Source organism: Callospermophilus lateralis, chromosome 4 (assembly GCF_048772815.1).
Source record: "Callospermophilus lateralis isolate mCalLat2 chromosome 4, mCalLat2.hap1, whole genome shotgun sequence".
Lineage (NCBI taxonomy): Eukaryota > Metazoa > Chordata > Mammalia > Rodentia > Sciuridae > Callospermophilus > Callospermophilus lateralis.
The window spans coordinates 160,003,374-160,219,382 of record NC_135308.1 but is presented as its reverse complement, the minus strand read 5'-3'; the positions used below and the strand labels follow the sequence as shown (position 1 = coordinate 160,219,382).

General features: G+C 47.6%; 5 protein-coding genes, 1 non-coding gene and 1 pseudogene across 11 annotated transcripts; 3 read left to right on the top strand and 4 right to left on the bottom strand.

Annotated features, from left to right (window-relative positions):
* Positions 1–13,231: 13,231 nt before the first annotated feature.
* Tef (TEF transcription factor, PAR bZIP family member) lies at positions 13,232–35,170 on the bottom strand. 2 transcript variants are annotated; one of them, XM_076855226.2, is made up of 4 exons: positions 35,003–35,170; positions 23,133–23,450; positions 18,123–18,343; positions 13,232–16,866 (listed from the first exon to the last, which is right to left on the bottom strand). In XM_076855226.2, the coding sequence occupies exons 1-4, from the start codon at positions 35,103–35,105 to the stop codon at positions 16,651–16,653; spliced, it is 858 nt and encodes a 285-aa protein (XP_076711341.1). In that variant the 5' UTR covers positions 35,106–35,170; the 3' UTR covers positions 13,232–16,650. The 2 variants fall into 2 exon arrangements, with proteins under 2 accessions (XP_076711341.1, XP_076711340.1); XM_076855225.2 differs by lacking the exon at positions 35,003–35,170 and adding an exon at positions 26,645–26,852.
* Positions 35,171–41,146: 5,976 nt separating this feature from the next.
* On the bottom strand, positions 41,147–101,928 carry Zc3h7b (zinc finger CCCH-type containing 7B). 2 transcript variants are annotated; one of them, XM_076855222.2, is made up of 23 exons: positions 101,653–101,928; positions 72,163–72,221; positions 69,752–69,785; positions 69,428–69,625; positions 68,239–68,397; positions 63,982–64,062; positions 62,904–62,960; positions 60,269–60,311; positions 59,503–59,696; positions 58,876–59,197; positions 57,868–57,926; positions 57,022–57,181; positions 56,411–56,572; positions 54,378–54,583; positions 52,914–53,014; positions 50,986–51,167; positions 48,206–48,291; positions 44,724–44,857; positions 44,461–44,566; positions 44,251–44,359; positions 43,847–43,980; positions 43,581–43,744; positions 41,147–43,209 (listed from the first exon to the last, which is right to left on the bottom strand). In XM_076855222.2, exons 2-23 carry the CDS (start codon positions 72,213–72,215, stop codon positions 42,954–42,956), a joined length of 3,000 nt encoding a protein of 999 aa, XP_076711337.1. In that variant the 5' UTR covers positions 72,216–72,221; positions 101,653–101,928; the 3' UTR covers positions 41,147–42,953. The 2 variants fall into 2 exon arrangements, with proteins under 2 accessions (XP_076711337.1, XP_076711339.1); XM_076855224.2 differs by having other exon boundaries at positions 57,022–57,121.
* Positions 101,929–117,162: 15,234 nt separating this feature from the next.
* Positions 117,163–117,679, bottom strand: LOC143397260 (large ribosomal subunit protein eL21 pseudogene; annotated as a pseudogene).
* Positions 117,680–119,256: 1,577 nt separating this feature from the next.
* Positions 119,257–148,823, top strand: Rangap1 (Ran GTPase activating protein 1). 3 transcript variants are annotated; one of them, XM_076855220.2, is made up of 17 exons: positions 119,998–120,073; positions 120,525–120,625; positions 124,591–124,740; positions 129,320–129,447; positions 132,293–132,352; positions 134,530–134,709; positions 139,234–139,368; positions 140,351–140,509; positions 141,570–141,683; positions 142,076–142,175; positions 142,258–142,342; positions 143,316–143,499; positions 144,131–144,250; positions 145,566–145,668; positions 147,205–147,293; positions 147,522–147,643; positions 147,871–148,823. In XM_076855220.2, exons 3-17 carry the CDS (start codon positions 124,629–124,631, stop codon positions 147,938–147,940), a joined length of 1,761 nt encoding a protein of 586 aa, XP_076711335.1. In that variant the 5' UTR covers positions 119,998–120,073; positions 120,525–120,625; positions 124,591–124,628; the 3' UTR covers positions 147,941–148,823. The 3 variants fall into 3 exon arrangements, with proteins under 3 accessions (XP_076711334.1, XP_076711335.1, XP_076711336.1); XM_076855219.2 differs by lacking the exons at positions 119,998–120,073; positions 120,525–120,625 and adding an exon at positions 119,257–119,572; XM_076855221.2 differs by lacking the exon at positions 119,998–120,073 and having other exon boundaries at positions 120,499–120,625.
* Positions 148,824–152,388: 3,565 nt separating this feature from the next.
* Positions 152,389–152,516, top strand: LOC143398745 (small nucleolar RNA SNORA11). The gene has a single exon (XR_013091340.1). It is a non-coding gene; the product is annotated as a small nucleolar RNA SNORA11 (small nucleolar RNA).
* Positions 152,517–156,186: 3,670 nt separating this feature from the next.
* On the top strand, positions 156,187–165,979 carry Chadl (chondroadherin like). The gene is made up of 6 exons (XM_076853335.2): positions 156,187–156,233; positions 157,649–157,826; positions 158,281–159,975; positions 160,449–160,615; positions 161,295–161,493; positions 165,807–165,979. Exons 1-6 carry the CDS (start codon positions 156,226–156,228, stop codon positions 165,831–165,833), a joined length of 2,274 nt encoding a protein of 757 aa, XP_076709450.2. The 5' UTR covers positions 156,187–156,225; the 3' UTR covers positions 165,834–165,979.
* L3mbtl2 (L3MBTL histone methyl-lysine binding protein 2) lies at positions 164,890–188,610 on the bottom strand. Of its 2 annotated transcripts, none has more exons than XM_076853333.2 (17): positions 188,520–188,610; positions 183,137–183,377; positions 180,677–180,810; positions 177,544–177,667; positions 176,644–176,723; positions 174,671–174,788; positions 174,122–174,256; positions 173,760–173,848; positions 170,208–170,439; positions 169,746–169,822; positions 169,477–169,581; positions 168,720–168,867; positions 168,255–168,337; positions 167,679–167,913; positions 167,153–167,218; positions 165,881–165,997; positions 164,890–165,401 (listed from the first exon to the last, which is right to left on the bottom strand). In XM_076853333.2, exons 1-17 carry the CDS (start codon positions 188,541–188,543, stop codon positions 165,289–165,291), a joined length of 2,121 nt encoding a protein of 706 aa, XP_076709448.1. In that variant the 5' UTR covers positions 188,544–188,610; the 3' UTR covers positions 164,890–165,288. The 2 variants fall into 2 exon arrangements, with proteins under 2 accessions (XP_076709448.1, XP_076709449.1); XM_076853334.1 differs by lacking the exon at positions 164,890–165,401 and adding an exon at positions 167,427–167,482 and having other exon boundaries at positions 165,910–165,997.
* Between the last annotated feature and the right edge of the window lie 27,399 nt (positions 188,611–216,009).

Sequence of the window (216,009 nt, the reverse complement as noted above, 5' to 3'; positions counted from 1 at the left end):
AGCTTATTTGTCCTGAAAAGCTCCTCAAGCCCAGGGCTAGGCATTTGCTCACTTGGTTCCTTTCCTGACCCATTCTGGGACTGCCACATCTCTCAAAGTGGGGCATCAGGCATGTCATGACCTTCCTGGGCCTCAGTTTCTCATATACAGAATGAAATGCCCACCAAGTATCAAGGGAAGGTAGCTGGCAGCCCCTCTGCCCAAGAACAACCCAGGCAGGCTTTCTCCAAACACAACTTCTACAGAAAGAGCAGATAAGAACCCCCTTGGCCCTCTCTTAGGTCTTGTCTCCTCTGCCACTCCAGCCCCTGCCAGGGACATCCTGTGCCCTGGTGATGTCACCAGGCCCTGAGAGCTGAGGCTGTAGCTAACAGGATTTATTTTTAAACACTCAGGCTTTGGCCAGCTCCCTACCTCCACCTATCCTACCCTAACTCACCCTGCCTCCTAGTTTCCCATGTTTGCATCTGAACCTCCAGGCTAATGCTAAAAGCCTGTCCCCACAACACCATTGCCTGACAAGCACAACCAGGAGGAAGCCAGGCCTGACTAAATGTGTCTAGTCACTGAATCCAGAACCCTGGAGGGGGAGCCCAGCCTTTTTGTACTTGCGGGGAGACCCTGAGGAGCTCAGAGAATGCAAAGGCCTTGCCCAGAGTCCCGCAGCTAGGTTTAGGGGTCATCTAATAGCTCTATAGATGCTTGGAATCTGTGGCTGGGCCTTAGAACAGTCCCCAGAACTTGATTTGAATATTTCATTTCTAAAACCAGCATTTGCCAGGAATGGTAGCCCATGCCTGTAATCCCAGCAGCTTGGGAGGCTGAGGCAGGAGGATGGCAAGTTCAAAGCCAGCCTCAGCGGCTTAGTAAAATCCTACGCAACTTAGTGAGACTCTGTCTCAAGATAAAAAAAGGGCTGAGGATGTGGCTCAGTGGCTAAGCACCTGTGGGTTCAATCCCCAGGACTGCCCCCACCTCCAAAAAAGGGCAGTATTTGGTCTACAGGCTTTTTAAGTTTTTCTGGATACTGTATAGCTCAGACAAGCAGCAGAAATAGGCTGGGTGCTGGATAGCTCCAAGTAGCGCCAGGATTCTAACCAACATCTTGGGAAGGATGTGTGTCCATCATAAATGTCACACACTTGGGCTGGAGTTATAGCTCAGAGGTAGAGCACTTGCCTAGCATGTGTGAAGCACTGGGTTCAATTCTCAGCACCACATATAAATAAATAAAAATAAAGATCTATCAAAACTAAAAACAACAAAAGTGTCACACACTCACCCTTTCCAGTGGTGACTGGATCTATCAGCACCTTGAGCTTAGAGATTTATGTTGATGAAGCACAGCTTTTATCTCTTTTATGTGTTAGCCTTGTGGATAAGATTGTGACTGAAAACAAGGGTCTGTGAGTGTGTGTGTGTGTGTGTGTGTGTGTGAGTGTGTGTGAGTGTGAGAAAATGATAGGCTTGACTCCTCTTTCCTTATAACTACTCTGAGAAGCTGGACAAAGGGCCAAAATCTTTTAGCAAATTGAGAAACTAAGGCTTAAAGGGGAGAAGTGACTTGGCTGTGGCTGGAATTGTCTGACCTCCAGCCCCCTGAGCAGCAAGCTTGACCTACCTTACCCAGCCCAGCCCAGAGTTGGTGAGGTTTGGGGCACCTCAGGGGCACTTAGGATTGGCCTAGGCACCCCTGAAGCCTGAAGCACCCAGGGAGGACAAGCCCTTAGATTTTTCCATTTCTTCACAGTTCATTGTAGCATGAAGAATAAGAGCACAGACTCTGAACCCAGACAGATCTCAGTTTGAATTCTGCCTGAGGCATTTCCTAGCCATTTGACCTTGGGCAAGTCTCTTAACCTCACTGTGTTTTCTCATTTATAAAAATGGGGTCAGTAATGGGAGGTAACTCACCAGCAAGGTTCTGGGAAAGACTTCCCCAGAACAGACCAGAAAAGCACTGAGCATCAGCTTGACACCTAGTGAGTGCTCAACCAATTGCTGATTTTATCATTGTCCTTAACCTCACCACAGGAGCATTCAATTTGTGCCCTGGTTGGGGAGGGGGGGAGATAAGGGAAGGGCTATCTCTGGTAGTGTCTGGGAGGGCTGCGGGAAAGTGGCCTTGACACTGGGCCTGCAAGGATGACTCCTCAGTCTGAAACTGCAGACAAAACCCCTGTGTGGACTCAGGGCTATGAAGAAGAGCCCCCAAACCTCAGCAGCCCTTTCCTCTTCTGAGCTACCACCTCCACCTCATCTTCCCAGGGGACACTGTGACCCTTGAGCCCCCAAAGCAGGAACCAGGCAGGCAGGCAAATGAGGAGGAGGGCAGGAGCTAAGGAAGAAGGAGACGAGGCCCACTGCCTATCCACCCCAGTTTTGTCAGCAGAAAATCCACCAGAGCGGGCCTGAAATCTCATTTACTGTGTGATCTTAGCCAAGTCACTTAATCTCTTGGAACTTCAACTTTCTTCTCTGTAAATGGGTGTAAAGATACCTTAAAGTAGGCTCAGTACTCAGTAGTGTGTGCATAGCATGCATGAGGCCCTGGGTTCCATCCTTAGCAACACAAAAACAATAACAACCACCACAAATGAATAATCAAAAAAGCCCCAAAACCTTAAAGGGCTTTTGTGAGGATGAAATGAACAGGTATAAATGTGTCACCTGGCACATAAGCACTTGACAATTCAATCTGTGGAGAAGGGATAAGGAATCTTTGCATGGGGAAGCTTAATCCCTAGTTCTGCTCACCCTAAGGATGTCCACAGCCTCATTGACCAGGCTGCAGGAGTGAGACTCATGGAGCCCCATCCCTTAGGACAAAGACTCTAATATGTGTATGGGGTTTAAATGGAGAGAGAGAGAGGGGGAGGGTGGGGGAAGAAGGGAGGGAAGATTCAGTTAGCAAGGACTGGGAATGGTGGGCTAGAACAGTGGCCTGATGCCCCCGCAGGGCACTGACTCTTCTACTGATGGAGCAGGTACTCTGATCATGCTCCTGGCATGGAACAAAGCCTCAGGGCAGGGGAGGCCCCAGGGTCCCCTGGTTTCCTGTCCACCTGCTTCTTCCCCAAACCAGGGCACTGCTCATCTGCACATATACCCCACCCCTCCCCACACCATGAAGCTCCTCAACCTGATACAGCAAGGACCCTCATCATGATACAGCAAGCCGCCCTTCCCCCATATTTTAACTTACTCTCATTTATTATCCCCTTTGACAGATGAGGAAACAGGCCCAGGGTAGGTATGCCTAAGGCATTCAGAGCCCTGGGGAAGAGTAGATACAAATCCAGGAAAAGAAGACTCCAAGTGCAAGACCTCATATCCCTGCTCTGACTGAGCTGCATTTCCCCATCCCCTCTCTGGTGCCTGAACTTTCTGGTGCCTGCCCAGAAAGAGCTTAGTTAAGGCCATGGGAGGCAACTAGCTCTCCCTTCCTTCCAGGTTTTGTGTGTACTCCAAGAGCATCTACCAGGAGCCATTGGAGGGCTGATGGGGCAGAGACTGATCAGCTGGTGCCTCACAGTACCACCTGGCATTAAAGGCCCCAGCCGGCTTTGCTGAGAAGTCAAATCAGCCTAAACACGAGGTCACTGTCCAGGATGTGTCTGCAGCGCCACCTGGTGGTGACACAACACTCATGCCACAGCTGGGCTGGAGGCCCAACATTCCCAGGGAGGGGTTCAGCAGACACTGAGTGAGCAGCTACTATGTGCCAGGCACAGGCAGACCAGGCACTGAGAGGGGAAGGAGGCTGAAGAGATCTTGGGAGGGCACTTGACAGATGGAACAGCAAGTGTGAAGGCTCTGAGATGTGAGGGTGGTGGGGTGACCCAGGAGATGCAAACTGGTCAGAGCTGAACCCTCAGTGCCCAGGTGGAGAAGGAGGGGATTGGGGGGCAGAGAGGTTGGCAGATCTGGCAAGGCTTCTGAGGTGAGACATTTAAATTTGTTTCAGAATGTGATGGGAGCCATGGATATGCTGGCTGTTGTGAAGACAGACTTCAGGATGGACAGGGAAAACACGAGGTTGCTGTATGGACCTCTGGCAGAAGCTGATGGCAGCTTAGATACCAGGGGGCAGTGGTGTGATGCTAGGAAGTATGAGGTGGGCCTGCCCTATTAGAACGGGCCCGAGGAGCTTTGTCAGTGGTAGGTGGTGTGTGAAGGTGAGTCCTGTGTGAGTTTGAGGAAAGGGCAGGTGGACAGGAAACTAGCAGCCCCTGGGGCCCCAGTGACTTACTTTGTCAAGTGTCTGGGGCTTCCCCTTCCCTGAGACCTGTGACCTGAAGTGCCCATGTGTCTGTATTTGAAAGAGAGAGAGAGAGTGTGTCTGAGCACCCCTGGGTATATATGATTCTAAAACTGAGAGGCTTGCAGACAGATGGGAGGGGGCTATGATATAAAGCAGGGTATCAAGAATAGCAAGGTGAAGCTTGGCACAATGATGTCCACTTGTGTCTCAGCCAGCTACTGGGGAGGCTAAGGCAGGAGGATGGCTTGACCCCAGGAGTTCAGGACCAGCATGGGTAACATAAGAAGATACTCTCAAAAAAATAACATAAGAAAGAATGAACTCATGGCATTGAGGTGAGTATCTAATGTGTGAATGGTGAGCCCTTTACTCAGTTGTGTGTGTGTATGTGCGCGCACAGGGGATAGAATCCAGGGGTACACTACCATCTCTATATTTATTTATTTATGTTAACAACTGAGGTGCTTAACCACTGAGCCACATCCCCAGCCCTTTTTATTTTTATTTTTTTATTTTGAGACAGGGCCTCATTAAGTTGCTTAGGGCCTTGCTAAGTTGCTGAGGTTGGCTTCAAATTAATGATCCTCGTGCCTCAGCCCCTGAGGTTGCCAGGATTACAGGCATGTGCCATTGCACCAAGCTTTTCTTTCTTTCTTTTTTTTTTCTATTTATTTTTTAGTTGTAATTGGGCACAATGCCTTTATTTTATTTTTTATTTATTTATTTTTTTTAAAGACTAGAGCAAGCCTGCAGAGGACAAACCAAACAAAACCCTCTTTTTTTTTTTAAAGGGAGAGTGAGAGAGAGAGAGAATTTTTTTAGTATTTATTCTTTAGATTTTGGCGGACACAACATCTTTGTATGTGGTGCTGAGGATCGAACCCGGGCCGCACACATGCCAGGCGAGCGCGCTACCGCTTGAGCCACATCCCCAGCCCACCTTTATTTTATTTATTTATTTTTATGTGGTGCTGAAGATCGAACCCAGGGTCTCGCATGTGCTAGGCGAGTGCTCTACCACTGAGCCACAACCCCAGTCCTTATTTTTTCTTTTGAGACAGGGTCTCACTGAGTTGGTGAGGTTGCCCTCAAATTTTCGATCCTCTGTCCTTAGCTTTCTGACTAGCTGGAATTACAGGTGTGTGCTGCCATACCTGGCTCACAGGACTCTCTATTTTGAAGGGAAAATGTGGGAGGAGCAGGCTTGGGGGAGACAAGGAACTGCCTTTGACAGGTTAAGATCAAGGTGCCTGTGGTCATCCAGGTGGAGGTGCTGAGCAGGTAGGTGGCTGGCTATATGCACAGGGCTCAGGGCCCAGGTGTTGGCTAGGGAGACAAGTTTAGATGTGGTTGAGGTGTGAACACTGCAGGTTCTGAGGCAAATTACCCAGGAAGTGAATGTGGGTAAAGCAGAGCACTCGGGAGGATCTGTGGGGAGATGAGGAGAACTAGCAAAGGAAGATGAGCAGGAGCATCCAGGAGGGAGGAGGATCTGGGGTCCAGTGTGAAAAGAACACAGAAGGAGGGAATGAGTGACTGGGTCAAACACAGTTTTATTTTATTTTATTTTTGGTGCTGGGAATTGAACCCAGGTGCTGGGAGCCATCAGCCAAGTAGGTATGACAAATTCCTTGCCAGCTTACTCCCATGCTGTCTAGTGGAAGGACTTCTGAAAGGTGACCTTGCTCAAGGACCAGGGCAGGATCCGTGTTTAGGGTGTTCCCCCTTTAGAATAGGGCGGTTTAGCATAATAGGAGATTAGGGTGTTCCCCCTTTAGAATAGGGCAGTTTAGCATAATAGGAGATTAGGGTGTTCCCCCTTTAGAATAGGGCGTATCCTGCTGCTGAGTTCCTCTTGAGTGCTTAGGGTCAGACAGTATATTTTGGGAGACAGAAGCCCATGCGGAGAGGATTTGGGAGAAGTGGATTTGGGCAGAGTAGTGGATTTGGGAGAAGTGGATTTGGGCAGAGAACGTGGATTCCCCCAGAGCGTGTTTGTAGACGGCCGGTGTGAGATCGGGAATAAAGAATTGCTGTTTGAATCTACAAGCTGTGTGGAGACTCGTGATTTGTGCCCAGCCAGAGACTGCGGCACCCAGGGGTGCTTAGCCACTGAGCCACATCCCCACCCCTCTCTTTCTTCCTTCCTTCCTTCCTTCCTTTAATTATTTTTGTTGTTGTTGTAAATATAAAGAATAATTTTATTTATATTTATATGGTGCTGAGAATGGAACCCAGTGCTTCTCACGTGCTAGGCAAGCGATCTGCGACTGAGCTACAGCCGTAGCTCCTCCAGTCCTTTTTCATATTTTATTTAGAGACAGGGTCTCACTGAGTTGCTTAGGGCCTTGCTAAGTCACCTCAGCAACTGGCTTTGAACTCATGATCCTCCTGCATCAGCCTCCAGAGCCTTTGGGATTACAGGCGTGTGCCATCACACCTGGCTCAAGCACAGTTTAGAAGAGGAAAAAAATGAGCTTGAGCATCAAGTCAAGCTGATCTGGCAACATAAGGTTACCTGGGACCTTGAGAAAAATGGTTTCTGCTCAAGGTTTTCAGTGGAAGGTCAAAGTTTGATTAGAGGAGGCTGGAGAGACCTGGAGAAGACTGAGTAGAGGCTGTGAGTGTAAGCACTTCCAAGAGCTCCTACAAAGGGGACAGGTGCATGATAGCAGCTGGAGGGCAATAGGTGATTTTGTAGGATTGGAGATTTTATAGCCTGTACACGGGATGATGCAAAGATACTGGAGCAGAAGGAGTGATGTGATGACAGGAAGGAAGAATCATAGGAGCAGGTGGGTAATGGCATGGGGGCTTGACTTTAGTGGGGACAGGAAGGTGGGGACAAATAGGAAGGCTGGGAGGGAAGACCCTGGAGTCGGGGTACTGAGGTCCAAATCCTGCCTCCACCACTGATGTGCTGTGGGATCAGGACAAGTTATTGCTGCCTTGAGCTCCGTTTCCTCCTCTGCAGAGCAGGGGTGGTGATGAGAATACCTGCTGACATCTATGGCCACTTGTTCAGTGCTTGACCACTACTCCACGTGTTTCAACTCAATGAATCTGCCACCGAGGTGTGGGGGAGGGGATAAGCCTAGCTCCACAAGTCCCCAAGAGCATTGGAGAAGACTTTCTGGTGGAAGTGACAACAAACTGGGACCTGAAGGGATGAGTAGGAGTGAGACAGAGAGGAAGTGAAAGGGAACACCGGGCTTGCTCCAGCACAGGCAAGGACCTGGTAGATTACAGTCAGAACACTTCCAGTGCTCTGGCCCCGACAGGGAAAGGCCCGGAGCAGGGAGGAAGCTGGTGAGTCAGGGTGGGCTGAGGGCTGGAAACTGCCAGCTCAGGACTCCAGGCCCAGCTCTGGGTGCCTTCATGCACTCTGGTCACACCCCCGGGGCTAACACGTGGGGCTTCTCTGAGACTTTAGGGCAGGATTTTAGGACAGTTTGGGCTCAGGTAGCAAGTTCTCAGATACACAGTCCCGGGGCCATGTTCTTCAGCCTGGAGTGGCCTTGTCCTACCGCTTTCCAGTCTCATCTCCTGCCTCTTCCAACCCCCTCTTTACCCTTCAGTCAGCGTTTTCTAACAGAATTGCAGGCATAGGTGAGTCTGTGTGTGTGGTGGGGGGAAGGGTGGTACATCATATTGTGGGTTCTAGATAAGATGAATTGGGACAGTGTCCCATGACCCATCCCATGCATTCCATAGGGGGCTTCTAGTCATTCTCTCCTGTGACCCCTGCAATGACCCTGACAAGTGGGCAGGTGTGGAGTCCTGATCTTCATAGTATTTATAAGAAAGAGGGGACTCAGAGAGCCATAGATTTCTGTGAGGTTACACAGCAAGGTGGAGCTGGGGCTGATTTTTATTTTTTATTTTTTTTGGGGGGGATACCAGGGATTAAATTCAGGGGCACTCAACCACTGAGCCACATCCTAGCCCTATTTTGTATTATATTTAGAGACAGGGTATCACTGAGTTACTTAGCATCTCACTATTGCTGAGGCTGGCTTTGAACTCATGATCCTCTTGCCTCAGCCTCCTGAGCCACTGGGATTACTGGTGTGTGCCACCATGCCTGGCCTGATATTTTTTCCTCTCCCTTTTTTTTTGTACCAAGGATTGAACCCAGGCACTTAACCAATTGTGCGCCTCAGATCCCTGGCTAGGGCTGATTTCTAGTTGTGTATGAGCTCAGGTTTGACAACCAATGCTCTACCCAAGGGAAAGGCCCCCAGCTTGGGCCTGAGTTCAGGAGAGCAGAGGGTGTGGCAATGCAGGGCCTCCCAACCCAAGCCCCATTTTGCTTGCGCCCACAGGTAGCTCATTTCCCTCTCTAGGTCTCAGACCTTCCCATCCAGGCAGGGAGGTCCAGATGTGATGACTTCCAAGGCCTTTGTTATCTAAGGCATCTAACCCTGGCACCCAAACATGCCATGAGGGAGGGAGGAAAAGAGAGAGATGGACCTAGAGGAGGGTAGATCACAGGACCTGAGGTTATAGGGTCCAGCTGGATGGGCAGGATCGAGGAGGAGTTTTATGGTGGAAAAGCAGTGTGGCTTCAGGAAAATTACTTTCCCTCTCTGAACCTGGTCAAGTAGTTCAAATGTGGTCACCACAAAGATCTTGGCTCACTACAAAGGACAAACATCAGGCTTTTTCTCCCCTCCTTGCTGCTGGCCAGGGTGGCTCAGGCAGCCCATGGGGAGATGTCAGATCAGAACTTGGTCTGGCTGCTTTGGTCGACTTGACCTCCACTGACCCAAGGGAGTTGGAGGGAGGGGGTGTCTAGCACAGACAGGCACAGGAGAGCCAGCTTCAGCCAGATAAGGTGACAAAAAGAGCCAGGGTGTAGGAGTCACTAGGTCTGAGTTTGAATCTCAGCTCTGATATTTAGTAGATCTTGGGCAAGTTGCCTAAGACCTCCCTGAACCTTGATGTCTTCCTCTGTAAAACGAGGATGTCCACTAGGGTGCCTGAGGCTGGGACATGAGGCTATCAAGGAATGGTGTACAACCTTTGTGCTCTGAGAGGCAGTGCCAGCTGTAGGCAGCAGACCAAGGACCATCGACCCTTCCCCACCAGCCAGCACCCTTGATGTCAGCCTGGAATCCCAGCTGGAGTGGATGCCCCGACCCGGTTGGGAGGAACCTGAAACAAGGCTAAGCAGTGGCTCACTGGTCTGTCCCCGGTGCTGCTCTGCCCTTAGTCCTAAGGAGCCCGGCTGTCAGCCAGAATGGCTGGGGGGATTTGCTGCAGTGAGAAGCTGTTGAGAACTCAAGGCTAGGGCCCCCAACTTGAAAGCCTGCTTCTGATGTCCTCTGCTGCTCACTCTCTGGCTGGCAGTTCTCCCAGATTAACTGCTGACATCAGGACCTGCCAGCTGGGGCAAACTGGCATAGACAAGGCAGTATAGGAGGGGCTGTCTGCTAGTGAGGTACAGTCAAGGGAGGGGACATATATCCAGTTTTGGAAAATTGTCCTCCCAGGAGCTGGAGTGGAAGAGGACAGGAGTTAATGATCTGCATTGTGTCAGGCACTGCACATGTTGTCTGCATAGCAAATCCTCTTCGCACAGAGTGAAGTTGCTCAGGGGAATGGAGTTTCTTGCCCAAGGCCACATGCTGCCCAGCAGATACCCTTCTCTGATGGCAACAGCTGCTAGGACTGGGGGCGACCTCAATCAGTGTAGGTCAGAACATTCTACACCATCATCATGACAGCAGCTGCATGCCCAAGTGATGTGCCCAAGATCATACCTGAAATTGGTGATGGAGGCAGCATTTGAACTCGGGTTGTCCAAAACCAGTGTTTGGACACATTTCAGGTCTATGGCCCTTACATTTCTCCAGGTTGCACAAATATCTGCTTGGAGTGGGAGCATTTGTATGCAGCATTGAAAACACAGTGGGTTACAACAGGTCATTGCTGGGTATATAGAGACCTCAGGTTGACAAATCTCAGGGAAGGACTTCCTAGCCCTTTGGGTCACATACTCCTTGACTAAATGTGTCTCGGGCTAGGGTCAGAAAGATTACAAGAATGGGCTTGGGGGGTGTGCAAGGCTTTCAGCCAGACCTTTCCCTTAGTATATGATGCTTGGGCCCAAAGGTTTTACTCTGCTTAACCTAACTTCTTGGGATCCTGTTCCAATCCTCAGGGACAAGAGACCGGGGGTATCAGGTTCCACTCATCCTGGATCCCTTCGTAACTCCTCTCCTTGTGCCTCATTGTTTGGTGTGTTGGGTGGACACTGGATGTATGGATCCAGGTCAGAAGCTGCCTGCAGGTCTCATGGCTGTACACCTAACATGAAACTTGGGGACAAGTCACATCCATTTGCCTTCCTAGTTTCATTTTCAATGCTATCCACAGAGGGGTCTTCCAGAACCCTCCCAGTTCCCCAGTCTTTTCCATCATGTCATTTACCACGATCCGCCACTCTCTAGTACTCACTCAGTGTCAGTGGACACTGAGAGGCAGGTGGCAGGACTGACACGTGACATTTAGTAAATATTCACTGCATAAAACTTTGATTTCTCATGCATATAATGGGATGACAATGTTCCCCATTAAATTTAAAAACCAAAACAGTGCCCTCAAGTATCCAGTTCGGGACTGGAAAGTAGTAAGTGCTAAGAGTGCTGGGAGCTGGACTGGGGTGAGGACAATCCCAGCTAGGAGAAAGGATTTTGTCAGGAGGAGATGGGCAGCTGGTCAACAAGTGTGTGACAATGCTGTGATCCCAGGGCAGAGATGCTGTTCTGGAGATTTGTCACCCCATCCCCACTCTGGGTATGAATTTTTATTTTATTTTATTTTTTTAGAAAATACTTCTTTTTTAAAAATTTTTAATATTTATTTTTTTTTTAGTTATCGGCGGACACAACATCTTTGTTGGTATGTGGTGCTGAGGATCGAACCCGGGCCGCGCTACTGCTTGAGCCACATCTTCAGCCCTTTAATTTGTAATATGGGGGGCTGGGAATGTGGCTCAAGCGGTAGTGCGCTCGCCTGGCATGCGTGCGGCCTGGGTTCGATCCTCAGCACCACATACAAAACAAAGATGTTGTGTCCGCCGATGACTGGAAAATAAGTATTGGGATTCTCTCTCTCTCTCTCTCTCTCTCTCTCTCTCTCTCTAAAAAAAAAAAAAAAAATTTGTAATATGGCCATTTAAAAAAGTCTGCCTTGCGGGCTGGGGCTGTAGCTCAGGGGTAGAGTGTTTGCTTAACATGTGTGAAGCACTGGGTTCAGTCCTCAGCATCACATACAAATAAATAAATTAAATAAAGTAAAAAAAAAAATAGTCTACCTTGCCATTCAAATACATTTTTTTCCCCTCTTCCAAACTTATAAATGCTTCCTGGTCCCTCAACTTACAGGGATCAAACTCTAACAATACGCAGGGTGGGAAGGCCAGGCAGGATTAGCCTTGGTTGTAGGAGGGCAGCTCCAGGTCTAGCTAGGAAGTAGTCACTGCTCCACACACAGGGAGTGGAGGGAAAAGGGATGCAGAGGAGGATGGGACGGGAGAGAGGAGGAACTACCAAGGGTGATGCAGCCCAATTCACTCCCATACTCCGGATGGAAGCAGCTGGAGAGTTCAGGACAGCCTGAGCAGGGGACTCAAGGACCCCAATGCTGAGTCAATTGGCAATGACAACACTGGTGCCCTGCAAGTGGCTGTACCCTCTCTGTGTAATGGTATGTGTAAATCAGTCTAAGTTGCCAAGGCTAGCCCTGAATTTGGGACCTTCTTGCTTCAGCTTCTTGAGTAGCTGGGATTATAGAAGTGTGCCACTGGGCCTAGCTAAACTTGTCTTTTAGTTGTGAAAGTGTCGTGACCAGAGACAGAAAACTTGCCCAAAGGAGAAAAGGAAAAGTCCCAGACTCTCATCACCAGGACCCAACAATTCCAGGGTTTTATTTTTTCCCAGGGTTTTTATTTATTATTATTTTTTAATTTAAATTTTATTTTTCTGAGTCAGGCTTGATGGCACACGCCTATAATCCCAGAGGCTCAGGAGGCTGAGGCAGAACTGTGAGTTCAAAGTTAGCCTCAGCAATGGCGAGGCGCTTAGCAACTCATTGAGACCCTGTCTCTAAATAAAATACAAAAAGGGGCTGGGAATTTATGGCTCAGTGGTTGAGTGCCTTCGAGTTCAATCCCTGGTACCAAAAAAATAAATAAATAAATTTTATTTTTCTGGTACCAGGGATGGAACTCAGAGGCACTTAACCACTGAGTTACACCCCCCAGCCCTTCTTATTTTTTTATTTTGAGACTAGGTCTGGCTAAGTTGCTCAGGGCCTTGCTAAATTGCTGAGGCTGGCTTTTAACTTGTGATCTTCCACCTTAGGAAACTGAGGTGCTAGGATTATAGTGGGGTACACCACTGTGCCTGGCCCCAGTCTTTTTTTTTTTTTTTTTTTTGGTTAAACATAGTTGCCATCAAGTATTTGGGAACACTTTTCATAAGCAGTCCTATCTTTCTATCAGTTGTATAGATTTTGTTTTGTTTGTTTGTTTTGGGTACCAGGGATTGAACCATGGGTGCTTAACCACTGAGCCACATCCCCAGGTCTTTTTTGTATCTTATTTAGAGACAGGGTCTCACTGAGTTGCTAAGTGCCTTGCTTTTGCTGCGATTGGCTTAGAACTGGTGATCCTCCTGCCTCAGCCTCCTATTTCACTGGAGTTGTACAGTTTTATCTGTTCAAATTGCTTTTGGTCTGTGTCCTTCCTCAATGTAAACAGGGCAGGAGGATCATTTGACATTTGAGGAAACTTAGAAACACAGGGATTAGGTGTCCTAGATAAGGGCATCTGGTTGGTGACAAGTTATGCCAGGAATGGGATTCTAATAAAAATTAGGAACTCTGGCCTGAGTCTCAGTCTCCAGGCCCACACACAGAGGAAACAAGGAAAGAATGGGAACGACAAAGGCAATGGCAAAATTCTCATCTCAAAATATTTAATTTTGTTTTGAAAAGGATACATTCCCGGCTTCCCTCCCTACCACATCACTCCGGCCCACCAACAGTGACACACTCACACGCACACACGCACATAAGGCCAATGGGCTGCTCTCTGTTCTGCCCTCTCCATTTGGGAAGAAGAGATCTTCTCCTTGCCTCCTTCCCCCAACAAAGGTAAAGGAGAAAGGGGGCCCGCTGGAATGCCAGCTCCCAGGGGAGGATGCAGAGCCCCACACACTCTATCATATCACATGCACTTAGAAAAATAAGACCAAGTGGTGTTCTGGCATCCCCAGCACCACAAGATAGCAATCTCCACCTGGAAGTCATCTATGCCATTTTCTAGAAAAATTTATTGCACTTAATTAACAGGTGTTAAAGGAGCTGGGATGGAGCTTTGCCATGAAAATTAGGAGCTCCTCGGCCCTTTGTGTCATAGGGAGTGAAACTCCAGGGCCATGTGGAGAGCTGCCCAGCACAAAGAGGCCTTTCCCACAGGCTCCCACACTGGCCATCTGGCCTCAAGCTGGAGGACTACACAAGTTGCCTGTTTGGGGGTGGGGGGAGGCATCTGCAGCAAAGTATGCAGACCTCACAGCAAGGTGTGCAGACCCAAAGTTAAAGTTCACTACTAAATGCCTTCCCCAACTGGCAGGAGCCAGACAGGCAAAGCTCTTCCTTTGATAGAGGACAGGATTACCCAGGTCCTTCACAAGGCTGCCGGCTCTCTAAACTTGTTTTTTATATCTAGATTTACATTTATTTTATGTACATTCTTGCAATATTCTAGTTCATTCATGATTTGTCTGTTCTGAGGTTGCAACGGGGTGGCCAGGAAGTTGAAGACAAGACGCTCAAGAAGTTAACAACACTTCCTGGCCCAAGGTGAACCCATGGAAAGACAAGTTTAAGTCAGCTTCTCTAGCCCCCGTGCTAATTTTTTAAAAAATCCTCCCCCAGGTGTTCTCCAGAATATGTCAAAGATCTGAGCACAGGAGCCAAAATCTTCAGCCACTGACCCTAGAGGAAGAGGGCCCAGGAGGGAGTCAGAGAGACTCCCATCTCCAAGAGCAACTAGGCAGGCACTAACCCTCTTTCTGTAGGGTCTTTGTTCCTAGGCCAGGGGAGGAAACAAGCTTACCTAAATACTTCTTTCCCCAAAATGTCAACCTCTGGACATGCTCCTTCCTGTTCCTGCCAGGCTCCTAACTTTTAAGGGGCTCTTCTCAAAGTCCAATGACCAAATTCCTTCTAAGGAAGGAACTAGTCATCCTCTGCCACAAAGGAAGAAGAGGAGCGCACTTCACAGATAGCAGGTGGGATGGAGAAGAGACATCAAGCCTCCATCCCACCCCCTGGGGTCCAAACATAGATACAATCCAGAGATAAAGTGTCCATCCTTAAAAAAAAAAAAAACAAAAAACTGAAAAAACACAAACCTTATATTTTTCTAGCCAAAGAAAATGAAGAGCTTTTCAGCTCAAGGCTCATCCACCAATAACAAAATGAAGAACTGCCCTCTGGGTGAGCAGCCAGCCCAGAGGGAGAGCGCTGGGCGGGCAGGTGAGCTGCCCGGGCAGGACACGGACATGCTGGATGCAACTGCCCTGTGTGGTCACAAGAGAGTGAAAAGTGTGCACATGGTTTTTATAGAACCACAAAGTGAAAGTCAGGGGCCCAGTGGGGGAGGGAGACCTCCCTTGGCCTCAGGGACCTTTGTCAAGTCCCCCGAAGAGGAAGAGGTGGGTGTGCAGATCCCTGGAGGGTCCCCTGGGTGCAGTCCACAGCCAGACAGCTTCCCCGGTTTTAACATCTGTTACAAAAAGTCTTTAGAGGTCAGGTCCAGGATGCCACCATTGTAAATAAAGCCAGTGTTAAGTATGACAAAGTGCACCTGTCACCTGTCTCCTCTTCACACAGATTGCCCGCCCTGAGCAAACAAACAGCCATCTTGAGGGTTCCCAAACTGGCCCAAATGAGCAGAGGGTTCCACAAGTTTCCTCAGTTCATCTTCTGGGCAAAAGGATAAATCCAGGCGGACAGAAGAGAAAGGAGCAGCTGTGAGGCAGAGGAGGCCATAGCTTTAAGAATGGCTCCACACTATGGCCAGGCGGTGTAGGTGGCCTGACTTCTGGGACCAAGACTGTGGGGACCAAGGTCCATGTAAATGTCCCAAGAACCTGCTATCCCACGGGAGCTGCATTGTGACCTTGATGACTCCTGGCTAGGTGCTCTGCCCTGCTAACACCTGATAGCTTGCACAGGAGGAATCCTGATACAAGAAGTGAGAGGATCTCTTCTGCCTCAGGGAGAGTGGAATCTGGTCTGGGCCACACTGGTGAGCAGAGCAAGAAAAAAATGGAGCTTCTCAAGAAACAGGCCCCAGCTCTCACGCTCACAGTGTAAGGTGATATAGAGACCAGTTTTCTAAACACCATGCGGAAACTACACCTTGAGTCCAGGAAGGTAAAGCTTCCCAGGTGAGGGGGGTGATTCTTTTAAATCCAAGACAATGGTTACCAAATGGAAAGAAACAACAGGCCCAGGGGCCAGACTGGTGGGACAAATTAGAGAGTCAGGTGGCCTCCAGGACTGGCCTGGAGGAGGAGATAAAAAGGTCTCCCCTGCACTGGCAAAGAAGGCCCAAAGACCAGTCTCCAGGAAGCTGCTCCACAGCAAGTAGACGAAGCCAGTCCCCAGGGCCTCCTCCCTGGCATCCAGAACTCAGGCCTTAAAGCCCCAAGAGAAAAGGGGTGTGAGGGTTAAGAATGGCTGAGTGCACTTCTGCTGAAGGCCCCAGACCCCAACCCCATCCCAGACTGTGGAGACCCATTCCTGTGGCCTGGCACCCTGTGTATGCTAACAGAGGAGCAAGTGTGCCCTTCTACCTCCAAGGGAGATGGGGATGGCCTGTTTCACAGACTTTCTGGGGAGGGTGAGGTGCATGACACACACACACCAAGTGGAAATCCACAGGCTACCTGAGAAGACATAATGGTAACAATGATCATGACTCATTCTGCAGAGGCAGCCCTCGGCAGCCCAGGCTGGAGACCGAGGGAGAGTCGAAGGAAGCCTGAGTGCCCTGTGAAAGGAGATGTGTACTCCAGAGGTCCCCTTCCAATTCAGCCAGGACATCCAAGAATAGAAACTTAGGCCGATTCACCCATCTTCATAGATTCTCTCGTGCTCCCTGTCAGTGAGGAGGCTGACCCCCCTGGGAAGTTGCCACGTGCGCTGGCCGTGTTATAATGAAGCTGAGACGTGAACGCTCCTGGAGCAGGTGCTCCACTATGCGCCCAGGACGAGTCCTAAGTCTCCACGCATGTGTGGGGTTCACGGCGCCCCCAGGCAGAGGTCTAAGGGGCAGGCAGTGCCCAGCCTGGGCGGGGCACGGGTTACAAGGGCCCATACTTGGTCTCATACTTGGACACGATGGTCTTGCACTTGCCCACCTCCTTGCGTAGCTCTGCTACTTCCGTCCGGAGGGCTGTGTTCTCCTTCTCCAGGAAGGCTGCACGAATGGTGATCTGGTTTTCCTTCAGGCGTCTGGCATCCCGTGACCTTTTAGCTGCCACATTGTTCTTCTTGCGTCTCGTCCAGTATTTTTCATCCTGTGGGAGAGTAGCCTCTGTGGGTTTCATCTTCCCTGTTAGGGAATCCAATCTTTCCCTCCTGCCACCCAGATTCCCCTTAATATTCAGTGATGTAGCCAGAACTAAAGCTGGGATCCTGGGAAAGGAGCTACATGTGCCAAGAAACATTGAGGGGCACTGCCCTGTCCTCAGAGGGGCAGAATGAGAAACAAAGTCCTCAGGCAGTTGCATCATGGAGGGAAGGAGTCTCTATTTACCAGTCATTTTGGAGTGCTACTTTAGCATCAAGCACGTTTAGGCACATCATTTAGTGTTTTACAGTAGTTAAAGGACGGTAACCTGGGTCCAGTCCCCTAAATTCAAATCTTGGCTCTGCAATTTTATTAGCAGTAAAATCATGCAAATGCTCTAACTTCTCAGTGTCTCAGCTCTACAATGGGAATAACAATAGTAACTACCTCATAGAGTTAGGTTTGAGGATTAAATGAGTTAGTATGTACACAGTGCTTATAACAATGCCTGGCCTAAAAGTGACATTTTAACCAGTATTGTCACCATTATTATTAGTCTTAGAAACCTCTTCAAGAGGTAAGTACAGTTGTTTCCATTTTACAGATGAGGAACTTGAAGCACCCTGGGTACTAGGTAGTAAAGTGGGGCCTATGCCCAGGTCTGCCTGACTCCAAGCTCAGATGAAAAGTCCTTTCTCTCAGTTTTTCAGAGGAGAGGATGGAAAAACTGCGAAGTTCCCTCTTCCCATCAGTTCCTATGGAACCATCAGCTTGAGAGCTGCCTGGAAACACCAACATATAAGCTGTCTTCTGTCCTTCAAATGGAGACTCCTTCAACTCCAGTTCCAGTGGAGTGAGCTTTTGCCCAATGGATGGGCTAAATCCAGAGAGGCAGGACACTGACACACCCAGAGGCAACAGAAATGAGAGAGAACTACAGGGAGTCACTGGAGCAAACACCACCTGACTACATTTCCTTCTACCAAATTGCTGCATGATGTGGTTCTATACATTGAACTCATGTGTCCCCAAGGAGGAAATGTTCTCCAGGTAAAATTTTATATGAGGAAACACAATTCCCAGTCCTGTCCCCCATCCCAGTCCCCCCCTCCGACATTCTTTATTTTTTTGTGTGGTGCTGATGATGGAATCCAGGGCCTGATACATGATAGGCAAGCACTCTACCACTGAGCTACACCCTCATCCCACCCCCAATTCCTGAACAACTGTTACACCTATACTTATAAAAGGACACCAGGTTACCTTCTGCTCATCAGGGACAAACACCTTCTTGGCCTTTTTGATCATGGGCTGGGGTTTCAGGTCTTCCTCAGCAAACTTATGCTTCCGAGGGTTGAAGAGCTCCCCACCTGGCACACTGGAGAGGACCAGGTCAGCAGGATCAGGGTTGAAGTTCACATCTACCTCCACACAGTTGGGGTCGATGGGACTGGGAGTCTCCCTCTCTTTTTCTAGGGAAGATTCTGAAAGACACAGAGGCAGGTGGTCTGGAAGTAGCTCACTAGACAAGAGAGAGTAGTCTCTGTGTCACCCACCCAGACATCTGCTGGAATCTCAAGGCTGCACAAACTACTGTTACTTAGCAGGAAGAAGACCATGAAAGCACCAGCTCTTAAGTTAGGTGGGAGATGGGTGCATGTAGTACAATTCAAAAACAAACAAGTTTTTTTTTTTTTTTTGCTGTGCTGGGGATTAAACCAGAGTCTTGTTCATGCTAACTACACACTCTACCACTGAGCTATATCACAGTCCAAGAATTCTTCCCTTTAGAAACCGAATGCTCTAAAGGAAACAGAGGCTCTCAAAATACACAGGATTTTTCAATTGTTTTTCCCTCTCAAGATATGTTAAGCAAAACATTAAATCATTATACCCATTTCCTGTGTCTCAAGTAATGAGAAACAGCTGAATTTCTCTGTGAATTACAATGGGGCAAGGACATGGACATGGGTTCCACTTTTGAGTCCCTGAGACACATTTGTCACTATGCTCGTCATACAACTCTGAAAGAAAAATGACTGTTAACTTGATAGATGAGGATACTAAGGCTTGGGAAATTCAAAGATTTCTCTGGGATCACACAAATTAATGACTGAACTAAAATCTGAATCTTGGCCTGGAAGACTCTGATTGCTTGTTCTTCCCTGCACCATCTGGCTGCCACTTTATAGTGAACATTGGATTAGAGTCAATTTTGGAGTTCAAAGGTTGTGTATTACTAGAGATAAGTGTTATATTTTTAAAAACAAACTAAACCTTTGGCCTATTTGTTCAATGCTACTGATAGGAGTGCACAATATATTCAGTCAACAGATATTTAATGAATACCAATTATATGCCAGGTACTGTCAGGTATTGTCTTTTTTTTGGTACTGAGAATTGAACCCAGGGTGCTTAACCACTGAGCCACATCAAGCCCTGCTTTAAAACAAAACAAAACCCCCCAAAAACAAAAAACAAACAAACAAACAAAAAAAACAAAAACAACTTGTCAATGGATATTTATTTATTTATTTGCAATGCTGAGGATCAAACCCAGAGCCTCACATGTGCCAGGCAAGTGCTCTACCACTGAGCCACAATTCCAGCCCTTTTTTATATTTTATTTAGAGACAGGGTCTTGCTAAGTTGCTTACTGCCTCACTAAGTTGCTGAGGCTGGCTTTGAACCCATCATCCTGCCTCAGCCTCCCATGCTGCTGGGATTACAGGCATGCACCACTGTGCGTGGTTCAGGTACTGTCTTACAATGACAAAACAGTACAACTGGTAAAAAAAAAAACCTCTGTTTCATGGAATATTATTCTAGTGGGAATGACTGACATTATACAATTTATTTTTTTAAGTACTGAGGATCAAACTCAGTGCCTCACACATGCTAGGCAAAAGATATACCACTGAACTACATTCCCTTTCCTTTTTAAAAAAAAAATTTATGTTGAGATAGTGTCTTATTAAGTTGTCTAGGCTGGCCTCAAACTGGAGATCCTCCTACCTCAGCCTTCCAGGTAACTGGGATTCCTGGCATACACTACCATGCCTGGCTACACAAGATGACATTTTAAAACATGTATAAAAATGTGAGAATAATGTAGACATTTGGGAGAATATTTCAGAAAGAATGAATATCAAATGCAAAGACCCTGAGGTAGGTAGGTGCTGGGTGGTATGTTCAAAAAATGAATGGCAGGGATGATGATATAGCTAGAGAGAATAAAGGAGTAATAAGATGGATATGAAACATGGATATGATTAAAGGTAAACATATGTTTAATTCCAATAAAATCAGAGTTTTCAAGAGGGGGTGGGTTTGCCCTACAAGGGACATGTGGCCATGTCATGACTGGAAGGGTGCTACTGGCATCTAGTGAGCAGAAGCCAGGGAGGTTGCTACATGTCCAACAGTGCAAAGGATATAAAAATTAAAATCTAAGTTCCCGCTCCAATCCCAACAACAACAAAACATTTTGTGGTCTAAGTGTCAATGGTGCTGATTTTGACTTTTCTCTTGAGATGGGAAGCCACTAGAGAGTTTGGAACAAAGAGAGGCATGACATGATTACACACATCAACTCACTGTATCCTGCTAGAGTAGGTGAAATACCAAGAGGTCGGAGCAACAGAGGAGTGAATAAGCAGGGACCTCTTACTAACTTGGGAATACAGGGGCATGCCAAACTCCATACTTGCAAGACAGTCAAGGTATCCACTAAATGAAATTGCTATTCAAAGTGACACCATGTGTGCATGCCTTTCAGCAGCAAGCAAATGCTGAGGTGTGTTTAAGTCTCAAGGACAAGACAGGAGAGAGTTTCAGTAAACAAAAGAGGACACTTTCCAAAAAGTGCATAAAAATAAGGCTTGGGGGCAAGAATTTTGAGGAATTCCTTTTTCCCTGTGGATAGCTCTATTGACCAAATTCTACCAAGTTATTTAACATTACTTCCATAGCAGGAACTTAGGAAGAGAGAAAGATAACAGTTCTGTTGTTAATTTGACTGAAACAGTATTTTTGGAGATCTGTCAATATAAGGTTTTCAAAATTAAAATCAGGTCTGGGTGTTGTAGTTCAGTGGTAGAGCACTTGCCTCGCACACGTGAGGCATGACATGATTACACACATCACGTGTGCGAGGCACTGGGTTCGATCCTCAGCACCACATAAAAAACAAATAAAATAAAGTTATTAAAAAAAGGTACTATGTTACAGTTAATTTTTTTTTTTCTAAATTAAAAGCAAAGACTGATAACTAGAACTTCCATATACTAATGGATACAACCACTGTGTACACTTTAACAGTGTCTGCTTTTGTGTATGGCATTTTTCACTCAACTTTGTGAAGATCATTCATCACGTTGCTCATGACAATCATTTAATTTTCAATGCTGAGGAATACTCTATTAAGTGAACACACCAGTTTATCCATTCTACAGCTGAAGAGCATCTACAGAGTTTCCTAGTTTGGAAAATCTGAACACAATGGATTTATTGTCAATTTCAGCTATAAAACTGGTATTTTAAGCCAGGTACAATGGTGCATGCCTGTAATCTCAGCAACTTAGGAGGCTGAAGCAGGAGGATTGCAAGTTCAAAGCCAGCCTCAGCAACTTAGTGAGACTCTGTCTCAAAACACAAACATTAACAAATAAAAACACCTGTTATTTAAAAAAAAAAGTTTTTAAAAAGAACTCTTACCTTTACAGCGGGGGGGGGGGGGGGGGGGGCAGTGGCACACTCCTGTAAACCCAGCCCCTCTAAAGGCTGAGGCAGGAGGATTTCAAGTTCAAAGCCAGCCTCAACAACTGAGTGAAACTCTGTCTCTAAAGAAACCATAAAAAAGGGCTGGGGATGTGGCTCAGTGGTTATGCACACCAGGGCTCAATCCCCAGTACCAAAACAAAAAACAAAAAACCCACAAAAAATAAAAAAAACCCTCATACTTTAAATACACATCAAAATATTTATAGATGAGATGATAAAATAGCTAGGATTTGATTGGAAACACCTGGTTATTAATTAACAACTGAAGTTGGGAGTTGGCTATATAATAACAATATTATTATTGTTATTATTGTTTAGTTGTAGTTGAACACAATAAAGGTATTGTCATTTATTTATTTTTATGTGGTGCTGAGGATCAACTCAGGGTCTCACATGCAAGGCGATCACTCTACTGCTGAGCCACAACCCCAGACTGGAAGGTCATTAATTATAGTCTCTTGCTATTTTGTTTTTTGGTGTTAGGGATTAATCCAGGGCTTTGCATGTGCTAAGCACATGCTCTAACACTGAGCCACAACCCCAGCCCCTTATGTTTGTTAATTTATTTGAAAAATTTTCTATACTAAACATAAATTTAAAAAAATAAGAGCATGAGAATTTCCTGGGTGTAGGTTCCCTGGGTGACAAATCAGGACATATCAGCTTGTATAACCTCTAATTGAGCCTGTAGAAAGCTCTGCAGAGCCCACTGAGAAGGAGTTTGTCTCCCCTGGTAGGTTAATGTCCAAGGGTCATAAAAACAAACCCCTACAGGCAAAACAGAACAACAAGAGGATGAAGGGCATATTCTGAAGATGTTTTACAGGTGGTAGGAATGCCTTCTTTAGACCAGTGCCACCTAAGCAGTACTTGCCTATAGAGACATATATCCTACGCTCAAGTGCTGCCTCCACTACCTACCAAGTGTGTGACCTGGGAAAGGCTCTGTGTATCAAGGGGCTTCACAGGTTAGTTTCCTCACCTGCAGAACAGGGATAATAGTACTAAAATATGGTTCTTTTGATGATTTTTGATGCATTACTGTCTGACACAGAATAAAGCAAAATAAATGCTAGCACTTACAATGATAATTATGATGACAACAATGGCATTAATGATACTGCCTAAATGTTCTTATTATTTGTTGCAAAATGCAGGTAATTGGGATAAAACAGCAGCATCAAGGATACACAGAACAGAATTTTCCTCCTGCAAAGCTTCACACCTGAAAGGCTGACTTCACTGTCCTCATCATTTGCAGCACATCAACCAATAGAAGACCTCTGACTGCTGCTGGTGTGACTACTATTTTATCTCCAGCCTCGGGGAACACAGCTGGAAGGTGGGGATCAGAGGGTTCCTCCACACTGTAGCCTACCAGGATCTCCTTTAAGAGGAGCGGCTCACTGGGTGCGTGGATATAGTCGTCCTAAGTGGGAAGTGGACTCCTTAGATGGGACAGGTGGCCCTGCCCAAAGGCCTGTCACCAACCTGTGCTGGATACGGTTTCAGAGGGTTGAAAGATGGCAGTGGAGGAGGACGGCGGGGATGCTGTGGAAGAGCTGGCGGACTCTTTTCCTTCTAGCTCGGCCACAGGAAGCAACAGGTTCTGGGCCAGTTGAGTAGGGCTGGCAGGGATGCCATTCTCCAGCAGGAACTCATCCAGGTCCATGTACTCCAGGTGGAAAGACTCGCCGTCGTAGGGGATGGTCTTGTCCCAGATAGGTGGCATGAGGGAGGCTGAGACAGCCATGGTACTGGCTGCTGCCGCCTCGTCCTCCTCCAGCTTTTCCTTCCCCTTTTCCTTATCTGCAAACAAAATTTGTGATGAGACACCACACAAGAGGGAAACTCGGTCCCAGTAGGTGGGCTGTGAGCCTCAGGACAGATCCATCTTTCTCCAGTCTGATTCCATCCCATGCATTTCAAGGGCCCAACCTGCGTTCCAGCTACAACCTGGTGCTTCAATCAGTGGCTAATCTCCTTTAGAGATGGCATCACACCTCCTTCTGTGCCTGACCTTTCTGGAATGCTAGCCACATGCTCTGAGGCCTGATGTGAACCAAGGGTTAAGGCAGAATAGGCTGTGGGAACGGCACCTGCTGGAGAGAGACTTTAAGGGTATAGAATTTTTTGCCTTTTTCTGATTTTTTTTTTTTTTTTTTTTAGCGTGGAAAAGGCTGAGGTCCTCAGGCCAAGAACTTTTGTGTTCTATTGCCCTGCCTCCTTCAGTCTGCTTCTCCTTAGCAACTCAGGGCTGCCTCTCATTAGCTATGGGATATATGACCTTGGCCATGTTACTCAGTATCTTCCACTGTAAATAAGGATAAAGCAGCCTCTTTGGTGAAGATTAAACATTTGAAAATATCGGTATAAAGTCCAGGCAAACAGCAGGTGCTCACTACTACTGTGAACTCACTGAAAGCAGGGGTTATGTCTGGTTCAGTTCTGGATGACAGGGTCCAACAAAGAGGTAGACAGACAGTGGCTGTCTACCCCACAGACAGGGGAAATCAAATATCAAAGGAAGATGTGTATACTGAATTAAAAAAACTGAATTTACAAACAGAATTCACTTTAGGTTTACTGAATTGAGAGAATCTGGAGCTGTCTTTTCAGGACCTTTTTCAGAGCAACCATTTCAAGAGACCTTTATTCCTGAATAAACAGAAAAGACTAAGGGCAGGTTTTCTGGGAGAAAGGAGAAGCATGGAGCTGAAGATGATACTGCTCCTATGAAAAACAAAACTAATCAGTTAGTAAGGACCAGATTCCACCTAATTATCTTAGTAAAAAAGTTATAAATGTGGATATCCAAAAGAGAGCAATTAAGAAAAAAAAGATAAGAGAAAAATGTGACAAGACTGAAAGGAAATCAAAGTGACAGAGAGGCTAATCAGTGAAGTGGGAGAAAAAATCATGACAAGTTCATAATGGGTTTTCAAAATTGAGAGAGACAACTTTGAACTCTGGATTTAGAAGTGAAAAGGAGAAATCAAATACCATTATGTTGGAAATGTAAACCAGTCATGCATGGACTCCTAGACCACAATCAGCCAAAAAGCAGCCTGCTGGTCCAATAAAAATGGACACACCTGGTGAGTTAAGAAGATGGAGTTTTTCGCAAACAAAATTTGGTTATGGCTTCTAATCTGACTTAGTCTGAATTCCTGAAACTGTATTCTATACCAGGACTTGCTTTACAACTAACTGGGAAGTAAAAAGCCCATGGCTTCTGGGTTGGGTGGGCCAGATGACCTTTTTGCTCTTCTCCCTTGAGATCCTGACACCATATTCTACACAGAAATGACTTCTGTTGGGTGGGGGCACTTGGGATCAATGGAAGCGGGAGAAGGGAGAAGATTAAAAAAAAGAAAAAAAAAAAGCAGCTGTACTGAAGGACAAGCAACAGTAGGCTCCAGGTTTTTACCTAGTCTAAATATTCGAGAGTATTTTAAATCAATACTTTTTAAAAATTGGTTTTAATTTTAAGAGGATTTGTTCATCACTCAAATAGGTGACAGTATTGACACCAGTGATTGTGTTCATTATAGTAGAAAGAACAAACTGAGAGCCATAAAGCCTTGAGAAAGCATCCCTACCTTTCTGTACCTCAACTTTCCTCAACTGCAAAGTGAGGGTAATACCCTACAGGGCTGTGATGGAAGTCTACATGAAGTAAGATCATGTCAAACTGATCTGTGAACACTCTGAATAACTGTTATGGATGGTCATTATCTGGTAATCTTAAACAAGAACCTGCCAGATGTGAACACCTGTCCTTGAAGTTTGTCTCAGTCCCAAGATTTGGAACAAAGCATCATCTTGAAAACAAACAGAAAGGTCTGTGCACAGGAGGTCCTGAAGCAGGAGAAAGCCTGGCTTCACCTGATGTGCTAAAGCTATTTATAACCCAACAGTGACAGCCATAGGAATGGGAGCCTCAGAACTCATCCAGGAAACGAAGAGAAATGGCATTTTTAAAAAGAAAATTAATTACTCAGGTCTGACAATTTTCAAAAGGCCCATCCCTTCCCAAATCCCTGAATTACACTGATGGGTCAAATGTAACAATCTAAAGGTCTCAGAATGAAAGTAGACCTTAAAGCATCTAAACCCCACTATAAGTAGCACTCCTGCTGTTGCCTGAAACTCATCTCCCAGGCCAAAATCCAGGGCCAAACCTGCTTTCCACAAAGGCCCCTGGGACCTGGGCAATAAGATGAAACTCAGTCCTGCTATTTGTGGTTCCAAAGCCTATTGTCGCCCAAACCAAGCAGGTGAAGGATCTCACTAGCCTCATTTTGACTATCATTCCACCCCTGCCTCACCCAAACCTGCCCCGCTAGAAGGTGCCCTATGGCTGGCCCCACACAACTCCCCTACCTGCACCTCAGCAGCAGCCCATAGATACCTATTAGAGGATTTAATAGCTGGAATACTCACCCCCTGGAAGGAAGACTCCTTCTCCCCCAGAAAGGGACAAGGCCATATGCACAGACAATCTGCTTAGCAGATCAATGCTCTTCAAACTTTGGTGGACTATGAAACCACAGAGGTTTGGAGGGGTGCTCCCTAAAATGCAGAGTCCTATCCAGGATCCGCAAACTGGGTGGGGCCCAGGAACCGGCATTTTAGGCCAGCGTTCCGAGTATTCTGATGCAGGCGGCCCCAGGGGAGGCGCCCTGGAGCGCCATGTAAGTGGCTGCTCCGGTCCCCCTCAGTCCCCTCTGTAACCCCTACACAAACTCCACTTCACGCCCCCATCCCCTCTCTTCAGACCCTTCTCCGCTAAGCCCCACCCGTCCCAGCCTCTCCGGTTAGCCCTCTGTCTTCCTATCCCAATCTCCGGCCTCGTCTTGCAGGCCCCTCGTCATCCCGGGGCCCCATCCCCCTCCGCTGGACCACTTCACCCCGACCTCCGATTTCTCCAGCCCCGCCCTCACAAGGCCCCGCCCCTGCAGGAACCCCGCCCCCAGGCAGGCGCGGATGCCCCCCCTCACCGAGGCGCGCCTCGCGCGGGGGGTTCTCCATCAGCTTCTTCAGGACCAGAGGGAAAGAGCCCGGCAGGCCCCGTTCCCCAGCTGCGCGCCCCGGGCCCGGTCCCGCCTGCGGCTCCACAGGCGGCTTCTTCCCGCCGCCCGTGTCGGACATCGTGCCCTCCGCCCTGCTCGCGCGCCTCACCTCCCCCGTCCGCCCGCCCCCCGAGATGGGCCGGAGCCGCGCGACCCGCCGCAGCTGCCGACACGGGCGGCTCCTGCGCAGGCGCGCCGCCGCACCCCCGCCTCCCTCATCCGCGCCCCGCCCGCGGACAGGCCCGGGCTGCATTTATTATTCATGAGTCCAGGCCAGCGGTCCCGGTCGGCAGCTTTGGATTGGTGCGTTCCGCGGGGGGGTGGGCGCGGCCTCGCGGGCCGGGATTGGCCGGGAGGCTAGGGCTAGCGAGACACGTGCGGGGCCAGGTGAGGTGCGCCAGCCTGCTCGGGGTCCCTGGCTGGGCCCTGCTGGAGTCTGTTTTGTAGGCCTTCCACGGCGGCCGCCCGTTCCCCAATGCGTTCTTCGCTCCCAGTCTTCGTAACCTTCGCCCTTCTCCCAAGCCACCGCATCGTCTTTTCCCTCTCATCCCACTTTCGCAACCTCCCGGACGCACCACAGGAGGCAGGCGGGGATGGAAGCGCAAGGCAGGCCTGTGGGTCACGTGGAGCCGCAGCCGAGCCAGGCCGCGTGGGGGAAGGCACAGAACAGCCAATGGGGGGTGGAGGGCGGGGCCGGTGTTGGTGCACGAGGCGCCGCACGTGCGGGCTGCGGCGGGGAGGGGCGGAGGCGCTGGGCGGGCCTTAATGTTCCGGGGACTCTGCCCTGGGTCGTGGGACAGGGACGCAAAGCCCGGCCAGCACTCCTCCTCCCACGCGACCCAGAGGTTGGTTGAGGGCAGGCAGCCTGCGGGTCCCGGGTCCCGGCGGTAAGGTCGGCCGGAGCAGGCTTGGCAGCCGCTGAAACTGGTATCGGATTGCCCACTGATCCTGGCTTCTGGAGCGGGCGTGGCTGCCAGATAAACACTAGCGTGGAGGGAGCGTTCGTGAGGCCCAGTCCAGAGCCAGGGCTCGGGTCACGCTTCCATCCTCCCCCCACTAGCTTGTGACCTTGGGAAAGTCCAGTGTCTCCACTTGAGCCTGTTTCCTCAACCATGAAATTAGGAGGTTGGGCTAGAGTATCCACAGACCCAAACAGCTCTGAATTCTCTTCTTTCCAAGATTGCCCCTACCTTTTTCGTAAATTTAAAAAAAAAAAAATCTTTACACAGGTATTGATCCCATCCCACATTTTGTGGCAGAACCACCCCGTCTTGAAATATAAACACTCCCTGGGATTTCCTCAGGAACCGTGTGAAAGGAAGGGAAGCTGCTCCTAGGGAGCCCTCAGAACTTTGTATCTCCATAGTACAAATCATACTCTGCTTCAAACCCAAACAATAGACTTTCCCAGTTTAAACACCCAGAGGGGTCAGGGACTTTGACTTGTTGTCTTGTGTCCCTTCAAGGGATCCAGGCTTCCCGTGGGAGGGGCTGGGGAACAGCAGAAAGGTAATTCTTGGTTCTTGGGGTAGACGCAAGAATGCAGCACAGCTGGCTGAAAGTTGATGGAATCAGAATTTCCCTGGGAGTTGAGGGGAAAAAAAGTTGAGTAGCTGAGCAGGCCTAGAAAGAAAGCAAGAAATTTGGAGGACTTGGTAGTGGTAGGGACAGGATGACTGGAGTTCGACTCCAAAACTCAGGTTCTTACAGTAATACTAATTAGACTTAGATCACTTTCTGAATATGATGCCTCCAGTTGATTGTGTCACCTTTCTGGACTCCTGTATAAGGAATAAAAACCTAAATGGAGTAAGGATAGGATCTACATTAGAGTGTTTCCATGGGCCAATATGTAATTGTACAGTTGCAAGCTTGCAACAAATGATAGTTAAAATTTTGCTAAAACTGATGGGTATAGATCCACTGTGGAAATAGTATTGTGTTTAGAAAAACCTGTGTGTTGTAAAATTGTTGTTAGCAGGAATTCTCAATGTGGCTAAACTCTTTAGGAGAAACTAACCTAGAGCTCTTTGGAAACAAACTTCAAAGGGCCAAGTGCTCCTGAATTCAATCCCCAGTACCCCCAAACAAAACAAGAATCCACTGCTTGTCTTTTCATTTGTCAGTAGTGTGGGAATAACTCTATGGTCTTGCGCCTTCTATTAGTGGAAAAATGAAGCCAATTTCTATAGTGTTTGTGAGCCCTATGAAGAAAAGAAACTCCATAAAAAGAACATCATTACCTACTTAGGACTTTCAAGGAATGAAGTGGTACCTTCTGTAGCAATAGGTTTTCAGGAAGTACAGGTCCTGGGGTAATGGTGATACTGGTGATTTGGGAGGCAGGCCTGGGGAATGACTCCCCTCACCCACTGAGTAGCCATGTGGCCTTGGGCAGATGATTTCAATGTCTCAGTTATTTTCCTCTTGGAAACAGATGGAAATGCTCCCTCATAAGGCGGCTATGAGGATTATCTGTGATAGACAATGTCAAATGCCCAACTAGAACAGTAATAAATAGGGATGGAGTGTGTGGGCACCCACTCTTGCCTTCAGGTTGTGTTGGGTTATGATTTTGGGTGTGACAGCCAAAGGTTTGATTATAGAATCTAAGTTAGAGCCAAACAGGATGAGAAAATGTCTTGCTTTCCAGATTTGAACTGGATTTGAATTCTGTTTCTCATTGTGCAGAAACCTGCTAACCAACCCAACCTGAGCTCTAACAAAGCCCAGCCATCTGTGGTCCTTGCTAGTACCAAAAGCAGGCAAGCACAGTATTGTTCAGGATAGTAACAGTAAATATTTCTTGGCTTGCTTGCTGTGGTTGGTACTGGTAGGAGGGTTAACAAAACCTTTCAGAGCCAAGTTCCATACATTTGGAGCGTTATTAATGTTAAATAACAGTCACTGTGATTCACAGTGGAACCTGGAATAACAAATGTGAGCCATCTTTCCGTAAGTCCTCCAGCACCATCCTCACCAGCAGCTCTTTCTGGCCTGCATACCTATGGCTGCGTAACTCTGGGCTCTAAGGTGCGTATGCCTTAGGTCTCACTGTGTTCTAGGGGAGAAGTGGTGGGTGGAGGCTCTTTTAAAATTCTTGCCCATCTCTTCCAGACACTCAAGAGGACTTGTTTCCTGTTTGGCTTGAATTTTGTGCACTCCCAGGGTTCAGATTACACATGGAATTGCCGTAAGAGTGCTCGTTCCAGAGAGAAGCCCTTACCTCAAGCCTCTGCTACCTCTCAACAGCCACCACCTGACAGCCCTGGTTTCTCCAGCCAAAACTGTTGGGTATAGTGGTAGGGTGCAGGCTTCAGAGCCTGACCACCTGGTCTGATTCCTACTTCAGTTATTTCCTGTGTGATCTTGGGCATCATACTTGTCCTTTCTGTGCCTAAGAGTAAGAAATAAAATAATCAGTAGGCACAATGCTGAGGTCATTCTTTCAGCAACCTAGCATTGGGTTCGATCCAATGCAAAGTCACCTGAAAGAGGGCAGTGATTGACACTGCCATCAGTGCATGGTGCATAAGCAAGTGGTCAGTTAAAGTTAACTTGTACCATCATAATTCCATCTTGGGTTGTTCTGGGGATACTGCATGCCTCCCACCAGCCACTTCTCCAGGAATAAGTGAGGGTGAGTGGGCTCTTAGACACAGGGACTTATCAGTCTCACTTTAGGACCTTAAAGGCTTTGTAGGCTCTCACCTTCTGGGTCTCTCCAACCCCATCTCATCTTCTCTCCCTCTTGCTCTTCTTCCCCTTTTATTCCTTAGTCAATTTAGTCTTTCTTGACCCAGGAAAGAACCTTTGCAGATGATGTTCCTCCAGACTGAAAGTTCCTTATGTAGCAGGCTCTTTCTTCCCCTCCAGGCCTTAACCTAAATGTCCCTCCTCACAGAGCCTCCCCCGTCCCCCGCACACTGCACCCCAGTTGCTATCTCTTGACTGTCTCTCCCCAATAGATTGCAAACACCATTGAGCCAGTACAGTGTTCATCTCATTCACACCTGAGCCACAAGTGAAGCAAATGCTCAAAAAGCAAATGATGAATGATTGAATGACCAAGAAGTTCCACCCAGAGTCATGGTTTTAGAGACCAGGGAGTCCTATAGGTAGACGTAAACCTGGAAGGGGGAGTAACTGGACTTGACCCCTTTGACAACTGTGTGACCTTCCCATCTCCAAACATCCATCTCTTCATCCATAGAATGAAGAATCAAACACACTCTTGCACAGAGAGTGACAGAAGTGTGTAGCACAATTCCTGGCACATGACTGACAGGTCATTCTTTCAGCAACCTAGCACTGGGTCCGTCCAATGCAAAGTCACCTGGAAGCGGCAGTGATTGACACTGCCATCAGTGTCTGGAGCTTGGTGAAAAGTAGTTTCTCACATTTTTGATTGGTGAGGGGGAATAGGCAGAAGAAAGGGTTTAAGGTAAGAGAGAAGAAAAGAGGCGGGCCCCCTGGGCTAGGAGTGAAGCTTAGTGGTGGTAGAAAGCTTGCTTAGCATGCATGAGGCCCAGCTGGGTTCCATCCCTAGCACTGAAAGAGGAAAAAAAAAAAAAAAAGGCTAGTCTACTTACTGGCCTAACGGTGGCCAATCTCTCTCAGTTAATTTTCAGAATAGGAAAATACACTTTTTAGAAGGTTGAAGTGAGTATTAAATGAGTCAACACATCTAGCACACAGAAGATCCCATCCCATTTCCTTCTCCCTGGAAGCAAACTCCACACATTTTCAGTTTTGCCCTGGTTCCCCCAGGCTGTAAGGGTTCCCAGATGGACTGCTACTAAGGCCAAGCTCAGGGCCGCCTGGGCCATACTGAGTCCACCCTTAATCCATTTACTTCATTCGCCCAGAGGACCATTCCACAGTCCCCTCCCTTGCACTCTGCCTCTGTCCCAGCAAGTCTCCTTGTTACTCTGTCTGTTATCCACATCTGGGCTGTCCCATTTGGTGCAGGGCCAATGGCATCATGTCCTGGGAGCCTCAGCATGCATTTCCAAGGAGACAGCCCTGTGTATGTGCACAAACTTGTAATATTCACCTCTTCAAAGGAAGGTGGAAGAAGGGAGGGAGGGTAAGATTGCAAATGTGATGCAGGTGGAAGGAACGTGCCAGGCCAAGCTGCTGTTTGCCTTTCAGAGAAAACAGCGTGGCACTTCACAATTTATACCACTTTCATGTGGGACAACTCATTTAGTCATGGCAGCAAGACTGTGACACAGGTATCCTTTTCCTCACTTTAAAGAAAGGAGATGGAGAGTGGGAGGCAAGTCCACCCAACCAGTGGGTAGCAGTCCTGTCTCTGGAAGCAATCTGCTGTCTTTCTAGGATCTTTTTGCTTTGCCCAGATGTGGTCATGGTTTAAACGTGCCCTGGGGTGGGGACCTTGCCTGCCCAGCTCAAGTTCTTGTTTAAAGTTTGCATTCATGATTCACAGCTCTCTAAAATGGAGGCCTGAATAAGTGGAAAAGGCAAGAAGATGGGCAGGGGTGCCTCTGAGCACAGCCAAGGCTCCAGGGCTTGAGAGAAGGTGGGGTACAAGGAGCTAAGGGTATGTATAGAGTCTTGGGTCTCAGTGTCTTTCCAGAAGCTGAAGAAGAAAGGAACAAATGATGGAGTAAGCATCTGAGACTGAATAACTCTCAGAAGAAGACTCTCCAGAGAAAGAGGGAGCAGAGGAAAGAAAAGTATGATTAGGGCTCAGGATCCAGAAACCAGGAAAGGGAAACTGAGTCAGGGTATGGATCCACCCTTTTGCTAGGCATGTGATTTTCTGCCTGAAGGGAAATTATTTGAACTGGTGGCCCATAGGAAGGTCCTCTAAGAAACCAAGGGAATCCCAGGTTTGGTCAGGCTGCCAATGCAGGATGAGAGAGAGGCAGAGGTCTGTACAGACTGCACTAGGAGGCCCAGGAGCAGCAAGGGGGAGAGCGGCCCCACGTGAGTGTCAGGGGTTCTCTTGAACTAGAAAACCACCATGAGGCTGCAGGAGAGCAGTTCTGCAAAGGCACACCTAGAATTTCTCACACCGTGTGGCTCTCCTCTGAAACCTGTCCCACTGAAGATATACTCTGCCCATGATGTAACTGGGCTGCAGTCACTAGGTGGGAAAAGGAAGAGAAGAGGGGGATTTTGTAAATAGTCTCCCAGGAGAAACCATCCCCTTTCACATAGAAGCAGCTGTGATTTCCAATTGAGGTCAAAGCCAGAGTGGTGGGAAATGGGCAAGGAAGATGCTTTGACCTCAGCCTTTCAAGTACCCATGCAACTACTTAGAATCAAGTTCACTTTGATGGGTGTGTTCTCATCTACTCTTTCAGATAAACCATTTTTATTTTTAGAAATGGTTTGGAGAGTCTGAGAGCTTTGGAAAGTGGTGATTTTAGGGTGGGGGCAGTAATGTGGATGGGGCTTTGTGACACCTTTGGCTCTTCTGCCTGCTTCCCCTCATTTTGTCTCCCTAGTTGGCTATAGGCAATTGTCCTGTGGGACATTGTGCTCTTTCATTGAGGTATCACAGGAGGTGACCTGAGACTCTGGCCTACAACCATCAGACCTATCTGACCACACCTGACTATTTCTTAGCCAGAACTTGTTAGCTCTTGGCAAAGTTCTGCCTGAAATCTTGGATAAGTTCCCTAAATGCTGGGACTGACTGCCTTCCACAGTGATGGTAGAGACTCTTCAGCTGTTGCAGGGCTCTGCAGACCGACCGGCTCAGAGCCAGCAGTCGGCAGCTGCTGCCACACTTCAAAGGCCTTCTATCCTCATCTGAGGAGCAGCACCCTGAGTCACCTCCGAGAACCCTTCTTTGCCTAGCTAGGAGCTGTCCTGTGCAGTGTAGCAAGGCATTCTGGGACACATAAATAGGGCCAGGGGGGAACTATGCTACCTTCCCTCTGCTTGGACCAAAAAGGATACAGTTTGCCTTAACTTTTGGAAAGCTTTCCTGCTGGCCCTCCCCAGAGATGGCAAAAAGTCAGCTGTGGCCTGTTTGTAGGTGTGGACTCCAGCTGGGGTTTGTTCATTGGACTGGGTTGCAGGGGCCTTCCCTGAGGAGTTGGGCTCCTGGTGAGCAGCTGAAACTCCTTTTGTAATGCCCACCTTTTGAATCCAACATTGGCCACAGGCTGTGGTCTAAGAGGCCTGGGCTCAACTATCCATGAGAGTGCCCTCTCTCAGATAGTGTCTCCCCAGGAACAGAGCCTGTTGTCCCTCCTTAACTAAAGCCCACACCTGACCCTAGAGCAGAAGAGGAGACCAGAGGCTGTCCTCTGGCTCCAAAGTTTAGGAGTGGCTAAGAGAGTCCTGTAGAAAGACATCTTATGGGGACAACCAGGGTGGTGAGAGAGAACAGGTGGAAGAGGCCTGAGAAAATTCTCCTGAGGGAACATCCTGGGATCCTAAATCAGCTGGGTTCCTTTAAAGGCAATGAGGAGGGTCTGGGAGTGTAGCTCAGTGGTAGAGACTGTGTTTAGCATCTGTGAGGCCCTGGGTTCTGTTACTAGCACTGAAAAAAAAAAAAAAAAAAAAAAAAACAAACAAACAGATTAAGGTAATGAGAGAATCTCATCAGCAATGAGCCTCTGATGTTTGGAACAGAAGAGATTTGGAGAAACAGGTTGTCCCCAATTCTCCCCAAATCTAAGCACTCTGGCCTCTTGGGTTTCCCAAGTAGGACTTGCAAGACACCTGGTGCTGGCTGCCAGAGCTGCCCCAGTTCCACACCCTCCTCTGTTCGCCCCATGTTTGCCTGTGGTATCCTAGGAACGCGGGGCTAGGAGCCTTGTGGTCCTGTTATATAACAGCTTCCATCCCATCCTTGAGTTCAGCTCTCCAGCGAGTGGAGCTTCTTCTCCACACACAGGCTCTTGCTGCCCAAATCAACCATCTCTGCCACTCCTCTGCCTGTCCCCAATGTGCAGAGGGAGGGAGCTTAAGAAGCAATTAACATCAGCTGGGTTCTTTCAACAGGGCACTCTCAGTTCTATCCTTGTCCCGTATGAGCACAGCACCTGTCAGTGGCTGCATGCTGGCCACGGCAGCTCCCCAAAGCTATCATGCCTAATGGGTAGCCCCAGAGTTGGTGTGGCACCCATACACCTCCCCAGAGTCTTTTCTGCACCACAGCCCATCTTCTGTCCAGAACAGGTCCAAGGGCAGACCCCTGCTGGGGGGCCCTCCCTAGTCTGTCCTGCCACTATTCCTGTGCCTGAACCCATCCCTTTGGTACCTAGGCAGCCTGCCAATGCAGACCTCCTGTTCTCCTACCTGTCCTCTTCTCTGGCCAAGGCAGAGAATGCTCCAGCAGGGACTTGAGGACCTCAGGCATGTCCATGGCAGGGGCCACTCCGATCCGGTCACAGCTAGACATGGCCCAGCAGGAGGTGCTTGCTCCGGGAGTTTAGAAGCAGCTGGAGAGGCAGGGGCTGGCCAGGGGGAGCTGCAGACTAGGGAGGCAGGCGGGGTGGGAGCCTGAGGCAGCCAATGGGCAGCACTAGCCCTGGCCCGCCCGTCCACCCCCAGCTCGGCCACCTGCCAGCTCCTGCTGCAGCCAGGCCTTCCCTTCCCGCTGCTTGGCAGGGTGGACCTGGCTCTCTGCCAGCTGTAGCACGTGGAGCCACAGCGCCAATCCTCTGACAGAGAACCCGGCCTGTTATCTAACTTTGCAAAGGGAAGTTCTCCCCCAGGCTGGGAGCCATAACCAGGGCTGCCAGATGAGAACGGTGAGCAGAGCTCCACGCCCACATGGAGCATGCCCACATCAAACCTGCATGACACTGGGGTGGGGCAGAGGAGTTCTGGAGCCCCAGGCGCAAGGGAGAGAAGGGCACACCCTGGGAACCATCCCAGGCTGGGACCAGAGGCCCCAGGAAGAAAGGATGGTAGACAAGACCAGCACTCCAGGCAGCTCAGCACAAAAGATAGCATGTGTGGCAGGTTCCAGGACATAAATGGTGTTGTGCATTCATGTGTGAGCTTGTGTGCCTCAAGGGATTGTGGCATGTTGGGACAGTATGTATGTGCTATCCACACGTGCCTTCAAAGCACAGAGTGTACATGTGGCATGCATAATTGGAGCTTTATACCATCTGCAGAGCTTGAAGCCTGTTCTCCAATTGGAAATGACAAAACCTGCAGCCTGAAATTCTCTTGTCTTCCAAGGAGGGGCAGGGGAGAGGCAGGACCCTAGAAGATGAGTTCAGAGATGGCAGGTAGGGTGGGCACTGAAAGGAGGGCAACCCTGCAGACTTGGGTCAGGCTTCCAGTCTGCCATGAGGACCTTGTTGGCAATTGGTTGTTTTCCCTTCCCTATCCTCTCACTAGGATGCTGTCTGACTTCTGTGGTCCCCAGCACTTGAATGTGTGGGTGAAGCCAAGGATCTGTATGTTGCCATCCTTCTGACCAGCATCACAGTGAAGCCAGACTTGGCCAGGGATTCTTGAGTCTGCCATGGTGTGGAATCTTGGACAAGCCAGACAACAATTCTGGGTCTCGATTCCAAAACTACTGACTGCATTCTCTGATTTTAGTTCCATGGCTGTGGGTTGGATGCAGTAAGTATCTGTTTTTCTGCTCTGTGGCTGATCACTACCACATCCTTCACTACTCTCCAATATTGCATTTTAAACAGAATCAAAAATACTCCAGGAGGGGCTTATGGCTTCTTCCCTCCCAAGCGTCCTCAACTTCTATTTGCCTTCCTTTCCTCCATAATAATCCTCCCCAAATTTTGTTGTTTTCCCCAATTAACTAAAAATTAATTTTGAATTAAAAAACCCCAGTGCATGGCTTAAAGCTCAAACCCTTTGATAAAGTATACTTTAGAAACATCATTTTTGGGGCTGAAGATGTGGCTCAAGTGGTAGCACGCTCATCTGGCATGCGCAGGGCACTGGGTTCGATCCTCAGCACCACATAAAAATGAAATAAAGATGTTATGTCCACCAAAAACTAAAAAATAAATATAAAATAGAAACATCATTTCTATCCCTGCCCCTTCTCCTCTTAAAATTTTAAATTATTTCTCTCTCCACTGTTTATTTTTGCAACAGAAAATTTTGCAATGTAAAATTTTTAATTACATATTTTGAAGAGTCATATGTTTTGATCAGTGGAAGGTACCACAAAGGGAAGTTCCCCTTCCTGCTCTATTCCCAGCCAGAACCTGGTGGCTATGCACACTGTGGGTAAGGGTAAGGACAGGCCTGGTGTGCAGGCTGCCTTGAGTGGGCCTGTGATTTGCAGGTGGGGCTGACTTAAGCTGGGCTGGGTGTGATATCAGTACTTGGCCCAAGAACTTTCTTTACCATAAAACTAGCTTTAGTACAAAGGTGGAGTGGGCAGACACCCACAGAGCATTATTTCAGTGACCCACATATCTCAAAAACACCCACCTGCTGCATGGCATTTCCTTCTTGGAGATTCACTCCTGTGAATTTCCTACAGACTCACAAATGTCCTAAGCCTCACAGACCATGCATGCATGCTCACCACATACTATGGCTTCCATGTGTCCCCCAAAAGTTCATGTAGCTTTATAAGAAGAGAACTAGCACATTTGTTCTGTTTCACATGATATTCTCCACCTTGTTATGCAGCAAGAAGGCCCTAACTTGATGCTGAGCCCATATGGTACCATGCTCTTGGACTTCCAGCCTTCAGAACCATGAGCCAAGCAAACTTCTTTTTCTTTTTTCTTTCTTTCATTCTTTTTTTTTTTTTTTTTTTGGTACAGGGGCATTTCACCACTGAGCCCTTTCTATTTTGAGACAGGGTCTCGCCAAGTTGCTTAGGTCCTCATGAGACTGACTTGGAACTTGTGTCCTCCTGCCTCAGCCTCCTGAGTTGCTGGGATTTTTTTGTTTTGTTTTTCCCTCTTTTGCAGTATTGGGGATGGAACTCAGGGCCTGGCACATGCCAGGAGAGTACTCTAGAAGTGAGATACGTCCTCAGCACTTTTTATTTTCTTTTGAGACAGAGTCTTGCTAAGTTGTGAGGCTGGCCTTAAACTTGCAATCCTTTGGCTCTTCCTGAGAGTTGGTAAGCTTCTGTTCTTTATAAATTACCTTGTCTCAGGTATTTTGTTATATAACAACATATGGATTAATACATCATAAGTGTAGCACCTGACTAGATCTGGTGAGTGTTCAAGGCTAAGTAACACACTCAGCCATTAACTCCCCAGCCCTAGAGTATTTCCATGACACTTATAATCCACATTGGTATCTCCTACTCTGTGCTCAAGCAGAGGTCCAGCAGTCAGCAGGGACCACATCAGGAGAATGTGGGGCCAGGGAAGGTTGCATACATACCTGGAGACATCTGGAGAGTCACTGGGAACAAGGTGTCCTTTATGTGCTGACAGGTATGTCTCCACAGGGAAGCTGTACCCCAGGCAGGCGACCCTATGATTATTGAGCAGGAAGGTCCAGCCAATGGAGGACTGAGTCAAGAACTTTTCACTGTGCCTTGTCCTCTCCTTGGCCAGTAGGGCATATTGGACTTCTAGATCCAAATGAACATGCCAGAAGAGGTTGACATAAACTTACTGATCACCAATCAGATAGGTTGGATGACTCAGATAACCTTTTCCCGAACAGCCTGGGTATATTTTCCAGGAGGTTACACAGACTCTGGAGGTGAGGAATTACGTAGATGTGGTTTGGACAGAACCCTCAAAAGCCTTCTCTGGAGACAAACAGAGCTGCCTGCAGGTCCCTGCCAGGCCCTGCACCTGTCCCAGGCTTCTCCATGGAAGCAGCGTTCCCAGAGTGGAGGAGCTGATGCCCTGTGTTGGGGATACTCACTGCAGCCTCTACTTACAGGGCTGAAGACCAAGAAACAGACCTGTGTCCAACCACTGGGATCCAATCAGTGGCACAAATATCAGCCACTGACTGTAAATATCCAGGTTACATAGATACGTGGAACCACATATGTGAAATAAAAGAAAAAGAAAAATGCAGAATAGTAAGTGCACATTGACTGTAATGATGCAAAAATCTTCCATTTAGGATGGTCTCCCCTGCAGATGGCAGATTCCAGGGGAGTTAATTTCTTAAGTAGTCTTGCATTCTCAGGGTGTGGGATAGGGTGGGCGTTAGGTAAGGTTTACCACCTGAGCCTAACAAAGGCCCTAAGAGAATTAAAGGAAATTTACAAGAATTGAAGAATCTAGTCCACAGGGTTCACTGAAGTCCTGCTCCTCTTACTCTTTCGTTTTCTGAGTTCAAGGAAGGTCCTGATGCAAGATCACATTCCCTCTAGCCTGAGGGCAGGTCTGTTTCTCTTTTGGGAACTGTACCTGGCACACCACTTGGCTTTTTCACCATGGGGCTAGTGCCGCCTAGAATGCCTGAACGTCAGTGCCAAAGGAACCTTTGCCGATTTCCAGTTCCCAGGATTTCTTGATCTTTTTTCTGCCTCTGTACCTGAGGGCTCTTGGAACCTTCTCTGAACCTCTCTGGGCTGCAAGTGTGGTCAGACTTTCAGTTGCACTGAGAACAGACGTACTTTCTTCACAGTGCCTGGCACTAACGAGGTGCCTAATAAAGATGGCTGCTTCAGTTCCTCATTCCACCATTCATGAAGCCTCTGATGTCTGCTGCATACCTAGCCCAAACAATTCCCTGTCTTTGGGCAATTCACAGGCCCTGGGCCTCTTTCCTGGGGCCACTGCAGTTTAAGGCTATCTGGGGAGCACCCACTCTGGAACATGTGTAAACCCTCCTCTCAAGAACCCCTTCACGGGGCTGGGGATGTGGCTCAAGCGGTAGCGGGCTCGCCTGGCATGCGTGCGGCCCGGGTTCGATCCTCAGCACCACATACAAACAAAGATGTTGTGTCCGCCGAAAACTGAAAAATAAATATTAAAATTCTCTCTCTCTCTCACTCTCTTTAAAAAAAAAAAAAAAGAACCCCTTCACTACCTGTACCGTACACACACTCACACACACACACAAATATCTCTCATGCAGCAGATACAGAACTCCTGATCTAATATACCTGCTCCTTTTTTTTTTTTTTTTAGTTGTTGATGCACCTTTATTATTTATTTATTTATAGGTGGTGCGGAGGATCAAACCCAGTGCTTCACATATGCTAGGCAAGTGCTCTGCTATTGAGCCACGACCCCAGCCCATACCTGCTCCTTTTAAAGAGGCAGGAACTGGGCCCACATGACCTTAGTCGTCTTTAGGCCCAGAGGAGTGGGGGTTGCAGTTGGGATCAAATTTCAAAACACAGTATGATCCCTCACCCTCCTGGAGGGGCCAAATCCAGAAAACACATAGAACCAACCATAGCATGTGATGGTAAAAGCAGGGAGGTGTGGGTGTCTGTGGGCAGCCTCTAGGAGAGATGCAAGCAGGCTGCAGAAGAACTGGCAAAGGGCAGCTCCTTCCTGGGGCCATATGTCTGGAGCCACCAAGGGGCTTTGGGAGCCCAGACTGGTGAGCCTCTTTGCATACAGGGCCACACGCTTGCCCCTCACCACTGGAAATGTCTGTCTGAGCCATAGCCAGCAGCAGCCAGCACTACTCCATGAGCACAGTGTAGTCCTGGGCCAGGCAGGGAGGAACAGGAGTGCAATACCTCAAGGACAGGGGTCAAAGAGCACACATTTATTTTCTAGAACAAAGGCCAAAGTAAGCAAGTTTCTTTCATTTTATTTTAAGAAGGACAAAAATTTGTTATTAAAACATCTACATTATTATCAAGATACTAGACCTTATGATATTTAATATTAAAGTGTGGTATTCTTAAAATTTTAATACACAGACATTTTAAAAGGACCATTAAATTGATTACTGCCTAGCTGAGAAATGCAGCATCCCTCCTCCTCCCACCCCGGCCCCATGTCCACCATGCCATCTTATCCCTGCCTGTTGTGGTGGGCATGAGTGCACGTTGAACTCTGGTCTCCCAGCCAGGGGCCCTGGAGGAGTCACATTTGAAATAGTTACCCTCATCATTAAAAGCATTTTCTGCACTGTCACCCCCTGCCCTGCCTCACACTCTCTTCCCTACCCTGTGGGGGATCCAGCTCTGACCAGGTCAGGCCCTTAGATAGACAACAGGCTAAAGATAACATTTCTGAACTCCAATCCCATTTCTTGGGCTTTGGGGGAGACAAATATAAATCATTTTATTTCCCTGAGCACTCAGGCTCTCTTGCCATTAGACAGGGGTGGTCTGGGAAACTATCAGATGAACAGGGTGCAGGTGGTGGCCACAGCTACCCCTACTGCCCACACCACCTCAGAACCATGGCTCCAGTTCCTGTCTCCTTGCAAACAGTCCAGTGATCCTGAAACACCCTCCTAATCACGCAAGGATGGCTGCATTTTCTGGCCAAATTCTTTATCTTTAGCCCTCATTAGAAGTGATTCCTTGGATACCACACACATATATAATATTATATAGAGCGATATATTTAATACCTGTGTATATATGCATCACAGGGGCGACATATATACACACTAAGAACAAGGCTGGTGACAACAGACTGCAACACCACAGATCAGGAGAACAAGTATCATTGACATTCACAGCCACCACCCCACCTTGGGTATGGTCTCTCCTCCCCTCCAGCCACGCCACCAGCACCCAAATTGCAGTGCTGGCTTGCTGGGGGCAGGGGACAGGGGGCAGGAAATAGGAAAGGGTGCATGCCATGATTATTGGGAGAAGGTTGGGCAGCGGTGGCATGAAGAACAGGGTCCTTTGTGGCCTCCAGTGCCCGACATTGTATCATCACACATTATCAATCCTCGCTAGTGGAGAAATATGGGGTATTCCATTCTTTCCATCTCACTTCCCATAGCCTTAGCCCCTGGTTCCTTCTGGGGGTACCCCACTCCTTGTGCCAATGGTGTGGGGGATTCTGGAATGTCTGGGGAGCCAGGGGAGGCTGGGTTTGCCCATGGGGGTGGGATGGAGGTGGGGTACACACAGATATCTCAGAGGATGGGAGAGGCCTTGGTGGGTGGGGGCAGGGGCTGGAGATCAGCTGGGGTCCCAGGCAGCCAGCAGGGTAGGGGATCAGGGAGGGGCAGGGGTAGATGGGCATATTGGTAAGTCTTGGGGAGAGGAGGTGGTAAGTCCAGGAAGGAGGGGTCATGTTTTATCCTGGAGTGGCCAGCCCATGGAGCCCAGGGTCAAGTCTCCCTTTTCTCTACATCCCCTCATTCGATTCCCCTCCCCATGCCCTGTGCCTTATATAGAACTTGCCCTTTGCCACTTTTCCCTGAGTGGGTATGGGGATGTAACCTCTGCTGCTCACTGCAATGACCATCCTCAGGACAGCCTGTCCCTCTGTGGGGTGCTGACATGACCAGCCCTTCTCTGAGCAACATTTCCTTAGCCCTAAAGGGTACTGCATGGGGCCCTAGCCACACACTGATTCAGAGACGGTCCCAGCTCCACTGAGGAGCACAGAGGCTCTAAGTGAACAGTGCTTTCATCCATCTCTGCCTTGTGCTAAGGGATGGAGACCCTGGACAGATCACTCCTCCTGCTAGGACTCTTCCTTTTCTGAAAAATGGGGTTTGGGCTAGATCAGTTCTGAAGGCTGAGGATGTATAATCTATGCTGATGGCCTGGGAGGGAAAGAGGCTGGGATGACAGTTCAGAATCCTTAGGCTCCAGAGATCATCTACCCAACTCCTCCCACCTTTCCAACCAGAGGGGAAACTGAGTCCCTGGTGGTGAGTGACCATTATAGTGTTCCCAGGTCCATCCTGGATCTGCATTTTAAAGCTAATTGGGGCCTCTTGCCTTTGTCCTGATCTGCCCCCAGGAAGTGGGGGGGGGGAGAGGGAGAAGGACCCTCCTGCTGAAGATTCAAGTGGGGACCCCAGGCTCCCCAGCCCTGAGCAGCCCCCTTTAGGAGCAGACACAAGTTAAAGCTGTAGGTTGAAACTGGAGGGGTCAGTCAGGCCCCTCCCTCTCCAACCAGGAGAGTTGTGGGGGTGGGGGAGGGTCTGCCCAGGTTTCAGCAGGATGAGGACCTTCGGACCCTTGAGGCTGCAGCTCGTGCACCTGGATATGCACACCTGGGGCGGTGGGGGTGGGGGAAGGATGGCACCCCAGGGGGCCAGGGGCTGCCTGATGAGGGTGGCCCCCCACCCCAGCTGGCCTGCCCTGACCCTTTCATCCGGCCCTCCTTCCCCATCCCCAACCCTACCCCAGGATTTTGCCCATGGCCAAGACCTGACCCTACTCTCCGATGGTGGTGGCAGCAGCAGCACCAGCAGGGGCTTCTGGGGTGGCACCAGCAGTGTCCCCGTCCTCTTGCAGCAGGAAGTTGTATTTGCCGAAGTCGTCATCCCGTGGGCACAGAAGCATATCCTTGCGGGCCTTGGCCAACTTCTGCTTCAGAACCTCACGCCGGTCTAGCCACTCATTGAGCTCTTCCTGTCCATGGGCGCAGCGGCACTTGTCCCCATCTGGGCAGGTCTTGCCCTTCTGGAGCCTGTGGGCATCAGGAGGTTCAATGCCCAAGCTGCTCCAAGCTGTGGGACCTGGGATCAGCCATTTGACCTCCCCCGAAACAAGCCCTTCCCTGGGTAGCTTTAGCCCCAGCTCAGTAGCACCTAGATGACTGGCCCCTTGGCGATCTGAGCCAGGGCCACAGAAAAGGGGACTAGGCAGATCTGAGCCCATCCCCCAATCCTGCCCCACCCCCACCACTCAGGGCTGTACTCAAACCCAAGACATACCAGGCCCTAGAGGCCATTTCTAGGCCAAGAGGAGCCAGAACTGGCCAGTGTATCCATGTCCTCAGGCCCACCTGCATCCCACCAGGCCCTGCTGCGCTGCCCCGCCCTGCCCTTCTTGGAGCACCTGTCGCAAAGCCGGAACTCGCCCATGGGGAAGCGGTAGGCCCAGCCGCTGGCATCACTGTCCGATGTGAAGACCTTTTCCTTGTGCTTCTCGGACTGTATGTGCTGCTGCCACTGCTTCTTGCTGTTGCTGTTCTTGCCACAGAGCCAGCAGTGGTAGCCCATCTGGGGGCACAGTCGCTGTGGGTGCCAGCTCCCCACCTGCCCGCCAGTCAGCCCTTCCAGGTTGCCCTCCTGGGTCAGGTGTAGGCCATGGCCCAGGCTTACCATGATGTCGGCGTAGTCTGTGGGCATCTGGATCTGCTTCTCTCCTTCCCGAGAGCTGATTGGGGTCCCTTCCCCAGGCTTTCCTGGGTTGTGTTTTTTCAGCCACATGTCATAGGTCTGCTGCATGTCCAGGACTGACCAGGGGACAGAGTACCTAGTGAGGGGGCTTCCCTATCATCCAATGGGCAAAATGGATCTATTGGGCAGAATGGATCCGTGATCCCCATTGGACTTGGGAGCCATGGGATTCCAGGCTCTGTTGCTAAGCTACCCACCTCTTGGAGCCTGGTCAACTGGAGGCATGGCCTGCTGAGGCTGGAGAAGCCCCTGGGAGGCAGAGGGAAGCCCAGCAAGCCCGGAGGGGTGTCTAGCAGAGAGGAGCGGGGAGCAAGTCTGCCACTCACTCTTATTTTCCTTCATGAATGTCCACATGTCCCTCTCCTCAGGACTGTGTGCGAAGGAGCAGTTGCCCACATATTGGCACTTGCGGCCATTCTGCGCGTGGATGCAGAGCTGGGGGAAGGGGGCAGGAGAACCCGTTGAGTCCCACCTACGGCAGGAAACACTTCAGGGCCCACAATCCCTGCCAAACCTGTACTTGCCCCCAAGCTCACATCATATTGCTGTGGGAAGTTGCGAATGGATGGCAGTGGCCTCACTGACACCCATTTCCTCTTGGCCTTGGACATCACCAGAAGGACACGCCGTTCCTTGGTCCAGCTATAGGACAGAGAAGGAAGCCAGTGTAGAGAGCTTGGAGTGAAGCCTCAGAGCTGTGTGACCTCCTCAGAGAGCCCTGGCCTGACTCTTTGTATCTTCACCCATGGTGCATGCGTGGGCCCCATCCTGCCCAAGCCCCTGGCTGGTACCCGCTCACCAGTGACGGGCTTTGGCGCTGCAGTACTTGAGTTCCTTGTCAGGTTCCACCACCTGCCCGTTCCTCCAGCATTGGCCACACACAAACTTCATCTGTAGGTCAAAGGTGCTGGGCCCATGTGTCCTTGGGGCACCCTGTATGAGGATGTGGGAGGGATTGGTGACACCGCAGGTACCATGCTTAAGGTCCTGGGGTCTGTCACATGGGCAGCCTCTGGGAGTGCTAGGGCCACCCAAGTCTTAGAATGGGCTAGTCTACTCCTTGGGTCTACTGACAGCAGTGATTTCCCAACTGTAGGTCCATTGGCTTCTTGGTGTTGGAGCCAGGCCAAGAATGGGGCTCCTGTTTCCTGACCAGGGGATCTTTCTGCCTTCCCTGGCTGGCTCCCACCTTTCCTCACTCCCTGAGCAGCCTGCTCTGTGAAGCTCCTGCATTTCCTGGGGCTCCTCCTGCCTTTGCACACACTGTTCTCTGTGTTGGGAATGCCCAGCCTCCATGTTTCATCCAATTTGCTTTAGAAACTATCCTTCAAAATTCAGTTCAAGCTCCACTTCCTGTAGGAAGTCCTCCCTGGAGCCCTCCTGGCAAAGGTGTCCCTTTTGTGAGCTCCCACAGTTGCTGAACCACTGCACACTGACCAAATGATTTGGTCAGGAGTGCTGAGCCTGTAGAAAGCAGGAGTCCCAAAGGTGGGGTGGGCAGAGTGGATTCTACCTTGGGCAGCCCTGGACTCTGGCCCCTCCCCCATACTTCTTCCCCATCCTCCGTCTTGCACCCCTGGAACAGGGCAAAGGGTCAAGAAGTGGGAAAAGTGCCCACCCCATGACCATGGCCAACCTGATGCTCTGTGAACCCTCCAGCCATCCCCCTTCCCTCCTGTTAGTTAAAGCCTGCCCATTCTCCTGGGATCCTTGGGTGTGGAGTTACCCCTTTGGACATCCCATGTTCCTCCAGACTGGCAAGTACATGTATCCTGCTATGGCAATCACCCCAGGACAGGAGCTATGGCCCACACCCCTGTGACCCAGCAAGCCCAGACCAGGGCCTGCCCTGGAACAGGGAAGAGCTCTGTCCTCAATACTGACTGACCCCTGGTCTGGCACTGAGCAAGCTGCAGCCTGGCTCAGCCCCAGGATAATGCACATTAATCCCAGGAGCGAGGGACTGGGATGAATAACTAGGATGTAGGGAGCAGGCAGATTACCCACACGCTCATGATTTCTGGATGTTCCTCTTGATTGTTACGAGAAGCACTAAGAGGAAGGTACTATTCCCATTTCACAGCTGAGGTAGTGGGGTGCCCAGGGGTGTGGTGGCTCAGACCTTGCTCCAAAGAACAGCCACACTGGTTCTGAGCTCCTAATAGGCTCAGGCACGGTGCCCACACTTCATAACCACGTGGTCTCACCAGCTTCCTGATAACTCTCAGAGTGGATGGGATCCTTCCTGATCCCATTTGATTAAGCAGAGGCAGGCTCAGAATGGTTACCAAACTCCCTCAGGTAAGTGGCCTGAGGACAGGGGTTGGGTCTGAGGTGGGCATTTGTGCTTCTTTCTCTGAGATGGCACTGATAAGCTGCAGGCACTGGGCCCAAGCTGCTTCTGCCTGATATCTACCTGTCCTTGGCCTCACAGAGCCACTGACCTCATCCTTCAGATAATAAGCAAGGAAAAGCCTCCTGCCTGGGCCACAGTTGGCCTGGCATAGATTTCCTGTTCCTGAGCCAGGCCCCAGCATGGTAACTTGGGTGAGTAGGGTGGGACTTTTGGCAGCAAGAAGGGGATAAAGCCCTTCATGGTACCTGTGGCCAGCTATGTTTACTGATTGTCCTGGGTATCCCTGGAAGCACCACTGGTCAGGAAGGAGGGATGTGGGGTCAGAGGGAAAGAGAGTTTGGGATTTGGTGCTCTCTCTTTAGAAGGCTAGGTGGCTGGTTCTGCCTAAGCCCTCGCTGATTTCCTGTTGGGCTCCTGGCCAGGAGCAAAGAGACCAGGTGAAGCAGGGGTTGGCCAGGAAGTGGAGAAAGAGAAAAGGACCAGGAACAAGGAGGCTAGAAAAGGAAGGCCCAAGGGGACAGGCAGCCGTACTGGCAAGCCTGGCCTGCTCCTCATTCAGGCAGGCCTCATAAGGAGTTAGGGGACCCAACTCTCCCTGTTTGGTTAGTGGATAGGTCTGGCATGAATGAAAGTATCATCCTCAGGTGTGGACAGAACAGAGGGCTCACCTTACACACACTGTCTCCTAGTCCCTGAGACCACCCTTCTAAGACTGGTGTCCACAATGCCATCTACAATTACAGTGATCGCACAGCCTAAGGAGGCATAAGCACAAGGGCAGGGCAAGGCCTAGCATGTAACAGGGGGTTGATATGCTGCAGCTTGGATCCGCTCTGCAAGCCTCACCCCCACCGTAATGCTGGGCAAGGCAAGGTTTGATGATGAGGAACCCGATGGTGATGGGGTGAAAGGAATGGTGCAGGGCAAGCTCTAGGCAAAATGTCAGTGAACCTGGACCTGCCCCCTGGCAAGTCTCTAACATGCTGCAAGCCTCAGTTTCCCCATCTGCAAATTGAGAACTTTAATCAAAGTTAAATCAGGTTATCAATGTTTAACCAAATTATCACCACTAATAGGACAAACAGAGATAATATTCTCTGAGAACATGTCCCTGTCCCTGTGACATGAGGAAGCAGCACATGATCCCACAGGGAAAGACCTTTTACAAAACCACTGGCTCTTCAAAAACATCTGTGTCACAGAAGACAAATTGAGGAACTTTTTTAGTTTAAGGGGACTAAAGAGACAACAACAACCACACACAGTGCATTAGCCAGAATTTTAGGAATAATTTATAAAATCTGAATAATACTTTTGTATCAATGTCAATTTTTTCCTATAAGAAAGGGTCCTTTTTTGGTACTGATGATTGAACCTGGGATGCTTTACCACTGAACTACACCCACAGCTCTTTTTTTTTTTTTTTTTTTTAATTTTTGAGACAGGGTCTCACTAAACTGCTGAGGCTGACCTGGATCTTGTGTTCCTCCTGCCTCAGTTCCCCCAGTCACTGGGATTAAAGGTGTGTACCACTGCACCTAACTAGTGTCCTTATTTTTAAGACATATGCATGGAAGCGTTTCGGGTAAGAGGACATCATATCTGCAACCTACTCTCCAATGAGTAAAGTGAAAAGGTGTGCACATTTATGTATATAACTAGATATGGGTATATGTATACATACACATTCAGAACAAAGCACAGACACACACAGAGATGACAAAGACAGACACACAGACTACAAAGCAAGTGTGGGACATGGAAAAATGTTAGCTTCTGGGGAATTCAGAAAGGGTGTACGTGGATTCTTCATACTGAGTCTTACAACTTTCCAGTACATATGAAATGAAATTACATCAGAGTAAAGGAATAGGCTAGACCTTGTGGGGCCTGATCCCACCCTCAGTGCCAATCCTGGGCCTTACCAAGCTGCTGCTGGCCTTTCCTGCATGGGCTTCCATCTGCTGCCAGTATTTCTTGGATTCCTGAACAATGTCTTCATGGGTCATGCCTGGGGAGGGTGGGGGCAGACACAGGTGTCCCTGAAAGGACTTGGCAAGGAGAGGTAAGGCATCTGCGGGGTACCTGTGCCATCTGAGGCTCAAATGAAGGAGCCTTACCCGAGTCAGTCCAGGCCACGGTAAGACTCAGGATGCAAGGAATCCATTCATCCTCCCTAGTCAGTTTGCTCATCTGCAACATGGGAACAAAGGCCACCCCCTCCATTCCCCTGTGGGTATCGACCTCTCCTGGGCCTGCTGCTCAGCACCCTTTCCTGACCCCACCTCCTCCCTCAGTGGGGGTTCCGGCCTGACCCTGCTTAAAGCCCCTAGCCCACCTAGCTCACCAGCTCATGAAGTTGTCATGGTTCTTCACTGCCAGTCTCCAAAGGGCAATTGCTGCAGATTGGTGGCCTGGACCCTCCCTGGATTTCCATCAGCTTCAGACCTTGGAGCCTCAACTCTACCCTGCCCCATTCACTGCCATAGTCCCCACAGATAGTCTTCCTCCTTCCTTGGGGGCCTTCTTCCTTGCTGTTCCTTCTGCCTGGACAGCTCTCTGCCCTTCTCTCAAAGAACTATTCTCCCCCATCTGATCTAAAATGCTCCCCTCTGTGGCTCTGTCCTCTTGCTCTTCTTTACTTTCCTCAAGGAACCTACACTGAGAGGTCTAGCTCAGCACCTCTTCCTAACTCCTCCACTCTTTCTAGTGCCTTCCCACAATTTGTTTTCCACATCTGGGCCACGCAATGCACTTTATACCCAGATTCTTGCTGATGATCTACAATTGTGTATCTATAGCCTAGACCTCTCCTGTGAACTTCCAACCTCCCACATCTAGCTGCCTGCTCAACATCTCCACTTGAAGTCCCACAGGCAGCCCAGACTCCCTGTCCCATGATGAGCCTTGAGGTCAGCCCCAAAACTTCGTTCTCCTATAGCCTCCCCTTTCTCAGAACATGGAACCCCATTCTTCCACATACTCTGACCTTGGAATTGACCTTGATACCATCCTTTGTTTCATACTTCACATCTGGTCCATCAACAAATTATATAGGTTCTACTATCAAAATATACCTGGAATATGACTACTTCTGTCACTTCCACTGCCACCATTTGGCCTGAGCCACACCCTCACTCATGTCTCTGCTTCTGCTCTTACTCCTCTTTTCTTCACCCAGCAGCTAAAGCATTGTGAAAACAACACTGCACATCACATTTAAAACAGTCCCTGAGCTTCACACTTAGGACAAGGCTAACTGCAGACACACGCTGCTTAATGATGCTGCAGCCTGAGAAATGTGCTGTTGGGGGATTGCCTCTTCTTCTGAATATTGCAGAGTGTATTTACACAGACCTACAGAGTGGAGGTAAGTGCTCCACCGGGCCTCTTGATGTAATCAAGAGATGTGTAAACAAGATGTATGATGCTCCTGCCAGTGTCACTGCTTTACAGCAAACTTTGATAAAAAAAATAAAATAAAATGGGGTACATTCTAAAATTCCAGTAAAAAGTATAATCTAGGAAATACATAAACCAGTGACATGGTCATTTTGTTTATTATCAAGTTCTACGTACACAACTCTGCGTTGTTTTTAAATGACTGACAGTGCAGTAGGTCTGTTTACACTAGGCACCACCACAAACAACTAAGAAACTTGTTGCACTGTGCTGTCATGACTGGGAGACAGGATGCTTTCAGCTTCATAATAATCTTACGGGACCACTGTTATATATAGTCCATCACTGATTAGAATATCGCTTTTTTCTTTTCTTTTTTTCCCTCCACCTGTGTTCCCCTATATTTCTATTTAAGACCAAGATACTCTTACACACTTGGGTCCCTGCAGACCCTGGAGCCTCAACTCTACCCTGCCCCATTCACTGCCATAGTCCCCACGGATAGTCTTCCTCCTTCCTTGGAGGCTTTCTGTCTTGCTGTTCCTTTTGCCCTTCTCTCAAAGAACCATTCTCCCCCATCTGATCTAAAATGCTCCCCCTGTGGCCCTGTCCTCTTGCTCTTCTTTACCTTCCTCATAGCACCGATGCATATCTGAAATGATACCACTATGGATTCTCAACGACACTGATTTCCTACACACACAAAATGCTGCTAACTAAATCAGGGGAGAGGTGCACGTCATAGGTCAGATGGAACACAGGATGCGCTTCCCAAATTGGATATTGTGTCCTGCCCCCTTGTAAGTAAGTCCTCTGGAGCAAGGGCCTTGACCAGTTCATGGCTGAATCCTCTGACACAGAGAAACTACTCAATAAATCTCTCTTAGGTGAGCAAGTGGGTGAACATCTGGTAATCTGTGATGTAGAGATTAGGCTGCCACTTGCCAGGTGAGCAGATGGAGGCTAAGGGAGAGCCCCTTCACCTGACAGAGCCCCTTCATTCCCATGCAGCAAGTGGAGAACTGGAGCAGGGGCTGGGTCTACCCAGCTCTGCAGCCTGGCTTGTACTCCCTCTCCACCTGTGTTCCCCTGACAGTGCCCAGGTGGGGAGAAGCCTAGGATCCTCCAGGCCTAGAGGCTTCCCAACAGCAGGTCTTTGTTTCCTCTGTGACATTCAGGATGCACCAGCTCCTCCAAAGAGCTTGCCCAGTATCCACTAACATCGCTTCCATTGGCCATCATGCCCTGGGGCTTCCACCCAGCCAGGTCCCACATCCCTTCACCTGTCCTGCCTGCCCCTTACCTGAGTACTGCTGCAGCAGCCAGACCTTGAGCTCAATGAAGCTGTGGGCAAAGTGGCAGCTGTCCTCACGCAGGCAACCGTAGCGCACCTCATGGCGGCACACGTCGAACTGGAAGTGCTCCTGGAACTGGCGGATCTTGGAGTACTTGAGGGAGGTGGAGCGGACGATGTGCACCAGACACCTGGTGGGCAGATGGCGAGGACACAATGCTGACTGCAGCCCTCCCAAACCCTCCACCTTCCTGGGCTGTTGCCCTTCCCAATGCCAGGCAATCCTGAGGGGAGAGACTTGCCGGTGGGTATTGTTGCCCCATTCTCTGATCCCAGAACATGGTGGAATAGCAGATTAGGGGTTGGGGTCCTGCACCTGGGCAGACTTAGGCCTGAAAGTCCCAGGTCTGCTTTACTAGTGCCGGCCTAGTAAAGCTTCAATTGAGCAGGCTGCAATCCAGGGCCTGCTCCATCTGGAGCTGCCCAAAAGCAGAGGGCACCAGACCCCACCTGTCATGAGACTAGGAGAAGGAGTGCCTCTGGATGGGAGAGGGAACTTTTCCCTTAGGTTTTGGACTGGATGCCCTTCCTTTGGGCCCCAAAACTTTTCTTTCTTTTCTCTTTTAATTAACTTTTAAATTGGTGCATTATAATTATACATCTAGTGGGGTACACTGTGACATATTTGTATATGCACATAACATAATTTGGTCAAATTCATTCTCTAGTACTCCCTTTCCTTCCCCTGGCCCTCTTTCTCTATAGCTGTCCCTTCTATTTTCATGAGATTCCCCCCACCTTTTTTTTTCCTTCTCTTTTTTCTCTACAGCTTCTATAAGTGAGAGAGAACAGGATCCTTGACTTTCTGAGTCTGGCTAATTTCACTTAATGCTTAAGTTCTGCGAATTTTCTGTGAATTACATAATTCATTTTTTATGGCTGAGTAAAACTCCATTGTGTATATATACCACATTTTCTTTATCCATTCATTTGCTGATAGACACCTAGGCTGGTTCCATAAATGGGCTATTGCGAATCGCACTGCTATAAACATGCATACACAGCTATAAACATGCATACACAGCTATAGTACACTGATTTTAATTCCTTGGTGTAATTGGGTCATCTACTGGTTCCAGTCTTTGTCTTCTGAGGAACCTCCATATTGATTTCCACTGTGGTTGTTACAGTTTATCTTACCAACAGTGTATAGTATTTCTTTCCCCCACAATCTTGTGGGCCAGGAATCTTTTTTTTCTTTCTTTTAAATTTTTATTTATTTTTATGTGGTAGTGAGTATTGAACCCAGTGCCTCATGTGTGCCAGGTACGAACTTTACCACTGAGCTACAGCCCCAGCCCTGGGCCAGGAATCTTAATGACCCTCACTGAAATCTAGGAATAGGATTGCCATTGATCTATCAGATGAGGAAACCCAGGGCTGCGCTGGCTAGTGCTTCAACATAAAACCAGCCATTGGCCAGGTTGGGATTCAGACTCAGATGTGTCTGACTGCAGGGTCTGGGCTGCATACTGGGGCAGGGCCACAGCAAGCAAGAAGAGCAAAGGCAGCAATGCCAGATCCAACCCCATGCCTCCCATTCCCTGTCTGATGCTGACATCATAACAATGATGGATACCAGACAAAGAGTCAAGGTGGTGCCCCGACTTGCCTGCCACTAAAGCTGCCCCCAAGCTCAGCTTTCCTTTCTGTACAAGAGGGACAGTAACTCCTTCTCCAGAGGGCTGTTGAGATAATCAAATACCTAAGACAATGGCTGGAATGAGTAGCTGCTCAATACACATGTTCCTGTCCTTCCAGGTGGAGACTATCCTTTGTTTTGACACCCAAGTCTACTCTTAGTCCTCAGCGTTTCCCTAGCCATCAGAGCTGCCCCAGGGGGACTTTATCTACGCCCAGCCCCAGGACCTACTCACTTGTTATTGTAGAAGCTGTGCTTGGCAGCTAGGTTGGAGCAGACAGATGGAGAATCCTTGGTGCCTTTGCTGATGATCCGGGGCTTGCTGTCAAAGCAGATCTGCCCAGGGAGGGGATGGGCTGGAACCCTGCGAGGCCACCTGGGGAAGGGGTAGGCTGGGACCCCACATGGGCACTTAGGGAAGGTCAGCTGGTCCCTGAATACCCTGCCCTAGGTCAGAGTGAGGAAGGAAATCCCAGGGTTGGTGGCACCCATGTCTCTGGCTCTAGTTCACAGAAAACCTGGGCCCTGGCTCTCTCCCTCTCTCTCCCTCTGATCCTACCACTCCAAATGCCTGGAGCATGGGGTTATTCAATATCTCTGTGCCTCATTTTCCTCAACTGTAAACTGGGAATAACCATACCTGCTTTGTTCCACAGATTCACTATAAAAGTTGAAAAAAGATAAGAAGAAACTATAGGTGCTCTATAAACTGCATTCTGCCACCTGGCTGTGAGCCATGATTCTGCTCTCCGAGGGGAGCCGGCCCAAGTACACCTGCTCTGAGGGTCAGGGAAGGGGCTGGCTGTGCAATGGATGAGCCACACCAAACCCTGCCAGCAATCCAGACCCCGAGCCCTTGCTCCACAAAGATGGACATGACAATGTCCCTTGACCTCAACATATAAGATGAGCCAATTTCTCTCCCAAGGCCAAGCATGGTCTTCTGTGACCACTCTGGAGAGGGACTTTATGACAGCTCAGTAGAACTGCTGAGATCAGAGCTGAGCCCAGGGGGTCTGAGATGCAGAGACACGGGACAGCTCTCCAGGGTGGTCAGCTAGGGCACAGGCAGGAAATGCACCAGGCGTCAATGCTGGCACAGCTGGACTGGAAAGCATGTCGAGGGAGGCATGAGGCGCAAGGTCATGAACTCCTTACTGAGTAGGATTAATCACACCAGGCCCACACAGACATCCAGGGACAACCTGGATGAGCATCCCATCTGCCTGGTCCCAGCGGGGCTGGCCACGAGGACCAGCAGGGGCAGCTGACATTGAGAGGTGGGACTCACTCCAGGTCTAAAGCTCAACTCTGCTCTGGACTAGCCATGTGGCCTTCAGGCAGCTCCGTGCTTCCTCAAACCCCAGCATCACCATGCTTAATCAGGGACAGCCTGCCAGCATGGCCGGCAAGGTGGAAATGAGGATCTAAAGCCTGACAGGTGACTGTCAGGGAAGACGAGGTGGGAGAGTTACTATTTCTTTCTGGCCTTGGTTTCCACATTTTTAAAATGAAGGACTGGATAGGGTCCGGTCTCTAGTGAGAACAGTCCAGGGATCTACTGATTCTGCAGTCAGGCCTCCCATAGCCACAGGTTCCAGGACTGACCCCCATAATGGCCGGTGACCAGGAGCAACCCCAGCCCTGCGCAGGCCTTAGACTGTGGGGGAGGTAGTGGTGTAGGCAGGTGGGCAGGTACCTCACAGAGGAAGGTGAAGATGCCCTGGTGCTCCTTGAGGAGCTTAGCGATGGTGAGGCTGCCACGCTTGACACCCCCCAGCGGGTCGAAGAGCAGGTCACGGTTGAGGGTGCCCTTCCGCTCCTCGGTCCACACGTCGATCTCCTCCTGATGGTAGGCGAAGGTGCAGTTATCCCCGTACTTACAGTCCTGCTTGTTAATCATGTCTGCAAAGAGGCAACAGGACACACACGTTCTGCCAGGCAGGGACGGCAGCCTGCAACGCCCCCAGGATCCTGCTGTGGGCAGCAGGGCTCAGCTTTGCTAGGCTTGGTGTCCTCCTTATGAAGATACCTTCCAAAATGCCAACCAGGCCCCTCTGTGCTGGACACCTGCAGAGCTTGGCCAACACTCCTGCCCACCTGCCCCCAGAGCATCTTCTTCTGTAGGACAAAAAGCATTCAAAAGGCTTATGGAAGTATGCAAGCCTCTATGTAAATGGAAAGGATTTATTTTTTAATTATTATTCACCAGGAAACTAACACTTCATGGTTCAGAGCATGGACTTCCAAGTCAGAGAAACTTGTGCTGGGACTCCTTGACACTCACTCCCTGCATTTTGGCTGTTTTCCCATGAGCAGAGGACACTGAGTTGTGGGGACTGAGGCAAAGGAAGTTGGAAAGAGAAGTAGGCTCAGACCTGGGAAAACTGCCTTCCTGGGGTGGATCTGATGTTTTCTTTCCTTCTCCTCTTTCTAAGTTGGCCTTGACCCAAATTCCACTGGACCATACCACAAGGCAACATGGGACATAGACACAGAGAAATGGGTCACATCCCCAGGTACAGGTGAGACAGGTGCAGGGAGAAGCATTGTGGGAAGGGGTTTCCCATACAGGATGTGCCACAGAGTCGACAGGAGGGTCAGTCTGTTTGGGGAGAGGTCAGGACAGAGGTAGGAGGAAGCAGGCATGGGTACCCGTAGGCCTGTTCAGTTTGGACTCAATCTAACTGACCATAGCAGGGCTTCAGGAAGGTTGGGGAACTGGTCCCAAAAGCCCGGGTAGGTGACTTCCGCAGGCTGGGTCAGGAGACAAAGGCACTGCCTGGCAGACTCTCAAAGCCTCGGTCGCCTCATCCAGAACTGTGAGGACACAGGTTGGTAAGTGCAGAAGAAGCACTGTGCTCTAAAGCACTTAATGATGTCACAACTTCACATACTGCCATGTGGACTGGACCAAATTGCTTGGTTGGGGAATAGAAGAAAGCAAATCAGGTACATGACAATGTCCATCCAATACTGACTAGACTTCCATGAGACGGAAATGAGAATAGTGACAATAATGTAATCAATCAAAAGGACTTTTTTTATACTGGGGATTAAGCCCAGGGGTACTTTACCACTGAACCACTTCCCCAGCCCTTTTTATTTTTTATTTTGAGACAGAGTCTGTCCAAGTTGCTTAGGACCTTGTTAAGTTGCTGAGGTTGGCCTTCAACTTGTGATCCTTCTGCCTCAATCTCCTGAGTTTCTGGGATTACAGGTGTGCACCACCATGCTGGCTAAGAAGTGATATATGTCAAGACCTAAAGCTTTCTGTGCATTCTCTCCACATCCCCTTAGTAGCCCTTTGGGTCCTTACAGTGGTAAGAAATCAGTTCTCCTTGAACTGTAGGACCCTCGCACTTGAGAGCACAGGCCATCAGAGGGCTCCAGATCCATGCAATGTCCTGAATGTTTCCCATGGGTCTCTGGAGCCAGTCAGAACAGGGGATGCTCATTCTGACACGGAACTTGGGCCTCAGAGCTCAGCTTCCTCACCTCTCTTATGTTGTATTTTTTTATACTTTTATTTTATTTATTTATGTGGTGCTAAGGATTGAACCCAGTGCCTCACATGTGCCAGGCAAGTGCTCTCCCACTGAGTGACAGCCCCAGCCACCTCACCTCTCCTACAAATGTGATGAACATACCTGTTCCACTGCCTGCCACACAACAGTGTTGGGTGAGAGGAGCCAGGCTCTGGCTGTTCACTGGTCCTGTTTCGAATCTCACCTTTGCACAAGTAGTAGGAGCCCACGAAGCTGGTCTTGGTGGGCCGAGGTCGGATCCGCTTCCAGCTCTGGTCCTCGGAGCTCCGGAGCCGACCAAGTAAGATGTCCCGCTTACACTTATGCTCAAGGCCCTCACGATAGGTGTAGTCGCCCGCCCTGGGGCCTGTGAGCAGGATGGACAGCCACAATGATTCCAGGTAGAACTGAAGGGTGACCACTGGGTCCAGGAAGGGGGTGGGAACTGGAAAAGCTGCCCTCATCTGGGCCTCCCCAGCTCCTGCCATACCCCTCTTTGCTATGTGCTGCCTAAAGATGGGGTTAGTGGGGGGGGGCCCAAGGAGTCCATTCTCCCCGCTTCCTTTCTACCACCACCATGACCTGTGGTGAGCCTGCCCATCTCAGAGTCTCTCCAGAGTGAGTTATGAAAACAGTGCTCAGCAGAGGACAGGCCTCAACCAGCACCCACACCTTCCCTTCCCGCCTTGGAGGGACTTCGTTTTCTGGCTCCTGTCTCCCACTGACACACGAAGGTCCTTCTGTTCTGGACCTCCAAGTCCTGAGATTCCTGGCATGTCTGGGGACAGAGGGGTATGGCCTCAGATGTGACATTACCTGTCTTGGGGTAGCACAGCTGGCAGGCCTGCTTGAATTCATGGGTGGCAGCCAAGGGGTTCTTGATGAGCAAGGCAGTGTTGGGCATGGAGGGCTCTGGCTGTAACAGGAGGAGGTCGGCCATCTTGGGCTGAGTGACAGCTGGACCACCACGGCCAGCCTAGGCACCGAAGGTAGAGGGTGCTCTATGATGCCACCATCCCACCCAAGAGCAGAATTGTAGCCGAGGGCCTTCCCTCTTCCTCAACCCTCCCTGCCCTTCTATTGTGGTCCAAGAGCCCAAACACCAGAACCAACCCTCAGAAGTCCTCAAGCTAGGCAGGTGCAGAGGTGACAGTTATCCTGGCTTACAACTTTCCTTGAATCAAAGGTCAATGTGAACACAGAGAAGGAGCAGTGGCCCTAATGGAGGCCTCTGCATATGCCCTCCCAAGTCCTCAGCCATTAGCACGACGGAAGACAAAACTCAGAGACTGGGTGACTTCCCCAGGCTCACATGACCATTATCCAGGCTAAGGTCAGCGTATAGGCCTCCTCCTGGTCACACGCTCTTTGAAACTCAGAACAGGCTGAGTCTGGAGATCAGGGCTGTGAATAATGCTCGGGAAATCACTTGAGGCCTCCAAGCAGGCAGGACAGGGAGTGTTCTGGGTACCCCCAGCACATGGCTAGTAAGGAAGGGCTAGGGGACCACCTTGGGTTCCTCCACTTTGAGGTGCCTCTTCTTAGGGGCTGCAGCAACTCACCTCATACAGAGAACACAACTCTAGAGCCCACACCACTCCCTCCCCCGGCCCCCAGGAGGAATGAAAGGCCTGGTAGTGGAGTCCCATTCATGTTACTCACCGAGGGGGCTGGTTTCTGAGTACTGCTTGGGGGACGGTGGTCCTGTGAATTGTTCTCCTCTGGACAGGGAGAAGACACAGGGGTCACTTGCCCTGGCACTAAGGCCATGAGGGGCCATCCCAGGACTTCCCCTTGTGTCCATGGGGAAGTCCCCCAGGCCACACATCCTCTTCTAATCTTGCTGATCCCTGGACTCTGCCCTCTTCTCTATTCTCATGGCGTAGCCCTGGGGCAAAGAGGCTGCAGCCTCCTCATACCCCCCAGTCCATTGCTTAAGCCTTCTGGGTCTCCCCACTGCCCCCGGAGAAAGCCTGAGCTCTCAGCTTGGCCCATAGTTCCCCTGAGACCCTGTTCTACTCATGCTTCCCTTAGGCCCCTGTTCTGATCATTGACCAGCCCCTGACCCCTCCACCTCGCAGGACATACCCCTGCACTCTCTGCCCAGCTGATGACCTTCTGCAAGACCTGGCCCCGCCATCACTCCCCCCTCAGCCTCTCTATTGTTCTCCCTCAGCCTCTCTATGTTCCTTCCACCCCTTATGTCTCAGTTGTAAGTGTCCCAGACTATGACCTCTGAAAGCCAGTCCTACCAGGGCCCAGATGGGTCAGTTTCCTCTGACACCCAATCTAGTGGTGCTGAAGGAGCCTGTGGTCTTGCACCCTGCTCCCAGAATCATTGTGGTGGGACCCCCTGGCCTGAGGCCCAGGGCCCTGGGAAGCTGGGCACAGAGACCAGACTAGGGTGAGGGAGTCCTGAACTATCAGAGCTCTACTGATGAGTCTTAAACAGGACACCAGCCTGAGGCTCAGATCCACACAGTACTGAGCACCACAGAGACACAGCAGCACACACAAGTGGCCCTGGACTGGGAGAGGTGAGAGAGCCTGGATTGGGCAGTTTAGAGTCACAATCCCCATCTTCTCTCCAGAAACCAGAGACATGACAGCACTTTGCAAATGTGGTGCAGGGGTGGGGTGTGTGGGAGAACATGCCCACCCGGGCCTCACCCATGAAGGAGTCAGGCTTGTCCAGGGAGCCACGGGCTGACCCGAAGCTGTCGAGAGCGTCCAGCCGGGTCTCCGAGTATGGCAGAAGGTCCAGGGGGTCCAGTGTGGGGCCTGGGGGGTCGAGGGCATCCAGCACAGAGGCAGCCAGCTTCTTGGAGGGGTCCATGACGAGGCCAAAGGAGGCAGGGGGCAGTGGGCTGGAGACAGGGATGGAGCCACCCACCACGGGTGGCAGCAGTGGGGTCCCACCAGGAAACACAGGTATCAGCTGGGGCAACTCACTAGGCACACCAGTGCCGGGCAGGCCACCCTGGACCAGAGACTGCGAGATAGGGACAGAGGCAGGGGTCAGCGGGGAATGTGACTGCATAGCCCTAGACAGAACTGTGCACTCCAGGAAGCGGTCAGCCGCACCCATCTGCAGCCTGCTCAACCTGCGTATGAGGTGGAGCCCATGCCTTCTGGGAGACGTTCTGGAGCCTTGTGTCTGTTCTGCCAAGTTCCTCATGAGGCGTCTGTTTCCCCAAATGTGACATGGATGGGAATCTTCCCTCTACCCCTCATGGGACAATGAGGACCCAAGTAGAATATGGACTCCAGGAGCAGGAGGGTGGCAGTATGACTCACCAGTGAGTCCAGAAGGGTGTCCAGCTCTGGACCAAAGACATCACCATCCGAGAAGTCATCCAGGCTCTCAGTGCTGGGGAGGGTCCTGCTGCTGCTGTCCAGGGGGGCCAGCAGGTCCAGAACGTGAGGGAACAGGGGCATCGTGGGAGTGGAGGGGAGCAGGGCTGGGGAGCCACGCAGGTCCACATAGCAGTCTGTGGAGAGGGCCAACTCAGTAGCCGCAGGGGCGCAGCTTGATGAGAGTGGAGGAGGGGTCCCAGGGCCTAGGGTGATCATCTAACACTTATCCTGCCCTCCTCCCAGTGACCCTGTCTCCCTGTTGGCTGGCCCCAGGGCAGAGGCCTGTGATGGCCAAGGAAGGAAACCTGGGGTGGGGGTTCAGTCCTAGGGCATCTCCCGATGGCTTTGGTTCCACCTGAGTATCTCTCATCCTCACCTTCTCTAGGGTCAGCAGTGCCCACTCTCTAAGGGACACTGACAAGGTGGAACCCTTCCTGGAAGCCAATGAGGAGAAGAGGGGCCAGGAGGACAGTGGAAGCAGTGGGTGTCTGTTGGGGCAGGCCTAGAGCGAGGGCAGAGGACAGCTAGAGAGGAGCTCTTCTGCCCACAGTGGGACCGACCTTCAACCCTCTACTTCTCTCCTCAGGAGCCCCTCAGGAGCCCTGTCTACAGGATGGGAAGGGGACTGACTTCTGACTCCCCGGGGACCTTGGGGACAGGAGCTAAGCTCCTTTGCCACCCTGTCCTGTTGATCAGGGATTACTACCTGTTTCAATGTCATCTATGGAGCCCAATCCATTGGAAGTTCCCTGTGGAGAAGTACATCAGTCAGGCAGGGGACACAGGCTTGGAAGGCATAGCCTGGCACTCCAACGTGGCTATGCTGATGGCCAGTCATGGAGGGCCTAGGGTGGGTGTCAAACACCAAACACCTGTCACATGCTGGACTTTGGGGTCTAGCCAGGGGTCAGACAGACTCTGGCTAGGAGGGGTGGGGTGGGGGTCAGAAAAGTCTCCCAGGTGCACCTCATGGCAGCAGTGACCCTGGGGATAGGATAGGACCTCTGAGCCTCCGTTTCCCCACCTGTCAAAGGTTGGATCCACACCCTGGGGAGGGCACTGAGGATTTTACTAAGCCCTCCACATCTCACAGCTCAAAGACAAAAATGTCGACTCCCCTAGGGGCAGCCCTAACCTCCTAGTAAGCAGAAAGGGGCAATCACCAGAAGTGGGATCTCACTGCCACTATGGCCTTTCTGTTGGATGGAAAGTTGGGCCCAAGTCTACTCTCTGGCTCGGTCAAGTTCCTTACTCTCTCTGGGCCTATTTTCTTATTTATAAAATGAGAATATATAGCCACTAGCCTCCTGGGATTGACATTTATAAGAGCTCAGAACAGTGCCTAGCACACAGGAAGGGCTTTTTCAGTGTTTATAGATCCTAACACACATTTTTAGGATGCGCCATCAGGAGGTTGGCTTGGGTGTTTCGTTCACCAGCCTCCATACTTCATCTCTGATGGCCTCCCTCTGCTAGGCCACAGGTGGCACAAGTCATTCCTCTAATCCGATATTCTCCTCTTTTTCTTTGGGCCCTTCATAGTTCTGCTAAGTCTTGCTACCTGGTAAGGCCCTGGGTGGCTCCTGAGTCCTACATGTTCCTGGGGAGGACAGAGGAAGACCCAGACCCTCACCACTAGCCAGCCCTCCCAGGGTCAGTAGTAGCAATAATAAGATTATCCAGCACCCTGCCTCACCTCATGCAGGTCCCGGGCAGCACCCCTCCTCACTGTCATTCAGCATTTGGCCCAGGTACTCTGCAAGCTGTTGTCCCACAGCACAGAGGAGAGGTTGGCCAAGCCTGCTGTTCTCAGATCAGAGGGGGCTGTTTGACTAGGGCCTGCCCTAGGCCTGTGCTGTCTCCCAGCACCACCCCCAACCACCCTGTCCACAGAGCACAGAGGAAAATGTGCACTTGGGTCCCCCAGGGTGTGTTTGCTCACCACAGATAAGCTGCATAAACCAAGGCCGTCACACTGGATCAGAAAGCTACTGTTCACATGATAAGTATATAAAATACTCAAGGGGGGGGAGCAAAACCAGATGATCACCTTTATTGCAGCTATGATTCTCTCTGTTTGGCACTATATGTGGCTCCCTAGGCTCCAAAGGGCAAAGCTGCCCCCCAGCCCTCCCACCCACGATCTCACCCTGGCCTGGTTCTCTGGGCTCCTATTCCTGCCCCTTTGCATGTAATCCCTACTAGTAATGTTCCCTTAGCAGCAAAGATTTATGGAGTCCATCTTTCCAGGAGGCACAGGGTTGGGAGCTTTCAGATATGACTCACTGTAATCCTACCACTGGCAGGTGAAGATAAGGAGCCAAGGCCCTGAGATGTGGAGCGACCACCTCAAATAAGAGGAGCACTCAGGTTCTAATCCCACTGCATCCAGCTGCAGATGCCAGGTTCTTCTGAACTCCCTGGGAAGGAACTGGACTCGGGGTCTGGGACACATCCCCCTCTCTTCTAATCCCAGGCTGTTCCCCTGGGTGTGAGTGCTGTTCCCTCTTCTCCACCTGTCTGAAACCTGCTCCCCTGGCTCTAGGGATGAACTAGCTTGATACATACAAGAGCTCAGACGGTGACTGACACACAGGAAATGCTTTCTCAGTGTTTATCAGATTGTAACACACGCCTCCTCAACAAGGCTGCCTTGTTCCTCTGTTCCTAGAACTCATGTCATCCTTGCCCCTTGTTCCCCACACTCTAAGGGGCAGCTCTAGCAAAGAGCTGGGCCTTTGCTTATCTCCTTCATCCCAATAATTGCCTGTGGGCACAGCCCAGCTACCCCACTTCTAGGTGCTGTTGGAATGACAAATTTGGAATGAATGCTACTCCCATGTTAGAGAAGCCAGCAGGGATCTTAGCAGACCACACTCACATGGGTCTATACAACCTACAGGGCACCAAGATCTTTGCAGGGACTCTACCTAACCTCGTGTGTTCTCAGATCACTCTGTATGTGTGCGTGTTTGTGTGTGTGTGTGTGAGTATGCGTGTTTGTGTGTGTGTGAGACATGGAGGCACAGCTAACCTGGTCCTCTCTGTGGTGCAGTCCACTCTGCTTGGGCATATCATGGACCTCATAATAATATGACCAGCCCCGATCCCTGTGAATGTGGGAGGGGTCTCAGGAATGGATGAGACCATTTACAGGGGCTAAAGGGTCTACCATCAGGCATGGTGCCATTTGTGGTCCAGTGGCTGCAGACCAACAGGGCATCACACTGCCTGAAGCCATCTATACCCCAGAGAGGGAATCCAAAGCTCTCACAAAGAATGAACCAAGACAGTTTGGTACAGGGGTGGGGAAGAGACTTGGCGTCCTGGCCCCATCCTACCTGATCTGCCACACCAGCTGCAGTGCCATTACTGAGCAGAGAAAAGGTTTCCAATTCCTGTTAGGGATTGGAGAGAGGTGAGAAGAGATCAAGATTCTGGAAAGAGCCAGGCGTGGTGGCACATGCCTGTAATCCTAGCGGCTTGGGAGGCTGAGGCAGGAGGATTGTGGGTTCAAGGTCAGCCTCAGCAATGGTGAGGCACTAAGCAACTCAGTGAGACCCTATCTCTAAATAAAATACAAAATAGGGTTGCGGATGTGATTCAGTGTGCAAGTGCCCAAGTTCAATCCCTGGTGCCCCCCCCCCAAAAAAAAAAGAAAAAAGAAAGAAAAAATTCTGGAAAGATGCTCAGTATCCTGCCAGCCGGGGCAACAGAGAAGCCCTGACACAGGCTGCTGGGTCTGCAGTGCTATCTGAGGTTCCCTGTCCCCAGGCCTGCCCTGTCTACCTGGGTTTTGGCGTTTTCTTCTTCCAACTTCAACCTGGGCAAAGACCCCCCCCAACACACAGGCAAGCTCCTGCTGTGTTTCAGGCCCTGAACTAGGGGCCATCTCAAACATTCCCCCTGAGGTGGGCACAATTACCCCCATCTTCCAGATGTGGAAATAAGGTGGAGAAAGATGAACTGACTTGCTCAAGGTCAGAGACTATAAAGCCATCTGCTCTCCTGTGTGCAGCAGTACCCTGGCACACGCTGATGCCAAATGAATCAATGTGGATATGAAGAAGCCAAACAGGTCCTGGAACCTCAGATAGGCACCACACGGGGTTATTTGAGAAAACAGGCAGAAGGACACTGGTGTCAACTGAGGCCATCTCCAGGGTGGCTGAAGTCAGCCAGGGCAGGCAGGGAGCACATTTTAACAGCTGGTGTCTAAGGTGAGCTAGGGGCCGTGGCTGTTCTTCCCTCTTCCGCAAGGTCCTGGTACTCATCCCAGCCAACAGGAAGAAAGATCACCTGCTGTCACTTGCTCTGTCCTCACCCAGCCCTGGCCACTTCACCCACCTTTCCAGTGGTAGCTGATCCTTCCTGTATCCCTCTCCCTACCTCCTGCCCCAGGGTCCAGAGCCCACCTACCTGGGGCCTCTTATACGCCTTCCGTACTCGCAGCCCAAGTTTCTGAGCCAGCTCCTGACCCAGCTGAGTGACACTTTCATCCTGGAGGAGACAAGACACGGGACACCCAGTGAGTCAGGCTGCCTGGGCCCACAGAGCTGTGCTGCTGGACATTTCGTGGAGCCCTGAAAGGGTGATCCTGGCTAGTGCATGTCTCAGGCAAGAAAGTGAGGCCCTGGGAGGTGGTGTTGGCTTTCTAAGCCACCTTGAAAACAGGTTTTTATTTCTATATTCTCTTTTATTTGGGGGAGAGCAAAGGAGTAATTAGGCTTTTATTTTATCATATTCTATTTTAATTATCCCTCTATCTTTGAGACAGGGTCTGGCTGTGTTGCCTGGCTGGTCTCCAACTCCTGGGTTCCCATGATCATCCTGCCTCAGCCTCCTGAGTAGGCTGTACCACCACACCTGACTGTTGGGTCTTTTTTTCTTCTTTTTCTTTCTGCACTGAGGACTTAACCTAGGGGCACTTTACCACGAAGCTGTATCTGCAGTCCTTTTTATTTTGAGACATGATCTTGGACTGGGGATGTGGATCAGTGGTAGAGCACCATCCCCAGCACTACAGAAAAAAAAAAAAAAAAGAGAGAGAGAGAGAGACAAGATCTTGCTAAGTTGCTGAGCCCAGCCTGGAATGTGTGGTTCTCCTGCCTCGGCCTCCTGAGTTGCTAGGATTGCAGGTGTGAACCACTGTGCTTCACTCAAACCATTTTTATTTATTTATTTATTTATTCTGGGGGGAAGGGTGAATACTAGAGATTAAAACCAGGGGTGATTTACCACTGACCCTCATCCCCACTCCTTTTTATTTTTTATTTTGAGACAGGATCTTGTTAAGTTGTTTAGGCCTTGCTAAGTTGCTGAGGCTGGCCTTGAATTTGTGATCCTCCTACCTCAGCCTCCTGAGTCACTGGGATTACAGGCATGTGCCACCATGCCTAGCTCAAACCATGCTATTTGAATTTAATTTTAATATTATCTTTGTCCTCTCCTTTTTCTTCTTCTTCTTCTTCTTCTTTTTTTTTTTTTTTGGCGGGGGGGGGGGATGCTGAGAATGGAACCAAGGGTCTCATACATGATGCTAGGCAAGTGCCACTGAGTTTTGTGTCTTTCTTCTTCTTCTTCTTTTTTGGTGATATTGGAGGTTGAGCCCAGGAAACCTTTGCCACTAAACTGCATCCCCAGTCTTTTTACTTTGAGACAGAGTTTTGCCGAGTTGTTCAGGCTGGCCTCAAACATGCAATCCTCCTGCATTAGCCTCCCAAGTAGCTGAGATTACAGGTATACACCACCACGCCTGGTCCCAGTCCTTACCTTTTTATTTCTAAAATTCAGCAAGTAAGAGCGAACTGCAGAAGGTAGACCGTTAGAGTGAGTGCAGTGCAAGTATTCTTGCTCACCCAGCCTCACTGTGGTTCCTCCCCAGAAGGAACTGTGTTGTGGGTCTGTTGCATTTCCCTGCAGATCTTTCCTAGGAGTGCATGCATCCAGACCTATGAAGAATGCTTAGTTTTCTTTTCTGGGGCTTTTCTCTTCCTTTTCTTCCTTCCTTCCTTCCTTCCTTTCTTTTCTTTTCTTTTTTTTTTTTAATGTAAATGGAATCATAAACCAATTATTCTACAACTTGCTCTGTCCTACACAGGTTCTTAACCCTTGCTAAACGACATGTGTTTCACACATAGGGTTCCTGTGAGGCCCCAAGGAGCAAGGGAATGTGAAGATCTGAACAGCACCTGGTCACGGTGAGTGATGGACAAACATACCTGCTCCTCCCTCCCCTGCAGGCTGTATCACCAAATGTGTACTGTGTGCCAGCCATAAGCAGCACCACAGTACACAGGGCAGACAGGCCTCAAGGAGTATCCAGAACAATAGTGGAGATCAATCAGTCAATAAAGAAATGGGTTACTATGCACTGTGCTCTAGGCCACAGCAGGACCAGGGATGCTGTGTCACTGTGTGTGCTTCCCCCTTTCCTTGTCTTGCTGACAAGCTCCTGGTGGTCAAGTCCTGGATCTGAGCCACCTCTAGTCCCAATGCCCATCATGATACAAGGGCTCAGTATTTGCCCAGTAAATACCATAAAAGGGGGGAATTCCCTAATGCAAAATAAAGAATCCCAGGTTGGGGTACTTCTGTAGGCAATCTCCTAACCCTCACTGGGGCTTCTTTATCTGTAGGTTGGACCTGCCCTGCCCCTGTCAGAAGTGAGCTCCCCACAAGACCTAGCTGTGGGTCTGCTATAGACACTACAAAATGCTATGGGTGGGGGGGTGCTGGGGATGTGGTTCAAGTGGTAGCACGCTCGCCTGGCATGCATCTGGCCCGGGTTCGATCCTCAGCACCACATACAAAAACAAAGATGTTGTGTTCACCAAGAACTAAAAAATAAATATTAAAATTCTCTCTCTTTCTCTCTCTCTCTAAATAAAATAAAATAAAATAAAAATTAAAAAAAATGCTATGGGGATCAGGGGATTATTGTCACAAAGAAACATTCTTTTTTTCTTTTGCAGTACTGGGATTGAGACCAGGGCCTGACACAAACTAGGCAAACACTCTTCCACTGAGCTACATCCCCAGCCTAAGAAACATTCTTAATAGTGAACTAAGCAGAATCAGGGAAGCATTATGTATAATAACATCTCCTGGTCTACAACAGTAGATGTCCTGGTGTATGATCTGCTAATTCTAGCCTCAGCACATCCCTATGATGCATTATATGTTCCTAGTCCCATTTTACAGGGGTGTAAAACCGAGGCTTCTGGAGGCTAAGTCATGGCCAAGAAGACACAGCTAAGAGTGGAAGACCCAAGAATAAACCCAACCCCAGCCACCCATCCAGCACTGTCATCCTCTCCCACCATGTACACTGCCTGCCTTCTTCAGGCCCTGCTCACACCCCACCTCTTTCAGGGAGCTTTCCTGCTCTTTCCCCCTTCCTGGGCAGCATCTTCCATTTTCTAAGCTTTTCAACAGTCACTATGTCAGGGATAAAGTACGAAAGGCATTATATTGATACAGAGGTGTGGCAAGCAATGTCCAGCTGGGCGTGATGGTGCCCATCTGTAGTCCCAGCAGCTCGGAAAGCTGAGACAGGAGGATCATGAGTTCAAAGCCAGCCTCAGCAACTTAATGAGGTCCTAAGTAATTTAGTGAGACCTGACTCTAAATAAAACACAAAAATGGGCTGGGATTGTAGTTCAGTTGTTAAGTGCCCCTGGGTTCAATCCCTAGTACCAAAAAACAAGAAAAAAAAAAAATGCTCTGTCCAAGGGCACCCTGGGAGACAAGGCAGAACCCGGCCTAGACCCCAGTGCTATTTTAATTTGTCACCAGTGGACTGTGAGTCCTTGAAGCACATAGATCTATGCCTGTATACTGTTAATGGATGAGTGGGGAGGGGACATGTGTCCAGCTGGCTGTGGGTGAGGCCATCTCACAGGCTTGTTACTGGCCATTTCCCATTGCTGCTTTCCTGGGTGCTGACAACCAGGACCCAGCACAAAAGGCACCCCTCTAGTCATCACAGCCCTCTACACAGTAGAGGTCAAAAGCACAAACTCAAAAACCAGACTGCTGGGGCTGGGGTTGTGGCTCAGCAACAGAGCGCTTGCCTCGCACATGTGAGGCACGGGGTCTGAACCTCAGCACCACATAAAAATAAACAAACAAAATAAAGATATTGTGTCCCTCTATAACAAAAAAATTTTTAAATTAAAAAAAAAACAAAAACAAACAAACAGAAAAAAAAAACACAACCCACAGACTTCTAGGGTCCAAATCTCAGCTCAGCCCCCCATTGGTTGTTGTGAATTCAGGAATGATCCTTTCTTTCTGTGTCTCTCTCTGTCCCTTCACCTTTAAAACAGGTATAATAAGCTACTTAGCAAAACCCTGTCTCAAACAGTAAAAAGGACTGGGAATGTAGTTCAGTGCTAAAGTGCCTTCAGTTCAATTCCCAGTAAAAAAAAAAATAATAATAAGTGGGAGGACCATAAGAGCATCTTCTTCACAGGGTTGTTGCGTGGATTTGGTGAGTTAATACCCACAATGCAGTTTTCGTAGTGCCTGGCACGTAATCAGAGCTCAGAGATGATGGCCAGCATTCCTATCAGTGTCTGCAACTCCATGTCACAGAGGAAACCGAGGCTCAGTAAGATGTGGAAGCTTGGCCTACCTGAGGGCCAGAGCAGAGGCTTTGGAGTCGGGACTCACGTGTGGCAGGGCCAGGGAGCACCGGCTGCTGCACTCGTAGGCCTCCTTGTGGCGTCCTAGCTCATTGAGGGCGCGCGCCTTGCGGAACAGCGCCCGGATGCTCTCGCTATCCAGGAGCAGCGCCTTCTCGCTGTCCTCCAGTGCTTTCTCATACAGGCCCTGTGGGAGAGGAGTGGGGGGCCCACTAGTCAGCACCTGCGCACTCTGTCCCAGGCTCCTAACCCCATCTAGGGCTGAACAACAGCGTCCCTTCCCTGCAGAGCAGGAGCAGGGGCAGGGCTGGGCTCAGGAGCAGGGCTTGAGAGGTCCCAGGGAAAAGGCCACATTCAGACAATGAGTAGGGACATTTGTGTGTGCAGCTGGCAGGCTGCAGTGGGCACTGGCAGGACACTGCAGGGACGGCTGCAGGTTGTACAGTGCTGAGCCTGGTCCTCCCCCACATATTTGCACATCTGTCTTCAGTTTAAATCATCAAGTGCAGAAGAGTGGCCCCTCTGAGAAGTGAAATTCTAGGGCAGCTCTGCGCAAAGAAGCGTGCGGAGGGCCAAATCCTTAGGCATCCAGAGATTCACTGATCTAGAAAAGCTGGCTGGATTGCAGAGGTCTCCCTGGACCCTCTGCATGTCCGCAGCAGAGCTTTCCCACAGGACCTGAACAGCAGCTGAGCCCGAGTAGGAGTGGGATAGGGAAGAGGAGGAGGCTGGAGCTCTAAGGGGGAGCTTGGGGAGAGCGAGGAGGCTGGGAGGGAGAAGTGGGGCAGGTTAGACTCCCACCAATGTCCAATGTCACCTCGAGATTCTAATTCAATTCATTTGGGGCAGGGCTAGGGCATCAGTACCATGTTTTAAGAACTTTTTATTTTTCATCCATATTCCTTTTTTTTTTTTTTTTTGGAGATGGGGTCTTGCCTGAGTTTGCATAGGCTGATCCTGAATCCCTGGGCTCAAGCAATCCTCCTGTCTCAGCCTCCGGAGTAGCTGGAACTATAGGCCACCTGGCTTATCTGTTTTTTAAAGTTCTCCAGGTGAGTCTGTTGTGCAGCTGGGACTGAGAGCCTCAGGAATAGCGAGTAAGAGTCAGACAGGAGGAGACAAAGGAGGCCAGCCCCAGGCCTTCGTACTCACTGGGTGCAGGACTACCTAGAGGGGGCATCCGGGGGCGAGAGAGAGGGCAGGGGAGTCGGACTCACCATGGTGAAGTAGCAGGCAGCCCTGTTCACATGCAGCTTGCACAGCAGCTCCTGGGGCAGGGCCACCTGGTCAGAGGCAGCGTAGTCAGCCACGTTCAGCCCCTCCATGTACTGCACCAGGGCCTGCTTATAGTCCTTCTCTCGAAACAGGTCATTGCCCTCAGCAAACAGATTCTGCACCAGCTTGAGCAGGAAGGCCTGTCAGGGCAGGGTGCACAGGGAGCTCAGGGGCTCTTCTCCATGCAGCCCTGGCCCCAGCCCCCAACCCCCTTCCCTGGATGGGCTTGCCCTTCACCTTCATCCAACCCAGCAGCTGACACTCACCTCATACTCTTCTTGCTTTAGGGGTAGTGTTGACCTAGCAGATAAAGAGAGGGACACAGGTCTGTGTGAGCCCAGGGGTCTCAGACTCATGGAGGCCCCAGAGCTAGAACTACAAGCATCAGGTCATACCAGGAGAGGGCCCCTCCAACTTGGACCTCAGTACTTTGTGGGCTGGGGTGAGGGGATAGCATGCAGGTTGGTGGACTCTGATGGAAGGACTTGCATTTTCCCCAGGGCCCAACAGCCAGGCTCTCCCAGATATAGATGCTGAGAAAGAGTAGACCAGTGCCAGCAGTGGGTCTGGCTCAGGGGCTGTCCTCTGCCTGAAACCAGCCCTCTCCTAATAAGAGAGCACAGGTTCCAAGTCTTTCCATGTTACATGGGTGGCAGAGCCAAGGTGGGCATAGGAGGCTCCCACCCTGGAAAGGGCAAGAGGAGAAACAGCAGTCTGGCCAAGGCAGGGCCCAGGGCTGCAGCTCAAGGCCTGGAGGAGGGAATAGCACAGGGGCTCACACAGAAGGTGGGAAATCTACCTTAGGCCCCTTGCTAAACACATGGAATACATATGTGTGAAAACTGACAGAGAGTGGGGCGAAGCCAGTGGGACAGCCTGTAACAGGAGCAGGTCCTGCTGTGTGGCCTGTAAGCCATGCCTCAAGAGGCCAAGAGGGGACAGGAAACCATACAGGAAGCAGAGAACTGGGACACGGATAAGCTCTGCAGAAATCAGTGACTGAGGTTAAAGGCACAGGATTCTGAGGTTGAACCCAGGGGCGCGATCACTGAGCTACATCCTCTGCCCTCTCTATTTTTTTAAAATTTGAAATAGGATCTCACTACATTCTTGAGGCTGCCCTTGAACTTGCTATCTTCTTGCCTCAGCCTCCCAAGTTGTGGGGTCATAGGTGTGTGCCACTACGCCTGGTTTACAAGATGAAAAACAGTAGTTGCAAAGCTCACCTTGTTCGCCACACCAGACTCTGAATAAATCTGAGCACTTCTTGAAAATCAAACAGCTGCTTCCCCAAATGCAAGACCTGCCTAGGTGATGAGTAAAGCAGAGGCAGCTCCTCTGATGCTAAAGTGTGAGGACAGCCTGAGCCCCTCAGCTGCAGGATGCATTACCAATGGCCCGAGGCGGTGAGACACAAAGGGTCCCCTGGGGAAGAAGCTAGGAGAAGTGATGCATGGTGTCGACATAAACCTCACTGTATGAGAGCAACATGGAGTGACTATTTGAAAAGGGGCCTAGTTTGTGGTGCCAACGTGGGTAAGAAAAGGTAGGGAGTACTTTGTAAATTCAGGTGAGGGAACAAAACCCGGGAGTCTATAAGGGTTTACAGAGGCAAATTCCAGTTTCACAGGGAACTCTACTTAAGAAAAAGAACAGGAAATTTTGAACATAGAATTGCTTGGGTGTGAGTGTCTCCAAGGCCTCAGGAAAGGCCCATGCAAGTGAGGGGCCCCGAATACGCTTCATTATTGTCATAATAAATATGCCCCTGAGGATCTATTTAATGGAGACAAAAGAAAAAGGTTAGTAAAAATACTTTGCATACAAAGAAAAAAATGAAAAAACTACAATGGCACTTGGGTGTTGGGGACATTTAATGGAAAAACATAGGTTTTGAAGTCAGCCAGACCTGGCTTTGAACGCTGTCACTCAATAACTGTGTGTCCTTAAATAAGTTTTTTACCCTCTCTAAGCCTCAGCTTTCTTTCTTTCTTTTTCTTTTTTCTTTCTTTTTCTTTTTGGCAGTGAGGAGCTGGGGATTGAACTTAAGGGCACTTGACCACTGAGCCACATCCCCAGCCCCTATTTTGTATTTTATTTAGAGATAGCGTCTCACTAAGTTGTTTAGTGCCTTGCCGTTGCTGGGATGGCCTTGAACTTGCAATCCTACTGCCTCAGCCTCCCAAGCCACTGGGTATGTCTACCACACACAGCAAAGCCTCAACTTTCTCATCTGCAAAATGGAAATAAAGTGACCTACTTTATTGGGCTGTTGTGAAGATTAAAAAGATGATGGAGAGATACACAGGGCCCAGCACAGAGAGACAGTAAGAGCTCAAAAAATAGGGACTATCGATTTGTTGGAAGATGCATGCAGGTGTGTAAGAGAATTCACGGTGTGTGTGTGTGTGTGTGTGTGTGTGTGTGTGTGTGTAATGTGGAGGGTGAGGGCGGAGTAATATACCGGACAAGACCGGCAGGTAGCAAGGCACAGGGACCTCGTACCTGTGGAGTTGTGGCCTCTGCCTGGCCAGCCCCTTCCCAGCTCACCCACCTCTCCACACTCCAATATAACAGGAGCCTGACCCGCAGGGGTTCAGCCAGCAGGAAACAGGAGAGCAGGAGAGGGTGTGGCTTCCTGAGGACCTGCCCTGCCCACCACCTGCCGCACACTTACTGAATGAACTGAAGCCCCTTCTCGATGTCCGCCTTCCGTTTCTGCCTCTCCATCAGTCTCTGGGGAAGAGAGCACAGCACATCAGTCTGAGGCAGGGGCCTGGTCACTGTCGCCCCCCACCCCATCGTGCAGGCCATAAGTGGGCACTCTCTCACTCTGCTGGTCCCACTTTACAGCTGGGAAGGGGGTCTCAAGGGTGAGGCTAATCTCAGGGTCTACAGGGATCATCTGAAGCAGACCAGCTGTCACCCTGCATCCCTGTGGGTCCTGGGCTCCGAGCATGCATGCTGTCCTCTGTGATGGAGGCTGTGTGGAGACCACCACACATGGCTTGGGGAACAGTGCTTCCCAGCATAACCTCAAGGCCACAGGAACAACCTTATTTTACCATCCAACTAAGCAGTCTGTGCTGCTCCCAGTGAGAAGCAACATAGAAAATGCAAAATGAGGAGCAATGATTATATCAGTGACCACCCACACTGGGTCCTGCACTTGGAACAAGAATCTCAACAATGCCATGAGCCAGGTGTCATTTCTCCTCCCTTACCCAAGAGCTGAAGGTGGTTCAGGCCCCATTTGAACCCAGGAGATGCTTCCTCTCATGACCCCCAGCAGCCCCTCCACACACCACTGATGACCCCTGATTCAGACAGCCAGGGTGCTCATCTCTCTCGTGCCCAGCAGGCTGTGTGGGTCAGCCAGGGAAGGCCTCCGGACCTGTGGGGCAGCTTTCTTCCTCCCTCCCCAGCACACCTGTGGCTGCCCAGTCCTCACCACGAGGTGCAGTGCATGCGAGGCCCAGGCTGAGTAGGTTTGGGTATGCCAGTGGTGATTGTGACACAGTCACTGCCCCCAGGGAGCTATTCATCTGGCAGAGAAGTCAGTGCTTGCCATTTATGACATCTGACACGTGCCTAATACGTGTCTGACTGTCCTTGAGGCGTTGTGGGTGAAGGCTCTGGACTCGGACGGGCCTGGGTGTGATCCCAGCATTCACACTGTGTGACTTTGGACCTCAGTGTCCAGAGGGGGAACTGACTGGCATGAGAGTTCACAAGGTGACAGGTGCAACAATAGTGGGGAAATATGTCACAACACTAGTCCTCCCTCTTGCAAAACACTCTGCATGTGCTCCTTGGGTTAGACACACAGACCGTGTCCTGATAGGAGGAGGCAGTAGCAATGGCCCTGGCTGCTTGGTCATTCTCTCTGTCCTCAGCTTCCCTGTCTACCAAATAAGTCCCTCATCCCTCTGGCCTGTGCTCCAGGCCTCAGCCACCACAGGACTTGGTACTCTTCCTGCCTCCTAGCCTCTGCTCTCAGTTCTTCCATGCTCCTTCCCATCCTACACATTAAGTTCCCTCCCTCCTTGCTCTGGAAGTCACCACAGAATCTCCTGGCACTGGTTGGGGAGCTGCAGAAGGGCAGAGGCCTCTGCAGGCCTGACTTACATAAAACTTTAACAAAAAGGGTCAATCTGGTTGGCTAAGAGTGAATAAAGATCCTTTAAAATGGCTAAACCAGGCTGGGGTTGTAGCTCAGTGGTAGAGCACTTGCCTAGCACGTGGGAAACACTGGGTTTGATCCTCAGCACCACATAAAAATAAATAAATAAAATAAAGGTATTGTGTCCATCTACAGCTATAAAAAATTTTAGAAAAGATTGCTCGTTTCTAGGTTTTAACCTTCTAAGGTTACTAAGAATTAAAATTCTAATAGATGTAATTTTATATGCACACAAAAAGTTTCAGCTCTGTTTTGATTAAAGTACTATAAAGAGTAAAGTAGGTCATTTCCTTTTCCTTTTTTTTTTTTTTTTTTTTTTGGTACCAGGGATTGAACCCCGGGGCGATTAACCACTGAGCCACAGCCCCAACACCCCCTCTTTTTTAAGACTTTTTTTTTAGTTGATAATGGACTTTATTTGTTTTTATGTGGTGCTGAGGATTGAACCCAGTGCCTCATGCATGTTAGGCAAGCACTCTACCACTGAGCCACACCCCCATCCCCCCGCAGCCACTTTTATATTTTATTTAGAGACAGGCCTCTCTAAATTCCTGAGGCTGACTTAGAACTCACAATCCTCCTGCCTCAGCCTCCCAACCTGCTGGGATTACAGGTGTGCGCCACTGTAAACATCACTCATTTACTGAAGAGACAGAGTCTCATGATGTGTTGAAATCCTTTTCAACTCAGGTGTACTGGTCTGGGGACCTCGAGCTTCTAGGTAAAGACATTGATCAGAGTCCATACGGAACAGACACTTTAAGTGTTGGGCTAATGATTGGAATCTATGTTGTACAGGCATTGGGAAGGTACCAAAGCTATTGGCTTAGCCCAGGATTTTCTAATTGACTGTGCCCTATTAATCTTTGAATCTAAATTTTCTGTAACTTTCACTTAGGTCCACCTCCACCTCCACCTCCCCGCTGCTCCTATCTTCTTGGAGGGGACAGAGAAGAAAACTGCTGGCAGCCGAGGACTTCATGAATTTCAACTCTAAAAGAGTTACAGATGTAAAAATATATTTTTTAAAATTACAAGGTTAAAGAAATGTTTCTGGATGAGAAAGCATTTTTTTTTTTAAAGAGAAAGAGAGAGAATCTTTCAACATTTAGTTTTTGGTGGACATAACATCCTCATTTTTTATTTTTATGTGGTGCTGAGGATCGAACCCAGCGCCCCATGCATGCCAGGCGAGCGCGCTACCACTTGAGCCACATCCCCAGCCCGAGAAAGCATTTTTAAAATATTCTTGTTCCTAAGTCCAAGGTGAAAGAGCACAAAACTAAGGATGTAAACCAGTTGTTGAATGTCTGAGCTGCAGGAGTTTAGGAAAGGTACATCTCAAAAAGTTTGCATATGTGACTAAGTAGCACTTTTAGTTAGTTATTCGAATTTCTATGTATGAAGAGAAAGCAAAGTCTGAGCATTCTTCTGCTCTTACCTATCAAGATAATTTTCTTGGGCTGGGGATATAGCTCAGTTGGTAGAGTGCTTGCCTTGCATGCACAAGGCCCTGGCTTCAATCCCCAGCATCGCCAAAAAAAAAAAAAAGATAATTTTCTTGTGTCTGTTAGGTTTTATTACTTAGGGAAGCTAAGGCTCAAAGGAATTAGAGTTTGTTCAACTTCAGTTAAACAAACAACTTTTATTTTAGGTTATAACCCTACCTATGGATTTAACCAATTAAACTTGGTTAATAAGGACATCAATGTAGTCATGCCCTTCAAGTAAAATATAAAGCTTAGGAGAACATTTTACCAGGCTGGTGTTCTCCAAACTAAAATTATCTGTAGCTATAGTCTCTCTCAGACTTAAGTAGAAATAACAAGTTTAGCTGAGGATTTATTTGATATTTAATATTTTGTAATTGTAATTGAGTAAAAATAGCTTATCATCAATAAGTGATATATAAATTTTGTGTTACTCTTTATACCAGTCTGAAAATTTAAATATATATATATATATATATATATATATATATTTTTTTTTTTTTAAAGAGAGAGAGAGAGAGAGAGAGAGAGAGAGAGAGAGAGAATTTTTCAATATTTATTTTCTAGTTTTCGGCGGACACAACATCTTTGTATGTGTATGTGGTGCTGAGGATCGAACCCAGGCCGCACACATGCCAGACGAGCGCGCTACCGCTAGAGCCACATCCCCAGCCCTAAATATATTTTTGGCAAGTAACAAGGACAGCCTATTTTATTTAAAGGTTAACAATATGAAAGATGGAAACATTTTGCCACTTTTTTCCACACATAAAGAAAGTTAAGAACTCTCAATTTTTGTTTGATTCATGTTTCAGATGTAATCTTGTATTGTGTTATTTGTCAAGGCCCCACCTTACCTGAGGTAAATCTGCCTCTCACCCTACTCCATGTTAGGATGCCTCCAAAGTAAGCTAAATTTAAGTTTATTTAAAGTTGTGTTAAAAAGATAGATTTTTATTGTAAAGATTACTAAAATCTCAAAATAATCCAGGGATGTAATACAAAAACTAAGTAAAGGTTTGGGTAAATTATAAAAGACATGTAACATTATCAGATTTTAAAAGAAGGTAAAATTGGGACTGGGGATGTGGCTCAAGCGGTAGCGCGCTCGCTTAGCATGCATGCGACCCAGGTTTGATCCTCAGCACCACATACAAACAAAGATGTTGTGTTCGCTGACAACTAAAAAATGAATGTTAAAAAATTTTTTTAAAAAAGCATTCCTTCTAATGGTACAACCTGAGTATATTTTAAAATAAGCCATCACCCATGGGACTCCCACTTTAAGACTGGTAAAACTGGCCTGCTGGATGTTTCAAACCAAAAATTGGAGACTAAAGTAAGAAAAGTAAAAGGGCCAAGGAGAAAAACAGCCAATATTTGGCTTTTGCCCTCTGGGGTCAGCCAAGATCCAGTGAATGACAGGACCCCTCTCTGGGCCTTTCAACTCCCATGAGTCATCCCATCTGCCAATCAGGGAGATCAAGAGGACCCTAGAAAACAGGAAGCCAACCAGTGCACATTCTGCAAAGAGGAGGGTCACTGGAGAAGGAAATGTTCCTGATGCTTCCAAGGGAAGCCACACATAGTCAGAAAGACCCTGACGCCTCCTGGCAGATGCCACAACTGATAGAGGAAGACAAGAAAAGAAGTCAAGAGGCTTCACACAGGTTCCCAAGAGTGATCTCTAAGGAATCTCAGTTCACTCTTAACAATAGATAAGAAAAAAGGTTAGTTTTTTTTTTTTTAATATTTATTTATTTTTTTAGTTATAGTGGGACACAATATCTTTATTTTATTTATTTATATGGTGCTGAGGATCGAACCCAGGGCCTTGCATGTACTAGGTGAGCACTCTACCATTGAACCACAATCCCAGCCCCCAAAAAAGGTTAGTTTTGACCAACTTGATCTTAAATACCTGAAAGGAGAGTATAACCAAAACCACAGTCCTACATAGGCATTTGGAAGAAAAGGTAATAATTCTTTTAATGTAACTGGAGATATACATTTGTGTCAGACCTACCAAAAGTAAGTAAAACTGGGAAGCTATAAAGAAAGGGTTTTCTAACACTCAGCCTCTTGAATTGCTGGAAATACAGGTGTGCACCACAGCTTGCCTGGCCATGAACAGGTACCTGAACAGCTCTACCCAAAACCAGACTTCCACAACCATAGACTAGGATAAGTCACTAATTAGAAGTTCTCCAAATGGGGAAAATCTGAATTGGGCTTTGAAGGGTTAATAGGATTTGGTTTGTTGGTATCAGAGAATGGAGACCAACTAGTGAGCTACATGTGAGTTTATGAAATTGCTGTCCTGTCCCATGTTTCATTCAGGTCTGACTGAAGACCCTGGGGGCTGGGTCCACATTTGATAGATGAGGAAAGTAAATCTCAAAGAGATCACAAGATATGTAGCCAGCCATGGGGCCACTGTGGAACAAGTGGTTTCAGCTCAGTAGACTCTAATGCTGTCCTTCCTCAAAGGCACAGGGGGAAGCAGAACATCTCACAAATTCTCCTGACACCAAGCCTGTGTTTCTTTGACTGCCTGTCCCCTGACCCCAGAAGGCAGATGTCTCCATGGTGTGATTTGGAGGGAGTCTCCTACATAAAAATATGATACTTCTGACTCCCAAATACAACTGTGAGTGCCAAGCACCTGTAAAGTACCAGACTCTGGGACAGAGGACAGACAGGAATAAAGCACACTGCCTGGAAGAAAAATCACTAGGGGCCATGAGGATAGTAACCTGCGTGAGCCAGGGCAAGTGAGGGAACCCACATCATCCCATCCACTTGTTAAACACAAGCAGGCACTTCCGGCCCTCATCTGGGCACTAAATCCCTTCCCTAGAAGCTAACCAGTGGGACAGCTACGATAGGACAAAGAGCTTCAGTGGAGGCGTCCATCAATCCATCCAGCCGTGTACTCCTGGCATGGAATAAGCACTAAGGATTACCTTAAATGTCCTCAGAGGGCTGGGGATTTATCAATTTACAAAGTTGACAATGCCTCTTTAAGAACATATGTTCTGGTGAAAGACACACAGGACAAATATACAATGTACTACAGCAAGGACACACAACAAAGAAAAAATGAGATTGACAGGATGCTACAATTGCTGGGTGATCAGGGATGGCCACTTTGGCCTTTGAACATCCAGGGGGGAAGTGTTCTAGACAGGGAACAATGGTACAAGGGTCCTGAGGTAGGCACCTGATTGATGTATTTAAAGAGCAAGGAGACTGTGGAGATAGGAGTAGTCAGTGGAGAACATGGGAAATGGGAAAGTCAAGAGATTAGCAGAGAAGACTATATATATGCAGGATTTGTAGGTGGGACAAGGACTATAGGCTTCCTCTTTTAAGGTAGATTTTGAATGAAAAGTGCAGAAAAAAGTGAACACTAACCAACTGAGATTTATTTAGGTCTCACAACAACAACCCTGAGCAGGAAAATAGTCCAAGAGACTAGGAAAGTTGCCCTGGGCCACACAGTGAGTCTGGAGCCTGGGTTCAGAGAGACTGGGGAGATGGACACCAGACAGCCTGACCTACAACAGCCAAGACTGCCCCCCAGCCCTGAAAGCACCCAACCCCCCACACCCTTCACTCCTCAGTTTGCTTCCTCTGGGAGGAAATTTATCAAAGATGGTTATTATGGACTGGATGTTTGTGTCTTCCCCCATGTACCTAGGTTGAAGCCCTAACCCCTATCCACACCGGACACAGGGCCTATCGGGATGTATTTAAGGTTAAATGAGATTATGAGGGTGAGGTCCTGATTGGGCATTTTGTTATAGTAATCTCACAGACTAATAGATAATAGTACTGAAAAGGGGGGACTGCTACTAAAAAAGCAGAAGTAGTTGGGAGCTGGGTGAAGGACAGAAGGTGGAGACATTTTGAAGTACATGCTTAAAAATGCCTAAGATGGCCATGAAGGGGACTGTTCAGTGGAAATATAGATGTGAAGGGGGATTCTGGAGAGAGCTCATGAAGACAAGAGTCAGGACGGTAGTGCACGCCTACAATGCCAACTACTCAGCAGCTTAGCAAGACGGTCTCAAATTAAAAAAAAAGAAAAAAGAAAGGACTGGGGATATAGCTCAGTGGTAGAGTGCCCTAGGTTCAATCCCCAGTACTACAAAAAAACTGAGGAGATGGTGCTGTTGGGATGAGATGCATGTATTTTCCATGCATTAATTTTAATGCTATAGTCTAAATGTCTATGTCCTCCCCAAATTTATGTGCTGAAGCTCTAATCCCTAATGTGACTTCGTCTGGAGACAAGGCACAAATGGAGGTAATCAAAGTTAAATGAGGGGCTGGGGATGTGGCTCAAGCAGTAGCGCGCTTGCCTGGCATGCGTGCGGCCCGGGTTCGATCCTCAGCACCACATACAAACAAAGATGTTGTGTCCGCCGAAAACTAAAAAATAAATATTAAAAAATTCTCTCTCTCTCTCCCTCTCTCACTCTCTCTTTAAAAAAAAAAAAAGTTAAATGAGGGGCTGGGATGTGGCTCAAGCGATAGCGCGCTCGCCTGGCATGTGTGAGGCCCGGGTTCGATCCTCAGCACCACATACGAAAAAAAACCAAAGATGTTGTGTAGGCCGAAAACTAAAAAAAATATATATATTAAAAATTCTCTCTCTCTCTCTCTCTCTCTCTCTCTCTCTCTCTTTCTAAAAAAAGAAAAAAGAAAAAAAAATTTACTTGAGGTCATAAGGATGGATGGACCCCTGGCCCAACAGAGTTAGTGTCCTTAGAAGAGATATCAGCAAGCTTGCTCTTTCCTTCTGTCTCACCTCCCATGCACACACCAGGGAAAGGCCTTTTGAGGATGGAGTGAGGTCTGTAGACCAAGAAGACAGCCCTTCTCAGAAACTAAGTCAGCCAGTACCTCCATCTAGGACTTCCAAGAAAGAAACTTAGGCCCAGATCTACCCAGGATCCTGCTGCCAGACAGAGCAGCTGTCTCACCCCAATGACAGGGTCTTAAACTTTAGGAATTTCATACTGGACTTGCCTTGAATGGGCCTTTCCCATTTGAAATATAACTGTGAAGCAGAGAATTCTCAATGTGTGTGACTACATAACCAGGTGCACATCTGGTCCAGCTCCAAGGTTTCCCATCTATCTATCTATCTATCTGCAGTACTTGGGAGGCTGCAGCAGGAGGATCACATGTTCAAGACCAGTCTCAGCAACTTAATAAGGCCCTAAGCAACTTTGTGAAACCCTTTTGAAAATAAAAAGAGTTGGGAGTGTGGTTAAGCACCTCTGGATTCAATCCATGGCGCGCGCGCACATGCGCGCGCACACACACACACACACACATACACACACACAAAAGATATTAATGATATACAAGTTACTCTACTTCTCAGTATCTTACTTCCTTCCTCTCAAGTCTAAGGACGAGCTGGGGATATAGCTCAGTTGGTAGAGTGCTTGCCTCACATGCACAAGGCCTTGGGTACCACCCAAAAAAAAAAAAAAAAAGCAAGGATATTGATATCTGCTTTATAGGGTTGTTGTGACAAATGAGGTATCTGGCACATGATAAGCATTTAATTAATATTATTTTATGATCATTATTATTTGGAAAGATAGGCAAAGAACATCAGTAGGATATTCACAGAAAACACAGATCATTAATAAAAGATACTCAGACTAGGGCTGAGTTTGTAGCTCGTAAGTAGAGCACTTGCTTAGCATGTGTGAGGCACACACAAAAATAAATACAAGTATTGTGGTATTGTGTCCAACTACAACTTAAAAAAAAAAAAAAAAAAAGATATCCAGACTCAATGATGAAAAAACCACCCCTTAAAACCCTTAAAACAAGACACCCCTTTCCACCCAGGAGACTACAAAGAAAGCCTGGCTGATGAAGGTGGAGGAACAGGAATTCCATTGTGACTATGAACTGGAACCATTTTTGTGAAGCAATTTAGTGACCTCTACCAAAATAAGCAAGGTAGATCCTGCTGGCTGCCTCCCCAGCAGACAGCCAGTTTCCCTATTTCTTCCTAGCAACACTTCACTCTTGTTCCTCTCCTAGGCACCCAGGAGAAGTTTAACTGAGCTCAGCCAATCACAACAGTCTTTTTCTCTTATCAGAGAAAAAGAGAGATTAGCTTAGGCAAGGGCATATTAAATCATCCTGACCAATGAGAAAGGAGAAGTCAGCCAAAAGGTTTTCTTCATGCTTAAAATGGGCCACAAGTGTCTGGGAGGTAGCTCAGTGGTAGAGTGCTATCCTAGCATGCTCAGGGTCCTGGGTGGAACTCCCCAGGACAGTGCAAAAAATAAAATTAAATTAAATTTAAAAAGAGGACAAAGACAGGGGAAAGAAATTTGACAAGATAAACACTCTGGGTATGGTAAAGCAGAAAGACGAAAGGTATTTAATGACAAATCTGACTCCAAAAATTAATTGCCTGTGAGACTGTCCCCCCTCATTTTTCTTATGTGAATTCCTATTTTGAGGTAGGAATTCTGTTACTTGCGTCCAAAGTCCTTACAAATGATCAAATATTCTTTTTTTGGGGGGGAGGGGGGTTACCAGGGATTGAACTCGTGACACTTGACTACTGAGCCACATCCCCAGCCCTATTTTGTATTCTATTTAGAGACAGGGTCTCACTGAGTTGCTTAGCACCTTGTTGAGAGCCACAGCCGAAGGGGCTCCAGCAAACTTTCAGACTGCCAGCTGATGATTGGCTCACAGTGGCCCCAGCAACACCTAGCTGATTGGCTCCTCTGTGGAGATGCTCATTGAGCTGTATCCCTGCCCTTTCAGACTGCCAGCTGATGATTGGCTCACAGAAGCCCCAGCAACACCTAGCTGATTGGCTCCTCTGCGGTGATGCTCATTGGGCTGTTTCCCTGCCCTTTCAGACCACGGAGCTGCTCATTGGGGGACTTTTTTGGCTCCGCCCATGCGACCCAGCCAATCGGCCTCAAGAGCAGGAGGATTGTGGGAGGAAGAGGTTGTTGGGTGTGTGTGGCTTGTGGGAAGCCGGTGGTGGCAGTTGGGCTCTGAGGGTTTTTTCCTGAGGAGCTGTTTTGTTTATCTTGTGTGGTTCTAAAAATAAAGTTAGTTTCTTTTGACAAGTGGCTCCTGAATTGTGCCCAGCCAGACTGCGGCATTTGGTGGCTCGCACGGGGAGCGACTGAGGGTAAGTAAACCGCTCGCCCCTGAGGGCAGGGTGAGAGGATGGGGAGCCATTTTAAGATTCCTCTTTTGTTTTGCTTCATTTTTGTTTTAAGTTGCCTGTCCCTGGAGATGAGTGAGACGGAAGAAAAACCGCTCACTTCTGAGGAAAAACTATTTACGTCTGAGGAACAGATAGGGAGAAAGGACGGATGCACATGTAAGGAGGATAGAAAGGTTATAATGATTTTGTGTGGTTCCATTTTTATTTCATTCTGTCTCGGTTTTGTTTGGCGTCATCTTGTTGGGTTGTATTATAGTAGAAACACGGGATCAGAAATTAGTAAAAAACAAACCGAAAGAGTGTTAAGTAAATTGTTAGAGGAAGGAGGCATCCCAGTAAAATCAAGAGCAGTCAGGGCATACGTTGATACAATGCAAAAATGTAGCCCATGGCTTTTTAAGGAGGAGTTGTTAAGTATATCACAATGGAACCATCATGGTGAAGATTTAAAAAGAATAGAAAAGAACAGCCCAGGAACTCTGCCAGCTGGCACATTGCCATTGTGGACGTTCGTATCTTGTTTGCTTAGTCCAAAACCTTCAATTCAGACAAAGGTAGAGGAAGGAGAAGACATATTGATTCAAGTAAATGAGGAGGTCTCTCAAGTTAGTCAGAAAGAGGAAAAGATTCAAGGAAAAGAGAAGGTCTTTCGAGCTAATCAGACAGAGAAAGAAAGTTTAGAGCAGAAAAAGCCATCAGGGGGAAAGTTACAAAAGGAGACTGCTACTAAAACCTTTCTATCACCAGAGGGCTTACGTGTCCAACCAACAGCACCACCTCTACAGGAGACTGCTACTAACACCTTTCTATCACCAGAGGACGTAAGTGTCCAACTGACAAGGCCACCTTCATATGCTGAGAGGCCCCCAACCCCCGCAGTGGATAGTTCAGATCCTGAGACAGGATCTCAAGTATTAACATGCCCTGTATTTGAGGTAGGAGGGCAGCGAGTTTACCATACTTTAAATTTCAAAACAGTGAAGCAGCTAAAAGAGGCTGTGACAACCTATGGTCCTCAAGCACCCTTCACTGTAAGCTTGGTCGAATCCATTACCAACTTGAACATGACGCCAGCAGATTGGGCTAATATGTGTAAAGCTGTGCTAAATGGAGGACAATACCTGTTATGGAAGGTTGCCAATGAGGAATTTTGCAAGGAGACGGCTAGGCGAAATGCAGCAGCTGGTTATCCTCAGAGAAATCTAGATATGTTGTTAGGAAAGGGACCTTATGAGAATCAGCAGCAACAAATTGCATATGATCCTGGTGTATATTTACAAATTGCTGTAGATGCAGTTAAGGCATGGAAGACTTTACAAGGACATGGAGGTTTACAAGGTCAATTATCTAAGATAATACAAGGAACTAATGAATCTTATGCTGAATTTGTAGATAGGCTTATTCAAACAGCTACCAGAGTTTTTGGGAATACAGAACAAGCAATGCCATTAATAAAACAACTGGCTTATGACCAAGCGAATCGTTGGTGCAGAGATATCATTAGACCATGGAAACATGAAGATTTAAACACATATATTAAATTATGTAGAGACATTAATGAACAAGAGCAAGTCATGGCAGCTGCAGTAAAACAGGCTTTAGATGCCAGAGACATTAATGAACAAGGGAAAATTGTGGCAGCTGCAGTAAAACAGGCTTTAGATGCCAGAGACATTAATGAACAAGGGCAAATTGTGGCAGCTGCAGTAAAACAGGCTTTAGATTCCAGGCCAAGAACATGCTACAATTGTGAACAAACAGGACATTTTAAAAGGAATTGCCCCATAGGAGGAGGGTTTAACAAAACTAGGTATCAAAGGAGTAGAATACCGGGTATTTGCCCACGATGCCGTAGAGGGAGACATTGGGCTAATGAATGCCGTTCTCAAACCACCATAGAGGGTACTCCATTATCAAAAAACGAACAAGGACCAAGTGTTTATCCACGATATCGTGGAGAAAGGTACTGGGCTCCATTGCCAAAAAATGGACAGGGGGGCCCAATGCTCCGGGGCCCAAAACCACAAATATACGGAGCACTGGAGGAACCCAGCAACCCCATCAGGGTAGTGCCCAGGACACATTGTCCATCAGATCCCTCATCAGACAAACCAGAGGGAGCGCAGGGTTGGACATCTGCGCCTCCGCCAGATCAGTACTAACTCCAGAGATGGGAGTTCAAATCATTCCCACAGGGGTGAAAGGACCTCTTCCCAAAGGAACAGTAGGCTTATTATTGGGACGCAGCTCTTCTACTCTAAAAGGACTTATGATAAGTCCTGGGGTAATTGATCCCGATTATGAAGGTGAAATAAAAATTATAGCCAGTTCTCCAAATGGTATATCAGTAATTTCACCAGGAGATAGAATAGCACAGTTACTAATAATACCAAGCCTACATGATAAATTTTCCAGTCGTGCTATAGAAAGAGGTTCCAAGGGATTAGGCTCCACAGGTGTAGATTGGGCTATGCTGTCTTTAAATTTAGATTCTCGCCCCATGCTAAAACTAAATATTCAAGGACATGAATTTAATGGGCTACTGGATACAGGTGCAGACCTTAGCATCATCTCTCGTCAAGAATGGCCAAAACATTGGCCATTACAACAAGCCACTCAAACGCTTCGAGGCCTAGGAGTGGCGACTAATCCCCATAGAAGTGCAATGGTATTAGATTGGAAGGATCCTGAAGGATGTGAAGGAACTATACAGCCATATGTATTGGATTATCTTCCTATAAATTTATGGGGACGAGATGTCCTAGATCAATTAGGTTTGACATTAACAAATAACATCAACCAAAATGCACCCACTATTATGACTAGACAAGGTTTTAGGAAAGGAAAAAGATTAGGAAAACAAGAACAAGGTATAGCAGCACCAATACAAATAGATCAAGGAACAGACAGACATGGGTTGGATTTTCAGAAAGGGCCACTGAGACAATAAAAATTACTTGGAAATCAGAAAGACCAGTATGGGTTCCTCAGTGGCCCCTGACTAAAGAAAAGATACTAGCAGCCCATGATCTGGTCAAACAACAATTAGCAGAAGGACATATACAACCTTCTGTATCTCCCCATAATACTCCCATTTTTGTCATCAAAAAGAAATCTGGTAAATGGAGATTATTGCAAGATTTAAGAGCCATTAATAATGAGATGGTTATTATGGGACCTGCTCAATCGGGGATTCCTCAATTGTCTGCTTTGCCAAAAACTTGGTATGTTTTAGTTATAGATATTAAAGATTGTTTTTTTTCAATTCCAATTCATCCTGAGGATAGTCCACGTTTTGCATTTACTATCCCTGCACTGAATCATGAAGGGCCTGATCAGAGATATGAATGGAAAGTACTCCCTCAAGGGATGGCTAACAGCCCAACTATGTGTCAAATTTATGTTAACAAAGCAATCCAGCCACTTAGAAATCAAAATCCTGAACTACAAATATTTCACTATATGGATGATGTATTATTAGCACACAAAGCTAAAAACACATTGCTGGACTGTTATGCCACACTTACAAACTTATTAAAAAATTATAATCTAGAGATAGCAATAGATAAAGTACAATTAAATTTTCCAATTAATTATTTAGGAGTTCTATTATCCTCAACCATGGTCCGTCCACCAAAAATTCAAATACGAGTAGATCAACTCAAATCACTTAATGACTTTCAAAAGTTATTAGGAGACATAAACTGGATAAGGCCTTATCTAGGTATACCAACAGGAGAGTTGGGACCTTTATTTGATATCCTAAAAGGTCCATCAGATCCAAATTCACCCCGAATGTTAACGCCTGAAGCAAGAAAGGCATTAAAAATCATTGAAACATATATGGAAAATATGCATTTGGATAGAATTGATATAAGTTTGCCTTTATTATTTATTGTACTACCAACAAAAAATATTCCTACAGGAGTATTTTGGCAAGAAGGCCCATTATTATGGATACATTTATCTTATTCTCCTAACACTATTCTTACTAGGTATCCTGAGGCTGTAGGACAATTAATACTCAAAGGAATAAAAGCAGCAAAGGGAGTCTTTGGAATTTCTCCCAATAAAATTATTACTCCATATACTATGAATCAAATTGATGAGTTAGCTAATGAGTTAAATACTTGGGCAATAATCATGTGCAAATCTAATGTTTCATTTGATAACCACTTACCATCTAATCCTTTATTGTCTTTTTGGTCATCGCATCCTGTAATTTTTCCAAAAATGACAAGAAAAACACCTATTGGGAATGCTCCAAATATATTCACTGATGGATCAAATAATGGTACAGCAGCAATAGTTACACCTGATCAAACTTTTACATTTTTAGTACCCAAACAATCAGCTCAAAAGGTAGAGCTTAAGGCAGTATTACAGGCTTTTGTGATGTTTAAAAATTCTGTATTTAATTTATTTTCCGATAGTCAGTATATAGTTAATGCTATAGTATCCCTTGAAGATGCTGGTAGGATTTCCCCTTCCTCTACTATTTTCTTTTTGCTTTCCACTATACAAAGTCTAATCTGGGACAGAAAAGATCCATTCTTTATAGGACATATCAGGGCACATACAGGATTGCCTGGAGCCCTTAGTTTGGGCAATGATTTAGCAGATAAAACTACACATGACATACATATTTTCTCTACACTAGAAGAAGCTATAAATTTTCATAAAAAGTTCCATGTCAATGCTAATACTTTACAAAAGCGTTTTAAAATAACTAAGGAACAAGCTAGACAAATAATAAAACAATGTCAAAATTGTGTGACCTTTTTACCACAAGTTAATCTTGGAGTCAATCCTAAAGGATTGATACCTAACCATATTTGGCAGATGGACGTCACACACTTGCCAGAATTTGGAAAATTAAAATATTTGCATGTTACAGTTGATACTTCTTCTGGATTTTTGATGGGCTCCCTTCATGCCGGAGAAAAAACTAAAGATGTTATAGCTCATTGCTTACAAAATTTTGCCACTGTGGGCGTTCCAAAACAGTTAAAAACAGATAATGCCCCTGGTTATACTTCTACCTCTTTTAAACAATTTTGCTCATCATTTGGCATTACTCATGTAACAGGAATCCCATACAATCCACAGGGACAAGGCATAGTTGAAAGAGCTCATCAAACTATTAAAATGTACTTATTAAAGCAAAAAGAAGGAATTGGGAAGGGGTATATATTCCCCAAAGATAAACTTAAAATAACCCTTTTTACTCTAAACTTTTTAAATTTGGATTCATCAGGGCTTAGTGCTGCGGAAAGGCATATGTGTCCAAAAAATGTATATAAGCCCAAGGTACTTTGGAAGGATATTCTAACAGGACAATGGAAAGGTCCTGACCCAGTAATTGTCTGGAGTCGGGGGTCTGTTTGTGTGTTTCCACAGGGAGAACAGCAGCCGATTTGGATTCCAGAGAGATTAACTAAGGTTCTGACCCAGTGATTGCCTGGAGTCGGGGGTCTGTTTATGTGTTTCCACAGGGAGAACAGCAACTAATTTGGATTCCAGACAGATTAACTAAAACGATTTCTACAGACCAAAAAGAAGATGTGATATCCAGAACTCCAGTTTGGTTATTCTTACATCTGCGACAGAACCAGAATGCTTTTTTCAATATCTATTTTATTATTGCCCTTTCCCATATTTTTTTTTTTTTGAGCTCATACAGACCTAGGTTAATGTTTTGCTGATCAGTCCTATTTTTTGACTATAGAGTTTTTAAACATTGCAATGAAGATTTCACCTGTAAAAAGTTATAAGGCCTTTACTATTATGTTATGTGTCGTATGTATTATGTGTGCACACTTGTGTTTTGTGTTTGAATGTACGTATGTCCATATGTCATATATGATGAGTGCTCATGAAAAAATGGATCCAAATAATTTTTTTTTTATTCTCGTGATTTAAATGGTTTAATTTAAATTGGGTAAACAGCTGTTGAAGATTGTTTTATAATGTAAACAAAAAAGGAGGTTAACAGATCTGTTTGTTTACTTTCACCTTTCCTTTTCATTATATTTAATAATTCTCTTAAAGATAATGTAAATTGTTAAGAAAATTGTTTTCTTTTAATGCCTTCTGGAACGTTACATAATTTTTTCTTTAGCCATTATTGCCAAAATTTCTATCTTCATCCCAGTGCCGGTGAAGACAATGTAAATTGTTAAGAAAATTGTTTTCTTTTAGTGCCTTCTGGAATGTTACGTAATTTTTTCTTTAGCCATTATTGCCAGAATTCCTATCTTCAGTGAAGACAATGTAAATTGTTAAGAAAATTGTTTTCTTTTAGTGTCTTCTGGAATGTTATATAATTTTTCTTTAGCCATTATTGTCAGAATTCCTATCTTCATCCCAGTGCATGAAGACAAAGATAAAACCAATCTACAGCTTCTGCTATAGCCATCACTGAACTGCTTGCAGAACTTGCCTGGACTATGTATCACTTATATGCATTGTGAACTCACTTGTATGCATTGTGAACTATCTGTTGGTGCAGCAACTTCTGGTAGTGTTGGGGTATTTATGCTGATGGTGTCATCGGTGGTACAATTTTTCCAAAAGGAGCCGTCAGCTGGCTTGGTGTATCTTCCTCCCTTCTATTTGTCATGATCGTTCAGCTAAAATTTGGGGGCCAACAGAGGTGAGGCAAAGAACCTCACCCCCCCCCCCCCCGCTGGTACGAAGACCTCTACACAGGTGTGGCTGTATACTGGACTGGTAGTCAATGACGGGTAAGATCCAATTACTATGGTACCAACCTAAGACAGGAGGCTGACGCCTTGAGGTCAGCTCATCCAATAACGGGTAAGGACCATATGTACTATTGGACAACCTAAGGCAGACACGGTCCCTAAGCCACATGCTTCTTGTTTAAACAGAGAGGGGGAGATGTTGAGAGCCACAGCCGAAGGGGCTCCAGCAAACTTTCAGACTGCCAGCTGATGATTGGCTCACAGTGGCCCCAGCAACACCTAGCTGATTGGCTCCTCTGTGGAGATGCTCATTGAGCTGTATCCCTGCCCTTTCAGACTGCCAGCTGATGATTGGCTCACAGAAGCCCCAGCAACACCTAGCTGATTGGCTCCTCTGCGGTGATGCTCATTGGGCTGTTTCCCTGCCCTTTCAGACCACGGAGCTGCTCATTGGGGGACTTTTTTGGCTCCGCCCATGCGACCCAGCCAATCGGCCTCAAGAGCAGGAGGATTGTGGGAGGAAGAGGTTGTTGGGTGTGTGTGGCTTGTGGGAAGCCGGTGGTGGCAGTTGGGCTCTGAGGGTTTTTTCCTGAGGAGCTGTTTTGTTTATCTTGTGTGGTTCTAAAAATAAAGTTAGTTTCTTTTGACAAGTGGCTCCTGAATTGTGCCCAGCCAGACTGCGGCAGCACCTCACTTTTTTCTGAGGCTAGCTTTGAACTTAAGATTGTCCTGTCTCTGCCTCCTGAGGAACTAGGATTACAGACATGTGCCACCGCACCCAGCTGAATGTATTCCTCTTTTTTTTTTTTTTTTTTTTAGTATTTTTTTTGTTGTTGATGGATGTTTATTTTATTTATTTATATGCAGTGTTGAGAATCAAACCCAGTGCCTCACACATGCTAGTCAAACATTCAACCACTGAGCCACAACCACATGAATGTACACAACAACTCTGAATGTACTACTTTTTTAAAAATATTTTTTAGTTGTTCGGCTGGGACTGTGGCTCAGCGGTAGAGCACTCGCCTAGCATAGGTGGGACCCGGGTTCGATCCTCAGCAAGTGGCATTGTGTTGTGTCCATCTACACCTAAAAAATAAATATTAAAAAAAAATATTTTTTCCCCTCAGGACCACATAAAAATAAAGGCATTGTGTTGTGTCCATCTACACCTAAAAAATAAATATTAGTTGTTGATGGACCTCTATTTTATTTATTTGTATATGATACTGAGAATTGAACCCAGTGCCTCATACATGCTAGGCAAGTGCGTTGCCACTGAACCACAACCCCAGTCCCTGAATGTACAACTTTTAAGAGCAAATGAAACACTACAGGCAATCTTAATGTCCACCAGTAAAGGATTAACTTAATTAAAATGCAATATACTCATACCACAACCATGGAATACAATGTAGCTGCTGAATCTATATGTATGGTTATGGTGATGCCTATATTCATGGTTGACAGCAAAACATAAGCAGATTTCAGAACATTTTATATTGTATATTCACATTATGGTGTGTTTACAGATTGAGTTTGAGCCAGGTATGCTGTAATCCCAGTGGTTTGGGAGGCTGAGGCAGGAGGATCAGGAGTTCTGAGTTAGCCTCATCAACTTACCAAGGCCCTAAGTAATTCAGCAAGACCTTGTCTCGAATTTAAAAAATACAAAAAGGGTTGGAGATGTGGCTCAGTGTTGGTAAGCACTCCTGGGTTCAGTCCCTGGTATCAAAAACCAAAACAAACCAAAAGGTTTGAAAGCAATTTATCTGGTTCTCTTTGGGATCTGCACAAGGAGCTGTGGCACGGGATACTTTGTTTCTGCTTCCTTCCTCATGGTTGAAGCTTTCCCACAGAGTAAGTATTATTCTTGTTTGAAACACAAAAGAAGACAACTAAGTAGAGGTCAACATAGGAGCGCAGGGACCAAGTTGGAACCCATAGTCACAGTGCTTGATTTTAAACCCAGTACAGGGTCTGCCAAAAAGTCAATGGGTTGTTCTTCCTAAGAAAGAGGGAAAACAAAACCACTGACCTGGGAATCAGAAAGGGAACATATTTGTTTCTGCACTGGGGAGAGATTTGAAAATGACAAAATTTTAGAGACTCAGATCTTCATTAGGCTAGGAAGATCTGTGCCAGCCTTTTCAAAATCTCAAGGCTCTGTGCTTGGCACAGAGCAAATACCCAGTCAAGGGTGGTAAAATGAGTAAATGAATACCAACTCATCCAACCATCCACTTTATAAGAATGAATATTGGGCTGGGGATGTGGCTCAAGCGGTAGCGCGCTCGCCTGGCATGCGTGCGGCCCGGGTTCGATCCTCAGCACCACATACAGACAAAGATGTTGTGTCTGCCAAATACTAAAAAATAAATATTAAAATTCTCTTTCTCTCTTTCCCTCTTTCTCACTCTCTCTCACTCTTTCTTTAAAAAAAAAAAAAAAAAAAAGAATGAATATTGCATAAACAGCTGAGGGCCAGGTGCAGAGGCACACACCTGTAATTCCAGAGACATGGGAGGATGAGACAGGAAGATTGCAAGTTTGAGTACAACCTCAGCAACCTAGCAAGGCCTTAAGCAACTTAGACACCCTGTCTCAAAATTAAAAAAAAAAAAAAAAAAAAAAAGGTGGGGTCTGAGGATGTAGCTCAGTGGTAAAGCACCCCTGGGTTCAATCCCCCGTACCAAAAGTAAATGAGAAAACTTGACACCAACAAAAATGAGTAATATTAGCAACTGCTGGGTGGTTACCATGTATCAAGGGCTGCACCATCAATTTGCACGTAATAACTTCCTCAAGGCTCTACATCAGCCCTCTGAGACACTATTATCATTCCCATTTTGCAGAGGAAGAATCAGGCACAGAGAAATTAGGTGACCTGCCCAAGGTCACCGAGATGATACATGGTGGAGCTGAGATTCTGTCATCCTGGCATCCTGGCCCCAAAGCCCACGCACATCGCCTTCACCTTTACTCTCTCCCATTAAACAATCAGGCCCAGCTCCAAGATCCCTCCATCTGCCATTGCACTCAGGTATTCTATGCCCCCAAATTCCCTCCCCCCTATCCCTGGTCCCTTCCTGGATAATGCGCAGATGTTCCTCACCTTCTTGATTTGCACTTCATGAAAGAGCTGACTACACTGTCTTCACATCCTCACTCCTGCTCTACTGCATGGTGCTTCCCAAGCTCCCTCCGGCAACCCAGGGACCTCCATCTCCTTGTTGGTCGGCCCAGCGTAAGGGCAGTTTTATACTCTTCTCTTCCTGGACTCTGGGCTGCACCTGTCACTTCCAGGCTCCTCCTCGCATCTCAGACTGTTCCTGCACTGTCTCTGCTATGGGGCTCTTCTCACTCTGCCCAGGTTTCAAGACTGAAGCTCCAAGCTTCCATTTAAGGGACAACCATCCTGTTCTCTGTGTTATCCCCAGATGAGTTCCTGCATTTCATGATATCCTGAGTCATGCTGATGATTCACAAATCCATTTCTTCCACCAGCTTCACCCCCTCCCCAGTTTTTCAGACCAACTCTCTCACCTGGGTAGCATGACTGGCTGTTCAATGCCCAGGCAACCTATAATCTCCATGCTTTTCCTAACCCTGGGCCCTCAGCCTCTGGAATGCCCTCCTCCACACACACCTAGTCAACTCCTACTCATCCTTTAAGACCCATTTCTGCATCCACAAAGTCCTCCCTGGTACCCATCCTAGCTGGGTTGGGCTTCCTCCCACAAAACACATTCCAAACTAAACTAGGCATCTTCCCTCATCCTCTGCCTCCTCCATTATTCTCCCACTCTGTCCATTATCTATTCTCAGTCAATCTCCAGTTTCTTCCACATTCACTTCCTAAATTCTTCCCCACTCTGGAGACCCTCCTATACTCCACAATCATGGCTCACAGGCCCTTATTTCTCTTGCTGACAGCCTCCAACAAGGCTCTTTCAATCTGCTCCCATTCAGGGGCCAGGGGTACCGTCTAACAAATATGCCAGTGTTGGTCCCCTGCTCAAAATCCTTCCACATATACACACACGTGCATGTGCTTCTAAAAAAAGGTAAAGACCAAATAAGTTCTTTATTTCAGTAAGGCACCCAGACATCTCTCTCTCTCTCTCTCTCTCTCTCTCTGTGTGTGTGTGTGTGTGTGTGTGTGTGTGTGTGTGGTGCTGGGAATTAAACACAGTAAACCTTTACCATTGAGCTACAGCTGTAGCCCCAGACGTTTTATTTATTTATTTAATTTTTTTTTTTAGTTGTAGATGGATGCAATATCTTTATTTATTTATTTTTATGTGGTGCTGAGGATTGAACCCAGGGCCTCACATATGCGAGGCGAGCACTCTACCGCTGAGCCATAAACCCAGCCCCCCCAGACCTTTTTATTTTTTATTTTGAGACAGGATCTTGCTAAATTGCCCAGGCTGGCCTCAAATTTGTAATTCTTCTGCCTCAGACTCCTGATTTGCTGGGATTATAGACATGCACCACCATATACAGCCAATTTTCTGGTTTTAATAATGTACAACAGCTATATAAGTTGTCACCATTAGGGGGTTGGGACTTAGCTCAGTGGCAAAGTGCTTGTATAGCCTTGAATTCAATCCCTGGTACTGCATATGTACTGCAGGAGCACATTCCTATAATCCCAGTGGCTCCGGAGGCTGAGACAGGAGGATCACAAGTTCAAAGTCTGCCTCAGCAAAAGAGAGGTGCTAAACAACTCAGTGAGACCCTGTCTCTAAATAAAATACAAAATAGGGCTGAGGATGTGGCTCGGTGGAGTACTCCCTGAGTTCAATCCCCAGTACCAAAAAGAGAGAGAGAGAGAGAGAGAGAGAAACAAACAGAACATTCAGTGAGACCACTACCACTAGTAGGAGGACAAAGTCCAAGTTCTTGTGCAGCTGACTGCAACAAGGCAGGGCAGGCCTGGCCTCACCAGGAATGTCACATTACTGCAACCACCTGGCTTCCTGTTCTGTGTGGGAAATCCTCCACACCCAGTGCTTCTTCAAAGCTCATCTGAGGTGTCACCTCTGCCAGGAAGGCTTCCTTCCCATACCCTACCCAAACACAGCATCCTATGCTCACCACAACCAATGTTCTTGATCTAGCTATTGGAAATCACAATGCCCAAGTCTCCATCTCCCTCTAAACTATAAGCTCTTTGGAAACAAAAGCTGTTTCTGATTCAGAGTTGAGTAGCCCAGAGAAACAGTGCTCAGGAACCTATTCTGACGGGTAGCCCAGGAATCCTAAGATAAGAGTGAAGATGCTGATATCAGTCATCACTGACAGGTACTTTCTCCTATCATACATTGCCCTAAGAGCTTTAAATATTATTTAATCCTCACAAAATCCCATTAGAGAAAGAACCATTATATACTGATTTTGTAGATGGGGAAAGCAAAGCACAGGAGGTAAAGTAACTTACTGCCAGGATTACAGCAAGTGATGGAGCTGGTACTTGCACCCTGGCAGTTGGCTCTGAGGCCCACACTCAACCTAACAGTGCTCCTCTCCTGTACCCACTGCCCAGGTTTAATTAAAGAGCAGGCATCGGGCTGGGGATGTGGCTCAAGCGGTAGCGCGCTCGCCTGGCATGCGTGCGGCCCGAGTTCGATCCTCAGCACCACATACAAAACAAAGATGTTGTGTCCGCCAATAACTAAAAAATAAATATTAAAATTCTCTCTCTCTCTCTCTCTCTCAAAAAAAAAAAAAAAAAAAAAAAGAGCAGGCATCCATCAAGACTGCAGACATGCTGCCTGGGGTTTCAATATCTCCAAAGATACTTGGCATGGCTCTTGACCCACCAGGCCCTTGGTGGCTCTCTCAGAGCAGGAAAGGCTTAATTTCCTCATCCTTGACCCTAGTCAGCAACCCTGGTCTGCATTTATCCCTTCCCTATGATACTTATGAGGATGTCTAACTACCCAGGATCCTCTGCTCCAGAGGTCAGGAAGGAGTCTTACCTCACTTCTGCAGGTGACCTGCAAGCATCAAGGAGCATCTATACGAAGGATTCTCAATGGAGGAAGCAGGGGCTGGAAACTTGGATAGGAAAACATCTACTAGCCCCCATCTGATATGGAGCATTCCCTCCAGTTACGAACATAGGCAATAAGTAATACACTGCAGCTATAGGGGTGACTGTCACCACTGGGGTCTGTTCTTATCACATTTCAATTACTGCAGACAATGAAATGTTCATACTCAGTGAATCTTCAAAATTATGGTAGTTGCATTAGACTCACTGGTAAACCTTTTTTAGTGAATTGATAAAAACATTCAACTTTAGTTGAAGAGAACCAGTTTCCTTTGTAATCCCGTGTATTTCACTTTATACATTTAAACACAGTGGTTTGAGAAGGGTCTGAGATTCAAAAGCCCTACCCTAAGGAATCATTTGTCTCCACAATAACTTCAAAGGAATCATTTGTCTCCACAATAACTTCAAAGGTAGGTGTCATGACCCTACTACTGTCTGCAGAACAGTCTTGGACAGGACAGTGACTGGCCAAAGCCACCTATAACAGAGGCTCCATCAGGAACACAGGTTCAGGACTGAATGTTAAATAGATGTCAAAGGTCTCAGCAACCTGTAGGTTGCTTTCTCTGCAGCTGGCTTGGCAGAAACCAAAGTTCAGGAAACAGCCCCAGGTTTGCCCCCCCCACCCCACCCCCACCCCGCAGCCACACTATCAAACTAAGAGTCAGCAGCAAAGCAAAATCTCCTCCTTCCTGTGGTTATCTGGTTATAAAGGGCTTTTACTTTGACAATCTTGCCTCACCTTCCCTACAACCTGGGGCCACCTGTACAGGAAAGGTCCAAATCCCCATCTCCCAGGCTCTCACCACCCCCAGCTTCCCCAACAAGACCCACAGAATGAATTGCTAATATGAGACATTTAAAAAATGACCCTATTGCTGGGTTGAGTACCCCTGAATTCAACCCCTGTTACCCTCAAAAAATAATGAAAAAAAAACCCTCTGTGTCCAACTACAAAAAATATATATATATATATTTATAGCTCAGTTGGTTGAGTGCCTGCCTTGCAAGGACAAGGCCCTGGATTCAATCCCCAGCATCACCAAAAAAAAAAAAATTAAAAAGTCTGGGGATGGAGGGGAGTGAGGGGAAGGGTGGGGTGTGGGGATGGGAAAGATGGTAGAATGAGACATGTATATAGAGTATTATTACCCTACATACATGTATGATTACACTACTGGAGTGACTCTACCCTGTATAGCCAGAGGATTGAGAAGTTGTGCTTATATGTGTAGAATGAGTCAAAATGCATTCTACTGTCATCTACAACCAATTAAAACAACAACAACAAAAAGGTCTGGGATGTAGTTCAGTGGTAAAGCATCCCTAGGTTCAGTCACAAGTACTACTACTACTACTACTACTGCCACCACTGCTACTAATAATAAGGATTTCCAGACAGATAAGAAAAGAGCAGGCTGCACTACTGACATAGCTCAGAGGTAGAGCACTTAGCTAGCATGTGTGAGATCCTGGGTTCAATCCCCAATACCAGAAAGAGAGAAGTAGAGAGGGAAGGAGAGAGGGAGGAAAATAGATTGGTGGAGACTACAAGTAACTTGCTAGCATCACTCCTGCATGGCTGGTAAGACCTCAAACCAACTCCCTGCTCTATCACAGCTGTGTGACCTTGGGTATGTTCCTTAATCTCTCTGAACCTCATTCTCCTCATCTTCAGAATGAGGTTGATAATAACTGTTCCTGCCTCAAAGAGTTTTGAAACAGATTCAATAAGAGATAGCAAAGAAAGTGCCAAGCACTGTGCTGGCACAGGGTGGCATTAAATGTCATGGTGCCTGCTGTCATTGCTGTCATCATGTCTCAGCCTCCCACTGGGGGCTCAGGAGTTGATGCTGAACTGAAGTCAACTAGATGGTTCTGGAGTGAGGCAGCAACACTGCATCCCTCCTTCCCTGCAGACCCCCACAGCTTGCTGGGGAAACAGTGCTAGTGCACACCTGCAGAAGCCATCATGGTGCTTGCAAAGAAACAGACTCACCAGGGGAAATAAATAAGGCAGGAAGGAGTCCTGTGGCTGGTGATGACAGAGGAAGAAAAAGGAGCCCGTTTTCTATGGACCATTAAGTGTGATGAAAGGAGCTGGCTTCCATGGAGGCCCCAGGGAGCTGACACTGTAGTCACTTCATCAGCCCAGGCTGGGCCTCCTGCTGCACAGAAGCCAGCCTCCTGAGGACACCTCCACCTTCTGCTGTCTGAACCATGCTTGGACCTGCATCACGGGTCCTATCATCTCCCCTCTTCCTTCTTACCCCCGCATGGAGCCAACTCCAGAGCCAGGCTGTCTGGGGTCAGCTTCACTTCTCTGTTCCTTATGCAATGTCATCTAACCTCTCTGTGCTTTAGTTTCTTTATCAGTAAAATGGGGATAATTATAGGGCCTACCTATAGGGCTGTTATGAGGATTAAGTAAACTAATCTAGGACTCACAATTGGGTCTGCTCACTAGGGAATTGCTAGACCAAAATTGTTAGATTCATTAAAAAATGTAAAATTCCTCTAGCTCCTTTCATTTGATTTTCTTTTTTTGGGGGTGGAGGCGGTACTGCAGATTGAACTCAGGGGCACTCGACCCCTGAGCCACATCCCCAGCCCTATTTTGTATTTTATTTAGAGACAGGGTCTCACTGAGTTGCTTAGTGTCTTGCTGTTACTGAGGCTGGCTTTGAACTCACGATCCTCCTACCTCAGCCTTCCAAGCTGCTGGGATTATAGGCATGTGCCACTGTGTCGGGCTCTTCATTTGGTTTTCTTGTTCCCGTCTCCAGGCATGGGTTACCATCAAACACCAACAAATCTCAGGGCTTATTTTCAGAACAGAAAGGCTCAGAGAACCAAAGGGACTTCAGTGGCAGAGCCTGACCTGAACTGGAACTCCCATCTGCTTACTATACTGTGGCTGTACCAGGTGGCCTGTGTCTTCTTTGCATAGGCCTTTTCTCTGCTTTTGTCCATCCGTCTCTACTTAGAATGCTCCTTCTCTGGCCTTCCTCATTCCTATCTTTCAAATGTTCAAATGGCACTTCTTCTAGGAAGACCTTCAACCCCAGGCAAAATAAACCTTGCTCCACACTGGGATATAATTCAATTGGACAACAGAATGATTAGATTTGTCCTCCTGGCATGTCCACTGAGGCTGGAGGCAAAGGGTGAATCAGACCCAACTCCTGTCCTCGGAAGGCTTGGGTAAATCATCCAGGGCTCCTCCAGGGTCCAAGCCAGTCTCCAGCAGGTACTAAGGAACTTCCACACTCAGGCTGTCCTCCCTCTACCCTCTTCTGCCCTCTGTGCTGGGCAGCTCTGAGGGGCCTGGGATACACAGTTAGTTCAGCAGAATTCCCTGGCCTTGGGAACCTGCTGATCTTTTAGCATGAGCCCTGTTGCATTTAGCAGTTCAGATCATCCCAGTTCCAGTTCTTATCTCTGTTTTGAGATGAAGGTGGCTATAGAGGACAGGAGTACATGCAAGAGTCATGAGGGCCTGTGTTCAAATTTGGCAGAGTGACCTTAAGATGGCACACAAATTCTATGTTCCTCAATTTCTTCAATGACTGGAGATAAAAATGCCCACCCCTTCTGAAACTACAGTAAGAATTAGACTGTAAATCAACTTTGCAGCATAGGAATAATTCAGGACTTGCCTTGCTCTTCTCCTTGGCCAAACCTCCCCATTCTTTCAACACTCAAATTCAGCTTCCTACAGGAAGCCTTCCCTAACTTTTTCAGGTTAACCTGAGCTCTCTTTTCTCTACTCTCAGTGCACTGACCCCAGAGTTAAACACTTTTTGGTTCTCTCATTGGCTCACTTTCCAGCCAGACTATAAATGGCTCAACCCCACATCTGACCCCCAGCAGCTCACCAGAGGCACTTGCTTGGTAGCCCGGGACTCTGGGAAAGGGCAAAGGTCTGAGTCAGAAAACTAATTAGGAAGCAGGACACCCTATTATCTAAGACTCAGGTTTCTCTTCTGGAAAAGAAAGGTTGAAAAAATGTCTATCAGAGGCTGGGGTTATGCCTCAGTGGTAGAGCACTTGACTAGCATGTGTGAGACACTAGGTCTGATCCTCAGCATCACAAAATAAATAAATAAATAAATAAAATAAAGGTCTTGTGTCCATCTGCCACTAAAAAAAAAATTTTTTAAATGTCTATCAGGGGGCTGGGGATGTGGCTCAAGCGGTAGTGTGCTCGCCTGGCATGCATGCGGCCCAGGTTCGATCCTTAGCACCACATACGAAGATGTTGTGTCCACCGAAAACCAAAAAATATTAAAATTCTCTCTCTCTCTCTTTAAAAAAAAAATGTTTATCAGATATAATTGCTACAGAAGACAGGTAAGCTAACATGTGAAAGCCCTTTTGTTACAAACTAAAAAGTGCCATTTAAAAAATTCTTTTCAGGGGCTGGGGATGTGGCTCAAGTGGTAGCGCACTCGCCTGGCATGCATGCGGCCCGGGTTCAATCCTCAGCACCACATACAAACAAAGATGTTGTGTCCGCCGACAACTAAAATAAATAAATAAATAAATATTTTGAAAAAAAAAAAATTCTTTTCAGTTTCTCAAACCCAAAACTACTGATACCTCAATTTTTGTATACCTAAGACTCAAGAGACCAGCAACTTCTTAGCCTCTAAATAATTCAACAAACCAAATTGTGAACTGACTAAACTAAGCAAAAACTCAACAGCTCGGAACTTGCAGCACAAACCCCATCCCAGCTCATGTATCACAAAATCCCTCTTCTACCCTCAAATCTCATCTTTTCTGGAGACAGGTTTCTCCTTCCCAACTCAAGGCACCCTCTGGTCTCAAAGGTGCCAGGTTTGGGGCTGGGGATGTGGCTCAAAGCAGTAGCGCACACGCCTGGCATGAGTGCCGCCTGGGTTCAATCCTCAGCACCACATACAAACAAAGATGTTGTGTCTGCTGAAAACTGGAAAATAATTATTAAAATTCTCTCTCTCTCTCTCTCTCTCTCTCTCTCTCTCTCTTTAAAAAAAAAAAAAAAAAAGAGCTGCCAGGTTTGGGCCCCGTGTTATTTCTAGCTTACAGCCAACTTCTATGGGAGGTACAAGTGGGGAAGACCAGGAAGGGTTTGGTTGGTGTGGTTGGGGGGGAGTCTTGGTAGTAGAAGGAAAGATTTTGTTAGGAGTCTGTGTCCAACACAGTTGCTAACTGTACTATAATTATCGCATTTGTGTGAAAATTCAAGGATCTGCATTCTGCTATTTTCATCAGACTACATGAACTGCGGGCACTGAGGGAAATGGCAAGAAGTTGGGGTTCCAAGTCTGGTGCCTAGGAACCAAAGTGCTGGCTTGCAACTGCGGAAATGATACCCCTGATCACCCTGCTGTGGGCCCCAGATCCTCACTCCAGGCCCAGTCCCCTTCTTCAGACCCCTAGACTCCATCTGCAGCCCCAGCTCTCAGTCTGCCCAGTTGGTACCAGGTAGGCACCACAGCCATTCTGTTTTATCAGAGTGAATGGTTTGTATATGATTCCATCCCCTCACCACCCCGGGACCGGGAAAACTGCTTTGTCTGTCTCTGTGAAGGACCCCCAAACCAGGCACTGTATAAAATCCGAACCAGGCAATGTGGACGGGAAGACAGAAGGAAACAAAAATCCCAGGACAGCCCCAGTCCACTGAGGGCAGAAGGGGGTGCCTGAGGTCTGTTCAGCGTTGCCAGGGCCCCCAGCCTCGCGGCGCGCCCCCCAGGTGCCGGACCCCCGCACCCTGCAGCCCGCACGAACTGCTCTCCCACCCCGCCAGCCCGGCGACGGCCATCTCACAGGCCTGAGCTGGGGGACAGATCCTGCGACCGGAAATGCCCTCCTGCCCAGCAGGCCCAGACCGCGCCCCCCTTCCCTAACGCCCCTTCTTCCAGGGCCCGGCCGCAGGCCCTGGATCCCCGGACTCGCGTGACCGCCGCAGCCGACAGGGGTGGCCCCTGGGGCGGACGTGATACCCGGCCCTCGCCACGGCCCCTCCAACTTCAGGCACTGCGGAGCCAAGGCGAACACAAAAGGAGAAGGGGCCCCTACCTGCCCTCGACCTCCTGCGCGGGGACCCGCAAAGCATCCGCACACCCCCAAAGCTGCAGACCCCAAGTGGACAGCCCCCCACCCAAGAAAATTCCAAGACACCACTGGGGGCTGCAGGGGCGGCCGGACCTCCCCAGCGGCAGGTGGCCCAGGGCGCACGATAACTTTAAAACTTTGGGGACAGGATACGGGGGCGGGCAGGGGGGGTCCCCAAAAAGGAGTCAATGCGGTTGAGGGGCTCTTTATTTTTCCAAAACCCCCTTTCCAGATGGACGGCGCGCGGCTCCGGCCTGGACCCCGCTCACCGCGCCTCCGCCCCGGCCCGGCCCGGCGCCCCGAGCCCCGAGCCCCGCGCGCCGCCCTCCCGGGACGCGGCCCCGGCCTCTGCCCCGCGGGGCTGCGGCCGCGCCAAGCACTCACCTCGGCCGGGCTGCGCTCCCCGCGGGCCTGCGCCGAGCCCGATAAATGGTATGCTATGACTAGAGGTATGATTACGTTATTATTATTAGTAATAATAAGAGTAAATGCTATTTAATTACGGGCGGCCGCATCCTGCTCCCGGCGCCGCCGCCCCGGCAGCTCCGTCCATGTGGCTCCGGAGCGCTTTACTTTCATTTCCAGCCCCCTCGGCCGGCCGCTCGCGGCAGCACCCACTGGAGGCACCGTCTCCCTGCAGCTCTTCCTCTCGGGTCCTAGAGAGCGCGGCTCCTCGGCTCCTCGCCTGGTAGCGCCCGGGGTGGGCGGCGCGGGCTGCGCACCTTGGGAGAAGGGGGTGGGGAGTGGGGAGCCTCCCTCCCCCGTGTAAAGCTCATGCCTGGAATTCACCTTTATTTTCTTTAAACGCTCCCTTCTTTTTAGGGGGTTTTCTTTGGGCAGTTCAGCATTTCTGAGCTGATGCTGGACAAATCCAGAGCCTCCACCTTTCCCTATGTGAGTAAAAAGCCCCGGATTCCCAGGTGCTTTCATGGATAGTTCCCCAAGACCCTGATAGCCTGTGCTCTCTGGATGAGGACTGGGACTAAGAGAGCAAGCAGAATCTCATTTGGCTAGGGTTTTATGCACAGGAAGTTAAAGGGGGGCGGGGGAGGGGATGAATGACACTTGTTAAAGAAGGACAGGCAGATTATATTCAAAGGGGGCCCTCCTGGTGGGTGTAAGGACCACTGCAATGGGCTCTTGCAATGGCGGAGAGATACTGGGCTAAACCCCTGTCACAGCAAGGGCAACTGGGAAAGAGCACGATGAGGGTCGATAGATAGAAAACTATTAAGAGGAAGCATGAAGAGTAAGGGATGTTTCTGTCTAAACCCACTTAACAGGATTCTTGATGAAGGAAGACCAGGGTGATCCAACATTACCTGGGTGAATAGTGGTGGAGGAGGAACCTGATTAGGTATTGATAATGATCAGACGTGGAGGATGGATGATCAGCTAAACTAACTCGGCAGGATTCTTGCTAAAATTGGACAATGCAGAGATAAACACCAGAGTCCAAAAGTCTAGGCCTAGCTGGAAAGTTCAGGGAAGCTTCTTAAGTAGAATTTGGCCAAGGAGAGCATCTTGTCAGGAATCTTTCCAGGAGGGATTTGAGCCCTCTTAAAGGACCCACTAGGTAAGGGGAGATGAAGCAAACAGACCAGTCAGTCAGATCAGATCAGCTATAAGCACCCAAGGCACTGCCTCAGAGCTGTAATGGTCAGGCTGGATTTGAATCCAGGGTTTCTGATTCCAAATAAGAGTTCATTCCACACAACCACTACTGGCCCTGTCAATTTCTGTAGGAACTACATCCTGGTGAGAGATCTCTCAAATCATCCTCTTTCCCCTTCTTCATTTTATGTACACAAGTGTTTATGTGTATGTTAATTTATTGCAGATCAGCTGTGAACCTCACAGATTTTATCTTTACAACTGTTATCTCTTCCACCAACATTTGTGCCAGACATGAGCTGAGGAACTAGGGGTACAATGGTGGGACACATTTTTAAAAATTTATTTGTTTGTTTGTTTGTTTATTTATTTAGACTGTACAGGAGATTGAACCCAGGGCCTCTCATGCACTCTGGGCAAGTACTTTACCACTGGACTACGTTCCCAGCCCAGGGAGACATATTATAAAATTTAAATACACAGAGTGGTAGATGCTAGGATGGTCATGAACATGAGGCTGTGTTGACTTATTTAATTCTCACAAGAATCCTGGAACATTGGTTTTAACACGCCTATTTTACAGATGGGCAACTGAAACTCAGAGATTAACTGGCTTGTCCAAGGTGACAGTCGTGACTCTAGAGTCTCTGTACTTTGCATGGCCTCTGACACTTCCTACCACCTCGGCTTTAAGAGAGACTTGGAGAAGAAAATGCACCACACCTTTAGAAGTTCTTAAACTCTTTCTCCTGTGACTTCCTTCTTCCTCCTCACCACTGAGATTAACAATCAAAAAGAGTCTCTAGCAGGAAGAGAACATACTCATAACAAAAGCAGTGGCCTCAGAAATCACTGCTGTTCATGTGCCACCTGGGATAGATTAAGGATCATGGGCTAAAGGCAGTGACAAGCTAAGCCTGGTGACTTTGAGTGGCTGGGTGGTGTGGTAAGGGTGTCAACGAGGTGCCGTTAAGAAGACCAAGTCCCTAGCTCTGTGACTTGCTGGCTGGGTGACCCCAGGCAATCCTTCAGTATCAATTTCCTCATTTGTAAAACAAGAATAAGAACACTGAATCAATATAAAGTTTGTTTCAAGAATTTGCTGTTCAAGATTGGTTATAATAAATAGTGCCTGGTAAGTATGTAGTACAATTACTAGTCCACAATAAGGGCCAGATAGATGTCAGTTCCACACCCTCTGTGTAAATTTGCAGTGGAACACTCTTGACAGCCTATCACATCAGCCACCATTGTTATAAGCACTCTCATTTTATAGATGAAAATGCTGAAGCCAGTTGGATTGCCACATCTTACCCCAAATGAATTAGCTGGTAAAAATGTGGAGATTCTTCAGTCCCATGCTCCTGGTGAAATACCACATATCATTAAAAGAGGAATGTCCATCATTTAAGGGAGATTCAGCTGAATGCCAGCCCCTCGTTTCTTCAGTGTGGCATCAATTTGTTAAACTGTTCCGACTGCCAAAGATGATAAAGGGGACCTTTATTACAAGACCCCAGTCAAAGATGGAGGTGCTTTGGAGAGGAAGGCCTGGCACCAGTAGGTTATTGCCACAGTCTGGCTGGGCACAAAATAACCCAGCCGCCATGAGGCACTTGTAGGTTCAAATAGGAACTCCTTTATTGCCCGAACTCTCATGGCCCTCCACACATACTCCCCAGGAACTCTCCCCGCCCTCCACAGGGCTCCACCGAGAACTCAACGGGGAACTCAACCTGAACTCTGCGAGAACTCAAAAGTAGCAGGCCCCCGAGGCAGCAGGAGCCACCCCATTGCTGGACAGCAGGGGTCTATATACAACTGAATACACAGCCTGTTTCAATCCAGCATCATCCAGTCACAGCAATTATACACAGCTTAACTTAATTATCATCATCTTAATGGCTCCCTGGCATCACCTCTCAACCACTCCTTCTGGCAATGCCAGGCACCATTGGACTTATGATAAGTCCCGGGGTAATTGATCCCGATTATGAAGGTGAAATAAAAATTATAGCTAGTTCTCCAAGAGGCATATCAGTTATCTCACCAGGGGATAGAATAGCACAGTTACTAATAATACCCAGCCTACATGATAAATTTTCTAGTCGTACTGTAGAAAGAGGTACCAGGGGATTGGGCTCCACAGGTGTAGATTGGGCTATGCTGTCTTTAAATTTAGATTCTCGCCCCATGCTAAAACTAAATATTCAAGGATACGACTTTAATGGGCTACTGGACACAGGTGCAGACCTTAGCATCATATCTAGTCAGGAATGGCCAAAACATTGGCCATTACAACAAGCCACTCAAACGCTTCGAGGCCTAGGAGTGGCTACTAATCCCCATAGAAGTGCAATGGTATTAGATTGGAAGGATCCTGAAGGATGTGAGGGAACTATACAGCCATATGTATTGGATCATCTTCCTATAAATTTATGGGGACGAGATGTCCTAGATCAATTAGGTTTAACGTTAACAAATAACATCAATCCTAATGCGCCCACTACTAGGGCTAAACAAGGTTTTAAAAAAGAAAAAAGATTAGGAAAACAAGGACAAAATATAGCAGCACCAATTCAAATAGATCAAGGAACAGACAGACATGGGTTGGATTTTCAGAAAGGGCCACTGAGACAATAAAAATTACTTGGAAATCAGAAAGACCAGTGTGGGTTCCTCAGTGGCCCCTGACTAAAGAAAAGATACAAGTAGCCCATGATCTGGTTAAACAACAATTAGCGAAAGGACATATACAACCTTCCATATCTCCCCATAATACTCCCATTTTTGTTATTAAAAAGAAATCTGGTAAATGGAGATTATTACAAGATTTAAGAGCCATTAATAATGAGATGGTTATTATGGGACCTGCTCAATCAGGGATTCCCCAATTGTCTGCTTTACCAAAAACCTGGTATGTTTTAGCTATAGATATTAAAGATTGTTTTTTTTCAATTCCTATTCATCCTGAGGATAGTCCACATTTTGCATTTACTATCCCTGCACTAAATCATGAAGGTCCTGATCAGAGATATGAATGGAAAGTACTCCCTCAGGGGATGGCTAATAGTCCAACTATGTGTCAAATTTATGTTAACAAAGCAATCCAACCACTTAGAAATCAAAATCCTGAACTACAAATATTTCACTATATGGATGATGTATTATTGGCACATAAAGATAAAAACATATTGCTGGAATGTTATGCCACACTTACAAACTTATTAAAAAATTATAATCTAGAGATAGCAATAGATAAAGTACAATTAAATCTTCCAATTAATTATCTAGGAGTCCTGTTATCCTCAACCATGGTCCGTCCACCAAAAATTCAAATACGAGTAGATCAACTCAAATCACTTAATGACTTTCAAAAGTTATTGGGAGACATAAATTGGATAAGGCCTTATCTAGGCATACCAACAGGAGAGCTAGGACCTTTATTTGATATCCTAAAAGGTCCATCAGATCCAAATTCACCCCGCATGCTAACGCCTGAAGCAAGAAAGGCATTAAAAATCATTGAAACATATATGGAAAATATGCACTTGGATAGAATTGATATAAGTTTGCCTTTATTATTTATTGTACTACCAACAAAAAATATTCCTACAGGAGTATTTTGGCAAGAAGGTCCATTATTGTGGATACATTTATCTTATTCTCCTAATACTATTCTTACTAGATATCCTGAGGCTGTAGGACAATTAATACTCAAAGGAATAAAAGCAGCAAAGGGAGTGTTTGGGATTTCTCCCAATAAAATTATTACTCCATATACTATGGATCAAATTGATGAGTTAGCCAATGAGTTAAATACTTGGGCAATAATCATGTGTAAATCTAATGTTTCATTTGATAATCACTTGCCATCTAATCCTTTGTTGTCTTTTTGGTCTAAGCATCCTGTAGTTTTTCCAAAAATGACAAGAAAGACCCCTATCATGAATGCTCCAAATATATTCACTGATGGGTCAAATAATGGTACAGCAGCAGTAGTTACCCCTGATCAAACTTTTACATTTTTAGTACCCAAACAATCAGCTCAAAAGGTAGAGCTTAATGCAGTATTACAAGCTTTTATGATGTTTAAAGATTCCGTATTTAATTTATTTTCTGATAGTCAATATGTAGTTAATGCTATAGTATCCCTTGAAGATGCAGGTAGGATTTCCCCTTCTTCTACTGTTTTCTCTTTGTTTTCCACTATACAAAGTCTAATCTGGGACAGAAAAGATCCATTCTTTATAGGACATATCAGGGCACATACAGGATTGCCTGGAGCCCTTAGTTTGGGCAATGAATTAGCAGATAAATCTACACATGACATACATATTTTCTCCACAATAGAAGAAGCTATAAATTTTCATAAAAGGTTTCATGTCAATGCTAATACTTTACAAAAACGTTTTAAAATAACTAAAGAACAAGCCAGACATATAATAAAACAATGTCAAAATTGTGTGACATTTTTACCACAAGTTAATCTTGGAGTCAATCCTAGAGGACTGATACCTAACCATATTTGGCAGATGGACGTCACACACTTGCCAGAATTTGGAAAATTAAAATATTTGCATGTTACAGTTGATACTTCTTCTGGATTTTTGATGGGCTCCCTTCATGCCGGAGAAAAAACTAAAGATGTTATAGCTCATTGCTTACAAAATTTTGCCACTGTGGGCGTTCCAAAACAGTTAAAAACAGATAACGGTCCCGGTTATGCTTCTACCTCTTTTAAACAATTCTGCTCATCATTTGGCATTACTCACATAACAGGAATTCCATACAATCCACAGGGACAAGGCATAGTTGAAAGAGCTCATCAAACTATTAAAATGTACTTATTAAAACAAAAGGAGGGAATTGGAAAGGGGTATATATCCCCCAAAGATAAACTTAAAATAACCCTCTTTACTCTAAACTTTTTAAATTTGGATTCATCAGGACTTAGTGCTGCGGAAAGGCATATGTATCCAAAAAATGTGCATAAGCCTAAAGTTCTTTGGAAAGATATTCTAACAGGACAATGGAAAGGTCCTGACCCAGTAATTGTCTGGAGTCGGGGCTCTGTTTGCGTGTTTCCACAGGGAGAACAGCAGCCGATTTGGATTCCAGAAAGACTAACTAAAACGATTTCTACAGATCAAAAAGAAGATAATTTGACTCAAATCCATAACAGCTGATATCCAGAACTCCAGCTTGGCCATTCTTACATCTGCGACTGATTAACCAGGATGCTTTTTTCAATATCTATTTTATTATTGCATTTTTCCATATCATAGGTTCTATTTTATTTTTGAGCTCATACAGACCTAGGTTGATGTTTTTCTGATCAGTTTTATTTTTTAACTGTGGAGTTTTTAACATTGCAATGGAGATTTCACCTAGGTGAAACTACAAGGCCTTTACTATTGTCTTATGTGTTGTATGTTATATGTGCACACTTCTGTTTTGTGTTATGTGTCTATATGTGCGTATGTCCATAGATCATATATGAGGAGTGCTCAAAAAAAAAAAAAAAAAAAAAAAAAAAAATGGATCCAAGTACTTTTTATTATTCACGTAATTTTAATGGTTTAATTTAAATTGGGTAAACAGCTGTTAAAAATTATTTTAATATGTGTACAAATAAGCAGGTTAACAAATCTGTTTGTTTATTTTCATCTTTCCTTTTCATTATATTTAATAATTCTGTTCAAGATAATATAAATTGTTCTAAAAAAAAAAAAAAAAAATGTTTTCTTAGTACCTGTTAAAATGTTACATTTTTTTTTTTCTTTCTCTCTTTAACATCATTGTCAGAATTCTTATTTTTCATCCCAGTGCCGGTGAAGACAAAGATGAAACCAAACTACAACTTCTTCGATAATTATCACAACAAACTGTATAAACTGATACATCAATGATCTTGGGAGGAAATGGACATATTGATAGATTCCTCCACTTTGAACTGCTTACAAAACTTGCCTGGACTATGTATCACTTGTATGCACTGTGATCTATCTGTTGATACAACAAATTATGGTAATGCTGGCGTATCTTTGCTGATGTGTCACCAGTGATGCAATTTTCCCTAGGAGTCGTCAATTGATTTGGTGTTGTGGCATTTCTGTATCCTCCTCCCTTCTACTAGTGATGGTCTAATTTTGGGGGCCAACAGAGGTGAGGCAAAGAACCTCACCCCCCCACTGGCACCAAGGCCAAATCTGGGGGCCAACAGAGGTGAGGCAAAGAACCTCACCCCCCCACTGGTGCATAGGCCTATCCACAAGTATGGCTATATGCTGGATCGGTAGTCAGTGACGGGTATGATCCAATTGCAATGGTATCAACCTAAGACAGGAGGCTGACGCCTAAAGGTCAGTTTTCCAATGACGGGTAAGAACCATATGTTGAATTGGACAAACCTAACAGGCACGGTCCCTAGCCACATTACTTGTTGCTTAATTAAACAGAAAGGGGGAGATGCTGGGAGCCACAGCCAATTAATATGATGCATGGCATTTTTGATTGAAAGGTGATGCCAGCTAGCCATTGAGATGATACGATTATGTTAAAAAGTACATTCATATGGATACCGGACTCCTGCTACGGGACTCCTGGAGAGTTCCCATTGGTTGGGAAAGTGCAGTAGGAGGGAATTCCGGGGAGGCGCTTGCGCTAGAGTTCGGGGAAGGAACCAGCAGAACGCCGCGTGGGTGGATCGGGAAGCTTCCCGGGCGGACGTGTTATTGGCGGTTCTTTCAAATAAAGTTTGTTCCTGTTTGAGTGGCTCGTGATCTTGTGCCCAGCCAGACAGCGGCACACCATCCTGACTCGGCTGTGGCTCTCAACAGGTTATTTTCTAGAAAGTTCTGATGTTGGACTGCAAGGCTCTGTGTCATACATTAAAGCTGAAGTGTCAGTAGCAGCCACCACCAGTTTATTATGAGCCAAAGACTTTGCATATGTTGATTCTCTTACCTTCTCAAAAGCCTGTAGGCAGGAATTGTGAGCAACAGACATAAAGCAGTTAAGTGGCCTGGTCAAGATCATGCATCTAAGAGGCAGAGGCGGGATTCAGTCCAAGACCTTTCACATGTAAGGCAGGACCATTGTACCATAATGTGGACATCTTAGATCTGGATTTGTCACTAGTTTCCCCAAGGACTTGTCATTGGAGTGGGTTGCTGGAGAATGGAATCCAAGGCTCATGCTCCTGATTTCAAGGAACTGACAGGTGTATCATTCATGTGTCCCTACTTCTGTGAGCACCTTCGGTACCTGCAGCAAGGTATCTTAACTTGAGGTTTAGGGAAGGGCCCTGAAGATGCATGCAGCATTTTAGGCTTAGGTTCCTTTTCTCTCATGTGTAAATTTGGGGTGCTGTGGACTGAATGTATCCCCCAAATCTACATGTTAAAACCCTTATCCCAATGTGATGGTATTAGGAGATGGGACCTTTGAGAGATAATTAGGTCATGAGGGCAGAGCCTTCATGAATGGGATTAGTGTCTTTTTAAGAAGAAACACCAGAGAGGGTTGGGGTTATGGCTCAGTGGTAGAGTGCTTGCCTAGTATGCATGAGGCACTGGGTTCGATCGTCAGCACCACATAAATATAAAATAAAGAGATTGTGTCCACCTAAAACTAAAAGTAAATATTAAAGAAGAAGAATAAGAAGAAACACCAGAGAGATGGTCTCTAGCTCTCTCTTTTTGCCAGGAGCATATACAGCAAGAAAATAACCATCTGTAAATGAGGAAGGTAACCCTTTCCAAGCAGAACCTGACCATGCTGGCATCCCAATCTTGGAATTCCAGCCTCCAGATCCATGAGAAATAGATTTATGCTGTTTCAGGCTCCCAGATTATGGCATTTGTTATAGCAGCCTGAACTAAAATGGGGTAACAAGAGAACAGCCACGTATTGCCTCATCATGAGGATACATTCTGAGAAATGTATTGCTGGGTGATTTCGTCATCATGCAGGTATTATAGAATGTATTTCCACAAACCCAGATGGTTGCAGTTTACTATAGACTGAGTGTATGTGATGTGTGCTGTCACGTATATGGTCTGTTGTTGATATGACTGTCCTCATCCCATAGGATCATGTGATGGTAATATTAAATGTCAACTTGACTGGGCTGTGGGGTGCCACTTAACAAATAATGGCAAACATTATTCTGGGGCTGGGTGCGGTGGTGCATGCCTGTAAATCCCAGCAGCTTGGGAGGCTGAGATGGGAAGATCACGAATTCAAAGCCAGCCTCAGCAACAGCAAGGCATTAAGCAACTCAGTGAGACCCTGACTCTAAATAAAAAATACAAAAAAAGGCTGGGATGTGGCTCAGTAGTTGAGTACCCCTGAGTTCAATCCCTGGTTCCAAAAACAAACAAACAAACAAGAAAACATTATTCTGGGTAATTCCATGAGGGTGTTTTTTGGATGAGTATAACATTTAAATTGGTAGACTGAGTAAAGTTGATTGCCCTCTGTAAAGTGGGTGGACTTCATCCAGTCAGTCAGTGGGAGGTCTGAATAGAACAAAATGCTGGCTTTCCCCTGAATAAGAAGGAATTCTTCCTCTTTGCCTTTGAGCTGGGACATTATATTTTTTTCCTGCCTTTGGACTCAAAGGGTAACATTAACTCTTCTTTGAGTTTACTCACCTTCAGACTGGAGGAAACCATTAGCTCTCTTGAGTTCTTCGGCTTGCATGTAGATTTTAGGATTTGTCAGGAGGCTGGGAGTGCAATTCAGAGATAAAGCACTTGCCAAGCATGTGTGAGGCACTGCGTTCTATCCTTAGCATGGCATAAAAAATAAATAAAATAAATAAAATAAAGTCAGGCTGTCCATCTACAATTACAAAAAAAAAAAAAAAAGAAAGAAAGAAAGAAAAAAAAGATAAGGTCTTGTGAACCCATTCCTTACACAAATTTGTCTACCTATCCCATTGTTTCTGTTTCTCTGGAGAATCCTGTCTAATATGGGGTCCCTTCAAAGATTCAGTGAGCTATTACATGCAAAGCATTGATATACATGTGATTATTATTAATTTTTTATAACAATTAAAAAATTTTTTTTAGTTGTAGATGGACACGATACCTTTATTATTTTATTTATTTATATGTGGTGCTAAGGATCAAACCCAGGGCCTCAAACATGCCAGGCAAGTGCTCTATCACTGAGCCACCACCCCAGCCCCATGTGATTATTATTTTAAAAATAAATTATTTTCTGGGACCCAATCCATAAAATTCAGATTCTCAAACATGAGGGTGACATAAAAAAAAAAAAAAGAGAGGAGGAAAATTCATGAGCCTGCAGCAAGGTATCTTAACTTGAGGTTTAGGGAAGAGGTTGGTCATGGACAACTGCAATACAAAGGAAGAAATGCAGGCAATAAAACATGATCTCATTTGTCCCCAATGTGTTATTATGAAAATATTCAAACACACAGCAAGTCAAAAGCACTGCACAGTGACGCACCACATGTTCTGGATTATTTACCACTGTTAACATTTCGCTCTATTTGCTTTATTACACATTCTTCTATCCATTTATCGTCCATTCATTCTCCTGTCATTCATCCATAGAACATTTTTGTTATTAAAAAAAAATACCCACAGGTAATTTTTAAAAAAATATTTTTAGCTGCAGATGGAAACAATATCTTATTTGTTTATTTGTTGGTACTGGGAATTGAACTCAGGGGTACTTGATCACCGAGCCACATCCCCAGCCCTATTTTGTGTTTTATTAGAGACAGGGTCTTACTGAGTTGCTTAGTGCATTGCAGTTGCTGAGGCTGGCTTTGAACTCGCAATTCTCCTGTCTCAGCCTCCCAAGCTACTGGGATTAAAATGGGGTATCAAAAGATTAGCCATGTACGCCCAGCAACTTATTTATTTTTTTTATGTGGTATTGAGAATCAAGGCCAGTGCCTAGCACATGCTAGGCAAGCGCTATGCCACTGAGCCACACTCCAGGCTCCCATAGGTAATTTTTAATTTTCTCCTTTATGCTGTTTAAAATTTATGTTAATTTAAAAAATGAATATCAGTCACTTTTTAAAAATTTTTTGGTGGTACTGGAGATCAAACCCATGGCTGTGGATATGCAAGGCAAGCACTCTGCCACTAAGCCACATCCCCAGACCTTTTCTTTTAAACTTTATATAGAGACAGGGTCTCACTAAGCTGAACTGTGTTCCTCCTGCCTCAGCCTCCCAAGTAGCTGGAATTACAGGTGTGTATCACCATGCCTTCCTGATACCATCTCTTTCTCTCTGTGTCATGATTGGATTCTCAAGAGCTGGCACAGCAGGAGCTTGCCTACCATGTGTGAGGCACTAGGTTCAATCCTCAGCACCACATAAAAAAATAAAAAATAAAGATATTGTTTAAAAAAAAAAAGAGCTGGCACAGTGCCTGTTTGAATGTAGATGTTTTGGTAACTCTTTGTGGAGTGAATGAATTAATTATGGTTATTCATTAAGGTTCAAAAATACTGTTTTGGGGCTTGGGATGTGGTTCAAGAGGTAGCGTGCTCGCCTGGCAGGCGTGTGGCCCGGGTTCGATCCTCAGCACCACATACAAACAAAGATGTTGTGTCTGGCAATAACTAAAAAATAAATATTAAAAAATTCCCTCTCGCTCTCTCTCTCTTTAAAAAAAAAAAAAAAAATACTGTTTTCTAATCGGGAGTCCTGGGCCTGAAGTGAGTGTATGTGGTTTGAGCGCCTTTCACAGATGTTGCCACCGCCTCAGAGAGGAAAGGAGGTGACCCTGGAGGAGACTCCCCTGCCTCCCCTGCAGATCCATCTCTCTGGTTGGGTCTTGGGAATGCCTTCCCACATTCCTCACGTGTCTGGCATATTTCAGCCATTTGTTTTTGATCTGACTAAATGGCAAGTCTATAGCCTTGGTAGTTTTTCAGGAAACCAAGATAAATATTGTTATTTATTCCATTTACAATTGGCAATTAAGTTGCTTTCAGGCACCAGAATGGAATTTAAAACATTCATAAGTAATTTAAAACACTCATAAGTAAACCAGATTAATCAAAGGCAGCCTGCTTTTCTCTCCAAAATATTAAAAAAATAAACAAATAAAATAAGGGTAAAAGCCTCACAAGGGGAAAAGGCGTGGAAACCATACCCTCACCAGTCCCTTCCATACTCTGCTCACACTCACAGGGTGACTTGCTTTGTGTGTATGTGTGTGTTTAAAAGGCCCCAGAGACCTGGCTTCTACTGTCTCTTGTCTAAATCACTGTGTAATTTGGGCAGGTCATTGGACCCTCTGGGCCCCAGCTCTTCATCTGTTGAAATGAGGAAAGGGGAGGCCTGGGATGCTCTATCCTTCAGTCAAAGGCTGATTCCCCTTCTGGGTAAGGCAGACTAGCTCTCAGATGAGAACTGGGAAGAAAGCAAGCTGGAGAAAGGGCAGGAAAGAGAGAGAGAGAGAGAGAGAGAGAGAGAGAGAGAGAGATGACAAGTGTCCCTTCCAGTTCTGCAAATTCCATGATCCATTAGCTGGGTGAGGAAAGGAAGGATCTTCTAAAATGTTCCCCGTCATCCACCTTCCTCTTCCCTTTGGGAAGTCTCATTTTCAGGGCTCAGGGGAGTCTTAAGAAATAATACTGGGTTGAGTGTGGTGGCACATTTCTGTAATCCTAGTGACTTGGGAGGCTGAGGCAGGAGCATTGAAGGCCAGTCTCAGCAATTTGGCAAGACCTTCAGCAACTAAGTGAGAACCTTTCTCAAAATAAAAAATAAAATGGGCTGGGATGTAGCTCAATGATTAAGCTCCCTTTGGGCTCAATCTCCAGGAAGAAGAAGAAAAAGGAGAAGGATGAACACTGGAAAAGGGTGCCTGCGGATCATCCCCAAGGAAAATCCAGACAGATCTGACAGGTCCTAGCTGGAAGCAGCACAAGAATAGCATCAGGCAAAGCATCTCAGCCTTCTCAGGTGATGATTAATTTTAAGCAAACATCAGTGACTATTACTAGAATTCAAGTTCTCCACAGTGAGGTGGGGAGAGGACCCACCTCTCAGCAGTTGTGTGAATAGGGAGGTTACAGTTCCTGTGGAGCTCCACTTTCTCCTGTGTGTGAAGGAGGGGTGGTTATGATGCCCACTTCCTTTCTGGTTGTAAATATTCAGTTAGTGAGGGTGACATTAAAAAATGAGGGAACTTGAAGCACCTATGACAAGCAAGGAAAGATAAAGTACCTGCCCCAGAGACCCTTCCTGGCTGGGGAGGGAGCCATCAAAAATAGTAATTCTTGGGGCTGGGGATGTGGTTCAAGTGGTAGCGTGCTCACCTGGCATGCCTGCGGCCGGGGTTCGATCCTCAGCACCACATACAAACAAAGATGTTGTGTCCGCCGAAAACCGAAAAATAAATATTAAAAAAAAAAAAAAGAAAGAATAGTAATTCTGGGCAGGTGCAGTGATGCTCCCCTATAATCAGGAGACTGAGGCAGGACGATCATGAGTTCAAAGCCAGCCTCAGCAACTTAGCGAGGCCCTAAGCAACTTAGCAAGACCCTGTCCCTAAAGAAAAAATAAAAAGGACTGGGGATGTGGCTCAGTAGTTAAGTGCCTTTGGATACTCTCAATCCCTAAATCCCTGGTACCAAAAAAAAAAAAAAAAAAAAAAAAAAAAAAAAAAGAAAGAAAGAAAGAAATACTAATTCTGATGGAAAAAACCCTCAAGGATACAGACCAAGTGTTGTGGGGTTTGCAGCTTACTGTGGACACCTGAGGAAGGGTGACTCATTTCTACTAGAGCAATGACCAAAGGCCTTGTATGAGGTGTCACTGGATATGGGCCTTGAAGGCAGAAAGAAGGAAGGTGGGGAAAGGACCCACTTCTCAGAAGTTGTGTGAATAGGAAGGTTACATTTCCTGTGGAGCTCCTTTCTCCTCTCTGTGCGGGAGGGAGGGGTGGTTATGATGCCCACTTTTTTTCTGGTTGTAAATATTCAGTTAGCTGTGCATGAAAGTATCTGGCCCATGCCTGTTTAACTCTGAGTTGCAGGTAAAGCAATGGCAAATGTGGGCTGAGTTGTAAGAGGTAACTGTGGAAAGAAAACTGCATATGTTGATAGTGACTATCTCTGGGAGCCAGAGTTCAGGGCCATGTTTACTTACCTTTATCCTGTTTTATATGGGTTGGACCCTTTATAGTTAATACATGTTATTTATATAATGGTTAAAAAGTGTTTTGTAATCAGGCATGTTTGGCACACACTGGTAATCCCAGCAACTCAGTATGAGGCCAGAATATTTGGGTTTGAGGCCAGCCTCAGTAACTTAGCGAGACCATGACTCAAAATAAAAAATGAGGGCTGGGATGTAAAGTGTCCTGGGTTCAATCCCCAATGCCAAATAAACAAAGTGCTTTATTAAAACAGAAGAGGGGTTGGGGTGTGACTCAATGATAGAGTGCGAAACTAGCATGAGTAAGGCCCTAGGTTAGATCCCCAGCACCCTCAAAAAGCAAAACTAAACAGAAGAAAAGCTATTATATTTTTTTCTTTTTTTAGAGAGAGAGAGAGAGAGAGAGAGAGAAGAGAGAATTTTTTAATGTTTAATTTTTAGTTTTCAGCGGACACAACATCTTTGTATGTGGTGCTGAGGATCGAACCTGGGCTGCCACATGATGCCAGGCGAGTGTGCTACTGCGGCTTGAGCCACATCCCCAGGCCGCTAATGTATTTATATACTTTAAACAATTCAAACCTACAGAAAAGTTGCAATGTTCAAAGAACTCCCATATATTCTTCACCCAGATTTACTTAATATTTGACTACATTTGTGCATCTCTCCATGTATGTATATGCACACATTGTTTTCTTAGCTATTTGAGGGTAAAATGCAGACTTCATTCCCCTACTTATATAAGCATTTCCCTGCCTAAAAACAAGAGCAATCTTGTTGAGATATAGAGGAAAAAACAAAGTGTTTTTCCTATTTGCTCACTGAAGAATCAACACAAAATACTTCTGTGACTCCAGATGTGTGGGGGTTTTCTCCCACACATCAAGCAAGCAATTGGTTCTGCAGCAGACACTGGCTGGGTGTCCCCCAAGGATTTTAGGAGTCCCATGTGATGAAAATGGACTCCCCCATTTTTTTACATCATACTTATACAGCCAGTATCATAATCAAGATAAATTTAACATCAACACAATATTATCATTACAATTTTTTTGACCCCAACATCTGAGTTTTCTTTCCTTCTGGGAATTTTTTTTTTTTTTTTAGTTTTTATTTTTTACATTTATTATGCCATGAATTCATAAGGAATAGGTTCCAGCAGTTCAGGCTGCTTTCCATTTGTTCTCACAAAATGTGCTTCTCTGGGTGGGGCAGGCTGGCACTTCAGCTGAACCTAGGTACCTTTCTCTTTGGCTTCCTTCTTTTTCTGATCATTTTCCTTCACACGTTTCAGGAAGCTGTCTCGGCTCTTAGAGTGCTTAATATGCTCAATACGCACATTAATTCTCTTGGCAAGAATCTTGCCCTTAACTTGCTTATTCACAACAATGCCAACAGCATGCTGGGTAACATTGTAGACTCTCCCAGTTTTGCCATGATAACATTTGTGGGGCATTCCTTTTTGAACAGTACCCATTCCCTTGATGTCTACAATATCACCCTTCTTGTAGATTCGCATATATGTGGCCAAAGGAACAACTCCATGTTTTCTAAAAGGCCTGGAGAACATATATCGGGTTCTCTCCTCTTTCCCTTTGTGTTCATCATTTTGGCGAATTACTGAAAGATGGCGGTTCCCTCCTTCTGGGAATTTTTGTGGAACCAATAACAAGACTCATGCACTGAATGAGCAGTGAAGGAGATGATGATGATGATGATGATGATTTTAAATTTTAACATTTTATTTTTTAGTTTTCGGCGGACACAACATCTTTGTTTGTATGTGGTGCTGAGGATCGAACCCAGGCCGCACTCATGCCAGGCGAATATGCTACTTCTTGAGCCACATCCCCAGCCCCAGGAGATGATTATTATTGACCAAGAATAGGAGCAGGAGCTAACCTCTCAAATCAACTTCCCACTCCTTAGGGGTTAGGAGGTTATAGATATAGGGTAAAAGAAATGAGGGAGAAGAATAGGCTAATAAGGGGGAGAAATATTCATGTCTTTTCTGGGAATGGGCAGAAATTTTTTTCCTGGGAATTCAGGCACCAGCTCTGTTTTGAGCCTTTTCTGGTTCTTTGCGATTGGTTGTAATTGTCAACTGTCATGGTGCTGATGTGTGTGTGGTTTAACATGTACATGAAATTATAACGAAGTTAGAGGGTGTCAGGCTGTCACTCTGGCAGCCATCTTAGATCCAATGAGGTTCATGAGCCCACAGGAAGAGAAACTGCTGGCCTTCAGGCATACAGCCCTCGAAAATGAGCAAGATTAGGGCTAGGTAGACTTTCGGCTATGTCACTGATTACTGCAGGGTAATACTGTCATCTGATACACAAATTTTGTTAATTGTCCCAATATTGTCCTTTATAGCAACCCCCTCCCCAGGGAGACTCATATCCAGGGTCACGTATTGCGCTTAGTTTACATTTAATTTATTTATTCTGCGATGCTGGGGATCAAACCTAGGGTATTGCACATGCTAGGCAAGTGCTCTATCCTTGAGCTATACCCCAGCTCACTTTTCACTTTTAATCAGCAACAGTTCTTCAGTTTTTCTTTGTCATGAAGACAAAGAACAGGTACAGACCAGTTACTACGAAACATGTCCCTCATCTTGGGTTTCTCGTCTCATCAGATTAATTTGATGCATTACTGAGCGGATAATCCTGCTGTCCTCAGTCGACCACATCCGGAGGCTGCGAGGGATGTCAGTTTTTCCTGCTGTTGAGTTCTCGCGGACCACTTGGTTATGGCGGTGTCCGCAGGGTTTCTCCAGCATCGAGTTACTATTTCCCCTTTTTCATTATCAAGTAATTTGCAGCTACTTATGTAGAAGCCTTCAATGTCCTTTCAATTTCATGGAATCAAAGAAAGGGAGTCTTTCCTTCCGGAAACGGATCCCTATTTCTTGCTGAAGAGAACAAGCATCACCTCTCAGGTAGCAGCAGCCGTTGTCAATAAAGTTGTGCAAGCGGGAACGCAGACCTCCTCGGAAGGGCGTGGCTAGTCGGCCGCAAGGCCCGCCGGGAACCGTAGTCTCTGGGCGCTCCGGCTAAACACCGCCCTGCGGTCTCGGCTAGAAGCCGGGAGGGCGGGCGAAGAGAAGCGTGGCGCGCCCGGTCGCGGTGCACCATGGGACTGGAAGTTTTCGGCGTGCGCCCAGCCGCGCCCTGCCGCGCCCGCGCGGAAGGACGGGACTTCCCTACCCGGTGGGCCGCGCGCGCGGGGCCGGGGGTGGCCAGCCCGGGCTCGAACAAATCAAATCGAAGGAAAGAAACTGCCGGCTTTCAAAATCCTCCTCCTCCGCCATCATCCGCCGCGGTGCTGAGAGCAGGTGGTGTAGGAGACACGAGTGACGAAAAGCCCCGGGGGCGCAAGCCGAAGGCGGCTGGGCGTCCGGACCGCTGGACAGGGGGCGGCGAACCAGCCGGACCCGACCCGGACCCTAAATCCGTCCCTGCCGCTCCGGGCGGACGCGCGCGCTCGGGTCGCCCCACGCGGCTGCGTCGCCTGTTTACGGTAGGGCCAGGGTCCCTCTCTTCTCCCGTCACCTGCCTGGGCTGGGGCGCTGGCGCGGCGGGTGGGCGCCGCTGAGCGCCTTCTGCACGCCCCCGGCCTCCGCGGCGTCTGCTGCCACCCAGCGCCGAGCAGCTGGCGCGGGGAGGCGGCGCTGGCTATTTCACTAGTGGGTAAACTGAGGCCCAAAGAGGGTGACTTTCTCGCCGCAGCCTCCCAGCCCGCGGCTGCCAGCAGTGGCGTCTCACCGGAACGTGGGTGTTAACCAGGAGGCGGTGCGAGTCCGCCAGTGATCGCGGGTGGGGTCCACCGCCGCTGTCACGTTCCGCTGGCCCTCGCGCGTCGCTCCCGGGCCACCTCCTCCCGGCCGGCCCACGCCCGCTGGGGGCTGGCTGGCGCCGCTGCCGGGATCCGCGTGAGTCACCGCCGACACTCGTCCGGATCCCTGGACGTGCATCCAAGGACACCTTCCACGCGGCAGCCGAGAGCGGAGGGGACGTTTCTGTATTAACCGTTTGTCTTTGCTCTTATGTTGGCCCTTTGCTGACCTTGGGCACACCAGTATCTCTGCTTTGGTTTCTCAGTCTTTAAAGTGGATGGGGGATAGCGTGTGTGTGTGTGTCTGTGTGTCTGTCTTCGTCTTCCTGGACTGAGCCTTGAGAAGTTCTATGTCCTTTCCCCCTGGGCACCCACCACCACCATTTAACTAGCCTAAGATTGTCCCATCTTACATTTGCAGATGGTGGTTAATTTTTTTTCCCCTATTTCATCTGGTTATTCTTTGTGCACCTTCTAAATGCCAGGCCTATGCAGATAGTGATTCTGCCAAATTATACCAGTCACTCAAAAGTGAAAACCACGGTTCTTTTTTTTTTTTTTCGGTGGGGGGGCATTTGAACTCAGGGACACTTGACCACTGAGCCAAATTCCCAGCCCTGTTTTGTATTTTACTTAGAGACAGCATCTCCCTGAGTTGCTTAGCGCCTGGAAGTTTCTGAGGCTGGCATTGAACTCCAGATCCTCCAGTCTCAGCCTCCTGAGCCTCTGAGATTACAGGTGTGCACCACTGTGCCTGGCTGAAAACCATCGTTCTTAAAATGGCCTTTGTAATGAATTTCTTTTTAATTATCTTTTTTCATCTCCTGTGTCCATTCTCTCTTCTGCTCTATGCTCCAACTCCACTGGCTTCCTTGAGTTCCTCCATTCGCCTGTGCGTATTCTATTCCCTTCAGAGGCATGCTCTTTCCTCAGTCTGCATGGTCTAATTCTTAATATCCTTCAGGTCTTGAATTAAATAGTAATTCCCTCAAAAGTCCTTCTCTACTTATTGTACTTTAAATTGCAACTCAGGAAAAAAAAAAACACCTTATTCATTTCCTCTTTGTTTTAATCAAACATACTATGTTGTGTAAAATATATGTTTCAAGAAGGCAGGATTTTTGTTTCATTTACTGCTGTACTCCTTATACTTGGAACAGGGTTCAGTACATAGTAGTACATAGTAGTACAGTAAATTTTTGTCGAATTGTTAGTGATGTTTACTGGTGACGAGTCGAGTCCTTGCTTCCCCACTGCTGAAGTATAACACCAGAGAAGCACACTGAGGCAATTTTAGAGTGGAAAGTAGAAGCTTTATTAAGGACAGCAGAAAAGACTATTCCCCTGTGGAAGAGGGGGACCCAAGAGGTGGAATCCATGGAAGGGCGAGGTCTTTCCCTTTTTATAGTTAAGGTGTGTTTCAGCTTTCCTGAATTTCTGTCCTTTGTTATCTTGAAGTGATAGAATGTAGGTGGGAAGACCCAAAGGTGAGGGGCAGAAGGGTTGGTGGAGTAATCTGGGCAGGAAAGGCCTGGCGCCATATTTGATTAGCACCTCCCTTTTTGCTGGGGAGCTGCTTCATTAACATTTCTTTAGAATGGGCTCTGGGCCTTGGGAATATTAACATTTTAATTCCCCAAGAGCTGCACTGCTTTCCTGGGTTCCATTCTCAACTTGGCCTTCATTTTCAATTGATTTTACTCGATATCAGACCCAGACCTGATTTACCTAATTGCACTAGCTACCTGTCTTTAAATATGGCTTCATTATGAATACTAGATTCATTACCCATAAAGTAATTCATGCTTATTGATAAGGAAAAATCCATGGGGGTAGGGGATAGCCTGTCTGTTTGAGCCCAGAAGAAGCCTGAGGGTCATAGGAGAATGAGGGGCTATCATAACTGAATCTGAGGGCTAGGGATGTGGCTCAGAGATACAGCACTTGCCTAGTATGTACAGGGTCCTGAATTCCATCACCAGCATCAAACAATAGCAGTAACTCTGTCTGAAGGTAAGGAAATTGGGAGAAGATGCTTTCAAGGCAACACCTCCTAGTTTTTTTCAAGTCTTCCTTGGTCTTGGATGGCCTGCCATTTCTTCATTGTCCATTCTGCCAGTCTGCTGGGCTCCAGGCTGGAAGAAACAACTGCCCCTGTTGTGATATTGTGGAGAGAGAGAGAGAGAGAGAGAGAGAGAGAGTGTGTGTGTGTGTGTGTGTGTGTGTGTGTGTGTAAATTTGTCATTGTCCAGCTTTCTGGCATACAACTCCTAAAATCCTGAAATGATGTGACTTTTTGCATGCTATTGAATTGACTACTATCTGGTGACCTCTAGTAGCTTCAGAATGGGGCCTGGTCATTAGAAAGACCCAGGCAGCATTAGAGGGATTGAGATATTCAACCCAATCTCTGAGGAGGGAAGTGGAGCTGAAGGTTAAGCTGATCATCAATAGACAGTGATTTAACCAATTATGTCTACAATGGAGCCTCCATAAAACCCCAGGAGAACAGGGTTTGGAGAGCTTCTGGATTGCTGAGCATGTGGAATAGGTTCTTGGAGGGTGGCAGGGCCAGAGAAGACATGGACACTCTAAGCCTCTTCTCCCATGTTACCGGGTATCGAACACAGGGGGACTTGAGCATTGAGTCACAATCCCAGCCCTAGTTAGTATTTTATTTATTTATTTAAATTACTGATGGATCTTTATTTATTTATATGTGGTGCTGAGAATCAAACTCAGTGTCTCACACATACTAGGCAAGTACTCTACCACTGAGCCACAACCCCAACCCCTATTTTGTATTTTATTTAGAGATAGGATCTCACTGAGTTGCTTAATGCCTTGCTAAGTTGCTGAGGCTGGCTTTGAACTCTTGGTCCTCTTGCCTCAACCTCCCAAGCCACTGGGATTATAGGTGTGTACCACTGTGCCTGGCTCTATATAGCTCTTCATCTGGCTGCTTGTTTATGTTTTTTATAATAAACCGTAAATGTAAGTAGTGTTTCCCTGAATTTTGTGAGCTTCTGGAACAAACTGAGCCCAAGGAGGAGTTTGTGGGAATCCTCTTTTAAAGTCAGTAGGTCAGGGCTGGGGATGTGGCTCGAGTGGTAGTGCGCTCGCCTGGCATGCGTGTAGCCTGGGTTCGATCCTCAGCATCACATACAAACAAAGATGTTGTGTCTGCTGATAACTAAAAAATAAATATTAAAATCCTCTCTCTCTCTCTCTCAAAAAAAAAAAAAAGTCAGTAGGTCAGATGCACAGGTAAACCAACTTGAGGTTTACATTAGAATCAGAAGTGGGTTCAGTCTATGGGATTGAGCCGTCAATCTGTGGAGTCTGACACCATCTGCAGGTAGAAAGTTTTTGGAATTAAATTAGAGGACACCCAGTGCTGTCTGCTATAGATTGAATTGCTTGGCTCAACCCACACACATCTGGTATTAGAGGTTGAGTTTGTTTTCTATATACTGGCCTATTGTGATGATGGCTCTTATGATGTAGAGACTTCTGGTCTCCTAGGAATCCATGAGGGGCTACCATGGCTTGCCCAGTATCCTGGCCAGGGTTAATACCATACTTGCAGTGGGCTTAGCCCTGTGCCCTACCCCCAGAGTCATGCCAGGGTGGGCAGCAGGGCAGTCCTTGGGATGGATGACCTGGATCCCTTAGCCATCTTTGTTCTGTTTGATGAATGGGGCCTTCAAACAGAGAGCCACCAAGATGATCAGGCGGGTGTGTGCTTGGGGTAGATTCTTTGAAGCCATTGATCTGGGACTTAACTGCCATTCACTCGAAGGCAGGGGAAATGGGCAGTTCACATGGTTTTCCCAAGGTCCCTACTAGGGCAGTTTGGCAGAGGAAGACTTGCAGCAGGATAGTTCTTCAGAGGCTAAACATGATCTTTTTGCTTTCTTGGTACTTCCTTCACCTTTCTAGAATGATTCGTTTTCTAATGCTATTTTCATTTCTCCCAGTGGTTTAGCTCTTGGGTTCTCTGTGGCAAGGGGCAAAGGGGTCCAATTCCTGAGATGACTGATATTCTACCCTGAGACCCTCCTCTGCAACCAGTGGTCCCAGGAGACTCCTTTATTTTTTCGGTACCAGAGAATGAAGCCACATGTGCTTGACCACTGAGCCGCCTCTCCGACCCTTTTTTTTTTTTTTAATATTTATTTTTTAGTTTTCGGCAGACACAACATCTTTGTTTGTATGTGGTGCTGAGGATTGAACCTGGGCCGCACGCATGCCAGGCTAGCGCGCTACTGCTTGAACCACATCCCCAGCCCCCCTTTTTTTTTAAAAAAATATATATTTTATTTAGAAACAGGGTCTCACTGAATTGTGTAGGGCCTCTCTGAGTTGCTGAGGCTAGCTTTGAACTGAGGCTTTGCCTCAGTCTCCCAAGGTGCTGGGATTGCAGATGTATGCCACTGCCTGGCTGAGACTCATTTCTTTTTGGGGGTGGGTGGGTACTGAGGATTGAACTCAGGGGCACTCGACCACTGAGCCACATTCCCAGCCCTATTTTTGTATTTTATTTAGAGACAGCGTCTCAGTTGCTTTGTGCCTCATTTTTGCTGAGATTGGCTTTGAACTCTTGATCCTCCTGTCTCAGCTTTCTGAGCTGCTGAGATTATAGGCATGAGCCACCATGCCCAGCTTGAGACTCCTTTCTTAATAAAACTTCTGCTCCTCAGTTTGCAGATCTCCAGGGGAGCCCACCATCGTGGCCAGCATGGCCTCTGAAGACATTGCCAAGCTGGCAGAGACCCTGGCCAAAACCCAGGTGGCTGGGGGACAGCTGAGTTTCAAGGGCAAGAGTCTCAAACTGAACACAGCGGAAGATGGTGAGTGCAATGTACACTTACTAATTGTCAGGAGTGCAATGTACACTTACTAATTGTCAGGCTCTTTGAGCTATATATCTTCAGTATTTGTCTTGGCAGCTCTATGAGTGACTATCATTGGACCTATTTTAACAATGAGTCTCAAAGATCAATTATCCAGGAGTGGGGGTGTAGCTTACTGGTAGATGACTTGCCTAATATGCGTAACACCGGGTTCAATACCCAGCGCTACCAAAAAAAAAAAAATTTCTTGTGAGTTCACATAAACATCCCTGCTGGTCTGTATGTTCACAATGGGCAATCTCAGGAGGGAATGGTAATGAGGGGAACAGTTAGTCCTAAGATACAGCTTCTGATTTCTGACTTTAGCTCTGGTACTCTTCTGACCCCTACCTTCATTCACTCCCATATTCATGAAATATCTGCTGCCCTCTTCAGCTGAGGCCCTGGTGGGTTGCATTAAAAAACATTGCCCTGGTGGGGCAATGGTGCAGGCCTGTAATCCCAGGGACTTGGAGGCTGAGATAGGATGATTGAGGTCAGTCTGGGCAACTTAGCAGAACTGTCTCAAAATAAATGTAAAGGACTGGGGGTGTAGCTTAGCATTAGAAGAATTGTCTCGTGTGTGAGGCCCTAGGTCCAATTTTTAGTATCAAAATATATATATTTCAGGGCTGGGGTTGTGGCTCAATGGCAGAGTGCTTACCTGTACATGTGAGACACTGGAATTGATCCTCAGTACCACGTAAAAATATATAAATAAATAAAAGATATTGTGTCCATCTATAACTAAAAAAATTTTTTTTAAATAAATAAACAGGTAGTGTTATCCTCATTTTGTGGAAATGGAAGCACTGAGAGATTGATGTGTTGTAAGTCCTTAGCTAGTAAGCACCAGAGATGGTATTTGATGCAGAATCCCAAACTCTACCTTTCTTCAAGTGTATCCCATTCACGTCTCATAACCTGTAAGCCAAAACTTTTCTTATTTCATAGATAAGAAAATAGAGGCCCATAAAGGTTGAATGACTTGCCTAAAGACCTGTAGCTAGTTAGGATCAGAGCTGAATTTAAAGCTGTGCTGTAACTTAGTGAGACCCGTCTCAAAAATAAAATATAAAAAAACTGGCTGAGGGGCTGGGGTTGTAGCTCAGTGGTAGAGTACTCGTCTAGCACGTGCGAGGCCCTGGATTTGATCCTCAGCACCACATTAAAAAAATAATAATAAGGGCTGGGATTGTGGCAGTGGTAGAGCGCTCGCCTAGTATGGGCGGGGCCTGGGTTCGATCCTCAGCACCACATGTGTTGTGTCCATCTACACCTAAGTAAATAAATAAATAAATATTAAAAAGAATAATAATAAATAAAATAACTATAACTAAAAAATAAATATAAAAAAATAAAAACTAGCTGGGGATGTGGCTCAGTGGTTAAGTACCCTGGGTTCAATCCCCAGTACCAAAAATAAATACATACATAAATACATAGGTATATTTTACTTTGAGACAAGATCTCACTTAGTTACTTAGGGCCTCGCTAAATTGTTGAGGCTGGCTTTGAACTCTTATATTTTGAGGGGGAGGATACTGGGATTGAACTCAGGGGCACTCGACCACTAAGCCACATTCCTGGCCCTATTTTGTATTTTATTTATAGAGACAGGGTCTCACTGTTAAGCATCTTGATTTTGCTGAGGTTGGCTTTGAACTCATGATCTTCTTGCCTCAGTCTCCTGAGGAGCTGGGTTTACAGGCATGCACCACCACACCTGTCTTGTTGTTTTTGGTACCAGGGATTGAACCCAGGGGAGCATAACCATGAGCCACATCCCCAGCCCTCTTTATATTTTTTATTTAGAGACATCATCTTGCTAAGTTGCTTATGGCCTTGTGGAGTGGTTGATTTGAGGCTGGCTTTGAACTCATGCCTGCCTATACCACTATGCCTGGTTCCCAGTCCTTTTACTTATTATTATTATTATTATTTTTATTTTAATTTTTTTTTTTTTGATGGTACTGGGGATTGAACCCAGGGGTGTTTACCCACTGAGGCATATCCCCAGCCCTTTTTTATATTTCATTTAGAGACAGGGTCTTGCTGAGTTGCTTAGGGTCTCACTCAATTGCTGAGGCTGGCTTTGAACTGTGCTCTTCCTGCCTCAGCCTTCAGAGCTGCTGGGATTATAGGTGTGCACCACTGTGCCTGGCTACTTTTTTTGTACTGGTATTGAGCCCAAGGTCATTTACCACTAAGCTACATCTCCAATTCTCCAGCCTTTTTTATTTTTTTAAATTTTTAAAATGCCAGGCAAGTGTGTGACCTCTGAACCCCAGCCCCTTATTTTTTATGTTGAGACAGAGTCTTGCTGTGTTGCATAGAGCCTTGGTAAATTGCTGAGGCTGTCCTTGAACCTGAGATCCTTATTTCTCAGCCACCTGAGTTGCAGGTGTATGCCACCATGCCCTGCTTGCATCTCACAGTACTTTTGAGTCCTCTTGGGGTTCAGGCTCAGCCAGAGAAACTGGTTTGGACTTGCCTGGTTGTCAAGGTGTGTAAGCAGCCTTGCTCCCTCCCTTGGGCCAGAGCTGTGAGAGTCCTTGGGTTGCTAGGAACATGGTGATGCACATTCCTTTCTCTCCATAGTGCATCAAGATTCATAGGGCTTCTTCCTATTCTTTCATCTCTTTGAGATCCTTGTATAATCCTTGTGGGAAAGAGGTGACAATGTTGATATTTTATAAATGAGGAAAAGAGAGTAAGGAGATTTAAGTAACTTGTTTAAGGTCATTTATCTGGTAAATAGCAGAGACAGAATTATTATTTTGTGTGTGTGGGGGGGGGTGGTGCTGGGGATTGAACCCAGGGTCTTGTGCATAGGAGGCAGGCACTCTACCAACTGAGCTATATTCCCAACCCCCAGAGTCAGAATTTTAACAGAGGTCTCACTGAGTCCTTGTTCCTATGCTTCTGAGTAGATATTCAGTAAATATGGATTTGCTATTAAATGTAATTTATTGAACAGGGTTAGAGTATTAAATTTCATACAAATTGTATCTCAGCTTATCTTTACAAAATTCCTTGAGAGGGCCGAAGATGTGGTTCGATGGTAGAGTGGTTCCCTAGCATGTGCAAATCCCTGAGTTTGATCCCCAACTCTCCCAAAAAATCCTTTGAGATAGGCTTTATCTCCATTTTGGGAAAACTGAGGCTCAAGGAGGTAATACAATTTGCCTAAGAGCAAACTATAAGTAGTGGAGTTGAGAATTCAGCTTTGGCTGATAATCTGCATAGATGATTTTTCCACTTTACCACCAGTCTGTACATGGTGTCTCCTATCTTGTGGTCACTGGGCACCCAGCTTAACAGTCCCAGCCTGTAAGGGACTCCTAACCTGGAGTAGGAATGTGGTGCTCAGACAACAGTTTGTTCATATTCTGAGAGATGTGAACAAAGGGCCTTAGGAAGGTAAGGCAGGGAGAGGGTCACTTTTAGCTTATTCATGGATAATGTGGCATTTGAATTGTTATTGAAAGGTGATTTGAAGGAGAAAGGGCACTGCTGCCATGAGAACACATGAGTTAGGCTCAAGAGCTGAGACCTAGAGGGTGGGTGGGCTGGGGAGAAAGGAAATTAAAATCCCATAGGGAGGCGGGCAGAGGCCTTTCCTTGTATGTTGTGCTGAGGAACCTGGAGGCTTCAATGTGAGCCCAGAGGGGACTCTGTATTGGCTGGAAGTGAACCAGGATGGGAGGAGGCCATGGTGCTAGTGAACAAGGCCCTTTTCTCTCCAGAGTAACCAGCATACCAAACTTGTTACTCTGAAGAGTAGAGGTTGGAAAGAGAAGTCCTATGAGAAGGTCTCCTGATGATTGGTTATTCAGGGATGAGTGGGGTCCATCCCTAATCTGTTATGTGAGGAATGGTGGTTTTCAATTTCTTATAACCCTGCTTGGGTTGAAAACCAGGAGAGAGGCAAATGCACCTGTAACCCCACACCTCTTGACTCTGCTCTCCCATTCTGGTGCATTTCCTTCCAAGTTTGGTCTGTGCTCCTGACTCTCCTCAGGGCTGAACTTGTGGACAGCACAGTACCCCTGACAATACACTGACATCATGCATACAGTGTGAGTTAGCTCTTTCCTTGGGACCCTAGCATCTCCATCCCCATGTAAGCATTACCTTGAGCAGCCATCCCATCTCACTGACCTGGCTAGTCCTCAGATATCAGTTGGGGCTCCCTTTTGGAGTGGTCTCCCTGTTTGACCTGGTATGTCCCCATAACTCTCACTTGTCAGAATTGTCCTTGTTACAAGCTGCTAGTTGATCTTTTTCCTTGACTTCTAAGCCTTTTGTATATGCCTTGTTTTAGCAGTCATTGCAGAGGAATTATTTGAATAGCTGTGCCCCCTGCTAGGCTTTGAGTCTGTCTGATTCTTCTCTATACATCAGGGACTGGCGCATGGAGTATGGGCACCATAACCCTTGGAGTATATGAGTGATAGGTTGTAACCAAACTCTCTCCTACCCCAACTGTTTGTGACTCCAAAAACCTAAAGTACTGTTCTTTGGTCCTGAGCAGCTAAAGATGTGATTAAAGAAATTGAAGACTTTGATGGCTTGGAGGCTCTGCGCTTGGAGGGCAACACGGTGGGTGTAGAAGCGGCCAAGGTCATTGCCAAGGCCTTAGAGAAGAAGTCGGAGTTGAAGGTGAGATTTGCAGAGCAAGCAGGCCTGGGCTGGTTGAAAACAGACTTCTGCTCACACTGCCACAAAACTCTATGTCCAGATCCTCACGCCCCTGCCTTGGTGACTGTCACCCACACAGTTCCTCTTCCTCTGGCCATCCCAGATCACATAGCACTGACTGTGGTCCCTCTTTTTTGCATTGAGCATTAGGGTATGCTTCTCGGATGGCATTAGGAGTGTAGGAAGATTATTGGGGTGACACCTGTGAAAGAAAAACTAGAGAGAATCTTCAGTTTGCAATGCATATCTGACACCCTTGAGGAGGAAGGATGTAGAGTTAGCTAGCAAGTACTTCTTTCTGTGAGATTGTTCTGAAAAACCCACCAGCTGGGAGCTCCAGAGCAAGGATTGTCCATTTAAAACAATCTTGTGATAGGGGAAATAGCCAGGCCTCAGAGCTCCTGTTCTTGTAGTCAACTGGGTATGTACTGAAGCCAGAGGCCACAGGTCACTACTCCCTACTGCTGAGTCACATTCTTTTTTGTAGGTTAAATCTAGGAGATTCCCCTTCTTGGCCAACACAAAGGGCAATTCAGTCTTCTAGCCCAGGTTCCCAAAATGGGTTCCACTGAATACTAGTCTGTCAATATGCTCTTTGAGAAAAGTAGAATTTCAGGGGTGGTGGGTCAGGTGTGGTGGTATACACCTTTAATCCCAGCTACTTGGGAGGCTGACACAGGAAGATCACAGATTGGAGACCAGCCTCTACTACTTAGTGATATTGTGTCTCAAAGGGGGGTGGGGACGTAACTCTGTGTTAGAGTGCTCCTGGGCTCAGTCTCTGGTACTGAAGGGGAAAAAAGTTGTATGCCACTGTGTCCAGCCTTGTGTGTACCCATTTTATAAGCCAGGGGAACTGAGGCTCAGGGGTGCTGATTCAGTGCAGGACTGTGATGCCCGGACATTGCAGTGTCTGTAAGTTTGCTTACAACAGAGCTCTTAAAGGGTATTTCCTTAGGAAGATCATAGTCGTCAAAGCCAGGGCCATTTTGCTTTTCTGCTCTCGGCCTAAACAAAAGAAGTCAGCCTGCCCCATGACCTCTGAAGAACAGGAATGGAGGACTTGTGGACCTGGAGGCTGCAGGCCACAATAAGAGCTGAACTTTGGCATCCATGGGCCTTGGTTCAGTTCTCGGCACCATCACCTGTCCACTTTGCACTGAATTTGGCTATTCCTCCTTCTTGAGGTCATTCTGAGAGCCTGGCTAACAGGAATGCTACTTGCATTTTCTTAGCTGGTGCAGACCCAGCTGGTCTCCAGCCTGCCTCTCTGGAGGAAGAAGCCCTAAGGCAGGGGCAGGGTGGAGCTGCCCTTGATGGCTTTCAGAGACTGGTGGTGATGCAAGATACAATGTTATCTGCCCTATGAGGTCTTGACAATTGACAAAAGTGCACCCTGGGTCACCAGCTGAGATCAAGTTCATGTGAGTTCAAACTCGTAATGCTCTACTGATCCCTTGAAGATCATTAAAGTGTAAAGCCTTTCTCAGAGAGGATTTTAGGGTGTGGGGCAGGGAGTGTCTTGGAGTCAGCTGAGTGGTGATTGGAACCCTGTCCTGTGCCCTGGAGTTCCATGCCAATCCTTTATCTCATCTGACGGGTTTAGGAAGCTTCAGGGTGAGATACCATTGTCCGGACTTGGATTTCCAGCTGTAGCTCCATGTTCCTGGTCCTAAGGATCCCATGTACGTGGGTGTAACTTAGCAGACCTAATGTAGAATATATAGCTGAGGTCCCTGGTTTGTGAATGATTGGCTTTATTTGAAGGATATGAAAAATTTTTCTGTAAAAGCTAAATTCCTGGTTGGGTGTGGGTAATGCACACCTGAAATCTCAGCTGCCCAGGAGGCAGAAGCAGGAGGATCCCAAGTTCAAGAGCAGCCTGGGCAACTTGGTCAGATCTTAAAATAAAAAATGAAATGATATGACATGATGTAAATGGAATAACTGGGGATATAGCTTAGTGGTAGAGCACTTCCTAGCAGGCACTGGTTCAGTCCCCTGCACTGCCAAACAAAAGTAAAAGAACTTCCCTAGTATGTAAGGCTGGTCTTGGTTCATATAAGATCTGGATGTTCAGGTGCAAGTGACTTTGCCAGTTTTAGATCAGACCCAGTTTTGGCCTGGAAAAGATAGGGGTTGCCAGGGTTTATTTGGGGAGTGGACACAGCAACCAGAATTGGGGAGTAGGATTGTCAAAACCAAGCTATGTGGCCTATATCTTTCTAACATTTATTTGATAATTTCTTACTATATTTGCTAACTTATAATTTCAAACCAAATATCACTTCTCTAAATGGAAAACCAGCGTGCCTTACGATAAAGGAAGTGAAATATTGTAGTGAATTCCAATTTGACACTGTTGTCACCTAAAGGCTCTGAGCCTGAGCCCTGCCTTTGTTAGGCAAGAAATGGAAGATAAGTGAGACTAGCTAGTCCCAAATGAAAGGTGGTCCTCTGGAGGTGATCAGCAGGGTTGAAAAGACACTTGAAAAAGAACTTCCTTGGTGCTGAGTCCTATATCATTTCATATTTCTCACTCAGGATCATGACATGTGTCCAGCCAGAGGGTTGGACAGATTTGCGATTTTCTTGACACTTCTCAAGGCACAGGTGTGACTTGAGAACAGGCCTCCAATTCTACCAGCTCCAACTCAAACTGGTTCAGCTTTTGCTGACAAAACCCAAATTAAGACATCTTGTAGTGCTCAGGTGTCCCGAGGGCACAGGGTGAAGTGCTGCTGTGGGCTTTACTTCAGGCAGCCTGAGGGCTCCAGCTAACTCTTCCCTTCTTTCTCCTGCACAGCGATGCCACTGGAGCGACATGTTCACAGGGAGGCTGAGGTCCGAGATCCCTCCAGCCCTGGTAAGGAACAAGCTGCCACTCTCCCCAGGCCATTCCCAACCTTTTTCTCATACCTGTTCTTTCTGGAGACTTAGTTGTATGTGTCCCCACATATAGCTAAGCCAAAGAAATGGAAGCCAGCCCAGTGTCTGCCCTATGTCCTGACCAGAAGTGCAGTGATGAGGACAAGGCGGTATAGGGGATGGAGCCAAAGGATGGGGGTTCATATTGGAGGAAGTGGAACTGAGAACAGGTGTTTTGGGGTTTCTCCCCTCACTGTGGTCCTATCTCCTCCCTGACATCCTTTCCTGGCACTGCCTCCCTGCACCCTGGGTCCTGCTCCCTCGTGACCTCAGTCCGCACACAGTCTACTGTGGTTGCTCCATTGTTCTCTGGCCCCTCCCTTTCTCGTTCCATTGCTTTTGGTTCTTGTCATGGATGGCTTCCCTCTGCTTCCTGTTCCTGGGGCTCAAAATGACTAAGGTCACATTCCCAGACTGTATGTGCACATGTGTATGTTGAAGGGGCATCACACACAACAGAAGGCTTGCCTGGGCACCTGGGAGGGGGCCTATCCTCCTGGCACAGAGCTGATCTGTAGCAGCAGGCCTTCAAGGCACAGGTGTGGGGCCGTGGTTGGCACGTGCACCCTGCTCCTCCTTGGGTCTTCATTCCTCTGGCCAGCACTGGTGTTCCTTACTAGGGCTGGAGGGATCTGGACAAAGGAATGAAGACCCAAGGAGGAGCAGGGTGCACGTGCCAACCACAGCACCACCCTTCCTTCCACAGGGCGCTTCAATCTAGCAGACAACTGGGGTCATCCAGGGTGAAAGGTGCTCTAATGGGCCCTGGGATTGGGGGGAGGCATTGATGAGGCCCTTAGAGAGCTGGTGGAGTTTGTGCCCAGTCTTGAAGGATGAACAAGATCAGGTGAGGCCAGGTTTCAGAATAAGGTTAAACGAACTCGTGGGTGGTTGATTTTAGGGTAAAGTAAACTTCCGTGTGGCATCCTTGCTCCTGGACTCTCACTGTGCCATTCTTGGTTTTCTGTAATTTTAGCATTAATTTACTTTAGCATGAGGAGATAATTTTATTTCCACATTCCCTATTACGGCAACAAATCTTTTTTTTTTTTTTTTTTTTTTATTTTTTTAGTTGTCAATGGACCTTTATTTATATGCAGTGCCTCACACATGCTAGCCAGGCGCTCTACCACTGAGCTACAGCCCCAGCCCATGGCAACAAATCTTTAGGTGAGGGTTAAGAGAACTTAGGGCCAGGGAATGGCAGATGCAGTGAGGAGGAATGGATGCAGAGTAAGCAGTTGTGGCCGCCTGAGGGCTGGAGGTTAGCTGGGGCTCATAACCTGGGACCAGGCCTGCTGAGGGCAGGATGGCCAGAAAACATCCTGCTTTGTTGAATGGTAGCAGGACAGAAGAAATGCCTGTGCTTGTGGCTTGGGTGAAGACAGACTGTCCCCTCCCACATTCCTGCCACCGTGAGCCATCTGCACAGTCCCATTTCTGTCTATACTGTCTCTGGCAGTCTCCCCTCTGACCATTTCTCCTGGGGTTGGCAAGGCTGTAGTTACCCCATTCTGGAAGGTTCTCAGGAGAACTCAGTGTCTTCCTGCCAAGTCTGCTCATGTCACCTCCATGTGCCCAGATACTCCCAGAAATCCCAGAGGAATTTGTGGGACCTGTCTCCTCCCTCTGGGTGTAGACCTGGCTTTCCCTCTCTGCTTCCTGCCACACTGGCTGCCATGAATGTTACCTGCATCTCTGCCTCACACTCCCAGGGGGCACACAGCCTGCAGTCACTCCTTGCCTGTCTCCCTAGGTTTGGGTGATATGTTTTCTCTGTCCGGCAGCCTCTCCTCAGGCTTAGTGTCACAGGCTTCAAGGTTCTTACCTTCTTGACCCTGTGCTTGCCTCCAGGCCCGCAGCTCTGTGCTCTTGTGTCTCTGCTCCTATTTTGACTCTGCCTGGAATCCTCTTAGGTTGACTGGTTAACTTTCATCCAGACTTGAGGTCAGATGCCACCTCCTACAGGGAGCCTTCCCAGACTTACACACACACATGCCCCATTCATTGGTTTTCAGGAGCCCTCGACAGGGTGTCCAGTGTGGGATCATACCAAGGAAAGCTGTGTACCTAGTAGGTGTCTGAGAGACTGACCTAAGCTTCCTCTGTGCCCAGATTTCACTAGGGGAGGGACTCATCACTGCTGGGGCCCAGCTGGTAGAGCTAGATCTAAGTGACAACGCATTTGGGCCCGATGGTGTGCGTGGCTTCGAGGCCCTGCTCAAGAGCCCAGCCTGCTTCACCCTGCATGAACTCAAGCTCAACAACTGTGGCATGGGCATCGGTGGTGGCAAGGTAAGTATGGCAGCCCTGTGTACTCCCTTCTGCGTCCATATCTAAGCATGTGTCCCAGCCGTGGCCACCTTCTGTGATGGTCATCCTTCACTTTTCTCATCAAAGGAGGAAGTTCTCAAAGGTAGCAGCCTGCAGCTAGTGGGGAGAAAGTCTGGGAGGATAAGGTTGCCAAGCAACCATCCTAAGTTCTCATGTTGGCTTGGCAACGTGGAGGTGGTATTGCTGCATAACCTGCTTTGAACTGCTGGCTCTGCAGGCTCTGTAACGGGCAGGGTTGGGGCATCCCTGCAACTCCCATCACTCACAACAGCCAGCAGATCCACAGAGAGGAAGGAGCCCAGAAAGAGAAATGTGCTGCTCTGGGAGCACAGTCATCTCTATTCTTGAACACAATCTTGCTGTACTTGGCCTGCCAGCAAGTCAGGCTGGTTGGTGTAGAAAGCAGCTCCTTTGCTTCCCAGAATATGCACCAAGGAGGCCAGCCCTCCTTATTCCCTTCTTGGTCCTTTTGGGCTCCTTTAGACTGAGAGTTGAGACAGAGACCAGTCCTTACCCCCCACTTAGGCACATCCTGATCAAAGGGAGAAAGGGGCTCCGGCATAGGAAACTAACAGGCATTGGAGACATCTTCGTGAAATTGTGTACATGGATTACAGTGAAAGGTATATGGTGCTTTCCCCATTTTCCCACAAGAGTAAGTAGACTTGTGCTTGAAGGAGTGGAGCACGTGGCTGGTGTGGGAGGGATGTGGAATTTAAACCTTTGTCCACAAGGCTCCTTTCAGAGCACTAAAGGGAACCTGGGCACAGTATCCTAGGCTGAGAAGGAAGAGTGGCTGCCCCCACAGAGGGTGCTCTCTGCCCCATAGGAGGGAAGGGGGGAACATACTCTGGGCACTCCCCCAAATCAGGATGCACTTCCCCAAATCTAACTGGGCAATGGGCTGTTCATGTTTTTTGTTTTTTGTTTTTAAATCTTTATATTGTTTGTTTATTTTTATGTGGTGCTGAGGATTGAACCCAGTGCCTCACATGTGTAAGGCGGGCACCCTGCCACTGAACTCCAGCCCCAGCCCCCTGTTCGTGGGTTTTTTGTTTTTTTTTTTCAGTACTAAAAAATATTTTTTAGTTGTTGATGGACCTTTATTTTTTATTTATTTGTATGTGGTGCTGAGAATCAAACCCAGTGCGTCACACATGCTAGGCAAGCGCATTACCACTGAGCCCCAGCCCCAGCCCCCTGTTCGTGTTTTTAAGACACCATTACAATGTGCATCCACACAGAACACAAGTAGAGCCCAACCTGGAGGGAGTGGGGTGTGGAGAGTCAGCAACACTAGTGTTCTTGCACCTTACCCTGCCACGTAGCAGTGCCAGGAGATGGGTCCATGAGCCCCTCCAGCTGGCCAGTGGGTGTATGGCCTTCTCATACTTGAGTGGGTGGGGTGGAATGATGTGGGGAAGCAGAGTTTCCCAGGGCCAGGAAGCCACCTTGACTGACCAGCTCAGCTCTGGAACTTGACTGTGCAGTAGTCCTCCCTTCACAGGATACCCAGTGGGTGTTGAAGTCATGGGTGGTTCTTAATCCTATAGATACTGAGGCCCTATACATAAATTTATAAATTAGGCACAGTAAAAGGTTAAAAAATAGAATTATGATATACTCTAATAAATGTTATATGAGGCTGGATGTGGTGGTGCACACTTACAGTGACTTGAAAGGCTGAGACAGGAGGATCACAAGTTCAAGGCTTGCCTAGCAAGACACCCTGCTAAATAAGTAAATAAGAGCTGGGGTGTAGCTCGGTGGTAAACTACCCCAGACTTCAATCCCAGTAAAAATAAAAATTATGTGAAGGGCTGGAAGTATGACTTAATGCTAGAGCATTTGCCTAATGTTTGTGAGGTTAGGGTGAGGGTCCAGTCCCAGCACTGAAAGTGGGAGAAAAAAATGAGTATCAGTTCTCACAAAATATGTACCATAGATCTTAGCAACCTTAATTTAAGATTTGTTTTCTATCCTTAAGAGCTCTTACTTAGCTGGGTGTGGTGGCACACACCTGTAATCCCAGCAGCCAGGAGGCTGGGACAGAAGGATTGTGAATTCAAAGCCAGCCTCAGTAATTTAGCAAGGCCCTAAGCATCTCAGTGAGACCCTTTTTCTATATAAAAAAGGGCTGGGGATGTGGCTCAGTGGCTAAGCGCCCCTGGGTTTAACCCCTGGTACCAAAAAAACAAAACAAAACAAAAAAAACACTCATGAAGGGAGCAGCCTATAGCTTCTCTTTGGCATATCCAAATTGCCATTGCTGCTCTTGTATTTTTGAGCCAAAATTTAAGTAAAATAAAGGTTATTTGAACACAAACATTATGATACAGTCACAGCTGATAACCAGGTGATTACCAAATGCTAGGTAGTTCATGGGCGGGGCACTTGCTTTGTGGACTCTGGACAAAGGGATGAGTCATTTCCCAGACACAAGTGAGGTTTCATCACACTATTCAGAATATATGTAATTTAAAACTTGTGAGTCATTTATTTCTAGTTGTTTTTTAATTGATTAGATTGAACCCATAGGGGCTTAACTGCTGAGCCACATCTCTAGCCCTTATTATTATTTTTTAAATATTTATTTTTTTAATTTGGAGTTGGACACAACACCTTTATTTTACTTAATTATTTTTTTATGTGGTGCTGAGAATCAAACCAGAGCCTTGCCCATGCTAGGCAAGCTCTCTACTGCTTAGCCACAACCCCAGTCCCTCCAGCCCTTATTTTTTAATTTTTAATTTTGTGACAGGATCTCATCAAGTTGCTTAGGATCTCGCTGCATTGCTGAGGCTGGCTTTGAGCTTGTGCTTCTTCTGCCTCCGCCTTCCAAGGTGCTGGGATTATAGGTGGGAGCCATTGCACCTGGCTTAGAATATATTTTGGACTGCAGTTGACTGTGGATAACTGAGACTATGAACAAGGGGGACTCCGTAACTCTCTGCTCCCTCCCTCACCACTGATTTAATAAGGCTCTGAGTCCTGGTCTTGCCATCCTGCACCTCCTGCGAGCTATAGCCCTTCAGTCATTCCTTCCAGGTGGTAGGTATCAATTGTGGCCCAGGTGCAGTAGCTGCCAGTCACAGATGTCCTGGCCTTAGCCAGGTCATTTTCCCATCTGAGTCTTAGCTTCCTCATTTGTCAAGTGAGGCTCTTGCTACTTGCCTCCAGGCAGTTGTGAGGTTTGAAGAAGTGACTGCAAAAGTTCCTGGCAGGGCTCAGGACCTGGCAGGTGCTCTGTGGTATTCTCTGCTGTCTGCAGCACTTGTGGATCTTGCTACATTAACAGTAGGCTCTGAATCCCAGTGACCAATCAGCATCTTTAAAAGCTTTGCCTATTAGAGTAACCAGGTTAGAAGCTACCTTCTGGTTGCACATCAAGGACAGGGTAGGCTGGGTTTTTAGGTTTGTGCCCCCAGCAGATGATAAAGACTGCTGTGTCCACTTGGCCTTGGCACAGGTTTGTGTCAGATGGAGTGGCTGGATTAGGGCAGCTCCCTCAGGCACCTTGTAGTCTAGAAGAGAAACTGCAAGGTTTGGGTTCTTGTCTACAGTCTGCCACACATATAGTTATCATAAGAAAGTTTTTGAGCTGGGTGGTAGCATATGCCTCTAGTCCTAGCTATTTGGGAGACAGAGGCAGGATCATCACTTGAGCTGAGTAGATCAAGGCCACTTTGGGCTAGTGGCAAAACATCTGTAATCCCAGCCACACAAGAGGCTGAGGCAGGAGGATCACAAATTCGGCCAGCCTCAGCAACTTAGTGAGATCTTGTCTCAAAATAAAAACAAAGGGGCCAAGGTGTGGCTCAGTGGTAGAGTGCTTACCTCGTATGTGTGAGGTGCTGGGTTTGATCCTCAGCACCACATAAAAATAAATAAATAAATAAAGTAAAGGTATTGTGTTCATCTACAACTAAAAATATATATATATAAAAAATAAAAAGGGGGCTTGGGTTGTGGCTCAGTGGTAGAGTGTTTGCCTTGCAGGTGTGAGGCCCTGGGTTCAATCCTCAGCATCATATAAAAATAAAAAGGACTGCCAATATAATCAGTGATAAAGCACTCCTGGGTACATATCGAAAGAAGAGGCCTCTGTCCCTCTCTGAGCCATTTGATTCTTCAACTGGAAAGTGGGAGTCATGGTAGTGGCACTCAGCAGAGGGTTGTCACAATTCAGTGAGCTAACTGGAATCCCTTACCCACATGCTCTTGAAGTCCATCCACTGTGAAGGTCTTTCCCTTCCTTTAGCAGCTCCCAGTGTCTATGAAGCTAAATCCCATAGCTTGGTGTGACACAAAACAAGAAATATTAAAGCTCGTTGTAAACAGGTATGCGACCTGTGATCATGGTGCATTAGCTGTTCCGAGTTCCCTGATTCATTACTGGCAGGGGGTGGAACATTGAAAAGCAGTTCAGAGGCAGCTAGGAGAAGGGTCTCCTGCCATGGCCTGTATCCCTTCCCTTTCCAACAGATCCTGGCAGGGGCTCTGACTGAGTGTCACCGGAAATCCAGTGCCCAGGGCAAGCCACTGGCCCTGAAGGTCTTCGTGGCTGGCAGAAACCGTTTGGAGAATGATGGAGCCACTGCTTTGGCAGAAGCTTTTGGGGTGAGTCATTTCCATTCTGCCCCAACAGGCATGAAGGCGTACTGGTAGGGGACTTACAGTCCTGGTATGAATCCCAGGGCTGGTCCTCAGCTTACCCTGGGGTGAGTTGCTTACCCTCTCTGAGCCTGTTAGCTTGTCCTGTGATGGACCAGAATTCCTGTAGTCTTTGTCCAGAAAGATTCCAGTGAGTTAGCAGCTGCTCCCTTGAGTGCTGTTTGAGAAGACTATGAGCCTTTGGATAGGGAGAGTTGCTCTACCTGAGTGCTACCTGCTAGCACAGCATCAGTGCTAGGGCAGATGAGCACATCAGACTTGTCCTGAGACAGGGAGATGGACAGAAGCAGCCCAGGGGCTAGGTACCACACACAGTACTATTGGGTAACCTTGTGCCCTGGGTTATCCTTGAGACCTTGTTGGTGAGCTGCATGAAGACTGTCCTGCCCTGCCTTGTGCATAAGTAGGATCTTCAAGCTCTATTCTTCTCTGTTCCTAATTTAAATGTTTTATAGGCCAATGGTATGCTAGCAGCATCCCTCATTCTGTGCCTCAGAGTGACCTGTCTGCTGAGCTGCTTAAAGAATCTTTTTAATAGCTTCAGTGAGAGTAGTCATTGCAGAGACCTGCTGTGTCTCACTGAACCCCTAGCTACATGGTCCTAATAGTGCAGAGGACACCAGACTAAGAAATCTATACTCTGGTTCCAGGCTTCCCTCTTCAGAGCTATGTGACCCTGGTAGTTGCTTAGCTTCTTTGATCTCTAGTCTTTTCTATCTGGTAGGGATCCTAATCCCATATGGATCCTCCTTGGGATTATAGAGAGGATCACATGCAGTCATGTCCAAAAATATGCTTTTGATATCTGTGCCCCCAAAACCTATAGACAAATCCCTGCTCAGATTGGTGGCCTCTCCCTGTGTGCTGTGTGCTGCCAGATGTCACTGACATGGGCCCACCTTTCCTCTCTTTCCTTTTGCCCTTGCAGATCATTGGAACTCTGGAGGAAGTGCACATGCCACAGAATGGGATCAACCACCCTGGTGTCACAGCCTTGGCCCAGGCCTTCTCCATCAACCCCCTGCTGCGGGTCATCAACCTCAATGACAACACCTTCACTGAGAAGGGTGCAGTGGCCATGGCTGAGGTGAGGTGGGCATGTTGGGGCAGATTGGGCTAGGTAGATAGGGTCCAGCTGCTACCTTTGCTTCACTGACAAGGACCTCCACCTCCCTGCTTCCACAGTGTGTGCCCCACATTCTTGTGCACTTGTCCAAATAGGTCACACATCATGAAGGGACCTTGTCCTTCTTAGGCAGCTCTGAGTGTTCTTGTTGCCTGTATCTTGAGCAGCCTCCATGCCACCCCCAGCAATTGGTGCTCATTTTGTTCTCAGGCCACACAGGAGAGGGCTGCTCTGGTCCCATCTGTTTCCTCATTGATTCGTTTATCAGCTATTTATTGAGGCCCTCTTCAGTGTCCAGTTTGTATCAGATGCAGGCTATGCAGGATCCCACCTTCACAGAGACAAATTCAAAGAGAAAAGTCACTGATGAGGGCTCTGCAGAGCTCCAGGCACAATAGCTGCCTGGGCACCATAGCTTTGGGTTGGGCTACAGAGGCTGCTAGGCCTGTTGATGTGGGTGTAGCAGAGGTGAGCACAGGTGTCAGTATCCAGGGTCAGACTTGGAGTAGGCTTCCTGGAAGAGCTTGCATTTCGGCTAAGTTTTTCAGGACAGCTGAACTTTTTCTGGACAAAGAGGTCTTTCAGGCTTAGGGACCAACAGAATGTGGAAGGTCCAGAGACTGGGGAGGGAGCCTTGCTTGATTGGTCCTGGTTTGAAATGACTAGGATTCAAGGGTGTGGAAGGGATGAAGAAGGGGAAGAGAGGCAGCAAGACTGTGTGGCCTCACTAACTCCATGAGACTCTCCTGTAAGCAAAATGGAGCCATGGAAGGTTCTAGGCAGTGGCTGATTAGATAAATGGTTCAGGAAATCTGGCTCTAACATGGGGAATGTGGTGGCAGAGACTTAGCCAGGGGCCTGAAGGCCAAAAAGAGGTGACAGAAGAAGAGCTGATGTAGAAGAGGCCAAACCCAGACACAGAGAGGCCAGTGTGACTGATGTTGGGTACGCATTGTTAGGCTTGCAGTGGACCTGGTTGACGCCTATACCCTCACCATGAGCCCTCGCTTTCTCCTTATAGACCCTGAAGACCTTGCGGCAGGTGGAAGTGATCAATTTCGGGGACTGCCTCGTGCGCTCCAAGGGGGCCATTGCCATTGCAGATGCCGTCCGTGGTGGCCTGCCCAAACTGAAGGTACCTCTGATCTTCTCTCCGGGCTCAGGTTTCCCCACGCTCAGGAGCCCTGCCCATGAAGGGTAAGGGTCTGGGCTGAAAGCAGATGTGCCAGGGCCATAACCCAGCTCCTCCACTTGTGTGATTTTTGTGCAAGTCTCTTTACCTTTCCAAGACACAATTTCTTCATTTAAAATAATGGGAGGAAGGGAGTAATGTGCATCATTCTAATATAATTTACGTAAGTATGTTTAATATTTGGTACTTCATTGGGTACATGGCATTGTATTGTATTTATTTTTTTCACCTGCCTTTCCCTCTTTCTTGTGAGGAAAGTGAAGTTTGAGGACAAATAGCACCTGGTCTTCTGGCTCAGATTTCTGCCTGTCCCCATCCTCTCCTCTTACTCTTAGGAGCTGAACCTGTCATTCTGTGAGATCAAGAGAGATGCTGCCCTGGCTGTTGCTGAAGCCGTGGCAGACAAGGCTGAGCTGGAGAAACTGGACCTCAATGGTAGTCAGGGTGGGACAGCCTCAGCACAGTCCTGTGGGACTGGGCCTGGCACCATCTTGACCTTCCTGTCTTCCCTGAGTAGGAAATGCCCTAGGAGAAGAGGGCTGCGAGCAGCTGCAGGAGGTGCTGGAGGGCTTCAACATGGCCAAGGTGCTGGCGTCCCTCAGGTAGGGAACTGTATGGGTGGTTGCGGAGGTCAGACATCAGGCTATTCCTTCAATTTTTTCCACTTATATTCATCCAAAATTTGTTCCTTGGGCCTCTGTTATGTGTTAGGCCCTGTGCTAGACACTAGGGAAAAAAGAATGAGAGGTTAAAATTTCTTTCCTGTAGAAATAAGGCAGAATGTCCAAGCCATCGTGTGTTTAGCAGAGGGACATAAGGGGTTGAGCGAGGCCCCCTTGTGGAGTGGCAAGTCTCCAAAGGGCTGATGTTAGATCAGATCTTGGTGTAGCAGGAGCAGCAAGTATGGAGGGTGGGAGGCAGGTCCCCTTGCAGGAACGGTCCTAACTAGAGGTGATAGATAGGTATAAGAGTGAGGATTCCAAGCCCATGTGGCAAGGGTGGGCAGCGAGGCAGCTGCTTCTCCTGCTGGATTACAGTTGGTTTGTGTCCTTGCCACCCTGCCCTTTCTACCTCTCTCCTCTCCCAATGGGTCTTGCTCATGTGTCCCTCAGTTAGATACCCTCAAGCCTGGGCTCAGGCTGCTGCTGGAAACTGAGCACTCAGCAGTTGGCTGAACCTCCAGAGGCTGGTGGTCCAGGAGAACTGGAATGCTTTCCCTAGGGTTAAGGAACTCCCTCATCTCCCCTTCCCCCACACCTGAAGCTTCCTGTGGTCAGCAAGAAGTAAATGTCACTGTCCTGAGCATCTCAGCCTAGAAAGGTTCTGCTAAGCCCTGTGACAGTTTTCTTACTTTTCTTTGCCTCTGAGTGGGATAGAGGCCTTTGAGATAGAGACAAGATCTGGTTCTGTGTACATGGCATGGGCTTACAAAAGGGTGATGCTCTGCCCTGAGATCGCGTGGCTCTCTTGCCCTCCCCAGGCTCTGTTGTGTCTCTGGGCTTATAGAGCCAGGTCTCTGAGCCAGTGTGGTCCACTGGGCAGGGAGGATCTGCTTTAGCCAGTTCCCCTCTGCAGTGATGATGAAGGTGAGGATGATGAGGATGAGGATGAGGAGGAAGGAGAAGAGGAAGAGGAGGAAGAAGAGGAGGAGGAAGAAGAGGAGGAGGAAGAGGAAGAGGAAGAAGAGGAGGAAGAGCCCCAGCAGCAAGGGGAGGAGTCAACCACACCCTCAAGAAAAATTCTGGATCCCAACAGTGGGGTAAGTGCCTTGTCATTTGCTAGGATCAGAGTTTAAAAACAGTGAAAAGTGAGGCATCTTATAGAAACCCTGATGTTTTCCTTTTTTCATCTCCTAGTGGATTATTCTAGTGACTCTTAGGGACAGCCCTCTGTTGTGGAGATTGTGGTTAAGATCCTGACACATACTTGGCATTCCTTGCTTGGCTGTGATGGCACTGGGCCCCCATTCATTGTGTTCTCTTGTAGGTGTGTAGGACCAGGACTGTCCACATTCCCGTTGAGCTGGGCTTCTTCCTGGGTTCTGGAAACAGTCAGATGACGAGGCGCTTCTCGGGTGTCAGTGTCCTTTGGCAGCACTAGCCTAAGCTAGATTGTTTCTAGAAGGATCACTTTAGCCCCTGTGTGCCTCTCTTGAGTCATGTCTGGGGACTTGGTAGAGATTTACTTGTGTTAGGAAGGTGCCCTGTTCTCTCCCCCAAAGGTTTCAGGACCAGGAGCAGGGAACTGCGCAGAGTAGGAGGAATAAGTCTAAACTCAGTCCTTGACTGGCTGGAGTGAGGAGTGGGTGTTCTGGGAGTGAGAATGGGCACTGCTGGGTTGAGGAATCTGGGGTTTGGAATCTATAAACCCCCCTGCCACCCTTTTCTCAGGAGCCAGCTCCTGTGCTGTCCTCCCCGCCTCCTGCAGACGTCTCCACCTTTCTGGCATTCCCTTCTCCAGAAAAGCTGCTGCGCCTTGGACCCAAGAGTTCTCTGCTGATAGCCCAGCAGGTGAGAGCACTTCCTGACTGTGTGTGCCTGGGCCCTGAGGTTGTCAAAGAGAAGGGACACATAGAACTTCAGGGGAGGGGAAGGATGTTCTCAACTGGGGGTCTGGCCTGCCACTGTTTTGTTTCAGTGTGAACACATGCATGTGAGTGTTTCTGCTGTATCTGGTACCCTTCAGTGGATGCAGATGTCCACATCCCACTGGGAACACACTTTTGGCCTGCAGTAAGGGTGGCCTGCCATACCCCAGCAATGACTATAGAGTTAGGGGATTTTCTCAAGACTCTTGCATATGTGTGCCTATTCAGTTACTTCTAGAAGAGTGCTCCCCCCAGGAAGCCTCTGTATATGAGGTCCCTTCTCTCTGGAGTTTAGCTACACAGAGGACATTTGCTTCCACTATATTATTCATGAAGCTTCCTGGGATGTGCAGTCCACCTGTCCCAGGACTCCTTGGCAGATCAGGTGCATGTTGCAGGGAGGCGACCCTTGCTCCAGCCTAACTTGGTTGGTTGGTTCATTGGTTCATTCAGAGATGATTGTCAACCACCTGTTTCCTGCTTGGACATGATTTTATTGATCTTTTGAACTTGTCACTTTTTTCCTCCCCTAGACTGGCCTCAAACTCCTAGGCTTTTTCTTTCATAATGAATGAAATTATATAAACCTTTTTGTGTCCTAACATTCTCATTTCACACCATTCTGCGTTTTCCTGTCAGAACTCTTTTCGTGCCCTTCCAGTGTGTAGACCTGACACTTAAAAGCAATCCACAATTTCTGGACATTTACATTTTTTTTCACTTTTCCCCATTGTCACTGAAATTGAAGCAAATTTCCATGCATGTTCTGCATTTGGGATGATTTTTTCAGGCTAGATGACAAGAGGACTGACCACTGGGTCCTGAGGATAATGATTTTTGTTTTTGTTTTTGTTTTTAATGGTACTGGGGTTGGAGCCCAGTACCTCTTGTGTGCTAGGCAAGCTTTCTACCACTGAGCTACACCCCGCAGCCCTTTGGGTTTTGTATTTGAGACAACTTCTTGCCAAATTGCTAAGACTGGCCGCCCCAAACTTGCAGCCCTCCTGTCTTAGCCTCCTGAGTAGCTGGGGTTTTTTTAGGCATATGCCGTCGAGCCTGACTGGGGTTAATAGAATTTTTGTGTACTCATCTGTTCAGTCACCCCTCAGCTGCATGTGTTTCGTGGCCTATGCACGTATTGCCAAGGCCTTGTCTGACCAGCAGCAGAACCCAGGCATCTCCACATGCACCAGAGCCCCGGGCCCATTTGACCAACTCTTTGTTTCTTGTGACCTCAGACGGATACATCTGACCCAGAGAAAGTGGTCTCTGCCTTCCTGAAAGTGTCCTCTGTGTTCAAGGATGAAGCCACAGTGAGGACAGCAGTGCAGGATGCAGTAGGTAACGCAGGCTGGGTGGTGTCCTCTGCATACCTGTGACCCTCTAGGCCCTAGGTGACACTGACTCGTAGCTGTTGGCACTCCTATGTTCCTGCACTGACGAAGCCACTTGACCCCAATCTTACATCAGGTTCTTGGGCAGGCTGGTGGCTCTCCTATGGATCAGTGTTCTGTTTTTGTTTTGTTTGTTGTTTTGGTTTTGGTTTTAGTTTGGTTTGGGTTTTGTTTGTTTGTGGTTAAGGATTAAATCCAGGGGCACTTTACCACTGAGATATAACTCCAGCGCTTTTTATTTTTTATTGTGAGAAAGGATGTTACTAAGGTGCTCAGGCTGTCCTCCAACTTATGATTCTCCTGTGTCAGCCTCTCACGTCACTGGGATTACAGGTGTATGCCACCATGCCCACCTTGCTTTCCTGTATTTTGGAGCTGGGGAAACTGTGGCCCTTCCCAGAGCCATATAGCTGTACACAGTTAGAACTTAGGCCAGGTAGTCACATCTCCAAGGCCCTGTGGATAAGTTCTTTGAGGGAAGGGCCTCTGTCCCACCTGGGAGCCTCTTTATATGCAGTTTCTGCCCTCTGAAGGTCACCTATGGAGAGGACACCTGCTTTTCACCACCATTCATGAGGCTTCCTGGGATCTGCAATCCACCTCCCCCAAGTGCCCCCAACCCATTCTCTCAGTCCCCTCCAGTCTGGTACCTGTCACCTGTAACCTTATTGCCATCTTTTTGATGTGGACCAGATTTGGCTGAGCAGAGAGGAGAAGAAGGGCCCTGCAGAAGAGCTCAGCTCATGGCAAAGGAGAGAAAGGAATAGGAGCACGTGTGGCACTTCTTTCCTTGATTGGTGCTGGAAGGCAGGAGCTGATCCTCCCTCAGAAGCAAGGCTGGGGAGGAGGCAGGGTCAGTGGGAATATCCAGGACGCTTCCTCAAGGGTTCATTGTGGGCATTTGTAGGAACAAAAGGCCTGAATTCACTTTCCCATAAAAAAATCTAACAGTTCCTGCAGGTCCCCTTGCCTTGTCAAAATATCTAAAACCTCACCCAGTTTGGTGGTCTCCCTCACTAAATCTCTGCCCCCACCGTATCTAGTACCCATGTCCTGTAATCTCTCCCCGTATCTACCTCTTGTTTTTTTGGGGGGGTGAGGAGTGGGGTTTTTGGTTTTTGGGTACTAAGAATTAAACCCAAGGTCCCTTTACCACTGAACTATTCCCCAGCCCTTTTTATTTTGAGGAAGGGTCTAATTGCTGAGGCTGGCCTCCAATTTGCAATCCTCCTGCCTCACTGAGATTACAAGGCATGCTTTACCTCACTTGTCTCACCTATCTCATGTCCACCTTTTGGTAGGGCAGGGAGGACTGTTTCTGTTCTCCTCTGCTCAACCAAAAAAATCTAGCTCATTTCAAAGAAATGGCAACCAGGTGACAGGTGTCAAACTATAGGGAACTGTGTTCGAGGGGCTCTGAATGTTCTTTGACCCATGCCTAACTCTGTCCTGCATCCTGTGCACTTTACTCCTGCTCCTGTAGATGCCCTCATGAAGAAGGCCTTCAGCTGCTCCTCCTTCAACTCCAATGTCTTCGTTACCAGGCTCCTCGTCCACATGGGTCTGCTCAAGGTGAGGCTGGAAGGAGTGGCGGCCTGGGAGGGAGGAGGCAGGCAGCTGAAGGTGCACTCCCAGCACAGCCTCTACTGAAGTCTGGATCTGCTTAAATAGCCTTGGGCTTTAAGAAGGGATCTCAGCTAGGCCTCAGCCACATGGCTGTGTCAGCAGAATCTAGGTAGTGGGGATCAAGGGCCCCCAAGTAACTTTGGGGCTCACCTCCCTTTCTGTGTTGCCTTGCAGAGTGAAGATAAGATCAAGGCCATTGGCAACTTATATGGCCCCTTGATGGTGCTGAACCACATGGTGCAGCAGGACTACTTCCCCAAGGCCCTGGCACCCCTGCTTCTGGCATTCATGACCAAGTGAGTGTGACCTTGTTGACACTTTAGTTCAGCCTGTTCAGGAGGTGCCAGGTCTAGGAGTCCAGCCCAGCACCTCAGTGTGCAAAAGGCAGAGGGGCAGTCATTGCGAAAACTAGAAAAATTTGAGTCTGGCACAAAATGGCCTCCCTAGCTGGGGAGCCCCTGCTGGAGGCTGAGCTCCAGATCCTGACATGTTCAGCCTATTCACTGAATTTTCTTCCCTGCAGGCCCAATGGTGCCCTAGAATCCTGCTCCTTTGCCCGCCACAATCTACTGCAGACGCTCTACAAGGTCTAGACTCAAAGTTGGCCTCGATTTATCCCTCAGCCTGTGCCGGGGACTTGGATGAACTGAGCTGCAGCCTATGCCCCCCACAGACAGGACTCTGACCAGAGGCAGGGAGGGTCTTTGTCTCATGTGTCATGTCAGTCCCCTGAGTATGTGTGTGGTGTGTGTGCTTCCTGTTGGCTGGGGTTTCCGCTTCTCTGCTGGACTGATCTGGTCCACCATGAGGAACTGGCCCTTGGGGCAGGGGGTGCAGGCTGCTTTGCCATTAAACTCACTGCCATCTGAGGGCACTCTGCTGATCTGTGCCTCAGGCCTGAGTCCCTGGTGGCTGTCTCACCTCCTCTGCAGCCTTCCTGCCCACTCTTGGGCTGCACAAAGCCTGGGAAGCCGCTGTCCATATGCTACCCTCTGCCACAGTTGGGCTGTTTCCTGTGTGGCCTGTATCTGCAGCACTGCCGTCCTCCCATTCATGCCTGCTGTGCTAACTGCTCAGCCAGAGATTGCCAAGAGTGGGGTCGAGTGCTTGTCAGCAGAGGGCAAGGCCCTGGCCCCCATGCCACATGGACCAGAAGAGGAGCCAGGGGCTGGCACTAGACAGTCCAGGAGCAGGAGCTGCCTCAAGCTTTGCTGGCTCTGGTGCCCATTGGGGACTGAGCTGGGCAGGCCCAGACCTGTTCTTAAGCCCAGAGAGAGTGTGGCAGATCCCCCTGATGCCTGAGCTGCATCTTGAGGTCAAGGGAGAGATGGGATTGGGCTGAGCAGGAGGTGCCCTCTGACCTCCTTTAGTGGCCACGGGTGCCCACCTTGTGCTTCCTCCTTGTGCTCTGTGTTTGTCTGGGCTGTGCCTGGGAGCTTAAATAAAGTCATGTCTGCCAGCTGCAGAGACCAAGAAGAGTCTTTCCCCTGAAGTGGGACATTCTCTGACCTCTTCCCTCAGGGCTCAGGTGCATCCTCCACTGTCAGATGTCTTCCTCTGGGCAGTGGTGCCGAGTTGGGCTTTTTTTTTTTTTTTTGTACTGGAGATTTAACCCAGAGACTCTTAACCACTGAGCCACATCTCCAGTCATGTTTTTAAATTTATTTTATTTTTTTGTAGGTGTAGATGGACACAACACAATGCCTTTATTTTTATGTGGTGCTGAGGGTCGAACCCGGATCCTGCCGGTGCTAGGTGAGCGCTCTACCGCTGAGCCACAATCCCAGCCCTGTTTTTAAATTTTTATTTATTGAACACAGGCACTCAATCACTGAGCCACGTCCCCTGACTATTTTTTATTTAGAGATAGGGTCTTGCTCTGCTTAGTGCCTCACTTTTGCTGAGACTGGCCTTGAATTTGCAATCCCTCTGTCTCAGCCTCTCAAACCACTGGGAATACTACAGGCATGTGCCACAATGCCCAGCAGATGGGGCCTCTTTTACGTGTATGCCCACACCTTGCCTGTTACTCCACTTTTGATCTCACCTTCTTTAGTTTCTTCGTTGTTCCTTCATTTTTGGACCCAGCTGGGCTACACTGTCCATAGGCCCCCAGACTTGCTGGCTGTAGTCAGGAGCCACTGGACCTGACTGGCAAGGTCACTTCAGAGATTTGGGCCCAACTGGCAAATCACACAGGATGTCAAGGCCATCTCCCTTGTGGTCCTTCACTCCACTGCCACATGTATGAGGATTCCCCAGCAGACCTTCCTTACCTCCTACCTTCACAGCGGACCTACAGGGGGCTTCCAAGAAAAGTTCCTCTTAAGGTTTCTTAGGCAGCGTTCCCTTTGGCTATCTCTTGGACAGCTTGTTGCTGTAAACAAAGTACCTCACAAGAACAACTCAGGAGAAGTCTAGTTTGGCTTATGGTTTCAGAGGTCTCATTGCTCTTTCTCTGAGCCACAGGAAGACAGAACATGAAGGGCATGTTGGAGGAAAGTTGCTTAGCTCTGGTGGCTATGAGGTAGGAGGGGGGATCCAGGGATAAAGTATATGTGATCCCTTAGGCTAACATCCCCCAGTGACCCACTTCTCCAGCTATGTACCACCTGCCTACTTAATACTTAGTGGATTAATGATTTGAAGGGATTACTAAGTGGACTAATCCACTGATGAGGTTAGACCTCTCATAATCTGATCATTTCACCTGCATTAATAGGACTTTTCGAGGACACCTCATATCCAAACCATTAACAGGATGGTAGAGTTGCTGCCAGGGCCCTATGATATCTCCCCCCGCCCTCAACTTTGACTTCTTACTGGACCCTGTTCTGAGCTCTAGAGCCATAGGCACTTCCATTTTGAAATTCCCAGTTTGGTTAGGACACCAAGCCCTCAGTATAGGGACAGTAGGCAGTGGGGTGAGGAAAACAGTCTTGCTGTTTAAATTGGCCAAGGTTCTCTGGCCTGGCTCTTCCTGCTAGGTGGCTTGGGCTAACCTCCCTAGGGCAATGTACCTACAAAGCTTCAGCTCAGACTATAACCAAAGACCTCATTTCACTCAGGACAAGCCATCAGTACCTGACTCCTAGAGCCTTCTCAGGAAGAATGCTGCTTGCTCTCTGAAGTGGAGGATTCTGACTTCCCTGGGCCTGAAAGATCCTAACTTCTTAAGCCTGGGCAGCCTGGGACCATCCTTATGAAGGGTCTGCTGTGTACTCCTTACAGGAGACTCATCCCATAGACACAGGAGTCAATAGCTACTCCAATTATTTTTTTATGTGGATTTTTTTTAATCTTTATTTTTATGTGGTGCTGAGGATCGAACACAGTACCTCACAAGATGTGCAAGGCAAGTGCTCTACCACTGAGCCACAACCCCAGCCCCCAATGATTATTTTTTTAATGACCTACTGGGAATGGAACCCAGGGCCTCAAACGTGCTCACCTACACAGCCCAGTCACCAAAGTCTAAAGCTTAGACCAGAAACCTGCCAGGAAACATGGTTAAGGGGGCTCTTAGTAGCACTTTTCCTATAGCAAGAACCTAGAAACTACTCATAGACCAACATTAGAAAAGAGTGTAAAGCCACACAATGCAATGTTGTACAACAGTAAAGATGCACTAACTGCAGCCACCGGCATGGTATGAATAGTCAATAGTGATGTTGAGAAAAGAAAATAGTGTGACACCAATGGTTCAAAAACTAACAGCAGGGCTGGGACTGGGGCTCAGAGGTAGAGGCTCGCCTAGCCTGTGTGAGGCACTGGGTTCGATTTTTCAGCACCACATAAAAATAAAGGTGTTGTGTCCAACTACAACTTAAAATAGTAACAACATAGCTGGGTGTGGTGAGACACACCTGTAATCCCAGTGGCTCAGGAGCCGGAGGCAGGAGGATCCTGAGTTCAAAGCCAGCCTCAGCAAGATCAAGGTGCTAAGCAACTCTGTGAGACCCTGTGTGTAAATAAAATACAAAATAGGGCTGGGGATGTGGCTCAGTAGTTGAGTGCCGCTGAGTTCAATCCCCAATATTAACAAAAAATAGGGCCAGACATGGTTCAGTGGTTGAGTGCCCCTGCATTCAATCCCCAGTACCTGCCCCCAAGGGGAAATAAAAAAAGTAAACCCAAGGTGGTGGCACAAGCCTGTATCCCAGCAACTCAGGAGGGTAAATCAGCAGAATTGTCAAGTTTGAGGCCAGCCTCAGCAATTTAGTAAGGTCCTACACAATTTAGCAAGAATCTGTCTCAAGATATAACAAGGATCTGGGGTTGTGGCTCAGCGGTAAAGCACTCACCTAGCACATGCAGGCCCCTGAATTTGATCCTCAGCAGCACATAAAAATAAAACAAAGGTATTGAAGAAAAGTGTCTCAATAGATATAGAAAAGAGGCATTTGACAAAATTCAGCACCCTTTCATGAGAAAACAACACTGAGTGTAGAAGGAAATTAACATAAATATGAAAAAAAAAACAGAAGCTTTTCCTCTAACAGGGTAAAGATGTCTACTCTCACCACTTCCTTTGAATGTAGTATAGTATTGGAAAGCCTAGCCAGAGCAAGGTTTAAGCAAGAAAAATAAAATCTATCCAAATCAGAAGGAAGATTTAAAATTGTTTGCATATAACATGATCCATATATACAGAAAATCCTAGAGACTCCATTCAAAAAGCTGTTGGAAGGTGGGAGTGGTGACACACACCTATAATCCCCATCTACTTGGAGGGCTGAGGCAGAATTGCAGACTCAAGGCTGGGACCGAAGTTGAAGGCCAGCCTCAGCAACTTAATGAGGCCCTAAGCAACTTAAAAAATAAAAAGGGCTGGGGATGTACCCCAATGACTAAGCACTTTTTTGGGGGAGGGTACCAGGGATTGAACTCAGGGGTGCTCAACAAGAGCTATACCCTCAGCCCTATTTTTCTATTTTATTTAGATCCTCCTGCCTCAGCCTCCCGAGCAACTGGGATTACAGGCATGTGCCAGACCCTGCGTTCAATACACACTACTGTTAAAAAAGTTTTTAAAAATTGCGGGGTGTGCTCAGAGCAGGGGGCCTAAAGAATGCTTCTCTGTTTACAACACACCCAACAGGAGTATGGGGTTATTGTGACAAGGGGCACAAAAATTGTGGTTTCCCTATGAACAAATGCCCTACATGTGTACCCTCCATGTGACTTTCAGACAGGACCAGTGAGGCGGGGCTGAACCCTAAGCTGCAGTATGTGGTTTGGGAGGTGACCATTTAGAGCCTGTCCAGTCCATGCATTGGTTGGCCTTGGGTGGTCCTAGAAATAAAGACTTTGAACCTCTCAAAAAAAAAGTAAAATGACAAAAGCAATTTTTTTTTTTTTTGGTACCAGGGATTGAACTCAGAAGAGCTTAACCACTTAGCCATATCCCCAACCCCTTTTATTTTGAAACAGGATCTTGCTGAATTGTTTCAGGTCTCACTAAATTGCCAAGACTGGCCTTAAACTTGTCCTCCTGCCTCAGCCTCCTGAGTTGCTGGGATTACAGGCATGTGCCACCATGCCCAGCTTTTACCAATTTTTTTTTTTTTTTAGAGAGAATTTTTCAATATTTTTATTTTTTAGTTTTTGGCGAACACATCTTTGTTTGTATGTGGTGCTAAGGATCAAATCGGGGCTGCACACATGCCAGGCGAGCCACATCCCCAGCCCCTTACCAAAATTTTTTAAAAATAATAAATATAGGGCTGGGGCTCAGTGATAGAGCACTTTCCTAGCATGTGTGAGGCACTGGATTTGATCCTCAACACATGTATAAATAAATGAATAAAATAAATGTCCATCAACATCTAAATTTTTTTTTTTAAATCAAAAAGCAAAGGAGAATTATTGAACTATTAGGAGACAGTGTAGGCTAATATGTTTAAGGCCTTGGAATGAACAAATTTAGCTGTATTTAACCTTTTTTTTTTTTTTTTGTACCAGGGATTGAACTCAGGGGCACTCAGCCACTGAGCCACATCCCCAGCCCTGTTTTGTTTTTTATTTAGAGACAGGGTCTCACTGGTTGCTTAGGGCCTCATTTTTGCTGAGGCTGGCTTTGAATTCACGATCCTCCTGCCTCAGCCTTCCAAAGCACTAGGATTACAGGTGTGCACCATCATGCCAGCTGTATTTAACCTCTTGTTTGCCATTATTGTGGTATATTCACACTGTGGATTCTGTGCATCGATGAGAATAGGTTTGTATTTATCAAATGACATCATTAAAGGAGTAAAAAGGTAAGTCAGAGGGAAAATATATAATTTTATATATAAAATTCATATGTAGGGCTGGGGTTGTAGCTTAATGATAGAGTACTTGCCTTGCATGTATGAGGCCCTGGGGTTTGATCCTCAGCACCATATAAAAATAAATAAATAAAAATAAAGATATTATGTTCATCTACAACGAAAAAATTTTTAAAAAGAAAAACCAAAAATACAAAATTCATATGCAGAATATAGTTTCTACAAATAAAGGCAATTCAATAGAAAAATGAGCAAAAGTTTTAAAAAGACACTTTGCACAGATAATGGGAAAACATGTTTGATTTCATTAGTCTTCAGAGAAATGCACATTTAAACCACAATGAGATGCCATCCTCTCACTAGAATGGCTCACATTTGCCAGACAATACCAAGTGTTGGTGAGGACGTAGGGAGCTCTCATACACGCTGGAGGATGTGTAAATTAGTACAACATTGAGAAACTGGTAATATCCATTGAAGCTGAAAATATGCATATCGTATCCACTTCTAGGCATATCTCAACAGAAATGGCCACGTACTTTCACTGAAAGACCACAAACATGCTGAGCAGCACTTTTCAAAATGGTTAGCGTAAATGACACCCGTTGACAGTGGAATGGAAATGATTTGTCTAGTGAGATAGGAAGAAATCAGAAACGGAGAAGTCTGCCAGAGCAGACACTGAGATTTGCTAGTTTATGATGATGATGAAAGACAGACCAACCTCCAGTTCAGCTGCATTTTCCTACCAGCAGCCATCATACTAGAGTACACCACTTTACTGCCTGCATCAGGGCAGAGTGTTCTCCTCTTCTGTCCTAGCATATATATTTTTTATCATTTTTTTTTTTTTTTAATGTGGACACAACATCGTTATTTAGTATTTGTTCCGTGGTGCTGGGGATCGAACCCACTGCCTCACACATGCTAGGCAAGCATCCTACCACTGAGTCCCAGCCCCAGGCGCTGTTGTGGTGTATTTATGAGACGGAATGCTGGCATGCTATATAGAAAATGAAAACAGGAAAATAAAACTATGGCTAAAGATATGAATGAATGTCACAAAGATACTATGAGCCAGGCTTGGTGGCTCACAGTAAATCCCAATGACTCAAAAGGCTGAGGCAGGAGGATTGTCAGTTTAAGGCCAGCCTGGGCAAAATAAAATGGGTTGGGGATTGGGGATGTAATTCATTGGTAGTGGTAGAGTGCTCTTAGATTCAATCCCCAAATCTCCAGTACCAAAAACAAAACAATTGAGTAAAAATATTTAGGTGTAAAAGAATACACACTAGCCAAGCATGTTGCCACACACCTGTAATCCCAGTGACCTGGGGCTGAGGCTGGATAATCTCAAATTCAAGGACAGCCTGGGTAATTTAGGCAGAATTTGTCTCAAAAAAAAAGTTAAAAGAACTGGGGATATATGTAGCTCAGTGGTAAGCACCCCTGGGTTTAATCCCCAGTACCAAAAACAGAAAAGAGACAAAAAAAAAAAAAAAGCAGCACACACTACAGTCTCATTGATGATGAATTTGTTGAGCTACAGTATGTTCAAGACTCAGGTCTAAAAAAAAGCTAAGCAAACTGATAAATTATACAATTGCATCAGAAACATGGGTCTGAAAAATCATAGTATACATAAATATTTGCTATAGTCTAGATGTATTATTTCATTTTTAAAATGTACATATACCGGGTTGGGGATGTGGCTCAAGCGGTAGCGCGCTCACCTGGCGTGCGGCCCGGATTCGATCCTCAGCACCACATACAAACAAAGATATTGTGTCCGCTGAGAACTAAAAAAAAAATATATATATATTAAAAAATTCTCTCTTTCTCCCTCCCCCACTCCCTCTCTCTCCCACTCTAAAAAAATAAAATAAAATAAAAAATAAAATGTACATGTACCTGCAAATATATGTATTTGGATATACTTTGTCACATTTTTTTGTAACAACAAAAATGTTGGCAGGAATAAAAATGTCTAAGATGAATGGATAAGTGAATTTGAGACTTTTATACAATGGAATACTATACAGCAATCAAGATGAGTGGGCATGTCATCAAGTTGAACAACTCCCAATAATCTGATGTTAAGTGAAAAAATAAATTTGCAGAATATTGTATATACAATATCAATATAAGCACAAACAGAAAGGAAGGGGTTAATCACTCTTGAGCACCAACTATGCACCAGGGGGCCTACCTCAGCCCTATAAACTAGTTAATAGTATTGGGTGTTTTTTAGAGGTCAGGAAACTGAGGTTCAGTGGGGTCCCACAGAGCCCAGAAGCAGCCTAGAGCTGGTGACCCCATAGGCTGGCTCCCCATAGCCCGCCCCTCTCAGCCAGCCCAAGGACCCAGGCCTGGGCTTGCTCTGGGCAAGAGGCCCTGTAACTCCAGCCTCTGCTCACACCCCTGCCCACAGCCTGGGGAAGCCCCAGCTGGGCTGGATTGCCGACAATGCCTCCCATTCAGCCCTGTCACTGCCTCCAGGCCTGCAGGCCAAGGAGGGGGGTTCCTGCCAACATCCAGTCAGGGACAGGACTGTTGCTGGCCTTCCCCTTGTGCTGAGCCTCCGGTCTGGGCTGGCAGCTTGAGGCGGCATGGAGGGGTGAGTTTTGGGGCCCCCAGGGTGCAAGGCAGCCTTAAATCGGCTGAGTGGTTACAGGAAAGCCCCCACTCTTCTCTGGGCCTCTGAGTCTGGCAGGCAGGGGCTCTGGGACGTTCCTGGGCCTGAGATTCAACAAGGGTCTCCCAGAGTTGGGTCCTGAGGAACAGTGGAGGGAACGTGGCTGCTCTGGTGCTCCTGGGGCTTGGTCCCTCCGCTGGGAGCAGTCCTGAGCCCTCCACCCTCTGCCGAAGGCCCCTCCCTGAGCCATAGCCTTTGCCACAAGCTCTGGAGAAGACCAGCAGCTCCAAGACAGGGTGGACCCTGGGACTCAAAGGGGACTAAAACAGTGACAGTGAGCAGAGACTGGGGAGGCCTGAAGGGCAGCAGCCTAGACATCAGGAGAGGCCATGGTGAAACAACTGAGAACAGAAAGAAGAGCTGGGCAAGTCAGGCGATGCGGGAAGCAAAGAGGGGGCTCTGGGCAAAGCCATTCCCGGTATGGTGTGGTGGGGGACCACAAGGAGGAGGGCAGGTTTCAGCTACAGGTCAGGAGTCAGGACTTCCACTAAAGACAGTAGGAAGATCTGGGGTGTTTTCAGCTGTGGGTGTCAGGGCCTCAACAGCATTCTGGAAAATTCCCTTTGGTTGGTGGGTGGCGAGTGGAGAAAAGGAGAAGCCAGAAGAGCCACGTGGCAGCACTCAGAGCTGGAAAGGGGTCTGACAGCGGGTCGACAGACGCATGGGTGGACAGAAGGATGGATGGACGGATGAATGGGTGGGCAGATGAGCAGGTACATCTTGCCCAGAACACAATCCACAACTCACACCCTCGTCTCCCTCCCCCTGATCCAATCCTGGTCAGCTGAGGGGTACCAAGGTGAAGGGAGGACAGAGGGAAATAAACAGAGAAGACTCCTGAGCTGCCTGCTTGTGTGGCTCTGACCTGCCATACAAGGGCCACCCCAGGATCAGTCTCAGGCTCTACAACACCTGGTCCTCCAGTCCTGCTGACACTTGAGCTAGGCCTGGGTCCCCCTGGACTGCCAAACTTTCTTCTCAAGATGGGCGTCATTATGCCACTTGCTCCTGGGGAGCTGGCAGCACGTCTAAGAATGGGCTGCTCACCACAGCCTGGTGCATACTGTGACCCCCAGACTCCTCCTCATGTTTGGCCTGTTGTCACTGAGCTTGTGGACAGAGAATCAAAAGGACCCACTGGGTTGACTTTCTGAGACTTGGTTTCCTCCCATGTAAAACAAAGCCCATAACAGAATCTGCAACGCATGGGGTGAGGAAGAGGCCTAAAGGAGAAAGGCTCTGAGGGGTTCTGGGGCAGAAGCTGCTCAGTGGCTCTGAGATGGACAGTGTTGAGGACTCCACCCCTGTGAACAGCCACTCTCCCCTGCTTCTCCCAGGCCCCAGAGCTCCACCCATGTCCCCTTGTTGCTGCCGCTGCTTCTGCTGCTGCCACTGGGTCCAGCATGGCAAACAGCTGCCCAACGCTGCCCACAGACCTGCATCTGTGACAATTCCAGGCTGCATGTTGCCTGCCGGCACCAGAACCTTACTGAAGTTCCAAATACCATTCCTGAGGTCAGCAGGGCAGGAAATGGGCACAGGGTGGTTAGTGGGGCAGTGGAAGGAGCCTGGGTTGGGAGAGCTTGGCAAGGTATTTTTCTCGGCAGCTCAGTCTTCTGTAAAATAGGAAGACTAGCAACCAATATCAGGGAGCTAATCTATTTTAAATCCTTACTGTGTGACTAGATTAAGTAGGTGGCTCATAGATAAACATCAAATTCATTGCCAACCATGTGACAGATCCTGTAGGGGGTAGCAAGGTGGGATGTAGTCCCTGCCTTATGGTAAAGAGTGAGTGTCAAGACACTGTGAAAGTGTCACAGTGGGATTATCAGTGGCTGGGGAGGAAGGCTTCCTGGAGGAGGGGTCAGAAAGCAGGATGAAGAGAAACAAAGAGGGGAAGGTAAGGGGAGAGGCGTGTCCCCAGCCCTGCCCCTGTGCAGCTCAGCCTTGCTTCCCTCGCCCCCAGCTGACCCAGAGGCTGGACCTCCAGGGCAACATGCTGAAGGTGATCCCTCCAGCTGCCTTCCAAGCCCTGCCTTACCTCACCCATCTGGACCTGCGGCACTGTCAGGTGGAGCTGGTGGCCGAGGGCGCCTTCCGAGGCCTGGGCCGCCTGCTCCTCCTCAACCTGGGCTCCAACCGCCTGAGCTCGCTGCCCCAGGAGGCGCTGGACGGGCTGGGCTCGCTGAGGCGGCTGGAGCTGGAACGGAACATGCTGGAGGAGCTGCGGCCTGGGACTTTCGGGGCCCTGGGTGCGCTGGCCACGCTGAACCTGGCCCACAACGCCCTGGTCTACCTGCCCGCCATGGCCTTCCAGGGGCTGCTGCGTGCCCGCTGGCTGCAGCTGTCGCACAATGCGCTCAGCGTGCTGGCCCCCGAGGCCCTGGCGGGCCTGCCCGCCCTGCGCCGGCTCAGCCTGAACCACAATGAGCTCCAGGCCCTGCCCGGGGCCGCCTTGTCCCAGGCCCAAGGCCTGGCCAGGCTGGAGCTGGGCCACAACCCGCTCACCTACACGGGCGAGGAGGATGGGCTGGCGCTGCCTGGCCTGCGGGAGCTGACGCTGGACCACGGTGCGCTGCAGGCCCTAGGCCCCCGGGCCTTCGCCCACTGCCCGCGCCTGCACACCCTGGACCTCCGAGGGAACCAGCTGGACACGTTGCCCGCGCTGCAGGGCCCGGGCCAGCTGCGCAGGCTGCGGCTGCAGGGCAACCCTCTGTGGTGCGGCTGCCAGGCACGGCCCCTGCTCGAGTGGCTGGCACGGGCGCGCGTGCGCTCCGACGGTGCGTGCAGAGGGCCGCGGCGGCTGCGAGGCGAGGCCCTGGACGCCCTGCGGCCCTCAGACCTGCGCTGCCCGGGAGATGCGGCCGAGGAAGAGGAAGAGGAGCGGGCGGGCACTGCGCCCAGAGCCCCTCCGCGCGCCCCGCTGGAGGAGGACGGGGCGGCCTCGCCCTGCCCGCGTGCCTGCGTGTGCGCCGCGGAGTCCCGCCACAGTAGCTGTGAGGGCCGCGGCCTGCAAGCAGTGCCCCGCGGCTTTCCCAATGGCACTCAGCTCCTGGACCTGAGGCGGAACCACTTCCCGTCGGTGCCTCGAGCGGCCTTCCCTGGCCTGGGCCACCTGGTGTCGCTGCACCTGCAGCACTGCGGCATCGCAGAGCTGGAAGCCGGCGCCTTGGCGGGGCTGGGCGGCCTGCTCTATCTCTACCTCTCTGACAACCAGCTCTCCGGGCTCAGCGCAGCCGCCCTGGAAGGGGCCCCCCACCTTGGCTACCTGTACCTGGAACGCAACCGCTTCCTGCAGGTGCCCGGGGCCGCCCTGCGCGCCCTGCCCAGCCTCTTCTCCCTGCACCTGCAGGACAACGCTGTGGACCACTTGGCACCTGGGGACCTGGCTGGGGTGCGGGCCCTGCGCTGGCTCCATCTGAGTGGAAACCGCATCACCCAAGTGTCCCCTGGGGCGCTGGGCACAGCTCGGGAGCTGGAGAAGCTTTACCTTGACAGGAACCAGCTGCGGGAGGTGCCCACTGGGGCCTTGGAGGGGCTGCCTGCCCTCCTGGAGCTGCAGCTCTCTGGGAATCCACTCAGGGCCCTGCAAGATGGGAACTTCCGGCCTGTGGGCAGGTCACTGCAGCACCTCTTCCTGAACAGCAGTGACCTGGAGCAGGTGGGCACCTGGTGTATGACCAGGGAGGCAGCATGGGGCTATATGTGGCACACATTCACCCATCAGACATTTGCCCCCTTCAGTGCCAGGTTTTAGGCTCAGCATGGGGACCTGAGATAAACAGACAATTCACCCAGGTGGGGGTTATAAGCCAGGTGGAATTCAGTGCCACAAGCTACAGGCCTGCCCAGGGAGGGCACTGCCAGGGCATGGAGGAGGGGAGGGAGGAATTTGGGTTTATCTAGGTTGAGAGTCCATGAGGCTTTCCTTTATGGGAGTTGGGGTTCAAGCTGTAGAAAGAACCATGAATCGGGCAACAGGGTGACTTGGGTTTTGACCAGCACTGACCTCCCAACCTGCGCCTCCTTGGGCTCTACAACCTCTCCTTTGCTAGGGAGGGTGGAGCTTCCCCCAGCCCAGGGGCAGGACAGGCTTGGCAGGAGCTCACACCAAGGCCTGGCACCTTCTTACAGATTTCTCCTGGAGCCTTCTCAGGCCTGGAGCTGGGGCTCCAGAACCTGTACCTGCAGAAGAACCAGCTTCGGGCTCTGCCCGCCCTGCCCAATCTCAGGCAGCTGGAGCTCATTGATCTCAGCAGCAATCCCTTTCACTGTGACTGCCAGCTTCTTCCGCTGCACAGGTAGGCACCCCACTCTGGACTTCCAGCCAGGGACCCACCAGTTGCTCTCAGTCAAGCCCCCAAGTGTCTCTGGGGACCATGTCAGTAAGGCTAATCAGCTGGCAGGGGCCAGAGTGGGTCCGGGCAGAGCAAGAAAGCATGTGCTCTTCTGGGATTAGGTATCCTCCCTGGGGGGGCCTTGGTGGACTTCTCTGAACCTCATTTCCTTCATCTATAAAGTGGAAATGATATTTGCCCTGCCTAGAGGACTAGGACCTACTCATTGTGTGTATTATCTTATTTAATTTTACATAATTACACAAGGAAGTAACAAGACCCTGGAGGCAGGCAGACCTTGGCTTTGAGATTTTACCAACAAACTCAAGTCACATGACCTGTGTCCACCCGTGAAAAGGGATGAGAATTTTATCTACCTCAACATGACCTCTGTAAGAATTCAGTTAAATTAGTTAGCAGAGCCCTTTGTAATTTACTGTTCTCATTCCGCTTTCATAGAGAAGGGATCTGAGGCCTGAAGTGACTTTGAGGTCACTGATGGGTGAAGCTCTGAGCCAGGACTCTCAGAGGAGCTGCTGCCCCCAGGCTCACTGCCCAATTCCCCACCACTCCTCACTCTCCTCAGGAAGCTCCTGACTGCACATCAGCACAGTGGGCTCCTCCACCTCTCATCTCTCCTCAGGTGGCTAGCTGGGCTGAACCTACGGGTGGGGGCCACCTGTGCCACCCCTCCCAGTGCCCGGGGCCAGCGGGTGAAGGCTGCAGCTGCTGTCTTCAGAGCCTGCCCAGGCTGGGCTGCCAGGAAGGCTAGGCGGACACCGACCTTCAGGCCTGGGGGCAGGAGGACCCCCATCAAGAGGAGACAGCAAGAAACAGACAAGGTTGGCCTGGGGCTGGTGGGCCAGGTCCCAGGGCCTCAGGGCCATTAGATAGGGTTGTGTTAGCTCCCTGGGGGCTGCTACAACAAAGTACCAGGAACTGGGTGGCTTAGAATAACAGAAATGTGTCTGTTCTGGAGGCTAGAAGTTGGAAATCAAGGTGTTGGCAGGACCACACTGTCCCTGAAGCCCTGAGTGGAAGGATTGGAAGGATCCTTTCTTGCTTCTTCTAGTTGCTGGTGGCCTGGGACATCCCGTGGCTGACAGTGGCATGATCCCACCAGCTTCCATCTTCACCCTATGTCCTGCCTCTTCTCATCAGCCTCTCTGTGTCTGTCTCTGCAAGTCCCGCTTTAGGAGTACCAGCCACATTGGAGCAGGGCCACCCTAAAAGGACCTCATTTTAATTCTATTACCTCTGTAAAGACCCTATTTCCAAATAAGTTTGGATTCTGAGCTACTAGAGGTTAAAGGCTCCATTGTATCTTTTTGGAGGAAACACAGTGAACCCATAACAGGGGCTGGGAGTGAGGAAGGACCCCCAGTGGTGGCTGAGCAAGATCTGCCTTAGAAGCCAGACCCGGAGCTAGTTTAGTGACAATGTCAATCTCAGCTGACACTCATGTGGCACCGACCTTCTTCCAGGCACTGTGCTATTCAACAGCATTGGTGCTTCTCCCAGAGTCAGCCCCAGCAGAGGCATGGGAGGCGCTGAGCTGGGCTCAAGAATGCAAGATCTGAGGAGTCCAACTCCAGGGCAGGGCCTCAGCCGAATGGGTCTGATGGCTTCAGCAGGAATCAGGACTTCAGACCATTTGATCCAGTCTTACATGGAAATATTCCTAGGGCTAGCTGGGCAAGGTGGTTCACCCCTGTAATCCCAGTGGCTCAGGAGGCTGAGGCAAGATGATAGTAAGTTCAAGGCCAGCCTCAGCAATTTAGCAAGACCCAGTATCAAAAATAAAAAAAGGGCTGGGGATGTGGCTCAGTAGTGAAGCACCACCTGGGTTAAATCCCCAGTACCAATTCCTAGTGCCAGCACTGGAGTTCTGGGTTATTTTAACAAATATCAGTTTCTCCCCAGGATACAAAGGAATTGAAAGCTAAGGGCTCGGCCCTGGCAGTGTTCAAGCTGGAGGTGCCCCCTGCTGAGGGCAGGAGGCGGCCCGTCTTTCTCCCTTGAGACCCCAACATTTTGGTGTCTGGCACACAAAAGTGCTTTGACACATTGATGGACGAGTGCCAGAGTACTGGGGGCAACTGGTGGGCCACGCTGGGCTGTCCCCACTGCTGCCACTCAGCATTGTAGATTTAAACAACCAATTCACAAAACCTCACCTCAGAGTGATGTCATGGTGCCTCACAGGGTGACCGTGAGGGCGAGTAGGCTGATCCTGCCCTTGGTCTTGTGCCTGGAATAGGAGGCTATAATAAGACATGGTTATTCCCTTGCTGCCCTGCCTTTGAACAGGCTGGTCTTTCCAGGCTGGTCCTGGAAAGGCTGAGAGGTGCAGGGCAGTCCCCTACAGTGCTTGGTCTGATCTCTAGCGGTGGCCATAGTGGGCCGCAGGGAGGGGCCGCAGGCAGTGAGGAGGGTTTGGGGTTGCTTCCCAGTCAGCAATCCATTGTTGAGACTCCAAGACCTTCAGTTCCCCCCAAGGGCAAGTTGAGGCACATGGTTCATTCTGAGACTTGAGTAAAAATTTCCAGGTCGACACTTCCACCTGTGACAAGTCAGACAGACCCACAGCACCAGGAACTCGGGTCATGTGCACACCTTTCTACTTCATCAACACTCCTGGAGCCCAACTTTGTACCAGGCCTGAGCGAGGCACTAGGGACAGATAAGATCCGGGCTCCCTTTGGGGAACTTGTGGCCTTTGGGAGGGGAACAGCAGAAATATAGGGACACATCAGTATGTGGTTGTTATGGAGACGGGACACTCAGCAGTGATGAAGATGACACTTACTCCCTGGCGGAGAAGTGTGAGTCAGTCCAGGACCAAGTGACAGCCCAGCATGTCCTGCGGCTCTGCCCTCATCATGGAACTTCTAGGGCACAGCTTCTTCATTCAGGAACTAAAGGTCAAATGGCATATAAGCCACTTGTCAGAAGCTCTTGGGTCAGAATAATGCCTAACTGCTAAGGAACCTCATGAGATGAATTCTCTTCAGATGGACTCCTGAGCAGACAGCAGAGCCAAAGTGCACCCTGGGACATTCTTCTTCCCAATATCCTCCCGAGGGGCTGCTGTCACTGGCATGTCACCACCTGAGTCCTGGAGCTGGTGTGTGCTGAGGGCAGGAATGGCCGTTCTGAGCAGAGACCTGCCTGGTCTCTAGGCAGCCCAGTGGTCTTCCATTCTTAACCTATTTACTTCTTGAGGAAATCAGGCTAGGCCAACGGGCCACTTTCTGGGCATATGTTCTGAACAGGGCTTTATCAAGGGGAAAAGAACCAAGTTCTCTCTGCATCTGTCCAGAAGTGCCCAGCCTGTGATGACTGATACCTGCCCCATCTCAGGCACAGACCCGTTGTGGGTCCTGAGCCAGCCTAGTCTGCACACCTCAGCAAGCAGCTGACAGACCCGGGTCCAGGCTGCCTGCACAAGAGTCAAGAGCCATGCAGGCCCTGAAGGCAGCTGGACACAGCAGCACAGCTGCAGCCCTTGCAGGACAGAGGGATGCACAGGGCACCATCCAACATACAGGTGGGAAGGAAAGGGCTGCTTCTACCCTGGGTTCCAGGATGCTACACGAGAGGCAGGACAGCTCAGTTTTGAGGGAGACTAACTGGGAGAAGCAAAAGCAGCTGGAAACTGGGCAGACACCAGGTGAACCTCTAGAGTGCAGTTTCCGAGGCCAGTGGAATCAGGAATTAAAAGGACAATAAGAAAAGTGAGCTGGGAGACACACCCATTATACCTGCCTGTCCCCTACTCCAGGGGGTACTGTGAAGGACGGGGAAGAGTGTCCTTGAAGGTTCATGGGCAGCAGTACCGGCCATACCTTAGGTCAAGGCCATACCAGACATGGGTTAACAGTGGGGACAAGGAATGAAAATTTCAGGCGGATCCAACACGAGCTAGAACCCAGGGCAGGCCAGGCACTGCAGGGGCAGGGGGTGCCAAGGTAGGAGAGCTGAGCTCCCTGTTGCTGTCCCCAGCAGTAAGCAGCCTGGCCTCTACCCTGTCATTAAGTCGGCCCAGGCCACTGCAAGCCTCCCCAACTTTCCTTTTAGGAAATACAAACCAGTGCTCATGCCCACAGAGAAAAGAGGTAAAGGCTGTGACAGGTCACCAATGCCCATTATCCTGGTCAGTGCTTCTCCAGTGCCACGAGGCACACAGGTACTTCTGCTTGGTTTGATTTTAGGCAGAACTGCTCCTGTCCCACTGCTCACTGTCAGCCCGGGGACCTTCCCATCAGAGCTGCTTCATAATTTTATTCTTGGGCAAACATACAGGCGGATCACACGCTGTCTTGTCCCTCGTCTTCCAGTGTGATGGCAGCAGTGCCCACACCTGTTGGGGGCACAGCAGATTGGGCAGCAAGTGCACCAGCTTCAGAAGCCTGGGGCCACACAGGGAGTCACTCAGACCAGCTTGGGGCCTCAGGCATCCCCAGGCACACAGGCCTCCAGAGGAGGGTGGAGGCAAGAGGTGGGTCCTTCAGCAGGCAGCCTCCAGATAAGAGGCAGGACATACACAAAAAAGGCTCAGTCTCCCATCTCAAGTGGGGTGGAAGGGTGGTGGCACAGGAGCCCCAGCCTCCCCTCTGTTCCATGGCCTGGGTTGTTCAGTCATCAGTCTCTTGCTTGATGTTCTCGAGAGGGACAGGCAGCTCTGGACTAGGAGCCTTGTCGGGAGAAGCCATGTCCAGGTGCTCTTCTTTCACACACACAGCAATGACTAGAGGGAAGCAGAGAATGAGTGTGCAGTTCCAGGAAGGTTGACAAGGGACCTGGCTTCCTGCAGAGGGGGCCCCCAGGGGGCGGCCGGGAGCCGGGGAGGCCACCTCTACCCTCCTGTTCACTTCCCAGAGGCTGCAACAGAGAGGCCCAGGGTGCCAAGCACAGCCTGCCTGGACTGGGTGTGCCAGAGATACTGGCATCTGCCAGTCTGCCCCCACCCTGCCAAGTCCAACCAGTGGGCAGAGGTGCAGAGGAAGAGGGCGGGGCACCTGGCTGGACAGAGACTGGGCTTGGCTCAGAGTTGGGGGCGGGCGTTTGGGAAGTTCTACAGGCCCAGTGGTTCAAGGACTGCTTGGTGCCCAGAAAACTCTCTTCAAACTTGACTCTACTCTTCTGTGCCCAGGTGGGGAAGAAGAGGGGCCGCCTCTGAGCACGGAGCAGGCCGGCCCTGCCTTGATCTCGCCCGGCGGCTCTTACTCTCGTCAGGAATGGGCTCCGATGGGACCTTCCCCGCAGCCTGCAGGTCGTCCTCCAGCAGGGGCTTCTTGGACCCCTGTCTAAGGGGCCGAGTCTTGGTCGGCGGGATTCTTTTCCCTTTGAATAAAAATAGAATGAACCCAGCCTTAGGGTCATATCTATATGAGGCTTGCAGGGCTGGGTCTCATCCAGAGGGGAAAGCGCCAGTTCGGGGCAAAGGGCCTGGCCTACAACTGATAGTCCTCCCAAGTCGGAGAGGTTTGCTCCAGTCGGGGATCACTACCACCTCCTTGGGGCCAAGGCTTGGGGCAGTCCCGGGTGTCAATCCCTCCACCAGTGACCTGCTACATCCCAGCCCTTACCATTCTGAATGGCACAGTGCCTCCTTCTATGCCCCATGTTTTTTCTTTTTCTTTTTTTTTTTTTTTGTGCTGCTGGCGATTGAACCCAGGGCCTTGGGCATGCTAGGCAAGCACTCCACCAACTGAGCTACCTCCCCAGCCCATGTTTTCTTGTTGTGGCACTGGGGACTGGACCCAGTGCCTGGCACATGCCAGGCCTGTGCCCTACTTCTATGCTGCATCCAGCCCTCTTCTTTATCTTACTGTGAGACAGGTGTCACTAAATTGTCAGGCTGGCCTTGAACTTGTGATTCTCCTCCTTCAGCCTCCTGAGCCGCGGAGATTACAGGTATGCACCAGTGTTCATGGCCCAAATTCCACTTGACACATGCCATACCCTCACTCCTGCTCAGTCCTGCCCAGGACTAGTCCCCGTCTCAGCTCGTCCTGTTTAAGCACGTGTTCCTCTCCTCGTGGTGCCATGTTGAGGAAATCTACCACCTACCCCCAGGGCAGCTCTGAGGATGGCCCAGTCAGGGCTCAGGATCTATTCGGGGTGGGCCTAAAAGCCCGGTGGAGTCTGCCTGCCCACTCAGCAGCCCACTGTGCTCCCCTCCACCAAGGGGGTCTTGAGAGGGCAGTAATCTCGGGACATCGGTATCTATTTCCTCTTGTGCCTTTTTCTTAAGATCTAGCATGCTGGGTTCCAGCTCTGCGCAGCGGGGATGGAGATGACCTTTCTAAATACGATCGCTTGTTCTTTTTCCTCAGCTTCCTGACCACTGTCAGAGACTGAACTCCCTATTGATGCTCTGGGAGACACAGGGTGCAAGGCCCCTGGGCTGACAGGCAAGTGAGGAGAGGAGGGAACACGAAGATGGCTGCGCGGGGCGGGTGGCCGCGAGAACAGGCCAGTTTGGGGCTTGCTTACTTTTCTTCCCAAACTGTTTCTTTTTCTTTTTTGTGGCCTCTTTGGCTTTCAAAGGTGTGGCTGGTTCTGTGATTGAAAGAAAGAGATGAGAAGAGAGCACTGGAGGATGCAGGGCACATCCTGAGGCCCCCGGTCCCCTCACACACAGGCCACCCCAAGGAGAGCAGCCTCAGCTGGGTAGTGAGAACAGGGAGGACCTGGGGAGGGCCTGGGGAACAGCTGTCCCGGCTTCCCACCTTCGTCACCAGGGTGCTCAGGTGCCTGGGTGGTTTACCTGGGTGCACAAGGACCCGAGCCTATGACAGAGTGGGCAAGATGAAGGAAGGAGCTCTGCAGGCCAGAGGGAGGGGGGACAGAGAAGTCAGAGAGGGGGGAGGCAGGGCTCTCTGTGCAGAGCGTCCCCAAGACTTCTCCATCCCATGCCAAGGAGCTGAGCTAGCATGCAGGGTGGGGCGGGGAGGTGGGCAGGGAGGAAAGAGGAGGAGGAAGAAAGTCAAGAGCCCCTCAGAGCCACGGGAGCCCCGACCTGCAGCCACAGGAGGCTGGAGCTGGTAGCCAGTGAGTTCGCACCAGCCGACGGGGTAGATGTCCGGGGACTCGCAATCCACCCACTGGTCATACTCGTTGTCCCAGCCATCAAAGTGGATGCTGAGGAGCCGGTGAACCACCCGCTTCACGGTGGCCACACAGATGAGCCGGGGCTCCATCAGGTCCACAGCCTCCAGCTTCATGCCCACCTTGAAGCCATGGTTGGGGCAGTCCTGGGGGAAGAAGGCACTTGCCAGGCCAGCCAGCTCGCCACCCCAGCAGGCCTGCCTAAGGTGCAGCAGTGGGCAAGGGGCTGGCACCGAGGCCTATGGGGAAAGGTCCTCTGGACACCCACTCATTGAGCCCTTCCCAGGCACCAGACCTTCCCCTCTTCTGAGGGGACCAGCTAACAGGCTCAGCGAGTGCCGTGTCACAATGTGGGACTTCTCTGGACATAGCTGATCTCAGTGGTAGGGCCTCAAGAGAAGAGGCTGGAACTGCTGCCACAGACAGCAGTAGGAGGGCAAGTCCTGAGGCCACCACAGACCCCCTGCTCTATCCCTGGTCTCCTCACCATGTTGAAGAGTCTTGATGGAGCTGCTCTTGACTTGGTCTTCTCCAAGTAGGTGTCCCAGTTGAAAGTTTGTGTCTCATACCCTGGAAGAAAGGGTAGGGGAAGCAGGAAGTAGGAAGTTGGTCAGGGATAAGGGATACACTGTGGGAAGGGTCACTACAACTTGGTCAAGCCCAGCCTGCAGTGTCCACAGCAACTCTTTCTTCCTTCCTTCCTGGGCTGGCACCTGTTCTATGACCACAGTCTTATTGCACAGGTTGTTCACTGGCCAACGGCACAAGTGGAAGCTCTATTTACCAACCATACACTGGCCATGGGGCTGACTCAGCCCAAGCAGTGTAATGGCTAGCGGTGGCTGTTACCACCCCCATACTGAGACTCCATGCCCCAGGGCTGACTTGACCAGCAGTCTGGGCCTGTGGCCTCATCCTGCAGGGCCAGCACTTGTTGCTACGCCAGTCTTACCTTTTGGGGGTGTGAGCTCAATGTCATTCTTTTGGCAGAAGGTGGCTGGGAAGATGGCATGGGAAGAGGCATGGTAACAGAACCAGTCCGAGCCATCTGTGGAGGGCCCCCCATCCACACAGATCATCAGGTAGCCGTCCAGGAGAACCTAGGGCGGGCGTGGGGCAGACACACAGCCTGTCGTGAGCTGCAGCCTCTCTGAGAAGATGGCTGTAGCAGGGGCCGAGGCAGGTGAGTCTGACCGCATGTGGAGCCCACCTTCCCAAGAATACTGAGCCGCCCTTGCAGAGTGCCCAGGGCTCCTGTGACACCCTTGTGCGTCATCAGGCGATTTATTCTAAACAGTTAACACCACACCAACAGGGAACACATCTGTTGTTGATGTCACTGTTGGTGTGTGAGCTCTGGGCCCAGCATGGCACGGGCGGGACGGAGAAGTCAGCAGCACCCTCCAGCAGGGACAAGGGAGGTGCTGCTCCTCAGGCAGTGGGAATAACGGAGGAGGCTAGGAGCCTGGCATGGCCCTTGGCTAGGCCTGCACAAAAGGAGATGGCCAAAGGCAGGAAGGCCCTGGTGAGGTGACAGGGCGGGGCTGGCACCTGAGTCAGGGCCAGGCTCAGGTGTTCAATATGCACATGTTCCTGACACGAAGCAGGCAAGGCTCCACTCACAGAGTCAGATACAGCAAGAGCAGCCAGCGAGAGCACTGCTGTGTACCATCAGCCACGACAGAGGTGGGAGGGTGGCCCAGGCTCACCTTGCAGATGGTCGCCACGCAGATGTTGCCCAGGTTCAGCGGGTCAATGGCCTCTAGCTTCATCCCCTCCTCAAACCAGCCGCCCTCTGTGTAGACAGCTCGTACCTTAAAAGGAATAGGGTGATTGGGGGAAGGTGGGAGGAACAGGCATCGTACAATCTGGGCCTGGGAAGCAGAGGCGGGAAGAGCCAACCCTAGGGAGAAGCCAGGATCCTGAGACCTGGAGTGGACAGTGGCCAGGGAGGAAGACACCCACGGCTGTGCCTCACCTTCTTGAACAGGTAAGGAACAGCATCACAGTAGATTTTCCGGAAGGTAGGATGATGGGCCATGTCGCTTCGCCTCTCTTTTGAGCAGACGGAGGGAGTGAGGAAGAGAAAGGAGTCGGAAGGTGGTTCCGGGACCATACCCACGCCTCCCAGAAACCCCGGCTACTCAGCCTCTGCTCTGGGCTGTATGCCAGCCCTCTAGATTAGAGGGCACAGGCTTAATCAGGAAGCATCAGAAGCTCTGTGGGGACAACACGGCCCTCCAGACCTAGACCCTCATGACATCAGGGCCAGAGCATTTGGGTTCGAATCTTGGTTTTACCACTTACACACTGGGCTGAGTGACCTCAGTTATGTCCCTCAGCCTCTCTGGACTTCAGTACCATCCTCTGCAGGTGGTGTTGGTCCTGAGGGGCAGGGCACTCCTAGGCTGGGGTCACGCTGGCCTGGGGCTCTACTGACCTGACATCTTGATGCTATGGCCAACACGCCGTGACCAACCCACTGGATGGATCAGGGGGCTCCACATGTGGCACCAAAAGTCATCGTCACTGTCACCATCCTCATAGAGGAGCCGCAGGCGACCCCCGATTACTGTGTCCACCACAGCCATACGGGTCCTTGACACCTGGGACTTGTCCACAACCTCAAGGCGCATGCCCTGCCGAAAGGGATACTTCATGCTCTCCACCATCTGCAACGACATTGGGACACAGGTGTGCTGCTGCCTCCTCCGTCTGCCTCCCTGCTCTCAAGTCAGTGGAGGACAGGGAGGGTGTGGTAGAATCACTCCAGACACGAAGGCAGGGGCCGGGCAGGTGGCCCTCCCTTCCCACAGGTTCACATTCATCCTGATTCCCTAGAAAAGCATCAAAGACAGGCACACGGCTCTCAGTGGGTGCCCTGCTTCACCTCACCAAACTCCAGTAAGTCAAATCAAGAGGCTGGACCCACAAGACCTACTTTAGACCAAGAAAATGGAAGTGATCCAGAGTCGAACAGATTCCAGTGCCAGAGCTGGGCCTGGAACCTGTGTTACCGTGGTCTGCACTGGCCCCCAGGTACCTCACACTCCCCTCTACCTCCTGGCCCTCTGCAGTTACAAGACTTGTGTCCAGAAAACTGAGGACCTCTGTCTCCACATGTCCAAATGCAGCTCTGACTCCAGAGGGCTGTGGTTCTGAAATGCTTCCAGAGCACCTTGGTAGCAATCCATGCCCTCTGTCCCAACAAGGGGACAATGACCAAGACATCCATGTGCTGCCCTGCAAAGCCACAGTGGTGGGGCATGACTGAGGGGCTTTCTAGCTCCAGGCCACTGCTGGCTCAGGGAGAGGTGGCCCGCCTGGGTTTTGGTGATGACATTATATGAGAAGTGCTATTTCCAAACATGTCAAGAGCACCTTGGAGTCACAAAGAAGCTATCAGGAAGAGTGAACCCAGGATCTTAGCCCAGACAGATCTTTCAGGCCCCAAGCTCAAGACCTAGAATACACCCTGACACCAACTGTCCGTCCTCATGGCAGCAGCTCCAGCTCATTTGGGAGGGTGGACAGTGCAGGGGCCTGGGTTGGGCCGCCTGCCAGATACATCCCCTTCCTCTACGGCCGCAAGGCAGGGCCCAAACCTAGTGGCACTTGACCCCCTTATTTGTTTAGGACAACACAGTGAGTGCTGAGCTCTGCACAGGCAGCAGCTGCTCAGCTGCTCAGCACAAAGCTCGGCACAGAGCAGTGACCAGGGAATGTTCTTCTCGAGTGAACAAATGCACAAACCAGCATGCACACCGGCCTTGGCTGATGAGCCTTTGTTCTTTCAGAACACTAGCGAGCACTGGCTATGTTACAGGGCTCAAAGGGCCACATCTGGATGGGCACTTCCTCCACAAACACACCCTATCCTGCCTTTCCCAGCCCCAAACTTCTGGAGCGACTGCTGAGTGACAGAGCGCCTCCAGGGGAAAGACCTTGCTCACCGGCTGCGCTCTCCATGTCAAGGCACACACTGCTTCCCCCTCTTCTTGGGGCAGTGGCCTCCTAAGCACTGGTTCCCGAGAAGCCTGTCTGGAACTCTGGTCCCCATGAGTGCTCTCATGGTGCCTTCCATTCCTCGCCCAGTCATCTTGCCTCAATCACCTCCTTCGGCTTTAGTGTTCCCTCTTGTTTTTGGTATCAGAGGTTGAACCCAGGGGCACTTAACCACTGAGCCACATCCCCAGCCCTTTTTAATTTTTATTTTGAGACAGGGTCCAATCCCCAAGTTGGTGGGATTACAGGTGTGTACAACCATGCCTGGCTTGTGTCCCCTCTTGAACATACTACAGGACAGGAGGGTATGTGACAGTCAGCCCATGCCTGCCGACTTGTCCACATGGAACCCTGTCTTTCTACCCAGAATCAACCCCTTTTAACTTAAGCAAAACTGAGGCCACCTTGTGATTCCTAAATACTGCATCACACATCATTACCAGCCTTATCCTAAGATAGGTGGTGGCACAGAAAGTGAATGATCACCTCCAATCACCTCCGATCACCCAGGCTGTCGACTATGGGCACTACGGGACACACAGGAGACAAAGCTTGGTTTTGTTGAAGAAGAACATGGAGCCAGGCATGGTGATGCCTGCTACAACCCCGGCCATCACGAGGGGCCATTGGCAACTAACAGGATCTATCTAAAAATAAAACGTTAAAATAAAAACAAAACAAGGGGCTGGGGATGTGGCTCAAGCAGTAGCGTGCTCGCTTGGCATGCACGGGGTGCTGGGTTTGATCCTCAGCACCACAAAAAAATAAAATAAAGATGTTTTGTCCACCGAAAACTAAAAGATAAATATTAAAAAATTATCTCTCTCTCTAAAAAAAAAAAAAAACAAGGGCTGGGGATTGGCTCAGTGCTGCTGAGCCAAACAAAGACTACAGAGAACAAGAAAAGGCACCTGCATGGAAGGTAAGTAGCAGGTAAGTAGTACCTGGTAAATTCAAGTCATTTCTACTTGAAAAGGCGAGCGAGCCAGGGAATGCTTCTCTAGGATGCTCTGAGCCACTCCCTCTCCCAGGGAGACTCTCCACTAGCTAAGGCCCACGGTGGACCACCTCTCCACCAGTGCCTTGGGTGGGACAGGCCCAACTTCCATTCCATCTTTATATTCCACTGTTGCCTTCCACGCCAGACATATCCTGCCTATCAGGACAAAATTCAGAAGCCTGAAGGCTGCTGGATCCTGGGTCTTCCTCTGAGACAGGCCAGTCCAGCCCTGGGAGTCCTTGCAACGTGTTCCCTGTGCCCTGCTGTGAGGCTTACCAGGGCCATATGGGAACCTCACATGTAGCCCAGGCACCTACACAGGAGGAGGCCAGCAGAAAGCGGGAGAGTCTTCCCTGCAGACCTTCTGACCCTTTTGATTGGATGCCATGTGCACATGTGACTTAAGTTAAAGAACAAAGTAGTTAAAAAAAAAATTAAATACTACACAGACGATTCTGGGGCACATCCCTATTTCTACATAATTAATTGTGTATATGACTTTCATTTCCTTTGCCAGACCAGGGATTATTGAATGACAGTGTCTATATTCTTTGTGTTCCCATGGTGCTCTGTATACAAGTACATAATAAAATCTATTATGTGAAAACTCTGGAAAATGCAAATGAGCAAAGGTAAGGATCTGAAAAAGCAAAGGCTAACAAAGCAACATGACTGATGTGGCCAGATCAGGGTCTGGATGGGGAGGTAGGCTACCACCACCAAGGGAGTGTTGGACTCTGTCCTGCAGAAATGTGGAGCCACCGAAGATCATCCCAGCAAGGGGGTCTCAGAAAAATACTGCACTGAGGGGATGGGGCAGTGTTACTCAGTGGTAGGGCATTTGCCTTGCATGCACAAGGCCTCAGGTTCAATCCCCAGCACCGCACCCACACAAGAAAAATAAATTCAGTACTTCAATGAATAACAGAGCAAACGGGAAGAGTGGGAGGGAGAGCAGCTAAGAGTCCCAGAGGGCTCCTGTCAGACCTTGATATGGAAATCCACAGGAAGTGTCCTGGAGCCCACCAATCGCTTCATGAGGTAGCCCTTCCAGTCGGTGAACTTGGCATGGATGGCTGTGGAGACACCGGCATAATCCTGGTTACAGCCTGGCAGTATCCTCACCCACCCAGAATCATCAGAGGGGACTGAACAATTTATTTATGTCACTTCAGGCCAGCAATGACTTTGTCTTACAAAACCAGACTCCAAAACATGGCTTGGCCCAGAAGCCAGGAGGACAGGAGGGAAGGAAGAAAGAGGTAAGTGGGTTCTGCTCTAGCCCAAGAGGCTCTGCCTCTACACAGGGCCCTCGGGAACCAGGACAGGGAAAGTTCTCATCAACTCACTCCGGGGAGGCACCAGGATCTTGCTATTGATGGCACACCACCCAATGGGGTGAACATCCACAGTTCCCAGGTTGCACCAGAAGTCATGGCTGGCATCATTTTCAAAGCCTTCATACCGGAGCAACACCCGGTACCCTGAAAGGAAAGGTGAGGGAGAATGGGATGGGAAAGGAACATTCCTAGGCCTTTCTTATTCTCCAGCCTAAGTCAGAATTCCCACTTCCTATTCCAAGAACTCCTTCCAGGCAAATGAAGCCCCTGTTGTCCAAAACAAAACAAATCCAAGCCAATTATTTGGAAATGTTATGGTAGTATGCTGGTGAGACTGATTTTCTATACCCTGACTATCCCCACAATAAAACTACAGTTTCCAAGCTTGCCCAGCGCCATCATCCCCTCTAAGGCAGGACAATCCCAAGAAGCAGGACAGAGATGCCAATGGGCGGGTTTTAATTTATAAAGCCAATTTCTGCCTGCACCACTGCCTACCAGCTTGAGATGTCACTCTACAGACATCTCAGGTGCTGCCCTGGCCAGAGGAACACCCACCTGCCGCCTGGATGACAGAGGCGATCCAGTACACCCGGCTGGGGAGTACAGCGTCACTGTTGAGCACCTCCACCTTCATCCCCTTCATCACGTCCTCCCACTGGTCATACAGCGGGACCTGTGTGGCCACAAGAGCATTCAAGGTGGGGAGTGAGCTTCCTGGGCTGGCAGGAGAGAGACGTCCTTCTCTACCTCAACTTTTCATGTTGCCGCTGTGTACAGAAAACTAGGCTAGTACTAGTACTCAGAGATGAGCAGGGTGAGCCCACTATCCCTGAAGAGCTGAGCTGGAACAGGGGTGGGAGAATGGGGGCAGGCCAGGGGACAGGTGGAGGTCCAGAGTCACAGACCTAAGTTCTAAACATTACAGGACCAGCCCCCAGTCTTATCAACCAGGGTATAACACATCTTGGCAAGCCTTGGTCTCTCTGTTACCATGTCAGCCTGGACAGTAACACATTTTAGCACTTACTATGTGCCAGGCACTGTTCTTGGTGTAAACACCAATACCTATCGTCACTCAACTTGGGCAGTAAGTATCATGACCCCTTGTTCACAGAACTGCCTGGCCTCATGCTATCCCTGGCATGTCCTTTTCCTTAGTAGTGGGCTACCTGAGGCTGCCTTCCCAGTACATAAAATGCTTCTCTGCCAATGGTACCTTGATTCTACCTTGAGAAAGCAGAATAATTTTTTTTAAATGCTCTTTTTTTTTTTTGAGAGAGAGAGAGAGAGAAAGAATTTTAATATTTATTTTTTAGTTTTCGGTGGACACAACATCTTTGTTTGTATGTGGTGCTGAGGATCGAACCCGGGCCACATGCATGCCAGGCGAGCGCGCTACCGCTTGAGCCACATCCCCAGCCCCCAGAATAATTTTTTCATTCTCAAGCCTGACCTAAGCCAGTCGGGATATTCTATCCATCTCCCTGGGCACAGATGTTGGTTTGTCACTGAACCAGGAAATAGTTGTGCTGGCCCAGACACACAGGGGCAGGTTTCTACAGAGCATATTGAATCTAGTGTGTTTAATGCAAGTACAATGTAACTCCCCTGCAAGGACAGTGCTGGGAGCCCTAGAGAATCTGGGCAAAGAAGAGGTTGCCCCAGTAAGGAAGATGCAGTCTTCATCAGCAACTCAGAGGAGTAGAGCCAGTTAACTGAGTAGAGAGCCAACTTGTCAACTGTGTGAGGCACTTCCCAGCATTCAGGAGCAGTTCAGAAAGGAGGGTAGACAGTGGTGTTTTTTCTGGTTAGAGGAGTCCTCAGGACTCAAGACGTCTGGACTTCAGGGAATGGCAGTGAAAGACAAATGAAGACCCTGCTACAGGTGTCCCCCCAGGCCTGCAGGCTATTGTGGGTTACAGTGGCTAGGTATTAAGTTCCTGACCTCAAGCCCACCCCACCAGGATCTTGCCCTTCTGGTTCCTCAGTGACAGGAGCAAGGGAGTCTTCTGCAGAGGTTGGCCCAGGAGCTACCCACATCTGCCTCCTGCCACCAAGAGGCCCAGCCAGTTTCAACAGGAAAAACGCTAAATAGTGGGGAGAAATGGGAGAAGGGCTTCAGGATTGGAAAGGCCCTCAGGGAAGGGCTGGGGGTAGCTCAGTGGTAGAGAGTGCACCTTGCACTCATAAAGACCTGGATCTCACCCCCAGCACCAGGAAGAAAAAGGAAAAGAAGGGTCCTTAGATATCAATTAACGTAATGTAAATAAGCCAGGTAGGGACCTCACGGAGGAGGTGCAGCTGAGGTGGGGGCGGGGGTAGGTGGGGGTGGGAACCTTAACAGGTGTTAGCAGGGGGTTTTCTGAGAAGCAGAAGGAAAGGCACATGGAGCTATGGCAAGCCGGGGCTTCTCCACGCAGACCTACCCACTGTTCTCTCGGGAGTGCGGCTGTCCTGTGAGGTGGGAAGCACCAAAGCCAGCCCATGCCCATCCCTGGCTGTCCCTCCCTCCCTGTCAGGGCACTCACGTGTTTAAAGCAGCTGACAGGAGCAGCCTTGTAACTGTGATCCTTCAGGAACTTCCCCCAGTCAAAACCCAAGACCAGAGCTGCAGAGCAGAAAGAGGAAGAGTGGAGGCTGAGGACCCACACAGCCATGCTAGGGACCTGTACCCTGAGGATCCAGGCAAGGCACAGAAGCAGGGCCCTTTCCTCAGTCAGCAGCCCCTAATAGCTCTGCACCACAGCCCCTCGCATATCACCATACTTGCCCCACTAATGGCCATCAGGATAGGGAGGACCAACCTACATGCCCCAGACACTCAGACTTAAGAGCAGATTAACATTCAGAGGGAAATCTCTCCCCTTTTTCCTCCAAATCAAGAGCAAATGTCCATGGCTTAATTCCCAGGCCTCCTCCAGCCTCCCAATGGCCACAGATGATGTGAACAGATGGAGGAGCGCACACTTAGGCCCCTCCACCCTCCTGTCTATGGAGGGCAACTTCAATCAGGAACTCAGACCAACACAGCAGAGCTGCTTTGGGCCTACATACAATTTGCTCAGAAACTGCTACATTCAGAAAAATGAGAAAAAAACCCCTTTCCATCCTACTACCCTCCCTGCTTCACAAGCCCTCTGAAGCAGACCTGGGCCTCCACTGCCCCAAGGAAAGAGAAGCCTTCAGAATAAAAGCAAAAAGAAACAAAATCAGCTACATCTTGGTTTTGAGTGATCAAGAGTAGAAGCCCTGATAACCAAAGGGTGTTTGAGGGATTTTTGGAAGTCATTTCCACAACACCCACCCAGATGGGGTGATACCATCCACAGCAAGCCTGGGTCTGGCCACCCTGCAGAAGGCTTTTCCCATCCTCGCTCCTAGGGAAGGCCACCCCGCCCTGCCCCCGACGCCAGCCTCTGCTGTCTCACCATCTTGTCCTGTTGGTGTCCCGTCTGCTAGCTGTCCTGTCCCTTGGGAGTGGAGGAAGGCTCCGATTTTGGCAGACCAGGCTGCCTTATGAAGGACTTTGGCTTTCTTGGTGGGTGGTTTTCCCTGGAGGGGACAGAAGATGAGTGTCCTGCTCTTGGTCCAGTTACTTCAACTCTTCAGGGCTTCAGTTTCTTTTGTAAAACTGAAGGATGGGCAACAGCTCTTGGCTCACAGGGTGGGTACAGGGAAGGATTGGGGTCACTGGAGCTGCAGGGCAGGGAGAGACATGTGTTCTGCTTCCTTTAGGAACCTCTCCCTCAGCTTCAACTCTCATCTCCCCCCTCCTGGGCTCCTCAGGGCCTGCAGGAGAATGGCTACAGAGGGACAAGAAACTCTCTGAAATGGGAGGCAAAAAAATTTTACATTTATGTGATTCTGGAAAGATAGTCTACAGCCTTCATCAGGTACTCAAAGAGCACAGACCTTAAAGACTGATGTGATCTGTACCTTGTGCCATAATATATATATATATATATTTTTCTTTTTGTGGTTCTGGAGATAGAACCCAGAGCCTCGTATGTGTAGGCAAGTGCTCCGCCACTGAGCCACATCACCAGCCCTGTATCTTGTAACTTCAATACTGAGGAGAAAGGGCAGGAAGAGATCAGTGAAGCAGAAATGTGGGTTTGTGTATTTGCTTAATGCAGTACTGGAGACTGAACCCAGGGCCTCACACATCCTAGGCATTCTACCATTGAGTTATATTCCCAACCCTTTATTTATTTATTTGTAGGTGAACACAATAACCTTTATTTTTTTATTTTTTGGTGGGTACTGGGGATTGAACTCAGGGGCATTCAACCACTGATCCAGTGTGGTCTCCAGCCCTATTTTGTATTTTATTTAGAGACAGGGTCTCACTGAGTTGCTTAGTGCCTCACAGTTGCTATGGCTGGCTTTATTATTATTATTATTATTTTTAGTTGTTGATGGACCTTTATTTTATTTATTTATATGCGGTGCTGAGAATCGAACCCAGTGCCTCAAACGTGTTAGGCAAGTGCTCTACCACTGAGCTACAATCCCAGCCCCACTGAGGCTGGCTTTGAACTCTCGATCCTCCTGCCTCAGCCTCCTAAATTGCTGGGATTATAGGCATACACTACCACACCTGGTCCAACCCTGTATTTTTAAAAGCACATCTGTAATCTCAGCAACCTGGGAGGCTGAGATAGGAGGATCACCAAGTTTGAAGTCAGCCTTAGCAAATTTAGGAAGATACTGTCTCAAATAACAAAGAGAAAAAAATTGAGAGAGGGTCTTGCTAAGTTATCTAGGCTGACCTTGAACTTGTGATCCTCCCCTGTCTCATCTACCTAAGTAGCTGAGATTATAGGTGTGTGCCTCAGTATCTGGCAGAAAAGTGGATTTAGAGGCTGGGGCTATAGCTTAGTGGCAGTGTTTGCCTAGCATGTGTGAGGCACTGGGTTCGATCCTTAGTACCACATAAAAATAAAAACAAATAAAATAATCTTCAGCTACAAAAAAGAAAAAAGAAAGAAATGTGGGCTTAAATCCCAGCAGACCTTCAGTCAAATACTTCTACAATGTATTAAAAATATTTTTAGCTGTAGATGGACATAATACCTTTATTTTGTTTATTTATTTTTATGTGGTGCTGAGGATTGAATCCAATGCCTAACACATGCTAGGCAAGCACTCTACCACTGAGCCACAACCCCAGCCCTAAAATTTTTAGTGATATCTCTTTAAGGTATTAAAACTCCTGAGCTTTTAAAAGGGGAATTTTAAATTTATTTTTATTTTCAAATTCAGTATAATGAAATAGGAATTTTTAAAAATCCAGGCTTTTCTTCCCGTCACTGCTAAGGCTTGAACCAGGGCCTCCCACATGCTAGGCAAGAGTTCTACCACTGAGCTACAACCCTGGCCCTGATATCCATATTTTAGGACCACTGATGGACTAGGAAGGCCAAGCCCTCAGCAAATAGGTCCTGTAGCTGTCATCAGCTGAGGACAGGGACGTTTCCATGCTCTGACTAAAATCCACAAAATGAGGGGAACAATTGTAACTGTCTCAAAGTTGACAAAGCATATGAAGCACTAACCAGAGAGATCCAGCCTGCAGCAACTTCCAATAAATGTCAGGGCAGCGGTTCTCTAGCTTTGCAGCACGTTAGTACTGGCTGGGGGCTCTTTAAAATCCCCAGGTCTAGGCTATGCTCCATCCCAGTTTAATTGGAATCTTTGGGAGTCAGACACAAGCCTTGGTATTTTTAAAGTTTTCCAGGCAATGCCGACGTGCAGACGAGTTTGCAAATCAGTGCTGCACATGTGGACAACTGGAGGCCGGCACCTGTGATTACGGTCCAGCCAAGGTTCCACTGTTGTCTTCCCACAGAGCCACCTGGATGTCATTCCAAGTCCCTGGACCTCCACACACTGAATCAATGTGTGGATAGGAGTGTGTTTCCATGTCTCCAAGTTCTACAAACATCAACCACTAGAGACTGGAAAGATTATGCGACTGCCTATGACATGGAATCAGACAAAACACTGACTTCTGAGCCCCTGTGGCCTGCGATCCTCATGCTTGTTTCCCAGCTTCCTTCAAGGCATATATAAAATGTAGCATGGGGCTGGAGATGTGGCTCAAGCGGTAGCGCGCTCACCTGGCATGCGTGGGGCACTGGGTTCGATCCTCAGCACCAAATAAAAATAAAATAAAGATGTTGTGTCCACCGAAAACTAAAAAATAAATATTAAAAAATTCTCTCTCTCTTCGAAAGAAAGAAAATATGTGTAGATTATCAAAAAATAATAAAAATAAAATAAAATGTGGCATGAAGACCAAGGACATCAGGCTCCCCGGAGATAAAACTGATAGTTTTATCAGTTCCTGGGGCGTAGGGAATAGAGGGTAGCTCCAGGGATTAATTCCTCTGTCCTCTGAAGTTTGAGGGCATACTAAATACCAAGTAATTTTGTAACCTCAGAGAACCAGCAAAGAGCTCCTCCCCAAGCCCTTGCTGGTTCTTAGCCTTGGATCAGTTGGTGGTTCCTGTCTCAGCACCCAGGGCCCAGGGAAGGGTGCAAGTGGTTGCCTCTCACCTGTAATCTAGCCAAGATACTGGCTTTTTTGGAGTTGGAGGAGTAGCTCCTGGAACAGGAGACACTGCAGAACCTCTTGGTCTTGGAGAAGAAGGCTTCCCGTGTGCCCACGATACCACACATCTCACAAACGGCTGGGAAGAGAATTTAGCACATGACTTACCAATATGGTTACCTCAAATCCAACAAAATGATGGGCCCTTCAAAACCTTGGGCACTGCACTAACCAGGTAAGCCCCAGTACCCACTAAGGCTGACAGCTGGAGAAGAGGAGGAGGCAGGAGGCGGGACTGCTGTGGTGTGTGTGTGTGTGTGTGTGTGTGTGTGTGTATTTCCCCCTGCCCAGGACAGGGTGTCCCTATGTTGCCCAAGCTGGCCTCAAATTCCTGGGCTCAAGGGATCCTCCTGCCTCAGCCTCCTGAATAGCTGGAACTACCAGCATGCCACACACCCAGCCTGGTGTGTGTATGTGAATCTGTCTCACCCAAGCTATGCTGCTTGGCCTCCCTTTGTTATGTTAACGGTGGGGCTAGGGGAAATGCATGAGAAGGACCCGGCAAATAAGCAGGTGTTAGCAACTTTTCAAGAGACAATGAAAGGGGAAAATGTGTGTAAAAGGAGGAAAACAGAAAAGTGCCAAAGTGAATCTCTGTGGCTTTATTTAAATAGTAAGGAGACTGAATTAAATCCACGTTTCAATCACCCGAGGAGCTTTTAAAAAATTCCAGAACCTAAGATTCTCATGAAATGGTTTGCTATGAGACACTGACATCTGTAGTGTTACAACCTCCCCAGGTGATTCTAATTTGCAGTCAGGGAACTTGTGGACTAGCTGGTTTCCAATGATTCCTTCTAGTGCTGAAGTTCTAAGACTCTAAGAAAATGGTTGAGAGAAAATAGAAGGGAGAAAGACGAAAGAAAGGAAAATGGAAGAAAAGACAATATGAATAGGAAGAAGGATCAACTGACAAAAAGTATTAGATTATAGCTGGGTGCAGTGGCACATGCCTGTAATCCCAGCTCAGGAGACTGAGGCAGGAGGATCATGAGTTCAAAGCCAGCCTCAGTAAAAGCGAGGTGCTAAGCAACTCAGTGATATCCTGTCTCTAACACAAAATAGGGCTGGGGATGTGGCTCAGTGGCTGAGTTCAATCTCCAGTATGCCCCCCACCAAAAAAAAGTATTAGATTACTATTCCAAAAAGTTTAAGAAGCCAGGCGCAGTTGAACATGCCTGTAATCCTAGTGACTTGGGAGGCTGAGGAAGTATTCCAAGTTCAAGGCCAGACTCAACAACTAGACTCTGTCTCAAAATTAAAAAAAAAAAAAGGCAAAAAAAAAGAGACAGACTTTTGACAGGGGATACAGCTCAGTTGGTAGAGTGCTTGCCTTGCACGCACAAGGCCCTGGGTTCACTCCCCAGCACCACAAAAAGTAAATAAATAAATAAATTTTAAAAAATAAAAAGGCCTGATGATGTAGCTCAATGGTAAAGAACCCCTGGGTTCAGTCCCCAGTACTGGAAAAAAAAAAAAACAAAAAAAACAGAACTTAGAGATCAAGGAACGGAGATATCATCAAAGCCTGTCTAGCCCCCCCCTCTTCACACACTGGAGGCCCTGACACAGGCCCAACAGCTATCTAAGCATTAGATCTCTGAAGCCCAGCTGGTTTCCAGATGATCCATGGGATTCTTAGTGCTCCACCCCATCCAGATCCTTTTGTTTTGGCAGTACTGAAGATTGAATTCAGGCAGGCTCTATCACTGAGCCACATACCCAGCCTTTTTTAAAATTTATTCTGAGACAGGGACTTGCTAACAGGCTGGTCTCAAACTTGTGATTTTCCTCCCACAGCCTCTCAAGTTGCCAGGATAAAAGGTGTGAGCCACTGCTCCTGGTTCCACCCAAATCCTCTTTCCTGGAGGTCACTTTATCCTGCACCCCCAACCACCAATTCCCTCATTTCTCACCAACAAGTTGTTATTAATAGCCCACAAATTACTATTATTATCTTTTTGGTGGTGCTAGGGATCAAACCAAGGGCCTCACCTGCTAGGCAAGTGCTCTACCACTGAGCCACACCCCTAGTCCTCCACAAGGTATTATTTATCCCTTCTGGGAAGGCACCCCACAGCCCTTAAGATTTCCTATCTTCTCCACATGCAGACTGAGAAATCCCCAGCCTTCTCACACAAATGTAAAAGCAGTACCACATTCCTGACTGGCATCTAATATGTGCTGCATAAACATTAGTTGAATCAAAGAATAAATGAAATCACAATTTGAAACCAGACTGCAATAGAGGAATGACCCCCATGGCCAAGTCCTTAGACATCTGATCCATAAGATCAAGCAGTCTTTTACATCTGGATGGCTCTGGTCAAAGCGCCTGTATTCATTCCCTGTTCCTTCATAACCTCCTGACTCCTCTCCACCTTCAGGGGATATTATGAAGGCACCTGGTTCAGAACCACTGCCATCCAAGGAGCGGGGAGTCCCAGGGCTGAGCAAATGCAGGGGGGAGGTTGGAAGCTCCCCTGCTTCTCGATCTTCATTTTCTGCTTCACTTGACTCCTCCAGATAGGAGCTGCTCTCACTGCCCACACTGCTATTGTAACTCCGGAAACTATCATAGCCTCCGAAGAGCTCTAAGTCATCATCTTCCTCTTCTTCCTCCATTGGTTCTGAAGATGGGGTCTCCTAGTAGAAGGATGACACAGACCAGACAGAAAAAAATATGGTTGGTTTTAGTGTATGGGGAGAGAATCTGCAGATCTGCTACCAACCCCCTTTCTGATTCTTTGTCAACATTTTGGGAAACATTTGAAATACCCATTTTTTGCAAACACAAGTATTATTACTTCTTTTTATATATTTCTTCACCATAATTCAACAAAACAGCATAAGACATAAAATATTAGGATTTCACTAGGCTCCTGTGGATCTACAAAGGATGATTTATATATATATATATATTTTTTAGTTGTAGTTGGACACAATACTTTCACTTTATTTATTTATTCTTATGTGGTGCTGAGGATCGAACCCAGGGCCACACATGTGCGAGGCAAGCGTTCTACCGCTGAGCCACAATCCCAGCCCCCAAAGGATGATATTTTAACATGGATGAAATAGAACACAGTGGCTGCAATTGTAGTTCAGTGGTGGAGCACTTGCCTTGCAAGTGTTAGGCACCGGGTTAAATTCTCAGCACCACAAAAAAATACATTAAGGTATTGTGTCCATCTACAACTAAAAAATGTTAAAAAAAAAAAAAAAAAAAGAAAAGAAAAAGAAATAGAATACTGTTGTTCCTTGACTTTCAAGGAGGTTACATACTGATAAGTCCATCAAAAATTGAAAATATTTTTTTTGGCTGGGGATGTGGCTCAAGCGGTAGCGCGCTCGCCTGGCATACGTGTGGCCCGGGGTTCGATCCTCAGCACCACATACAAACAAAAATGTTGTGTCCGCCGATAACAAAAAAATAAATATTAAAATACTCTCTCTCTCTCTCTAAAAAAAAAATTGAAAATATTTTAAGTGAAAATTGCATTTAGTACACATAACCTATTAAATATCATAGCTGAGCAACACTGTACACCACAGTGTACTAAGCAATTTCCCCCAGATGACTGTGTCACTGACAAAGCTGTGCCCTACAGTCACTGTCCAGCATCATGAGAGATTATGCTACTTACTGGTATCTTGGGAACAGGCTAAAATTCAAAGTACAGTTTCTATTGAATGTATATTGCTTTCCCACCATTGTAAAATAAAAAAAAAAAAACAAACTGTAAGTTGGAAACCTGAAGTTTGTTTGACAATGTGAAAATATCTTAAATACCTCAAAAAGACATTCTAGGGGGCTGGGGTTGTGGCTCAGTGGCAGAGTGCTTGCCTAGCATGCATGAGGCACTGGGTTTGATCCCCAGCACCACATAAAGAAAACTAAATAAACAAAATAAAAGTATTGTGAGCATCTACAACTAAAAAAATTATTATTATTTTTTTAAGTTCTCTTTTCTAGGGGCTGGGGATGTGGCTCAAGTGGTAGCATGCTCACCTAGCATGCTGGAGGCACTGGGTTAGATTCTCAGCACCACATAAAAATAAAGATATTGTGTCCACCTAAAACTAAAAAATAAATATTAAAAAAATTTCTCCTTTCTAGAGTAGAAAACTTATATTATAAATTCATTCTTCTTTGTTCAGCATCTATACCCCAAATAACTTCAACTCAAAAAAAAAACAAAAAAAAAACCCAGCACAGGGGCACACATCTATAATCCTAGCAGCTCTGGAGAATGAGGCAGGAGGATTGTGAATTCAAAGCCAGCCTCAGCAACAGCCAGGTGCTAAGCAACTCAGTGAGATCTTGTCTCTAAATAAAATACAAAATATAGGGTGGGGGATGTGGTTCAGTGGTTGAGTGCTTCTGAGTTCAATTCCTGGTACCTCGCCCCCCCGCCCAAAAAAAAAAAACAATTTAAGAGGCTGGGGTTGTGGCTCAGTGTTAGAGCATTTGCCTGGTATGTGTGATGCTCTGGGTTCAATCCTCAGCACTGCATATAAATAAATAAACAAAATAATGATCCATCAACAATTAAACAACTAAAAAAAAAAACTTTAAAAACAATGCCAAAAAAAAAAAAATCACCCCCCCCACACAATTTAAGTCAGGGAAAAGTTAATTCAAGACCCAGACTGTGCCAGGAAAGTTATGAAAGGCAGATGACACACAGGTAGCTATGACCATGATGGTATATAGCACAACTTTATTTATTTGTACCAGGGATTGAACCCAGAGGCACTTAACCACTGAGCCACATCCCCAGTCCTTTTAAAATTATATATATATATATATATATATATATATATATATATATTTTTTTTTTTTTTTTTTTTTTTTTTTGTCAATTGTCAATGAACCTTTATTTATTTGTATATAGGGCTGAGGAGGCAATGGGCTGGGGATGTGGCTCAAGCAGTAGTGCGATTGCCTGGCATGCGTGCAGCCCGGGTTCGATCCTCAGCACCACATGCAAAACAAAGATGTTGTGCCCGCCGAGAACTAAAAAATAAATATTAAAATTCTCTCTCTCAAAAAAAAAAAAAAACAAAAAACAAATGCTAGGCAAGTGTTCTACCACTGAGCTACAACCCCAGACCCCCCCAGCCCTTTTTCTTCTTAAATATTTTTTAGTTGTCAAAGGACCTTTATTTTATATGTGGTGCTGAGAATCAAACCCAGTGCCTCACATTCGGTAGGCAAGCAATCTGCCATTCAACCATAGCTCCAGCCCCACCCCCAGCCCTTTTTTATATTTTATTTAGAGACAGGGTCTCACTGAATTGCTTAGCACCTTCCCATTGCTGAAGCCGGCTTTGAACTCAAGATCCTGCCTCAGCCTCCCAAGCCACTGTTGTGCGTCACATTACCCGGCTGATTTTTTTTTTTTTTTTTTAAGAGAGAGTGAGAGAGAGAGAAAGAGACAGAATTTTTTAATATTTGACCTCAGCCCCAGCCCTTTAATTAGGTATGTATGTATTTATTTTTGGTACTGGGGATTGAACCTGGGACTCTTAACCACTAAGCCACATCCTCAGCTGTTTTATTTATTTTTGAGATAGGGTCTCACTAAGTTGTAGCACAGCTTTAAATTCAGCTCTGATTCTAACTAGCTACAGGTCTTTAGGCAAGTCATTCAACCTCTATGGCCCTCTATTTTCTTCCTTTTTTTTTTTTTTTTTTTTAAAGAGAGAGGAGAGGGAGGGGGAGGGGTGAGGGAGGGAGAGAGAGAGAGAGAATTTATTTTTTTAGTTTTCTGCGGACACAACATCTTTGTTTGTACGTGGTGCTGAGGATCGAACCAGGCCGCATACATGCCAGGCGAGCGCGCTACCGCTTGAGCCACATCCCCAGCCCCTCTTTTCATAAGAGATCCTGGATTCGATCCTCAGCACCACATTAAAAAAATAAATAAATAAATAAACAAAATAAAGATATTGTGTCCATGTATAACTAAAAAAAAAAATTTTAAGAGAGAGAGAGAGAGAATTTTTAATATTTATTTATTTTTTTAGTTTTCGGTGGACACAACATCTTTGTTTGTATGTGGTGCTGAGGATGGAACCCGGGCGCATGCATGCCAGGCGAGTGTGCTACCACTTGAGCCACATCCCCAGCCCTAAAAAAATATTTAAAAAAAATGTTTTTTAGTTGTCAATGGACCTTTATTTTATTTATTTATATGTGGTGCTGAGAATCGAACCCAGTGCCTCATACATGCTAGGCAAGTGCGCTACCACTGAGCAACCACCCCAGCCCTGGGCTTCTATTTTCTTTCTTTTTAGTTGATGGACCTTTATTTTATTCATTTATTTATATGTGGTGCTGAGAATTGAACCCAATGCCTCACACATGCTAGATAAGTGCTCTACCAATGAGCCACAACCCCAGTCCCTGGGTCTCTATTTTCTTATCTATGAAATAAGAAAATTTTTGGCTCACAGGCTATGAGATATGAATGGGATATATGTGAAGCAAGGTAGAGTTTGGGGATCTGTGCCAAATACCATCTCTAGTGCTTGCTAACTAAGAACTTATAACATGTCAATCTCTCAGTGCCTTCATTTTCACAAAATGAGGATAACACAACCTATTTATTTATTTTATTTGAAAGTATTTTAATTGTAAATGGACACAATATCTTTTTTATTTATGTGTTTTTATGTGGTGCTGAGGATTGAACCTAGTGCCTCACATGTGCAGGCAAGTGCCCAACCCAACAATACTGATTTAAAAGGATTTGAGGGGAAAGAGATAATACTATAAAGCACTCAGAACAGTGACTTACACATATTAAGTCCTCAATAAACGCTGGCAAATATTATTGGCTCAAAACATGGTTTCTCAAATCAGATTTGCCTGGGTTTAAGACGTGGCTCTATCACTTATCAACTGCGTTTGTGATTTTGTGCAAGATATTTAGCCTTGCTACCGAAGGTTTCTTCATCAACACGATGGAGATAACAACAAGACTTCTTTAGAGGATTATTATGAAGATTGAGGTCAGAGGTAAAGCTTCATTCTACTTTCAGCAGTTAGTGACAGCTCTGAAAGTGTTAGCTATTATTCTTATTTTCCATTTGTTAATTCTCCTTTATCCTTAAAGTTTCCCAGCACATGCAAATATGCTAGAAAGGAAACGGAATTTAAATATAAGAAGCCCAGTAAACAAATGATTGAAGGGTGGGTGGGTTACAGGTTGTTGTAGCGGAGTGGAAAAGGCAATGACAAGATTTTGGAGGCTGATTTACCCCACCTCCTTCCCTTTCCAGCTGTGTTGAGCCTCTGGGAACTCACTACCTCTCTAAGTCTCCGCTGCTTTAACCATAGACATGAAGCCACATCCCAGGACGGCGGAGGGCGTTTGGAGACCATGCACGCGAACGCTTCAGGCACGGAATAATATTAAACCTCATGTCCTTTGGCTTCCCACCTGGATGCGAAAGGCCTCAACAATCCCTTAGGAACGCGACCACGAGACGAGGAAGACAAAGATCCAAGTGCTCACAGAGCTGGACCCACGTCTCCTTCCCCAGGCTAGCGGGATGTTCCTCCCTGAACTCGCGAAGCGACGCGGGTCCCAGCACCACAGGAGCAAAAAGTGACGGAGATTGCCTCTGGCCCTAGCTGGACCTACTACCTCAGTTTACCAATCCGTCCACCCTCAGCCCTCCACGCTCACAGAGTCGCCAAAAGGCCTAAAGACGGATCCGTCCAGCGAGGTTCTCCGGGTTCCCTTTCCCAGTAGGGCTAAGTCTCCTCCCTCTCACCTCAATGCTCCGAGGTTTCTCCATGAGACCTCAGTTTCTTCTACCGTCACCAGGTGCAGGAAGCCATATTGGCCTCGCCGCTCTCCCGGGGCGCACTCATTGGCTGCCTCCCTGAGCCGCGGGCCAATCACGCTGCAGGAAAGAGGGAAAGCCGGTTCCGTGCCCCCCTCCCCCCGGGGAGCTGGAAAGCCGTGGGCGGTTGTGGGACTTGTAGTTCTCGTCTGTGCGCGTTGCCACAGCGACGCGAAAACCTCAGTGCTGGTACTGCTAGCACCTATTTTTCTTGTTAAAATAACCTGCGCTCTCATTCCGATCGTATTCTTTATTAGGTGATTATTGAGCACCTATGATAGATACTTGTAGGCGCCAGCAATAGCCTTGCATCCTCCCTAGTTAGAGATTTAAGGTGCTGGTGCTCGACTGTAATCCCAGCTACTGGGGGTGCTGAGGCAAGAGGATTGCAAATCGCAAATTCGAAGCAAGGCTGGGCAATTTAGCGAGACTTTGTATCAAAATAAAATAAAGGGTGGGAATGTAACTCAGTGGTAGAGTGCCTCTGAGCTCAATCCTCAGCAATCAGGAAAGGAGGAGAGGGAGAGATAATAATATAAAGTATTGGGCCAGGATGCCTAGAAGGGAGACTAATATCCAATTCAGGCAGAACTTTTAATACTCTTATACCCAATGCTATAAATGTCCAGCTCACTCAAATCCTCAACATTGCTGGGGCGTGGTGGCGCACGCCTGTAATCCCAGTGAAGCAGGAGGATTGCGAGTTCAAAGCCAGCCTCAGCAATTTAGCAAGGCACTAAGCAACTCAATTGAGACCCTGTCTCTATATAAAATACAAAATAGAGCTAGAGATGTGGCTCAGTGGTCGAGTGCCCCTGTGTTCAATTCCTGGTACCAAATCATCATCATCATTATCATCATCATCATCATCATCATCCTCAACATTGCCCCTCATCATTATTTCATAAATAAAACCTTGAATATGAATGCTTCTCTTCCCCATCCCACTTGGATTCCCCACCATCTCCTACACACCGTGAGGTCTAGGCATGGTTGTAGAGTGTTACAGACATTAACTCGGATCCATAAGACAGTCAAACCCATTTTGAAGAAGAGGAAACGGTGGCTCTTCAGTTTTGGACACACTCCAAGATCACCCAAGATTGAAATTTAGATTTTGGTCTAAATTCTTAGCCTATATTAGGCTGTTTCCCAATTAACTAATTGAAAGTCTAAATGTCATGAGTGGAGGCTGAATATATGCAAAATATATTCCTGAATGTAAGATGCAGCACACATATGTGAACTACTTCTACTACTTCTACCTTAAATTCTTGTATCCATGCTATTAATAGTATTGGTTCTGTCACATCCAAAATATGTCCTGTACCCTCCATCACTACTACCCTACTATAAGTCACTTGCTTACTGAAACAGCCTTTCAATGGGTCTCCTTCTTGAATCTCACCTTCTTTAATTCATACAAGTTGTTTTTTAAAATATTTTATTACTGGGGATTGAACCCAGAGGTGCTCTACCACTGAGCTACATCTCCAGTCCCTTATGTTATTAATTTGAGGCAAGTCTCTTTAATATGCTTCAGCACATCCCCACCCCAACCCTGTCTCTGGGATTACAGGTGTGTGAAACCATGCCTGGCCACTGGTAATATTTTCAAATCATAAACCAGATCATTTTCATTCTCTTGCTTAAAACCCCTAATGGCTTCTCTTTGCCATCAAAACTCTCCACAACGTCCTGAATGACACGTGGCTCTAATTTTCTCTCCAACTTCCTCTTGCGTCACCCTCTTCCTCTTTTGCTGTTTCCATGTGCTGCGATTTTCTCCTTTTTTTTGTAGGGGGTGGGGTGGTACTGGGGTTGAACTCAGGGGCACTTGACCACTGACCCACATCCCCAGCCCTATTTTGTGTTTTATTTAAAGACAGGGTCTCACTGAGTTGCTTAGTGCCTCACTTTCTTTTTAAAAATATTTATTTAGTTCTTTAGTTGTAGTTGGACACAATACTTATATTTTATTTATTTATTTTAATGTGGTGCTGAGAATCGAACCCAGGTCCTCACATGTGTTAGGCAAACACTGTGTCACTGAGCCACAACCCCAGCCCAGCGCCTCACTTTTGCTGAGGGGGCTTTGAACTTGTGATCCTCCTGCCTCAGCCTCCCTAGCTGTTGGGATTACAGGCATGTACCACCATGCCCAGTTAATAGTGGTATTTTATATTTGTCATCTTCTCAGGGGTCTTCTAAATTAGCTGTTCCCCCCCCCATACTCTGAATCCCTTCACCCATTTTGCAATCCTTTATAGCACTGTTTTTGTCTAAAATTACCTTGTTCATTTGTTTCCTTGTCTGTCTCCCACCACTAGAATGTAACCACCATTAGGGCAGGGACTTATTCTCATTGTCTACTATATTTCTAGAACCAAGAATAGAGTCTAGAATACAGTAGGTGCTCAATGACCAAGAAGAGAATAAGATTTAAAGTTTTCTTGGTAGTAAGATTTTAAAGAATACCACAGGCTGCTTTTTGAGGGCAGTTAAATAATGATGGCTTAAACCAAGGCAGGCAGGAAAAAAATGAAAGGATTTGAGAATTTTCTGAGAACTAATTGTATGGGGTAGGTTTGAAATAGGGAGGAATCCAGAATGAGTCTGAGGTAAGCCTTGGCTGGGTGGGTGGTAGCACTGTGTTCTGTAGTGGTAAAAACAGGAGGAGGAATGTATAGGTTTAGGTGGTTGAATGGAAGGATTAAGGGTTCCACTTAGTCTGAGGTACAGTGCTTGCCTAGCATGTGTGAGGCCCTGAGCTGTTAGCACAGTTGAAATGACTGTTACTTAGGAACTCGGTCAAGACATATTAAAAGCAGGATGCTAAGCAACAGAGGCTGCTCCAAACAGTGGTGGTTCCTTCTGCTCTAGAGCTCCTGGGTCTGGGTCTCAGACTGCATCCAACTCTCCCTCCTTGGCTAGTCTGAGTCATCACTCTACACACGGACCTCATTTCCTCCTCTTTCCAGAACCTTCTCTGTGTCACTGACCTTCCCTCTGGGATCTTTGACCTCTCACTCTACTGAGTCATTCCCAATACCAACAAAAACATGCCTATGTCTCCATTCTATACCAATAAATCTCTTCAACGCACCTCCTCTGTCCCTTGCCATTGTGCAATTTTATCCCACAATCCCTTGAAAGACCTGTCCCATACCCACACCTCCACAACTGTTCTCCTCCATTCTCCATCTGTCTCCCTCCTCAATGGAAACTCCTGTGGTCAAGTTCACACACCTTCTCAGATGTCAGGTCAGGATGTTTCTCTTAGGGCCTCTTGGCATAGCTAACAATACCACTCTTCTTGAAACACTGTCCTTTCTTGGGTCCCTCTTCTCCTTCCTCTCTGGCCAATCCTCTGTGGTATTCTGAGAGCCAGATCCTCTTTTCCTGTTACTTTTTATTTTTTAACGATGGCTTTCATTCTTAGTGCTGTAAACACCATTTAAGTGCCCCTAGTTCATGCCTCTTACCACCTGAGCTCTACAGGCATGTGTCCATTGACTAGATGACAACTTCATAGGCCAAAGGGAACACTTTATTCCCTTATGCCACATCTATTTTTCTAGTAGTTTTTCCCATTTTAGTACATAGCACTACCAACCACTCAGGATGACTTTTCCCTCCCCATCACTCAGGGTTCAATCCCTCAGTGTATCCCTTGAATTCTCCAAAATCTATTTCAAGTATTTCCTCTTCTTTCTATCCCTACAGCCACCCATCAAATCAAGGTCACCGTCATCCCAACAGATCTCACTGAGGCTCCCTACCTTGGTTCCCCCTTACCCTACCCAGCAAATTCTCTACCCACCGTTTTTAAAACATACAAGTAGATTAATTCCCCTGCATTAGGGATTTTTAGATTGTGTTTTATCCCTATCACCCTCTTCCCTCTCGCCTTTCCCGCAAGTTCAAGGTCAGCCTCAGCAACGTGGGGAGACCCTGTCTCTAAATAAAAAGTAAAAAAGTCTAGGGATGTGGCTCAGTGGTTCATTGCCCCTGGGTTCAGTCCCCAGTATCAGTAAATTAAGAAATACTTAGGGAAGGGTCAGGGTGGGAGTTATTCGTTCAAGCAATTGGCTGCGTGCCCATCCAGCTCCTGAACCATGGGCACAACAGTGAACTCAGGTGGGCGCCGGTCCCGCCCTCTCGGGGCTGAGGTCCCAAAGTGATCCAGAGGGAAGGACAGTGACGCTTCTCGCACCGACGGGGGCCAGGGCCAGCTAGTCTGCCACCCGCCGCCACCAGCGCCTTGGGCGGCTCTCAGTTGGCGGGCTCTTCAAGACGGGATGGCGGGGGAAGGGGGGCTGCCGCAAGGGGCGCAAGGGAGGGCGCGCGACAGCCACGGGTTGGGGGGGGGTGTCGCGGCGCTGCCCCAGGGGGCGGTCGGAGGGGGGCGCGGGGGCGGGGGGGCGCGGCACTGCCACGTGGGAGTAGCAGGGGGTCACGGCGCTGTCACTGGGCAGGGGCGTCGCAGGGGGTCGCGGGACTGCCGCGGGGGCTCAAGGAGGGTCGCGGCACAGCCCGGTTGGGGGGCGCGGGGCTGCGCGGGGGACAGGGAAGTCGCGGCGCTGTCGCGGGGGTGGCAGGCAGTCGCGGGGCTGCCGCGGGTGGCAAGGAGATCGCGGCGCTGCCGCGGGGGCGCAGGGGGTCGCGCCGCCCCGCCTCCTCCGCTCAACTCCCGGCCCGGGGCACGTGGCCCGGCGGCGCGCGGGTCCCGAGCGCCAACCGCCGGCCGCCCCGCCCGCGCTCCCGCGGCCTGCCCCGCGAGCCCGCCCGGCGCCCTCGGGTTGGAAGGCTGCAGCCCCTGCCCGGCGGGCGCGGCGGGAGCCGGCAGGAGCGCGGGCGGGTGCGCCGGGACTGCTGGACGGCCAGGGTCCAGCCTGCGGGGTCAGTGACAGCCGCGGAGGAGGGGCGCGGGTGCGCCGAGACCCCGGGGACCCCTGGCTGGGCGCGGACGGAGAGGGTCGCCGCCCAGGGCTGGTCCCGGGTCGGGACGGGGGACAGTGGACACTGCTTTGTCTTGGTCCCGCTGAGGGGAGGGGGCTGCGCTCGGCCTGAGCAATGGGCACCCAGCGAGCCTCACCGTACGCGGTCGGGTTGCAACCACAGTGCGGGAGGAAACGGGGAGGGAGTGGGGGCGACTGGTGGCAGGGTAACTGCCATCATTAAGCGCCTAGGCTGGCCAGGTGCGGTTACCATCCTTCCCGAAGCGGCAGCGAGGCACCCAGGGCACCAGCGCCTGTCCTAGGAGGACAAGCTGGGATGCGAGCCCGGCAGGTTTGGCCCTTGGTTCACTGCGCTAGGCTGAGGGAAAAGTGTACTTGAACCGGGCTTTGAGAATCGGACAGTCTCCTGGGCGAAATAACTGGGCGCCCTTGGCTCTAATTAGCTGTTGAGAACTTGGAAGGCGTTTGATCTTGAGAGGCCACACTTTCCTCCTCCGTAAAATAGGCTGGACCGATGACATCTAATAAATCGTTTGTAAGTAGTGCTTTGCATTTGAAAAGCCCTTTCAGTCGCGATGGCATAGTTATTTCCTCACGGTTAACTCACCAAGTGAGCGTTTTTATTTACCTAGTTTTTACAGATGAAGAAACTGTGCCCTAGAGAGGTTTATTAGATCAGAGACTAGTGACCTGGATTTATGAATAAGTCAGATGATTCTCAGGATACTAGATTGCCTTGGAGGACATGAAGCTCCCAGGCTCCCGCATCTGTGATTTCATCCTCTGATCTCCTGGTTCCTAGTTGAAGTCAGGATACTTTGCTGCATCTGCCCATCTCCAACTATCAACAACTGTATCCCAGCAACACACATCCCCATGGCACTGCAGTTTTAAATATTTTTAAAATGTTTCTTCCTGTTTTGGGCTGGACCAAGTGTGAGGAGTGCTTTAGGCAGAATCAAAACTGGGAAGAAATTTGGATAGGGTTAATTCAGTTCTGAAAATTCCAACTGAGTGTTTTGGGATTTCTAATTAACATAGTATTTATTGGTGATAAATAATACTTTTTGTCCTTGACAGGTCTGCCTCCTAGCAAATTATTCGAAGGAACACGAGAAAAGTAAGTAGGGATTTTGAAGTATGAGTTTAAAAAAAAAACAGAATTGTTTGTTTATGGAATAATGACAGTTAATTTGGTGATGACATTTCTGGATGTAGAAAGCTGATTGGCAGATGCTTATCCAATGCACATTTTGGAGGAGGGTGTTTTTTTTTAACACACAGAAAAGTCTGCACCACCATGAATACTGACAGTATACTGGGAGATGCCTTTTTTTTTTTTTTCCCTTCCCAATCCTCAGGACTGTAAAAGAGATGGCTGATGTGTGCCAGGTGGTGGGCTTACCTGGCCTCATTTATCCTCAAAGCAAGATTAAAATGTGGGAGAAGTTCTTATCTTTTTTAGAAATGAGGAGACTGAAACTTAGGAGAGTTAAGTAGACCAGCTCTGGAGGTGCCAAGAAAACAGTCTTCACCTTGTTGGTACAGGTCAGAGTCAACAAATACTTAACGAATGTCTGTGCCTGGTGCCTTAATCTTTTTTTTTTTTTTTTTTTTTTTGATAGGATCTGGCTGGCTTCCAACTCCTAGGCTCAAGGGATCCTCCTCCCTCAGCCTTCTTTTATTTTTATTATTATTATTTTTTTAGTTGTAGATGGGCCCAATATCTTTACTATTTTATTTATTTTTATGTGGTGCTGAGAATTGAACCCAGTACCTCACATGTGCTTGGTGAGCACTCTACCAATGAGCTACAACCTCAGCCTTCTGTGTAGCGGGGATCACAGGTGTGCACTGCTGCATCTAGCTCTGAATTTATTTTTATTGATTTATTTTGTGCGGTGCTGGGGATTGCACTGGGGACCTTGCACATGCTAGGCAAGCCCTCTATCACTAAGCTATGCCCCCAGCCCTGAATTTTTTTTTTATCCAAATGATAACCCACCCTACCTTTTGCTCACTGCAGCTGATCACTTTGAAATAAGTTAACAAGCATTTAAAAAAAATAAATAGCTCACTGCCTTGTTCAGAACAGGGGAGATACGTGTTTGTAAATCCACAGCAACACTAATAGCCTCCCTCTGGAATCAGATGTGGTGCTGTGGGAGGTGCTGAGCAGCCGCTCCCTTAATAGAGTCCTGAGATCTCAGAAGAGGGAAGCAGAACTCAGGTGTGGGCCCTAAGCACCTGAACTGCAAAGCCCTGTTCTCCCACTGATGACAAATCTAAAGATGCCACAGGTTTCCTGTGTTGACTGTGTGCAGCCTTGCTTAATGGAATTTCACACATGGGCCAACCGATTAGGTGTTCTTCTGAAAAAGCTAGGATATCCACTCTGCCAGGAAGCTTTTCCTTTCCAAACAAAATAACCTGGCTTGGTGGGCGTTCCACAGTGACAAAGGTGATTGAGGGTGTATTTATCAAAAGGCCCTCAGCTGCTGGGCACAGTGGTGCACACCTGTAATCCCAGCAGCTCTAGAGGCTGAGACAGGAAGATTATGAGTTCAAAGCCAGCGTCAGCAATGGCAAGGCACTAAGCAACTCAGTGTGACCCTGTCTCTAAATAAAATACAAAACAGGGCTGGGGACGTGACAGAGTGCCCCTGGGTTCAATCCCCGGTACAAAAAAAAAAAAAAAAAAAAAAAAAAAGGCCCTGAGCAGGGAGGGAAAGAGTGATGGAGGCCCCCTTTGATCTGGCCGTCTCCACTCAACCTCCACAACTCTGAGTGACTTTTTAAAAACAGAACTCTAGGGCTGGGGTGTGGCTCAGGGTAAAGTGCTTTCCTGGGCAGAGGGGATCTTTTTGAGGTGATTGAAATCTTTAAAACTGAATTATGGGCTGGGGATGTGGCTCAAGCGGTAGCTCGCTCACCTGGTGTGCGTGCGGCCCGGGTTCGATCCTCAGCACCACATACAAGCAAAGATGTTGTGTCCGCCAAGAACTAAAAAATAAATATTAAAATTCTCTCTCTAAAAAAAAAAAAATGGATTATGATGATGGTTGCGCAACTCTAAATTAACTAAAACTTATTGTTCACATAGAAGAAATGAATATTATGGTCTGTGAATTGTACCTCAGTAAAACTGCCCCCCAAATAAAACTTCTTTTATTGGGTATGGTAGAGCATGCCTGGAATCCCAGCAACTTGGGAGGTTGAGGCAGGAGGATTGCAGATTTGAGGCCAGCCTCAGCAATTTAGGTCCTCTCTCAAAATAAAAAATAAAAAGGTCTGGGAAGGCTGTGGATGTGGCTTAATGGTAGAGTCATTGCCTAGCCTGCATGAGGCCCTGGATTCTAATCCCCAACACCAAAGTAAATAAATAAAAAGAAAAAGATCTGAGAATGTAGCTCAATGCCTTTGGGTTCAATGTCCAGGGCCAATAAATAAATAAATAAGCATTTTAGGAGGCTGAAGCAGGAGAATTAGGAGTTCAATACCAGCCACAGCATCTTAGCAGGACCTAAGCAACTCATGACACCTTGTTTCTCTCTAAATAAAATACAAAAAAGGGTTGGAGATGTGACTCAATGGTCAAACACTCCTGGATTCAATCCCCAGTACAAATAATAATAATAATAAATAAATAAAACTCCCTTTTGGTTCCCCATTACCTACCCAGCCAAAGTAAGTCCTGGGTACCAAGAAGCTGTCTCCCCCTGTAGCCACTTGCAATGTGCCCTGCGTGTAATGTTCCCTGCAAACGAGCTGTTTAGGGCTGGCAGCAGATCTTTGGATAAAGGCTCAGTCACTTGGTACCTCTGCATGTGCCGCCTCTCTGCCTGGGCTGTCCTTCCTCCCCCACCTGCTGGTAGAACATGTATTCTCACTGAAGCTTTAAGGCTCAGCTAGGACATCCACTCTGCCAGGAAGCTTTCCCTGACTTTTCCAAGCAAAATCAAGTGACAGTGCTTTATTTTTACATGTCTGGCACCTGCACCAAGACTCGAGCCCTCTAACCTTGATCTGTTCATGTCTAGAGCCAGCACATCTGAGGCATAGAATGGCAGTTGAACAAACACCTGTGTGGTCGAGATCACCCTTCAGAGCCTGCCATATACATGATGCCTTGTGGGGCGTCACTCATCCACCCACCCAATATTCAGTGCCAAAGTGCACTAAATGATTAAGATAAGCCTAGTGTGGTGGCTACTGCCTCAGCCTCCCAAGACACTGGGATTTTAGGCAGGAGGATTGAAAGCTTGAAGCCAGCCTCAGCAACTTAGCAAGACTCTGTCTTAAAATAAAAAAATAAAATGGAAGATGTAGCTCAGTGGTAAATCACTCCTGGGTTCAATCCCCAGTACAAAAAAATAAAAAATGAGGGACTGAGGTTGTGGCTCAGTGGTAGAATACTTGCCTCGCATGTGTGAGGCACTGGGTTCAATTCTCTGCACTGCATATAAATAAATGAATAAAATAAAGGTCCAACAACAACAACAAAAATATTAAAAAAAAATGTTTAAGATGATGATAGACTGTAAGAGCTTCCTTCTAGTGTGATTGCCGCAGTCACCTCATCTTATGGAAGGTGGGGATGGTAGTAGTACCTACCTCATAGGTATGCTGTGAGGAGTAGATGGGTTTTTACAGGCAAAATATTCTAAAATGGATTGGCATAGAGTATGTGCCCACTAATGTTGGTTATTACAGTGCACAGTGAGTGTTAGGATCAGAGGAGACAGGACTGAGAAGCTTCCACCTGACCTGAGTTAGGAAGATTTAGCAGAATTACTTTCTTCTGTTTGCACCAAAGCATGCCTAATGCAGGTCTGGCTGTGCTGCAAAAAAGAGTATCAGCTGTATTGTTGACCGAGGAAGATGCGATGGCAGACAGGCATTGTGTGTACTCATGCAAAGATTAAGGAAGACTACCTTGTTGGTAGTTCACTTTTACGCTGCCTCAATTTCCTAAAAAATTCTTTTTAAAAGAGTGCTGCAAACTGGAGCCTTGTAGGCTGAATTCAGCCTACAAAGGTGTTTCATTGGGGGCTGGGGCTATAGCTCAGGGGTAGAGCACTTGCCTGTCATGTGTGAGGCACTGGGTTTGATCCTCAGTACCACATATAAGTAAATAAATAAAATAAAGGTTCATCAACAACTTAAAAATAAAATATATCTATATGTGTATATATAGATATATTTATTTTTTTAAAAAAAGAGTTTCATTGACCTGAATAGTGGTTAGAGATTTTTCAAAGCACTGTCTTCATTTAACAAATGCAATCAGGATTTCTAGCTTTGTAGGTCAACCCTGGTGCCCCCTTGCATGATCAGGGCAGTGGCTCCTCTACCTACAGATTAAGAGCCACATGCACCTACATGATGGGAAGGAACCCGCTGGAGCTGTAACTGGGTATCCCTCAGCTCTCCAGCCCTCCTGTTTACAAAACACATGCAGATCACCCTTCAGAGCCTGCCATATACATGATGTACTCACTTCTAGTACCTGGGAAAAAACTCACAATGATAGTGTTCATTATGATACAGAGATATCGTGCTGTGTCAGCCTCAGTTTTCTAAAAAATCCTTTTTAAATTAATGCTGCAAAGTGGAGGCTCATGGCTGAGTCCAACCTGTCTCTTGATGATTTAGATTGGACATTCTAGAGCAAAGGATTCCTAAGAACTATTTCCTTCTTTTCTTCCTTCCTGCCTGCCTACTGGGGATTGAATCCAGGCTCCCCACATGCTAGGCAAGGCTCTACCACAGAGCTATCTCCCCAACCCAGACAGAGTCTTGACAAATTGCCCAGGCTAACCTCGATCAAGCCATCTTCTTGCCTCAGCCTCCCAAGCAGCAATTTCTATTCTCAGTGCAGTTACCAAACCTGCCAAGGCTGTGCTCATTCATAAATATGACCTTTCTCTTCATACTTTGGGAATATGTGAAAACACTGGACTTAAATTTAGAAATCTTGAATCAGGTTTTTAAAAATTGTTATTTTGGTATGGGGATTGAATCTAGGGGCATTTAACCATGGAGCCACATCCCCAGCCCTTTTTGTTTTTTATTTTGAGATAGGGTCTCACTAAGTTGCTTAGGGCCTTGCTAAATTGCTGAGGCTGACTTTGAACTTGTGAGCCTCTGGGATTACAAGCATGTACCACCATGCCTGGCTTTTTAAACTTTTTTTTAAGTTGTTGATTGACCTTTATTTTATTTATATGCGGTGCTGAGAATTGAGTGCCTCATACATGCTAGGCAAGCGCTCTACCCCTGTGTCACAACCCCAGCCCATTTTCTGTACTTTTTAAAAGCTTGTTAATTAAGCATTTTATGTGTGCCAGGTGCTCAGCTGAGCACATCATGTAAATAATCTCTTTTGATCCTTGCAACAGCCCTGTGAACTTACTTTCATGTCTATTTACAGATGAAGAAACTGAGTCATAGGTTAAGTAGCATGTTCAGGGTCACACAGGGAGTATGTGATGGACTGGCACTCTGATCCCAAAGCCCTTTCTCCCAACTATCACAAGCAAACCTCCCAGGGATAGGTCTGTAGCATAGCAGTAGCGGGCTTGCTCAACATGCCTGAGGACAGGTTCCATCCCCAGCACCACAAAACAATCCAACCCCCAAAACTCTCCCAGAAGCTCACTGATGGGCACTAAAGAGACACCTGTGAAGAGATGTGTTTGTGAAGGTCTGCACCTGCCTCCCTCTGCATTCATTTAACAGATGTTTCTAAGTAGCTGAGGGGCCTGGCCAGCATAGAGCTAAGATGACAGGACCCGCCCTGGGGAGTTCCCATGTGCTACTGGAAGTATGGGCTATGTACACTCAGAAAAGAGCACAGCTCTGCTTAGGTGGTGGACAGTGGGTGTTGGTTTCAGTGCTGGTGAGCTGTGTCTGACAGATGAGCAATTGTCTGGTGATGAGGGAAAGAACACTTCAGGCAGAGGAAGAGCATCAGCCAGAGCATTGTAGGGGGGAACAGCAGTTTGTTCAAGGGCAGGAAATGCTTTGGATGGCCACAGGCTAGGGAGCCCTTGCAACATTTATGGAGCCTGAGTGCCATAGTTGATTTATGTTGTAGGTCAGGTCCTGCTGCAGAGTAGAGGGCAGGTTGGAGCAGGTGGGAACTGCAAGCAGGAAGGCCAGAAGAATGAATGTGAAGATATCCAATGTGGCCTTGGGTCCAGTGGAATGAATGTGAAGATGTCCAGCAGCTCCTCAGAACGACAGCGGCAGATCTTGTGCAAAGTTCTTTTCCTACACCATGTTACTTAACTTTCACAACTGCCCTGTGAGCTAAATTTTGGGGACTTCATTTGGCAGGTGAGGAGGCTATAAGAGGATGTGTAGAAGTCACACGGTGACTAAGTGACATAGCCAGAATTCAAATCCATGTCTGTCTGAGTCTGAAACCCTCTGCACTGCAAATCTATCCCCAAGCTGCAAACCTAAATCCAGTGACTAGCACCAGCCAGAATATTCAGATCTTTATGCATCAGAACTTGTGCATAAAGTGCCAGACACGATGGCACACACCTGTAATCCCAGTGGTTTGGGAGGCTGAGGCAGGATGCAAGTTCAAAGCCAGCTTCAGCAACTTAGCAAGCTAAGCAACCTACTAAGACTCTGTCTCAAAAAAAAAAAAAAAAAAAAAAAAAGTCAGGGGATGTGGTTCAGTGATTAAGTGCTCCTGGGTTCAATTTTTGGTACCAAGAAAGAAAAAAACAAAACAAACAAAAGAACTTGGGCATAAAGTGAAAGGCTTGTTCATTCTATTTTTTTTTTTTAAAGAAAGAGTGAGAGAGAGTGAGAAATAGGGAGAGAGAGAGAATTTTTAATATTTATTTATTTTTTTTAGTATTTGGCGGACACAACATCTTTATCTGTACGTGGTGCTGAGGATCGAACCTGGGCCGCACGCATGCCAGGCGAGCGCGCTACCTCTTGAGCCACATCCCCAGCCCCTTGTTCATTCTATTTTGAAGACATCCAAAATCTACTGTTCCTTACTGCTTGGACAGAGTCACTGTCTCTTGCCTGCAAACCTACAGAGCTTCCTTATGTTTTCCTGATTCCTCGCTTGTAACACCAAAACTAGTCTTCACACACACACAGCCTGACTGATATATTTAAAATTTAAGTCAAATCATGCTGCCCTCCTTTTAAAGTGCTCTCACAGCTCTCCACTAAGATCCAGTACCTAGCTGGACATGATGGCTCATGCCTCTAATCCCAGTGACTCAGGAGGCTGAGGCAGGAGGGCCAAGTTGTTTTTATTTTGAGACAGGGCCTTGCTAAGTTGATGAGACTGGCCTTGGACCTGTGATTCTCCTGCCTCAGCCTCCTGAGCCGTGGGGATAACAGGCGTGCATTGCTGTGCCCAGCTGAGTCTTCCTTTTTTTATCTAGTGTGACAATCTTTGGCTTTAATTAGATTGCTTTTTCCACCTACGTTTAATGTAATTATTGAAATGGTTACTTTTATTAATGCCACTATTTGCTTTCTGTCTGTCCCCTCAGTCCTTATCCCTCCTTTCTTGGGTTGCTCAGAACCATTATGTTCGAGTATTTGATTCTTTTCTGCCATTGGCTTTTGGCCTTCCTTTCCTTTCCCTTCCATTGAACCCAGGGGCACTGACCACTGAGCCATATTCCCAGCCCTTTTTATATTTTACTGAGATGGGGTCTTGGATCCCTTGGGGGGAATTCTTTGATGGGAATGTAAAATGGCCTCACCAATGTAGAGAGTAGTATGGTGAGTCAAGAAACTAAGATGGCAATCCAGCAATCCACTTCTAAGGACATGCCCAGAAAAAGAGTCTAAATATGGCTGGATATGGGGGCATTTGCTTGTAATCTAGCTACTCAGGAGGCTGAGGCAGGAGGATCGGAACTTGAGGCCAGCCTGGGCAACTTAGCAAGAGTCTGTCTCAACATAAAAAAATAAAAAGGTCTGGGGTATAGCTCAGTGGTAGAGTGCTTACTACCATGTGCAAAGCCTTGGGTTTAATTTCTTTAATTTTTTTTTTTTTTGGACATAATACCTTTATTTTATTTATTTTTATGTGGTGCGAAGGATCAAACTCAGGGCCTCACACGTGCTAGATGAGTACTCTACTGCTGAGCCACAACCCCAGCCCCCTTGGGTTTAATTTCTACTGCAAAAATATTTATATTGTGAGCTTCGTAGTGCCTGGCCGGCCGTGAGTACTCAGAGCCATTAGCTCTGTTAATGTAGGTGAAGAGTCACACATACTTAGGCTCTGTCAACAGGATGGAAACAAATGAGCAGGAGAAATGTCAGCCAGTGACATGAGTCCACCGAGCATTAGGAAGCTAGAGGGAGCCCGAGGGCAGCCAGATGGCTACTGTGGACTGAGGAGGAAGTGTCTGGGCCAGGGCCAGCTGCTGGTTGGTTATAGACCAAAGGCTAGCCAGACTGGGTGGTGGGTGCCCGTGCTGAACAAAGTAGGGAGGTACATGACCAGGCACCCAGGCATGCTGCTGGGCCAGCACCCTGCAGGTTCGAGGGAAGGCATCCTGTGGGCAGGTATTGGGGTATTTCTAAAAGAGGAGCCCCCACCTCATTGAGTGAGAGCTTCCTTTGTGCCCCTGACCTTGTGCTGATACTGGGGATGATTACAGTGTGAACTGGAAAAGGACTTGCAGAGGCTGAGAGAGCTTAGGAAGGTCAGCTGTCCCCAGGGGACACTCAGCACCTTGGCAAGCCATATGCAGACTTTGGCTGGATCCTCACCTGTGAGGCCCAGCCCGGCACCATGACAGCACTTGCTATACTCTGGGTCACCTCCACGTTCAGCAAGGATGCAGAGGCTGATGGATACCATGCTGCTCAGGAATATATAGGGGAGGAAGGTCACTGGCCAGCTACTCCAGGGCAGGCCGCACGTGTCACTCACTCATCATTATGCCATCGCCGGGAGATCCAGGAACCCAGCAATGGAGGCTGTTGGACTCTGCAGGCCAAGGCTGGCAGAGCCAGGGTGGGATGTGAGAGTTGCAGAGTCTCTGTTGGACCATCCTTTTCCTGGACTGCTCTCCGTGACCAGCTTTTCTGTTGTGTTAGTAGCATCACCTGGGAGACACACTCAGTGGGAGAACACCTGAGATTCCAACTTAAAAGGAGGAAAGATCTACTCTGGCTTGAGGTTTCAGCCCATGGTTGCTAGGCTCATGCTTTGGACCTGTGGCAGCTCAGTATTTCATGGTGAGGCTCATGGTGGAGGAGGCCTGTCACCTTGGTGGCCGGAAAGCAAGAGACAGAGTAAGGGGCTTGGTTCCGACACTTTCTGTGACCTGGCTCCTCCAGCTAGCCCTGTCCTTTAAGGGATCCAGCATCACTTTGTAGCACCATCACATGAGCCTTTGGGGGATAATTAAGATCCAAACAGGATGCGTGAGGCCCTGAGTTGCATCCCCAGCACCAGAAAGAAGGAAAGAGAGGAAGAAACCAAGCCAGCCAGTCATGGTGGCATACCCTGTGATTCCAGCCAATCAGGAGGCTGAGGCAGGAGGGTTGCAAGTTCCAGCCAGCCTCACCCTATCTCAAAATAAAATTTAATAAAAAGGGGTAATAAGGGGCTGGGGATGTGGCTCAAGCGGTAGCGCACTCGCCTGGCATGCGTGTGGCCCGGGTTCGATCCTCAGCACCACATACAAACAAAGATGTTAGATCCTCAGCACCACATACAAAGATGTTGTTGTGTCTGCCGAAAACTAAAAAATAAATATTAAAAAAAACTCTCTTAAAAAAAAAAGAATTTTTGTTTGTCTCTAAAATATAACAGGAAAAAATTGCAAATGTTCAGAAGGGTTGGGTTGAAGATGCCGGGGGATGTGTGTACAGGGCGTGGCCTGGAGCTTCCTTAACTTATTCAGCCATCATTAATCTCTGGAGCCCACTGAGCCAAGCACCTGCCTCTGTTCCAGACTAGGTAGAGATGGGGATGAATGAAGCTCTCTAGGAGTCAGGTCTTGGGGAAAGACTCCAACATGGGGCGTTCTGATTCCACGTGAAGGATGCTGCAGGTGTGGTGAGGGTCCCAAGGGGTCAAGGAATACATGGAGGTGGTAGTTGAGGAGCATTGCTCACCAGGCATTGACAGCCATGGGCATCCACACAGGGGAGCATCATGGACCCAGGGAGGCAAAACACCTCCTAGAGCATTATACTGAGAGATGGCACCGTCTTCTGTGGGTTGGAATCAGTGAAGAAGGCTTTAGCTGGACTGTGAGCACCGTGAATGCCCCTGCTGAAGGGTTTGGATTTTGATCCTTGGGTGAGCTGTGGTCTTAAATGGCTGTGGAACAGACAGGAGGGAGGAGCCCAGGAGGATGCCCTGGTTTCTTGAGCAACTGGAGGCAGTGATGCCATCAAAAGGCCCCAAGGAGGGTGTAGGGAGTGGGCTGGGAGCTCAGCAGGGAGCTGGTGCAGTTGGAGGCATCCAGCACAGTCAAGGTGGAGCTGTGTCCCTTGCTTTTGGGAAAAGTGTGGGCCTGGGCCTGAGAGAAAGTATCCAGGCCCAAGACAGGATCTTTCTTTTTGGTGCTGGGGATCAAACCCATGGCTTCATGTATGCCAAGCAAGTGCTCAACCACCATTGCTACTGCCTAGCCACAAGATAGAGATCCATAGCTGGTTTCAGCAGAGCGCACCTATAATACCAGTGACTCAGAAGACTGAGGTAGGAGGCTTGGATTTGAGGCCAGCCTTGGCAATTTCTAAATATACCCATGAAAAGCAAGAACCTTGCTCAAGATAAATAAAAAGGGCTGGGGATATAGGTCAGTAAGAGCACCCCTGGGTTCAGTCTCCAAATACTAACACACACACTGTCTCTCTCACCACTTCCCAGGAGTCCATTCAGCCATCAATGGATTAATCCACCAATGAAGTCAGAACCCTCGTGACCCAATCAGAACATGAGTGTATGGGCATGCTGCATATCCAAACTATAACAGGGATAAGGAGTATGGTTGGAGAGGGAGGAAAATAAGCAGAGATGGCATCAGGAAAGTCAAAGAATGCTTTAGAAGGAAGGAGTGGGTACCAGCAATATAACTTGCAAAATGATTTTTAAAAAGGGGAGGGAAAAGTCAATTACATTTCTTTTCAACTTTATTTCAATAAATGACAATTTTTTTCCAGTACTGTGAATTGAACCCAGGGCTACTCTACCCCTAAGTCACATCCTCAGCTCTTTTTATTTTAAAATTGTTTGGGCTATTATGAATCTTTTGCATTTCTATGTGAATTTTATAATCAGCTTATTAATTGGAAAACAATCCTGTAATTTTGTAGTGCAATCACACTAAATCTCTAGGTCAATTTTAGAAAATGACAACATTGAATTTCCCAGTGTTCAAATATGGTATAGTTCTTTACCTCCTTGGGCTTTTTAATTTCTCTCACTAACGTTTTATAGTTCTCATTGGATAGGGATTTCCCACATTTTGTAGATTTATTCCAAAGCATTTCATTTTCTAATGTTATTGTAAATTTTCAGATTATTTACCTGACTTCTCTCTGGGAAGGTGAACCCAACACTCTCCCTGTTTCCCTCGCTAAGTGCAGCTGCCCGCGTTTGTACATGGAGACTGTTGAACCCACACAGGGCTCTGAAAGGTGAACAATGAGACATCAGCCAGAAAGGGTCACTGGGACTCATGGAAGGACATGGTAGTAGTTCCCGAGTTCCTTTTGCCTCATATTTCCCAGACTGGATCTGGAGAAGCCAGGACCTGGACACATCAGCAGGGACAGGGAGGACCCTTCAAGTCAAAGCAGCAGGACAGAGCGAGCAGAGAGGAAAGCAGGACATCCTCAGAAGACAGACAACCAGGCAGTCTGTCACCAGCAGATCTGCTCTAAAGAATAGTTCAAGTGTCTTAAAGAGAAAGCAAATTATAAAATAGGGAATCTTGGGTCGCCCTGGAGGAAAAGAAAACACAAAAGACACATTTATGGGTAAGTAAATGGACTACCTTACCGTTTTGAGATTTCTAAGTTACATTTTACAGTTGGAACAAAAGTAACGGTGTTGCCTAAGGTTGGGCTCAGGGTAGAAGAAGAAGGCAGATGAGGAAGGATAACGGGTGGCACTGGGGGTGAGGTCCCAGGGCCCCACTCAACGTGGGAGAACACGGACAGCAGCAGATCACATGTATGCACTGCAGTGTCTGGAGCCAGATGAGAGGCGTCGGAGAGGGCTGGGCTGTGGCTCAGTTGGTAGAGTGTTTGCCTAGCATGTGTGAGGCACTGGGTTTGATTTTCAGCACCACATAAAAGTAAACAAATAAAGGTCAATCAACAATTTGGGCTGGGGATGTGGCTCAAGCGGTAGTGCGCTCGCCTGGCATGCGTGCTGCCCGGGTTCGATCCTCAGCACCACATACAAACAAAGATGTTATGTCCACCGAAAACTAAAAAATAAATATTAAAAATTCTTTCTCTCTCTCTCTCACTCTCTCTTTAAAAAAAAATTAAAACAATTTAAAAAAAGAACATGCATAGAAACCATTCCAGAAATCCCCAGGTAGCCCACACTAAGGCCTGAAAGAAATGAAAAAGAGAACGATGAAAAGCAAAACAGTCAATGGCAGACTGAAGTCTTAACATATCAATTATGTTAAGTGAAAAGGGTCTAAATATACCAATGAAAAGAGAGCAGAATGAATTTAAGGGCTGGGCTATAGCTCAGTTGGTAGAGGCTTTCCTCATATGCACAAGGCCCTGGGTTCAATCTCCAGCACCACACACAAAAAAACTGAATTTAAAAGCATGACCCAACTCTGTTATGTATGAGAAATTCCCTTCCAATATAATGATTATAGATTAAAAGAAAAGTGTGAGAAAAAGATACACATGGAAACATTAGAAAGGCAGGAGTAACCATCTTAATATCAAAGAGTAGGCTTTAGAACAAGAACATTAGCAAGGTCAGAGAGGTACAGTATACAATGGTTAAAGGGTTAATCCACCCAGAAGACGGAATCCTAAATGCATATGTACCAAACAACGGAGCTTCAGAATATGGAAAGAAAAACCCAAAGGAGCTAGAAGTAGTTGAACTATAACTATAGTTGAAGACCTCGGCACTGTTTCTCAGCAATTGATAGAAAACTAGATATACAAGGAGGTAGAACTCCACATCACCATCAACCTGGAGGATCTGCTGGATCACAGATATCATAGAACAGTCCACCCAACAGCACCAGCTTGTGTGTCCTTTTTCAGGTGTCCGCAGAACATATAGAAAGATAGAACATATCTTGGGCCATAAAATAAATCTTGAGGCCCTAAGAAACCTAGTGAGACCCTGTCTTAAAACAAAATATAAAGGGCTAGGGATGTAGCTCAGTGATAAAGTGCCCTTGGGTTTGATTCCTAGTACCAAAAACCAAAAACTAAGCTGGGTGCAGTGGCACACACCTTTATTCCCAGCAACTTGGGATGCTGAAGCAGGAAGATTGCAAGTTCAAAGCTAGCTTCAGCAACTTGTTGAGTCCCTAAGCAATTTAGTGAGACCCTGTCTCAAGATAAAAAATAAAAAGGCTTGGGGATGTGGCTCATTGGTTAAGTGCCCCTGGCTTCAAAAAAGCTCAAATCAGTGATCTCAGTTCCTACTTCAAGAAACTAGAGCAAGACCCAAAAGCAAATAGAGAGGAGAAAATAAGAATACAATTCAATGAAGTTGAAAAGCATAAGAAAAGGATAAAACAGGGGCTGGGGTTGTGGCTCAGTGGTAGAGCGCTTGCCTAGCATGTGTGAGGCCCTGGGTTAGAGTCTCAGCATCACATATAAGCAAATAAATAAATAAAGATCCATCAATAACTAATAAAAATATTTTTAAAAAAGGATAAAACAAAAAGCCAGTTGTCTGAAAAGTTCAACAAAATTGCCAAACCTCTAAAAATATTGATAAAGAAAAATAATACATAAATTACTAACTTCAGGAATGAAATAGGGAACATCACTACAGACCCTGGGTAACACGGGAGCACTGCAGGCAGCCCTGCACACCCAGGGGAGAGACGGATTTCTTCACTGAGCAAACTACCTCCCGCACCAAGTAGGAAACAGGTGAACTGAATAGCTCTGCAGCTGCTAAGGAAATCAAGTTCATGATGGAAAATCTGACAAACTGGTACTGCTGCACCCTTGCTATCCCAGTGACTCAGGAAGGAGGATCACAACTTCAAGGCCAGTCTAGGCAACTTAGCCAGGCCGGGTCTCAAAGAGCTGGAGATGTAGCTCAGTGTTAAAGTGCCTCGGGTTCAGTCACCAGTACCATAAACAAACCAAATATCCTGACAGAAAAGTCTCCAGCTATAATGCACCAATAAAAAAAAAAAAAGGGGGGGGGAATGTCCAGTCCCAATGGTCTCACTGCAGAGTCCGCTGGAGAGTGCTTCCTTTGTGCAGATGTGTCCTACATGCCAAATGATGAAAGAGTTAATACCAAATGAGCCGGTATCATGGCGCACACCTGTGATCCTGGCTACTTGGGAGGCTGAGGCAGGAGGATGGCAAGTTCAAGGCAAGCCTCAGCAACTTAATGAGGCCCTGTCTCAAAAAGGGCTGGGGTGGGGCTGGGGATGTGGCTCAAGTGGTAGCGCGCTCGCCTGGCATGCGAGAGGCCCGGGTTCGATCCTCAGCACCGCGTACAAAGAAAGATGTTGTGTCCGCCAAGTACTAAAAAAAAATAAATGTTAAAAAATTAAAAAAAAAAGGGGGGGGGGCTGGGGTGTGGTTCAGTGACGGAGCGCCCTTGGGTTCAATCTCCAGGGTTATAAAGACACAAAAAAACAGCATGAAAAGGAAGTCACAAGCTGGCAGAAAAATATTTGCAAACCTGATACCTGCAAGCAACTTGTGTCTAGGATCTGTCAACTGCCCTTTCAACCATTGTTTGCTGGTCTACTTTCATGACACTGAGAATAAAAACAGTTTGGGGGTTTGGGCTGTGGCTCAGGGGTACAGCACTTGCCTGGCATGTGTGAAGACCTGGGTTCATTCCCCGCACCAGAAAACAACAAAAAACAAAACAAACAGAGATCAGGGAGAAGGCCTGTGCTCCTTGTTGTTGCACAGGGTGTTAGTTATGTGCTTTTTGTTTTGGGGGGGTTTGTTTGTTTTTATTTGTTTTTGCAGCTCTGTTGACTGAACCCAGGGCCTCTCATAAACCATCCAAGTGCTTTAACCCTGAGCTACAGCCCCAGCCTTTTAAATTTTTTATTTTGATGTAGAGTCTGGCTAAATTGCCCAGGCTGGCCTTGGATTTGTGATCTTCCTGCTTCAGCCTCCTGAGTCCTCGAGATTATAGGTGTGCTCCATTATACCTGGCTACTATATCTACCTTCTCATTGGAGTGTTTGGAACATACGCTGTAATCATCGTTATGATTGAGTTTAAGTATAGCATGTTGCTATTTGTTTTTCTGTTCTTTGTTACTGCTTGTCCCCTTTGCTTGTTTTCTTTTACATTAATTTGGTAATTTAAAAAAGTTCCACATTTTGCTGGGTACAGTGGTGCATGCATGTAGTCCAAGCTACTCAGAAGGTAAAGCAGAAGGATCCCAAATTCAAGGCCAGCCTCAGTAACTTAGGGAGGCCCTGTCTCAAAATAAAAAAATAAGAAGGACTGGCAATGTAGTTTAGAGGTATAAGGAACCTTGGATTCAATTCCTAGTGCTCTCCACCCTGCAAAAATTCCACTTTCCAGGGCCTGTGCACTAACAGTCCTGGAACTCATCCCTGGCCTCATTTGTCCTGGGTACTTTCTCTGGTTATAGAGTGTAGGTTGGTGTGGTATTTTTTTTTTCCCTGTAGTTGTAGATGGACAGAATGTGTTTATTTTTATGTGGTGCATGCTAGGCAAGCGTTCTGCCAAGGAGCTACGGCCCCAGCCCAGTTGATGGGTTTCTTCATTGTCCTCTGGCTTGCATAGTTTCTGATGACATCTTTGTTCCATCTGTGTCTTTTTTATCTTTTGGCTACTTTAAGTGTTTTCAGCTTCTATTATAACATATCTCCGAATTATTTTCTGGGTATTTCTCCTGTTTAGGATTCACCGAGCTTGCTCTATGATCTTCTGGTTTTCATCCAATTTGGAAAATTTCCATCATTTATTTCCTCAATAATTGCCTCATTTTGGGTGGTTTCCCACAATAATCTTTTCCTGCCACATTTCATCCTCTGCTGGTGCCATTCAGGGCCTTTATATATTCAGACCTGTATTCTTTTGTTTTTCTTAATATTTATTTTTTGGTGTAGATGGACACAACACAATGCCTTTATTTTTATGTGGTGCTGAGGATTGAACCCATGTCCCGCCGGTGCTAGGCGAGTGCTCTACCGCTGAGCCACAATCCCAGCCCTCATACTTGTATTTTTACCTCCAGATGCCCCTTCACGGGGTGTGTCTGAAGTGTTTCCCTGCTGACCTCTGCCTGCAGCGTCAGGCCAGGGAGCGCCTCACCGCAGGCGCCGTTTCCTCCGCCTTCTAGGCCTTATACAGAGCTCAGTCCTTTTGCCTTACTGCAATGTCCAGGAGGAAAAGAGAAACTGCCTATGTGGACCAGCTCTCACCTGGTGCTTACAGCACCCTTCATGACCTGACCTCACCTGATCTTAGTGTGGCAAAATATGCATAACACAAAATTTACCATTTTTAAGTGTACGCTTCAGTGACAGTATGATGATATTGTCCTGCAGCTGAAGCTGAAGTCTGCCATTAGATAACAACTCCTTGTACCCTCCCCAGCCCCCACGGCCACTTCCACTCTTTCTCCAAGGTGAGTTTTGAGAGCTTCAGAGAGTGCGCAGTGGTGCAGTCAGGGGATATTGGGTCTTTTTGCGTGTGGCTCCTTTTACCCAGAGTGTGCTTTCCAAGTTCCCTTGTATTATAGCATTTTGTTGCTTCAGAATTTCCTTCTTTTTAAGGCTGGATAATATTGCATAGTGTGTATAGAAAACATTTTGTTTATCTAGCCATCTGTCAATGGACATTTTGGCTGTTGCCACCTTTGGCCTATTGTGACTAATACTGTAAATATCGATTTGCAAATAATCTGTTCCCATCCCGAATGTAATTCTTTTGTGTACATGCCCAGTGGTGGTATTGCTGACTGCATTATTTGAGGAACCGCCAACTGTTTTCCACCAAGGCTGAACCCTCTCACCATTTCATGTCACTGCCAACCACGCACAGAGCTCTTCCTCCATGTTCTGGCCAACACTTGCTCATTGTTAGAACCACGGGGTGAGGGAGTCAGATGGACTCCAATCTCCATTGCACAGGTGACACGGCTGAGGTCAAGTTAGTTGCCTAAGATCAGCACTGTTGAGTTCTCTTCCTAGACATTTATCCAAACCTGCTCATTGTAGGTGACTCTATCACTTGGTTTGTCCCTTAGTTCTCCCCTTTGTTCCCAGTGTGTGTTGCACACAGTAGACCTTCCAGACCTCACAAATATGAGGTGACTTTGATGTCATGTAAAGAATACTAGCTGGGAGATGTCATCTGCAGTTTATACTCACTTTTGGATTGGTTTCTGGATAGTGAGAAGGATGATGAAGAGTCAGATTCAGATGGGATCATTGTGTCACTACTGATCATTAACTGATAAAATGAATTATCTAGTTTTTTTATGTATACATATTTCTATCATTATATCGAAGGAAGGTCTCAGTTTCTTTCACTCTCAGGAGAAAGTATATCCTAAGGCAACTTTACTGTCCTGGGACAAATTTTGCTCAAGACTACATTATTAACAGATTTTATTTTTGTCCAGTGCTGGGGATGGAACCCAGGGCCTTGCACAGGCTGGCAAATGCTCTCTCTTCCTCTTTTTTTTTTTTTTCCATAGAACCCAGGGGCGCTTTACTACTGAGCCACATTCTTAACCCTTGTTGTTTTTTTTATTTTGAGACAGGGTCTCGCTAAATTGCTTGAACTTGTGATCCTCTTGCCTCGGCCTCCTGAGTCCCTGGGCTTGCAGGTGTATACCACTGTACCTGGCCAGTGTTGTTGTTCTTGTTGGCCTTTCAGAACCATCCCTGTTGACTTTCTAGGCTCCCCATCTGCAGGTTAAACATCCCTGAAAGTTCAGGCTTCATGAGACAAACTCCAGCCCAGAATTATTAACCAGATGTTGGTCTGTGTCTTCCTATTTATTTATTTTTTAATCTTTGTTTTATTTATTTTATAATGCGAGGCAAGCACTCAACCAGTGAGCTACAACCCCAGCCCCTATTTATGTATTTTTTAAAAATATTTTTAGTTGTTGATGTTCCTTCCTTCCTTCCTTCCTTCTTTCTTTCTTTTCTCTTTTCTTTTCTTTTCTTTCTTGTGCTGAGGATTGAACCCAGTGCCTCACACATGCTAGGCAAGTGCTCTGCCACTGAGCCACAACCCTAGCCCTTTCTTTTTTATTTTTAAATTGAGATATCATTCATATACCATAAAAAGTACCCTTTCACTACCCAGGAATGCCAAAAACGAATCACCATCTTAAAGCATGCAGTTTTTATATTCACAGAACTGTACTACCATCACCAGAATTCCAGATTATTTTTTAAAAAATATTTATTTTTTAGTTTTAAATGCACACAATATCTCTATTTTATTTTTATGTGGTGCTGAGGCTCGAACCTAGTGCCTCATGCATGTTAGGCAAGTACTCTATCACCTGAGCCAGAGCTCCAGCCCCCAGATCATTTTTTTCACCCCAGAAAGAAACCCCAAGAGTAGCCAGTCCTCATCTCCCCTTCACCCTGGCACCCTCTCAGCTGCTCATTCCTGTGGACTTGCTGTTTCTGGTCATTTCATATAAATGGAGTTTATGCGTGAACATGCTGTCAAGTTCTTCTGGGTGTATCCCGGGGGGTGACATTTTAGAGAGAGAGAGAGAGAATTTTTTAATATTTATTTTTTAGTTTTTGGCGGACACAACATCTTTGTTTGTATGTGGTGCTGAGGATCGAACCCGGGCCTCATGCATGCCAGGCGAGCGCGCTACCGCTTGAGCCACATCACCAGCCCCACACTTTCTTTATTGTGTCCTTTGATGCAGTTGTTTTAAAAATATAGTTTTAGTTGTAGATGGACACAACACCTTTATTTATTTATTCATTTTTATGTGGTGCTGAGGATTGAACCCAGTGCACCCTACTACTAAGCCATAATCCCAGCCCTGATGTGTAGTTTTCAATTCGGTGAAGTCTAATTTATTTTTTCTTTGTTGTTTGTACTTTAGTTGTCTTATCTAAGAAATCATTGCCTCATGCAAGGTCATCAAGATTTATGCCTATTTTTTCTACCATCTTTATATTTTAGCTCTTACTTTTAGGACTGTGATCCATTTTAACTTTTTAAAGAATTTCATTCTTTTGAAGGTAGATTCTAGTTGTTCTAGTAATCAGTTGAAAAAATTATTTTCTCCATTGAATTGTCTGCAACCCTATAAAAAGAATCATTTGACCATAAATATATGGGTTTATTTCTGAGCTGTCAGTTCTGTTCTATTGGTCAAAATGACTGTTTTTATGCCAGTGCCAATTTTGAGATCAGAAAGTATTAGTTCTTCAAATTTTTTGCTGTTTTGCAAGATTGTTTTAATGTTTCTGGCTAAGTCCACATTTTCTTACACCTGCTTGGTACTGGGGATTGAACCCAGGAACACTCTACCACTGAGCTACATCCCCAGCCATATATATATAATCTTGCTAGATGGCTCATACTGACCTTGAACTTTCAATCCTCCTGCTTCAGTCTCCTGGAGAGTAGCTATGATTATAGGCCTGTGTCACCATGCTCAGCTGTTAGCAGATAGCCTGATAGTGACTGAATTTCTAGATCAATTCAGTGGTATTTTCTTAGCAACGACGGGTTTCACAGTCCATGAAAAATCATGTCTTTCGTTTATTCAGGTCTTTCAACGTTTTGTGGTTTTTAGTGTACAAGTCTTCTCCACTTTTATTCAATATATCCTTAAACTGGCTTGCATCACACATATTGGTTTATTTTACAGCCATTACCAGGGCTTTTCTATAATAAAGGAGATGAAGGCTATGGAAGAAGAGCTTGCAAGTCCAGCAGACCTTCAACTTCCTGGTCAGTCTTTTACTAGCTGTGTGGTCTTGAACTTTTTTTTTAAAATTTGTCAAATGGGACTCTGAGGAACCTAAGTAGATGAAAGTACCTGGAATACTGTGAAGTGATGATTAGAAGCTGCCCAGTTGAAGAATTGGGCCTGTTTGACCTCGTCATAATTTTTCACTGTGAATGAACATAGTGAAAATTAAGATACATGTATTCAGCACCCAGGGTGGGAAAAATTACATAATCACTGAAATTACCTTGTACTCTGTGACTCTGGACTAATCTATGTCTTCCCCCCCTCCTTAGCACTACTTCCGGTCTGAGGCAGCTATTTTTCATCTCCACTTAAGCATTTCACCCTTACTTCCTCCATGCAACACTGCAGTGACAATGAGCAAGTTTAGTACTTTTGTTTTTGTGGTGCTGGGATTGAATCCAGGGCCTTAGGCATGTAAGACAAGCACTCTACCCTCTGAGCTATATATCCCCAGCCATTTTTAGTCAGAGGCACAGCTATGAAAACTGGGAAATGATTGCTTGGAAATGTAATGGAATTCATGGATCTCCCATTTGGGGCTTCAGGCTAATCCTGGGCGCCTGGTCATAGGGGATTAAGTGGCACTCACCACCTTCCACAGTGGGGTTTCCACCAGTGGGTCTGGAGATGCTCCCCAGCAGGATCTGGTTCTGGGCCAAGTTCCTTCTCACGTCTACTTCCCAATTTATCTCCCCTCTAAGATCTAGCTTCCATACTATCCTTCCCAGACACTTTCCCGATTCCTATTCTCCCCCAACCCCTCTTGCATTCCTTGTCACTTAGCACTAGATTCTTGCAGTTCTTTACCTTAGTAAATCCTCCTTCTCTAGACCTTGGCTAGCTCCAAGGCAGGACTGTATCCTCATCAAGTGCTGGATGGCCTGGCAGAGATCTAGGTGCCCCCTATTTATCTGCTGGTTTGGTGACCTGAGGCAGGTAGGTGCTTGATACCTTTCTCAGAGCTAGCTCTGATGAATAGTGTACAAGTTCCCATCAGAAAATGCTTATGTTTTGAGACCATAAAACAGTCGAGTCAAGATACCTGCCATATATCATGGTTAGTCCAAAGCTCTTACCAAGACCAGACCAGACCTGCCAATTGATGTCAAAGGAGCTCAGTAATAATGTTCTAATTAAAAACACCTGGTCATAGTCAACATCTAGCAAACTGCTGGGCTTACACTGTAATCTCAGCTGTCCAGGATTTTCTTTCTTTCCACATATTTTCCTTCAACTTGGTTCCTCTAACCCAATTCTTGTTGGGCAATTGGCAGTGGTA

What these genes read in the sequence shown, in the direction of transcription:
- Tef (XM_076855225.2), bottom strand. Translation starts at nt 26,795, where the DNA reads ATGTCCGACACGGGCGGCGGGAAGAAGCCGCCTGTGGAGCCGCAGGCG. An exon ending in CCCGCGCGAGGCGCGCCTCG is followed by an intron (nt 23,451 to 26,644) that starts GTGAGGGGGGGC and finishes TTTTGTTTGCAG; the next exon opens with ATAAGGAAAAGGGGAAGGAA. An exon ending in TGAAACCGTATCCAGCACAG is followed by an intron (nt 18,344 to 23,132) that starts GTTGGTGACAGG and finishes TGTGTCTTTCAG; the next exon opens with AATCTTCCCTAGAAAAAGAG.
- Zc3h7b (XM_076855222.2), bottom strand. Translation starts at nt 72,215, where the DNA reads ATGGAGAGGCAGAAACGGAAGGCGGACATCGAGAAGGGGCTTCAGTTC. An exon ending in CAGCTGGTGTGGCAGATCAG is followed by an intron (nt 60,312 to 62,903) that starts GTAGGATGGGGC and finishes ACTTCTCCACAG; the next exon opens with GGAACTTCCAATGGATTGGG. An exon ending in CTCCTACTACTTGTGCAAAG is followed by an intron (nt 54,584 to 56,410) that starts GTGAGATTCGAA and finishes GCCTCTTTGCAG; the next exon opens with ACATGATTAACAAGCAGGAC.
- Rangap1 (XM_076855219.2), top strand. Translation starts at nt 124,629, where the DNA reads ATGGCCTCTGAAGACATTGCCAAGCTGGCAGAGACCCTGGCCAAAACC. An exon ending in AGAAGAAGTCGGAGTTGAAG is followed by an intron (nt 129,448 to 132,292) that starts GTGAGATTTGCA and finishes TCTCCTGCACAG; the next exon opens with CGATGCCACTGGAGCGACAT. An exon ending in CTTCTGGCATTCATGACCAA is followed by an intron (nt 147,644 to 147,870) that starts GTGAGTGTGACC and finishes TCTTCCCTGCAG; the next exon opens with GCCCAATGGTGCCCTAGAAT.
- Chadl (XM_076853335.2), top strand. An exon ending in TTCCAAATACCATTCCTGAG is followed by an intron (nt 157,827 to 158,280) that starts GTCAGCAGGGCA and finishes CCTCGCCCCCAG; the next exon opens with CTGACCCAGAGGCTGGACCT. An exon ending in GACAGCAAGAAACAGACAAG is followed by an intron (nt 161,494 to 165,806) that starts GTTGGCCTGGGG and finishes TTCTGTGCCCAG; the next exon opens with GTGGGGAAGAAGAGGGGCCG.
- L3mbtl2 (XM_076853333.2), bottom strand. Translation starts at nt 188,543, where the DNA reads ATGGAGAAACCTCGGAGCATTGAG. An exon ending in GTATCTTGGCTAGATTACAG is followed by an intron (nt 177,668 to 180,676) that starts GTGAGAGGCAAC and finishes TGTCCCCTCCAG; the next exon opens with GGAAAACCACCCACCAAGAA. An exon ending in TGAGCTCACACCCCCAAAAG is followed by an intron (nt 168,338 to 168,719) that starts GTAAGACTGGCG and finishes CCTTTCTTCCAG; the next exon opens with GGTATGAGACACAAACTTTC.